The 288358-nt window shown below is 35.4% G+C and overlaps 1 protein-coding gene, 1 long non-coding RNA gene and 1 pseudogene across 2 annotated transcripts; 2 read left to right on the top strand and 1 right to left on the bottom strand.

Annotated features, from left to right (window-relative positions):
• The first annotated feature begins 71066 nt into the window (after positions 1–71066).
• LOC101125574 (alcohol dehydrogenase class-3-like) lies at positions 71067–72381 on the top strand. The gene has a single exon (XM_055390338.2). It carries the CDS (start codon positions 71075–71077, stop codon positions 72197–72199), a length of 1125 nt encoding a protein of 374 aa, XP_055246313.1. The 5' UTR covers positions 71067–71074; the 3' UTR covers positions 72200–72381.
• Positions 72382–120105: 47724 nt separating this feature from the next.
• LOC101124845 (mitochondrial nicotinamide adenine dinucleotide transporter SLC25A51-like) lies at positions 120106–121512 on the bottom strand (annotated as a pseudogene).
• Positions 121513–121524: 12 nt separating this feature from the next.
• On the top strand, positions 121525–274835 carry LOC134758746 (uncharacterized). Its single transcript, XR_010134279.1, has 4 exons — positions 121525–121666; positions 128119–128213; positions 137379–137493; positions 274721–274835. It is a non-coding gene; the product is annotated as an uncharacterized lncRNA (long non-coding RNA).
• The last annotated feature ends 13523 nt before the right edge of the window (positions 274836–288358 follow it).

Here is a 288358-nt window from a genome sequence, read left to right as displayed (position 1 = left end):
AGATGAGTCTAGTTTATTTTGAATATCCAATACAAAAGAATTAAAAATAAAAATAAAGCCTAATAGCAAAAGTTCAATACTTATAATAATATTGATGCTAGTGTTAAACAAAGGAAAACCTTGTGAAAAAAATCTGAATTGTTACAGCATCCTCCTTGAGGTAATCAATAACAATGCAAACTCTTTAGCCCCATATATGTGACTGTAAAGAACAAACCACCAAGTGACTGATACTAAGGTTTCAAAGGATGCAATTTTCTCAACAATGAGCTTATGTTGTTTCTGAAGAACAAATGGACTTAGATGAAAATAGTTTTTTAGAAAAAGCTGCTTGAGGATGGCATAGTGCAATTTAAATTATAGCCTAGGAATAGACAGATATATATTACTATATATCCATATTCACACCACATAACTAGCACTATTGATGATATTATGATACATGATATATTTAAAAGTGGCTATAATCATTTTTGAAGAATTGAGTATATTTAACCTGCTTATGATCTTTTTATAAATCAGTGGAGTGAACTATGTAAATGTCCATTTTATGCCTCTTATTTTCAATATCTTATTTAATTATGTAGTCAACATTATTATATTATAACACATTCATCTCAGTTTATAAAGTTTATGGAGTTTTAAAAAACCATTAAATAATGTTTTTACCTCTGATGTGTACTAATATGTGGCAGAACAAATTGTCAGCATAATACCATGTTTGAAAGTGTTTTGACCGGCAAACTAGTCAGGTTTTGCAATGTAATTTAGAAGCTACCATGACAGCTGAGCCAATCAGAATTTTATTATAAAATTTTGACCAGGCTCAGTTTTCTGCTTAGTCATTTAATTTCTTATTTTTCTCATAAGGAAACTTGAATAATAAATCTGAGTTTATGTAGCTGGATATTACATAAATTTACATACTATATATAGGCTTCAAATCTGCTTCAGCAAGGATCCTAAATATGTTTTATGGGGCCATATCAGACATGAGTAGAACTTGGTTAATTTCTGCTTTATGTGTTGATAATGGTCTGGCTCTGTGTCCCCAACCAAATCTCTCTTGAATTGTAGTCCCATAATTACCATGTGTTGTAGGAGGGACCTGGTGGGAGATAATTGAATCATGGAGGGGGTTTCCCCCATACTGTTCTCATGGTAGTGAATAAGCCTCACGAGATCTGGTGGTTTAATAAGGGGAAGCCTGTTTCGCTTGGCTCTCATTCTCTCTCTTCCTGCTGCTTCCATGTAAGATGTGCCTTTCATCCTTTGCCATGGTTGTGAGGCCTCCCTAGCCACATGGAACTGTAAATCCATTAAACCTCTTTCTTTTGTAAATTGCCCAGTCTCAGGTATGCCTTCATCAGCAACGTGAAAACGGACTAATACATGTGCAGTGGGGGATAGTTAAGAAATGGTAGTTTTACCTCACAGAGCTGCCTGAATTTCAATAACTGTATCAATTGAATTATGATTTCAGCACCTACTCAATTCTACAAATTCTTACATTTTTCTAAACTAAAACACCAATAGAACCTATCTTCTCTACCATCTGTTTCCACCTGAATATTATGATATAAGCTAATTGCCAAAGAAAGGTAAGTATCACAATTATCTTGGCTATCCATAAGACAATATTTTTGAAAACAGAATTGTTACTCCTGAAAAACTTGGAATCTTAAATAAATGTAATACTATTCCATGGTAAGAAGCATATAACACAGGAAAAAAAAGCCACCACATTTTGAACTACTTATAATGTATTGAATTTTTAAAAGCTATTTATCTGTGTCTCTGCTAAAATTACCGGCAAGATATAACTTCAAACTTGCATTATCAATCAAACTTATTCTCAGCAGTTAATGTGGTGAGGAAAAATAAGGTACTGCAATTTTTTAAGAAATTAAAATGCATGCCAAAATTCTAATAATCATTTAATTATTTAATAATAATTTCAACATTTCTTTAACTTTTGGACTATTATATCAACTTATGAAGGATAAAGTGGCTGTCCTAGGTCCTCCATTAGCCCACAGCTAACATTGGATTTACATTCTCTTAAATAGAAATGTTGTTTCTCCAATTCAGGTGCATAATATTGTTTATTAAAATGTTATTATAGGTAATTTGACTTGGATAAATCTTACGGCTTTCCTTCTATTGCATACCTTAACAATTTCTCTACTGGCTGACTTAACATGAAAATCAGTCAATCATTTTCTTCATATTTAATTAATTATTGTTCTGTTTCATGTTGTGTTAGCAGTTTTATTAACTAATTAGTTTCGTCATTACAGTTCTGAGAATTCTTACCCGGTCCAATGGTGTAATCTTAAAGTTATCAGAAACCTGTGTTTGTGAGTCCTTTCCAAGAATCTTCATGAAGACAAAATATGTTGTTTATTTTTGCTCTGGAAAGTACCAGAGTAAAGAATTTAACTGTTAATAAGACTTAAAATGGCCGTGGTTAAAGATGTGATAACACAATTGACAAGGAATTTCAGTTATTTCTGTTGTATACAATATTTTAAGATAGTAACTAGAATTATGACTAATATCATTATACAAGGAGTGCTAGATTCCTATGAATTTCATACAATGTGTAAAACACACATTAATAACATGTCCATAAAATATAACTTAAGGTTTAAAATTATGAATTTGCAATAATTTTTATATAATTAAATATATAAATCTCTCTTTCTAGATAATGAGATATCCTTTTGACATGTTCCAAAGACCCATCAGGAAAATTACAAAGCTAATTTGAGGTAAAGAAAAAGATTTAACTTAGAATTTGATTTGGGAAGCTTGTCAAAAATATCAAAGGTTTAAAACATGTTATCAAAATAGGATCACAGGTCACTGTGAACAATAGTTACTCATTTAACCAAATTCATAATTAAAAGACTTCAAAGGCAAATACAGAAAGTTACATAGTTGTAGAAAACCTTAACTCTTTCATAGACAGCACTCAAGTTTTTAAAATAGATTAAAACCCAACGAAGACAACACGAAGCCTAGAAAATTAACTTAATAAAACACAGCATCTTTGTGTCCTAGACCAATTACCCAAAAGTTAAATAAAGACCTTTCACATTTTCCTACTAAGAGCAGACCAATACTTTATAAAAGCCTTATTGTTTGAATGGAGAGAACCAAATTCTACTTTTGCATCAGTGTACTTTTATTAATAAGGCTATTTTTTAGAAAAAAAAATAATTGTTTTCTAATGTTAGATGTTAGCCATCTTACACACATAAAATTTCTTTCATGAAATTTCTCTTCCACAAGCCTACAACTTTCTAATCAATTCAGTTTTGCCTTATATTTTTTCTCTTCTCATTGTAGGAAAAAAACATTTATTCTGCTTTAGGACAGAAATTTCTTTTTCTTTAAACAAAACAAAATATCCTCATACTTTACAGCTTTTCTTTACCAAAGAACATCTTATCTTTCTTGTATAGTTTCATATAGACTTGTTGTCTTTATTATTTCTAGTAATTTTAGTTACATATATTTCTTAAAATTCTTAAACTTAATGACTTTCATTTTCAGTGAACACTTGGCAGAAACCGTGAACTCTCTGTTACATCCATAATCTGTAGATTCATATATATATATATATCGCACTTGTAAGAAGCATGTACTCTCCCATAGTACAATTTGGCAATGTGGCATAGAACATGTTTATGAACAGTCTCTAATATCTTTAGTCTCACTGTAATAAGAAACTATAAAAGAGGCAAAATTGTATCACTACCTTCTTGTGTTTGTCTGTTTGTTCTTTGGCTGGAGCTAATAATTAAATTCTTGTTTGTACATATTTTCCTCAACCTCAATTTTTCATTATTGATTATAAATATGTTAAAATTTTCTGGTATAGAAAGTACATATTTTTCACGGAAATTTTATGTTACTAGTGTCTAACTCACTTATTTTTAACAATTATGCCTTGATTACTTATAAGAAAAGATGTTTAACCACTGGACATCATTTTATTTTTCCTGTTGACAAATTTTGTAGTAAAAATATAATGTAGGCTTATTTTATCATTAAACTATAGTAGAAAAAAGGATACATCAGTATTATACCTAACACTGAAAACTTTGAAGACATGCCTGTTTTTAATCAAACCAAAAAATATTCTTATTTACCAAAGATCATTCAAGCCCTAATGTTGTAGTCTCAGCAGTCCACCAAGATGTAACGGTCTCTTGTCTGAGATGACGCCCAGAGTTCTTTGTCCTACCTCCAAGAAAATTAGGGAGTGGAGACACAAAGGTGAGGTTAGAGCAAAATTTTAATAAATGAAAGAAGAAAGCTCTCTGCCAGCAGAAAATGGGGCCCAAGCAAGGTGTCCCCTATGAGGCTGGAGTCCAGGGTTTTTATGAACTGTGAAGGGGAAGGAATGTGCTTAGTCTGAAGGCTGTCTTGAAGAATGTGTGACTCAGCTTGGCCCAGGATCCTGGCCCAGGACCAATCAGAAAGCTTGGCCTGGGACCAATCAGGAACTGAAATGATGATTCATAGATGCTCCTTAGCTTGGCCCAGGACCTATCAGAAACTTAAGTAAAAGCTTGGCATGGGACCTTGACCCAGGACCAATCGGGGCTGAAAGGATGATTCATAGAAGCCGGACTTACAATCCAAATAAAGGAAAGTAGAGTGCCTGCCAGAACCCACCGGAGACTACCATGCCCATGCCCACAAAAAGAGAAAAAACTTTTTTGGGAGAACCAGTCACTATACAAAGAACAAAGGCATGTCTATGCTAGGCCTTGTCTCCTTATCTGAGTGAGCTGGACGTTTGTGCAAGTGTTTATCCAAATGGGCCGGAGTTTTTCTATCTGTACAGCCAAGGGCATGTCTCAAGGAGGAACAAGCTATGATAGTTCCCTTATCAGTGCCTGAAGCTTGAATTTTTTCCCAGGCTGTTTTTTATTTTATGTGGGGATGAAGCACTGATCCATGGGCCGGGGGCTCCCTGGAGACCATTTCCTTGCTATCTACCTAAGGCAAGCTAACTAACTCCTTTTATTCCACCCTCAGGAGTGGAGACCCTAACTGCTGTTAGGGAGATTGTGTGCTGATCTTCCTGGCCACTTCTTCCTAGAAAGGGACATTTTGCAGGGAACAGCAGCTAGGATTTCCCCTAGGCCTGATTTAGGGGTCCTTGGAAGAAAGGCATACATGCATGGTGTGGTCAAAATCTAGGATAAAGGTCAACCTTGACACCTCTCAAGTATTGTTCAATTAAATGTGTTATTCTTTCTTTTTGAAAGAATCTTAGATATGATAATCAGAGTAGGGAACAAAATTTAGTATCTAAATTTTATGTTAGTCTTCCAGTATTACTATTATGTATGTGCCACTTGTTTATCAGTAAAGGAAATAATAATCAACAATTATAACAGTTATAGCAATAGTAATAATAATCACGTGTTTTGTCCAGGCACCATGGCTCATGCCTGTAATCCCAGCACCTTATGAGGTCAGGGGAGGCTGATCACCTGAAGACAGGAGTTTGAGACCAGCCTGGACAACATAGCGAAACCCTGTCTCTATTAAAAATACAAAAATTAGCCAGGAGTGGTGGTGCATGCCTATAGTCCCAGCTACTCGGAAGGCTGAGCTATAATCTGAGCCACTCGGGAGGCTGAGGCTGGAGAATCACTTGAACCTGGGAGGCAGATGTTTCAGGGAGTCAAGATCACACCACTGCACTCCAGCCTGGGTGACAGAGCAAGACTCCATCTCAAATAATAATAAATGATAATGTGTTTGGTATTGCTCTCATTCTCATGTTTGGAGCAAGCCTGTGAAAAACTGAATTATTAAAGTTGCCTCTTTATCTTCCATCCAAAATTCTTGTATCTAGCTACAAATTTGCCATACAAGAATTCTTGTGCTTTTCCATAGATATTACTTGACTTTGCCTTCAGTCATAATGCTTAATTTGACCTATGTGGGCAGAAGTTAAGAGCTTACCAGTTTTGAAGCTAGGCCTTAGAAAACATTGTTATGTGTCAACTTGCTAACTTATGCCCTATTGTTGTCATAACAAGAATATGTCCCAGCTGGCTCACTGAACAAATAAACATAAAGACACATAATGTAGACTTCTTTCTCAGCTACATGTTGCAGCCAAGACTAGCGGAGCCTAGCCAAACACAGCCTGTATCTGCTTATGCCTACTGATCTGCAGACCTGTGAGAAGGATGATTGCTGTTTTAAGCCATTGACTTTGGGGATGATTTGTTATACAGCAGTAACTAGCTTGCTCTCTTTCCTCTCTATTCTCAATCACTTTGTCTTTTCACTTCAGGATTAATATCAGAATAATTTCCTGTTATGGTCATCCTTGTGGCACTTACGATGCTTTGAATTCTGATAATCCAGTTCCACTAACAAATCAGGAAAAGAAAAAGTAGAATCTTATAGCTAAAATAAAAAACTTTCTTTTTCCACAGATAATGTGGTAATTTTCACAGGTCTTTTGGTAATTTTACTATCTGAGATTGAAAATGTTTAAGAAAGTCTCACAACCCTCTATGTAACAAACGGGAGCAATTTAGAGGATATTAAAAGAAAACAAATGTTGTTGTTTGTGCATTGAGTGTATTATTGGATTTTGAACATTTTCAGCTCACTAGATTTTCAAATATTTTGCATTAGGGACAGAAAACAAATCTTTGAATTTCCTAAAGCTCAAAGAAGCTTCGATATTTTACATAACACTTCTATAAGATAGTCAAGAAGCTCCAGATAGCATTGTTCTATTCTTATTTTATTGATCAGAAAGGTAAGCACAAAACATGTTAAACAATTTTCCTAAACAAAGGAAGCAACCAGGGAATATGATTTCTTCAAAATTTCAGTTTCAATTCAATGTCCATTCTGTACTATTTCTGGTGAAGTTGAATAATACTACTTTGTGCCTGTAGAACATTCAAAACATTTTATAGGCCTTTATAAATCTTTTTACTTCCCTATGAAATTGAAAAATCAAAATGTTTTATATACAGCACAATGAATCACAGTGATTGTACTACAGTTTCAAAATGCTTACACATCAAAACCATCCCCAGGAATTTCTATTAACTGTCAGCATTTGCAAAACAACAGCATTTCTGGCTAGAAAGGTTTCAGTATTTCACAAGAAAATCAACATTCAAACTTAATTCCTCATCTATGAATTTCTTTCCCTTTTTGTTATGAAGCTGCTGTACATATTTTGAAAGTTAAGCTATTGCATGTTTTTTAGAGCCTTATGAAGTTCTGTGATTTTAGAAACAAGTCAATACGTATTTTAAATAGCAAATGTATTTAAGTGTCACATAGTTTGAGTCCTCTACAGACATAAAATAGTCACATTCAATTTCTCAAAAAAATGAGGTAACTTTGGGTTGGGCATGGTGGCTCATGCCTGTAATCCCAGTAGGGGAGGCTGAGGCGGGTGGATCACGAGGTCAAGAGTTCGAGACCAGCCTGGCCAATATAGTGAAACCCTGTCTCTACTAAAAAATACAAAAATTAGCTGGGTGTGGTGGCGCACGCCTGTGGTCCCAGCTACTTGGGAGGCTGAGGCAGGAGAATTGCTGGAACCTGGGAGGCGGAGGTTGCAGTGAGCCAAGATTTCACCACTGCACTCTAGCCTGGGCAACAGAGTGAGACTCTGTAAAAAAAAATAAATAAATAAATAAATAAAAATGTCACTTTAGTGTAAGCGTCACAAAAAAGATGCTACATAGAAAAAATACTTTAACAGTGGGTTGGGTGCTAGAAATGTCAACAAAGAGAAATATTTTTTAAGTAATCTCTGGAAAAATAAAGAGGATGTTTCTAGGGCAGACAGAGAAATAACCCAGCAAGAATGAATAACATCCCCGTTTATTACCCCAACAGAAACTCAATGTCAGATCCTATATATCTACTAGTTTTGGGCTATGTTATTCCACCATGAAATCTTTGTTAGATATTTTATATAATGATATGATATTAATTGTATTTTATTGTTAAATTATTATTTGATACAATATACTATATTAACTGATGTTATATATTTATTTTACATAATACATTTAATTTTTTATAACATTTATATTTTTTATATTTGTATGATTTATAGTGTTCTTATACTTATGACATATTCCTTTATGTGTTCCATGGTAAATTATTGAAAAAGTATATTGTGTATATAATATAGATGTTTTTATGTTTTCTATTTATGTATTCTAAGTTATATTTTGTATTTCTATGTATCATCATACATGTAACATACTTTGAAATATGAATGTAGAAAATATTTTATAAATGTAAAATATGTGATTATACATGATTGTACATAAATCATGTATAATATAGGATCAGTATACAACTATTTAATGTTTTGAAATTTGTCTACTATTTTTTAAAATATTGTTTAATGGAATGGATCACAGTACCATAGCTTTACACCATAATGTTTGGCTATTATATGTCTAATCAAACCTCCCAAAATACAAACATAGAAAATAATTGCATAAATAAGGAGAAGGAGTTGAAAATGTATTTTAAAAATATATTTAAAATATTAAAATTGTTTGTACATTTTGGATAACAGTCCTTTATTAGGTATGTCTTTTCCAAATATTTTCTCCCAGTCTGTAGTTTATCTTCTCATTCCCTTGACAGTGCCTTTCTTTCACAGAGCAGAAGTTTTTAATATTAATGTTTACACATCAGTTCTTTCTTGCATGGATCATGCAATAGTGTTGTATCTAAAAAGTCATATCTGCTTCCTTCTCTGTTATCCTTTAGGAGATTTATAGTTCTGCATTTTATCTTTAGGTCTAATAACTTATTTTGAATTAATCTTTGTGAAGGAGGTAAGGTCTGTGTATGCATTTTTGTTTTTCATGTGGATGCCCTGTTGTTCCAGTAGCATTTTTTGAAAGAACAATCTTTGCTTCATTGTCTGTTTTCCTTGCTTCTTTGTCAAAGATTAGCTAAATATTTTTGTGGATGCATCCTTGGGCTGTCTATTCTGTTTCAATGGCCTGCATATTTTTTTGACAATACCACATCTCTTGATTACTGCAGCTCTATAGTAAGTCTTAAAGTAGGGTAATGAGTCCTTTTGATGGCAGCAGCAGGCTGCCTGGAACAGCCTACTGCCATCATGCCAGCTTCAACAAGGAGGCATGGTTGGGGCTGCATGCTCCATGGAGTCAGCAGGAGCCAGGGACAAGTGGAAGCCTCACCTCTTCTGATTTGGAGTGGGAGCTCCTCAGGTGCCACTGCAGCTGCCGAAGCCAGGCTGTGGACCAAGGCATCTCTGTGCCCTTGGGGGTCCAGGGGCAGGTGGGAGCCCCACCCTCCGTGACACAGCTGCAGCTGCCCAAACCACAGCTGCAGACCCAGGCCTCCCTCTCCACAGAATTGGGGGGGGGCACCCTCCTGGGTGTAGCTATAGCCACCCAAATCAGCAGCTGCAGACCCAGGCATCCCTGCAGTCTTGGGTGCCCAGGAAGGCCCCTCTGCCTCCACAGGCTCAGAAGTGTCTGTTCCTATGGCCTGGTTTCTCCCTGCTGTCAGTGCCCACTCCAATTTTAGAGCAAAATCAGGGCCAAGCCCAGGCGCTGTTACACCCTGCTCAGACACACACACACGTGGCGCAGTGCTGACACACCAGCCCCCTCCCACCTCAGTCCCCTCTAGATTTTGGGTACCAATGAGCATAGGAGGGAAACCAAGGTGGTACTAAGGGAAGTTCAGCACTGGGCTGCAGGTTCCCCTTGGCACCTACAGACTGGGCTCCATGAAAGGAAGCAGGAAGCAGACAAGTTCCTGGGGAGAAGGGAGCAGGTCCCTGGCGAGGCCTCAACTTCAGGCCAGAGAGGGCCTTAAAGCTGGTGTCTGGGCTGCTACTCCCATGGACCTGAGTGTGAACTTGTGGTGCCTTTTCTGGGCTTGCCTATGGCTGCCCATGGACCAATTGGTGTGCACGTCCTCCCCTCTGAGGCCCATAAAAGCCCCACACTCAGCCAGAGCTGGGTAGATGTTGGGATGACCAGTTGCAGAGAGGAGCTACCCACTCCAGGGCCTCCTCTCTGCTGAGAGCTGCAGAGACAACAGGGACAACCTGCCTGCAGAGAGGAGCCTCCCACTCCAGGATTTCCTCATGCCTAGGAGCTGAACACTCATCATAGGGATACCCTGGCTGCTGAAAGGAGCTGCCTCCTTCAGGAGACTGAGCTGTTCTATCTCTCAATAAATCTTTTTGTCTTGCTCACCGTTCACTTCTCTGCATACCTCATTCCTCCTGATCACAGGACAAGAATTTGGGACCTGTCGAATGGCAGGGCTAAAAGAGCTGTAACACAAACAGGGCAGAAACATGTCCCTTGCTTGCCATGTTTCAGGCAAGGAGAAGGGGAGAAGAGCTGAGGCCCTTCAGGGAGCACAGACCTAGAAGCTCCCAAGGTCAGGGCTGTGACTCCCACTTTGGAGCCTTGTAGTCCCTTGCATCTCCAAGCTTCTGTGTGCCACTATGTTCCCCTGTGCCAGCCATGGAAGCTGCTTCCAGTGTGCCTGGTCCATCTGCAGCTTCACAGAGAGCTGGCGCCTATGTTGGCACCTGTAGCTGCCCACCAGCCTGCAGCAGCTGGCATGTCTGATTCACTCACACACCCCTCTTTGTTCCATACTTGACTCTCCCTTGGCAGGTGTGAGACTGAGGCCTCTAGGGTGAGCTGAGCATAGCTTGATAGGCTGAGTGGGCAAAACAAGCCCCACAGATCCAAGGCAAAATGCAGCCAAAGGCGCCCCTGGCTTCAGAGGCACCTTTCTGGCCAGAAAAACTACACCCCAAGGATCATGTAACACTGTGACTTTATTCCTCTCTTTTAATATTATGTTGGCTACTCTGTGTTTTTTTCTTCCCATATAAATTTTGAATCAGTTTGTCAATGTACATAAAATAATTTGCTGGGTTTTAATTGAGATTTCATTGAAACTATAGCTCATTTTGGAAAGAACTGACATTTTTAACCTTTAAAACTCAACTATAGGAAAATAAATAAGAAAAAGATCAACCCAATTACACTCAACAATAAGAAAATGAACAAGTTGAATAAAAAATGGGCAAAAGACATAAATGAAAACCTTACCAAAAATGGTATGTGGCAAATAAGCACATGAAAACATGCTCTACATCATATATCATTAAGGATTTGTAAATTAAAACAACAGTTATTAGAATCAGCAAAATCCAAAACACTGAAAATAGTAAATGCTGGAGAAGGATGTGGAGCAACAGGAGCTCTCATTCATTGCTGAAGGGAATTAAAAATAGCATAGCCATTTTGGAAGACAGTTTTTACCGTTTCTTAGAAAACTTGGTTAAAAACTGTAGTTTTGCCATTAAATTTCCTTGGATTTAGTTAATAGTTTCAGATTGAATATGAAACCTCTGTTTTTATGGGTACCATATTACAAAATAAAATTTAAACACATCTAGTTATACATAAAAATGATTAGTGATTAGGGAAGTCAATAAGGTATATAAAATATCTACATTTGTTCATCAGTCCTTTAATTGTAGAAAAATTTTCTGTGATATATAAAAGCAAAAAAGTGAATTTTATTGTTTAAATTGAAATAAACGTATTGGAAATGATGTTATCTCTTCAAATGTGTATCTTCCATTTTTATTCATATCCTCCATGGTGGTAATACCTTAATATTTATTTCCATTTTATTGTATGTATTTTTCACAAATCACCCTAAGTGAGCAGTGAATTAAGTAACATTATAGATGCAAGACCAAACAGATAAACTTGTTCATTTCTCAGGTTTCACTAATTTCAGTTTCATAATAACTCCACTGCTTGTCCATTAATCATAGCAATCTAGTCATAGATTTTCACTATATTTTAATAGATCATGTCTATTTTTTCCTTAATCTCAGTTCACTATCAATTTAAAGACAGCTATTGAACATCAATTATGTGCCAGACAATTTGAAAAACACTGGGTTACAAAAATAAACTATATAGGTTGAGCCTAAATTATGCCACCTAAGCTAAACATTGCTTATTTTTTGTTATTTTAAAATTTTATTTTGGGGATATTTAAAACGAAAAATTAAACAAGTTATTTTTTCTTCAAATTGTTATTTATTTTCTTCCAATTTCCTGCAAATGTAAAAAAGGCAAACTCGCAGAGAAGCAGGTGCTATAAACAGGATATTACATATAGCTTTCATTGATTTACATTATCTGACAGAACTTCTAATTCATTTCACAAGACACTGATTGAAAATGCAATTTTTTCCTTCAACTTCAGATGTGTTCTTGTTTTCATATATTTATAAGAGTAACAGATGATGGTGTTCTTCTAAAGTTCCCGGCAAGCAAACAGCCAGGGACATTTAAAAAAGAAACAACTTTTATTTGTGTCAATTACCAATGTCAATCATTTCAGAATAAATTAGGCATGCTGTTATTAATAGGAAAGTATGTAACTGCTGATATTTTAAGCTGTGATACATATAAGTTATTACAAGAATGCCAAGAAATCATTTCTCATTGCAATAGGTATAATTTTACTGAAAGAAAGACCATTAATATAAATAAGGTCAAGATATGTTCCTGGTGGCTATTTTAATGCCATTTTACAGTGCACTATTGTTGATAATAAAATATGTTAAATAATATTATAATTCTTAACAAATATTTTTGTTTTTAATATGAATATTTAATACTGATATAATTATTTTTTCGACTATATTGTTCCCTTTACAGTACAAAAGGGTATAGCTTGTCATCTCCTGAACTCAAAGGAAACCACCTACACAAGAAAAGATGTTTATACAGGAGTGTGCTAAGTACCACAGTGACTGGGAGAATTTACCCTGAGCCTGTTATTTGAAGTAAGAAAATACCTTCTGAACCTGACCTGAATTAAGTCTTTTCTCATCGTTGTATTCTTTCTTTCTTGAAATTTAACATTCGTCCCGGTGCAGTGGCTCATACTTGTAGTGCCAACACTGTGGGAAGCCAAGGTGGGAGAATAGCTTGAGCCCTGGAGTTTGAGACTGGCCTGGGAAATAAAGTCAGACACCATCTATACAAAAAAATAAAAAAATTGGCTGGGCCTAGTAGTGCATTACTGTGGTCCCAGCCACACGGAAGGCTGAGGCAGGAGGATCAATCGCCTGAGCCCAGAAGATTGAGGCTGCAATAAGCTATGCTGCACCTGCAGGCTAGGTGACATTGCGAGACTCTGCCTCAAAAAAAAAAATAAAATAAAATAAAAAATTAACATTGTTTCTAGTCTGCATCCACCACCACAAAACAGATTTCAAATTACAGTCTAGTATTATATGCCTATAGCCTTATGTAAGTTATTTTATTCAAATCATTTTATAATACATTTAAGAATATGATCTGTTAGTTTTATCTCCCTCTGTTTCATGACCAGTACCCACTCAAATTTCATTTTGAATTGTAATCCCCAGGTGTGGAGGAAGAAACCTGGTAGGAAGTGACTGAATCATGGGGGCGGTTTCCACCATGCTGTTCTTGCGATAGTGAGTGAGTTCTCACGAGATCTGATGGTTTTATAACTATTTGACGGTTCCTCCTTCACACACACACACGCACACACACGCGGGCCCACGCACACACACACACACGCTCTCCTACTGCCTTGAGAAGAAGGGGCCTGCTTCCCCTTCCACCATGATTTAAGTTTCCCGAGGCCTCCCCAGCCATGCGGAACTGTGAGTCAGTTAAATCTTTTTCCTTTATAAATTACCCAGTCTTGGGTTGTATCTTTATAGCAGTCTGAGAATGGAGTAATACGATGCCTCTAGCATTAAAATATTTTTTTAAAAAGTACACGGCCGGGTGCGGTGGCTTACGCCTGTAATCCCAGCACTTTGGGAGGCTGAGGCAGGCGGATCACGAGGTCAGGAGTTAGAGAACAGCCTGACCAACATGGTGAAACCCAATCTCTACTAAAAATACAAAATTAGCCGGGCAACATGGGGCATGCCTGTAATACCAGCTACTCAGGAGGCTGAGGCAAGACAATCGCTTGAATCCGATAGGCGGATTTTGCAGTGAGCCTAGATTGCGCCATTGCACTCCAGCCTGGGCAACAAGAGCAAAACTGTGTATCAAAATAATAAATAAATAAGTATACACAGAGTCTTTCATTGTACCCTCCCAAAAAACAAATAAGGAAACCAAAAAAATGTAAAAAGCTACATCAGAAGTAAAAGTAGCGTACTTTATCATGTCAGGTTACAAAATCAAAACGAGATGTTTTGCTCTAAACCCCTAACATCTAGCTTAAAAATATAAAGTAAAATATTAGCCATAAGTAGAAAACATACCTAGGAATAAAATTAACAAAAAATAGATAAAATCCATTAGACATAAGTTTAATGTCATCTGAAGGAAAAATGATCTAGGAAAAAAAATTAATTGTGGAAAAAAAAAAGCTCTACCTCTTTCTCATGCCTAACATAAGTATGTATCCTACTGGATTAAAAAACTTAAATGTAAAAAAGAAACCAAAATTCTGCTGGAAAATGCAAATATAAATATTTCAACGTGGAGAGAGGGTTTCTAAGAAAACAAGAGGAAATCTGTATAATCAAAGATTGGCAGAACGCATCATAGGGAATATATCTTCATCAAAGTACTCATACACAATTTGATCTACTATGAATTCATAGAACAAGTAGATCTTATAGGAAAATACCATTCTTATAAACTTAGTATCAAGTTTTTAGACAGGTGTTTTTCTCTGCTCTCTTCTGGAAAACATTAATTTATTCCTGGCTTATTCTTAAAAATGATAGTCCTTTGTGATCCAGCATTTTTTGGGAGCATTCTATTGGAACTTTTAGGAGAGATACTGAGCTTTGTCTTTCAGCGTGAGTGGTAGTGAGTGCAGAGCTCTTCTCCCTCTCTTGATTCTCACTTTCACTTCGTTTTTGTCATCTAATGAATTCTTGTATTGTTGCAAACTCATCCTTACATTTACAAAACTTTAAGCAAGGTTGTTGATCAGGGCATTTGTGCTGCCATACTGCAAGATGAAGACTTGGTATTTGTTCCCTTAAAAGCAGACAAACAAATAGTAAAAATCCCTATCGAGGAATGTAAAAAGTGAAATTACATTAGAAATCAAAACTTTTTGCAGCATATATACAAAGCAAAAAGTTAAAGTACTTAATATTTAAGAGATCTTGCAAATCAATAACAGACTTTTTCATTCATTAGACATAAACATCAGCATGTACAATTTTCTCTTCCAACTATTGTATTAGATATTTAATTGGATATAGAGTATATTTAAGATTTAGAAAATTGTACTACTCTTTCTTTTTTATTGTGAACATTAAGGGAGATGATGACTATGGGTACATTTCTTGCAAGGTAGTATAATTATTAAGATATCTGTCCAACTTATCATCTAGTATTCTCAATAGTAAGCCCAAATTATCTGTTATATGTTATTCAGGTTTATGTAATTATGTAAGTTTATTTTTAATTTTAATTTAATTATCTCACCATGTTTATGTACAGATTATTTTCAATATTTTAAAAATATTTATCATGAGTTGCCTTTCCATGTCATTTAAATGTATTTTCTAATGGGGTGTCATTGTTTTTAGTTCACATTCATTACAACCTGAAAATTTAAAGCTTATTGCTTCTTGTTATATTTTAATACAATCTTCCCCATAAGTGGGACACTGTTATGCAATTGTTTTTAATGTAAAAATCCAGAATTATGAGGTTATACTTTATCTTGCATGACAGTGAATGGAAGATTATAGAACTTCCATTTGCTTTAGGAAGAACCCTGGCTAGCTGACACAGCTGTTACGATAATGGTAATTTGGTGCTGAATGAGAAAGACGCTATCCTGGGAGAGAATTTCCATAACTATTGCATCTAATATCAGAAAAGAAGTAATTTCCTCCCGTACTGCATCCAAAATATTCTGTGAGTTCAGGGACAAGAAAATGGCGTGTTTAAAATCTATATACCCACCATTAGCTTCTACCATTCCTTTGTTCATCTAATGCATTTTTGACATATTTCAATGACAAAAAAATTGAAGAAATGTATAGAAATGCAAATCCATACCCTTCTAATTCCATCTATTAGAAATAATTTACATCCAATCACACACACCCACACACACACACATACACATACACACACACACACACACGCACACACGTAGTGTCATGGATACCTCAGAAAGTTTATTTGAGGATAGAATTAATTTTCTATAGATTTAGTTAAAGACCCTTTCAATAATATATGGTTGGCTTATTGCCAAGTTTGTTTGGAAGAGTGTAAATGTACTACAGAGATAATTATGTCTCTGTAGTTACCATTTATTAAAGAGCAATTTAGAAGAATATAAATCAGCTACTGAATTGAAATTTGTGGAAAGTGTTTGTAAGCTCCTTGGAATCTGGGACTACCTAGGTATATTCTCTTTTCTCTCTTTTTAATTAGTTTTACAGCATAAGTTCAGACAAGATTAACACTCACAAGAAAATAAAGATATGCATTAAGAAATATATATATATTATAGCAATACAATATGTTGAAATATAGTACAGAAACTTTTCTGTATTTTTGCTTTGGGTTGTAATTTTTGAAAATACTTTTTTTTTAATATATAAAAAATGTATTGAAAGTTTGTTTCCCTCTGGTGTATTGTCCATGCAGTACTCTGTATATAAACTCAATCACTGGTTTCAGACTAATCTCCCCACAAATACCATCTATGAGTTGGAAAAATACAAAACAGTTTTGAAAACACCGCATAGTATTCTAAGGCAGTCAAGATTTGAAGGACAAAGATCTTGGAGATAAATGCTCACTGATGCAAGCCAAACTTCTCTGCAGCTTTTTTTTCCAGGGAGTATTTGCCGGTTCACACAAGAGCAATAAGGACTTAATAGAAAAAAAGCATATATTATTTAATGCATTTAACTGAATTTAGAAGTGAAATATAAGGGAGTTTGGGTCTATAGAGGCAAAAATGATTTCAGAGAAAAGAATCCCAAAGAACAAAAGGACATTAAGAAGTAAACCAAACATTCTGCAGGAATTTCTCCTTGGGGCATATAGTAAATAATATGCTAAACATAAATGGACCAACTGCCGAGAAAGCAAGCAGAATACACCTGCTAACTAAAAATAACAAGTATAGATCTCAACATTCTTACAGTACAGAGAAGAAAACAATTTGAGTTCAAAGACTGCAAGTAGGAAGCAGCCCAGTAAACACTTCAGGGTTTCAAACGGATATCTCTGAGGTAATTGGAGATGACCTAGAAATAAAAGAAAAATTATTAATAGCCTCAAAGTATTTTTTTATTATCTTGCAGTCTCCTGCCAAAATAAATAAATAAATAAAAATAAATACATCCTCTGTGATGGAAGACTACTTTATCCAGAGTGACTACAATTTGTCGTATACAAACTCATACATTAAACAACAAAATAATTTGCCATGTTTACCAGGAAGCAGAACATAGAAACAAATAATTAGAATTATATAAAAGTCAATAGAAAAAGATTTATAAGTAATAAAAATTATTAGAAAAAATATTAAAACAACTATGGCTAAGAGTTTTTAAAAAAGGGACAAACTTTTTTAAAATTCTATTTTAGGCCAGGCGCAGTGGCTCAGGCCTGTAATCCCAGCATTTTGGGAGGCCGAGGTGGGCGGATCACAAGGTCAGAAGATCGAGACCATCTTGGCTAACACGGTGAAACCCCGGCTCTACTAAAAATACAAAAATTAGCCGGGCGTGGCGGCGTGCGCCTGTAGTCCCAGCTGCTGGGGAGGATGAGGCAGGAGAATGGCGTGAATCCGGGAGGCAGAGCTTGCAGTGAGCCGAGATCGCGCCACTGCACTCCAGCCTGGGCGACAGAGCGAGACTCCGTCTCAAACAAATAAAATAAAATAAAATAAAAAATAAAATTTAAAAAAATTCTATTTTAGGTTCCAGGGTAAATGTGCAGGTTTGTTATGTAGGTAAAATGCGTGTCACGGGGGTTTGGCATACAGATTTTATTGTCACCCAGGTAATAAGCATAGTACCCAAGTTGGTAATTTTTCGATCCTCACCCTCCTCTGAATCTCCACTCTCAAGCAGGCCACGTTTTCTGTTGTTCCCTTCTTTGTGTTCATATGTACTCAGTATTTAGTTCCCACTTTTAAGTGAGAACATGCAGTATTTTGTTTTCTGTTCCTGTGTTAGTTCACTTAGGATAATGACCTCCAGTTCCATCCATGTTACTGCAAAGGGCATGATCTCATTATTTTTATGGCTCCATGTTATTCCAGGGTGTATATGAACCACTCTTTATTCAGTCCACCATTGATGGGCACTTAGGTTAATTCCATGTCTTTGTTATTGTGAATAATGCTGTGATGAACATACATTCACATAAGTTTTTATGACAGAATAATTTATATTCCTTTTGGTATATATCCAATAATGGAATTGTCAAAGCAAGTGGCAATTCGGCTTTGAGATCTTTGAGGAATTACCAAACTGCTTTCCACAGTGGTTGAACAAATTTACATTCTCACCAGCAGTATATAAGTGTTCCCTTTTCTCTGCACCCTTGTCACCATTTGTCATTTTTTGACTTTTTAGTAATAGCCATTCTGACTGATGTGGCATGGTATCTCACTGTGGTTTTGATTTGCATTTCTCTTTATTAGTGATGTTGAGCACTTTTTATGTGCTTGTTGGAGGGCTGTATATATTCTTCTGAGAAGTGTCTGTTCATGTCCTTTGCCTGCTTTATAATTGGGTTATTTGTTTTTTGCTTGTAGATATGTTTAAGTTCCAGATTCTAGATATTAGCCGTTGTTGGGTGCATCTCTTACAAAAATTTTCTTTCATTCTGTAGGGTGTCTGTTTATTGATAGTTTCTTTTGCTGTGCAGAAGCTCTTTAGTTAAATTAGGTCCCATTAGTCAATTTTTTTTTGTTGCAATTGCTTTTGGCATCTTCATCACGAAATCTTTGCCAGGGCCTATGTACAGAATGGCACTTACTAGATTATCTTCCAGAGTTTTTAGAGTTGTTTTAGCTTTTACACTTAAGTCTTGAATCCATCTTCAGTTGATTCTAAGGAACGGGTCCAGTTTCAGTCTTCTGTATATGGCTAGCCTATTATCCCTGCGCCAGAACAGAATGGAGAACCCAGAAATAATGCCATACACTTACAACCATCTGATCTTCAACAAAATCGACAAAAATAAGCATTTGCTGTTCACAAAAAAAAAAAAAACATATTTTAAAGCTGTGGAACATTTAACTTTCCTAGAAAAAGGATAAAAAATAGCGTTCTACTCAAATTTCAACCAAAAGAAAGTTGCTGATGCCATATAAAAACTATACTTTAAGAATAGAAATACTAGAAGAGATGAAGAGGGCTACTTCACAATTATAAATAATCCAATTTAACAGGAAAATGTAATCATCCTAAAAGTTAATTACCATGTGACATATTTGTAACATATGTGTAGCAAAACCTAAGTAATATTTATGTAACTAGCATAAAACATACACTACCACATATGTACCTAGTAACATTACCAACTTATTTGTATAGGTTGAGAAAACTAAAATAAAATCTAGAAGAATTTACAATTACAGCTAGAGATTTTGACAAACCATGTAAGTAATAGCTGGAATACACACACACACACACACACACACACACACACACATAAACTCACGGGCAGAATTGGTAAGTATATAAACATTTTGAACAATACAATTTGAATTTAACCAAACTGAAACCCAAACTGTGACAAATATTCATTTCAAATTAGCAAGGAGTTCTCACCAAAATTTACAGAATATCTAAGGGCACTAAACAGACTGAGAAATCTTCTTAATTACAGACATAAAACATCTTTGATAAAAAAGAGATTGACAGATGGCTTGACACATGACTTAAAGCAGAGAGAAGGTACCATCCTCAGGGAGCCAAACTGGGCCTTACTTAAGGACTATTCCCCATTTCTTGAGATCTGGAGATATATGTGTGACTGAATTCCAGAGTTGTTGTGGACCAGTAACTGCTATGTGCTCTCAATCCTCTCTGTTTTGAATGAGAGTGAATCCTGCTGTTATCTTGTCCCTGTTTCACACTTGTAGTTTGGGAATTCAGAGGTATTAGTTCATAGGTCTCAGTTAAGAGGGTTCCCTGAGAAGCTACAAATGAGTGGGACTTGATCTGCCTCATACACACTTGGGAGTGATTTAGATAACAGGATACTAAAACCTAAGCATGATTCTGATGTAGTAATGTGATTAGAATTTTGGAGTAGACAGTGAGTATATGGGCATATGGGAAAAATATAAATATTTGTGTCCAGGATGCAAGTGTTTTAGATTGAAAATTGCATATAGTATTAATTCAGAGGTGTGAGTGTTAATTTGAAAATATATATTGTAATACTAGAGCAACAATTAAAAAATTCAACATAGAGCTATAGTTAAAAACATCAATGACAATAAAATAAATTTTTTTAAAAAACAACAACAAAAAATTTACACCAAAAATTCAGGACAAGAGAAAGACAAAAACAAACAACACATGACAAAATTTAAAAAAAATTATTGAAGAGATGGAATCAAGCCCACCATTATCAATAACTACATTAAAAATAAGTTGAATAAGGATATGAACAGACACTTTTCAAAAGAAGACATCTATATGGCCAACAAGCATATGAAAAAAAAAGCTCAATATCATCAATCATTAGAGAAATGCAAAGCAAAACCGCAATGAGATATCATCACACACTAGTCTGAATGTCAATTACTGAAAAGTCAGAAAATAACAGATGCTGGTGGGGTTGCAGAAAAAGGGAACATTGTGGAAAGCTGTATGGCAATTCCTCAAAGAGCTAAATGCAGAACTACCATTCAACCCAGCAATCACATTACTGGGTCTATACCCAGAGGAATATAAATCATTCCACTATAAAGAAACATGCACATTAATTTTTATTGCAGCACTATTCACAACAGCAGAGACATACAATCAACCTAAATGCTCATCAATGACAGACTGGATAAAGCAAATGTGGTACATATATACCATGGAATACTGCAGCCATAAGGAAGAACACTAGCATGTCTTTTGCGGGAACATGGATGGAGATGCAGGCTATTATCCTTAGCAAACTAACACAAGAACAGAAAATCAGATACTACATGTTCTCACTTATAAGTGCAAGCTAAGTGATGAGAACTCATGAAAACAAAAAAGGTAACAACAGACACTGGGGCCTACCTGAGGGTGGAGTGTAGGAGGAGGGAGAGGAGCAGAAAAATAAGTATTGGGTATTAGATTTAATACCTGGGTGATGAAATAATCTGTACAACAAACCCACGTTACATAAGTTTACCTATAGCAGATCTTCACATGTACTCCTGAACCTAAAATTAAACATTTTTCAATTAAAAAAGGCAGAGATTGTCAGATTAGATGAAAAAGCCGGAATCAAACACAGTGGTTTACAACAGATACCCTTCAAATATAAACTCATAGATAGGTTAAAAGTAAAAGGATGAAAAAGAGATTTTAAACAAACACTAACACAAACAAGCATAAAGTAATATATTCAAACTTTTTAAAAATATAGATTATTTAAGAAAAAAATTCTTAAACAGCAGACTACTAGAATTTTTTCCAATAAAAAGTTTCAATTTATCAGGAAACTATAAAATCTTAAATGCAATTACACCATAAAATGGAGCTTCAAAATTGACAGAACTAAAGAATAAAATAGACAAGTCCATAATTATACTTAGTGATTTTAACATAACCTCTTTCTGTAATTAATAGAAAAAATAGACAGAAACTTGGTAAGGATATGGAAGATTTAATCAACACTTTTAATCCAGTTAATGAAAATTCATAAAATATTTCAACTAACAACAGAATAGAAATTATTTATAATTTAACATCAAACAAAAACTTGGCCACTTCATAGAAAAAGAAACAAGAGTGGCTATGATCATATGAAAGGATTCTAAATATCTTTAGTCATCAGAAACATGCAAATTAAAAACTACCACACACCCATTAGAATTGTTAAAATTAAAAATTTTATAAGCAAGTATTCATAATGAGGTGGAGCAATTGGGACTCTCATGTCTTGCTGACAAGAGTGTAAAATGGTACAATTGCTTTGATAATTATTTGGCAATTTCTTATAAAATTAAACATACAGTAAGTCTTCACTTAACATTGTTGGTAGGTTTTGTAACTTTAAGCAAAATGATGTAGAGCAGGTCCTCAAATGATGTAAACTCCTTGTTTCCTTATAACATTGATGAGAAGAAAAATTGTCTTTGTTTTGAGTTTTGCTTAAACTTGCAGTTTTCAAGAATCTCTTGATGATCTTAAGTGAGGACTTACTGTACACATATGCTATGGTCCAACAATTCCATTCCTAAGTATTTACCAAGATAAACAAAACAAAATTTAAAAAAACTACCCATATCCACAAAACACTAGTTTAAAAATATTCATAGCAACTTTATGAGAGCACTAAAATATAAACAACTCAAATGTTTATCAATTTTAACCAGAAATATTTCCCTTTCCTCCCACAAAAAAAATAGTATGTCATAGCAGCCTTATACAATATTGCTATATATGTGTTGTATTGCTATACATATATATGTACATATTGCTATGTAAATATATGTACGCATATAGCAATATATGCATATGTGCCCATATAGCAATATAAATATATATACACATATAGCAATATGTGTATATGAACATATTGTATATATTGCATATACACATGTTACCATATGCATATATATTTATATAGCAATATATGCACATATGCAGGGAATAAACAAAATTTTTTACATTCAAACAAAGGAATACCAGTCATCAACATAAGGACAGAATACACGCGCGCGCACACACACACACACACACACATATACATCTCATGAAGTAATCTCACAGACATTGTATGGAGGGAATAAAAAAAGTTTACAATAACATCATGTTCAGTATGGTTCTACTTCTAAGTAAAGGCAAAAGCTATCTAGGATTCTTAAAAAATCAGAAAATGGTTTCCTGGTGTTGTGTGAATAGGAGGTGGCATATAGACTAGAAAGGTACTTGAGGGAAGTTTCTGGGTAATGGAAGCTTATCTTGATTTGTATGATGGTTTCATGATACATATAGTCAAACTCATTGAAGTAGACACTTCAGATATTTGTGATTTTTATTATGTAATTTCTACCTCAAAATATTAATTTAAGAAAAATAAATCCCTCCACCTTCATTACATTCATCCTAAGATAACACTATTGAGATACATTATGGTTATGAGCACAAACGAAAAATTCTCAAATGATAGTCTATTGTGTTGCTTATATCAAATGAAGAAAAATGCAACCTACATAAATACAATAAATTCCAATCTCCATCTTCCCTCAGGAATGATTTCTAAGTAGTTATAATATTATGATAAATATTAGCATTTCTAGAAAAAAGCAATTAGAGAGCCCACACTCATGCCTCTATGTAATAAATAAGATCATGGAAGTTCACATGATTAAGGTAAAATTGGTCTATTTGCATGAATATTTCTCGACTAGGACAGCTATCGATCACAAAAGTGATTTACACAGTTCATAAGTATAGTACACTAAACTGAAATTGAATGAATTCAGTGTTCCCCCAATTCAGCTTTTTTTAGCGGCATCACCTAAATTTTCGTGTATACTCAAATGACAGTGATCAATTTTTATCATTTTACTGAGACTGAATGACTTTGAAAAACAGCATTAATTCACAAATACATTGAGGAGAATAGTTTTGAGGATCAAGCAATGAAATCACAGATTGAAACGACAGTTTTAAAACACTTAAAGCTGGACATGGTGGATCATATCTGTAATCCCAGCACTTTGGAAGGCCAAGGTGAAAGGATCACTTGAGCCCAGGAGTTTGAGGTCAGCATGGGCAAAATAACAAGACAATGTTACTACTAAAACAATAGCAATTAAAAAAAAATTAGCCAGGCATAGTGGTGCCTGCCTATTGTCCCAGCTATTCATGAGGCTGAGGTGGGAGGATCACTTGAGCCCAGGAGTTTGAAGTACATATCACATTGGGAAATTATTATGAGTATTTTGAAAAAAATACAGTGTCAGAAAGTTTGGAAAGCTAAAAAAAGAAAGGAAGAGAAAATGATCAATCCAAAATTCTACAAACTTTCCACAACATATACTAACTTCATGTGTATGTATTTGGTCTCTTCTAGCTGTTTTCAACGTGTGTTTTTCTTGAAATTAACAAAGAAAAATAGCATAGTCTCACATAAGTTTTATAATGATATTTCCTAATAGATTTTAAATTCCCCATTTTTGAGAATAGGCATGTGTAGAGGTAGTGTGTATATGGGATATATCTGTGTCTTCCTCTCACTCTTGCTGTGAACCTAAAGTTGCTCTAAAAAGAAAGTCCTTAAAAATACCTCTGTTTTAAAAATACAATAATTTAATTGGTTATTAATGACCAATTAATGGCTAATAGTCATTAGCCTTTGCTAACTGAGTTACTGGGATCTTTATATTTTATTATTTGCAATGTTAAAATAATTGATGTATTAAACAAATCACAAATATATTTCCTTATCTATTGTTTTCCTTTTAAATTTTTTTTTTTTAGAAATATGGTCTTACTAATGTTGTCTATGCTGGTATGAAACTCCTGGGCTCAGCTTATATTTTTAATTTAAAAAGTATAACAATTTTTTTGTTTTGACACTTTTCCTTTTCAGCAATGCCCTGATCTTTAGACATTATATTTATCTCTCCTAAATAACTCAGAAATTGATACAATACCCCCCTCCAAAATAAATTATTTACAGGTTTAAAATAATCATTTCAGTTCCTGAAATGACTCCTGCTCTTTATTGACATATATACAGATGTAGATTCATTTCAGGTATCTTTTAGGATCAACTTTTTTTTAAATAAACGTTTATTTAACTTCAAAATATTAACTCTAATTTATAGAGATTATTTTATTGTAAATCAGGAGGAGCATTTCTGAAGTAATTTTTCTTAATTGCTCAACAGTAATATCAATTCTATATTCTAAATAATTGTTACTTTCTGAATAATTGTTACTTTCTCCATTGACAAATAGTGCCTTTTTTTCTTTTTATTTTATGTTAGTTTTGAAATCAACTGTAGAGGTTATTTTTGGTTATTAGGTTAAATTTCTTCATAAATTTAATTTCTTCTGATGTAATTCAAAAATTACATCAGAAGTAACAAATGGCATTTCACCCACCATTTTTGACAAAAGAAGGTCGCAAGATCAAGTCAGATGCCATTAACATAGAAATGGAAAATACTGCCAGAAGGTGAGACAGTGAACAATTGGGAAAAATATATATATATAGTTCATTACACCAACATTTAAGGCCATAGCCCAAATCCTGATTCTGTAACTACATGGCCTGTGAAAGCTAATTTAGCCTTTCTGAGTCTCAGCTTCCTTATTACAGTAATGAGCAGATAATCAACAAAAATCAATCAAACAATATGGAGACTATATTTAAGTGCTAAATTAAAGAGATAGTTGATTTTCCTTTTCTACGTGTAGAAAACATCTACACTGATGATAATAAATACTTTCACTTATATGTTTAATTTTTTATTCTTTCAGTCTCATTTCCAAACCTTCTAAAACAATAGTAAAATTGATCTATACAAGGAGAACAGGAAGCAATTTAATCCTATCAATCAGAGACAAGATTTGGTCCTTTTTGAATTCTTTGTATTGCCCGTAAGATTCTTTCTTTTTCTTATAATTTTTTTGACATGGAACGGTAATTTGATTTAGGGCCTTTGTGCAATCTTTTTACAGATGTTTAGTATTCATTTTATAAATATAAAATTCTTATAGCTAACAAATTTTTCATTCTGTGATTTATGCTTATTTCTACTCAGTTCATTATTAGTGGAGATTGAGAGGAGTTGGTCACTCTCCTGAATGCAAGAATCTTTTGTTTTATTGAAGCTTTTCATTAGTCAGTTTCTTTAACATTATCTTGTAGCTCTTGTTTGACATTGTGAATAATCACTACCACTCTTCTCTGAACCTTATTTTCATTTCCACGTATTTTTAAAGTTCTGAGGCAAAGAGAAGGAAAATACTCTAGTATTCATTTGCCTTAAACCATGTCTTGGAATTTAAATTTATTTGGTCATCATATAAATCTAAATCAATAAGTGGTAGAATTATTTTAAAATATGGAAAAATGAGTAAATAGAATATATTCATAACTAACAGTATAATCTTCTAGGTACAGCTTATTAATTGAAGATATAGGCAAACAGAAAAGAAGAGAAAAATCTATATGTAAAAAAGAAGACTGTTAGCCATCACCATGATTACATCTCCTTCCAAATATATCATCAAAAATATGTTTGTCCTGTTGGTTAGGGAGTATCATGATGACTTTTCTCTCATATCTTCCAATAATTCACAGACATACTAGAATATACAACTATTTTGACAATATGAGTAAATGGCTTCCTTTCCACTCTTGTTTTACTTCATTGTTATTTATCTTTTCTGAATGGCAATTTTGAAAAGGGATTAAAAACACAAGCTTCAAATATCAATTGCCTTGTCAGCATCCAAATTCTATAATCTCTAAATATTTTACGTTTGACAATTATTTTTTCTGTGAAAAATAGGGATAATAGTAATATTTTTCTCAGAACGCTAAAAGCAATAAATAAGCTAATTATTAGACACAGTGTTTAGCATTGTGTCATAGAGAGGAAAGATTTAGTAAATGTTACCTATGATTATCTAATGAACTCTATGAGAATTATCAAAAGAAAGAAGTACCTGTTTCTTTTATACCTTCCATATTTCTTAAATCAGGGCTCTTCTTAAAGTAAATATATGTTGTCAGAATCAAATTTTTCCAGATCCTAAGGAATCTTAACTTTGGGGCCCTATACTTGCATTCCAGATAGGCTGCTTGTAGTTTGTATTTGTTTTTCATGGCAACTGGTATTGAGAGGCTGTGATAATTTTATATTTTCAATTTTATACATTTTTTTAATTAAAGAAATAATCCTCCTACGAAAAGTAAAAAGAGCCAGGAATATGAAATCCTGAACCCAGAATGCCTGGTAAATTGCTCATATTATTTATACTTGCTGATGAATTAATGTGGATGTTAGTTTTAAAATGTTTCAAATGTTTCACTGTAAGTTACGTTATTTAACATTTATGAAAGAATTATTTGTATTCATTTATAATCATTTTTCCATTAATTCATATTATAGAATTGGAATAAATGAAAATTTTATATCTACACTGAGTTAAAAAAATTTCTGAATATGCATAGATATGAAAATGCAGTACTGTTTTCTACCATTCATTTAGGATCAGTATTTCTATGCCTAATATAACAATTACTAAAAATATTTATAAATTGCTACCAAACCATAGTAGTTGTTTAACCAAGGAATAAACCCCAATTTTATAAACTTCAAAGGACTAAAATCTCCCTTGTGTCTTCCCTGAATCATTTACCCACTAGAGCATGGACACATTCCACTGTTGTATCAATATAACTAGCAGTGGAATAAAAGCAAAATGAATTACACCATTGATTTCAACTCAAATAATTCTTGAAAATGCTAATCAGAGTCATACCTAATCAAAATGTCATTTTCATAATTTTAGAAATGAATACTCCTTTTCATGTTGAGAAAATATATTTTATATTTACACTTCTATTTAAAAATCAGCAATACTAAAAGCTCAGAAAATGTATTATTATAAACACATAATTTTTCTTTTTGAATAGAAGACAATTATCTTCCCATCATTTCCTTACACTTACTTATGACAGAGTTATACAGTGGCATTTCCTGAATACATAGTGCTGGGAATACAATGCCACCTATTCATCTGTTTCTCATCCATAATATTTGTTCTGTTTGTGGTGATTTAAGTATTCTCTATGGCAATTTAGTTTTCTCTACCATGCTCTTCACTTTTTCTCAAAGTCCTTCCCTGAAGCATTTTTAATGTCCATATTTCTGATAACAGTCTGGTAAAAATAGTCTAGGCATTTTCTATCATGGGCTCCTCAAAAGTATTCCAGTTTCTTCCGACTGTTCAATTCCAAAGCCACTTACACATATTTTAGGTGTATGTCACAGCAGAACCTCACTCCTGGTACCAAATCTGTATATTCTCCTATTGCCATAACAAATTACTACTAATTAGTATTTAAAACAATGATTACTTGTTACGTAACCCTTTCTATGGGTCAGAAGTCCAGGCTGCTCACACTCAGATGGCTGCTCTGCCTTGATTACACAGGGCCAAAATCAGTAGATCCATTGGGCTTATCCATTATCTGAAAGCTCTGAAGAAGAATATTCTTCCAGGCTCATTCAGGTTGTCGAAATTTCATTTCCTTGTCATACTTTGCATGTCGCATTCTGTCTCTTCAAGCCAGAAGCAATAAGCATAATCCTTGCACTTCGAATTTCTGACTTTTCTCTTCTCCTCTTCTTATTTTTAAACAGCTTATAAAGAGGTTATACTTAAGGCAAGTCCCGAAGTTTGGGCAGTATAAACGCTAGAAAAAAAAAATTTTGTGAAAAACTATCACTCTGTGCAAACTTCTTGGAAGGAAATACCCTGGATTTTTTGGGAGAAGCAGCATAAAATAAGGTTGGAATGAGAGTCAGGGGCCAGATTATAAATAATTCCAAAGTACAGCAAGTATATTTTGATTCTGATCACAAATAATATTGGAAATCATTTTAAGTTTTAAGTTGTGTGTGTGTGCCTGTGCTTATAGTATGTGTTGATTGTGAGAAGCACAATTAAATGTGTGGTTTTATATGAATCTCTAAGAATTCCTTTTATATTCTGTATTCAATACCTTTTCTAGTTTTTGTCAACAATCTAATCTTCTGGCTTTATTTTTTGTCAACTACCTTCTGTCTGTGTGTCTTCATGTTTCACCTTCTCAATAGTGTCTTTAATAAACAGAAAGTCCTACTTTTAACTATTTTCTTTATGCCAGTGATTTTTGGTCCTGTTGGAAGATTTATTTTCTTGCCACAAATTTGTTAAGGTATTTCCTTGTGTTACCATTATTTTGCCGCACATTTAGATCTTCAATTATCTAGAATTGATTCTTGTACTTAATGTAAACTGAGTCAAGTTACATTGTTTTTAATACAAATGATACAGTATCACCTTTTGCAAAGTAGTAGTATTTTGAAAATGTTTGAAAATGTTTAGATTTAGAAAAATCTAGATCAAAAGATACAGTGGTCTCCAGTTGTTTTGTTTTGTTTCTTGTAAAGTCTTTGTCTAGTTTTGGTATAAAGATAAGTTTGACTTCAAAAAATGAGATAAAAAATGTTCCCTCATCTTCCATTTTTTCACAAGAGTTTGTGAAGGACTATTGTTAAATTTTCTTTAAATATTTGGTAAAATTCACCAGTGAAGCTACTGGGCTCTTTATTTAGGGATTTTTTTGTTATGATTTCATTCTTTTTGTTTACTATGTGTCTAAGCTTCATTATGTGATCTTGAATCTTCAGTCTTATTAGCACATGTCTTTCTGGAAATCTGTAGATTTCCTCTGGATTATCTAATTTGTTAGCATACAGTTGTTCATGGTATACACTTTTGATTTTACTTCTTTTCCTGTAATGCCAGAAGTGATTCTGATTCTTTCATTTCTAATTTTTCTAAGTTGTCATCTCTCTTATCTTACTTGATCAGTTTAGACAAAGTTATGTCAATTTTGTTGATCTTTCGAAGAATCAACTTTTGATTTGATTGATTCCTTTATTTTTTATTATCTATTTTATAATTTCCAAATTTGTCTTTAAACTTTCATTCCTTCTGCTTGCTTTGAATCTGTACTGCTCATGTGTCACCCAAAAAAGGTTTGCTAAATTTTGTCTTCCCTCTCAATGTGCTAGATTCAGTTTGCTTTTCAATGTTCTCATAATTGCTTTTTATATTTTATCCACAGCTGTAGTAATAATAGCAGGAAGTTAGGTTGTAGTGATTATACTTTACCTTGACTGACAACAGAAGTCCTCTGTGTTTTTAACTTAATCTGGATAAATATTATTATTAGTTCTCCTTAGGAGAGAAATTCCATGGTTTCTTTTTTCTTAGCTCAGGATATGGATAGATGTATGATTTTAAATAAGAAAGTCTCCATTAAGCAGATATTTTTAAATCTATGTTTTAATGTAGTAGAAAATCACATATTTTAGTATTATAAATTCTGTGAGTGCTCTGTTATCTTTAGAGCTAGAGTTATTGATATTCATTGGTAGGATTCTTAAGACCTACCCTTCTGAAATTTCAGGAACTATAGTTTTAAGTTTTAAAGGCCACTTAATTTAAGTTATCAATTTGAGAGTTACATTTGAGAACAATTTACTAAAGAAAAGGAAGCTCTATAGTAGACATTTTATATTGGAAAGCAATGCTTATTATTTTGTTAAAATATAAAAAATTCCAAGAGAATGGTTAACATAAAATAACATATAGCAGAAAATGTGCTAACGTTACAATTCCCACAGCCTATAATGAAAGAAAAACTTTTGGTTCCCATAGTTACTCTAATCTACTGAATGTCACATTTTTTTGTCCACTTTAGCTAAACTTTTATAAAAATTAAAGGTGTCAGAAGCTAAGAAACAGTAGGCTAAAATGAAAATACGTATCAAATCTGAAGGATGATTATAGTCAACCATAAAGCATAGGAAAGCTGTGATCTGACTAATATCAGCAATTAGAGTAATTAAGCAATAGTTTTAGATTTTACTTTAGACACAAATACAAAGAATCATATTTTTACCACTACACACCAAAAAATGCAAAGTGCAAAGTCAAACCACAAACAAGGCGAAACTATTTGCAACACATGTATCAGAAAATGTCACTATATATAAAACACATAAAAATCTTTTACATATAAATAGCTTGATAAAAAAGGGAGAAATGACTGAAATCAGCAAAATAAAAAATAAGCTATCCGGTTGTCTTCTGACCATGTCAAGAGATCATCAATGTCATTAGTTATTTGGGAAATGCAAATTAAAATAAAAATCAGATATAATACACATACACCAAAATAGTTAAAACTAAAAATACTGATAACAATAAAGGTTGGCAAGGATGTAGAACAACTGGAACCATAAAACCTCGTTAATAGGAATAAAAAGATATTCAAATTTGAGAATTTATTGGTAATTTCTAACACATTTAAATATACAGGCTGAGTATCCTTTATCCAAAATTAGAGACTAGAAGTTTCTTAGATTTCAGATTTTTTGTTATTTTGAAATATCTTGGAGATGGTACCCAGTCTAAACATAAAATTTATTTATGTTTTACATATACATTTTTACACATAGCAAAAATATAATTTTATACAATATTTTAAATAATTTTGTGCATGAAACAATATGTGTGTACAGTGAACCACCAAAAAGCAAAAGGTGTTACTATATCATTCACCTAGTGGACAATCTGTGGTTGTTTGGTGTCATTCCTGACTCCAAATTTATATGTAACCTGTAAGCAAACATTTTTTAAATTTTGACCATTTTTTGTATTATTGTCTTTGAAAAAGAAATCTCATCTCTACAAAAAAAAAAAAAAATACAAAAATTAGTTGGACATGGTGGTATGCAACTGTTGTCCCAGCTACTTGAGAGGCTGAGGTGGGAGAATTGCTTGAGCCTGGAAGGCAGAGGTTGCAGTGAACCAAGACAATGCCACTGTGCTCCAGCCTGGATGATAGTGATACCCTGTCTTAAAAAAAAAGAAAACGAAAATGAGAGACTCTTGTGCATTCTTCAATATGTCATTGCATTTTCCAACTCCAGAATTTCTGCTTCATTTTTTAAAATTATTTCAAATTCCTTGTCAAATTTACCTGATAGGATTTGAATTTCTTCTCTGTGTTACTTGAACTTCTTACAATTTCCTCAAAGTAGGTATTTTGAGTTCTCTGAATGGTCACATATCTCTTGTTTCTCTGGGATTGGCACCTGGTATCTTATTTAGTTCAATTGGTAAGGTTATGATTTCATGAATGGCGTTGATACTTTTGGATGTTTGTTGGTGTCTGGGCATTTAAGAGTTAGGTATTCACAGACTTCACAGTCTGAGTTTGTGCTCACACTTCTTAAGAATGCTTTATAGGTGTTTTATGGGACATAAGTGCTGTAATCCAAGTTTTGACTACTGCATTCATATCTGCCTTGAGGGCAAGCCAATCCCAGTAATGCTGTAGTTCTCGCAGAATCATAGCGGTACCACCTCGGTTTCTTGGATAAAATCTAGAAGAATTACCTTGATTACTAGGCAAAGACTCTTGTTCTCCACTCTTACTTTCTTTCAAACAGAGTCAGTTTCTTTGTCTCTCCATCTCTGTGCTGAGCTGCCTGGAACCAGGGGTGGGGTGACACAAGCGCCCTTGTGGCTGCTACCACTGGGACTGCACTGAGTCAGACCCAAACCCAGCACAGTACTGTGCCTCACCCAAGGCCTGCTGTAACCACTACCTGGCTACTGCTGAAGGCCCCATAGCTATACAATCAGCATGTGGTAAAGCAAGCCAACGTATTTCCTTTCTTTCAGGTAAGCAAGTTCTCCAGGGCTCTGGGAATGTCCTTCTTTTGAAAAGTGGCTATTCATATCCTTTGCCCACTTTCAGATGGGCTTGTTTGTTTTTTTGCTTGTAAATTTGTTTAATTTCCATTTAGTTTCTGGTCATATTTGACCTTTGTTGGATGCATAGTTTGCAAATATTTTTTCCTATCTGTAAGTTGTCTGTTTACTCTGTTAAGTAAAATTTGTTTCTTTTACTGTACAGATTTTTAGTTTAATTTGTTGCAATTGCTTTTCACATCTTTATCATAACATCTTTGCCAGAGTATATGTCCAGAATGGTACTTATTAGATTATATTATAGAATTTTTATAGTTTTAAGTTTTCAATTTAAGTCTTTATCATCAGTTGATTTTTTATATGACATAAAAGGGTCCAGTTTCAATCTTCTGCATATGGCTAGCCAATTATCCAAGCACCATTTATTGAATAGCAAGTCTTTTCCCCATTGCTTGTTTTGGTCAACTTTGTTGAAGATGAAATGGTTTTACATATGTGGCGCTATTTCTGATATCTCTGTTCTGTTCCATTGGTCTATGTGTCTGTATTTGTGGAAGTATGCTGTTTCAGTCACTGTAGGCTTGTAGTATAGTTTGAGGTTGGGTAAGATGATGCCTCCAGCTTTGTTCTTTTTGCTTAGGATTGCCTTGGCTATTCGGATTTATTTTTGGTACTATTTGAATTGTAAAATCGGTTTTTGGAATTCTGTGAAAAATGTCATTGGTTTTTTGCAGTAGTTTCAGTAGGATGGTACCAGCTCTTCTTCATACATCTGGTATATTGTGGCTGTGAATCTGTCTAGTCCTGGGCTTTTTTTGGTTGGTAGGGTTTTTTTTTTTATTTATTACTGATTCAGTCTGGAACTTTTTATTGTTTTATCCAGGGATTCAATTTCTTCCTAGTTCATTCTGGGGAGAGTGTAGGTATCCAGGAATATTTCTGTTACTTCTGGATTTTCTAGTTTATGTGCATAGAGGAGTTTATAATAGCCTATAGGGATTTTTAAAAAAATTCTATGGTGTTATTGGTAATTCCACTTTGTCATTTCTAATTGTGTCTATATGGATCTTCTGGGTTTTTTTTTTCTTTATTACTGTAGCTAGTGGTCTATCTTATTAACTTTTTTTAAAGAACCAGTTTATGGATTATTTGATCTTTTGTATAGTTTTATGTCACAGTTTCCTTCAGTTCACTTCTGACTTTGGTTATTTCTTCTCTTCTGCTACTTTTGGGGGGTAATTTGCTCTCATTTCTTTAGTATCTCTATTTGTGATATTAAGGTATTGATTTGAGATCTTCCTAACTTTTTGATTTGGGCATTTAGTGCTATAAAGTTCCCAGTTAACATTACCTTAGCTGTGTCCCAAGAGATTCTGGCATGTTGTATATTTGATTTCACTACATGCAACATTTCTGCTTTAATGTTCTTGAAATGGTTTGGCTGTGTCCCCACCCAAATCTTATCTTGAATTCTCAGCTTTTATGGGAGGGACTCGGTGGGAGGTAATTGAATCATGGGGGCAGGTTTTCCCATGCTGTTCTCATAATGGTGAATAAGTCTGAAAGATCTGATGGTTCTATAAATGGAAGGTTCCCTGCACAAAATCTCTCTCTTTGCTTGCTGCCATCCACTTGCCTTACTTTAATGCCTTGCATTACTCCCCTTGCCTTCCACCATGATTGTGAGGCCTCCCCAACCACGTGGAACTGTAAGTCAATTAAACCTCTTTCTTTTGTAAATTGCTCATTCTCGGGTATGTTTCATCAGCAGTGTGAAAACAGACTAATACAGTTCTTATTTACCCAAAAGTCATTCAAGAGAAGGTTGTTGAATTTTGAAACAATGATATGGTTTTGAGCAATTTTCTTAGTATTGATTTCTACTTTTATCACACCATGGTCTGAGAATGTGGCTGATATAATCTCGTTTTTTTGTTTGTTTGTTTTTGTTTTTTTAATTTGCTGAGAATTGTTGTGTGGCCAATTGTGTGGTCAATTTTAGAGTACGTGTCATGTGGTAGAGAGGATAATATATATTCTGTTGTTTTAGCGTATCTGTAGATTTTCATTTTGTCTATGTGGTCAAGTATTGAGTTCAGCTCATGAATTTTTGTTTTATTTTTTTAAATTGTTTTGCCTGATGATCTGTGTAATACTGTCAGTAGGGTGTTGAAATCTCCCACTATTTTTGTTTGGGAATCTAACTCTCTTCATAGGTCTTTCAGAAGTTTCTTTATAAATCTTGGTGCTCCTGTGTTTGGTGCATGTATATTTATAATAGTTAGATCTTTTGTTGAATTGAACCCCTTACTGTTATGTAATGCCCTTCTTTGTCTTTTTTATACCTGCTGGTTTAAAGTCTATGTTGTCTGTACTTAGGATAGCAACCATAGCTTTTTTCTCTTTTTCATTTGTTGGGTGATATGCTTTGGCTCTGTGTCCCCAACCACATCTCATGTTGAATTGTTCCAAGTGTTAAAGGAGAGGCCTGGTGGAAGGTGACTGAATCATGGGGGTGGACTTCCCCCTTTGCTCTTTTCATGATAGAGTTCTCACAAGATCTGATTATTTGAAAGTGTGTAAAACCTCCCCTTTCACTGTCTCTCTTCTGCTCTACCATGTGAATATTGTACCTGGTTCCACTTCACCTTTCGTCATGATTGTATGTTTCCTAAGGTCTCACCAGCCATGCCTCTTATACAGCCTGCCAAACTGTGAGTTAATTCAATCTCTTTTCTCCATAAACTGCCCAGTCTCAGGTATTTCTTTCTAGCATACAGCAGTATGAAAACAGACTAATATACTTGGTAGATGTTTCTCCATCCTTTTATTTTGAATCTATGTGTGTCATGGCATGTGAGATGGATCTCATGAAGGCAGCATACTACTGGACCTTGCTTCTTATCCAACTTGCTACTCTGTCTTATTTAATTGGGGTTTTTAACCTGTTTACATTCAAGGTTAGTATTGACATCTATGGATTTAATTCTGTCATTGTCTTATTAGCTGGTTATTATGCAGACTTGTTTGTGTGGTTGCTTTGTAATGTTACTGGTCTGTGTACTTAAGTGTGTTGTTGTAGTGCATGGTAAAGATCTTTCCTTATGTAGCACTTCCTTCAGGGCCTCTTGTAAGGCAAATCTAGTAGTAACAAATTCTCTCAGATTTGTGTGTCTGAAAAGGATCTTACTATTTCTTATTGTATGAAGCTTAGTTTGGCAGTATATAAAATTCTTGGTTGGAAATTCTTGTCTTTAAAAATGCTGAATATAGGCCCCCAATATCTTCTGGTTGTAGGCTTTCTGTGGAAAGGTCCACTGTCAGCCTGGTGGGGTTCTCTTTGGTTCAGTGACTTACCCCTCCTCTTTAGCGGCCTTTGACATTTTTTCTTTCATTTTTACCTTGGAAAATCTGATGAATATTTGTCTTTGGGATGGTCTTCTTGTGTTGTGTCTCACGGGTACTCTGCATTTCTCAAAAATAAATCTTAGCCTCTCTAGCAAGGTTGGGAAAGTTTTCATGAATAATACCCTGAGATATGTTTTTCGTGTTACTTCTCTCTCCCTATCTTTTTCAGGGATGCCTGTGAGTCCTAGCTTTGGTCTCTTAATATAATTCCACATTTCTTATAGATTTTATTTGTTCTTTATTCTTTATTTTTATCTGACTGTCTTATATCAGACATCCAGTCTTCAAGCTCTGATATGCTTTTCTCAGCTTGATCTGTTCTGCTGTTAATATTCATGATTGCATCATTAAATTCTTGTAATGTGTTTCTGAGCTGTGTAAAATCATTTATACAGCTTTTTAATAATGACTATTTATCTGTTACCTTCTGTATCATTTTATTGTAAACCTTAGATTTCTTGAATTGGGTTTCAACTTTCTCCTGAATCTCAAAGATCTTTGTTCCTCTCTGTATTCTGAATTCTGTTTCTGTCATTTCACCCATTTCAGCCAGGTTAAGAATCATCACTGGGAAACTACTGCAGTCATTTGGAGGAAAAAGATATTCTGGCTTTTTGTGTTGCCAAAATTCTTATGCTGGTACTTTCTCATCTTTATGTGCTGGTGTTCCTTTAAATGCAATGTAAATTGAGCACCGTTATTAGACTTCTTTTCTCAGTGTTTTCAGGGTGTGAGGCTTTGTGCAGTGTCTTTACTTGTAGCTAAATTATTGTCCTTGATTTCACAGGGTGGGTTGAGGTTATATTAGCAATGTATTTTTGGTGTTGAAGCTTCGGGCTGTGATCCAGTAGATGATGCTTAAGCATAATGGCACATCTGATACACATCTGATATCCAAAACTCTGAATAAACTTATAAAATATTCTTTAGCTTTGCAGACTTTTTCTGGTATTATATTCCACACAGTAGCTGTTAAGAGCATAACTTCTGGAGCCAGACTACCTGTGTGGAAATTCTGACTCTTCCTGTTCCAGTTTCTACTGCTGTGTAACATATACTTTAAAATTTATCTGTTTAAGACAATTACAACTGACCCATGAACAACACCAGTTTGAGCTGTCTTGGTCAACTTATATGCAGATATTTTTAACCTTGCTGTGGATCAAAAATACTGTATTATTTTTGTGATGTGAGGGATGTGAAAGCTGATTATGCAGAAGATCAACTTTTTTTATATTTTGCATATTGGGTTGCACAGAGTCAACTGAGGGATTTGAGTATGCCTGGATTATGGTATACAGCAGAGGTCCTGGAACCAATCCCCTACATTCACTGAGGGATGGCTGTATTTTATTATGCTCATGGGTGCAGTGGGTCAGTAATTTGGACAGGACACAGTTGGGGAGACTTGTCTCTGCTCTATGAAATCTGAATTTTAGGTGGGCAAACTCGAAGGCTGGGCATACAAGAGTTGGTGGGGCCAGAAACATATGAAGACTCATTCACTCATCTGTCTGGCATCTGGGATCATAGAACTATTAGACTAGAGCTAATGCAAATCTACATGCCTACACTTGGCCTCTTCTAAGCTGTTACTCACAGCATGGCATTAACTACTCACAGGCCTACTCAGGGCTCCAAGTGCCAGTGTTACAGGAAATACAGTGGCAATTGCATCGCTGTCTTAAACCTAACCGCCTCTGAAGATATACATTGTACCTTTTATCACCTTCTATTATTATGAGTCACCCAAGTTGCCCTTTGAAGAAATATCACTTATAAAAATTGCTACAATCTCCTAGAGTTCTCTAATTTTGAGCAAATTGCCTAACTTTATTAGTTGAGTTTTTTTAAACTATAGAAGGAATATAATAATAATAATTACTTCATAGATTTTTGTATTTAGTGAATTAGTATGTGTAAACTATTTGGACAGTCTATGGCATACTGCAAATGTTCAAAAAGAATTTAATAATTATTTATATTATCACAATTATTTTAAGAGAGCAAGTAAAGACAGTGGGACCCACCTCTGGGAGGTTTGCTTTCCTTAGTATTGTTAATTCATTAAAAAATCTATTAATAGAATCAAATAATAAAGAATAAACATAAACAATATTTATTTATATAAAAGGAATGTCTAAGAATAAAGAAAATGAATGCTTCAGAAAAATATAAAAGATCTAGATTTACAATAACAATATATTAGACTACTACTAAAGAGGTTTTATAAATGCATGATTCCAAGTAATCATTTTACAAATGATAAGAAGCATTCATGAGCAAGTTTAAATGATTTGCCTTACGTCAATGGGAGAGTGAGGATGGGAACCAAGATCCCTAAGGCCACTGTACAGTGGCTTATGCTTTACACTATAGTGCTGCAATTTTAATAAATATTTGTGAATTTTTTTACTTTGAATATCTGTGAATTAAATGAAGAGGAAAGAGCAAAAAGAGGAGATAAATTTACTAGTTTCAAATTCCTTTGGCACATGAGTTCATCACTTGTTAATAACATAGGAACTTTCTTCTAACAAAGAAAAGAAATATTTTTGCAACAGAAACTACCAGAAGTGGTTATTTTGACACATTGTTTAGTATGTGCTAAACATTTTTAAATACATTACATGTAAATGTTATCCTACTGCAATAATTCAAGATCCATTCTTGAAATATCTTGCTTCATAATATCTGGACTTCACCTAGGCAAACTTAAAGGCTGGATATGCAAGGGTTGATGGGGCTGAATTTCTTATGGGAGAATATTTTTATTTAAAAAAATAGAATAACATTGACAAAATTTAAACATTTTTCAAAGTAATAACTACAATCTATGGTCAGAAATATCCTTTCACTGGTATTAAATATCTTTAACACAAAATAATGATTTAAATATAATGATAATTATTGGTCTAAATATTTATAGACATGAAATTTTGTATTTGACTGAGAAATAGCTACGGAACACAATTAGAAACTAAAGAAAAATTTAAGATAACTTTATTTTATTGCAATTACTGAAATAAATTGCCAAGGTTATAAAGTTACAAGCTTTTTATATATTTTGTAGAAGTTGACACCTGTTACACTAGACTTTTATGTTTGAATAAGGACAGATAAAGTGATACAACCACAGGAATATAAATATTTATTGCAAAATCTTATTTTGCTATAGAAAATAACTGATAAACACCTTATTTCTACATTTACTGAGTATGCTAAGTTTTCATTGTATAAATCATGTTTTTGTTTTAATCATCTATATCAGCATATGAAAATCATGACTGAACTTATTCATGGTAATTTAAATTAGACATACAATTTAAATATACTTATGAAAAAATATCATCATTTAATAGTGGTCACTTATGACCAATAACATAAGCACAACTCTTAGGTAATCAAATATATGATTACTTTTTTAATCTTAAAGTATAAAATACAGAACTCTTTGTGATTATCTTATATAGCTTCAATGGTATAGATTGAAAATATTATAGATATTAGATAATAATCTAATAAACGCAAGTATGCATCCCACTTATGACCTACTATGTAACAGATATGCTCTAATTATTTCCCTAAAATGCTAAGTATCATAATCATAAATGTATGTTGGAGTAACCAGAAAAGTTATCAGGTATATACTAGTTAAACATTTTTCTCCCCCTTTTTTTATTTTCTAAGATGACTAAAATAGATGAAGTCACTTCCCAATTATCAGATCATGCAAGTTGTCTCCCAGGAAAGCAGTACACCTGGGCAGAAAGGTAAGCAACATTCTAAGAGAGAAAGGACAGAGATCACCAAACATTTCCCTTTTGAGGTAAACATGGACCAGGTGGGTGATTATTTTGTTAACCTAAATAACAAAAGGGGCTCTCTAATATTTTTTAAAAGCTACTTATTTGGAAATAGGATACTGCAATGGGGATACTCCTGCCATAACAAACTATATGCATATTCAGAGAATAAAGAAGACAAAGGTTTTTTAAATAAAAAATGAGGAGGATTACATAATTGTTTTAAAATTGTTATCTTTGGATACAAAGATGAATAATAAGGGTGACTAGAGTCTGTGGTTGGACAGACAGTTGCTCAATAGATGTCCTTGCAGAAGTATTTTTTTAGTAAGGTTGCAATGTCCTTTGTACAAGATTGTGTTTTTTGCAGAGTTTTTTTGTGAGAGTTTTTGTTATCAATCATACAAGCATAAGAACATTCTCTTCATAGCCTTTCTGGCTCCATTTGCAAGGACAATTTTAACATTAATGACTCCATTTTAACTTTGTCAACCTCCGAAATTTTCAGTAATAGCTGTGATAAACCCAGCCTAAATCCTTTTTAATGCAACTTTGCTGCTCTGACATATGAACAGTAGCTGTAGAAAGACAAATGTCTCAAAAATAACTGTGAGTACAGCTTTGCAAATATTTCATCTAGAAATACCTCAAAGTATTCTTGAGGGAGGCTTGCCAGCAAAAGCAGAACCATTCTAGGGTAAAGGAGATTAAATGGTTCAAATTCCATAAATGTCTCTGGGTCCCCAACTTTTTACAGGTAAAAAAGCTGGCTGAGAAAGCTATCCAATGGACTGGGTAGCTTCTTTTATAGAGCAGTATATAAGAAATGCCCAAGGCTCCAATTGCATAGCATAACAAGGCCATGATTAAGGATTATTTATTACTTCTGAAGTAAATTGGTCTATTGCAGTCATCTTTTTGTATCCTTTGTGGGATTGCTTCCAGAACCCAACTCCTTCCCCTAGGTACTGAAATCCATGAAATCTCTAGTACCTTATTTAAAATAGCATAGAATGTGCATATGATCTACATCCCCCCACATACTTCAAATCATCTCCAGATTACTTATAATACCTAATACAACACACACATATTAATTCATTGAATGGATTCAATGTAGTACTTGGCAAACGGCAAATTTAAGTTTTGTTTTTTTTTAATTTTGTGGATTTTTTTCTAAATACTTTTGATCCTTGGTTTGTTGAATTCATGAATGCAGAACACATGGATATGGGGGCCAAACTGTATATCTAGCAGGTTTTCAGAACTTTTTTGGAGGAGTGATTGCTGTGTACCTTCCATTCTCCCTTCTTTTGAATAGGAGTATTGTGATAACATCTCCCTTTCTCATCATTACATGTTGAGAATGTGTGGGAAGATTGCTTGCATTTTGAATTCATAGATCTATGAATTAAGAGAGGAGCTGCATTTTAGAAGTTTATCTCAATATGAAGTAATACCAAGATTTTGGACTTTGAACATGATGCCATGCTTACATTAGACTTTCAGAGTTCTTAGGGTCGGTGAGTATACTTTGCATGTAGCACTGATATGATTAATTGCAGCAAACTAAGAGCTATCATGTATTGGTTGTACCAATGGCTGTACTTATTTCTCTTCCCACATGCATGCCACTTTTCAATATGATTTTGTAGCTCCTTGCATTAAAATTCTGGAATTGCCTTCTCATTCACTTTGATCAATAAAATTATGTGGAAGTGACACTGAGCTGGTTCTAAGACAAAGCCTCAAAAAATATGACTATTTCCTCTCCATCTTTTGGAAATCTACACAATCACATGAGTTGAAGCCAACGCTAACCTACTGGATTATAAGTGGTACATGGCTCAATCACCTCCATCATCTGAGCCATCAGTCATCTTAAGAGTTAGAAAACCTACTAATATGCTGTTGACTTCAAACATACATATGAAGAAGTCCTGCTGAGGCCAGTTTAAATTTTAGACCAACAGAATCATAGGCTAATGAAATGGATGTTTTAAATCACTAAACATTGTGATAGTTTTATTTTCAGCAATATTGACTGATACTGATAATGACTGACGGATTGAAATAGTTTCAGATTAGGTGTGCTCTCAGGAAAGGGCACAGGAATGAATAAAGAAACTCACCATGAGAATAAGTAATGACTTTGCTGGTGACCCAGGTACAATAACTGAGCCAATTATTTTAAAGTAAAGTTAGCTGCAGTGGCACAATGTGGCTGAGTTCAGCATAGTTTTCCCTCTGGCTATTCTGACATTACTGAGCATACTATAGACATGTGAATAAAAAGCTGAAAAATAAAATATGACATTATTTAAAGTATCATCTAATGATGGCACAAGGCTTAAATGTTGCCCTAAAGAGAAAGACCTCCTCCTCTTCCCACTTCCCCATGAGGAAATATGCTAACCTCACTAACTTGGTCATTACTAGAATAAATAATAAAGTAGGGACTTGTGAAAACTTTCTATTTATGGCAGCAATAGCATATGGCCACAACAGCAGTAAAATGACAAATGTTAGGGGAAATTATTAGACCTTCAGATGTTCTTTCCTTATCCTATGGGCACTCTTCCCTGTTCCTCTCACTAAGTATAGTATAGTATAGTACTTCATGAGAGAAACAGGCAAGAGTGCCTGTAAGACAAGTAAACACAATTTTAGAACTTTAAAAGGAAAAATCAAACCACCTACTTGTATTTGTTCATTGCTAGTCTCACCTCAGCTCCTTGAACTGAATCTGGCTATTATCATATATTCCAAAAATATTTGTTGAATGAATGTTCATAATATATGATATAATGAATGTTCATAAATATATGAACATTAAAAAGTGATATGATCTTCCTTTGAATTTTATACTGGTGAGATAAAAACATTAATCATAATAACAATATGCAAGTTATGTAAGGCTATAAAAATAATCATTTTCCTAAAACAATAAAAATATACAGTTTTTTATACTTGGTACTTCAAAAAGTACCAAAATATACATTGCTAATCCAATTATAAATGAAACTGTATTAAGTATCCAACACTATGTCAAGAAATAGATATTATTTTCCCTATTTTAAAAACAACACAAATTAGAAGAGATTAAGTGGTTTACTCAAGGGCAAATAATTAGTCAATCGTGGATTTTGAACTCAGATCCTCATATGGTTTTGTTCTGTGTCCCCACCCAAATCTCATCTCAAATTGTAATCCCCATGTATCAAGGGAGGAACCTAGTGGAAGGTGATGGAATCATGGGAGTGGTTTCCCCATGCTGTTCTCGCGATAGTGAGTGAATTCTTATGAGATCTGATGGTTTAAAAGTGTTTTGCACATCCCCCCACCCCCAATACTGCTGCCAAGTAAGAGGAACCTTACTTCCCCTTCGCCTTCTCCCATTATTGTAAGTTTCTTGAGGCCATCCCAGCCACTCAGAATTCTGAGTCAATTAAACCTCTTTTATTTAAAAATTACCAAGTATCAGGCAGTTCTTCACAGCAATGTGAAAACAGACTAATACATAAATTGGTACCAGGAAGGGGGTACTGCTATAAAGATAAACTGAATATGTAGAAGTGACTTTGGAACTGGGTAACAGGCAGAGGTTGGAATAGTTTGGAGGGTTCAGAAGAAGACAAGAATATGTGGAAAAGTCCTAGAGACTTGTTGAATGGTTTTGACCAACATGCTGCTAGTGATATCGACAATGAAGTCCAGCCTCAGGTGGTCTCAGGTGGAGATGAGGAAATTTATTTTGAAACTTTTTTCTCTCTGTAAGCTCTTCCAAAAGAGGTCTCAAGATATCAATTTGCTTCTGACTCATTTCCTGGTAAAACGGCCCATAGGATGTAGGTAACATAATCAAAATTCCACTGAGTTTTCTAAATTATTGCATTGGGAAAGTGAGGTGGCTGCTTAAAATTAATCTAATCATAAATAGTAAACATTTTTACAGAGAGTGGATTGATGCAGGAGAAAGACTCCACACAGAAGTCTCAGGTATCAATGTAGATGTCTTGGCTCTGCTCCCACAAGTTTCATCTGAAAAATAATAATAATAACTCTTGTTCATATTATGTGCTGATATGGTTTGGCTGTGTCCCCACCTAAATCTCATCTTGAATTGTAGCTCCCATAATTCCATGTATCATGGGAGGGACCTGATGGGAGGTAATTTAATCATGGAGGTGGGTCTTTCCCATGTTGTTCTCATGGTAGTGAATAATTCTCATGAGATCTGATGGTTTTATAAACAGAAATTCCCTTGCACAAGCTCTCTCTTTGCCCACTGCAATATAAGAAGTCCCTTTTCTCTTCCTTCATCTTCCACCATGATTGTGAGGACTCCCCAGCCACGTGGAACTGTGAGTCCATTAAACCTCTTTCCTTTATAAATTACCCAGTCTAAGGTATGTCTTTATTAGCAGTGTAAGAGCAGACTAATAAAGTGAATTGGTACAAGGTAGTGGGGCACTGCTATAAAGATACCTGAAAATGTGGAAGCGACTTTGGAAGTGCATAACAGGCAGAGGTTGAAATAGTTTGTACGCCTCAGAAGAAAACACGAAAATGTGAAAAAGTTTAGAACTTCCTAGAGACTTGTTGAATGGCTTTGATCAAGTGCTGCTTATCTCAGATTGGAGATGAGGAACTTGTTGGGAACTGGAGTAAAGGTGACTCTTGGTATATTTTAGCAGAAAGACTTGTGGCACTTTGGCCCTGCCCTAGAGATCTGTGGAACTTTGAACTGGAGAGAAATGATTTAGGATATCTGTTGGAAGAAATTTCTAAGCAGCAAGTTGTTCAAGAGGAAGCAGGGCCTAAAAATTTTGGAAAATTTGGAGCCTGATGATGCAATAGAAAAGAAAAACCCATTTTGTGGGTAGAAATTCAAGCTGGCTGCAGAAAATTGCATAAATAACGAGAAACCAAATGTTAATTGCCAAGACAATGCAGAAAATATCTCCAGGGCATGTCAGAGACCTTTGTGGCAACCCCTCCCATCACAGGCCAGGAGACCTAGGAAGAAAAAATGGTCTCATGGTCCAGTCCCAGGGCCCTCTACTGTGTGCAGCCTAGGGACTTGGTGTCCTGAGTCCCAGCTGCTCTAGCCATGACTAAAAGGGACCAAGGTACAACTTGGGCCATGGCTTCAGAGGGAGTAAGCCCCAAGCTTTGGCAGCTTCTATGTAGTGTTGAGCTTGCAGGTGTGCAGAAGTCAAGAATTCAGGTTTGGGTACCTCCACCTAGAGTTCAGAGGATGTATAAAAACACCTAGATGTCCAGGCAGAAGTTTGCTGCAGGCATGGGGACCTCATGGAGGGCCTCTGCCAGGGTAGTGTGGAAGAGAAATGTGGGTTGGGTGCCCCCACACAGAGTCCCCACTGGGACACTGCCTAGTGGAGCTGTGAGAAGAGGGCCACCATCCTCCAGACTTCAGAATCATAGATCCACTGACAGCTTGCACCATGCGCCTGGGGACAGCTTGCACCATGCACCTGGAAAAACCACAGACACTCAGTGTCAGCCTAAGAAAGCAGCCAGGAAGTGGGCTGTACCCTGCAAAGCCAGAGGGGTGGAGCTACCCAAAACCATGGGAAACCATCTCTTGCAGCAAGGTGACCTGGAGGTGAGAAATTGAGTCAAAGGAGTTCATTTGGGAGTTTTAAGATTTGGCTGCCCTCCTGGATTTTGGACTTACATGATGCCTGTAGCCCCTTCATTGTGGCCAATTTCTCCCACTTGGAATGGGTGTATTTACCCAATATTTGTACCCCCATTGTGTCTAGGAAGTGACTAACTTGCTTTTGATTTTACAGGCTCTAAGCAGAAGGGACTTACCTATTCTCAGATGAGACTTTAGACTGTGAACTTCTAAGTTAATGCTGAAATGAGTTAAGAACTTGGGGGACTGTTGGGAAGGCATGACTGGTTTTAAAATGTGAGAACATGAGATTTGGGATTGGCCGGGGTGGAATAATATGGTTTGACTGTGTCCCCATCCAAATCTCATCTTGAATTGTAGCTCTCATAATTCCCATGTGTCATGGGAGTGACCTGGTGGGAGGTAATTGAATCTCGGGGGATGGTCTTTTCTATGCTGTTCTTGTGGTAGTGAATAAGTCTCAGAAGATCTGATGGTTTTATAAACTGGAGTTCCCTTGTATAAACTGTCTTTGCCCACTGCCATGTAAGAAGTCCCTTTTCTCTTCCATTATCTTCCACCATGATTGTGAGGCCTCTCCAGCCACATAAAACTGTGAGTTTATTAAACTTCATTTCTTTCTGAATTACCCAATCTTGGGTATGTCTTTATTAGCAGCATGAGAACAGATTAATACATGTACTTTGAAAACTAATATATTGTGTCAGTAACTTTAATAGAATTTAGGGATTGATAAATTACAATTGCTGCATACTATAAAAATGTAAGGTAACATGATTACTAATCTCATCCTTCAACATAATCATTATTTCATATTGTATTTACTAAGTTAAATGCAAACAACAAACAACTGATATGCTTTAACTGCATAGATTTTATTTCTGCATTAACCTCAATTTCATATTTATCTGGAAAAAAAAAAGCAGGGCACTAACAAGTGCTTCTTTGATTAGCTGTCCTCACTCAAATGATTATTTACATTATATTTGTAACATATGTAAATTAATATAATGTAAAATATATATTTTAATATAATATAAACATATATAATATATACATACATATACATGTTTATATATAAAAATATGATTTAGATAGATACAATTCTCAAAGTAAAATTTATAAATTTAATATAAATATTAGAATTTTTATATTTTATATAAATATAAAAGTAAATATATAAATATAAAAATAACTATATAAACGTACATTTTAAATAACATAAGATAAATATATATATAATTATTTACAAATTCAAATAGTCCAGAAGATTATACATGCATTCAGTGTTTAGTTATCTCTTATCTTGTTAACTCTTAACACTTAACTCTGTTAACTTGACTGTTAAGAGTCAACTCTTAACTTGTACATTATTTATACCCATGCATTTCTAGCTTTGTTTACCGAGGCCGTTACCTGCTGGGAGCCTTGAAATCTCTTAGTGTCTGTATCCCAGGCTATAGCAAGGTAGTTCTACCTAGTTTTACCATCATAACTCTCAATCTTTCCTTCTCTGCGTAACAAAGGATTAGGAAACTCTACACTTGAAACCTTGCTAACGCAAATGCACACCTCTGGCAGAATGCTACTGAAAAGATTATTCTTTGTGTCATCTTCCTTACTCTAAGAGCACAAATACACAAATGGTTGATTTTAATATACTTATTTCTTTACTTTCAATTTCTCCCAGCTAAATCCACAGTTGACAGACATATATTTACTTCTACTCAGGAAATAACATATAATATTTGATAACTGTTGTCTCAGCTACAGGGACCAAGAAATGAACAAATTAAAAGGTTGGGGTTGTGTGGACGCAGTTAGCACTGAAAGAAGAATTTTTTTAAAAAGTTTAAGAATGTAGCATATTCAAGGATTTGAATAATCTGTCATTTGCATGCTTATGACTAAAGAAAAAGAATTAGTTACTGATCTTTAATACCTATGATTACTGCTATTAAAAAATAATTCATGGAGCCTTACATTAAAAATTTTCTATGAAAATGCCTCAAATTATTTTACCAATGTTATAGCTCATTACTTTTCATTTCATGCTCTTGCCATAATGAGTTATTTTCTTTACAATTACCCTACACTTTACTGTTTGCCTTTGCCAATCTGTCCTTACTGAGAAAAATGCCCCTGTCTTCCTATGACTTCTGAACATGCAAACCCTGTCTGCTTCTCAAGGGGTCTTCAATGCTCTCTCATGCGCAGAGTGTTTCTTAATCGCTGGGACGGAACTGAGCTCTCCTCTGACTCCCCAAGTCACTTTAGCTGTGTCTCAGTTTTGAGCTTATATTTTTGTGTCTATTATGCATGCACTTAAATAATATCTGGTCTTATGTGCTAATTCCTACTTTACACTCTATATACTCCTACTATATTCTCCAAGAGAGTATCTTTACTCTCTATAGTGCCATGCCTGGTGCTTTACATGATTATTGACAGGGTGGACATATAAAAAAGGGATTCAGTTAAATTTGCTGCATAATGTCATATTTAACTGTAGCATTCAATAAATATGATATAATAATCATGGCTAAAATGTATAAGGAAAATTTCAAGTGAAATTTTCATTTCAAAATTGCAGTACTATTTCCTAATCTTAATAGTGAGCGTCTCACAACAAGGTTAAATATCCTTTACTTCATGTGGTATGACATAAATTGCTATGATTCTACCATAGAAAATTTTTGCTCTTATCATTTAAAAATATGTTTCAAAAATTAAATGTTGGAGAAGAAGCATTTGTACTACATAATTTCTAAATATGTTCAGTAAACATCAAAACAACATTTCAGAGTCGTATTAAAATGTTGTTCATTATGTCCTTTTTGTATAACATTTTAAATATTTATTTAATATTAAAATCATTTTAATATGAAAGTTAAATATGAAAAGAATCATGTTATATGTACTTAACCTGGATCTTCAGGCTCAGATATGGAGCAAATTGGGATGCAGAAACACATAGATAGGAAAGAAAAAGGTGGTAACGGAACTCAATTTGTAAAAATACTAAAACTTTGGTGTGTACGTTGAGGGAGGGGAAAACCAGCAGACCTAGTGTCAGTGGTGAAACAGAACTATCATGTTCAATAGAAAACATCTTCAAGAATAAATTTCAGCACAATGGTAGTCTTTTGTTTCTGGAAGCTCTCACATTGTTTGTACCATTTTTATCCATGTGGAGCAGAACTAGTCAGTGAAAAAGAGGATTGTATAGATTTAGTCAGTGTATCAGCACTCTAATAAAATGAGCTATAATTCAGAACTGCCACAGCCATGATTCAGATCTGAAATGAAGTTAGATTACTGGGGTGGAAGCCCAATTGTATTATCAAACTCAACTGGCTTTAGCTGGATGATGGAACTTAGAAGACATGAAACTATCTTTTCTTCTCAAATAAGATATTTGGACAAAACATTAACCCATTCTATCCTTTGATATCCTTTCAATGCAAGTTTAGCTTACACATTATTCTGGATCTGTCAACACTGGATGCAGAGATTCAAGTTAAACTAGGCTGAGGAAAACGGGCTCTTTCAATATACATCTACCAAGTTCTAGCATAATTCTATGGAGAGTTATATTTTCCTTTAGACCTCATTTTTAAACATTGTATTATTATTTTATTAATTTTTAAGCCAATGGGGTCTCATTCTGTTGCCCAGGCTGGAGTGTAGGGGAGTGATCATAGACCACTACCGCCTTAAACTCTTGTACTCAAGTGATCCTCTCACCTCAGCCTCCCCAGTAGCTAGAACTATAGGCAGGTGCCACCGTGCCTAGCTAATTATTTTTTGTTGTTGTTGTAGAGATGGGATCTCACTCTGTTGTCCAGGCTAGCCTCAAATTCCTGGCTTTAAGCCACCCTTCAGGCTTAAAGGCCTAGTCCTTATTTTTTTAATGCTGTACAAAAAAAAATGCTATTTTGTTATTTTATACATTAAAATTACCACTATGAGCTCTTTGTAAGAAATAACATATGACAATACATTATATATTATATATGAAGTAGACAGTACATTATATGTAAAATATATATTAGATAAGTATTACTGTATTAATATGTAATATCAGATTATATTATTACATAATATATATTATAACATATATTGCTCTGTCCTTCAGTAGTCATTTTATTTGTAAACTGTTTTCACATATACATTTTCTTTGCTATTCACAACTTCATTAGTACCACCATAGGGCAATCACAGCTGCATCTCCCATAAGGCATCTAGTCAATGATTGATAAACATGGCGTCTATATTTCCATTATCTTTTCATGCTAACACATCAGGAAGGAGGCTGACATGGAGTGTTGACAGCTTGAGGAAAAAAGTGCATTTCATAAGAAGGTATGGTGCTATGATTGAAAACAGAAATATCCTCATAATTCCTTCAGGTTTTCCCTATCAACACTGTCACTCCAATGAGAAGCGAGGGAATTGTGGTCACTCTGAGGAGCACAGAATAGACAGTATTTTAATTATGAGTAAACTAAAGCTTAAAAGTTTAAATCATTTGCTGAAGATTTTACATCATTTAGAGAGATGGCAAAATATTAAAAACTACACCTTTTTAAGGCTTTTCTATCAATCACTAAGTCAGAGAAGATGGAAGGCAATATTAAAGTACAAGATAGCATGGAATAACAAAAAGTCAAAAATGAGAAAAAGAGAATGCCGATGGCATAGGCACAATTAAAATTTGATGAAGACAAACACACTAAATTTAATTTCAACATGTTACATATCTATAGAACTCTAAGTAGTCTTAGAGATCAGCATGGTGCAGTAGAAAGCAATTTGATATGAATTTTAAAAACCTCAATTTAAATCCAAGGTGTTTTATTGCATTTGCAAACTATCTACATTTTACATGTGTTATTTTTCTTTTTTTTCCCTTGGAAATAATAACATCTACTTGCAGGTGGTTGGGAAGATTTCATGACTCAATGTTTAACAAAGTGCCTGTCTCAGTGCTGATTTCACAAGAAGAGTACAGTAAAATATTAGATGGTGATAGTGATAATGATGATGGCAATGACAAAATTGATGGCAGTGACAACAGTGAATAAAAATAAATAACAGAAATCCAAATAGGGTAGGAGACATCTCTAAATACATGTGATTATTTGCTTTTTTGGTAATTAAGATTTTTTAAAATTTATATTTCAATTTTTACACATTGTTAAAATGACCCTTTGTTTCTGATTCAGTTTTATATGTTATATTTGGAAAATAGGACCACTTAAAGCCTTTAATTGGTTTAAATTGACCATAGTTTATAAACCTATGCCAATAGGGATTTTTAAAATTACATATTTTGTCTGAAGGTGTAATATATGTAGATTGGTGAGTTGGAAGGCAAATTACTCTTTGTCTATGAAAAAGATGGTGCCCTTCGCTGTAGTAGAGAAGAAAAGCAATGGTGAGTTTTGTGTCACAATAAAGGAAAACCTGAGGCTGGGTAATTTGTAAATAAAAGAGGTTTATTTTGGATCATGACTTTGCAAACTGTACAGGAATCATAGTACTGGTATCTGCTTCTCGTGAAGCCTCTGGAAGCTTCCAATTATGTCGGAAGGCAAAGAGGGAGCCAGTATCTCACGTGATGAGAGAGGGAGCAAGAATGGTGCCAGGCTCTTTGAAACCACCTGCTCTCATGTGAACTAACTGAGTGGGAACTAACTTATTACTATCAGGAGGGCACCAAGTCATTTATGAGGAATCCATCCCTATGACCCAAACACGTCCCACCGGGTCCCACCTCTAACACTGGGAATCACATTTCAACATGAGATTTGGAGGGGACAAACATCCTAAATATATCAAATGACAACTTCCCTTTCAATTAGATAATGAAATCATGTGACAAAAGTGAGATTAAAAATTCATGTAGTTATACATGAAATTATCAGATAATTCAGACCTATTTATTCAATTTTTGTCATTTGCCCTTGATGTATCATAAACAGAGATTTATATAATTTAATATCTTAGATATTTGTAAGCTATTTTATGAGATAGAAATAACTTGTAACTTATTATGAATTTTTTTCTCTCTCTCTTTTTTTAAAGATCAGAAAATAGAAGTGTATATTCTGGATAAAACTGCCAACATAGGCACCTTAGAGTGGGATTTATTTCTTCAACCACATAGTTAACAAATGCTGGTGCCTTTACATCCCTGAAGGCATAATTAACAACCAGAAACACTTTTCTGTGGATCCTGCTTTACTAATAGTTCTCTAAAATCTTAAAATGTATTAAATCATTATCCATAACAATCAGGACAGCTACCAGAAAGAGTTGCTATACCTCTCAATGATAAGTTAGTAAGACGCCCCCAAGTGTTCACAGGTGACACCATGTTTGCTTAGAAAGCTAATGTGGTTATGGTATTAGAGAAAATGCTAATACCATTTTCTCTGGATCTAAAATCATCTAAAAATAGATAGAAATCCATTCTAGTTGAGAATAACATGCTGTCATCTATTTCCCCATGAAACCAATCTGGCGTCAACAAATATCCACCAAAATAGAAAATTTTCACTTCATGCTTTTTTTCTTTTCCTTTTTTTTTTTTTTTCAATGTGGCCAAATGGAATGAAGAGTTGAAATCACTGACCAGAGAATTTGGGGGGAAAGTGTTACTGATTCAAGCTATAGCCTTAGTGATTAAATGATTTTTAAACGAACTAGGCATTAATTAACAAGGCAATTATTTTAAAGTTTCTATCTAACTTAAAAAAACTTAACTTTTTTAAGTGAGATAGAAAAATTAAACATATTTGCATATAGCACATTAATTATCATTATTTCTAGTTTTATTGTTTATATTAATCACCTGTAATATTTTATATTAAAATTTATTCTACCTATAAACTTTGATGCTTCTTATTTTATCTGGGAGATAACCAATTATATAGAAAAACTAATTTTGTATAAGTTACGAGAAATGCTTTCAATTTTTCTGAAGAACTACCTAAGTTTCACCCTTTGGGTGGGAGAGAATGTAGATGAGAAAAAAAAGAAAAGTCCTTACTCTAACTCTTCAATGAGAGGCAAAAGGTGGATTTCTATAGTGGTCATGGGCTTCCAAGCGTTCTGTGAAAGTATTCCTTGGTATTAACACTGAAAAGTGTTCTGTAAAACACACCTCTATTAGCTCTGCTTCTCTGTTCTTTGAGGAGACACATATCCTCTGACTTGCAGAAAAAGATACTGTTCAACACTTTAATAACACCAGAATCTAAGGTTTCAGAAGCTTAATTACAGGATGAATATTGAATCAAACTATTTCAAAAAGTTTCCTTTTCATCTTTATACATACCTTTTTATGGAAGTACTTTTCTGAAAAATTAGTTATTTTAATTTTAATTTTGGTTCTATAGAGTGCTACAGTACAAAAAGTCCGCCCTTTACCAATGTTTTTAGAGCTGGGAAAGCATTAGAGACTATGTAGTTGGTACTATAGTTTTAAAAGGAGAAAATACAGGACCTAGAAGATTAGGTAAGGTTTGGTAGCCACACTATTAGAATCAATATGTGCAATATTGCCTATATTTTGCAACCACTTGAAGTTTCCAAAAGCAGAAAAATAATGAAAATTATAAGGGATATTTTGTAAATAAAGCAATGTTTTTTTTTTCCTTTCACTGGAAATATTTCATTGGCGATGCCAGGGAAATGAAGAAATGATTTGTACATTTTGCATATAGGAAATTACTAGTATGTAGTGAAAACAACAAAATTTAGGGTAAATTTCATAAAGCTATCAAGAAAATAACTTGCTTTGCTCACTTAAAAATGTTCAGTAATTCACAATATGAATGGCATATAAAATTATTTCCCATTAAGGTTTACTTGGAAGTATACAAATATCAATATGTATTTTAGAAGATCATTTTGTATGAATTCAGGACTGTTATGGACTGAATGTTTGTGTCCCCCAAATTCATATGTTGAAACCCCAACCCCAATATGGCTGTATTTGTAGATGGGCTTCTAAGAAAGTAATTATCTTCATAACAGTGGGCTTCTGATGTAATAGGATTGGTGTTTGTAAGACAGATCGGAGAGCCAGTGCCTTCCATTGCTTATGCTTGCTTGCTTTCTCTCTCTCTCCATTTATAAGTACCAAGGAAAGCTCATGTGAGCACACAGTGAGAATGCAGCTGTCTGCAACCCACAAAGAAAGCCCCACCAAAAACCAAACTGGCCAGAACCTTGATCTTGGACTTTGGGCTGGGAGAACTTGAGTAAATAAACTTCTACTGTTTATTCCACCCAGTCTGTGATTATGGCAGACCAGAAACACTAACACAATCACTTTTTGAGTTTTGAGAAAAGTTGAGGTCATATACAATGTTTGATTAGAAAATAATACTCTAAATACACCGATTTTAAGATGATTAAAATGTATTTTATAATAAGATTGCAAAAACAGAGTGGAACAAATTAGAAGAGTTGGTAGTTAAAATGATAGAGCACATCCACTCAAAAAAAATTTAAATAAATTAAAACATTTTAGGCACTAAAAACAAATTTTCAGAGCCCTTACTATATATTTAGTTATTTCATAAGACTCAAAATATTTAATATATTATGGAAAAATAAATCTGTTTTAATAGATGTTAAGAATGTTAAGAAAAGGCAGCTAGCTGATCACCAAGGCCGTTTATTGTTCCTATTTATAAATGTAAATATTTCCCAGCCACCTACAGTTAGATTTGGCCAATGATTAATTTCTAGTCAAATAAATGTGGATAACAAGGATGAGCTCACTTCAAGCTTGACCCAGAGATATTCTCAAACATGTTTCTCCACTTCTTGACTTCTGTCTGACTCAGTGTGGATTCCCCTTCCCATGGTGCTATTTGGAGACATGTTGAAGATTGTGGAACCACAAGACGACAGAAACCTGGGTTCCTGTGTCACCACTTAGAGGAGATCCATCCAACCAGGAATACCCACAACTGAACTCTTACATGTGTAATACCTAAACTTTATTTAAATAATTTATTGAGATTACAGAGTTCAGCATCTAGTGTTATTTTCATTACATGAGATTGTAATAAAATTGCATTAGGTAGAGAAGATGGCAAAACTTCCTTGATGTTCTGTGGTTACTGATTTTTATTCAAAATAGATCTCTATAATATAGAATTTCACCACTTTAGGAAATTAATGTCTGCTTTCAAAAAGGAAAGGAGAAAAAGGTTTATTTAAATTACATTTTACTACTAATGTTTACATTTTACTACATTTTACTACTAATATTTCTAAAAACCTATGGACAATTCTTTCCCAACTGCAAGTTAACTTAAAACAATTAAAGGTCACAGGTTGGGTTTCTTTCTTTAACTGAGTTAAAAGGTGAAAACTAAAACTCTATAATTTGTAATCTTTCCCTGTGTTTTATGTGTACTGTACTGAATACTCAGGGAGACTCCATCAAAGACCAAACCCTGCCTACCTGCCTTCTATTAGGTCTCTATATTAATACTTTCAGTTTGTTGTTCTTGAAACATATAAACCATTCTTTTTCTGGTTGTTGAATGCCAGCTGGTACTGTCAGCAACCATTGTTTCCCAGCTGTCTGCCCTGATACCCCATTGCTTTCAGGCTGCCTGAAAGAGTCTCCTTGAAGCACATTATTTGACCTCCTTACCTCCTAAGTTTATCACAGGTACTTAGAATACTTGTGTGTAAAATCAGTCTACTTTTTCATGGTATAAGAGTTAATATATTATATATATAAATTTGCCTCCTGAAAATATTTGGTTTACATATGAGTCCTGTGGTCTCCAAAGTTTTGGTTATTTACTCCTATCAACTAATTTTCTAGCACACAAGCCAAATATATATATATATATTTAATTATATAATATGTATTCATGTGTACACAAACCTAATATACATTGTACCACTTGCATAAGTGTATTTCCAAAATATTTTTATTTTATAATTATACTCCCTGTCTTTGCTCATATTAGAAATTATTTGTAAAAAAATTTTTTTATTCATTTTATTTAAATGCATAGTTTTAATGAATGCTGTGGTTGAAAAGGCTATGTAGACCATATTTTTTAAATGGTCTGTTAACCGTAAATTTCATAATAGGCATTTTACAATCATATCTGCCAAATATGTAAAAACTATGTTGTAATTTAGCTGGTAAATTTCCATTCATTTAATACCAGTGAGGTTTTTTTCTTTTTTCTTTTTCTTTCTTTCTTTTTCCTTTTTCTTTTTCTTCTTTTCTTTTTCCTTTTGAGACTGAGACAGGGTCTCAGTCTGTTGCCCAGGCTGAGTGCAGTGGGGCAATCACTAGCTTACTGCAGTCTTGACCTCCCAAGTTCAAGCGATCCTACCACCTCAGCCTTGCAAGTAGCTGGAATTACAGGTACTGGCCACCACACCTTGTTAATTTTTTTTATTTTTCGTAGAGACAGGGTCTTGCTTTGTTGCCAGGGCTCTTGAACTCCTGGACTCAAACGATCCTCCCTCCTTGGCCTCACAAAGTGCTAGGATTACAGGCATGAGCCACTTCACTGGGCCCAATGAGGTATTTCTGAAAACTAATCAGATCATATAGCATTTTTATAGTTTTAACAAATGGTTCAGAAACACAAAAAATATCAATTGGTATATTTTTGAAAAAATCAGAAAAACTTCGGTCTCCTATTATATTCATTTGAGACGTCTTTGAGTGTTTTTACAAAATCATACAGTAATAAAGACGTGGCCAAAATATCACTTTTTCACAGTCTTCTCTTTACCCACAGTTTCTTTTGAAAAATAATTTTACACTCATTATTAAAGTGTCAAGTTTACCTTGAAAAGAAACATTGAGGGTGATGTTTTGAAGTTTGTAAGTAGCAGCTTAACAAGTATTTGTGAAAAGTTGAATGAAATCAATGCAAAGATTTTTCTATTATGCCAAATTATATATTTCTATTCATTCATCCATTGACTCATTAAACTAATTTGTGCACTGTCTATTTGAGTCAATGTATTCTCTTATGTCTTTTATCAAACTATACTTGCAGAATCCTCAGATAGTAATAATTCTTGTTAAGTAATCATTCTGTGAAATGTTCCTTTTAGGTGTCCCATATTATATATATTTTTGCTTTGAAATATATATATATATATCTCAAGAGGAAGTTTATTAAGAAAGTAAAGGAACAAAAGAATGACTACTCCATACACAGAGCAGCCCTGAGAGCTGCTGGTTGCCTATTTTTTGGTTATTTCTTGATGATACGCTAAACATGCTTCCCCTTTTTAGACCATCTAGGGTAACTTCCTGTGTTCTGTTGTTTCAATGGCATTTATAAACAGTCATGTCACTGGTGCGAGTGTAGCAGTGAGGACAACCAGAGATCACTCTCATCGCCATCTTGGTTTTGGCGGTTTTTTTTTTTTTGAGACGGAGTCTTGCTCTGTCGCCCAGGCTGGAGAGCAGTGGAGGGATCTCAGCTTGCCCCGGGTTCAGTTTTGGTGGGGTTTTGCCTGTTTCTTTACTGCAACCTGTTTTATCAGCAAGGTCTTTATGATCTGTATCTTATGCCCACCTCTAATCTCATTCTGTGACTTAGAATGCCTTAGCCATCTGATAATGCAGCCCAGTAGGTCTCAGCCTCATTTTACCCAGCTCCTATTCAAGATGGAGTTGCTGCAGTTGAAACGCCTCTAACATTTCCCTCCTCCCTTTTACAAGATAACCCTTAATCCTAAGGGTTGCAGAGAACGAAGATCCATCTTCCGTAATTTCTTCAGGCAGAGTAGGGGTGATGATATTCCTGCCTAACGAATGTTAATTCATATAATATTTGAATTAAGTTTAGGCATACATTTTTTTCAAACTCGAATTTAAATATAAAATGTTAAGTGCTATTAAAGTGTTACTTTGAAAATATATAAAATACTCCCTGTGTATGAGGGGCATGTAAGCATGTATGTATAAAACTGTAAATACTATACATTTACTTCAGCTATTTTCTTCCAGATTTTAGTAATTACAGATACCCTTGCCTAAAATTATTTAAATAGAAAATACAGTGATTCTGGACATAATTCTTCCCTTTATATGCTCCATGTTTTATGCAGAATGGGTTAGTTGGATTGACTTTTAAATCTGCAGTTTCATACCTATTGAAGAAAATGTTTAGTCTGTGCAAATCTTCTCAATATACTAACATAAAGGTACATTCAAATCTGGAATATATTCATTCTTTTACTGTTTTTGTAGATATTCCTGATATAAGCCCATTCTATCCAGAATGACTTCCATTCTTCTGCATTTTACCTGTGTTAATCAATGGATTTCATCTTTCAGTCTTTGATCTGTGCTTCTGTGCTATGGAGAAGGGGTTTTAGACATCTCTCTGCCACTTTGTGAGAGAGAGAAGCACCCATCTCTTTAGAAGTCACTGAATTCAGTTTGTTATGTGTTGCTTTAGCAAATGTCACTCCCTAACCACTGGCTATAACAACCAGAGCTTCCTATACTTTCTTAGCTCAGAGTAACTAGATTTAGGAAAATAGAATTATGTACTAAATACTGCTAAGAATTGCAAGGGAAGTTGAATATTTTCTAATGTAATTTCAAACAATTATTATTTAGTGAAGTCAGAAGAATAATTTTAAACAAGAACCTACACAATGCATTACATGCAGTGTGCAATAAAATGGCTGTAGATTTGTAAACAGGCATGCATTCCCCTCCATTCTCACTTAGAAAGAAATAGACTTAAGACATTCTTTTGTCAGAAATCTCTTGGGGTTTGTGTAGTTGAAACTAGAGAGTAGGCTAGGCGCAGCGGGTCAGGCCTGTAATCCCAGCACTTTGGCAGGCCGAGGTGGGCAGATCACAAGGTCAGGAGACTGAGACCATACTGGCTAGCATGGTGAAACCCCGTCTCTACTAAAAAATACAAAAAATTAGCCGGGCTTGGTGGCGGGCGCCTGTAGTCCCAGCTACTCCGGAGGCTGAGGCAGGAGAATGGCGTGAACCCGGGAGGCGGAGGTTTCAGTGAGCCGAGATTGCGCCACTGCACTCCAGCCTGGGTGACAGAGCCAGACTCCGTCTCAAAACAAAACAAGCTAGAAAGTAAACAAATACACGTATATTAAACACGAATGTCTTCTTATTTTATGCATCTAAGCTTTTTTATGTGATTAATATTGTATATGAGGTACTATAGCCTTTAAAAATATTAGTTGATACATGGAAGTGTTTTTTTTTTTTGCCTTCAAATGTTTTAAATCATAGAATATAAAAGTAATTCAATATACATGGTTTGGCAAGAAAAACATTTTGTTTTACAGGTTTCTATATTCAAATTAAATTTAAAAAATGGTAATGGTAAGTAGAGTCTTTTAAGACTCTTGAAAAATGTTAAGAGAGTGGATATAAGTGTTCTCACCACAAAAATGATAAATCTGTCAGGTAATGTATATGTTGATTAGCTAGATTTAGTCATTCCACAATTTATACATACTTCAAAACATCATGCTGTGTATGGTAAATATACACAGTTTTGTCAATTTTAAAATATAAAAATTAAAAATTATTTTTTAAAAGATGTTATATTGTTATTCCACCCCATCAGGCCTCTGAGCCCAAGCTAAACCATCATATCCCCTGTGACCTGCACGTATACATCCAGATGGCCTGAAGCAACTGAAGATCCACAAAAGAAGTGAAAATAGCCTTAACTGATGACATTCCACCATTGTGATTTGTTTCTGCCCCACCCTGACTGATCAATGTACTTTGTAATCTCCCCCACCCTTAAGAAGGTTCTTTGTAATCTCCCCCACCCTTAAGAATGTTCTTTGTAATTCTCCCCACCCTTGAGAATGTACTTTGTGAGATCTACCCCCCGCCCACAAAACATTGGTCCTGACTCCACCGCCTATCCCAAAACCTATAAGAACTAATGATAATCCCACCACCCTTTGCTGACTCTCTTTTTGGACTCAACCCGCGTGCACCCAGGTGAAATAAACAGCCTTGTTGCTCACACAAAGCCTGTTTGGTGGTCTCTTCACATGGACGCATGTGACACCCCCCAAGTTTGTAAGGGGAAATTAGAAAGGCATCTTACTGCTACACAAAATACTGATAGTCTGATAAGAGATAAAAATAAATGGATAAATGCTCACAAAAAGGCAAAGCAGAAGACAGGACAGGAGCCATGTACTTTGAACTAACTGCAAATCTTAATGATAAAGGCGATTTTACTCTTGACATTTAGATTAATTCCCCCTTATTATCTTCGAAGTATTTGCATACATATTTTATATATCCAATTTGATATAGTTTGCATATTTGTCCCCTCCAGATATCATGCTGAAATTTGGTCCCTGGTATCTGAGATCGGGACTAATGAGAGGGCTTTGGGTTATGGGACTGCATCCTTCATGAATGGCTTAGTGCCGTTCTCATGGTAATGAGGGAGCTCTGACTCTATTAGCTCGCCAGAGATCTGATTGTTCAAAACATCCTGCAAATTAAAACTGCAGTGAGATACCACCATATTATCCCAGTCAGAATGGCCATTATTAATAAGTAAAAAAAAAAAATTAATAGGTGTTGGCATAGTGCAGTAAAAATGGAATGCTTATACAACGTTGGTGGGAATGTAAATTAGCACAATCTCTTTGGAAAACAGTATGGAGATTTCTCAAAGAATTAAAGTAGATTTACCCTTTGATCCAGCAATCTCACCACTGGGTATCTACCCAAAGGAAAAAAGTCATTATATCAAAAGGACATCTGCACTTGTACACTACTGAGCCATTAAAAAGAAGGAAATAGTGTATTTTGCAGCAACTTGGATGGAAGTGGAGGCCATTTTCCTAAGTTAAGTCACACAGGAATGGAAAACCAAATACCACACATTCTCACTTATAAGTGGCAGCTACGGTATGGGTACACAGGTGTCAGAGGTGTGTGAACCAGAGCAACTCCATCTTAAATAGGAGCTGGGTAAAATGAGGCTGAAATCTACTGAGCCACATTGTCAGATGGTTAAGGCATTCTAAGTCACAGGATGAGATAAGAGGTCAGCACAAAATACAGGTCATAAAGTCCTTGCTGATAAAACAGGCTGCAGTAAAGGAGCTGGCCAAAACCCACCAAAACGAAAATGGAAATGAGAGTGACCTCTGGTGGTCCTCATTGCTACACTCCCACCAGCGCCATGATAGTTTACAAATGCCATGGCAACGTCAGGAAGTTACCCTTTATGGTCTAAAAAGAGGGGACATGGATAATCCACCCCTTATTTAGCATATCATCAAGAAATAACCATAAAAATCGGCAACCAGCAGCCCCGAGGGAGGCTATGGAGAAGCCATTTTTTTTTAATTCCTTGACTTTTTTAATAAACTTGCGTTCACTTTGCACTGTGGACTAGCCCTGAATTCTTTCTTGCAAGAGAGCCAAGAACCCGCTCTTGGGTTCTGGATCCAGACCCTTTTCCTGTAACACAGGGGCACACGGATTGGTGTAATGGACGTTGAAGACTCAGAAGAGGGTATGAGAGTGGTAAGGGATGAAAAATTATCCATTGTGTATAATGTACCCTATTAAAATGATAGGTACACTAAAAGCCCAGACGTCACACTATATAATTTATCTAGGTAACCAAAAACATCTGTACCCGTAAATCTATTTAAATTAAAATTTATATTTAAAAAAAAGAGCCTGGTTTATCCCTTTCCTCTCTCTTCCTTCCTTCCTCTCTCACCATGCGTTGGCTCTCCTTCACTTTCCATCATGAGTAGAAACAGTCTGAGGCTCTCACTGGAAGCAGATGCCGGCACCATGCTTCTGGTACAGCCTGCAGAATCATGAGTTAAACTTCTTTTCTTTATAGATTACCCAGCCTCAAGTATTATTTTATAGCAATGCAAATGGACTAAGACACCATTTAAATCTGTCTTGTGTTTCTAAAAGATTTTAGTGTCTCTCTTCTAGACTAAATTGTGAATATCTTTTGTGAGATGACTTCTTTTAATGACTGAAATTCCAAAAGTTCCTTGCGTTGTATCAAAAATGTGATTGTTTGTTTCATTTTTTCCTAGTCCTCAGATGCTCAAAACTGAGTTAAAAATCTTTCTTGGGACGCCGTACATATTACTATCATTCTGTTTTGTTTATCGTATGTATTTCTATTTATTTATTAATTTATTTTTTTAACTTCAACACTGATCTATATTCCATTCCTTTCCTTCTCCAATTATTCAGTTGTATGATAAGTTAATGGGACTGGGTATCTGAATGATACTGTTGAGGTGGCATACAGTAAATATTATGAGTGGCACATCAAGTTTTCTATAATACACTATATACATTTTTTGTGTTTTCAAATCTAAAATATTTACATATGTCTTGCTAATTCAATATATTAATTTGAATGTATGTTCTAATGCTTTTGAAACTTTTTGGAAAATCGTGATGGTGCAAACTTAATTAATAGGGACCGCTGAACCTCTGAGAATTTGGGGTTTCATACAAAAATTTTCTGAGATCAATTTTTAAAAATTGAACTATCAGTAACCAAAAATGTAAAAAAATAAAGTAAAAGAATACATTTAAGTACAGTGTGATGCTCAAGGCCAGAATGCAAAAGAAGTATTTTAAAATCCTTGGTAGATACTATTTGTCTATACTTTGTCAAATTATCCAATTTAAAGTGCATTGGCTTCTATATAATATAATAGATGTCTTCTATAATGCACTATCTGATATTCTTTTAGAGGAAAGTATTTTTGTCTATTTTACAACAGTTTGAGCATAGGTAAGAATTTAGTTGCAGAAGCTACAAACATTCTAGTTATTTTAAAGCAAAAAAAAAAGAAAGAAAGAAAAGAACAAGAGAGAGAGAGATATATATATCTAATAGGCAAACCATAATTGGAGGCCTGATGGAGTAAACTCTAGGATGGGCCTTCCATTTGGCTGCCCATCACACTACAATCAGGAAGGTGGGAAAATATAAGGCTACCCAACAATACAGAATTCAGGAAGCTGCTAAAACCCTTAACAATTGCATCCTGCTCTCCCTTGAGGTGATACCAGGACACTAGAAACATTCCTTAAAGAAAAGAAAGACTGTGGTTGCCAGCAAGGGGGAAAAAAACAAAGCAGTTCCACTTTTGGCCCACTAATCTCCTAAAAGTAGAACAAATTGTCAGAACTTAAACAATACCCAGAACCTCAGCATCAAAGGATTCCAGGAAATGTACTTTTACAGCATTTGAAATGTTAAGAGGAAACAGTAGAAGCATGTGTGTGTGTGTGTGTGTGTGTGTGTGTACGTATTTGTGAGTAATGAAAAAAGCTACCATAAAAAAATGTAAAAATGCTATGGTTGACATTTATAGGAATATAACAATTCATAAAGGGATAAACCAGGATCTTTTTTTTTAATACAAATTTTAACTGTGGTAAAATGTGAGACTGTTGGGTAATATGTATAACAAAGTCCTTTGACATGCGCGTGCCTCACTTCTAAACTCTCAGATAAGAAGACCTCTACTAGAAAGAATAGAAAGGATATAACATCCGTGAAATTAAACAAGGGGTTAGGACATATTAGCATAACAGCATAGAGGCGTAAACAGAGAAGCTAATGAATTATAGAACAATAGAATGTACATACCAAGAGTTGCTCCTGTTCCTAACACTTTAGAACATGCTAGTATTACTTTTTCTTATCCGACTTTTTCGGGGATAACTTTGTTTTAAGGAACTGTAATAGACACATGACAATTTAAAAAAAAAATCCATAGGGTTGAACTTTAAAGATAGTAGCTCAACAGTTAAAATGCATTAGAATTGCCCATACCCTTCAAAAAAGGAACTGCTGTCCTTTTTCAAGGATCATAATTAGCAGTTTCCACTGGCCAGCTCCTCCTGAATCTTCCTCAGCAGGAGAGAGATGCCTTCTCCATTGTCACATAGACTTTCTCAGAGCAACGTGCATGATATGCCTGGATGAGATGAGGGTATAGAAACCCAACCATTTTGTCATGATGTGGGACTACTCTGACAGCTAATATTTGCTTCAAAGCTTCCCACTGGGTTGAGCGAGGTTTGATGGATCTGCAGTGGAGATTACTTCTTCCTCCACCCAATTCTGCTCTCTGACTTTCCTTCAGAGTAATTGATTGCTAAACAATATTTTGCATTTCAAAGCCCATTTCAGTATCTGCATCCACAGAACCCTTCCAGGGAGGACTATTAATAGGAATCATACTGCAATGTATTGAAATATATTAAATTTTTATTAGTGCATCCTGCCTTTCTTATATAAACTGTGTCACTGGGTATGCAAGTATTTGATGAAAGAAAGTTCTTCTGTATAGAATAATCCTAGCCAAACAATTAAGAAGGAATAATAGAATTTTAATTCCATCATTTTGTAACTTCTAATGAATTCATGGATTCAGGCATTGTATTTCAAGAAATGCTAACATCACAACAAAGACATCAGAATGATTATGTGCCTTTTGGTGGAAAAATCAATACCTAGGAGGTAATTTTTCTACCCTTTCCTACTGAATAGAATCTGAATTTAATTAATTCTCCCTACATAAGTGCTAATTTCCAGGAAATGCAGGGGAAAGAAAAACAAGTGAACTTGACCATGGGATACAATTTCCAAAATTTAGACTTTGGTGAACTCCATAGAGAGGGTAACTCGGTTTCTACAATAAATAAATTATAAAAAGTCAAAAAGTAAGAGATGGAGGAAAAATGTATAAATTTAAAATGCTTTAATAATACTGTTCAACCAACTGTAATATGAACTTTATTTGGGTTATGATTTCTTTAAAAAACTCTTATAAATGTAACATTTGTAAGATATTTATTAATTTGAACATTCATTTGGATATTTAATACTATGATATTTTTAATTTTTACAAGTGATAACGGTATTAGGGTTGTATTTCAAAATGTTAGTGCTTTTGTCATTCAGAGGTAGATACTATTTTTTTTTCACATGGAATTAGGATTTGCTCCAAAATAATATGGAGTAAAGAATGGGATAGAGTATAAACATATCAGACTGTTTATGAGTTAATAATTGCTAAAACTAGCCAACAGGTACATGGGCTTTAACTATACTCTGCTGTCTGGTTTTGTATCTATCTTTCTGAGGTTTTTTTTTATAATAATACATAAAAATTTCGAAGTATGTACTGAAAAATAGCAACAGAAACATGACATTAGCACAATCAGAGCAAATAAATGAATCAAGACACTGCCAAAAGAGATTTATTTTGGATATTTCAGTGGGAACTAGATAGAAAGGTGTCACCTAGAGGAGAAGGGGTTGTATCCGTAGACATGTTTTATGTAGTTTAATATAGAAAAGCATAAAACATAAAATAGAGTGTATCATTATTTTTCTGTTAGTAATCTCTTGTGGTAGCAAAATAATGATACCAGAAGAATGTGTGCCAGGGACAAGTGAAGCATAGTTATCTATGCTTCATCAGGGAAATCCCTGAGGGCAACATCACTGATTGCCCAGAGTAGTTTCTAACATGGCTGACTGAATTCTTCTTCAGACATATCTCTAATATAGGCTTTTAGTGGCTGCCTTGAATTCATTCAAGTTACCACTTAAGATGAAGTATAATCTACATCCACATTCAATGCACATTTTTTCCTCAATCAAAAGCATTAAGAAACGCAATGATATTGTAATTTTGTTTTCAGTTATCAATTTGGAACACTGTTAACTGGAATTTCCATTAAGGAAATTCTAGTATTTCATGTAATTTGTGTTTTGAAACATACTTAGAGACCAACATATGTTACACCAAATTACAGTTAATTTTTATGATAGATTTCTTCAAATGTTAACTTAGAAGGCAGTCTTCATCTCCAATACAAGAGAAGATGCACATTTGTAATAAAAAGTATAATTAATTCTATGTTCACAGTTATTGCAAATTAATCAAGATATTTATAAAGAAAAAGTATTTAGATATACATTTCTTTATGGGATATTGTTTCAGAATTTATTAGTTAATGTAGAATAGCAAAAATAATATATTTTATGTAATGACATGTAAGAAATAGTTAAAGGCCAGGTTTGTTCAGATTTAGACTCAGTCACAGTGATGTCTTCCAGTTATTTGTGTACATTATTTTTTATGTGAAATGGTATTAAAAATAAAAGTGAGCATCTTTCAGGTAACCATTATTACTATTCCAGGTGGCTATTATTCCTGTCCTAGTGATATCTGATAAATACGGAAAACAATAGTTTTTCTAAAAGAAATGTGTTACCTTACTATATCATAAATTTCTCAGTAGATTTACCAGAGGCAACAATTATTTCTTATTTTTCCACAGTGTTAAGTGCAATATCTAATATGTTGTAGGAACCCCAGATATATTTTTGAAATTAATAAATTGATAAATGTTTAGAGATTAGGAATATTTTTAACTTGATTATTTTTGTTTGTTTTCTAATTTAGAAAAGAAAGGCTCTGAAATATTTTTAGATGTTTCATCAAATAAATTTTAAAATCACTTAATAATGGCAAAAGGCATTACATTTTACTATGTGGACTTAAAAAATCTGTGCTTTTAAACTATATTTATCATAAAAGTAGCATATTTTGAATTTGATATTTGCTAACCTGGATGGTAAAAACTTTAACAAATTATTTCTCTTAAATATAGTAAATGAAGTGGCATTATTGAGTCATTCTTAGACAAGGGGACTGTAATTTCTGGAAGTTAATTTGTTCACAATCAAATACTTAGAAATTGGAGGAGTTGATCTGAAACTACATTAAAAATTATCTATAAGACTGTACTTTTCATTGTACACTTAAAATATTGCAATAAGAATTCAAATGTGAAATTACCAAAATTTTGTGTTATTTGAAGTTAGAAAACTCAGGTAAACCTATGATCAATAATTTTAATTAGATTTGCTTATGTCCTCCAACTCAGCACCTTAAATTAACAAGGACAAAGAGTAGTTCTATGATGTATAATCTATAATGGATACAGATCATTAATGTGCACTCCACAGAATAGCAACTGGACAAGAGGGTGAAGAAGAGATGAATGGTTTGAGTAGACTAATTAGCAAGCTGAAGTGTAAGAGTTACTAGCAGCAATAATGTGGTAGGAAAGACACTGCAAGCAATGTAGGATAAATAATGACTATAATTGTAATAAAAATAACAAGTATTCTGCGAAACAAGTGCTACTGCAGTCTGATTTAAGTAAATTTCTTTGACTGTTACTAGATTTACTTTTGAAGGTGCAAATCAAAATAAAATTAAGGCAAAATTTGACTACATCACACAAAGTGGGAACCATTTATGACAAAGGCATTGTTGCAGTTCATTTGTATTTATTCTCATCACTGATTTTCTTATAAAAAAGTTCTGTTTAAATACCACCAAAAACACAAAGTAATGCTAAACACCTTACATTAAGAGCTAGATTTATGAAACCAGATGTTTTTCAAAATTTGTAGTGAAATTGAGTAATTAGATGTTGGTTGTTTTTATAATCTCACTATAAGTTTAATGTACGTATTTATGTACATAATTGTGTGTGCATAATATATTTGCAATTATATAAGGTTGAAATTATTATGAAGAATAATTTGACCTACGTAAATGGATATTCCATATTGCCTACATTTCAATGTATTTCCAATTAAAATAAATTTCTATAAGAAAATGAAAGATTGTCAGTAAAAGACTAGACCCCCAAAATTAGTAATGTGTATTTTGTCAAAATGTGATATAGTTCTTAAACAATTAAGACTATTGATATTTACAAATATTTTTTTTGGGGCATCAGCGTCTTATGTGTTTGACACCAATAATAAATATTTGAAACTGTAACTTTGGTGACATTTAATGTTTTGTGTAGGATTTTAGCAGCAGCTAAAAAATCAACTGAAAGAACTGTAATAGAAATGGAGGTAAAAAAACAGAGTTAAAGTTAAACAATATTTAAGTGAATCACAATAAAATATATCACTTCATAAGATGCATATTCATTGTTACATATTGCTAAATCTCAAAAGTCTTAAACAAGTTATTTACAAAGGGAATCACATAAAATATACAAATACATGTACCCCTTAGAAGTTTGTTCAGCTATAAAATGAGCAGCAGATTTCAATTTCCTCCACTGTCATCCCATGAAAAATGAGTTTTATTGTAAGTGTTGTAAACCTTAGCTTACCAATTTAAAATGTATGTTTATTTGGCTGTCTCAGAATATAAAGTACCCATACTTCAAAATCCCATTTAAAAATAATAATAAAGTAGTATATCCAGATTCATTCCCAAGTTCAACAACTTGGAATTCAGTATTTAATAAATCTATGAATTCCTTGCACTGTGCTAGTTTCTGATAACATTGTATTAGTTTCAAGTTGTATTAGTTTCAATATTTGAAACTTTATGCTTAAATGTTCATTTAAAAATGAAATATTTAAGATTATTAGCATGCACAATAAGTAGAATTTGATTACAATTTAATCTTAGCTCTTTGACTACTATTGTAAAAAAGACATTCTGTACTACTAATAAAAGTGTAGCAATAAATACAAGTTCATACATTTATTTTTGTATTAATACCTGTAGATATGTGTTGGTATGTAATCCCTTATTTTTTGTATTTTAATGAAAACAGAAAACATAATATTTATTCTTAATTTTTACAGAAAAAAGAGAATTACATATTGAATATTCTAGGTAAATTTTATATTAATAAAACAAAAATTTTAATATATCAATAAATGTATTTGGGTAATATTGCCTCCTACTTATTTAAATATGTATTTATATGATTTATATTTTCCATTATGTTTTTATAACATTATGCATATATTAATGTTTTATTTTGTAATGTATTTATAGAACACTGGCCTATATACAAAGTATTTTAACACTAATTTTTTCATTTGATACTTAAAATAGTCTTGTGATTTGGACGGTACTGGTACAATTATCCCAGTTTTACAACTGGTACAGATAACTTGGCCAAGGTCATTTAGCCACTAAGAGTCAATTAGTTCAAATATCTAGTAGGCGATTGAACTAAAATTAAAGTTCATAGTTTTTATTTTCTAGCGAATAATTACTTTAAATAAAGGACTCAGCCACTCTAAAATAATGCATGGATTGGTTTTGTACCATTGTATTAGAACAAAGAAAATACATCTCTGTATTCTCTGCAAAGATTCAACAAAACAGGTTTGTCCTTTCCTTTGCTTTTCTTCTTAGGGAAGTGTAGTGGATTTATTCTTTTTGTTTGTTTGATTTTTGTTCTATCAATAAATGAGCATCTAAAACTTTTATTGGAAGAGCCATAGTGTTAGTGGTTGAATTTCCCCAGTATCAGATCAATAGACATGCATAGATTTAAAGCAAAGCTTGGAACAATGTTCGCATGTGACCCATATGTTTCTACACATTTGCTAAAGAGGTTTGAAAATTGGTAAAATTGGTAAAAAAGATATTCTATTAATAAAAGTTAATATTTTTCAAACCGATATTAGCTGGCATTGCACTGATGGCTATGGAGTCATTGTTCTCAAACTTTTTTGTTCCAAGGAATCAAAAGACATTTTGATCAGGAGGGTTTTATCCAGTAATGTGATAAATATTTAACAACAGGCTCTCGGGGGAGAAATGGGTGAACAAACCTTATTTGCTGTATTTACTGATTGTTGTGATGTCAATACTTCTACCATTTTCAATGTCAGACTACCAATGTGATATCACTGAACAAACAATTGGAGAGACATGTGCACAATTAGCTCTCACAAGCCCAGGAAAGCTAGCTCCAGCACACCACTGGTTATATCTGTGGATATTTACCATAAAATAAATTAAATCAGAATGTTTAAAAATAATTATAAATGAATTCATTTTAAAATAAAAATAATCTATCTATTAACAAAAGTAACATGATCTTGATAAAAAATAATATTTTCCAAACAACAACAAAAAATGTTATAGGGAGAACTGCCCTTGTTTTACATATTCTCAAATTACTTTAATATACAACTTAATAGGAGACTGCTGGATCTTCATATCTGAGAAAGCATTCAATCTGGTGTAAAATCACTTTAAGTGTCCAGTGGAAAACTGCACTATAGATCTGTGACAGATAGAAACAAAAAAAAGAGAACATCTTAGTATTACGAAGATATCTGATCTCACAGACCCACAGAATAGGTTTTGAGGACTCACTGGAATCCTTGCATCACACTTTGAAAAAATGCTACTAAAGAGAAATAGTTGGAACCAAAAAATGGCCTATGTTGAAATTATCTAAATAAAAGGAAAGCAAGTCACCATGACTGTGATTTTTCTTCTCTGAGAAAAACAGGTGGTAGCATTCCAGGACTTTTCTGTAGTTCAGCTAAAGACAGGGTCCTTGTCACACGGCCACGAGAAATTAGGCTTGCAGACAATTTGAAGGGTGAGTAAGGCAGGGTTTTATTGGGTGAAAAGGAAGAAAAGAGGAAACAGAGACTGTTAGCAAAGCGAGAGTATGTGTTTCTCTGCCAGTGGGTTTCCAGCCTCACAGATTGAATTCCAAGTTCCACCCAAGAAAAGGAGGGGCCAGGATCCTCCCCACTGCAAAGGATGTAAAGTTCTGTGGCTCCACCCCAGTGTGGACTCTTCCCAGTGCGCAGGCTGGTTGGAGTTTCTCTGGGAACCTCTTCCACCTGGCTGTCTCAGTAGGGGAGAGAGAGAGACAGAGAAACCATGAGGCACTATACTAATGGTATAGTTTATAGATCGTGAAATTCACCGGGCAATCTGTGATCTTCTGAGCAAGGTCCAGACAAAGTGAGGAGCCGAAACAAATCGAGATTTTAAAATATATGAATTTATTAATATTGTCCTACTTTTCTGTGCCTCCCACATTTGTAGGAGGTATACTGATGATCATCTATATATGTAGAAAGTCCTATGGAATCTACAAAAAAGTTATTAAAACGATTGTTTGCGTTTTGCAAAGTTGCAGTCAATTGGGTCAGTATAAAAATTCAATTGTATTTCTATACGTTAGAAATTAAGAATCAAATTGAAAATTTTAAATATATGGTATTATAAAGCATTCAAATAATTAGGGACTAATCTGAGGAAAGATGTGCATTCTCTGTGTACTGAAACACTAGAATATTGCTGAAACAAATGTTAAATGATCTAAATATATGGGGATAGATACTGTGTTTATTGTTTGGGAGATTCAATAATGTTAAGAATTCAGTTCTCTGAAAATTGGTCTCTATATTCAACACAATCTGAAAATAAGTTTCAGAATCCGTGGACATGGCGAACCAGGTTATGAAGTGCAAGGCTGCAGTTGCTTGGGAGGCTGGAAAGCCTCTCTCCATAGAGGAGATAGAGGTGGCACCCCCAAAGGCTCATGAAGTTCGAATCAAGATCATTGCCACTGCGGTTTGCCACACCGACGCCTATATCATGAGGGTAGCTGATCCTGAGGGTTGTTTTCCAGTGATCTTGGGACATGAAGGTGCTGGAATTGAGGAAAGTGTTGGCGAGGGAGTTACTAAGCTGAAGGCGGGTGACACTGTCATCCCACTTTACATCCCACAGTGTGGAGAATGCAAATTTTGTCTAAATCCTAAAACTAACCTTTGCCAGAAGATAAGAGTCACTCAAGGGAAAGGATTAATCCCAGATGGTACCAGCAGATTTACTTGCAAAGGAAAGACAATTTTGCATTACACGGGAACCAGCACATTTTCTGAATACACAGTTGTAGCTGATATCTCTGTTGCTAAAATAGATCCTTTAGCACCTTTGGATAAACTCTGCCTTCTAGGTTGTGGCATTTCAGCTGGTGATGGTGCTGCTGTGAACACTGCCAAGGTGGAGCCTGGCTCTGTTTGTGCCGTCTTTGGTCTGGGAGGAGTTGGATTGGCAGTTATCATGGGCTGTAAAGTGGCTGGTGCATCCCGGATCATTGGTGTGGACATCAATAAAGATAAATTTGCAAGGGCCAAAGAGTTTGGAGCCACTGAATGTATTAACCCTCAGGGTTTTAGTAAACCCATCCAGGAAGGGCTCATTGAGATGACTGAGGGAGGAGTGGACTATTCCTTTGAATGTATTGGTAATGTGAAGGTCATGAGAGCAGCACTTGAGGCTTATCACAAGGGCTGGGGAGTCAGCGTGGTGGTTGGAGTAGCTGCTTCAGGTGAAGAAATTGCCACTCGTCCATTCCAGCTGGTAACAGGTCGCACATGGAAAGGAACTGCCTTTGGAGGATGGAAGAGTGTAGAAAGTATCCCGAAGTTGGTGTCTGAATGTATGTCCAAAAAAATAAAAGTTGATGAATTTGTGACTCACAATCTGTCTTTTGATGAAATTAACAAAGCCTTTCAGCTGATGCCTTCTGGAAAGAGCATTCAAACTGTTGTAAAGATTTAATTCAAAAGAGAAAAATAATGTCCAACCTGTCGTGATGTGATGGGAGCAGCTTAACAGGCAGGGAGAAGCGCCTCCAAACTCACAGCCTCGTAGAGCTTCGCAGCTACTCCAGAGAATAGTGTTATGTGTGTAATTCATGAATCTCTATAATCAACGACAAGGATAATTCAGTCATGGACCTGTTTTCTGGGCGCTCCTCCACATAAATAATTGCTAGCTTATTAAGGAATATTTTAACATAATAAAAGTAATTTCTACATTTGTGTAGAAATTGTCTTTGTTTTATGCTGTAATCATTGTCATGGTTTGTCTGCCCATTATCTTCATTCTGTAAGGGAAATGTAAAGGAAGCAGGGCAGTGGTGGGTGTCTGAAACCTCAGAAACATTCGTTGAACTTTTAAGGGTCTCAGTCCCGTTGATTAAAGAACAGATCCTAGCCATCAGTGACAAAGTTAATCAGGAGCCAAGTCTGTTTCTGTGATATTATCTTGAAGAGAGGTACTGTGCCTTGTTCGTGCCTGTACCCCAAATTCCTAGTATGGCATCTGCCCCTCAGGGGGCACTAAAATGTATTATTGAAACAGCATTCTGGACTTAAATAGGTGTATGTGTGTGTTGGTTGTGGCTGTACTATTTCTAGTATAGTGAATTACATACTGAATATCCAAGTTCTCAGCACCTACTTTTGTCAAATCTTAACATTCTGCCACTTCCACATCACATTGCCATTCCTCCCCTCCAGAGGTAACAATTATCCAAAATTTGATGTTTGTCATTCCTGTGTTGTTGTACTTTCGCTGTGTATAACCTAAACCATCTACTCTTTAGTACTGTTTTATATATTTTTAAGCCTTATATTTGCTCATTCTACAGCTTTTCTTTTTTTCACTCATTATTGTATAATTATATGTGAAGCTTTCATTCATTAATTTTAGTACTGTGTAGCAGTATTCAATTACGCGAACTATCTTACTATCTTAATTCATCTGTTCTCCAGTTGAAGGCATGAAGTTGTTGCCAGTTTCTGTATTACAACACCGTAGTGGAACATTCTTCTGCATTGGGCTCACTGCATTAGTTACTTAAGATGTGTATCACAGAATAAACACATTTAGCCTTATAGACATTGCCAAATTTCTCTTCAAAGTAAATGTGAGTTTTTGTGAATTACATGAGTGTGGAATGGTGTTTTATTATGAGTTTAGTTTGCATTTTCCACAATTACTCATTAAATCCTTCATTCTAATGGACATTTTATTGTGAAGAACCTGTTCATATCCTGTGCCCAACTTTGTATTGAATTATTTCTCTTTCTCTGAATAATTTTTAGGAGTTCTTTTATTCTAGACATCAATCATTTGTCAGTTTTATATGTTGCAAATATCTTCTAGTCTATCTTGTGACTTTTTACTTTATGGTATTTAGTTGAATAAAGTTTCAATGTAGTCAAATAAAGAAAATAAGTTTCAGCAGTTTTTTTTTGTAGAAATTGACAAGCTGATTCAAATATTGATATGGAAATGCAAGGACTAAGAATACCAAAACAACTTTGAAATTGAACAACAAATTTAAATGACTTATGCTTTCTAATTCCAAGAAAAATTAGTTTCAATAAAACTACACTAATTAAGACTGTGATATTTACATCAAGATTAGATTAATGACCAGCAGAGCAGAATTGAGAGTCCAGGAATAGATCCAAAAATGTATGGTCAATTGCTTCTATGGGGTTTATAAAGAATAGCACTCCTGACCTGGAATAATTTATTTTCACCTCATCATGATTAGCAACCCATACCACAAGAACTCACACTCTGATGGCTGAAGAAATTTATATTGAGTACAGACCAGAAAAAGCCATTCATCTTTTCTCTATTTCTCTTGAAGCACTCTTCTTAGAAATGCAGTCTCCAGGTAACAAGTCTGATGGCTCTGAAATGTCCATACTGGAGAGGCCATACCTCGGTGCTTCCGTAAATAGCACCAGCTGAACTCTCAGCTGACAGCTGATATAAACAGTCAGGCAAGTGTGAGAGCCATCTTGGATGCCCTAACCTGTTGAATTTTCACCATAGCTAACATCTGACTTTAAATTGTGTAAGAGACTTTGAGAACTTCCAGTCAATCTCACTAAATCCTTGTCCCACAAAATGATGAACAAAATAAGATGCTCATTTTAAACATCTAAGCTTTAATGTAATTTGCAATCTAGCAAAAGGTAACTGGAACATAGCCTTACCATAACATGCTCCAGAATTATCCTAATATGTAATCATCATCTGCCTTCTATTTTACTTATTTCCCCTTTAAAACTGGAAGTTTTATAGCTCTATCTATCATTTGTCGATTAACTGTCTTCTCTACCATTCATTTTTCTTTCTTCCAAATATCTTATGCCTATATGTTTTTTAAGTACCATGTAGATAAGTTATTTTCAAGGTATGCCTTTCTCTTGTTTGGTACATGTGTCAGGTTACTATGGAACAGTCTTTAAAATTCCTGGAAGCTCTTTTGCCTAGTTTAGAAGGTCTGCAAGTTAACCCCCACTAAATCTTTCAAAAATATTTTTAAAGAACTTATAGCCACTCCCTTGATTTAATTTTATCTCATAATTTCTTACTTTAAGGATATTTGCTTTTGAAAGAATGGAGATGAAAAAGTTTTTAATCTCCACGTAGACAAACTCTGGATCTTCTATATTTCCTCTAAATTCTGCTTGCAGACTGTTTTCTTTCACTCATGTCTTTCTTCCCATATAATGTTTCAATATTTTGCTGAGAAATAGCCTTAACAATATCTACATGTCCATTAGATTTTTTCCATCTTCCATGTTACCAATAGGGTACAATTTTCTAATTGTTTTGCTATTTCATATGAGACACCATATTTTAAGCCTGTTTAGATGTTTCCTCACTACTTTTTCATGTTTACTAACAAAGTTCTCATCATTTTTCAGTCTTCTTAGAGTTCCCGCATTGTTTTTTCATCCTGTTCCAGCCACCATGTCAAATCATATGCCATCATGTTTTAGAATTTTTGGTTATGTAGTACCCATCTTCCAATTTCTGTATCAGTTAACTTATCCTGCAAAACAAGATATTCTAACTTTAAGCAAGTTAAAGCATACAAATTTATTATTTCTTCATGATTCTGTATATTGTTCTGGCAGTTTTTCAGTTCTGGTCCAGGTCAGCTGAAGCTGGAGGGTCTAAGGTACCTCAGTGTCTGTGGACGTTAGGAGCTGTCATGTCTGAGAAGACTAAGGGCCTCTCTCATTCTTCTAGCCCAGTCTTCTTCATGTGATGAATGAAGAGTTTTCATTATCAACAGAAGCCAAGTACCAGTCCAAAGGAACATTTCAAGTCCCTGTGTGCATCATATTTGCTATCTGTCATTGCCAAAATCAAGACAAAGGCCAATGCCATGAAGAATGACTCTGAAACATCCATGCTGGAGAGGACATACCTAGGTGCTGCCATAGACAACACCAGCTGAACTCTCAGCTGACAGCCAATATAAACAGCCCAATGTAAACATGAAGAATGGCATTGGCCTTTGAAGACCAGTGGTGATGAAGAATCAGGCTTCTCTTTAAACAGAAAGTCAGTCAAAGTCATATTATATAGAAGCTCTATTGATTAAACACGTCCCACCCCAAATGCATATGTTGAAACCTAATTCCCAGTATGAGGTACTGGGGGAGTGAGGCCTTTGGGAGGAGATTGGGTCATGAGGGCTTTTATTAATGGGATTAGTGCCCTTTACAAAAGTCATCTCAGAAAGCTCATTTACTCCTTCCTTGTGTGAGGACACAAAGAAAAGACAGCCATCTGTATACCAGAAAATGGCCCACAAAGACTCCAAATCTGCCAGCATCTTGTTCTTGAGACTTCCTTAACTCCATTACTATGAGAAACAAATTTCTGTTGTTTGTAATCCGTTTGGTTTGTGGTGTTCTGTCATTGCAGCCTGGATGAACTATAAAAAGGGTCATAGAGAGAGGCATGAACAAATTGATAGTCACTACTGAAATAATGTAATAGTTGAAATAGTTAGATCATATTAAATTGGGTCATCTTTGGACATTTATATAAATGAGAATAAACTTGTTTGCTGAGCAGCTAATAAATCAAATGCAGTGGACCACTATTAAAGGGTTTGCAAAGACTATGCACTTCTTTTTAAAAGAATTCCAGAAGCCATTTATGCATTTAATGTGACACAAATTTTAAATTTTATTGACCTAACTGCAGATGAATAGGTAAGTTTAAATATAGGTGTAACCAATTATATTTTCTTGCTCTACAATTTGTGACACACACAGAGAACTAATATAAACTAAGTTAGATCAATGTTAGATAGATAAATAAAGGTTATAGAATTGCATCTGCCTTTTTTCTTCACTTCTTGATTTGCTACTGATCAATATTTTATATTTCTTTGAAAAACTCCAGTGTTCTTTCATAAATTTGCCCTCAACTTAATGTATATGTGTATGTTCAGGTGATTAGAATGGTTTGCAATATTGTTCTGAAGCTTACAGTCAAGAATATTGTTCAAGGCAATGACTTCAGTTAGGATCCAGAGAGTGGTATATCTGATTTGAAACCTGTACCCTCTCCACTGAATCATGCTGCCTCATCGTTTTGTAATGGCTTTTAGGGGAATTGAACTTACTCTGCTCTGCCTTTCTCCTAGGCTTTGTTTCTGAGGAGAGAAGATGCAAGCAGAATTACGGAAGACTGTTAGGGCAGATAAACTGATTGTAATATTTGATAAAGAAACGATGGATCAGAATTTATGGTCTTGCTCTTACAAGTTTGCTACTACCTATTTTTTTTGAATCTTTGCTTTCTAACAAGTAGCCTCTATTATGACACTCACAACTTTGTTTCTTTCTATACAAAGACTCTTCATCACACTTATTAAAGTTTGTTTTATTAGTATTATTATGCTTTAAAGTTATGCAGTTCTTTTTTCTTTCCCTGTAAGTTGCTACATTCTATGAAAGTCCAAGAAGGAAATATACTAGGAAAGTTTGTTAAGGGAATAAGAGAATAGCCACTTAAATTCAATTAGCTGATGATAGTATCTAGAAAGTTTACTGGGTATGCTTTTCAAAGATATTTGACCAGGAACCAGTTTTCAAAGATACAAAAATTCTAGTTATCTTTAGAAAACATCAGGGCAGCTAACCCAGGGTGGGATACAGTGTTACTGCTACAACTTTACCAGGCCATGGGTAATACAATAAAAATAAAATCTCTTTCCCTGAAAATGGATACAATTTGCAAAAGTTCTTACTCAACTCTTTATATAAAACATATATTAATTAACATTTTCTTTCATTAAGAAGAAAGTAAAGGCCTCAACATAGTACAATAGCAATTAATTCTAGCAATGAAAATGTTTAAATTCATGACTCTACCCTGTTTTTATAATCTTTAGAGTATTGTCATACAGAATATTTTTCAGCCTGAAAATATTACTGAATGAGTGTTTCTGCCATGTGATGATGTATTGAACTCATTTCTGCAGCCTTAACAACAACCCCTAGCACTGAGAGTTGTATATCTCATCAAGAATCCCCTTTCAACAATCCCATGTAGCACTTGCTCCAATTATCATAATCGATAATGTCATAAAGTTAATAATTCCAAAAGTCAAGATGGCTTTTTGACATATCAATGTCCAAAACATATCAATAGCTCAACAGTAAATATTTATTGAATATGTACTCTATGTTAGAAGAGTACATCAGCATTATCTAAGATAAATATTGTAAAAAACAAAAACGGTGTGGTATAAAATACACACATTTGAAACTACCCCAGACCTACTAGGCAAACTTGTGGAATCAAATCCCAGCATAGGTTTCAATCTTTGTCTTCTGAATTCAGAAATTTTACTGCATTTTTCTCTCCTTCATTCGTGAAATAGGGATAGAAGCAATCCTTCTCCTCATATGCGTTGTAAAGCTCACAGTGTAGAAGTCAAAGGTTAGCTTTGTTACTATCATGTTCTTCAAAAGCATCATCATGATCATCATCAACAATCTTATGTTTCACAAGTACTGGAAATCTTAATATCACTTTGCTTCTAACAAATTCTTTTCTCTTTATTTTTACACAAATTAAAATGAAGCATTTTCTTTTTAAAAACCAATTCATTACATTGCATGGATGTCTATTTCTATTACAAATATCAACATATATATCAGAAACAATCCATTCAAATAACAGAATAATACATGAAGGAAGTATAGTCCTTAGAACATAGAAAACTCTGGAGGAAATTACTGAGATATTATTTGTACTTAAAAACATATAAATCAAATTTCTGAAAGGCATAGATAATATTGAAATTTATTATTTAATATTTGTAAAAACTTAAACTCATACATTTTGGTAAAACTACATATATTTTTATGAATAATACAGGAATCTATGTGGAAATTTCCATAGCTACTTCCTCAGATTCCCTGTGAGGCAAGAATCAGTACACTATTAAACAATTCATTCACTCAAACTAATGAACCTTCATTTCTCAGGACAATTGGAACACTGTCAGGTGGCTTATTTTCAAATAATCGTAAAAGTACTCAGTAGGTTTAGAAATAATTAAAATGACTGTATTGTTCCTATGTTACAGTATAATGAGTTGTTAGAGGTGCCCAGAGGATTAGAGATTGATATTGGAAGACTTTAATTAGTTTTTTTCAAATTGGAAAAAATGTACATGTATAAAAATTTATTTTTCTGTTAAAATATTGTTTGTGATGTATAGCTTATAATGTATTTCAATAAAATTATTTGAGATTGTGAAAAATTAAAGATCTTACCTTATATTAAATTATAAAAACTCCTTTCTCAAATTATTTTGTGTATGAAATACTATATACAGAATTAATTTGAATCAATTTAGTACACTAATGATGTCATTTTGATTTTGAAATAGTTCTCTTCTTATTCCTCTGAATCAAATAAATTCAATATTGAGTACACCATTAAACGCAATAAACCCAACATGAACTCCTTCTAAATATTTGGGAATGGATTTCACATAAATTTATTATATAAATGGTGAGGCCTTTGTGAATCAGGAATTGTTCCTGATGCTGTATACCACCATGCAGAAGACATATAACAGATGATCACAGAAACGTGTAATGGAGGACACCAGGCAGGATATAGGAAAATACAGCAGGGATATCTTAGTTGTCAGGTGATATAAGAATTGTAGTGATACTACAGAATTTAAATTTTTAAGAATGTTTAATAAAACAATGATTCTGAATATTCTGTTTAAAACTTCTTTATTTTAAAATAATGTTAAAGTTACAGAATACTAGAAATGGTAAGAGAGTTTCAAATATGTTTCACCCAGCTTTCCTTAATGTTAAAATTTTACATAACTATAATAATATATATAACTATAATAAGCAAAATGAAGAAAGTAACATTGGTACTATTCTATCAACTGAACTGCAGAGTTTATTCAGATATACCAGTTTTTCACTAATGGATATTTCCAGGATTCAAGCCAGGATTCTGCACTGCATTTAGTTGTCATGTCTCCTTAGTTTCCGTCAGTTGGTAAGAGTTACTCAGTCTTACCTTACATTTCATGAGGAAACATTTTTCAATAATGTTCAGGTGGTTTTTAGATTGTTCCTTAAATTGAGTTTCTTTGAATTTCTCATGATTATACAGAAGATAAGGATTTGGAGGAAAGATATCAGAGAGGTGATATGCCCTCCTCATCACATACTGAGGACACGTGATGTCAATATGTGTTACTACAGGTGATGCCGATCTTGATCACTTGATTATGGCAGTATCTACCAATGTTCTGCAGTGTAAATTTACCACTTTCCCCTTTTCATACTCAGTTCATTAGAGGTGAATTTCTATATTCAACCCACACCCAGGAAGGGACTTCAGCTCCATCTCTTGGAGGGAGAATAATCTGAGAAGTTTGCACGTATGTTAAAATCGCCATAGTAATTACAGACTATATCCGAAAGTATGCTGTAGGTTATGCAAATATTTTGTTTCTCTTTAGAATTTTAGTCAGTAATTTTAGAAGTCATCAGTGGATCTTGCCTATTGCAATTATTGCTGTAATTCTACAATCCTGATCTATTTCTCTCAATACTTACACATTCATGTATTGAATTTTTTTCTGTAAAGAAGAGTTGTCCCTTCTCCACCACTTATTTATTTACTCATGGATATTTATTTTATTTCTTGGATTATAATGAATACCATTTTTGAACATGATTTTATACACTTTTATATTATTTGTATTTGCTTTCTTTGGACAGCAAGATTGGTTATATTCCATTACTATTTCTGAAAATACTTCTTATATGCACTTTTAATTAGCTTTTTTCTACTGTTATCCAATTAGTAACAAACACTGAAAGAAAACTGCAATTAATTTTTCAAAGGAACTATAAATATGTTATTGCTGTTTATTATATCCATTATGGTTAATACATATGATAAAAGTATATATAAAACATTCATAATCAAATAATCAAATATCAGTCTCACTATTTTCTTTAAAAATCAATCTTCAAATATTGGGGTATCTTTCTCCTTTATAAACTTCAGCTAATAGAATTTTAATGGAATATCTTATCATATAATAGTCCTGATATTGATCACTTAAAATCTAATAAAATGGAAAATTTTTAAATCTAGAATAAATTTTGGTATTTGTTACTTTGCATTGTAATTTTAACTTGCTGTTTTGTCTAATATATTCATTCAATCCTGAGGTAATATTAGTTGTTAAATAAATGAAAGTTGGTAAAAAGTTAGATAATCACTCAAAAATAAGGAGAATGTGTGTTGAAATGCAGGATGGTATACAGCATGTTCTAGTGACATTTATTACTCTTGCAGCTAAAAGTGAGTTCTGGCTCATGTAATTCAAAACATCTATGGCACATTCTTTCATTCCCCATCCTGCCACATCACACTCTCCCCTACTTCCTCCTAAAATTCTTCAGTGTCTATGGCCAATATCGTAGTAGAGATTGACAAACAAAAAGTGAATACATGGATAAATGACTATTCCTTCTCCTTTTCCAGAATTATTTCAAAATATCATATCTAATAATTGAAAAGAAGATTTGGAACCTATAAGGAGTAGAATATAACATTCTGAAAGAAAATATCAAATATTTATTTTCCTTGAAAGCTTGATAATGTCTTTGTGTTTACAAACTAAGGTAAGTTTGGGTAGAACAGTTCACTGAGGATATATCTTACTCATTTCATAATATCAAGTACGGTGAAAATGTGAAATGAACGTGTATATCATTTATAACATTGCAGCCTTTAATGTTTTAAATTAGTGTCAAAATTACAGACAATGAACATGCATATTGTCTCTTCTAACAGGTTATCTCTTGAAAAGGCTTTCTAAAGCTTAAAATACTTTGGACTTGGAGTTTTTATATTAGAGTTTTATGACTTGGATTTTTGGGGGCTTGGTTGTCATTCTATATGAAGGATACCTATTCTGAATCCAGCACTCACAGATAGGCTGTCGGTTCCCCAGAGTTAGGAAGCCCTAGTCCAGCATGTGGTTGGAGCTTATCAGTTTTATTACTATGTCCTATGGGAAAATGTACATTTTCTTATTTATAGGAAAGACAGTAAAATGCACTTGATTTTAGAGAAATCAGTTTTCATATAGGTAAAAATGTACAGATAAGCTTCTCTCTCAGGCATAATTTGTCTAAAATAATAACCACAACATTTGTGTAAAAATTTTTTGTAACAGCTTTCATGAATAATCCAGTAATACTTTGTTTTGTGAGCCCCCAGCTAAATTGGGGTTCTGGTATCTGAGCAGCTAGCAACCCTTTCCTAAGGAAAATGAAAAGGGACTCGATGTGAGTGCTTACAGTGTGCCTTTCACAGGGTACTGCTTTGATCTGGCACCCAGCCTAACATGCAGTTATACAACCCATGACCAGGTGACCCCTCACATGGCAAACTTGTTTATCCTGGCAGATGCCCTTGTGGCTCTTGTCTGACCCATGTTCAGCTTATGTCTGCCTGACCATTGCTCTGAAGCTGAGAGCCTGACGCTGTGTTACTCCTAGCATCCTGGCGGTATCTCAGCCTGGGGCATACCCTAGTTCTTTAGATGGATGCCACAAATTCGATGCACCAGCACAATAGGAAACAAGTTCAAAGATTTTACTTTCAGATTCTGGGCAAGGAGGGTCCAGTGAGTCAGGAAGGCAGTACTTGGTATCTAGGTCATATGAGGCAAGAATGAGGAGTCAGTAGGGAGAGAGTAGAGCATGTGGCAATTGGCAGTATAGAGAAGGGAACAGAGTGTGGGTCACTTGAAGAGTCTAGGCAAATGCCTGAATGGTCAGCTTAAAGGAAGCTGTGGGAAAGCAAGGAGCCCAGTCAACTAGACTGGAGAGATACTTGTAAGTTCTTATGTCTGCCCACTGGCTTGAGATATTTGGGTGAGGCATAGAACTAAAAACTGTGTCAAGAGAGACTGAGCTCTGCTTGAGGTACAACAAAGACAAACCTATTTTCAAAATGAATATTGAAACAACATAGAATTATAAGAATCTACTACATGCTTGTATCAAATGCATATAAAATTCAAAAAGATATATGTGAAACAAAGTTTACATGAAAGAACAACCAAATTCAAGAGGATCCCATTGATATTTGTCTGTGGATGATGTTTGCTTGAACGTATACATGACTAGTGGTAATTTATTTGGCTTGAGGTATTTTTAAGTACTCCAAAACTTAAAGAAAGAAAGAAACTCCTTAAAATGGGAGAAAATTAGAAGTTCAATTTCCATTATGTTTTAGACAGTATTTTAAAATAATATACTATTAAATTATTAAATTTTGAGGTAAATTATTTAAATATTTATGAAATAATTTTAAATCTGTAGAGTTTTAAAAATTGTCTTTGACCATGTACTCCTTGAAAACTAATAAAAGTTATAGGCTCCTTCTCCAAAAAAAAATGCTGTTCATAGCCGGATATTCACACAAAATAACATGTACAATTTTAGACATTAGCTCATCCTTTGAACCCCACTCATGGAATCATAGCTTTTCGTATCTTCTAGGTTATACCATTTTGTTTTAAAGGAATGAAGATAACAAAATACTAGAGAAAGTGAACAGATGATGGGGAAGAAGAAAATAATAAAAATTTTGACACTAGTATTTGAAATATCATATTCACAGAAAATATGACTTTACTAGGATTTTGAGACCTATAAAATCCTTTCTTTAATAAAGTCTATACCTAATATTATACCCTGGAAAGAAAAGAATGTGAAAAGAAATTGACAGGACACTATCATTGGGAGAGTGTTAACATTCCCCAGGTACTTCACTGACATATAATAATGTGAAGTCAATATAAAGTCTTAAAATCAGATGAGAACTGTTGATTTCAAGGAAGGGATGAGCTTGACTGAAAAGCTATCACTGAAAACTAAGAAAAAATAATAATAATAAACACTTCAGTCACAAAAGACAGGACTGGAGACAATGTGTTTAATTATTTTCTGAATTGACTCTTTGTCAGTGTTATTAATTCATATGTATCTCTTGATGATCCAAGCTTTTGTATTAATAAAACTATGGATCAATGTATATGCTCTATCTGACATTTAATAACAAGACATAACATAACAAAAATACAAATAATACCTCAATGACATTTCTTCATTTATCATTTTTTAAAAAAATTTATTAATCTCATAATAATTCATAGTCTTCAAAAGTCCAAAGAAATGTTAATAATGTAGAAACAAAACTAAGTCAGAGTAAAAAGAAAATAATTTATTTCCAGAGAAATAAGCACAAAATAAGCAAAATCACAAAATATCAGTAACAGTAAAATAATTACAAATAAGGTGCTAAGATATTCCTTTTGTATAACAATTCAATTTCTGATGACCTCAATATACATTTTTAGTTTGACTCTTCTTAGAATTATAGAGATGTATAAGAGATAAATATGAAAATGATTTACTGCTTTTTCATTCAGGTAAGTATACAAACCAAAGCTTTAGCTCTATAATTTAAATAATTCTAGCTGTGCATTTCTTATTTTCATCTTCTTGAAGATCTAAAAATACACTTTTCACACAGAATTTTTCTTTATGGATTGCCTAGAGAGACAATCTGTTGATCTCCACAGGCCTATTCCTAGCTACTCTTCCCAAAGTTAAACTGACTTTTAAAGACAGTAATGGAGTAGCTGTTTGAATGACCTCTTTATTATTTGTTTAAATTTTATTTCTTCCTCATACGTTTGACTAACTTTTACATTTTTATTTTTTCTCCACTGATTGATAGAACCAACTTGATCCCCTCCAGAGGCCACCAAAGCTAATTCCTGACTCAACAGCACCCTGATTTTGCTTTAGTGCTGGCCAATTAGCAGAAAAATCACCAAATTATGATGTATTGAAACACAATTCAGAAAATGACCAGTTCACTCAAAGCAGATTTGACAAAAGAAAATTTCCTGAATCAATGATTCTCCAAATAAACATTCACTGAATTATTGAGATATTTTCTAGAGCTTTTGGTTTGCCGTAGCTGCAGCTGCTCTGCAACAGCCTTTGCAAGGTTTATTAGCCCAGCTGGGTTGATTTTCAGATTTGTGTGTTCTACATGTGGGAAAGCTCCAGGCTGATATGTGAAGAGTAGACTTTAAGACACTTGTTTCTGCTCTCTTATTCTTTACTCTTACACCTCCTCTGCATTAACTTTGCTTGTGCTACACCATCTCTCCAGTGGCCAGGTTTTCCCCTGCTCCCATATGACTGTATTATCGGGATTCTCCAGAGAAACAGAAATATGTATATATACACATATATGTATGTACACATGAAAATATATATAATTTTATATATTATTATATATAATTTTATATGTAATCTTTATAAATAATTTTTACATATTTCCATATATAAATATATAATTATATGTATATGTGTGTGCATATATATATATATGAAGTCAAAGAGGCTGAGAAATCCCAAGATCTGCAGTTGGCAAACTGGAGGCCAGAGAAGGAGTGTCAACAATGTAAATTCCCATTTGAGTCTGAAGGCAAGAGAAGACCATGGTCTTAACCGGAAGTTGGTCAGGCAGAAAGAGTAAATTTCCATTACTCAACATTTTGTTCTATCAGGTCTTTAACAGATTGAATGGGGCCCACTCACAGAGGAAGGAAGCAATCTTCTTTATTCAGTCTGCAATTTAAACATTAATCTCATCCAGAAACACCCTCATAGACACACTGAGAATATTTCCCCAAATATCTGGGCACCTCGTGGTCCAGTCACATAGACACATAGAATTAACCATCACAATGTCTTTCTGCTCCTGCCTCCAAGCTTTAATACACTGAACAGAAACTGAACGAGGATAGAAAATTTGTTGGGAGAGTGAGTAACCTTGAAAAGTAAAGAATATTTAAGATCATATAGGCTTTTCTGTAAGATTCTTTCATGTTCTTTCCTCACAGCATCAGAGGAAGAATATTTAAGATGATATAGGCTTTTCTCTAAGATTCTTTCATGTTCTTTCTTCATAGCATCAGAGATTACAAAAATCTGACAATTAGCCTTCTGAATCTAGAAATAAGTCATCAGTAGAAAGAAGTGCCTCTCTACATCTTGGGGAGAAGGGTTTATTTCAGTCTACTTTGGAAGCAGAAGTTATTAAACATAATGAATGCTTAAGAAAGTTCTCTGGAACATTGCAAAGAAATAAAAGAATATAGGCTGGTCACAGTGGCTCAATGCCTGTAATCCCAGCACTTTGGGAGGCCAAGGTGGGCAGATCATGAGGTCAGGAGTTCAAGACCAGCCTGCCCAACATAGTGAAACTCCATCTCTACTAAAAATGCAAAAAGTTAGCCGGGCATGGTGGCAGACACCTGTAATCCCAGCTACTCAGAAGGCTGAGGCAGGAGAATTGCTTGAACCTGGGAGGCAGAGGTTGCAGTGAGCTGAGATCACACCATTGCACTCGAACCCAGGCTATAGTGTGACACTCTGTATAAAAAAAGAAAAGAATAGAATAAAATATCCAATAAGTCCAGAACACTAGCATGATCCTGTTGCCTGCCAAGTAGCTTTTTAAGCCACCTGGCTACATCTTTCTTCAGTACTTCCTTCTTTAGCAAGGACAGCATCCTCACCCCATCTTGTGTAGACAAAAATAAAAATGGTATATGTCAACAGAGGGGTCACTGAAAATTTATTATTTACTAGAAATTTAAATACCATAAGCATTCCCATATACATGATTTTTATTCATGGGTCATCCACAAATCTTGACTCTAAGGATTGCTATATATAACCTAAGCTTAGAATAAAATGAATAAATGTCAGTAGAGTGTTCATCAAACATTTTCTCCATCATTATCAAAATAATTAATTATGGGCCATAACCAAAATATATTTAGAATTATTTGATATCTGACAGAATAATGCCAATGACAAAAATGCAATATGAGCAGGAATTTTATCAAATTTTTATTTTTTATTTTTATTATTTATTTTTATGTGTACATAGTGGGTGTCTATACATATGAGATACATGAGATATTTTGATACAGGCATACAATGTGTAATAATTACATCAGGATAAATGGAGTACCTATCACCTCAAGCATTTATCGTTTCTTTCTGTTAAAGACAATTCAATTATATTCTTAATTATTTAAAAATGTACAATAAAATTAGCCAGGTGTGGTGGTGGGCACCTGTAATCCCAGCTACTCGGGAGGCTGAGGCAGGAGAATCACTGGAACCTGGGAGGCAGAGGTTGCAGTGAGCCCAGATCATGTCATTGCACTCCAGACTGGATGACAAGAGTGAAACTCTGTCTCAAAAAAAACAGTACAAAACAAAACAACAACAACAACAACAATAAATTACTGTTGATTATAGTCACCCTCTTGTGCTATCAAATACTGTATCATATTCATTTTATCTAAGTATATTTTTGTATCCATTAACCATTTAACCATCCCCACTTCCCCCCACTCCCACTACGCTTCTCAGCCTCTGGTAACCATCCTACTCTCTATCTCCATGAGTTCAATTGTTCAAATTTTTAGCACCCACAAATAAGTGAAACTATGTGAAGTTCATCTTTCTGTGCCTGGCTTATTTTACTTAACATAATGACCTCTAGCTCCATCCATGTTTTTGCAAATGACTGAATCTCATCCTTTTTAATGGCTGAATAGTACTCCATTGGTATATGTACCACATTTTCCTTATCCATTTGTCTGTTGATGGACTCAGGTTACTTCCAAATCTTGACTATTGTTAACAATGCTGCAGTAAACATGAGCTCAGATATCTCTTTAATATACTAGTTTTCTTTGTTTTGAGTATATCCCTAGCAGTAGGATTACTGGATCATATGTGATATGGTTTGATCTGTGTGCCCTACCCAAATCTCTTGTTGAATTTTAATCCTCAATGTTGGAATAGGACCTGGTAGGAGGTGATTGGATCATGGGGGCAGTTTCTTATGATTTAGCCTTTTGGTGCAGTTTTGGCAATAGTGAATTCTCGTGAGATCTGGTAGTTTAAAAGTGTGTGGCACCTCCCCCTTCTCTCTCTTTCTCCTATTACAGCCATGTGAACTGTCTTGCTCCCCCTTTGCCCTCGGTCATGATTGGGTGCTTTCTGAGGCCTCCCCAGAAACAGAAGCTGCTATGCTTCCTGTACAGCCTGCAAAACTGTGAACCAGTTAAATCTCTTTTCTTTATAAATTTCCTAGGCTTGGGTATTTCTTATAGCAAGAATAAACTAATACAATAGGGTAGTTCTATTTTTAGTTTTTTGAGGAATCTCCAAACTGTTCTCTATAGTGATTGTACTAATTGACATCCCCACCAACGGCGTAAGAGGGTTACTTTTTCTCCACACTCTCTCCAGCATTTGTTATTGCCTGTATTTTGGATAAAAGCCATTTTAACAGGAGTGAGATGATATCTCATTAGTTTTTAGTTATTTTTCTCTGATAGTCAATGATGTCGAGCACTTTTTTATACACTTGTTTGCCATCTGTATGTCTTCTTTTGAGAAGTGGCTATTCAGATCATTTGCCCATTTTTAAAGCAGATTATTGGATACTTTCCTATAGAATTGTTTGAGCTCCTCATATATTTTGGATATTAATCCCTTGTCCGATGTATAGTTTGAAAATATTTTCTCCCATTTTGTGGGTTGTTTCTTCTCTTTGCTGAATGATTTCTTTGCTGTGCAGAAGCTTTTTAACTTGATGTGATCCCATTTGTCCATTTTGCTTTGGTTGTCTGTGCTTGTGGGGTATTATCAATAAATTGTTGCCCAATTCAATGTCCTGAAGAGCTTCCCCAATGTTTTCTTGTAGTACTTTCATAGTTTGAGGTCTTATACTTAAGTTTTTAATCCATTTTGATTTGATTTTTGTATATGGCGAGAGGTAGGGGACTAACTTCATTTTTCTGCATATGGATATCCAGTTTTCCCAGCACTGTTTATTGAAAAGACTGCATTTCCCCAGTATATGTTGGGGGACCTTTGTTGAAAATGTGTTCGCTGTAGATGTGTGGATTTGCTTCTGGGTTCTATATTGTATTTCATTGGTCCATGTGTCTGTTTTTATGGCAGCACCATGCTATTTGGTGAAGAAAGTCATCGATACCAAGTTTTTAAATAGCAACAAGATCTGGCCTTTTACTTCCTAACCCTGCCTCACTCATCTCATCATAATGCTCGTTCTAAATTAAACTATTAAACACACTACAAATAAAATATAGATAATAATACAGCATTCCTAATTATGCTATTTTTAACAAATGACATAATCTATTTAAAGCCATCCAGTACACAATAGATTTCAAAAATATTAGGTATTGTTGCTGTTTCTGTTGTTGTTTTATATTATTCCCAATCACATCTAAATTTGTCTATACTCAATCTTGCATATTTGAAATTTTCAAACTTTCTCCTATGGACCTCATTGATGGAAGCAATACATACTTTGGGTAGGTAAATATGTATTAAAGGTCAAACCCCATATTTATTCTATAAAAATATCTTAACAAATAGTTGCTGAATGAGTAAATGAAAGGGTAAAATAATTTTTTGTGGAAAGCCATAGTCTGCCAATCCCTGTAAAAAGTGAAATTTCTAAGCATCTGTTTTCTTAATTTCTGGGAGACAATTTTTGGTGAATGTCTTGTGAGTCTGTATGTCTTCCACGCACAGGCATTTTAACCTGTGCGTGAAAGACATACAGATTCAGGGCTATGTTTTCAAGTATGCTTGTATAGCATGCAACCTCGGAAATTGGATAATGTCTCCCTCCAGTGAAGAAGATAAATTTGTTTGTTCACCAGGACAAGATTCAAGAAGGTTTGCCTGCAGCCACTTTAAAGGATTAGGATGTTGCTAGCTAAGGTTTCCTCACGGTGATGGATATTCACCGCTTGGGCAGCATTTTTCTGAGTCCTGAGTCACTCTGTGCTCTGCATTACTCTGTGAGACATGGGGAATAAGGAGAACCAAAGCAAACATAAAATGCATGCTGCCTGCTATGTCATGATGAGTAAGGTCCTTTGTCTCCAACCTGAGAGTCTCATATCTTCTGCCAGTGTTTATGAAACTGTGGCAGCCTAAGTCATTACACTGTAACCAGGGTAAAATCTCAGACCTAAGTTTTTGACATTGGTAAACATTTTATATAGTAAATCATGAAGGAGATGAATTTTAAAAGTGCGTACTTTGATTTACAGGAGTTTTCAACATGAATATTGACTTTCAAAGTTAATGACATCTGGAGTTTCAGCTGAGGAGGAAAAATATTTCCATGTATTCAGCCATTCAATTCATATTTTTATACCTTATAGGCCAAGCATGTTACTAGCATTTTAGAACACTATATTACTTAGAATAGCTAAAAATAACCTGTGCTTAATAAATTTTAACCCCAAAATATCAGCGATTAACAAATATGTAGCCTCACTCTACATATTTACAAAGGAACCCAGATTAATAAACATTCTGTTATCTCACACACACGTACCCCATGGTGGTCGTTTCACGGTAAAACAAGATTATTTGCTGATTCAGCTCAGAAATTAAAAGTATCATTTAGATATTATAGTCCAGAAACAGTCACATGGCTACACTTTACCACATAAGCTCTATAATCTTGTATGTGTCCAGAAAGGAGGAATAGAAAATAAGCTTTGGTACACCCACAACATTGTACCATAGATTGAATGAAAAAAAGATGTGCTTCTTGCATTAAAATTATAATAGATTTAACGAGGAACCCAAAGTAAAAACCAGGAAAACAAAAAAGGTAAATATAATAAATAATAACAAATTTTGTAATAGCCGTACTCCCTGAAAATGTATAATCCAACTCAGTGTGGGGTTAGCGATATCTTCTCATTACAGGAGGCATCTAAAATGAGACACACAAGATCACCAAATATTAACTAGGAGAAAGAGAATGTGGTAGATTCTTAAAGCCTCATTAATAATACGTTTCACCGTTCTAGCATCTCATGCAACTGATCAGGTATGCCTAGCCTTGATAACTTCTATTTCCATCCTCTAATAAAGAAGACACACATATCAAACAACACAAGTCCAAGATAAAAGAAGTTGTTATTTGTAAAATATATATGCTTAGAGACACATGGAAATCACTGGACAAATTGAGTATTTTCAGACTGATTGGCATAGTTTCGATCTGGAACAGGATATTTGTTATTATTCCTAAGAGGTACATCCGCCAAGCCTGAGGAACAATTTCCTTGTAGAATTTATGTCAATATTTATTCATAACAAGTTTAAATTCACAACTAAACCCAGCATTTATAAAAGCAAATCATATCTCTACTTAGAGAGTGGTTGGGGTCCTAATCATAGCTGTGTAATAATGGTTAATGGGGATTGTCTCTGAATGTGGATCTGCCAGCTTTACCCTTCTGGAAATATGAGAGATGAAAACAGTAACATCAAAGTTCTTCCATTTAGCTTAGGACTCAGTGACACAAACTTCTGTCTTTTGTTTCTTTGAGTAATTTTTAGCACAAATAATCTGAGGATAAAGTAGAAAAAAATAAGTACAAGTTAAAGAATCTATCATTTAAAAAGTTAGCCATAAATAAAAACAAATTAATCTGAAGCTAAAATCAATCTAAATATTAATGTTAAACCACTATTTTCCGTTTCTTATTTGATCTTTTAAAAGTATTAAAGTCATTTAAAATGAAAAGGCCACTTTTTAAGAATAATTTGCAAAACAGCAGTTTTGTGTCAGTTTCTTTTATAAAAAGAGGTAATTTTAAAATAATCTTCTTTTAACTAGTCTATCCTAGTTTCCATGGTGTCTACTGGGGAAAAGTGACATGCCAATTCAAAATTGACTTCTAAAGGGCTAAATAAAGAAATGTTCCAAATGAACAATGAGAATTGCTTAGTAAATGATAATTGCTAATGACATTGAACAAACAGGTTAATTGACATTGGGAATTTGAGACATTTTGTGTGTCATTTTCTGATAAATGTGATAATATTCCTCATTTTTTCCTTAACAGTATTCACTATCCTGCCATATGGGAGGCCATTTTCCTAGTCTGAATCTCTCCTTCTGTGCACTGGCTCATTTTCATATCAGATAACTCTGAATGAAGACAGAGGTCCATGCCAAACAGTAATGAAAGAAAGATCTACTACTCCTCTGGGTGGGAGAAAAAAAGAGAGGGAACATTTATGGCTGTTGGATTTATTCCTAGTGTTCAACATAGGCTGCCTATTTGATATCACAACACTCAAATTGATAGCAAAAATTTTGAAACTTACATGTAATGTGAGCTCTCCCTGTACCCCAAGTTGCTCCTCTTCTAGTCTTTTCTATTCTGATAACAGTTGATCTGCTTCTACCTAACTGCTCAAGCCACAAAACCAGGAGTCACTATTGAAGACACTTAACTCAATTTTTAACACCCATCGACTTTCACCAAATTCTATTAATTTACCTCTCAATATATTTCAAATCTAACTTTCTTAATCTCTCTGCACCCTAGTAAATCTCTTCTGTAGATTATCACCGAACAGTCATGCATGGTTTAACAATGGAGATGTATTCTGAGAAATGTGTGGTGAAGTGGTTTCATCATTGTGTAAACATCATAGATTGGGTGTAACAAACCTAGATGGTATATCCTGCTACACACCTAGGCTAGACAGTATAGGCTAGATGCTATAGCCTATTGCTCCTATGCTACAAATCTGTTACTGTCTTGAACACCGTTGACAAATGCAATGCAAATGTAAGTATTTGCATATCTAAAAATAGAAAAGGTATGGTAAAAACACGGTATAAAAGATTAAATAAAATGGTCCACTTTTATAGGGGAGTCTCCATCATAATCTTATGGAACCACTGTCTTTTATGCAGGTCCTCATTAACTGAAATGCTGTTATGTGGCACATGACTGTATGTTTTAAATAAAGCTGGGCTTCTCTTTGTGTCACTCAGAAGGATAGTTTAAAATGCAAATACAGCAGTATCAGCTGGCTTCCAAAAATCTGTTTGGGATTTCTTTTGCATTTAAGAAAATATAGAAAATCTATAACCTGTTTTCCAAGGTTCTGCATCATTTGCTTTTAATCTTCATTTCTAAGCTTGTTTCTTGTCTCTTTCATTAGTTATCGAACACTCTTTCCCTCTTTCTTTATCTGCCTAAGTCTATGAAACCAAATGTAATTTTTTGCAGTGAGATCTTCTCTAACCTTTCCCTTTTATTATATTTATCTGAAAATTCCATTTTTAATATAAAATTTACTAAACATTAGTAATTATGAATTTGATTTTCTATTTTTAAAATTAAATATCATTTTCCCCACTAGGTTATGAGCCATACATGGACAGGAACAATATTTAATTCATAGAACACCTTATATCTGTAGCCTATTCAGAAATTAGAAAAAAAATTTAGAATAAATGAGCAACAACTTTTAAGTTTTATTTTGTTTTTGTATTGTATAACTGCAATCAAGATAAAGAAAGCTGTCCATCCAATCTATGACTTTATACCTACGTTTTCTTTTCTTTTTTTTTTTTTTCTTTTTCTGAGATGGAGTTTCACTCTATTGCCCAGGCTGGAGTGCAGTGGCATGATCTGGGCTCACTGCAACCTCTGCCTCCTGGGTTCAAGTCATTATCATGCCTCAGCCTCCTGAGTAGCTGGGATTACAGGAGTGTGCCACCACACATGGCTAATTTTTGTGTTTTTAGTGGAGACGGGGTTTCACCATGTTGGCCAGGCTGGTCTCGAACTGCTGACCTCAGGTGATCTGCCTACCTCAGACTCCCAAAGTGCTGGGAATACAGGCGTGAGGCACCAAGCTCGGCTATACCTGCGTTTTTTATTAATATTTATCCTTGAGTTACAAACCTATTTAAGTTCAGTATCCCCTTTACTTAATGAACAGACTTTCATGATCACTTTATTCAATCAAAGAAATCGCTATAGTTTGGTCAGAAACCATTTATTTATTTTTAATGTTTTTGATAGATAATTCATTTACATAGCTTCAAAGTTTTTATTTTGCACAATGAAAATTCTCCCTCTCATGCTTGGCTCCCAGACAGCTTTCTTCCAGTTGACACCTCATCTTACTGGTTTCTGGTAGTTGTATTGCAGATATTCCATATGGTTACATGAAAAATTGTTTATAATGCCTCCCCTTCTTTCTTTTTCAAGTTTTAGCTCATGAATATTCATTCTATACCTTGACAATGTATCATGGAGGTGGTTCTAACTAAACAAGATGGCTACTTTTGTAGACTGCAAAATCTAATGTGTAAAATATTATTTCCTAATAGCTGTATTAAATATCCTATTGTGTGATTTTAAAACATGTCCTGCTATTGTATTATCAGTAAAAGTGCTGTAAGAAATAACTATAAGAAGCCCCTGTAGGAAAATGTTTAGAAAAATAAACTGAGAACAGAGAAATGAGCTCCTATATTTAGATGAGGGTTCAAGACAGGTAATGGTAGTTGTAGACAAGGAAAGAAAATGTAGAAATAAAGCAAGCTGGATGTGAAAGGAGACTTGACCTAAGTTGAGCAGGATTGAAAATATCAGGACATTTTAAAGGTGAGCCGGACTTCAGCCTTCTGTATATGTGCCTGCCTATATGTGCATATGTGAATTTCTATATGTGTAAGGAAGGTAGAATACACTATACCTAACATACATAGTTCATGGATTAAAATTCAACTTATGATGAATAGAGTATTGTTTCTTTTTATTAAAAATGAATCTTAAAATATGTTTTTAGTAGAAGCTCAAACAATCACTCCATATGACATCTTAAATTAGCTAATGAATATTTTCTGAATATATTATTACAAATATATAAATTGCTGGTTCGGGGCAAAATGTGAAACCTCAGACACTAATTTAACCTTGGAATAAGAACAGTTAGGTAAAACTCGAATGCCTTCTGGTGCAGTGACTGAGCTGGTACAGTGATTTAACTTGATTGAACAAATTCATCTCTTACAGATGGCAGAATTGAAACTGCTTGAAGTCATTTGGGCTGACAGTATTGAGATAGAAAAGATCCTTGAATTTCTATTGTGGAAAACGTGCTGTATACAGAAGTAGCTTTCAAAGCCATTCAATGGAAAGAAGTTGCTCAGTCAAATTCAGGCAGAGTCTATTCTTTTCAAAGTACCTATACAAAATTAAGATCATGATCTACAGAATCAGTCTATGTCAGTACTGATTTGAGACAGCTAGACCTGCTCTAGAGAAGTGGTCTGACTTGATGATTTGAAACAGGGGAATGGAAGATGGCCGTTCAGGAATCAAGCCTCTGCTGGGGACTTTTATCCTCAGTAGAGGCTTCTTTCAGAGCAATTCATAGTTTAAAGTGACATAATATGGACCTTAATCACTCTTTCAAATGAAGGTGATTTCCTTAGGTAAGTCTAGTTTACCTGCAAGCTGAAACAGCATTCCTAAGCCAAAGCACTAAACTTCTGTAAGTGTAACATTTAAAGTTTAGTCTTCAAATTCATAACTATGGTGTGTCTCTAGTGTATCTGAAATTACCATTTTGTTATCTACTTTTATTCTTTGTTACTTTGATATTCTTCTATGGACTAATGTAGGCTTTATTTAATTAGCAATACTGAAAAAGGATTAACACTTTGAATCAAAGCATGAGTAGAAAGATTGTAATTCAGGCTTAGGGTAAGGAACCACCATAAACTAATAGGAATATCTGTTGATGTCCTACTACACAATCTAAAAGTTCTAATTCCATTTCTAGTGCTATATTCAGTGCCTTACAGCCAAAATGTACATGTAAAATTACTGTGTAAATTAGAAGTTATCATACAACACCTATCATTATTATTACCCTGAGATATCTCGTATAAAATTATTACTCAATGACCACTTAAATCCTGGAGATCTTTAATTTACTATTTTCAGTTCATTCAGATCACTACATCACACCCCAGTACCGTATAACACATATGATCAACTGCCTGCTGGGTGTTCCATAGGTAGTTTTATTAAACACATTCAGTTTTGAGTATATTAAATTTCCCCCTAAATCTGGCCCTCCTCCTTTATTCTCTCCCCAACAACTCAGTTGCCTAAGGCAGAGTGATACCCTTGTCTTCTCAGCTTTTACTTATCACTGACATCCAAAACTATTGTCAATAACTATGGATTCTACCTCTGAAGTATCTTTCATAATCGTCTACTTGCATCATCTTATTATTTCATCTCAGCACATCTTCCTTTTTCATCTGGATTACTGCAATAGCATTCTACCTGATGTCCTTTTCTACACATGTCTTCCAAACCTTTTTCCTAAATAGAAAGTGATTTTCTATTACCGAACTGTGAATTTGTCATAATGTATCATTTCAATAACGCTTCTTACCTTACTTGGTTTTATCTCAAAAGCAGAACCTCAAATAAGGATTTACATTTGGGAGGTGATCCCAGGAAACAAATACAGAAGACTGGGGAATAAAGGCAAGGAAGGGAGGTAACCTAAAAAAGAATCTGTTAACAAGTCTGTTGCCTTTGCATGCAACTGAAGCTTTCATTCTCCTAGGAAACTGAAAGATAATGTAGAAAATGCCTTGGAGGTTTTTTCATCTGAGCAGTGAAAACACCTAGTGTTTTAATTATGTATGACTGTGTAATAACCCATTAAAAATGTAGAAGTAGAGACTTAAAACAGCTTTATTTTCTTCTGTGATATTTTTCAGTCAACTGGACTCAATTGGATGATTCTTCAGCTTTATATAATTTCCCCTGTATTCTATTGGTTAGGGAAAGTTTCAAAGCCAGCCTACATTTAAGGACAGGACCTCATAAGTGTGAGTATTCTGGGAGATCTGCATTATTGGCGGTGGGGCCAGGGCAGGGTTTGGGGGGGCAAGGTATCAATGTAGCACACCAAACAGATTTGATAACAGATTGGATTATCTTTTAATCAAATTTCCATTCATCAAATTTGATAGCTGTTTCTGAGGAAATTAACCTTAGGAGCTCAGATTTTCCTGGACAATGGAATAACTTTGTCCTAAGATCAATAAAGAATAACAAACGCCCCTCAGAAAAGAGTTAAAGGTTTTTGCAGTATACCCACTTAGTGTGTAGAGAAAAATGCTGTGTGAATATGGGCAGCCTACTGATACAATCTACAATAAAGCTTAAAACATTTTTAACATGCCTTACAAACTCATTCATGATGTTTTTACCTTTATAGATTTTTCTCAATATGTTGATGAATTGAACCATTGACTACTGTCTTTTCCATGAACTGCTTCTATTTATTTTTATTTTGCTTTTATAGTTACACAAGTTATAAGTCTACAAAAAATTCAACCTGCCTTATAATGGAAAGCAGTAATCTCTGCCTCACTCCTCCTCACTCCTATTTCTATTCACTACCAACAATTATTTTCAAATCATTTGGCTATGTGTAAATTTTTTTCATTACATTTTAAAATAATTAAAGTGTACTGTTGTTGATTTTTACATTCTAGATATCACTCACTAACTTCTTCTTCCCCTCACCTCACTTGCCCTTCCCTTTCTATTTAATTTTTGGGTTAAAAATATCCAGTACTTAACATTATTAAAGTTATATAGGCCGAGCGCAGTGGCTCACTCCTGTAATCCCAGCACTTTGGGAAGCCAAGGCAGGTGGATCACTTGAGGTCAGCAGTTCGAGACCAGCCTGGCCAACACGGTAAAACCCCATCTCTACTAAAAATACAAAAACTAGCCAGGTGGGGTGGCATGTGCCTGTAATCCCAGCTGCTCTGGAGGCTGAGGAAGGAGAATTGCTTGAACCTGGGAGGAGGAGGCTTCAGTGAGCCAAGATTGTGCCATTTCACTCCAGCCTGGGTGACAAAGCGAGAATCCATCTCAAAAAAAAAAAAAAAAGTTATGTAAATAACACTAGCAGTTATGTAGTATATTATTTTATTTATTTTTTAAATAAAATCTTGATTTTTTTTGCCCGAAATGAACAAGCATTTTATTTATTCATTTGGTTATTTTTCAATGTACCTATGAATAATGCATCTCCTTGAAATACACTCAAACAAATCAGATCATGTACAGTTTTATCTTCTTCTTGAAAGTGTCCCTTCTGCAGCTCTTTGTTTTCTTGCTCCAATCCTGGCTATGTCATCTACCAGACCATGGCACAGATCTCATCCATGGACTTTTCGTCAGCCTCAATTATCCAGAAAATTTCTTTTGCCTAATTTCTGAGATGGATCCACTATATCACGCATCACAGATCTTCCTCTGTATTCAAATGTCTCCCTTGTTTTGGTGGAACACAAGCCACAGCCTCCAGTCATGCAATAGAATATTAGTTTCTAATAATTTGTATGCCTGGAAATGTCCTCCAAATCTCACCCATGATTAATAGTTTATCTGGGTATAATTCTATGTAGAAATAATTTTCTTTGAATTTTGAAGCTATTTTTACTATTGTCAGATGATAATATCCAAAAATTAAAATGTCTTTGTTTTATTTTAGTTTTTGGATGACAGTATCCAAAAACTAAAACTTGTTTTTCTTTTTTTTAAGAAACTCTTTCTGAAGTCAATGTCTTTATTTCTGGTTATTGTGGCTGGGTCATTTCAGTATTATAAGCTTTTTCTTTGGTCCTAGTCAGTTTTCCCAAAGAGTAACCTGACAAATTCCTGCATAGGATGCAGAAGCCCAGTTTCTAGTGTTCTTAGAGTCTAATTGGAGAAATAATTAATATTATTATGCCACTTAATAGACTTTTATTTAATCCATCTTTAATATAGTACCTATGCTTCCTTCTGCTGAACCTAGATTTTCTGAGTCCCAAATTAATCTGTTACATTAGGTTGAAAAAGAGAAAATTGTCCAAATTTTCAGGCTGGGAAGAGGATCAGGTTGTCTAACTGTTTCGTATAGAGAAATTTAACTAAGGCACCTGTTTTCTACCTTAACTGAACTACTACTCTCAGAGAAAATTTCTGACCCTTTCTGAAGTATATTGTTTAAATCCGTTTGGAATTTCTCTCAACTGTTAGTTTAAATTTTATGTTTTTGATTTCTGTTTAGTCTAGTACTACACTTCTATCTTTATAGTTTTACAACACATTTTCCTTTTGCTGCATTCTTTCTCCCCATGGGTTTATTTTTAACTTAACAATAGTAAAATTTCAGTGGGTGAAAAAAATATATATATATATATTTCAAAATATTTCATGCTTAACTGCAACCACACTATTCATTCATAAAATGTGTTATATGATAATTTATATGACGACCTTCAGGTTCACTCCCTTTATCTCCATGACTGGACTAGTAGGTGTCCTCCTACAGGACATCTTATCAGACTATAACAGCCACCTGATTACTTTTCTGTATCCTCGGCTTACTGCAAGCCCTTTGAGAATGCAGATAATGTCTTCCTTCCCATTATATCCTTAGAGTATGGCATAACATAGCATTCAGTAAGTACTTGTTAATTACTGAGTGATTATACTATGATATATTGACCCTCCACATTCTTATCATTGTGCTCTTGAGTCTATTTATTAAGACTAGAGCTATTCTTATCTGAACTATCTTGAAATGCAATCAAACCATTTATATTTTCATTGTATTCCTTAATTTTTGCCCTTTATTGTCAAGAAGTCAAATGTCAGCCAGGCGCAGTGGCTCACGCCTGTAATTCCAGCACTTTAGAAGGCCGAGGCGGGTGGATCACGAGGTCAGAAGTTCAATACCAGCCTGGCCAAGATAGAGAAACCCCGTCTCTACTAAAAACTACAAAAATTAGCCAGGCACGGTGATAGGCACCTGTAATCCCAGCTACTCGGGAGGCTGAGGCAGGAGAATCGCTTGAACCCAGGTGGCAGAGGTTGCAGTGAGACAAGATCACACCACTGCACTCCAGCCTAGGTTACAGAGTGAGACTCCATCTCAAAAAAACAAAACAAAACAAAACAAAAAAAGAATCCAAAAGTTAACAGACACAAATTAGTTAGTCACTGCTTGTTTAGTTAAAATACCTAAAAAAGAAATTGCCCTTTTGGAGTTGAATTTTAATAAGGAAAATCGGACAAATACATAAGTGGTGATAATACCATTCATTTGTTATTCCAATTTTTCATGTATTCAACAGACAAGGCTGGGTGTGGTGGCTCACGCCTATAATCCCAACACTTTGAGAGGCTGAGGCAGGAAGATCATTTGAGTCAATAGTTTGAGACCAGCCTCAGCAACATAGTGAGACCCATCTATGCAGAAAAAATTAAAAATCAGCCGAGTGTGGTGGCACATGCCTGTAGTCCTAGCTACTCAGGAGGCTGAGGTGGGAGGATCACTTGAATCCAGGAGTTCACAGCTGCAGTAGAGCTATGATTGTGCTGCCGCACACCAGCTCAGATGACAGAGCAAGGTCTTATTTCAAACAAAGAAACAAACCAAACATAAATAAATAAATATTGAAGAATTACTCTATGCCTAGCCTAGCATTGTTTTAAGTACTGGGCATACAGGGGTAAACAAAACATACAAAAATTACCTTCATGCAATTTATGTGTGGCAGAGGTAAAAAGAAAGTAAATAAATATATAGTTACTCAAATGGTGATAAGTCTGCTGGATAATTGTATAGCATGTAAGGGTATAGCATATGCAGGGGGTGGCTTACTATTTTCTGTAGGGTGGTCTTTGAAGGTCTCATTCTTAGGAGACACTGAGCAGGAGCTGAAAGAAGAAAAGTAGTGAGTTGTGTCGATGTGAAAGGGATGAGAATTGTCCTCATTGAGAATGCATGTGCAAAGGTGAGCTTGGAACTCTTCACCCTGTTTTATGAATAGTGAGAAGTCCTCTGGCTAGACAGCAGGAGCAATGGGGTGACTAAATGATGAGCAGCTCATATAGGGAATGGAGCCTGATTATATAGGTCCTTACAGGCCATTTAAAATTTTTACCTTTGTGTTCACTGAAATAAGAAGACTTTAGATAATTTTGAGTAGAATTACAACAATACCTATTTGAAGCTATGAAGAAATGATTCTTTCCTCAATGGTGGAAGCTTGAAAGAGGGGAGTGACATAGCTGTGGGAAAGGCACAGAACCCTGCTCAACACAAAGGGGAAAACGTTTTAAGCCACTTGGGAAAACAGCAAATGTTATCACATCCGGGATACAGGTAAATTTAGGTTTTAAATATGGGCAAATTGGCTAATACAAGTTGATAACCATCATCTTTAAAATCCTGAGGTTTGGCCTCCATGGCATTATTTACCTATCTTAAATTCCCAGCTTTCTTGAGCCCAGTGCCTTTTATTCATGGAAGCTTTGAGACAAAGTTTGCTGATTTCTACAACATAGGAAACATTTGAAATTTTAATGGTGATGGCAGAATATCTGTCAGTTACCTTGGACATATGTGATATATTAAGTTTTCCAGATACTTATTCTAGGGGAAAAAAAGAGATACTTATCAAAATCGTCATAGGATAGTAGACAGCCTACAATCTTAAGGCTGTCATGGTCTATTAAGTACAGCAAACATGCATGGGAAATACTGCATTAATTTCCCACAAATGAAATATTTTATTAACCCCTCTTTTCTTCTCCTGGCTAAAAAAGTCAAAATTGTTCTTACTTACCTCCTTATTTATTCTTACTCAAACTTCAAATCTTTCGGTTATTTTTGCAATGTCTCTCCTTACTCCTAGTTATTACACAGGTTATAAAATCCAGAACCCTGTTCCAGACAGGTTTTAACAGTACTTGTAAGTGTGGTAAAATGATTATGCTATTATTAAGTTCCAGAACTTTGAATAATGTGAAAGAGACTATGTGTGTTTTACATTTTGCTGTATTAACTAACTTTTAATTTGTGATATTTTATTGATACCCACTGTTTTCTCATTCTTACAATGAACTAAAGGAGTGAATATGAATATACCTAATAGTGATAGGGACCAAACCATATTGTCTGGTTCTTGTGATATTTTTGAGACAATAGGTATTTTTTTAATTCCTTGTTTTGCTGTATTTACCAAGCTACCTATTGCTACAAATAGGCACATACAAAGTGAATGGTTAATTCTCTTTCACTTAATAGGTGTAATTTGTGTAATTAACTGTGGTTTAAAACACGTAATAATCATCTCATCATTTTCTTAGTGCTATTGTCTCTGTGTGCACCCACTGATCTTAACAAGCCACAAGAATCGCAGCATTATGCCCTCGGTACAGTTCTACATTACCCTGCCCAGTATAGGCCTATTATATTTGCAACATAAATAAAACTGTTCCATACAGAAAAGAACTCTCTAGAATAATAATAATTTTACATAGAAATGCCTGATGTAAAACAATGACACAGAGCAGCATTCATGTGTTTACTTTGAAGTCAGTAATGCATGAGACTGCAGTATCCAAATGGATGCCCTTGTTTTATGGCTTGCCCACTATAGCCAACTTGATATCCAGCCAATTTAGCTAATCTGGGTTTAGCCAGATTCAAATAAAGTGAATGGTGTGTTCAATTTCCATATGGGATACTTAACTGTTTCAAGAAAAATACTTCAACATCCATAAGTGGCAATATAATTGTGGCCATTTCATAGATGTATGTATATGGTCACAAGGGAATGAGATAAAATACAAGATTTACAACACAAAGTTATTGCATCATTTCTATGTGGCAAGCTCCATTCTAAATTACAGGGGAAAAAAGCTTATGTATTTGTTATAGTAACCATTGGAGGTAGATAATATCATTATTCCTTTTTCATAGATGAGGAAATGGAGGAACAGAGAAGTTAAATCAACTATCTGAAGTTATAAGACTAGTTAGCTGTACAGCTGGGATTTTAACCCTGGAATTTGACTTAGATAATGTAACATATGACACTAGCATATACCCAAGTAGTGATATCCATAAATCTTTTTTATGAAGACAAGGATATAACTGGCCTTGAAGAACCTTTGTCTCCACTCTTCCAAGTTGGCATTTTAATTACTCACTAACATCTCATTTAAAATATGTTAATAATTTTTAAAATATATATTTTTAATATTGCCCTTTGGAAAATGCATGAGAGCTACTATGTGCTAAAATTATGTGATCAATTTTAATTTTATATATCTAAAGAAAATTGACTATAATTTGAAATTGCTAGTTCTACAGGAATGAGTCACCTAAAATATGATAAAAGCAGTAAGTAAGGCATACATTGAATAGATACCAAGACTTTCCTAAAAAGCCTGATGTTAGGCTGGTTGGCAAAGAATATGGATCAGCGAATATTTAATACACACTAGTGACGATTCACTTAATTGCACAATTGGATATTTTTATAGTGATAGGAAGATGTCCATTGATACTTCATAAAGAAATCATGGGTCATCACAGGCTATACTTTAAAAAAGAGTTTAAGCACTCACAAACATATGTAAACATGTATAGCTAGCTAGCTAGATAGATATAGATAGATAGAAAGACGTACAGATAGATAGATAGATAGATAAGGGCTAAATCATTTGAAATGTAAGTCAAACTGCTTCAGCTAGTTTAAGCAAAGAAGATTGTGTGGTTTTGTATCTTAAAATAATGTAAAGTCAGGAATAGATCTAACCTTTTTATGCATGTGTTACAGAGTGAAGCACTGATGACCCTTGGTTCTAAACGCTTATTTCTAGAATGTTTGTATAGTGAACAGCCTTGGAAAATGGAGATAGTGCCTCCCTCTAGAACAAGGATAAGGCATGCTTAGGACCATCATAAAATATTTGTTATTCTTAAACTTGGAGTTCCTGTTCTGTAATGCCACCTACTTGTTTACAGATATAATCTGGTATTCTCCCTATCACCATAGGGGAATTAGGACTTTGAGAAAACATGCAAAAATGATGACTCTGTGACCACTGCTATTGCTCTGAGTAATAAATGGCCCTTTGTCTCTAATCCAGGAGTCTTGTATATCATAGCAGCATTCACAAAACTGTGGCAGGCAACTCATTAGCTTGCAAATTTGGTAAAATATCAGACATCACAGTTATTTGCATTGAATACTAAAGAGGTTTATTTCATCCAGATTCAAACATCCAAAATGTTTCTTGTCCTTCTCTTCAAGGTTTCATTCATATTTCACATTCTTAGTATGGCACACACTTCGTTTAAATTGGAAATTTTCTGTTTCTCTTCAGAATCTCCTACCTTGTTTCCTGATTATTTTTTTCATAACACTTCTCTCTCTCCATATATATACACATGTGTGTGTGCATGCACACACAAACACATATATACATATTTTAATTTTTATCTGCATCTTCTCACAAAAATATGAGCTTGATTTTCTTTATCTTTATTAGTGACTGCTATGTTCCTAGTGTACCAAGAACATTATCTGTAACATAGTGGGTACTAAAAATTGTTTAGTGAATAAACAAGTGATTTCACTATATAAAATCTCAGAGAGTTATTGACATACATGCTATTCTCAGCCCAATCATCTTGCTCAGATAATTTGAAAAATATAATTACACCAGTCTAGATTACCTATCCCCTGCCATGCTCAGGAAGACAGGTGCTATTACTGCAAGAAAGGTGGAGATGAAGCCTAGAGGTAAAACCTATAAAAACAAATAAGAAATAAGCAAGCAAACAAACAAACAATAATTATAATAATAATATAGTAGCTCTCTGGTTGTCCCTTTGGAATTGAATTCCATAGAGTTTTTATATATTTCCAAAATATATCCAGGCATCTCACATAAAATAGCCCCACATAAAACTGCAAATAGTAGTCTTCCTTTCCCAAGGGACATGCTCATGCTTAACTACTGTATACAGCTATGAGTAGAGAACTTGTGAATAAAGAACCTCCTGTTTAATGAAACTTAGGTGTGTCACTTTGTGATACATCTAATTAATCTGAACACAGCTGCCTAATCTACAAATAAAAGTACAAACTTTATTTTTTCTTTTTTTTGTATTATTAGGATGTTTATTCTCCCCACAGTGAAATATACACCAAAAACATTACAATCAACATTGACACATAATTTTTGTAACAATAGGCAATTTGATTCTTAAATTTACACAACAATACAAAAGCAATAGAGAACCAAGATTATTTTTAATAAGAATGGCAAAACAGACTACTTACACTACCTGATTTCAAAACATAATAAAGTTACTGTAATGAAGATGATATCAATAGCAAAGACTTGGAACCAACCCAAATGTCCAACAATGATAGACTGGATTAAGAAAATGTGGCACATATACACCATGGAATATTATGCAGCCACAAAAAATGATGAGTTCATGTCCTTTGTAGGGACATGGATGAAGCTGGAAACCATCATTCTCAGCAAACTATCACAAGGACAAAAAACCAAACACCGCATGTTCTCAATCATAAGTGGGAATTAAACAATGAGAACACATGGTCACAGGAAGGGGAACATCACACACCGGGGCTTGTTGTGAGGTGCGGGGAGGGGGGAGGGATAGCATTAGGAGATATACCTAATGTTAAAGGATGAGTTACGAGGTGCAGCACACCAACATGGCACATGTATACATATGTAACTAACCTGCACATTGTGCACATGTACTCTAAAACTTAAAGTATAATAAAAAAAAAAAGAAAAGCTACTCTTTCCCCATTAATTTACTTGGGCAACATTGTCAAAAATCAAATGACTATACTGTATATGTCTATTTTTGAACTCACTATTCTATTTCATTTACCTATAATGTCTATTCTTACATCAAACTTTACTTTTTCTAAAATGACAAAAGTTTCGTAAACCAGTATTGGTTATTTCATGTGAACTGTAAAGACCATTTCTTGGAAAAATTGCAAACAAGAACTTATCCAGGTGTTCAGCATTTTGTCCAAATATTGTTAGCCAATCAGCATCACTCTGAGACTTTGTTTTATAAACATGGGATAGAGACTGTTTGTTTGTTTCTGCTTTTAAAGAACACACTCTGTTTCCATTCTTTACCCTCATCTCATATATCCTAACCTGGGTTTTCTACTTAACAGTAAAAGTTTTCCCCAGCATTCTATCTTTGGACCCATAATTTTTGTCTTCTCTTGACATGGCAAACTATTTAACAAATGACAAAAATTTCCACCACAGAACAAAACGCAATCATAATCATGATAAATTTTTTATTAAAAAATAGGGAAATAGGAAGCAATATAATAGGCAGAAAAAATATTCCATACACTGTCAGCCAGAGATGTGATATTGCATCCATTTTTTAATCATGTTCCTGGAGGTGGAGAGAGCTATAGACTGAAAAGTTTCTTTTAGCTGTGTTTTTCTAGCTTGAGTGTTATTTTAGGTATTGTCCATATGACACTAAACTGGACAACAGATTCTTATTTTGAAAGTAATATCATATAGATATCTATGTTCCCATGAACCAGTTTTAAGCACGAAGGTGATGTGTTATGTATTGAGAAATATTGGACTCATTTTGGCTGGAATTGAGGTTTCTCAATACCTGTCCCTTAACACTTAAATGACCATGTGTCATTTTCAATCTGGAGGGCTCCACTGCCAAACATTCAGTATTAGACTTCTCGCTGAGACAGCAGTGCTTGAGTCTGGATGCTAAACTTGTGATTTTCTTCTTTCCCATCAACCACACATCTTTCTAATCAACAGTTTCTGTCTTGGTTTCTACCACAGACTAACATGAAACAACATACTCCCTTGGAAAAACAGTATTAATTGGCTTTATGTCCCCCAGGATACTTCTAAGTGGATTTTATTTATTGGAAGAATAATTCACAAGGGAATAGCTTAAGAATAAGTCTGGAAGAACTAGGTTTCCCCATATCCCTCTGGCTTTCCCAAATATCACTATTTCTAGTCTCCCCACTTGTCAGCTATCTAGAAGCATTGACCAGAGGCAAAATAACCTTTATTAGAAAAGTGATATAATTCCCTCTCTCTTTTTTTGCTTTCAAATGGCCTCGTTAAGTTGAAGCCTGTTGTATTCTTGTACACTGCTTCGCTCACAAAAGGTAGCAGACAAAATTCAATCACCATTTTTCTACTAAGTTTTCCAAATGTAATTCTTTTTAAGAAATGATGTGTAAGAATGACATGAATAAATCTATGAGGCTACAAAAGAAAATAAAATAGAAACTGAAAGAATGTCGAGAATATATTCCTGGATGTGGAGATTTAATATTATAAAAGCATCTATTGTCACCATAGCAGTTTATAAATTCAACACAGAAAACCTTGTAAATAACTTGTCAAGCTGACTCTGAAATTTAGCCGAGAGAAATTATTAAGAATATTTTTTAAAAGTGAAAAAGAAGAATGGTGGAGAAATGATCATAACAAATATTTGTATAAATATGTATAAACATGTCTATCAAGTACAAAAATACAGTAGTTAAAACAATTGGTATCAGCTGAAGGCACGGCAAAGATAAAACAGACAATTGAAAAACAAAACCGGCCGGGCGCGGTGGCTCACGCCTGTAATCCCAGCACTTTGGGAGGCCGAGGCAGGCGGATCACGAGGTCAGGAGATCGAGACCATCCTGGCTAACACAGTGAAACCCCGTCTCTACTAAAAAATACAAAAAATTAGCCGGGCGTGGTGGCGGGCGCCTGTAGTCCCAGCTACGCGGGAGGCTGAGGCAGGAGAATGGCGTGAACCCAGGAGGCGGAGCTTGCAGTGAGCCGAGATCGCGCCACTGCACTCCAGCCTGGGCGACAGAGCGAGACTCCGTCTCAAAAAAAAAAAAAAACAAAAAAAAACAAAACAAAAAAAAAACAAAACCAACCTGAGCATATATGATATTTAATATATTACAAGTTTGTCATTTTGAAGATATAGAACATTCTGTTTAACAAACTATATTAGGACAATTGTCTACACACATGGACTAAATAAAATTTGAGTTCCATATTACATATAAATAATATAATTCTAGATGCTCTAAAGACTTAAAAATAAAACATCATTAACATAGTGTAAATAAGAGAGGAAAAGATTAAACCACCGAGCAGTCATTGGTTTGAATCTCTTGCAGAGGAAAGACAGAGGAAACTTATCTTTCTAGCTCAGGATCTGGCAACTCTCAGGGCCTTAACCCAAGCAGTTTCACATTTTGTGGTGTGTGTCTTGCAATATTGCTCAGGCTTTTTCACCACTGAAAAAGAGAATGGAAATGGTATTAAGAATAACAGACTCCAGGGACACAAATGTTGGAAATCTCTTTTTTTCTGTCTCTAACTCTGCCTATCCCTTTTTGTCAACATCATTTTCCACTACTATGGGTGCTTTTCTCTTTATTACAGGGACCATAAAAATATGCAAGATCCATATACCATAGTGATCCTAGATGATGAAGGATTATTTTTCTATGTTTTGGTATATAAAATGCTAGGGAAGGACTCAGATTAGCCTACTTCTGTTCCATTGTTCATATTTAACTTATAATCGAGACTAGGTATATGGGATGTGTATCACTTAACTGTAAACCAAATAATGCTGCATAAAGAACCAACCATAACATCTCAATACACCAGCATTTATTGAGCTCACAAGTCCAAAGGATAGCTCATCTGGTCTAGTCAGCTCAGCTCTGCTCCACACATCTGTCATCCTCCTTCTAGCTTAGACGTGCTCTTCTCATGGTGATGGCAGAGTCACAAGATGGCAAGAAGAAACATGCAAGGCTTCTTTGGGTCTAGGATTCTATCTAGCACACTGTCTATTCTACTTCATTTTATTCATCAAAGCAATTCACATGACTAAATCCAAAGTTAAGTGAAATGTTAGTAAATGTACTGCACTTCTTTAAGATCCTTCTTGTAAAGGAACTAAAGGATCACATAGCAAAGAGTATGAATCCAGAAAGAGTAAAGAATTGCAGCCAGTAATGGAACTGAATCCAAGAAACAGTGAATAGTTCCACTGACATTTATGCTTACTCCCATGGTCTTAAAACAAGAGCCTGTTGTCAGAAGACAGAAAATGGGGGAGTTTGATAGAGCTAATGCTAACTTGACCACATACAAAATCACATATGTAAACTAGTTTTACAGACAGATTTAATGGCATAAATATGAAATCCTTTAAAGAAGAGAGATACTTTCATTGTTAAAGTGTATAGATGTCCACAAGTCCTTCATTCTCAGTAACCTCTTCTTTCTTCTAGACCTTAGTGTACTCTGCATATTAGAAATGAGTAAACAGAAAACCCATACCTTGCTGTTATCAGGGGGAATATTGAGCAGTATTACAGAGAAAGTGCGACAGAGTTCATATTTCTATTCAACTAACTGAAACTGGAAGTTACTTTTTCTCCAAGTAGCATAAACTCTTCTGCTGCTACAGGGATTGCAGAGAATACACATGAACAAAAGATAGAATCTGTGGAAAGCTATATTATCATAAAAGTGAAAAACAATGGGTTGTTCACCAATTATTATTAGTTTTAGACTTTTTACTGGATAGAAGCTCTAACAATACGTAGCATTGTTAGTAGAATAAATTTTAATAAACTGTGACCTGTTTCTATGTGTCACAAATTATAGATAATTTTAATAAAATGTGTAAAGCAATATAGAGATAATATTATTTTAAAATATTAATGCAGGCCTAATACAAGGAAATGATCTCCACTACAGAACTATAAAGGGACAAAAATGTATCAACATACCATATGAAAAATACAGAAAAATAAGTGTCATATGTCCTTAATGAAAATTAATATCACTTTATAAGTTTTTTAAGTTATTACTAGCTTTAAACACATAGTTTCTTTTTTTTTACATTTCAAAATATTCAAGTTAAGGAGGAGTTCTTTCATTTATTGTTATTAATAGATGTCTGGCCTGTTAGAAACAAAATACTGGTTAACAGTACAGACTTTTCATTCAGACACCTTGGTGTATTAACCTAGTACTCAACTACATGCTGTCTGTGTGTTGGAGCTCTAAAAGGAATAATCTTCCCCTGTGACCAGTGTTTGCAGGAGGTCAGGAGGTTAGACACATAATTACTGGGGTTATGTGGAGGTGGATAACAGGGTGGATGATGAATGGGCAATTAAAATATATTATCCAACTTACATTAAACACTATCAACCCATTACTTTCTGTTAAATTCCTCTATTTTAGGTCCTTCATGCCACTTACTAATATTACTATTTACTTATTCTATTTATTTTTAATACCTACTAATTATAAGCCTTATGATGAGGGGAAATATAAGCTATGTTTCCTGCTATATCCCCAGAGTACAGAATAGTGTAGGATCATAGTACACAATCAATGTACATTTGTTAAATCAATTTGTTGTCTACTATTCAATCAGGTAATGAACAAAGAAACTTAGAAGAGAACAGGAAATTTGGAACCTTGTTATCTTACATTCTAATTATGTCTGTGTGTGTGTGTGTGTGTGAATGTGTGTGTGTAAATTTATACATGCTAATATGTCTGTATGAATTAAAGTCCCACTATTCTCTCTTTTTAACATTTCTTTTGTGGATATCATGTAAACTTGGCCTATGTCAATAACTAATCATGACCTGCAAACATTACTGTTGACTCAAAAATGATTCAATTCTCGCAGGAAGTAATTTACACATTAAGAGAACTGACTATCTTAGGAAGTCATTTTTACAATTAATGTAAAACTCTCCTTGATCATACAGATCGATGAGCCCAATTTGCCTCCATCTCTAGGCTTTACCACGTGTATTATTGCCTTTGCTGCATTGATTGAAGAGGAAAGAGTTAATGTAGCTCCAAAAATGCACTATACATTCTGATCCAAGATATTAAGGATGTTTTAGATTCCACCAGGGAAAACACTAAAACATAAATAGAAATGAATTATGGTGTTATTTAATTAACTGGGAAGTTCAATGTGCACTAGAGACAGTTTATTACAATAAATAGAGCATCCTATCCTTGCAGTGCATTGTAATGAATATAAATCAAGGATTTTTTTTTCCTCAAAGAAAAGCATTCACCAATTTCCTATAAACTGTACCTAAGGGCCTCATTAAATTAATACTTCACTAGAATGCTTCATTATTTTGCAGACATTATGTTATGGGGCATCTCTGCCACATTCAACATCATTCATCACTGGTTTCTCAGTGAAACACTCCTCTTTTAGCTCACATGAGATCTGTGCTCTCCTTGTTCTCCTCATAACTTTCTATAACTGCTCCTGTTCAGTCTTCTTCATAGCTTCTTCCAATAATTATCTCTTAACTGTTGAGGGTTCCCAGAGATTTCTTCACGCCACAATTTTCTCTAAGCACAGCATACTGAAAAAGTACTTATCATTTCTCCTAAAATTAATCTCAACTTCAATAATTAACCTTTCATTTGGTGGCATGGTCATTCAGTCTGTTATTCAAGCTAGAATACTTGAGTTCACCTCTATCTCATCCCTCTCCCTTTTTGCCACATCCATTTAATCCAGACTTCTGTTCTCTTTGTCTCTACAATGTATTTCAAGTCTATCTTCTCCATCTCAATCCTACCATGGATCCAATGAACACATTCGTTTATCTCATTTGAATTGCCTCCACAGTCCTCCAGCCAATTTTGCTCCATCCCCACACTGCCTGAGAATTTCAATTCAAATTCATCTTTTGCAGTTGTTTTTGAAATATCTGGAAATAGATGGAGTAAAGATTGTGATATTAAGTAACCCTGTCATATTTGTGCTGAATTTTTGCCTATTCATTGCATATTCTCATGCCAAACTCACAGTATACAAAAACTACCAACATCTGGGATAGTAAATGACATTCAAAATAAATTGCTTTATCACATATCTAGAGAATAACAATCAACAGGATACATAATACAGATAAATAATACATGACTGTTACAATCCTCAGTTCTTCCTATGAAACTGATTCTTTTTAAATTGTCCTAAAGAATATTTTTTCATCATGCCACTCACTTACTCAAAAAATTTTAATTATTGTTCATTGCTTTTAATGTCATGTGTAAACTAGTTAATTATTTAAAGCATTGTTATTTTATCTCACTGTATCTTTTAAATTGTGGCCTCTACTTCTTGTAGCCTCAAACTCTGATTTAATCAATTTTTTAAAAAATTTTCAAAATATTGTGCTCAATTTTGACTTTGCACTTCTCTTTTAATAACATTTGTTTGTCACCACCATTCAACTTCATCGTCCAAACCTATAAATCTTTCAAGGCCTAATTGAAGTCCAACCACTTTCCCTGAAGTCATTCCAGAACTATTTAGTTCCTCGAGTTATTGCCATTCTCAGAGAATTATTGCCTGAAATTTTAATTTGTTAATTAATTGTATATGGTGCAATCTTTTTAACTCTTTAATATTTTTAATTTTAATATTTTATTTATACTCGATGTTACTACATTTTGTTTCTGAGAGCAAATACTCTGTTTCATAACTATTTATAACTTATTGGATGTTTTCCATGATCTACAATGGCCTTGAATTTTATTTTAAAGATAAGGATTTACTCATCATATTATTATACTAATGTACTTGTCTCCTCAGATTTTATTTTTGTCCAGTAATACAACAGAGTTTAAAAATATTTATAGATCATGTAAAAAGTGCTTAAATAGAAATTATGAAAATAAAGTTGTACAGCTTCTCTACATCTTGTGTTTATTTTTAAAAATGTAACTTTTTTGAGGTGGAATACATTATATCAAAATGATTTTACACAATCATGCTAATTTTTAATTTTTATTTTCTTTTATCTCAGTAAATAATTTGAAAATGATTATGAAACACCATTAAGTTTACCCACCACTGTTGAAATAGTATAAAGTGTACAAACTTGCTACATAAACACAACTTGAAACTTTTATTCTAGAGGCAGGCACAGTCAACTGATCTGCATATAACAATACAACCAGCAAATGAAATAGACAAAATGGAATATCACAAATCAATTTTTCAAGCTTCTACCAAAATAGCTGAAATGGCCTCCTCATAAATTAATTAAGAACTAAGGTAAGATGCTCAATAGAATGTAAAACCTTAGATATAATTTTAATTTTCAGAGGTTCAGAATGCACAGAAACTTTTTTCTTCATTTTTAATAGTCTCGGGTAGTTGGAGAATTGCAGAATGAAAACAGTAGGCAAACAGTAGTAGAAATATTCTTTTCCATTTTTATGGTTGTAATGAGTTATAATATAGGCTTTTTTGAGCTTTTAAATGTCCCCGTAGGATCCTGGCCACTTTCATTTGGAATACAATAGAATGCTTGCACTTGAGCTACATATCTTTTGAAATTAGCAGAATACAAAGCAGCCCTAATATTCAGACTGTCCTGTCAGTAATTTCTATTGAGATTATTGTCTAAGTACATTTAGGAATCTGGCTGACAAGAGGCATTTAATGAAACTTTTTATGACACACCATTCTTTTTTGTTAAATGAACACAAAGAGATCTAGACATAGCACTGTTATAGAGAGTAATTTATAAATTTTTCAATTATTAAAATGCTTTTTTCTAAATGGGTTTCAGAACTATCAAACATTTTACCTTCAAAACTACAAACATTATAAGTAAAGAAGTACCATTTTTCTTACATTGGCAGGTCACTAATAATTTTTGAACCTAAATTTTGAGCATTCTTAGAGTCTTTTAAAGTCAAGAAAATTGTTGAAATGACTATGTTGTAAAAATTATATAAATACACTCTAAAAAGCAATCCAAATATTCGGATACAAGGTGGCATATGTTACAGGGAAATACATATAATAAAATAACAATAAAACTGAGTGGAGACTAAAAGCAGAGGTATTTGAATTAAAATATAATTCATTTCCTAAAATATAGGTTATTTGTTGATAATCTGATACTGATAATTCTATAGAATTAAATTCATAGATTAGAAATTTGTACCAATTAAAGATGATGTTTTCTAATGTATTAGGAACCAACCTGATAATTTCTTGCTTGTAACATTATTACTCTCCATGAAGATAAGATCACCAGTAGTGAGAGTTAGGAGTCATTTCAGATAACTAGAACTTAACCACTCTTTATTGCAATTCAATTTGACTTGAGAAAGGCAAATTATAACTAGAGTTTCTTATATCAACATATATAATGTATCAAACTTTGAATAAAAATATAATTATCAAAGCAAATATAATGAAATCACAGGAAAGAATAACAGCATATATTTCTGAATCAATTTTGTGTCCTAGGTCCCTTTGAAAAATTAATGAAAGATATGGACCCTCTATTTAGAAAAAGTAGATATTCACTTAAAAATATAAGTTACAAAAGTTTAATCAATCCCATAATACCTGGCCATGGACTCAAAGAGGTCCATGAAGACCAAAGTTATTTTTCTGTGTTAATCTAATGCAAGTTTGAAACACTAGATAGAATGCAGCAGTTTGATGTAAAATAAAAACAAAAATTATAAACATACTGCTTTAAATCATTTGAATATGAGTTGAAAAGGGGAAAATAAAGAAGAAGGGAACGAAAAATTAAAGAGAAAGGAAAAGGAGATTAAGGCATTCCCACTTCTCTGATAAAAATTCAACCTCTAACATCACTTCTTAAAGCAGGCGTCCCCAATCCCTGAGCCATGGACCACCAGTACTGGTCCCTAGCTTGTTAGGAACTCACATGCATACCAGAAGATGAGTGGCCAGTGAGCCAGTATTACTGCCTGAGCTCCACCTTCTGTCAGATCAGCAGCAGCGATCACAATAGGAATGAAAACTCTATTGTGAACTGCCCGTGTGAAGGATCTAGGTTGCACACTTCTTGTGAGAATCTAACTAATGCCCGATGATCTGAAGCGGAACAGTTTCATTCCAAAACTATCCCTTCATTCTCATTCGTGGAAAAACTGTCTTCTATGAAATCAGTCCCAGTCCAAAAGGCTAGGCACCGCTGTCCTAAAGTATAATTATAATAGAGACAGGCACAGTACACACAGTTGTGCCAACTGATCAAACGATATGTGAAAATTATAATTCATTATAGAGGTTTTGCTTTGATCCCTTTAGTCATGCATACACTTGAATGGCGTGTGCATCTAAAAAAGTTGTGATTGAAGACAAAAAAAAAAAAGAGTCCCTTTTCCTGGCCTAATTTTTTTTAATTGAGTTTACATTTAGAGTAGTTTTAAGTTCAGATCAAAAGTGAAGAGAAAGTTAGTACAGAGTTTCCACATCTCCCTTCCTATCTTCCCTGCTCCACAACCCACAGAGACAGCTTTCCCATTTGACATCTTGCACCAGTACGGATATTTGTTACAAAAAATTAACCAACCCTGACACATCATTATCACCCAAAAGTCCATAGTTTACCTGATGGATCCTTCTTTGTGTTGTACATTCTTTGGGTCTTGACAAATGTATAATGACATATATGCTCCACATTAGTATCATGTAAAACAGTTTCACTGCCCTGAAAATCCTCTGTGCTCCATCTATGCATCCCTCCTTATCCTGCAAATCCCTGTAAATTATTGATTTTTTTTTTTACTGCCTTCATGGTTGTACCTTTTTAAGAATGTCATGTAGTTGAAATTATGCAGTAGGTAGCCTTTTCAGATTGGCTTTTAAGGTTCCTTCATTTCTTCTTGCAGTATCATAGTTTAACTCCTTTTAGTGCTATAATATTCCATTGTCTGGATGTACTACAATTTATTTGTCCATTTACCTACTGAAGGATATCTTGGTTGCTTCTAAGTTTTGGTAACTCTAAATAAAGCTATTATAAACATTTGTGTGCAGGTTTTTGTGTTGACAGAAGTTTCAAGAGTGTGATTGCTGGATCACATGGTAAGAGCATGTTAAGTTTTGTAAGAAAATGCCAACCTCTCTTTTAAAGTGACTATACATTTTGCATTTCCACCAACAATATAAGAGAGTTCCTGTTGCTCCACATCCTTACTAGCATTTGGTGTTGTCAGTGTTTTGGATTTTAGCCATTCTAACAGGTTTGTACTAGTATCTTATTGTTGTTTGAATTTGAAATTATCTAAATACATATGTTGTTTACATGCCCTTATGTTGAAAAATATGAGAAATAAATTGTATCTGCTTCACTTATTTTTCTGGGAAATCTTTCTGACACAGTGAGATGAATGATAAAAGTTCTTCAATTATGTCCTCTCATTATTTTTGATTTGTAACTAAACAATATTTGAATTGCCTTAATAAGATTCTTGAGATAGTAAATCACTGCAATCTCCTGATGTGACCCCTGTGGAAAATTTAAAAATTTTCAAATTATGTCATGTATTTGTAGGTTCAGATGTGGGCTCTATTTTTCAGATAATATATTCCCCATATCATTAGGTGCATCCAAAGTTGACCAGAGGAGAATACGATTTCCATAGATGAAACAATAATGTTGACAGTCTTTCAGTAATTGTCATCAGATTGAAGCAATTAATAAGTGTGCAGTGTTAAATTAATTACATTTATTTTTCACAGGTGACTTTTAAAAAGTTTGGGTTTTTTTTTTTTGTTTTTCTTTTGGGGGGAGAGGCTTAAAAAACAAACTTTATTCCTAATTATTTTTAAAAAATGTTAATTCAGAAACATTTAACAGATTTCATTTAAACTCATATGGTCATAAAAGTCAAACTATCAAACAAAAATAGCATTGTGCACTTAACCACTTTTAATGATGAACCTTTAAGAGGAAACATGTAGAGACTCCCACACAATTTGGGAGCCATTAGGCAACATATATTTAATATTAAGCAAAGACAGCATTAAAAACTAAAAATCCTCAAATTTCAAGAGAATGCCTGATCAAGTCTTTGATATGCATTTGCACATGAGAAAAGAAATATTTTAATTTAAAAGAAACCAAGTCTGAGTGCTTACCCTTTCTTCAAATATAATCTCCTGTCCACCCTTCATTTTATGACTGCATACTCCTCACTCTACTTCATCTACACTGAACCAGTGTTAGTTCAACATGATTGGCTTCACTCAAAGCCCTCTAGATCCCATTTCATATATCCCATCGACCACCATTATCCCCTTACATGTTTGCACAACCTTATACTGAGTATTACATTGTAACAGAGCTTGGGAATTTCAGTTATCCAAAGGTAATTACATATACACACGATTCTGTTTTATTGCACAGTTCACAATATAGCCGGTGATTATACCGCCAACCATGTTAAGATGAATATCGACTATGCAGACAAAACCATCGATTTTGTCCCCAACCACAAATGAAACAAGAAAGACACACATATTCGCCACCATATAAAGGTTGTGTTTACTCTGTGGTGCAGTCATGAAGGCTCATATCACTCTCAGTGTGTTAAATACAGAATTCATAACATTTCTGGTGGCATCACACATGAAGTATAGGACACAAGACCATAAATGTCCTGCACTCATGAGCCACTTGTGCCACATACGTAACAGAAAGGCCACTTTTAAAGCTATTCAGATATTTAATCATGTTTGCCCTTTTAATTTTTTTTTCTTTTTTTGAGACAGAGTATTGTTCTGTAGCCTAGGCTGCAGTGCAGTGGTGAGATCTTGGCTCACTGCAACCTCTTCCTCCCGGGTTCGAGCGATTCTCCTGCCTCAGCCTCCCAAGTAGCTGGGATCACAGGCATTGGCCACCATGCCTGGCTAATTTTTTGTATTTTTAGTAGAGATGGGGTTTCACCATGTTGGCCAGGCTGGTCTCGAACTCCTGACCTAAAGTGATCCACCCACCTTGGCCTCCCAAAGTGCTGGGATTACAGGCATGAGCCACCATGCTGGCCTGCCTTTTCAAAATTATTACCACACTAGTTCACATTGAAGGTAAAAACAACAGTTAGAATCTCTTACTAACAACACATTTTGACTTCAAGCACAGACAAAGCTGTTGGTTACAAGTTCTGTTGAATTTTTTTGTCAAATTTAAAAAGTCTATAGGACAACACAAAACCATCCCTGGTAATGTATTTGCAGTTTGGTCTTCAAAAGCTGTAAAGAGTGACACAGAAATAAAAAAAAAATACTGAGTTAAAAACCATTAAAAGTATTTATTAATAATTGTTTTTAAACATCACTTATTTGAGACAGCAGAAACCAAAGAGTTTTCCTTAGAATTCTCACTTAGCTTGTATTTCACAAAAGTGAAATCTGCTTTAGAATTCAGATTTTTACCATCTGTATGGAGTGTAAAGACAAAAGGAAGCCCAACAAAACCAAAGGCCCAATGGTGTCTATTCCCAGGGCCAAGGTATTAGCCCAGGCTAACCCAACTGCCCTGTGCTGAGTAGCTGGATACGCTTGTCAGTGCTCAGAGTCATGCACATGAATTAGTGGGTCAGGCACCAAGGTGCCTTTATTCATTTATTTCTCAAATTCAACTCCTTTCAAATCCCGACTCTGTTTAATAGGTCAAAGGATGCTATTCATCTTTATTTGGTGCCAAATTATTATCTTTTAATCCTTACATCTACACCTTGAATGTAAACTGCAATATCCAGCACAATATCGTCAGACAGAGGTGCTGTATGGTTACTTAGCTTCATTACTGCCTGGCTAATGCTTAATATGCTTCATCCTTTACAGCTGAAAGAAGGATGTTCACTGTATTTAACCAGCCATACTGCATTTAGATGTAAACAGCTTTTATGGGCTATTTGCCCAGAAACTTTCAGTAAACTACCAAGTTGAGGCCCTGATTTTATTTTGGTCAGTATGTGCAAATATTCACATGCAGTTACCCAGAAAGAAGAAAAACTGGTTAACAAGAAACCTACCACCATGCCAGATGCTGGAAATAAATCTTTACAGAAAGGGTTTTAAGATTCATAATCCACTTTTTCAGTCTGTCTCTTATATTTCATTAGTCAATTGGAAGTGCCATATGAATCATTTTGCTTTATCTGGAAAAAATATTTTCACATTTTCCAATTCCTTTGACAAAGAAGTTTTCGTCTATCAAGGGATGAGAATGCTATTTGGCTATTGCCTACTTTTAGAATTCAAACTAACTCTTCAAATGTCTTCATTTAGAGCATATTCTCTCAAACTATCTTATTGTTTTACTAACACAACGGTAAAATTGGGTTTCCAAAATGTCAAAACCCTAATGGAGTCTCTATTTCCAAAAGTGAAATAAAAGACAGCTAACACTGTGAAGTGAAAACTATCCTGAGCCTTTTTCCCACTCTGAAACATTTAGAAACTAGGGAGAAAAAAGTGGGATTGCATTAACAGACTTCCAAAGCAAAATGTTATGGAAGTGTTTATCTTTTAAAAGGAGAGTTTTAAGAGAATCGGATGCTTGAATATGACCAACTCCTACTCAAGGGGAAAAATAACCACAGACCTTTGCTGAGATGGCCCCAATAATTCAAAGAAACCAAGCTAACCAGAATTTGATCTATACACAATTAGTATGAAAATTTCTTAACAGAATAGAACACCTATAACAACATTTAAGTCCCTTCATCTTTTGACAATGAAATAAGTGAAATCAACATAAGGATATTTTGGAAGCGTTGAAGGTCACAGTCAGAATCAAACAGAAAACTTTCAAACCTAGAAAGCAAAATGGGAACTTTCATAACTCCTTGATCTACCATATCTAAACAGAAATAGTATCATGACTATCCAATAGGTACTTAGTTTCAAAACGAATACAAGCAATTTATCATGAAACGCCTACACCTAATAAGCTGTTTTTCTTCTTTGTTCTGCCCCATTGTCATATGCTTGAGCTTAATGAAGACTATCCTCTGCAGCTGCTCCTGAAGGCAGAGACACAAGCCACAAGCAATGGAGTAACAAAGGAAGCCTGAGGAGCCCCTGGCCCCCGAGGACCTTCTCTCTGGCCGTTCACAGCCACTTATGTTTCAATGCAGAAGATTTCAAGACTGGTTTGAGAAAAATAATCCTATTTTGGGGATTAGGTTCCCTGTCAAAGGCCATCAGATGGACAGCTATTTATCAGGCAATTAGCCTAAGGCTCTTAGGTAATGATAAAAAAAAAAAAACAAAAAAACAAAAAACAGAAAACAAAACAAAAAAATCCCTTATATTTTCCTATTGGAATCTTTTATTCTGTTTTATTGAGGCTTAAGCAAAACAGCTTTGCCCATAACTCACTGTGGCCTGGAGTTATGACACCAACTTGTATTTGGCCAACTAAGAAAGAGGCCAAACTGCATTCTTCTTAGAAGGTCTATTCAGTTGATAAATGGCACTAACCTGTTGGTTTTTTTCATATAACCTTTACTCATAAGTTGCATTGATTATGCTCTAAGAGATAAGGGACTGATGGTAATTCAAATGGGCACCTCTGAAAAGATTTATCAGTTTTCTGTCCCGTTCCAGCCAGATTTTTTGGAAAACCTTGGGGAAAGACTGAAATTCCCCACCAATCTGAGACTGTATGCGAGTTTTTACATTAATTGGAAAAAAACAAGAATCCCAACATGGCACCCAGTGGACCTCCACAGATAAAATTATTGACCAAATGAGCACTGTGAGTCGTTTCTGTAGGCAGATGCTCCTTAATGGGACCTCAAAGGCCGCAAAACAAGACATTACTGAGTCCATTCTGGAAAAGAATGGGCACCAAGCCTCGATAACACTCTCCAATTCCATGACATTTCAGTGCCCTGAAGGCCTGATAAGTGTTGGTAAATCTGTCATGATGCTTGTGGTCTTGAATCAACGTCTGAACTATTTCCGGTGGAGTGAAAATTGCTTCTGTTGTCCCTGCAAGCACTGCCGCCATGCAACAGGTTGCAAACTCTGGAGCACTGACATGCTTGTGGAGAAGGCAGGATAAATCCTCATAGAGACCGAACATAAGTGCAAGTGTAGCTGTCTTCTGCATCAATGGGGGAAGGATTCCAGGATACAAGTTTCGAAATCCATCCCTTCTCAACTAAAATATTGCATCCCGGGTTTTGATGCCATACAGCTGGTGTCGAAAGAGGACCGTCTGAGTGGGACATGTGATTGCGATGTTGTTGAAGGCTGCACAGCAGCCACACAAGTAATGCTTCATTTCACCAACATTTGTAATACGAGGTGATATATCTTGTTCTGAAGATGTTAGTGTTGGTGGCCTCTTTTCATGAGCTTCTGAATCCATCGTGTTGCTTAAGGTCTTTCGTTTTCATGAAGGACTGACTTTTTTTTTAACCTGTAAGACAATCTGAGCCTGGCGTTTGGCAGGATGATAGCTTTTTGATAATGTTCTCAATTTCCTCCATTGTTATTGTTCTGTTAGTTTCTCTCTTCTGGAGTCAATTTTGATAACTGGGTTTCCGTTCTCCAGGTGCCCATCTCCCCAACCTGTGAAAAGCGGGGAGGGGGTTGGACAAGATCACTAAGTCCTCCTCCGTCTCTGACACTCCACAGTCAGGGGTCCCGAGGTCAGGAGGCCGAAATCAGTCTCCCCGGAGGCAGGGCCCCTTGGGCAGTGCCAGCCCCGCTCTCCCCCGGGCGCAGGCAGAGCCCAGCTCCTCCCCGCCCCTGCGGTTTCTGCGCACCAGGGAGGAGCCTCCCCAGCCCGGGGCGTGACCGAATGATGGCACAGCCTCCTTCGCGGGAAAGGTCGACCAGCAGCCAGATAAACACCCGCGACAGGCGGGAGAGCCGAGGAGGCTCAGAACTGATTCTGCGCGCGCCGCCTGGGTGGGGTCCACAGCGACTGGGCCAGGGCAGCCGGCGCGCGCAGAGGACTGGGGTGGACCCCTAGAGCGGTCGGCTGCCCAGACCGGCCATGTTGTGTTTTTTCTAAACCTTTTGTTGTGAACAAACAAGTTCGTTGTAGGGTGAGGTAAGGTAAATTGCTTTTGCCTTTCTCTCGTTGTGAAGTGGATCTCAAAATGCTGGTGTTTGGTTTTTACTTTGTGTTAAATGCTAGGAGAAACCTTAAACTTTGTTGGCTCGGTGCTTCATTTGCTGCCTAAATTAAACAGGATCTCATTAGGATGGAAAATGTGTGCCCCCTCCTCAAAAAAAAAAAAAAAAAAAAAAAAGTTTTGAAGCTCTAACTCCCAGCTTAAATATATTCGAAGATGGAGCCTCTAATTAAGTAATTATGGTGAAATGCGGTCATAATGGTCGGACTCTGTTTCGACAAGATTATTGTCTTTATAAGAAAAGACACCAGAGAGGTCGCTCACTCTCTTAGTGCGCCAAGGAAAGGCCATGTGAGGTTACATAAAATGGAAGCCACTTACAAGTGAGGAGGCGAGGCCTTGCCAGAAATCGAATAAACAAGCATCTTGATCGTGGACTTCTAGCCTCTACAATTGTGAGAAAATTGATTTCTTGTTGTTTAGGCCATCCAATCTGTGGTATTTTGTTATGACTGCCCAAGAAGACTAATAGGATCAGATGGGCTTAAAATACTATCACAGGATCCTTGGGGTGTCACTGTGCCAGCCGGAAAGCTGTGTGGGCTGCAGCATCTCTGTGTGAGTATTGCTTGCGCCCCTGGGCTCCTTCTGCCCGGCCCACTAGGCCTAGCAGGCTGCGCTCCACTCTTGCTACCGGCCTGGATCCCACGCCTGCTAAGGGAGAGCCAGGCACAGAGCACCAGGGGAGGGCTGTGTGGGTGAGCAAGCACGGGGTCTGGTCACTGCGCACAGCCAGGCATATTTTAGGAAAATCATAAGTTAATTTTAGCCAAATACTATGCTCTTACCATTGAGTGACCATGGAAGCCAAGAATAATACTATTGATAAAAGCCTTGTGGATATCACAGTTAATTGGTATCAGTACACATTATAGAAACTTAATTTATCAGAGGAAATAATAATATATATAAGAAAATAACAAATAAAAAATAAATTAAAGTGTAACAGATTATTAATCTCTGAAATACGGAGACAAAGAGGTTTTCTATGTTACTTCTATAGACAGATAATAAAAAGGATTTCCTCATGGAAGTTTTCTCTTTTGTGTTCTAAATTGAAAAATCATCTTCAGATCAAAATATTCCTGAACTTGGCAGTGCATTTCCAAATTGTTCTTGGTGAAATTGTGTCAGTTAGAGAGATGTATACATGAATTAAAACATGAAGAAAGCTCCGTTTGGCGGAGAGACTAATAAGACTTTAAGAGAACTGCAGTAGGTAAAAATGGTGTTTGTAAAATCAAGTGTCTCCAGAATCTGGTCAAAGACCAACCATCACCAACTGTAGTGCAGAGAAACCTCCAGCACTGAACAGAGCAACCAAGTAAATTCATAGCCATACACATAAAAGAAAGGTGTGACTTACAGGCCATAATTTGGCAATTCCTGATCTAGACAAGTATAAAACAAATAAACAAATACAAGACATAGGAAACTCTTCATTAAGTTTGAAACATTAAGGAAGACAAAGTTTACCTGGTAAGGATTAACACATGATAAGACTGTTTTATCTTACGAGCACTGGGGCCATCTTAAGGGACAGACTTCTTGGATCTATGCCCACTCTACTCTATAAACTCCGTCTTAAACAGACTCAAAACAAAAAGTGACAAGGACAAACAGAGAGAAAAGTTAGAGTGTTGCTACTGACATGTTTTTACCAAAGATAATAGTTTTCCATTCATGAGCACATAAGCAAATGATTTATAGAGGAGTGATTCCTCCATTCTCAGGAGATAAACTCAGCCATCAGTTTGAAATAAGAGATCAGTAATATTGTTTCTAAAGGAGTAAATAGTAAATATTTTCAGTTGTGGGGATCATATTGTCTTTGTCCTATCTGACACTGCTGGTGTGGCAGCAAAGACATAGACATAAATGAACAATTATAGTCTGTAGGCTGTAACTGATCTAGACAATAGAAATCATAGCTCAGGCTAAATGTGGGGCATAATTTACTATTGTGGTCAGAGAGGTTCCCATATAGGATACTTATTAGATGACAGGATAATGCACTGTTTCTGAATTGAGGATCTTCAACCATGCCAAGAAGATCTGAAAAGGTTCTTGAAGTGATTTCCAGAATGGATGATTATAGTCTCTTCCACAAACCACCAAAACATCTGTTGGTTAAGCAAATCTTAGTTTATTAAATTTGTGCAGCAACAAAGAACACTACCTGGACACAGTCTCAATAGTGTCTCAAAGACAGGAAGTTAGCAAAGGGTATTTATGGGATTTTAAAGTATTAGCTCAAGTGGCTTACAGTGGGTCTTTAGAGATGGGGAATGTTTTGGAACTGAATAAAGTTTTTACACAGTAGGATTGCTAGACAAAGAAGGGTGAAGATTTTGAAGACTAGATGGAACTGTTGTAATAACTGAGCTGTTTCTTTAGGTGTGAAAAATATTGTCTGAGAGTTGTTTGCTCAGATGTGAACAAATAGTTTTCTCAGATACTTTTGTTGCAATAATTTCTTTAAGCAAACAGTAAAGTTATTTATTAGTTCATAATCCTAACTTCTTGGGTGAGGATTTCTTGGAGTAAACATTAAATTTATATAGGCACAGGCGCTTTTATTTTTAAGGCAGACAGAGGCAGGGGCACTTTCCAGAAAAGTTCCAGCTTAGTAACAATATAAATGTTCACACTGCAGTATTTTTATTGCCTGCCTACTTCCACTTCTTGCCAACTAGTCAGTGGACTCTAGAACCAGAATATGTATTTTAATTCGTAGATCCTTAATAATGATAACTCTATTAATTTTAAGGATACTTTTACTTAAAAGGAAAAAAAAAGTAAATATGTTGGAGGCTATAATATGCCACCCAAATCTCTTTTCTCACGTGAAGGTATCATTGTAGCTACCTACTCAAATTTTGCCAATTAACAAGTCTTAGCTGTAAGCTCTCTTTAGCATTGTCTCAGCTGTAGAAAACTACTTTTCCCAATGTCATGACTCTTTCTGTGGGCAGACCCCTCCAATGACCTAACAACACAGGAGTATGGAAGTCCTCTTCTCAATTTAGGACAACTCTGAAGTGTATCCTAGTTTCAGAGATCCTTGTGGGGTCAGCTGAGCATTTGTTGCAACTGAATAGCACTCACATTTTCTATATTCGTAATCCTCATTCCTTTTCCTCCATTTCAAGAACACTGATTCCAGCAGCCCCTATACATTTCCTGTGTGCATATCTATGTGTCATATTCCATTTCCTTTGTAATTCAACTTGAATGTTGAAGTCAGAAATGATCAAACAAGCAAATTTAAAGTTAAATTTTGGAGTTGAATCACTTGCTGCTTTGACAATGAGAAACTGACATTGCAGGTAGATGAAGTATAGACAGTTCCTGAAAAAAGATAGCTATGTAATTTATAAAAGTTACCGGTGGTAAGCTTTATGAACTAGTGGTATGGTTTATTTGTGGAGAAATATTTGCTCTGTTTAGATGAGAAGAATAGTAGAGTTGAAATAATGGCTATAAGGACAATGGAATTGGGTGGCTATAGCTAAGCTGTCTTAATATTCTGAAAAATGGGAATAACTACTAATTAAAATTAAGTATACTTCTGCTTCTAAATGTAGATAACAGAAAAAGGTCATTTCATTATGTAATTTTAAAAATCAGGTCAACTTTAAATTCAGATTTTATTTTTAAACTCCTTGCATAGCTAAGGATGCAGAACAACAAACTGGCCAAAATCTAAGGATAAAATACTTTTCTTGGGAAACAGCAGATGTGAGTACTTGCTCATCCGGGTTACAAGCCACTGGAAATCAGTAAGAAGAGTTCAAACAGAATATTTGAAAAGTTTTAAAAGCTGAATGTGAAGTGGAGAGCAGTATAAACCTGTGGCCTGGGAGTCACAGAGACTGGGGAAGTTCATACCCTTTTGCAGACATACTTACACTCACAGATGATATCAGAAAGATCCCTAAAAAGTTTGATTGGAATGCAAGCTGGGGTTGGGTAACAGGAGGTGTATAAAAGTGCAAGAAATTCTACTGAGATCTTTCTTGCATACCTTCACTGCGAAGCAAAAGCCTCAGTAGGTAGGTATAAGGACAAAAAGCATTGTTGTTTTTAAGGCATTTGTAAGGACTAATTGCATCTGTGGGAAGGAAAAAGGGGGAGGGGGGAGCTGTTCTTAGGAGAAGGGCAGGATAGGTACTCTGCCCACAACTACAGTCCTTGGTGGGTGAAAAAAGTAAGCCTACAATCCTGAGACTTGGGAACATAGTCATACCTAAGACAGAAGTTTAATCCAGAGCCACAGAGAATGGACTCCTCCAACTGCCCTCCTCATGACCAATTTAACAAGTTTTGAGTAATAATCAACAGTATATTATTCCTGGAAGAAGGACAGAAGGATCAAGAGAATGCAAAGGTCGTGAGGCAAATATAAAGGGAAGACCTAAATTTTATACTCCAACCGACATTGCTCTAAAAACTCAATCTATACCATAAACCCATGAAGTAGCTATAGGAATTTGAAATCTGTGGTTCACTGAGGGTACTCATAGCAACCAAAAACAAAACAAAACTAACATCTAACCCAACCCAACTCCTAATTAGATTACTTAACACCTTGCACTAAAGGCCCAGTAGAAGAAAAGCTGTGGCCATTTTCAGGAGTCAAGTTGTTTTTCTCAGCACACACAGGCATGATACTAATATTCAAACTGTCTGATGGAGAATTTAAAATAACTATGATTAAAATAGGGTAATGATTCTAATGAAAAAGTTGCAAGATCAGATAGAAAATATCATAAAATGAAAACTAAAAAATTAAGTGAAAATGCTATAAAAATTGTAAGAAAAATGTATTTGGAAAAATGCCACTGTCAGAAACTTCAGAATAGACCCAAAATACCTAGGGAAATAATTAATGAATTTCAATATGAAGTCATTAAAAATTATCCATACTGAAACGTAAAGAGAAAAAAGGAGAAAGAATAAAAACCATAACACTACCAAAAGCTATGAATCAATGTTAAACATTGTAATATATGCATAATTGTGTCTCAAAAAAAGGAGAAAAAATATTTCAATACCTAATGGATGAGGATTTTCCAAAATTATAATAAAGAGCCACCACAGATTCAAGAATCTCATAGAAAACCAAACTGGATAAGTAAGGGCACTCCACCAAAAATATCACCTAGACATATCATATTTAAACTTACACAAACAAAAGGTAAAGAAGAAAATCTTGAAGAAAGCTGTAGGGGGAAGGGGATCATTATGTAAAGGAGAAAACTGTGAGAAATACTGAATTCTCTTTGAGATTATGTAAGTCAGAGGACAATAGAATGATATAAGTAAACTGGCAAACAGTTGGGGTTACCCTGACAACACATAACCCACAATTCTGTTCCCATCAATATGAAAATAAATTGAAATGCTGAAGGAATTAAAGAAGGCATGCTGTGCAAAAAGAAAGCATAAAGGAGATGAAGTGACTACATTAATTTTATCACAATAAGTTTTAAAAATATGTTACTAAAGACAACTTATCATCACAATTAAAATATCTATTATTATCAAGAGATTAAAAACTGTGAATACATAAGCATGTTAAAACAGACCCCAGGAATATAGTAAGCAAACACAAAGAATTAAAAGAAGAAAACAAATTTTGAGTGACTTCAATATTCCACTCTCAATGATAGATACATTTACTAGGAAAAAATCAGCAAATATATAGAAAACATGAACAACAAGAATAAATAAAAGACATATCACCAAATAGGGCATGCTAACCAACTTCTCACAACCCTCTGGGATGATGCCTGGTTTGCAACACCAAATAAGCCCCCAGAAGGTAAGGGGAATTAAGAATATACAGCAGAGGATGGAAATGATGATTGTTCTGTTGTGGTCCTGAGAATAGCTGCAGAAGCAAGGACTAGAACCTATTCCATTAACCTTAATCTTCTAAGTACCTCAGCAAGAGAGGTTCACCGCGACCCAAGCGGAACTACTCCCAGACCTCATTGAAGTTAGTGGACTATAATTGATGTTATGATACATTGATTAGATGTCTTTTCATGCATGAATTCCCTGTGTTATCAACACACTAATTGTGAATTCTGCCCAAAGACATTTTTGCATTTAAGCCCTATTTGTGAATTGTTCCTCTGAAGAAAATTACCATGATCCACATTATTACTCCTTCCAATAGTAGCCTCACCCATGGCTTATCAAAGGAAGGGTAAAATGTCCTGGTTATGTCACTTCAACTTGAAACAATTCTGATGGGCCATATCTCCAGAGTGTTCCCAAAGGGTGCCCTTTTGGTTGGGAGTGCATTACAACTCATCTTCGTCGTTTGCTCAGTTCTTTATTTCTGTTCCTTCCACAGATGATAATCCCAGGAGAACTCCACAACAAACACTCTTCAGGCTAATGTATGTCTCAGAATCTGTTTTCTAGCACCTGGGAACCCAACTGGCCATGGTAAAGTGGAGAATTAATTTTTCTTATTTTCAATGTAGAACAGTACACCATCTTTTCTTTTTAGTGGGAACATTCTTTTTCTTTTTGTTTTTTGACTCGTAATATTGTAACATACATTTTCTAGCCTTTATCATGTGTCAGGTCTCAGCTAATGACAGAAAATGTTTCACAATTTTCTGTACATAAGCTTTTAACATAACCATTAACTTGAAAAACTACTTATATTTCTTAGGTCTTGTCTAAGAAAGAACTTTTTCTTTGTCACTGACATTGCGTCATATTGTTTTATCAAAATTTACTTACCACATTTTTTCCATTCGTTTTAAGCCGTAGTCACACGTAAAGTCTTTTGAAATTTTGTTTTTTTCATAATGTTTTTGAAATCTACTTTCTTAATATCTTGTGTTCAAATCTGACAACTCTTTACATTACTTTACTTGTCTATTATAAACACTAAAATGAAGCAGCTTTTTTTCTATACACTTTCCACGTCATAAATCCATTTTTTAAAAAAATTTTTGTCACATTAAAAAAGAATAGCAATATCCACTTTCACTTTTACTTTCAAATGGGTAAAGTACTCCTATTTTTCCATCTGCCAGTGAATTATGTCTGACAATACAAAAATTAAATATATTACATATTTCTATAATATATTAAAAGTCATGAATTCATTCAACAATTTATTTTTATTTTTATTATGAATAATTGGCCACAATTTATAATGCCTGCCATAAAAAATTTACATACTTCTTTTTATTTTTTAAGTTCTCGTATACCTATTTTTAATGAAACTGTAAACTGTCTTTTAAAAACATAAGTAGTGAAGAGAGCAAATATATGGAAAATGTGATAAACATTTTGTTTAGTTTTCCATTTATCCATTCCTTTTTTTACCAATATTTATTAAGTGCCTACTATGTGTCAAGTGCTGTTAATAGGTAATTGGGATAGAAAAGTGATGCAGAGAACAAAAAAGATAAAACTTCTGTTTCCATGGAATTTATAATCTGCTGAGGTGAGACACACAATGAACATCATAAGTAAGTGAATTATGCAAGGTGTGGATTGGCAAACTTTTCTGCAGAGGACCAGATATGATATACTTCTTTAGGCTTTGCCAGCCACGGGATCTCTCATACTTTTACAAACTGGCACTGTAGTGACAAAGCAACCCCAGACAATAGGTAAATATATGGGTATGGCTATGTGTCAATAAAATTTTATTCACAATAAGTGCTATAGAGAAATATTAAGCAGAATGAGGAAGATGGAAACTATATGTGCCATGGTCAAGGAGTAGTCACTGTAAAGGTGATAGTTGTGCAAAGACAAAGAAGATAAGGGAGGAAAGTCACTTGGATATGAAAGGAAGAATGGTCCCAAGAGTAAGAATTAGGTCAAAGATTTCTATTAATTACTAAATTGTAATGTGACCTACAAGGGTTGATATTTTCTAAATTTGCACACTAATGATTGTCCTTTTCTGTTTGTCAAAGCTAGTGTCTGTTCTGTGTCTGTGCCATGCAAGTTATTAAATATTCAGACATCACCAAAGCTTACCACATAAAAAGCATATACCTCTACTTGGGAGGCTGAGGCAGGAGAATCACTTGAACTTGAGATGTGGAAGTTGCAGTGAGCCGAGAGTCTACCACTGCACTCCAGCCTGGGCAAAAGAGTGAGACTCTGTATCAAAAAAAAAATGTGTATAAATATAAAATATGAGTTTGGAAATTTGGGAATTATAAGTTTAGTAAATAATTCATTATTGTATAATTATGTCCCATTTACATATGGACTAATTCACATATATAAAATTGACATGCTATTTACATGCTTTTAAATATTAAAAATATGAAATATTACATCAGGAATAAATTATATTCCTATTGATAACAGAATTTTCTAAGAAAGTAAGCTAAGGTGATTACAAAAACTGTTTCATTTTATTTATATATTTACTTTATTTTTATTTTATTTTCAACTTTTATTTTAGGTTCGGGGGTACACATGCAGGTTTCTTACATGCGTAAATTGTGTGTCATGGGGGTTTGGTGCACAGATTATTTCATCACTAACGTAATAAGCATAGTACTTGATGGGTAGATTTTTTATTTTTCTCTTCCTCCCACCCTCAGCTCTCAAGTAGACCTTGGTGTCTATTGTTCATTTCTTTGTGTCCATGTGTACTTGATGTTCATCTCTCAAACACAAGTGAGAGCATGCAGTATTTTCTTTTCTGTTTCTAAATTAATTCACTTAGCATAATGGCCTACAGCACTATCCATGTTGCTGCATGATTTCATTCTCTTTTATGGCTGTATAGAATTCCATGGTATATATGTATCACATTTTCTTCATTCAGTTTACCTTTGATGGGCATTTAGGTATGTTCCACATCTTTGCTATTGTGAGTAGTGCTGCAGTGAACACATGTGTGCATGTGTCTTTAAAGTAGGATGATTTATGTTCCTTTAGGTATATACCCAATAATGGGATTGCTAGGTTGGAATGGTAGTTCTGTTTTAAGTTCTTTGAGAAATCTCCAAACTACTTTCCACAGTGGCTGAACTAATTTCTCTTCCCACTAGCAGTGTATAAATGTTTTCTTTTATCCATGACCTCACCAGAATCTCTTATTTTTTGACTTCTTAATATTGGCTATTCTGATTGATTGGTGTGAGATAGTATCTCACAGTGGTTTTGATTTACATTTCTCTAATGATTAGAGATGTTGAGCATTTTTTCATGTGCTTGTTGGTCATGTGTGTAACTTCTTTTGAAAAATGTCTGTTTACATCTTTGGCTCAATTTATAATGGGGATGTTTGTTTTTTACTTGTTCATTTGTTAAAATCCTTATAAATTCTGGATATTAAGCCTTCGTTGGTTGCGTAGTTTGCAAAGGTTTTCTCCCATTCTGTAGGTTGTGTGTTTACTCTGTTCATAGTTTATTTTGCTGTGCAGAAACTTTAGTTTAATTAGTTACCTTTTGCCAATTTTGTTTTTGGTGTAATTGCATTTGACATCTTCGACATGAAGTCTTTGCCAGGGCTTATGTCTAGAATGGTGTTTTCTAGGTTTTCTTCAAGGTTTTCTATTGTTTTTGGTTTTACATTTAAGTCTTTAGTCTATCTTGAGTTGATTTTTGTGTATGGTGAAAGGAAAGGGTCCATTTTTAATCTTCTGCATATGACTAGTCATTTATTTTGCCATTAATTGAATAGGGTTCCCTTTCTTCATGGCTTGTTTTTGTTGGTTTTGTCAAAGATCAGGTGATTGTAGGTGTGAGGCTTTATTTCTGGGTTCTGTAACCTGTTTCATTGGTTTGTGTGTCTACTTTTTAAGCAGTACTATGCTGTTTTGTTTACTGTATCCTTGTAGTATAGTTTGAAGTCAGATAGTATAATGCCTTCATCTTTGTAATTTTGCTTTGGATTATCATGGCTATTTGGGTTCTCTTTTGGTTCCATTGCAGCTTATAGCTTTCAGTGAATGCTGAGAATGAGTACTCAGACAATTCCAGCTGAGCGGGGTGAGGGGCAGCTCTTCTGAGAGAGTGTCCCCCAGAATCCATCCACCAAGTATCTATTGAAAGGGCTTGCTACTACAGACATCCACCAGATGGCATTTTGTCGTCGGGTCATGAGATACATATGGCCTTGTAAAAGCAGTTAAACTACATTCTTAAGAGACTGTTTTCAGCATTCCGTATCACACACTGAGTTACTTGTCCTGTTTTCAGGGTCAAGGAGTTACAGTCTCATGCACAAACAACATACATACAGTACCTCAGTGTTTTTCTATGCCCCGACCTCAAATGCCTTGTACAGAAACTTGAATATACTGCTATGCAACCCCTTATATCCATATAAATTTTAGAACATATTTTCCTAATTCTGTGAAAAATGCCATTCGTAGTTTGATAAGAAGAGTGTTAAATCTGTACATTGGTTTGGACCGTATAGCCATTTTAACAATATTGACTCTTCCTATCCATGAGTATGGAATATTTTTCCATTTGTTTGTGTTGTTTCTGATTTCTTAATTCAGGGTTTTTAAATTCTCATTCTAGAGGTTTTTCACCTCCCTTGTTAGTTGTATTCCTCGGTATTTTAATATTGTTGTGGCTATTGTGAATGGTATTTTGTTCTTGACTTGGCTTCCAGATTGTATGTTGTTGGTGAATAGATATGCTAGTAAATTTTGCACATTGATTTTGTATCCTGAGGCATTGGTGAAGTTGTTTATCAGCTCTAGAAGCTTTTAGGCAGAAACTCTGTTTTTTTTTTTTTTTAGGTATAAAATCATTATGTATGTGAAGAAAGATAGCTTGATTTCATCTCTTCCTATTTGGATGCGTTTTATTTCTTTCTCTTGCCTGATTGCTCTGGCTAGGACATCCGGTTCTATGTTGAATAAAAGTAGTGAGAGTAATACTCTTCTTCCAGTTCTCAGAGGGAATGCTTCCAGTTTTTGCCCATTCAATATGATGTTGGCTGTGAGCTTGTCATAGATGGCGCTTGTCATATTATTTTGAAGTGTGTGTCTTCAATGCCTAGTTTATTGAGGATGTTTAATATAAAGGATGTTGAATTTTATCAGATGCTTTTTCTGCATCTATTGAGGCAATCATATGTTTTTTGCTTTTAGTTCTGTTTATGTGATGAACCATATTTATTGATTCATGTATGTTGAACCAACTTTACATCCCAGGGATAAACCCTACTTGATCGTGGTGACTTCACTTTTTGATATGCCACTGTATTCAGTTTGCTGAATACAGTATTTTCTTGAGGATTTTTGTATCTATGTTCATCAGGGAAATTGGCCTGAAGTTTTAACTTTTTCTGCTGTGTTTCTGCCAGGATTTGATATCAGGATGAGTTAGGGAGGAATCCCTTCTCCTAAATTTTTTGGAGTAGTTTCAGTAGATTTGTTACTACCTCTTCCTTATACATCCGGTAAAATTCAGCTGTGAATCTGTCTGGTATAGGGCTTTTTCTGGTTGGTAGGCTTTTATTATTGATTCAATTTCAGAAGTCATTATTGGCCTGTTCTGTGTTTTAGTTTATTTTTAGTTCAATCTTGGGAGTTTGAATGTTTTCAGAAATTTATCCACTTCTTGTAGGTTTTCTAGTTTGTGTGCCTAGAGATGTTTGTAATAATGTCTTGTCTGAAGGTTTTTGTTTGTTTGTTTGTTTTTGTATTTCTGTGATGTCAGTGGTTATATCACCTTTATCATTTCTGATTGTGTTTATTTGTATTTTCTCCTTTTTTTTTATTAGTCTACCTACCAGTCCATCAATCTTATTTATTCTTTCAAAGAACTAACTCTGGTTTCATTGATCCTTTGTATGGGTTTTCATGTCTCCATTTCATTCAGTTCAGCTCTGATTTTGGTTATTTCTTTTCTTCTGCTAGTGTTGGAGTTGTTTATTTAGTTCTTCTAGGTGTGATGTTAGCTTGTTAATTTGAGATCTTTCTAACTTTTGAGATGGGCATTTAGTGCTAAAACTTTTCTTATGACTTTTCTTATAACACTGCTTTAGCTGTGTCCCAGAGATTCTTGTATGTTGTTTATTTGTTTTCATTGGTTTCAAAGAATTTCATGATTTCTGCTTTGTTTACCCAAAACTCATTCAGAAGCAGGTTGTTTATTTTCCATGTTATTGCATGGTTTTGAGAGATCTTCTTAGTACTTATTTCTTTGCTTACTGCACGGTGGTCCAAGATTGTGGTTGATATGTTTTTGGTTTTGTGAATTTGTTGATTTGTTTTGTGGCTGATTGTGTGGTCGATTTTAGAGTATGTATCATGTGCAGATGAGAATAATGTATATTCTGTTGTTGGGTGAAGTGTTCTGTAGACATGTGTTAGATTCATTTGGTCAAGTGCCAAGTTTAGCTCCCAGTTATCTCTGTTAGTTTTCAGCCCCAGTGATTTGTATAATACTGTCAGCAGGGTGTTGAAGTCTCCCACTATTAGTGTATAGTTATTCAAATCTCACCATAGATCCCTATGAACTTGTTTTATGAATCTGGGCGTCCCAGCGTTGAGTGCATATATATTTGGGATAGTTAATTCTTCTTGTTTAATTGAACCCTTTATCATTATGTTATGCCCTTGTTTGTCTTTTTGATCATTGTTTGTTTGAAGAAGTCTGTTTTGTCTCAAATTAGAATAGCAACACCTGCTCTTTTTTGTATTCTATTTGCTTGGTAGATTTTTATCTATTCCTTTACTTTGAGTCAATGGGTGTTACTACCTGTGAGATTGGTCCCTTAAAGATAGCATATAGTTGGGTCTTGCTTTTTTATCCAACTTGGCACTCTGTGCCTTTTAATTGGGGCATTTATTCTGTTTACATTCAAGGTTAATATTGATATGTGTGGATTTGCTTCTTTCATCTTGTTTTTAGCTGCTTATTATGCAGATTTGATTGTGTGGCTCCTTTTTTAGTGCTAATGGTCTATGTACTTAAGTGTGCTTTTGCGGTGGCTAGTAACAGTCTTTTACTTTCATGTATAGCACTCCCATAAAGATTTCTTGTAAGCAGGTCTGATGGTAACAAATTCCCTTCGCATTTGCTTGTCTGAAAGGGGTCTTATTTCTTCTTTGCTTATGAAGCTTAGTTGACTGGATATGAAATTACTGCTTAGAATTGTGTTTCTTTAAGAACACTGTGTATAAGTCTTCAATCTCTTCTGGCTTATAGGGTTTCTATTGAAAGGTCTGCTGTTAGCCTGATGGAGTTCCCTTTGTTAGAGGCCTGTCTCTAAATGCTTTTAATATTTTTTTATTTCACATTGACTTTGGGAAATCTGATGATTATGTGTCTTGGGGAAGGACATCTTGTATAGTATCTCACAGGGGTTCTCTGCCTTTTCTGAATTAGAATGCTGACCTTTCTAACAACATAGAGGAAATGTTCATTGACAATATCATCAAGTACTTTTTCCAAGTTCGTTCTTGTCTCTCCCTCTCTTTCAGGGATGCAAATAAATCCTAGGTTTGATTTCATGTATAGCACTAATCTCACATTTACACATTACATAATCTCACATTACATAATCCCCCATTTCTTGGAGGTTTTGTTCATTATTTAAATTATTTTTTCTTTATTTTTGTCTGACTGTATTGATTTGAAGAACAAGTCTTTGATCTCTGAGATTATTTCTTCAGTTTGGTCTATTCTGCTGCTAATATTTCTAATTTTATCATCGAATTCCTATAGTAAGTTTTTCAGCTCTATCGGGTTGGTTTTGTTTTTTCTCTTAAAATGGCTATTTTGTTTTTCAGCTCTTATATCATTTTACTGGATTCCTTAGATTGGGTTTCAACTTTCTCCTGAGGCTTGATTATCATTCTAATCCAGATTCTGAATTCTGTGTGTCTCATTGCAGCCATTTCAGCCTGGTCGAGAACTATTGTTGGGGAACTGGTACATCATTTGGCAATAAGAAGACACTCTGGCTTTTTGAGTTGCCAGACTTCTTGTGTTGGTTCTTTCTCATCGCTGTGGACTGATGTTCTTTTAATCTTTGAAGTTGTTGTCCTTCAGATGGGTTTTTTGTTTTGTTTTGTTTTTATATTATTTGATGTCCTTGAGAGTGGTATAAGGAGGGTTCAGTTGACTAGCTTCATTTCTGGAAGATTGTCCTGGGCCAAGGCTCAACCCAGCACTCCTGGGCTGCATGCTGTAACACTTGGGGGCTGGTACCTGCCCCATGGCTTTGTTCTCTGGCCTCTCGAGGTTGAGCACCTCCTGCCCTGGAGGGGGCAAGGTGTTCCTCAGTTGTTAACAGAAACACTCAGGTCGGGAGTACCAGCCAAAGTGTTTTATCATGGTGCTGATGAAGTGGGATCCATGCTTGTGCACATGTGTTAGTGGCAGTGGTGGTGAAGTGGGGTACGTGTGTCAGCTGGGGTGGGGCAACAGCAGAAGTTGGGTGGCAGGTCTGTGTGTGCATTCGCATCAGTAGTAGTGGTGAGGCAGGGTACAAACATGCTAGTGGAGGCAGGGTGGCAGCCATGAGGTCTGCACATGCATGTGCGGGTGGCAATGGGGCAGTGAGTTCTGTGTACCCTCTTGCACCAGCAAAGTGGTGCAGAAGTCCATGAGCAAATGCATGCTGTCAAAGCGATGGGAGGAGGCTGTGGATGGGTGGGTGCCCATCAGCAGGGACTTGTCTTTTGAATCTCTTCGATGGTTATGCTTGGTCTGCTGGCAAAGGAGCTATAATGTCAGCTGCCAAGAGACTGCTCCGCACCCCCTCAGGCATCCAAGGCTGTGCTGCAAGTGGGCATGACCAGGCAATGACCGTGTCAGAGGCCAGCACACAGTGGGGCACTGAGATTAGACTTTCCCCTCCCACAGGTAAGACCACACTGCTGTGTCCAGGTTCGACAGTCAGCAAAAGCCAATGCCCCCTAAAGGAGCATAGCAAGCCTTGGGGTATCGATGTCTTGGTCATGTTCCATGGCAGCTGTTCCCATGCCAAACCCTCTTGGCTCTACGTAGGCTGGAGTCTTATCCCCAACACCTCTCCAAGCAGCTCTCCCTGTTAGCTCAAATGTCCATGGAGGTCATGGGGTCTCCTGCAGCTAGGATTCTGGAGGTCTGTGGTGAGAATGGGTCACTCCTCACCTATTTAATTCACCTCTTCCCACAGAGCCCCTGGGGGCCAGGAACCAGAGTATACCATCCTTCTTGATCGTCTGATCTCTGTGGGAGATGCTCTTCCTGGCTGCATCTAGTCATCCATCTTGGCTCCCAATCTATACATTTTATTTAAAATGCAATGAAAAAGGCTTCGAAGTTTCCTTTTCTAATTGAGATCCTTTACAATTCATTATATTCATTAATAATTTATAATTATACAATATGTTTAACATCATGAGAAATAAACTAAACATCTCTTAGGATCTTTATCAGTTTTTTAGAAAATAAGAAATAGTTTGAATTAATGTAATATAATTTCTGCTGGTATGTTTTTATTTCTTCCCTTGCATAAGGGAGGAATTTGAAGTCACTCTTTGAGACCCAGGGAGGGATTTGAAGTCACTAATTGAGACCTAGGTTTCATGATCAAATAATTATTTTTTATTTTATAGCGTCATGTAACATTGTCCAAATATTTCTTATCATTCTTGTTATCAGGTGTATGTCAAGCACTGTATTGAGGAAAAAAAACACAACAAATATTTGGAAAAGATAGAGGCTTGTTAGTAATTTTCATAAACCTGATATAATCAGAAGCAGCATCCAAGTCTAGGTGAGACTTTTATTTTGTGTATTAATTTTAACTTTAAAATTACCAAAATGAGACTGGTTAAAATTCCATTGTACTTTAAAATTTAATTATAGAAATCAAAAGATACTTATGATGACATACAGATAATAAAAAAATAATGCAGTATATCATAAAATGCTCACCTTAAAACTGTAAATATTTTAGCTGGCTTTGACGAAAAAGATAAATTACCTGCCCTTGACATATATTCAGAAAGTGAATTGTTGTAGAAAGGTGTGAAATGTATTCTATGGTAGCAACACATTATCTGTACTTGAGCATTGAAACAATCAAATTTATTAGTGATGTTACTTTACTAGAGAGGCTTTTATACCAAATAAATTTTATTTAAATATTGAATGTATAAAAACATGGAATAATGCATAATTTAAGATGTTAGCAGAATATTCTTAAAATTTAATATCATCTTGTCCCACCCCCATTTGTGTGTCATGTGTTATTAGGGAAAGATTAGCAGTTTATAAAGTTATTCTCATAAACATGTTGATTGATACCTTATAGTTGATTAATATTTTTCATCTTCCCTCTCTGTCATATTCTCTCCTGCCAGAATTCTACCTACTATGTATAAGTAAAAATGTCCAATTCGATTGTTGACATGACTAGCAAGAGAAAAACAAATTGGACATTCACAAATCGCAGCTTCCATTCAACACTTAATTCAGATATTAATTTTTGAAGAAAATTAAAATAGAATTTTGTCAAAGCAGCTACCAGGTGGCAAACTTGAAGGATATTTGATTTTTAGAGCTCAAAATGCCTTTTAAAATGTAAGATAAAATGACTATCAAATCAAAATTATTTTTACATAAAATATATACATTCTTTGTATTGTTAGTGGCAAAGAATATATACTTTTTAGTCAGATTACCTGAATTATAATGTGGATTCCAGTGCTTAATTGCCATGTAAGTTTTTACACTTTTTAAGACTCTCTGTGATTTTGTTTCATCGTCTTTAAAATGAAGTAGTAATAGTATTTTTGTTTTTTTGTTGGTTAGATTTATGGAATTAATACTGGTAGACAGGGTTGGGTACTGATTGTGTGCTATGTACATGTTTAAGAGCTTTTTTTTCTGGAAATTAGGTACTATTTTAACATACTTCAGTAGTATCAATATAGAAAACTTCATTACTAATGGAAAATGGTTACAAATATATGTGATTCACGGTCACACTAAGTACAAATTTAAATATAAGTATAAATAAGGGGATGGTGTCATATTCATAATTTGTTTATCACTGTACATCTTATATAACTAGCCAGAAAGTGATGAAACTAGTGATCAGATTCTTTAAGCCTCAAGACATATATTTGTGAATACATGAATATCTGGACACATTAAATTTTCCCCACTTTAAAGAAATAACACTATCCCACCGTTTCATGTAAAATGATCACACACACATCATTCTATATTATTGTAATAACATTACCATGTCATAGAATTTGAAGGTTTTGTTAACTACACTTCATTGATAAATAAAATCTCTAAGAAGTTTGTAGCAAGTTAATGGCGAATCTAGACTAAAAATCTCTGTTGTACCCATTATACATTCATAATAATTTCATTTACACTTACTTCTAAAATTTTGTGTTGATTGCCATTTTCTGACATATTTCATGAAAATGAGAGATAAAAGGGGTTCGAATGGACATAATTTTATTATTAGAGAATAATAGAGGTTAGAATAGTAGAGGTTATATATCTTCAATATTTTAAATCAATAGAGATAGAGACTTAAATGTAGAACAGATAAAATAGAGGAATAAATGGATATGTTCTTAAGGCAGAATTATCTCAGATTCTTCTTGATCCAGCAATTTTTCAATGGGGGTTGATAGAAGAGAAAGAAGTGTAAGAGGAGGGGCAGAGAGGCAGTGTCTCCCCAGGAGGCATTTTTGACCCACACAATAAATGCATAGAATACAGTGTTGGGTGGGTGGGATCCAGAAATGTTAAACTTTTGCCAGAAACAGGGCAACTCCTAACTCGAAGTTATTGTTCCACTTAAAGTTCCAGTAATACCTCAATACTGGTAAGGGTCTTTTTCTAACGTATTTTAAGGGATATGACTATTTCATCAGTTAGGAATTGTACAAACAATATTTTACCGTATATGGTGGCTTACTGTGTTCCTCAAACTATTTATCACAAGCAAGTAGAAAACTTATGAATTTGGATTAAATTTCTTCTAACTTTTTGGTAATTCAAATAACTGGCAATACCTTCTGCCATAATTTCCCCCTCTTTAGTTGAAATAAAAGAAAAACAAAGTTTACATATAGGAAAGGGTTTTATTGGAAAATTACCAGATTCTATAAAGCCATTGTCAAAATCATTTTTTAAATTTTATTATTATTATACTTTAAGTTTTAGGGTACATGTGCACAACGTGCAGGTTTGTTACATATGTATACATGTGCCATGTTGGTGTGCTACACCCATTAAAAATCATTTTTATCTGAGTTGCCTCTATCAGAGTAATGAATCAATGTGGTAGTCTATAAGTAACAGAAATCAGTCAATTCTTAAAATAAGTTAGGAACTCATACTTGTTTTAAATAATGAGATGTACATTGGGAAGTCCAGACCCAAAGTAGCCACTCAATCATATTGATTTCCCTCTTGTTTCCATATATGTGTTCTGCCATCCTTAGGCTACCATACCTGAGGTGACCTCATGGTTATGAGATAGCCGCTAGGATGCCTACCATCCCAATTGCCTTTCAGGTAGAAAAAAAAAAAAAAAAGACAAAATGGCATATGCTAGTTGACTCCTCACCCCTACTTCCCTTTAAGATTCCAGTTTCATGACCTAAAACTACTGTTAAAGCTCTTTAGCCAGAAGTAAGCAGTTACAAGGCTAGTCCCACTTGTCTAGGGGGCAAGAAATTGCAGTTTTCTTTGCCAGTGCATTTCATTTCCAATAAAATCAGCTTTCTGTTGTTAAGGAAAAAGACAAGAATGGATAAAATATAGGCAAATGGCCGTTTCTGCCACAAGGATTAAGGACAATAATTAGGTAAATCAGAGTAAATGATAAAAGAAAAATGTTTGTGGAATGGGGTAAAGGAGATTAGCTTATTTGGCATGGAGTTCAAGGCCTCTGATGGCCAAGATATGTATAGACAGGCGAAGGCAGTAGCTGGGCAGGTCTGCCAATTTGTTGATATAATCCAAGCAAATAGGACATTTTGGCAGAGGAAATATTAGCTCTAGAAAAGACCGTGTTTGCTGTGCTAATGTGAGTAGTTCAATTTGGGATGATAAGGATCTGGTCATGTAATTTTATTCCCTGTGCAGCTAGTAACTTACCCATCATAATTATACTTACATCTTATTTTTTATTTTAATTTTATGTCCAGGTCCAGAGGAAACTAAAACATAACCAAATTTTTCATTCAGGAGTTATTAATAAATTTGCTATGAATTTTTGGCATGTTTTCTAAAAGTAAAATGAATTAAACACATTTCCTGAAAAATTATTTACTATCCATCCATATGTAACAATCTTGCTCAATTTCAGACATATAAATAACAAAGCCAAAAGTAAAACCCATTTCTCCTTCAAGCCAAGTCTATGTATTTACCCACTAAACTGTACCAAAATCTCTTCAGGACTTTGCTGAATCACGACATTAATGGGTATGAAAAGACTAGATGAGGAAAGTGGGTCAAACTAACTGCACATGACTAGAAGCACATGGAAAACCATGTTTAAGCCTGGGCAAACATCACTATGAATGTTATTAGCAAACTGCTAAGCAACTGAGATGGAAACACGTCTTAAACTACAAATGCAGGGACCTATTAAAGAAAGAGGTTTACTTAGAAAAGAAAAAATATGTATGAAGACCGCTTGTGAAAAAGCGATCAGTATTACTTGGACTTGTCTCAAATGACAACTGAGTTTAGCTACTGATACATTAGCTTGACAGTTAAAATCATCAGTGGTACCCTGGGACATCATGAGTGTTTGGGGTTATGTAAGCAATCTAGATAATTATCTTTATGGAATGAACTTTGTTTATTTATAGCAAGAGTACATATAAAGGATTAGGTGTTAGGCCAACTCCTCACATTTTCACTACTTTTGACCTTATACCATTTCAATAAAATATCTAGTTGATTGGAATTTTCAGAGCTTTAGTGAGAACAGAAAGTATGCTATAAAGAGCAGTGCTTTCTTTTTTTTTTTAGATGTTATTATTATTTATTGAATTCCTTTTGTTTTGTTTTGTTTTGTTTATTATACTTGAAGTTTTAGGGTACATGTGCACATTGTACAGGTTAGTTACAGATGTATACATGTGCCATGCTGGTGTGCTGCACCCACTAACTCGTCATCTAGCACTAGGTATATCTCCCAATGCTATCCCTCCCCCCTCCCCCCACCCCACAACAGTCACCAGAGTGTGATCTTCCCCTTCCTGTGTCCATGTGATCTCATTGTTCAATTCCCACCTATGAGTGAGAATATGCGGTGTTTGGTTTTTTGTTCTTGCGATAGTTTACTGAGAATGATGATTTCCAATTTCATCCATGTCCCTACAAAGGAAACGAACTCATCATTTTTTATGGCTGCATAGTATTCCATGGTGTATATGTGCCACATTTTCTTAATCCAGTCTATCATTGTTGGACATTTCGGTTGGTTCCAAGTCTTTGATATTGTGAATAATGCCGCAATAAACATACGTGTGCATGTGTCTTTATAGCAGCATGATTTATAGTCCTTTGGGTATATACCCCATAATGGGATGGCTGGGTCAAATGGTATTTCCAGTTCTAGATCCCTGAGGAATCGCCACACTGACTTCCACGATGGTTGAACTAGTTTATAGTCCCACCAACAGTGTAAAAGTGTCCCTATTTCTCCACCTGTCCCTATTTCTCCAACAGCACCTGTTGTTTACTGACTTTTTAATGATCGTCATTCTAACTGGTGTGAGATGGTATCTCATTGTGGTTTTGATTTGCATTTCTCTGATGGCCAGTGATGATGAGCATTTTTTCGTGTGTTTTTTGGCTGCATAAATGTCTTCTTTTGAGAAGTGTCTGTTCATGTCCTTCGCCCACTTTTTGATGAGGTTGTTTTTTTCTTGTAAACTTGTTTCAGTTCATTGTAGATTCTGGATATTAGCCCTTTGTCAGAGGAGTAGGTTGTGAAAATTTTCTCCCATTTTGTAGGTTGCCTGTTCACTCTGATGATAGTTTCTTTTGCTGTGCAGAAGCTCTTTAGTTTAATTAGATCCCATTTGTCAATTTTGTCTTTTGTTGCCATTGCTTTTGGTGTTTTAGACATGAAGTCCTTGCTCATGCCTATGTCCTGAATGGTATTGCCTAGGTTTTCTTCTAGGGTTTTTATGGCTTTAGGTCTAACGTTTAAGTCTTTAATCCATCTTGAATTGATTTTTGTATAAGGTGTAAGGAAGGGATCCAGTTTCAGCTTTCTACATATGGCCAGCCAGTTTTCCCAGCACCATTTATTAAATAGGGAATCCTTTCCCCATTTCTTGTTTTTGTGAGGTTTGTCAAAGATCAGATGGTTGTAGATATGTGGCATTATTTCTGAGGGCTCTGTTCTGTTCCATTGGTCTATATCTCCGTTTTTGTACCAGTACCATGCTGTTTTGGTTACTGTAGCCTTGTAGTATAGTTTGAAGTCAGGTAGTGTGATGCCTCCAGCTTTGTTCTTTTGGCTTAGGATTGACTTGGCAATGCGGGCTCTTTTTTGGTTCCATATGAACTTTAAAGTAGTTTTTTCCAATTCTGTGAAGAAAGTCATTGGTAGCTTGATGGGGATGGCATTGAATCTGTAAATTACCTTGGGCAATATGGCCATTTTCATGATATTGATTCTTCCTACCCATGAGCATGGAATATTCTTCCATTTGTTTGTATCCTCTTTTATTTCATTGAGCAGCAGTTTGTAGTTCTCCTTGAAGAGGTCTTTCACATCCCTTGTAAGTTGGATTCCTAGGTATTTTATTCTCTTTGAAGCAATTGTGAATGGGAGTTAACTCATGATTTGACTCTCTGTTTGTCTGTTATTGGTGTATAAGAATGCTTGTGATTTTTGTACATTGATTTTGTATCCTGAGACTTTGCTGAAGTTGCTTATCAGCTTAAGGAGATTTTGGGCTGAGACAATGGGGTTTTCTAGATATACAATCATGTTGTCTGCAAACAGGGACAATTTGACTTCCTCTTTTCCTAATTGAATACCCTGTATTTCCTTCTCCTGCCTAACTGCCCTGGCCAGAACTTCCAACACTATGTTGAATAGGAGTGGTGAGAGAGGGCATCCCTGTCTTGTGCCAGTTTTCAAAGGGAATGCTTCCAGTTTTTGCCCATTGAGTATGATATTGGCTGTGGGTTTGTCATAGATAGCTCTTATTATTTTGAAATACGTCCCATCAATACCTAATTTATTGAGAGTTTTTAGCATGAAGGGTTGTTGAATTTTGTCAAAGGCTTTTTCTGCATCTATTGAGATAATCATGTGGTTTTTGTCTTTGGCTCTGTTTATATGCTGGATTACGTTTATTGATTTGCGTATATTGAACCAGCTTTGCATCCCAGGGATGAAGCCCACTTGATCGTGGTGGATAAGCTTTCTGATGTGCTGCTGGATTCGTTTTGCCAGTATTTTATTGAGGATTTTTGCATCAATGTTCATCAAGGATATTGGTCTAAAATTGTCTTTTTTTGTTGTGTCTCTGCCTGGCTTTGGTATCAGAATGATGCTGGCCTCATAAAATGAGTTAGGGAGGATTCCCTCTTTTTCTATTGATTGGAATAGTTTCAGAAGGAATGGTACCAGTTCCTCCTTGTACCTCTGGTAGAATTTGGCTGTGAATCCATCTGGTCCTGGTCTCTTTTTGGTTGGTTAGCTATTGATTATTGCCACAATTTCAGATCCTGTTATTGGTCTATTCAGAGATTCAACTTCTTCCTGGTTTAGTCTTGGGAGAGTGTATGTGTCCAGGAATTTATCCATTTCTTCTAGATTTTCTAGTTTATTTGCGTAGAGGTGTTTGTAGTATTCTCTGATGGTAGTTTGTATTTCTGTGGGATCGGTGGTGATATCCCCTTTATCATTTTTTATTGCGTCTATTTGATTCTTCTCTCTTTTTTTCTTTATTAGTCTTGCTAGCAGTCTATCAATTTTGTCAATCCTTTCAAAAAACCAGCTCCTGGATTCATTAATTTTTTGAAGGGTTTTTTGTGTCTCTATTTCCTTCAATTCTGCTCTGATTTTAGTTATTTCTTGCCTTCTGCTAGCTTTTGAATGTGTTTGCTCTTGCTTTTCTAGTTCTTTTAATTGTGATGTTAGGGTGTCAATTTTGGATCTTTCCTGCTTTCTTTTGTGGGCATTTAGTGCTATAAATTTCCCTCTACACACTGCTTTGAATGTGTCCCAGAGATTCTGGTATGTTGTGTCTTTGTTCTCGTTGGTTTCAAAGAACATCTTTATTTCTGCCTTCATTTCATTATGTACCCAGTAGTCATTCAGGATCAGGTTGTTCAGTTTCCATGTAGTTGAGTGGTTTTGAGTGAGATTCTTAATCTTGAGTTCTAGTTTGATTGCACTGTGGTCTGAGAGATAGTTTGTTAAAATTTCTGTTCTTTTACATTTGCTGAGGAGAGCTTTACTTCCCAGTATGTGGTCAATTTTGGAATAGGTATGGTGTGGTGGTGAAAAAAATGTATATTCTGTTGATTTGGGGTGGAGAGTTCTGTAGATGTCTATTAGGTCCGCTTGGTCCAGAGCTGAGTTCAATTCCTGGGTATCCTTGTTGACTTTCTGTCTCGTTGATCTGTCTAATGTTGACAGTGGGGTGTTAAAGTCTCCCATTATTAATGTGTGGGAGTCTAAGTCTCTTTGTAGGTCACTCAGGACTTGCTTTATGAATCTTTGTGCTCCTGTATTGGGTGCATATATATTTAGGATAGTTAGCTCTTCTTGTTGAATTGATCCCTTTACCATTATGTAATGGCCTTCTTTGTCTCTTTTGATCTTTGTTGGTTTAAAATCTGTTTTATCAGAGACTAGGATTGCAACCCCTGCCTTTTTTTGTTTTCCATTGGCTTGGTCGATCTTCCTCCATCCTTTTATTTTGAGCCTATGTGTGTCTCTGCACGTGAGATGGGTTTCCTGAATACAGCACACTGATGGGTCTTGACTCTTTATCCAGTTTGCCAGTCTGTGTCTTTTAATTGGAGCATTTAGTCCATTTACATTTAAAGTTAATATTGTTATGTGTGCATTTGATCCTGTTATTATGATGTTAGCTGGTTATTTTGCTCGTTAGTTGATGCAGTTTCTTCCTAGTCTCGGTGGTCTTTACATTTTGGCATGATTTTGCAGCGGCTGGTACCGGTTGTTCCTTTCCATGTTTAGTGCTTCCTTCAGGAGCTCTTTTAGGGCAGGCCTGGTGGTGACAAAATCTCTCAGCATTTGCTTGTCTGTAAAGGATTTTATTTCTCCTTCACTTATGAAGCTTAGTTTGGCTGGATATGAAATTCTGGGTTGAAAATTCTTTTTAAGAATGTTGAATATTGGCCCCCACTCTCTTCTGGCTTGTAGGGTTTCTGCCGAGAGATCCGCTGTTAGTCTGATGGGCTTCCCTTTGAGGGTAACCCGACCTTTCTCCCTGGCTGCCCTTAACATTTTTTCCTTCATTTCGACTTTGGTGACTCTGACAATTATGTGTCTTGGAGTTGCTCTTCTCAAGGAGTATCTTTGTGGCGTTCTCTGTATTTCCTGAATCTGAACGTTGGCCTGCCTTGCTAGATTGGGGAAGTTCTCCTGGATAATATCCTGCAGAGTGTTTTCCATCTTGGTTCCATTCTCCCCATCACTTTCAGGTGCACCAATCAGACGTAGATTTGGTCTTTTCACACAGTCCCATATTTCTTGGAGGCTTTGCTCATTTCTTTTTATTCTTTTTTCTCTAAACTTCCCTTCTCGCTTCATTTCATTCATTTCATCTTCCATTGCTGATACCCTTTCTTCCAGTTGATCGCATCGGCTCCTGAGGCTTCTGCATTCTTCACGTAGTTCTCGAGCCTTGGTTTTCAGCTCCATCAGCTCCTTTAAGCACTTCTCTGTATTGGTTATTCTAGTTATACATTCTTCTAAATTTTTTTCAAAGTTTTCAACTTCTTTGCCTTTGGTTTGAATGTCCTCCCGTAGCTCAGAGTAATTTGATCGTCTGAAGCCTTCTCCTCTCAGCTCGTCAAAGTCATTCTCCATCCAGCTTTGTTCCGTTGCTGGTGAGGAACTGTGTTCCTTTGGAGGAGGAGAGGCGCTCTGCTTTTTAGAGTTTCCAGTTTTTCTGCTCTGTTTTTTCCCCATCTTTGTGGTTTTATCTACTTTTGGTCTTTGATGATGGTGATGTACACAGATGGGTTTTTGGTGTGGATGTCCTTTCTATTTGTTAGTTTTCCTTCTAACAAAGAGGACCCTCAGCTGCAGATCTTTTGGAATACCCTGCCGTGTGAGGTGTCAGTGTGCCCCTGCTGGGGGGTGCCTCCCAGTTAGGGTGCCCGGGGGTCAGGGGTCAGGGGTCAGGGACCCACTTGAGGAGGCAGTCTGCCCGTTCTCAGATCTCCAGCTGCGTGCTGGGAGAACCACTGCTCTCTTCAAAGCTGTCAGACAGGGACATTTAAGTCTGCAGAGGTTACTGCTGTCTTTTTGTTTGTCTGTGTCCTGCCCCCAGAGGTGGAGCCTACGGAGGCAGGCAGGCCTCCTTGAGCTGTGGTGGGCTCCACCCAGTTCGAGCTTCCAGGCTGCTTTGTTTACCTAATCAAGCCTGGGCAATGGTGGGCGCCCCTCCCCCAGCCTCACTGCTGCCTTGCAGTTTGATCTCAGACTGCTGTGCTAGCAATCAGCGAGACTCCGTGGGTGTAGGACCCTCCGAGCCAGGTGCGGGATATAATCTCGTGGTTCGCCATTTTTTAAGCCTGTCGGAAAAGCGCAGTATTCGGGTGGGAGTGACCCGATTTTCCAGGTGCGGTCCGTCACCCCTTTCTTTGACTCAGAAAGGGAACTCGCTGACCCCTTGCGCTTCCCAAGTGAGGCAATGCCTCGCCCTGCTTCAGCTCATGCACGGTGCACGCACCCAGTGACCTGCGCCCACTGTCTGGCACTCCCTAGTGAGATGAACCCGGTACCTCAGATGGAAATGCAGAAATCACCCGTCTTCTGCATCGCTCACGCTGGGAGCTGTAGACAGGAGCTGTTCCTATTCGGCCATCTTGGCTCCTCCCCTCAAGAGCAGTGCTTTCAAAGCATGGTTATCGTTCCACTGTCACCAGGCTCATATGGGTTCTTGAAACAAAAGCCAGTTAATAAACCTTGGCCTAAATATACTAAGTAATAATAGCTACAAGTGGACACCAGCAATTTGAATTTCTCACAGCTCACAAGATGATTCTTATACTCTAAAGATTGAGAAATACTGGTATGGGGGATGGACATTCATCTATTACTTGTTCATTGCCTTTATGTGATGGCAGATATGTGGCATTCAAGCCCCTTTCTCAGTCTTGCACACCACCAGGCAGTGTCACTAGTTAACATAGCACCCTTGACAACTGAACCCACGTTAAGTCTTAGAGTCCTTTTCAACACTGTACTCCACTCATCATCCCTTATGTGTTGGTACCTGAGTTGAATCATACTGTCAACTCAACACTGATAATTACTCAAAAAATATTGATAGAACTTGACTAAATAAAATGTCTACTGTGCACTTACATTCCTTTGGTGAAGAGTACAAGTATGAAGCTCCTTAATAGTCTCCAAACTTAAGGAGATGAATAAAGGTCTAATTTGTATTTTGTTTCTTAGTAATAAAGGAACATTTACCCCTAGCCTAAATGTTGAGACTAAGCTGATTGAAACAGCTGTAGCCAGTTGTCAACTAAATTCTCTTTACTATTAATCGGAAACATGCTCCTGAGTCTGTGGAAAGTAGACAGTGTTAGACAAAAGTAAAACTTTTATATTTATTGAAGTCAGATAAGCCTACATAAGTCAAAAGTCTTTAGATTTTAATACAGTAGGTAATGTCATTGCTACTGACATGTAAAATAAATATACACAATGGGATACATTTGTTGTGCTTTGAGAGATATGTAAATTGTGTGATTTTGATACCTAGATATCAGTTATATTAATTTAAAGCACTTAAGAGCTTAAAATTGAATAATATAATTCTTCTCAACAGATTGAGAAGTAGGAAACCTAAGCCAAGTCAAGGTTGACAATCAATATGAATTATTTGTCATCCTCCATACTCATAATACGAAGAAAAATCATAAGTTTACTTTATACCAACTACATTTAGATTTTTAGGATTATTATTATTTTAAATGTGCAATTTAGGAAATGTCTAAGACATATGTACATTAAGAAAAGACTTACATGTACATTAATAAAAGATAGAAATAATAATATTTTGAAAGTGTTATTTTTTACTATCTCGAAAATATCTTCAAAAATGACAGATCTTGGATGTATGGTGGTTCTTTTATTTGTGCCTTACACCATTTCTATAACTGTTTACCTAGATAATAAGTTCTATAGGACTTTTAACAGCTTTCCAATAATATTTTTAGCAGAAATTATTAGGTTGGTGCAAACATTTTTGGCAAGGGCAAAAACTGCAATTACGTTTGCACCAACTTAATAGCAAAGTTGTTTTACGCGGTTCGGTATTAAGAATGCTAACTGCTACATTTCCATCCCCATTCTTTTAGAACCCACAAATTCTTAGTGACTGCCCTACTGTCAAATCCAAGAGTGGGCCTTGGCTTATACTGATTACTAGATCCCAGGATGCATTATAGCGGTTGGTCACATAAGGGTGTGTGGTCCAATATGGCTGTTAAGAATTGCAATAGTTTTTGGGTTTTTTTGAAGTTATCTGTTTGCTCTGGATATGAAGGTTTTTGTCATCTACTTTCATAACACTCTAAATAGATAAAACTTGAGGAAATAAACCATCATTTAAGATAAGAAACAGAGGCCAGGCGCAGTGGTTCACACTTGTAATACCAGCACTTTGGGAGGCCGAGGCGGGCAGATCTCAAGGTCAAGAGATTGAGACCATCCTGGCTAACAGGGTGAAACCCCGTCTCTACTAAAAATACAAAAAATCAGCTGGGCGTGGTGGTGGGTGCCTGTAGTCCCAGCTACTAGGGAGGCTGAGGTAGGAGAATGGCATGAACCCGGGAGGTGGAGCTTGCAGTGAGCCGAGATGGCGCCACTGCACTCCAGCCTGGGCGAAAATGTGAGACTCCGTCTCAAAAAAAAAAAAAAAAAAAGATAAGAAACAGAATATTTGTAACTTTATTTTGGAGTGAGAATATGTTAGAGTCTTTATTAATCAATTTTCTAGGTACTACAACAAAGTGAAAAAAAAGTATGTTTTGTGTGTGTGTGTGTGTGTGTGTCTGTGTGTCTGTGTGTCTGTGTGAAGTATGCTTTGTTCCAAATAGTGACAGGTGATGAAAAAACTAAGCTGGAAATGAGTATAGGAAGTACAGGCAGAATTAACCTTTAAATGGGGGTATGAGTAGGATGGATTTGGTCTCGGCAGACCAAGAATTTTACTACAGTAACTGGAAAAGAAAATAAATTGCAAACAAAATGTGTTTGTAAAGACAGCGGAGACTGAAGGAAGCAACAAGGACTTAATGAGTTAATCAGAGAAAGAGAAGTCCTTTGAAATGAGCTAATGATTGCCAGTTATTTTTTTCCTCCATTTTCCAGATCTGGTACAAACTGTTTCTATTCACCTGAGTAGACAAACTGTAAGGAAATAAAAAGATAGTAGATATTTGGCCGTCTTGTGGGGCTAGCCTCACACAGTGAAAACTCAAAATTCTGGTAATTCATTTCTTGGAAATGAATCACCCCAAAATTTAGTTAAATTTAAACTTAATCTTAAAATTGAAGCAATAATTTTATTTTCTTTTATACTTTCATTGGGACAAAAATTCTGGAAATTTTCAGCTTGATGATTCTGGCCCAGAGTCCCTCAGTTGGCTGCAGTCAGCTGTGCCTGGAGCTGTACCAGTGGAGAGATGGAATAGTTGAGGACTAGATCTCTCTCTCTCTCTCTCTCTGTCTCTCTCTCTTTCTATCTCTCTCTCTCTCCGGATCCATGGGTCTCAGAGCTTCCCCAGGTCGTCTCTCTCTATGTGGTCTCAGGGCAATCAGATTGCTAGCATGGCAGCTGAAGGGAATAGAAATGAAAGTATACCAGCAAGAAAGGCAGAAGTTGAGTCGCTTTTTATGACCTAGCCTTGGAAGTCACTGGCTCCCTTCCATCACACTCTGTTGGTTGAAACAGAAGCCTACCCAGTTTCAAGGGAAGGGACATAAATCCTAGCTCTCAATGGAAATAATAAGAAAGGTTGAATGAAAGCCCCCAGGGAGTCATTCCAAAACCAGGGACTACACTCAAACATTTTAACTGAAATGGGAGTTGTGAGCTTGACCATCTGTTTGGAGAACCACACTGGAGGCATTGTCAACTTCCCCTGGTTATATTAGGCCATGCTTGGTGCTCCTGCACAATTGTCAATACCATTTTGTATATACCATATACACTCCGGGGACTGTGTTTTCTCTGTGGAACCAGACATTAACTTGCTTCCCTCCCCAAAACATGGTGATCTGGAACTTTCGGTGGTCATAAGAGACCTGTATGACTTTAAGGAAATTCTACCAGTAAATCATGCATTGCTCAAGACAACCTGAGTATCTCTCCAAAAGACAACTGCCCTTGGTTCCTAAAGTCCTAAAGGAAGACTCTTAGAAGAATATGTGTGTGTTCATGTGTGTGAATGTGTAAATATCAACCGCTTCTTCTCCCATTCTCCAAACAAAACTCTTAAAAATAATTGCTTGACTACTTGGAGCTTAAAACACATTATCCTAGAAACATGCTATTAAAATGATAGTAACAAAATACAAGCTATTGAAGTAAATCAGTCCCTAGTTAATACCACGTAACTTGGTTTGTCATGGTCAAGGAGCCCTGTTGCATAAAGGAGAGAAAACAATGGAAAAGGGTATTTTCAGCATCCTGAATGCAAGACGGGCCACTGAAAAGAATTCAAAATATGTACAACTCATCTTTGGCACTCAGGACCATGACTAGGGTGAGGCAAATAAGACACAAAATTTAGGAGCTCACTAGAAAACGTAGTAACCAAATAAATAATAGTTATTGTGATATTATTATTTGAAGGAATCGTATTGGCAAACTAATCTGACAATTGTTTCACAAAGTGGGCTGGACACTTGTTTTCATAAGTAAAATTTATCCTAACTACATGCATGCATTTCTTTCTCATCTCCTGAAAGCTAAATATTCTATTTGTTTAGCATTTTATATTGTTCTACTAATTTTACTGGCACAACTATTGTTGGAGGGTGATGACTAAGAAATATTATATTTATGCACCCCTTTAATTATTTTATTCTTTGGACTTTTCTGGATATGAAAGTGAAGTATACATTTTAATGCATTTTCAGAGGAAGATAGATTTCCCCTGAGCCTAACCAGTGGAATAGGAATATTTGGATTTAAGCACATAGAGAAGTCTGCCCTACCTTTGAATCTGTTACATGGTTCAATGGTTCAAATTATTTTTTCAGGTTCTACTACTTTCCAGCTGCTATTTCTGAACTTACCTACTTTCTGAAAACTGGAGTTCATGTGTGAGTTGTTGCTTTGTTTTCAGCATTTATCATGACAAAGGCAGCAGCAACATCTCTGACATGAGGAGGGAGAAAAAGGGCATGGCATGAATCGTGGTTGGAGATGACTCTTTATAATTTAGGAGTTTATTTGGATAAGGCCTATATACAACATCCATTTCTACTGCAGTTCAGTGGAGCTGAAAGAGTGTGAATTATTGGATGGAAATCCACGTTGATGTTACTTATGTAGACAATCTGGTGATTGCAGGTTTGCTGTACAGTATTTCCATTGTAAAACTAATATTTCCTCCATGGCTAATGACACAGGCAAGAATTCTCATGAAATGCTGCTTGGCAAACAAAAATGAGAGGCCTTCTATTTCTTTATTACTAAAGATTTGTTACCTTCAATACTAAAAGAGTTACCACATTAATATTAGGGAAATGATATCCTATGAGTTCTTGTTTCTAAAATTGTCAGAGCCTCATACATTCTTATTCAGATTATTACATTTATATTGGATTGTAAAATAACCATCCTGGAGACAAGTGGTAAAACAATTTTTAAAGTGCAAAGACTTATATTACATGTCAAGTGATTATTTTCAGGGAGCAAAAATCAAATTCTATCTGCTGTGTAGCAGGATAGAATTTTATGATAATAGAAAACACTTGCAAACAAATCTTACTGTAGTTTTAAAAAATTAGACAGTTCTCTGCCTCTGAACATTGCCTTTATAAATGATCCATGAATGGCTGCTGCCAACATCCTCTCTACTGACTTCTCTCATCCTCTCATTTCCCTTTCTCATTTTCGCTTGATTTCAGCTGCTTATGATGCTTATAAGATGTATAGATGCTGTAGCTCTTGGAAGGTGACATATCTAGAACTTGTATCAGACCAAGAAAACAATATTAAATATTTGTAGTTACTTCTTAAGATGAGTGAAAAGGAAAAGCTCCAGTTAATCATAGAAAGCAAGACCAAGCAGCCAGGTAGGGACCAGCAACATTAGCCTCATTTAAGGATCTGGGGTTGATACAGATGTGACTCAGTCTATCACATCCCCACCCCCCTCGTGCTAGGAGTAATGCAAAAGCAAGCAAAAATTCATACCTGATGAGAACTTTCCTTCTCTCATGGGGAAAAGATATTTCTTCAGATATCCTTTTATAGATGGAATTATCTGCATTTACAATACATTTCTTGATAAATTCATTTAAAGTAGAAGATATATTACAAAAATATCCAAGTTCTGTTAACTGAGAGAGAAGAAGGAAAGGGAAGTAAGGCAGCTTTTGCAAAAGATTGTCTGCTTTGCTATCCCAAGGACCTCTTAATGTTTAACATAGTCCAAATTTCACTAAATGTTTCTGTGTGTGTAGACTTTTATTATGAAAGCCAGCAAAAGGACCAAGCTTTGGATCTTGGTGACATAAAGAAAATCTGAGACAACCTATGGATACTAGGTTACCCATGAACAGGTGACTAAACTTCAAAATTGAAAAAGCACAACTGCTATATTGGAGTCCATCCACCCACACAGTAGTATCAGGACCATGCCTTTCCCTGATGAGTTGGATGACTCACCAATAAAACATCCTAGGGCAGACTAGGTCAACTCTGCTTTAGTCATGCTAACTACAGCACCACTGTCCCCATCCTACCATGTGTTTTGTTCAGTAATTCTTGAAAGAGATAAAGTATTGTGAACAAAACCTTTTCTCTCTTTTAGGGTATATACATAATTACTTTTTCAGAAATAAATTTTATTGAGCATATTGAAGGTATTCAATATGATGTTATAAGATACCACACCCCACACGCATATATATAGTAAAATGAAATAGTGAAACAAACATTTCCAACATCTCACATAGTTACCCATTTCTCCCCTTGTGGCTAGAACAGCTATAATCTACTAATTTAGCAAAAATCCTGATTACAATAGTCCTCATGTTGTACAGTAGATCTTATGGCTTGCTCATCCTACAAATATCTACCACTTTTTAACTTGTAAAAATATTATTTTCAAATATTAAGTTTTCCATAAGCTTCAGTGTAGTTTTCTTCATACAAATGATAGAATTTTTAAATTAGATTCTTTTGACTAAATAGCACAGGTGACCATTTAATCTTCTGAAGGAGATTAATCTTCTGAAAGAGATGAAGACCCTTTGGAAGTAAGGCAAGGTTTTAGATTTTACACATAATGTGATTGACCTACAAAATACTTAAATATTATTTGCTCATTTGTAAAAAGGTATATTTTTATTATATTATTTTTATTACTTCCGTCAAGACTTGAATTTGTCTTTATATTGAATACAGGTTCTCTGACTCTGTTCTCAGAAATCTGATTTTGAAAGCCTAGGATTGTTCCTATTTAGAAATTTCCCAATTAATTTCTAATGTAGGTAGCTTTAACACAGTTTAGGCATACACAGGTTAGATATACAGAATTCCTAATGATTCACTTAAAATCATAGAAATGCATATTAGGCCGGGCGTGGTGCCTCACACCTGTAATCCCAGCAATTTGGGAGGCCCAGGCGGGCAGATCACGAGGTCAGGAGTTCAAGATCAGCTTGACGAATATGGTGAAACCCGGTCTCTACTAAAAATACAAATATTAGCCAGGTGTGGTGTGGTGGCGCACGCTTGTAGTCCCAGCTACTCGGGAAGTTGAGGCAGGAGAATTGCTTGAACCCGGGAGGCGGAGGTTGCAGTGAGATCGTGCCACTGCACTCCAGCCTGGGCGACAGAGCAAGACTCCATCTCAAAAAAAAAAAAAAAAGAAATTCCTTCAAAAAAAAAAAGGAAATGAAAAAATAAAAATAAAAACCTTAGAGCATCAGCAGATGGAGAAAGAACAGTGGAAACAGCAGAAATAAAGACAGCATAAGCTTCTAATGAGTTATATAAATTATATTTGATGATTGAAATAAACTATAATACCATCTGATGGTGTTAAGGGAAGATAAAGTGACTAAATGTAAGTAAGATTTTCATATTTCACTTGAAATTGTAAAAACTCCAGGAGACTTTGATAAGCTACATGTATATAATGTATTACTAAAAAAACAACAACTACAAAGACAATACAAAGAGATAAACTCAAAAGCACTATAAATTAGTTAAGATCGGATTCTAGAAAATGTTTGAGTAGCCCAAAGAAAGACAAGAAAGAGAAACAAACAAAAAGCAAATAATAAAATTGCAAAATTATGATTCAGAAGATCAACAATTATCTTTAATGTAAATGGTCTAAATACACTGATTAGAAGACAGATATGCATAGTGTTGCCTAAAAAATACTCACCTATATGTTGTTTATAAGAAATTCTTTAAATTTAATGATATAGATAAGCCAAAAGTGAAAGGATGGAAAAAGGTATGTCATGCAAATATTACTGAAAATACAAGCACAATTGTCTATATTAATATTTGATAAAGTAGATTTCAGGGGAAATAAAATTATTAAAAAAGGATATTATATAATTAATAAAGAATTAACACCGTATGAAGAGAAATAATCATAAATGTGTGCAAAACACAGAGCTTCAAAATTTATGAAGAAAAAACTGACATAAAATGACCTTATTGCCAAAAGCAATCTATAAATTCAATGCAATTCCCGTACAATACCATCATCATTCCTCACAGAACTAGAAAAAAAATCCTAAAATTCATATAGAACTGAAAAAGAGCGCACATAATCAAAGCAAGACTAAGCAAAATAACAAATCTTGAGGCATCATATTACCTGACTTCAAACTGTAATATAAGGCTATAGTTACCAAAAAGGCATGGTACTGGTATTACAAACAGGCACAGGGACCAATGAAACAGAATGGATAACGCAGAAATAAAGCCAAATTCTTACAGCCAACTGATCTTTGACAAAGCAAACAAAAACATAAAGTGAGGAAAGGACACCCTATTCAACAAATGATGCTGAGATAATTGGCTAGCCACATGTAGAAGAATGAAACTGAATCCTCATTTCTCACTTTATACAAAAATCAACTCGTGATGGATCAAAGACATAAATCTAAGTCCTGAAATGATAACAATTCTAGAAGATAACATTGTAAAAACTCTTCTAGACGTTGGCTTAGGCAAAGAGTTCATGACCAAAAACCCAAAAGCAATTGTAACGAAGATAAATAGATGGGACTTGATTAAACTAAAAAGCTTCTGCACAGCAAAAGGAATAATCAGCAGAGTTAACAGGCAACCCACAGAGTGCAAGAAAATCTATGCATCCAACAAAAGATTAATATCCAAAATCTACAAAGAACTCAAACAAATTAGCAAGAAAAAAAATCCCATCAAAGAGTGAATAAGGACATGAATAGACATTTCTTAAAAGAAGATACACAAATGGTCAACACATATGAAAAAATGCTCAATGTCAGTAAATATTAGGAAAATGCCAGTCAAAACTACATTGTGATACCACTTTACTTCTGCAAGAATGGCCATAATTTAAAAATAAAAAAATGATAGATATTGGAGTAAATGTGAGAAGAGAGCATTTTTACACTGCTGGTGGAAATTTAAACTAGTACAACCACTGTGGAAAACATTATGAAGATTCCTTGAAGAAGTAAAAGTAGAAATACCATTTGACCCAGCAATCCCCATTACTGGGTATCTACCTAGGGGAAAATAAGTCATAATATGAAAAAGACACTTGCGCATGCATGTTTATTTATAGCAGCACAATTCACACAATTGCAAAAATACGGATCCAGCCCAAATTCCCATCAACCAGGGAGTGGATAAAGAAAATGTGATATATGTATCAGCAATTACAAAATCACAATCAATAATATGTGCTATATATCACATATATATCATATATAAATGGGATATATAATATACAATTTATATATATAATATATATTATATAATCATATTTTCTTTATCCACTCCCTGGTTGATGGGAATGTGGGCTGGTTCCATATTTTTTTAATTGTGAATTGTGCTGCTATAAACATGCATGTGCAAGTGTCTTTTTCATATTATGACTTATTTTCTTCTAGGTAGATACCCAGTAGTGGGGATTGCTGGGGCAAATGGTATTTTATGTTATACAAATTATAACATATATAATTATATACATATATTATATATCATATTTTCTTTATCCAGTCTGTCATTGACAGGTATTTAGGTTGATTCCATGTCTTTGCTATTGTGAATAGTGTTGCAATGAACATATGCTTGCAGGTGTCTTTATAATAGAAAGATTTATATTCCTTTTGGTATATATCTAGTAATTAGATTGCTGGGTCAAATGATATTTCTGTCTTTATGTCTTTGAGGAATTGCCACAGTGTTCTCCACAATGCGTGAGCTAATTTACAATCTCACCAACAGTGTATAAGTGTTTTTTTGTGTCCACAACCTTGCCAGCATTTGTTTTTGTTTTGTTTTGCTTTTTGTTGTTGTTGCTGACTTTTTAGTAATAGCCATTCTGAATGGTGTGAAACAGTACCCCATTGTGGTTTTGATTAACATTTCTGTAATGATCAATGATGTTGAGCTCTGTTTCACATGATTGTTGGCTGCATGTATGTCTTCTTTTAAAAACGTCTGTTCATGTCGTTTGCCCACTTTTTTGTGGGATATTTTTGTTGTAAATTTGTTTAAGTAATGAATGCTGGTTATTAGACCTTTGTTCAATGTGCAGTTTGCAAAAGTTTTCTCCTATTCTGTAGGCTTTATGTTTACTCTGTCAAAAGTTTCTTTTGCTGTGCAGAGCCTCTGTAGTTTAATTACATTCCATTTGTCAATTTTTGCTTTTGTTGCAATTGCTTTTCACATTGTCTTCATGAAACCTTTGCCTGTATATGTCCTGAAATGTTATTGCAAAGGTTGTCTTTCAGGGCTTTTATAGTTTGGGGCTTTAAATTTAAGTCTGTAATCCATCTTGAGTTAATTTTTGTATATTGCTAAAAGAAGGGTCCAGTTTTTATCTTCTGCATATGGCTCGCCAGTTATTCTAGCACCATTTATTGAATAGAGAATCATTTCCCTATTGCTTGCTTTGGTCAGGTTTGTTGAAGATCAGATCATTGTAGGTGTGCAGTCTTATTTCTGGGTTCTCTATTCTGTTCCAGTGGTCCATGTATCTGTTTTTATACCAGTAGCATATTGTTTAGGTTACTGGAACCCTGTAATATAGTTTGAAGTCTGGTAGCATGATGCCTCTAGCTTTACTCAATTGACTTAGGACTGCCTTGGTTATTCAAACTCTATTTGGTTCCATATGAATTTTAAAATACTTTTTTCTAGTTCCATGAACAATGTCAATGGCAGTTTAATAGGCATAGCATTGAATGTATTGATTCTTCATAGCCATGGGCATGAAATATTTTTCACTTGTTTTTCTCATCTCTGCTTTCTTTGAGTAGTAGTTTGTTGTTCTCCTTGTAGAGATTTTTCACCTCTCTAGTTAGATGTATTCCTAAGTATTTTATTTTATATATATATATATATATATATATATATATATATATATATATATGTAAGTTCTGGGGTACATATGCAGAACATGCAGGTTTGTTACATTTGTATACATGTGCCGTGGTGGGTTACTGCACCCATCAACCCGTCATTTACATTAGGTATTACTCCTAATGCTATCCCTCCCCTAGCACCCCACCCCTGACAGGTCCCAGTGTGTGATGGTCCCCTTATGGTGACCATGTGTTCTCATTGTTCAACTGTCACTTATGATTGAGAACATGTGGTGTTTGGTGTTCAGTTCTTGTGTTAGTTTGCTGAGAATGATGGTTTCCAGCTTCATCCATGTCCCTGCAAAGGACATGAACTCATCCTTTTTCATGGCTGCATAGTATTCCATGTTGTATATGTGCCACATTTTCTTTATTCAGTCTATCATTGATGGGCATTTGGGTTGGTTCCAAGTCTTTGCTATTGTGAACAGTGCTGCAGTAAACATACGTGTGCATGTGTCTTTATAGTAGAATGATTTATAATCCTTTGGGTATATACCCAGTAATAGGATTGCTAGGTCAAATGGTATCTCTAGTTCTAGATCCTTGAGGAATCGCCATACTGCCTTCCACAATGGTTGAACTAATTTACACTCCCAACAACAGTGTAAAAGCATTCCTATTTCTCCACATCCTCTCCAGCATCTGTTGTTTCCTGACTTTTTAATGATCACCATATTAACTGGCGTGAGGTGGTATCTAATTGTGGTTTTAATCTGCATTTCTCTAATGACCAGGGATGATGAGGTTTTTCTTCTTTTTTTTAATTTCATTTTATTTTATTTCATTTTTTATTATACTTTCAGTTTTAGGGGACATGTGCACAGCATGCAGGTAAGTTACATATGTGTACATGTGCCATGTCGGCGTGCTGCACCCAGTAAATCGTCATTTAACATTAGGTATATCTCCAAATGCTATCCCTCCCCGCTACCCCCACCCCACAACAGGCCCCGGTGTGTGATGTTCCCCTTCCTGTGTCCATGTGTTCTCATTGTTCAATTCCCACTTATGAGCGAGAACATGCGGCATTTGGTTTTTTGTCTTTGCGATAGTTTGCTGAGAATGATGGTTTCCAGCTTCATCCATGTCCCTACAAAGGACATGAGTTCATCATTTTTTATGGCTTCATAGTATTCCATGGTGTATATGTGCCACATTTTCTTAATCCAGTCTATCATTGTTGGACATTTGGGTTGGTTCCAAGTCTTTGCTATTGTGAATAGTGCTGCAGTAAACATATGTGTGCATGTGTCTTTATAGTAGAATGATTTATAATCCTTTGGGTACATACCCAGTAATGGGATGGCTGGGTCAAATGATATTTCTAGTTCTAGATCCCTGAGGAATCGCCACACTGACTTCCACAATGGTTGAACTAGTTTACAGTCCCACCAACAGTGTAAAAGTGTTCCTATTTCTCCACATCCTCTCCAGCACCTGTTGTTTCCTGACTTTTTAATGATCGTCATTCTAACTGGTGTGAGATGGTATCTCATTGTGGTTTTGATTTGCATTTCTCTGATGGCCAGTGATGATGAGCATTTTTTCATGTGTCTTTTGGCTGCTTAAATGTCTCCTTTTGAGAGGTGTCTGTTCATATCCTTAGCCCACTTTTGGATGGGGTTGTTTTTTTCTTGTAAACTTGTTTCAGTTCATTGTAGATTCTGGATATTAGCTCTTTGTCAGATGAGTAGATTGCAAAAATTTTCTCCCATTCTGTAGGTTGCCTGTTCACTCTGAGGATAGTTTCTTTTGCTGTGCAGAAACTCTTCAGTTTAATTAGATCCCATTTGTCAATTTTGTCTTTTGTTGCCATTGCTTTTGGTGTTTTAGTCATGAAGTCCTTGCCCATGCCTATGTCCTAAATGGTATTGCCTAGGTTTTCTTCTAGGTTATTTATGGTTTTAGGTCTAACGTTTAAGTCTTTAATCCATCTTGAATTAATTTTTGTATAAGGTGTAAGGAAGGGATCCAGTTTCAGCTTTCTACATATGGCCAGCCAGTTTTCCCAGCACCATTTATTAAATAGGGAATCCTTTCCCCATTTCTTGTTTTTGTGAGGTTTGTCAAAGATCAGATGGTTGTAGATATGCAGCATTATTTCTGAGGTCTCTGTTCTGTTCCATTGGTCTATATCTCCGTTTTTGTACCAGTACCATGCTGTTTTGGTTACTGTAGCCTTGTAGTATAGTTTCAAGTCAGGTAGCATGATGCCTCCAGCTTTGTTCTTTTGGCTTAGGATTGACTTGGCAATGCGGGCTCTTTTTTGGTTCCATATGAACTTTAGTTTTTTCCAATTCTGTGAAGAAAGTCATTGGTAGCTTGATGGGGATGGCATTAAATCTATAAATTACCTTGGTCAGTATGGCCATTTTCATGATATTGATTCTTCCTACTCATGAGCATGGAATATTCTTCCATTTGTTTGTATCCTCTTTTATTTCATTGAGCAGTGGTTTGTAGTTCTCCTTGAAGAGGTCCTTCACATCCCTTGTAAGTTGGATTCCTAGGTATTTTATTCTCTTTGAAGCAATTGTGAATGGGATTTCACAATGAGGTTTTTTTCGTATGTTTATTGGCTGCCTAAATATCTTCTTTTGAGAAGTGTCTGTTCATATCCTTTGCCCATTTTTTGATGGGATTGTTTGTTTTTTTCTTGTAAATTTGTTTAAGTTCTTTGTAAATTCTGGATATTAGCCCTTTTTCAGATAGATAGATTGCAAAAATTTTCTCCCATTCTGTAGGTTGCCTGTTCACTCTTATGATAGTTTCTTTTGCTGTGCAGAAGCTCTTTAGTTTAATTAGATCCCATTTGTCAATTTTGGCTTCTGTTGCCATTGCTTTTGGTGTTTTAGTCATGAAGTCTTTGCCCATGCCTATGTCCTGAATGGTATTGCCTAGGTTTTCTTTTAGGATTTTTATGGTTTTAGGTCTTACATTTAAGTCTTTAATCCATCTTGCATTAATTTTGTATAAGATGTAAGGAACGGATCCAGTTTCAGCTGTCTGCATATAGCTAGCCAATTTTCCCAACAGTATTTATTAAATAGGGAATCATTTCCCCATTGGTTGTTTGTGTCAGGTTTGTCAAAGATCAGATGGTTGTAGATGTGTGGTGTTGTTTCTGTGGCCTCTGTTCTATCCCATTGGTCTATATATGTGTTTTGGTACCATGCCATTTTGGTTACTGTAGCCTTGTAGTATAGTTTGAAGTCAGGTAGCGTGAGGCATCCAGCTTTGTTCTTTTTGCTTGGGACTGTCTTAGCTATGCAGGCTGTTTTTTGGTTCCATATGCAATTTAACGTAGTTTTTTCCAATTCTATGAAGAAAGTGAATGGTAGCTTGATGGAGATAGCATTGAGTCTATAAATTACTTGGGGCAGTACGGCCTTTTTCAGGATATTGATTCTTCCTGTCCATGAGCATGGAATGTTTGTTTTTCCATTTGTTTGTGTTCTCTCTTTTTTTCCTTGAGCAGTGGTTTGTATTTCTCCTTGAAGAGTTCCATCATGTCCCTTATAAGTTGTATTCCTAGGTATTTTATTCTCTTTTTAGCAATTGTGAATGGGAGTTGACTCATGATTTGGCTCTCTGTTTGTCTATTACTGGTGTATAAGAATGCTTGTGACTTTTGCACGTTGATTTTGTATCCTGAGACTTTGCTGAAGTTGTTTATCAGCTTAAGGAGATTTTGGGCTGAGACGATGGGGTTTTCTAAGTATACAAGCATGTCATCTGCAAACAGGGAGAATTTGGCTTCCTCTTTTCCTAATTGAATACTCTTTATTGCTTTCTCTTGCCTTATTGCCCTGGCCAGAACTTCCAGTACTATGTTGAATAGGAGTGGTGAGAGAGGGCATCCTTGTCTTCTGCCCGTTTTCAGAAGGAATGTTTCCAGTTTTATCCCATTCTGTATAATATTGGCTGTGGGTTTGTCATAAATAGCTCTTATTATTTTGAGATATGTTCCATCAATAAGTAGTTTATTAAGACTTTTTAGCATGAAGGGCTGTTGAATTTTGTCAAAGGCCTTTTCTGCATCTATTGAGATAATCATGTGGTTTTTGTCATTGGTTCTGTTTATGTGATGGGTTATGTTTATTGATTTGCGTATGTTGAACCGGCCTTGCATCCCAGGGTTGAAGCCAACTTGATCATGGTGGATAAGCTCTTTGATGTGCTGTTGGATTCAGTTTGCCAGTATTTTATTGAGGATTTTTGCACTGATGATCATCAGGGCTATTCGCCTGAAATTTTCTTTTTTTTTTTTTTTCTCTCTGCCAGGTTTTGGTATCAGAATGATGCTGGCCTCATAAAATGAGTTAGGGAGGAGTCCCTCTTTTTCAATTGTTTGGAATAGTTTCAGAAGGAATGGTACCAGCTCCTGTTTGCACCTCTGGTAGAATTCAGCTGTGAATCTGTCTGGTCCTGGACTTGTTTTGGTTGGTAGGCTATTAATTACTGCCTCAATTTCAGAACTTGTTATTGGTCTGTTCAGAGATTCAACTTCTTCCTGGTTTAGTCTTGGGAGGGTGTGTATGTCTAGAAATTTATCCATTTCTTCTGGATTTTCTTGTTTATTTGCATAGAGGTGTTTGTGGTTTTCTCTGATGGTAGTTTGTATTTCTCTGGGATCGATGGTGACATCCCCTTTATCATTTTTTATTGCATCTATTTGATTCTTCTCTCTTTTCTTCTTTATTAGTCTGGCTAGCAGTCCATCTACTTTGTTGATCTTTTCAAAACACCAGCTCCTGGAGTCGCTGATTTTTTGAAGTGTTTTTCATGTCTCTATCTCCTTCAGTTCTGCTCTGATCTTAGTTATTTCTCGTCTTCTGCTAGCTTTTGAATTTGTTTGCTGTTGCTTCTCTAATTCTTTTACTTGTGATGTTAGTGTATCGATTTTAGATCTCTCTTGCTTTCTCTTGTGGCCATTTATTGCTATAAATTTCTCTCTACACACTGCTTTAAATGTGTCCCAGAAATTCTGGTACATTGTGTCTTTGTTCTCATTGGTTTCAAAGAATATCTTTATTTCTGCGTTCATTTCATTATTTACCCAATAGTCATTCAGGAGCAGGTTGTTCAGTTTCCATGCAGTTGTGCCATTTTGAGTGAGTTTCTTATTCCTGAGTTCTAATTTGATTGGCCTGTGGCCCGAAATACTGTTTGTTATGATTTTTGTATTTTATTCTTGTTGTGGCAATTGTTAATGAGAGTTCATTTCTGATTTGGCTCTGATTTGGCTTGATTGGTGTTCGTGTATAGGAATGTTAGTGATTTTTGCACATTAATTTTATATCCTGAAACTTCCTGAAGTTGTTTATCAGCTTAGGAAGCTTTTGGGCTGAGACTATCGGTTTTTCTAGATATAGGATCATGTTGTCTGCAAACAGGGATAGTTTGACTTCCTATCTTCCTATTTCAATGCACTTTATTTTTTTCTGTCCACTGATGGCCTTGGCCAGAACATTCAATACTATGTTAAATAGGAATGGTGAAAGAGGGCATTCTTGTCTTGTGCTGGTTTTCAAGGGGAATGCTTCTGGCTTTTGCCCACTCTGTATGATGTTGTCTGATATGGTTTGTCATACGTGGCTCTTATTGTTTTGAAGTATGTTCCTTTAATACCTAGTTTATTGAGAGTTTTTAATATGACGGGATATTGAATTTTATTGAAAGCCTTTTCTGCATCTATTGAGATAATTGTGTGGTTTTGAACTTTAGTTCTGTTCATGTGATGAATCACATTTATTTATTTGCGTGTGTTGATCCAACCTTGCATCCCAGGATTAAAGCCTACCTGATCTCGATGGATAAGATTTTTGATATGCTGCTGGAATTGGTTTGTCCATGTTTTGTTCAGGACTTTTGCAGTGATGTTCATCAAATATATTGGCTTGAAGTTTTCTCTCTCTGTCTCTCTCTCTTTTTTTTTTCTTATCTCTGCCAGGTTTTGATATTAGGATGATGCTAGCCTCACAGAATGAGTTAGGGAAAAGTCCTTTATCCTTAAATTTTTGGCATAGTTTCAGTAGAAATGGTATCAGCTCTTCTTTGTACATCTGGTAGAATTCAGCTGTAAAACCTTCTGGTTTTGAGCCTTGGTTGGTAGGATATTTATTACTGCTTCCATTTCAGAGCTCATTATTGGTCGTTCAGGGATTCAATTTTTTCCTGGTTCAATCTTGGGAGGGTGTATGTGTCCAGGAATTTATCTGTTTTTTTTCTAGATTCTCTAGTTTATATGAATAGAGGTGTTTATAATATTTTGTGATGGTTGTTTGTATTTCTATCGGGTCAGTGGTAATACACCTCCTTCATTTGTGATTGTGTTTATTTGGATTTTCTCTGTTCTACATTAGTCTAGCTAATAGTCTATCTATTTTATCAATTTTTTCAGATTAAAAAAAACCCAGCTCCTGGATTTGTTGATATTTTGAATGGGTTTTGGTGTCTCTATCTTTTTAAGTTCGGCTCCGATTTTGGTTATTTCTTGTCTTCTGCTAGCTTTTGGATTTGTTTGCCCTTGGATCTCTAGTTATTTTAGTTGTGATGTTAGATTGTTAACTTGAGATATTTGTAACTTGTTGATGTAGGCATTTAAATGTGGGCATTCACTTTTTTGCTATAAGTCTCCCTCTTAACAATTCCTTAATTGTGTCTCAGAGATTCCGGTATGTTGTATCTCTGTTCTCATTAGTTTCAAAGAACTTCTTGATTTCTGCCTTAATTTCATTACATACCCAAAAGTCATTCAGGAGCAGTTTATTCAATTTCCATGTAATTGCATGGTTTTAAGTGAATTTATTAGTCCTTGGTTTCTAATTTGATTGCGCTGTGATCTGAGAGACTGTTATTTCAGTTTTTTCACATTTGGTGAGGAGTGTTTTACTTTTGATATGTGATCAGTTTTAGAGTATATGTCATGTGGTGATGAGAAGTGATGAGAAGGATGTATAGTGTGTCATATTGGGGTGGAGATATATATATATAGATAGATAGATAGATATAGATATATATATATATAGATATAGATATAGATATTCAGTTCCATTTGATCCAGTGCTGATTTTAGGTCCTAAGTATCTTTATTAATTTTCTGTCTCAGTGATCTGTCTAATATTGTCTGTGGGGTGTTAAAATTGCCCACCATTATTGTTTGGGAGTCTAAGTCTCTTTGAAGGTGTCTAAGAATTTGCTTTATGAATATGGGTGCTCCTGTGTTGGGTGCTTATATATTTATAATAGAGATCTTTCTTTGTTGAACTGAACCCTTTACCATTATGTAATGCCCTTCTTTGTCTCTTTTGATATTTGTCTGTTTCAAATCTGTTTTGTCAGAAATTAGAATCGCAATTGCTACTTTTTTTCTGTTCTCTATATACTTGGTAGATTTTTCTCCATCCTTTTATTTGGAGCCTATGTCTGTCATTGCCATGATTTGGCTCTTGAAGACAGCATATTGATGGATCTTGGTCCTTTAGGCAACTTACCACTTTGTGTCTTTTAATTGGTACATTAAGCCCATTTACATTTAAGTTTGATATGATATGTGTGGATTTTATCCTGTCATCATAATGTTAGCTGGCTATTTTGCAGACTTGCTTATGTGGTTGCTTTATAGTGTTACTAGTCTGTTTACTTCAGTGTGTTTTTGTGGTGGCTGGTAATGATCTTTCTTCTCCATATTTAGTGCTTCCTTCAGGAGCTCTTGTAAGGGAGGTCTGGTGGTAATGAATTTCCTCAACATTTGCTTATCTGAAAAGGATGTTATTTTTCCTTTGCTTATGAAGTTTAGTTTGGCCAGATATGAAATTCTGGGTTGAAATTTCTTTTCTTTAAGAATGTTAAATATTGACCCCCAGTTATCTTCTGGTTTGTATGATTTCAGCTGAGAGATCTGCGGTTAGTCTGATGGGCTTCCCTTTGCTGGTGACCTGGTTTTTCTCTCTAGCTGCCCTTAACATTTTTTGTTTCTTTTGCCCTTGGAGAATCTGATGATTATGTGAATTGGGGATGATCTTCTCACAGAGTATCTTATTGGAGTTCTCTTGATTTCCTGAATTTGAATGTCAGCCTCTCTAGCTAGGTTGGGGAAGTTCTCATGGATTATATCCTGAAATATGTCTCTTCCAAGTTGGTGCCAGTCTTCTCATTTCTTTCAGGTATACCAATCAGTCATAGATTTAGTCTCTTTACATGATCCCATATTTAGAGGAGGTTTAGTTCATTGTTTTTCTTCCTTTTTTTCTCTATTCTTATCTACCTGTTTTATTTCAGAAAGGTAGTCTTCAGCTTCTGAGCTTTGTTACTCTACTTGGCATACTCTGTTATTAATACTTTTGATTGCATTATGAAATTCTTGTAGTATGTTTTTCAGCTCAACAGGTCAGTTGCATTATTCTCTATACTTGCTATTCTGTCAGCTCCTGCAATGTTTTATCATGATTTTTAGCTTCCTTGCATTGGGTTACAACATATGCCTTTAGCTCAGTGAACTTCACTTCTATCCATATTTTGAACTCTACTTCTGTCATTTCAGCCATCTCAGCTCAGCCTGCTTCTGAACCCTTGCTGAAGAAGCAATGCAGTCAGTTAGAGGAAAGAAGGTACTCTGACTTTTTGAGTTTTCAGTGTTCTTGCACTGATTCTTTGTCATCTTTATGGGTTTATCTACCTTCAATCTTTGAGGCTGCCAACTGTTGGATTTTTTTTTCTTTTATTCTATTTGATGGCCTTGAGTGTTTGATTGTGATATAAGGTGGGTTCAGTCACCGGGCATCATTTCTGGAAAATTTTAGTGGGCCAACATTCAGAACCCAACTCCTAGACTGCATGTACTAACTCTGGGGGACTTGTTTTGGGTCTCAACTTTGTTCTCTGGCTCCTTGAGAGTGGGAGTCTACTGCACTGGGAGGACCAATGTGCAGAAGCCTATAGCTGAGTGCTAGAGGATGTTGGGGTGCCTGCCTCCCTACAGGCTTTCACCACAGTGTCAGAGGCAAAGCAGTTGGTGTGAGGGTTGGGAGTGGAGGACACCTGCTGGAGAACTTGTAAGCTGTTGCATTGGAGGTGGTGTTAGTTTGGGGTGGGTGCTGGGCAGCGCAGGTCTGGGTGCATTCTGTGTGCCTTGCAACCAGGAGTGATCGGTTGGGGTGTGGGAGGATCCCCTGTTCTCTGTGCAGTGTTAGCACAAGAGTTGGGGTACTGGCAGTGTTGGAACTTGCTCGCTGCGTACCCACCAAGGCTTTGTTTGCAATGGCAGTCAACAAGGGTCAGGGGTTGTACTGCACTCACGCTTACTGGTGAGGCAAGTAAGGCAAAACCTGCTAATGCAGACACATGCCAGCAAAGTAATGTAGGCAGTTTCTGAGGGCTCAGGAGAAGCTGCAGCATGGGGTTGGAGTGTGCAGGTTGGTGTGCGACTGTAGGGGTCAATCTCCTGGAGCTCCCCACTGGTCAGGCATGATCCAACAGCACAGAAGCAATGGTGTGGACCCCCAGGGCACCTAGGACTGTTCTGTAATCAAGCACGGCCAGGCTGAGGCCCCAGGAGAGGCCAGCAAACCAAGAGTTCTCAGGTCGGATCAGCCCTCTCTGATGTGCAAGACCACCCTGCAGAGATCAGGTCTGACAATTCCTCTAGGGCTAAAGTCTCTTATGGGAGCAAGTCAAACCTAGAGGGTTGGTCATCCCTAGCCATGCTCTGCTGCAGAAGCTCCTGCACAAAACCCTGTGGGCTCCACATCAGCTGGCTTGCTGCTCCCCCACTTTGCTTGTCTCCTAAGGGCTCCACCCGGAAGAGATGTGAGTCAGCAGTTGCTCAGTGCAATAAACCCAGGATGCAGAGTCTGTGCTGTGAGCTCAAGACTGGGGTTCTCTGTCTGGTGACAAGCAGTAAGGGGTGTTTGGGACCCATGGAAGTCAGACTGGTCTCCTATCCTTGGGTTGACCGCAGCTTGTTGGAGGTATAGATAAGGCACTTAGGGTCTTTGCTCCTTTGTTAGTCTAAGGGTAGTAAGGACAGTTCCACTGAAGAGGCAGTGGCAGAGAGGCTTTCAGTTTCCCTGGGAGGCTCTGCCCAGGGAGTTGCTGATTTGCTACTGACTTGACAGCTCTGGCAGAAGATGGCTAGAGGCCCAGGATTGGAGGACCTGCCCATTGAGGAGATATGGAAACAGGCAACCACATAACAGTCTGGCCAATTTTCCATAGGGCTGCTGCAGTATGCTGGGGGTCTGCTCCAGTCCCTAGTCACCTCAGATTTTCTGGTACCTAGAGGTGTCATCAATGAAGGCTACAGAGCAGCAAAGATGGTGGCCTGCCACTCCCTCTGGGAGCTCTGCCCAGGGAGTATGAGCCTGTTGCCAGCCTGAATGCACTTGTAGAAAGTGGCTGAAGACCCCAGTCAGGAGGAACAGGATTGGGGATCCACTTTAAAAAGTAGTCTGGTCACATTTTGATAGAGCAGCTGTGCTGTGCTGAGGGTCCACTTCAGCCCTCAGTCGCCTAGGGCACTCTGAAGCCTACAGGCTAAAAGGGCTAAGTTGCCCAAACAGCAAAACTGGTGTTTTGCCCCCTCTCCCTGGGCTCTTTGTCCCAGGGTGACGGGTTCTCTGTCAGCTGGAGAACACTGGGAGGGGTGTCCAGAGACCCTGGTCGGGAGGTCTTGCCCAGTGAGGAGGAACGGTATTGGGAACCCATTTAAAGAAGCAGTCTGGCCACGTTTTGGTAGAGAAGTTGTGCTGTACTGGGGGATCCCTTTCACCCCCAGTCAGTTTGGACTGTCCAAAGCCGGAAGGCTGGAACAGCTAAGTCCCCCAAACAGCAGAGATGGCAGCCCGCCCCTCCCTCTGGGAGTTTCATCCCAGGGAGGCATAAGGCTGCTACAAGTTGCTGGCTGGAATTCCAAGCCAGTGGGTCTTATCTTGTGTGGCCCATGGAAGTGGGGCCTGAAGACCATTGCTGGTAGGCCCCTTGGATTCAGCCTCTTTCCTAGGAGTATGTACGGAGATCTAACATCCCTCTTTGCCAAAGTTGCAACTACTTTTGTTAAGACATCCAGAAAGCTGGAGTATCTGAAGCTCTTGGGTCTCTGTGCATGCCTGAGTGGCTGCTCTGCCGAGATTCCATGCAGTTCTGTGTGTCAGACTGAAGGCCTGGATTTAGTGGAGTGAGTTTACAAGGGGATCTCCTGACCCAAAGGTTGCTAAGATCCATGGGAGAAGCATGGGTTCCTGGGGTTGCACATTCACTCACCACTTTCCTGGGTTGGGGAACTTCCCTTTGCTCCATGTCTCTCCTAGGTGGGCCATTGTCCTGCCTTGCTTTTCTCCATTCTCTGTGGATCAAGTTGTTTCCTCGATTTATTCCAATGTGAGTAGCTGAATGTTTGAGTTGAAGGTACTGTACTTATTTGCCCCTTCTGTTCCCCTCCATAAGAGCCACACACACTAGCTGCTTCTAGTCGGCTCTCTTGAAAAGTCATCTAAAATAATTCAAATCATACAAAAATGTGTTCTCCACCCAAAATGGACTCTGACTATAAATCAATAACAGAAAGACAACAGGAACATTTCTCAACACTTGGAAATTAAATACTTCCAGATAATCCATGTGTCAAAGGGTAAGTCTCAGCGAAAGTTTTTAACATTTACATAAAATAGAATGACGATGAAAATACAATACACCAAACATATATATGGGATGCAGCTAAAGTAATGCTGAGAGGGTAATGTACAGCATTAAATGCTTACATTAGAAATGAGGAAAACATCAAATGAATAGTGTATCTCAACAGACTAGAAATTGTAAAGAAAAATAACCCAACACAAAGAGAAGGAGGAAAATAAAAAGTAGAAATCATTGAAATTCAAAATGAGAAAATAACAGAGAAAATAAGTGAAATATAAAGTTGGCTCTTTGAAAGGCTAATAAAATTGAGAAACTTGTAGCAAGTCTTGAAGCAGTATATATTTTAAATCCTTAGAAGCAATGGGCTTCAAAAATACTTTGGATTACAGTAACCAAATTCCATCTAGAAAAGTTCTGCAGTTAACTCAGAACATGAAGATGCATACCTTCTCTGGTTCTTTGGAAGAATATTGGACCAAACTTTTAAAACATTGTCTCTACAGCAAAGTCTACTAAAATATTTGACTGGATTCAAATTATGTTATCCACATTGAAAACTGCAAGTATATGGTAAAATGTGTAGAAATTTCCACTTTTTTTCTGAAAGACTAGAATATAATCTGTGAATAAAATGTTGAAGTGTAAGAAAATCAAAGGCATATGTGCTGAAATGTTCAGAAAATTCAGGAAAAAATTTTGGAGGAAATGTGTACTTGGTAAGTTTATTTCATTTATCTGCAATATTATACATACTTCAGTCTTTTTGAGAACAGATTCTTACAATCTGTTCCATTTTAACTTTAAAATATATAGGTTCATTTATCATGACAATTATTATTAATATACACAAATTATTTAAAAAATTAAATTGCTTTCCCTATACTATCTAATTCAATAGAAAGGTACAATTAATTTTAAAGTCTTAATTACCTAATTTATATAAGAACCATATTTATCATCTTTCTGAGAGTTTTCATATATATAAAGGCTTTTAGAAATGTATTATATTTGTACATCATCTAAAGCAAGCTAAATAAAAGTATAAGAAAAATTTAGTTGCAAAAGTTCAAATTTTGAAACATTTACTGTTGAGAAAAAGTATCATTTTATTCTTCTGGGTAAACAAAAGTTATGTGCCACTACAAACCAACTGTAATAAAATCATTTGAGGCAAGGAAGAGTACAATCTGAAATTTGAACAAGTTGCCCTCTGGTCAGAAAACATCACTTTTTTTTTTTTTTTTTTGAGTGGAAAAGGAAGAATAGCTTTTGAATCTCCACAATTAGGAGACTCCAGTTGAAATGCTACAAGGCCATATAGCCTACAGCTTTATTTTTCTCCTTCAGTTAACACACTGTAAGAAATAACTGACAGATTTTTGAAGCCAGACTTGTAGTGTGATATTTGTGCTTTTTCTCATCTGTGGATTATATCATTTTCCGTATCATATTTTTTTAGTCTGTGTTCTGATGACTGATTTATAATTTATGGAAGCTACACATATCTCCATTTATGTTCAATGCTGTGCAACACTGTGTGTTTTCTGTAAGCAATAATGCTATAGAATGTTTCTGGTATTCCTGTAATATTTTTGTAACCCAGAGTTCGAGGTGAATATACTTTATTCCACATTCAGAAATGGTTTATTCTACTAAAAAAAAGGCTGTTTTTGTTTTTTGGTATTTGAAGTTAGAAGATGGTCTTTTTACTTCTTCATGTAATAGAAAATGGAAACCTAGTAGCTTAAATTGAAAAAAAAACCAAACAAACAGAAACCTTCTTTGTATAATCAATGATTTCTACGACACAAGTTAACAATGAAGAGAAAGTCATGAATACAATTTTGTTATGAATTTCAAGTAGGTAATTATTTAGCTGCTTATATGCCTATTTACTTTCCTGATTATGGTAGTCAATATAGAACATCCGCTTATTTTTAATGGTAAGATTTTAACAATAATGGAAAACATTAAATATTAAGCTCAGGAAAAGGATTATGATTTGTATTTTATAGTCCAACATATTCTTTTTTAAATTTCATAAACAAAATTTAAAAAATAGCAACTGTCTGTTAAACGTATTTGAACATTAGATCATTTAAGTTTTAGAAAGGTGACCTTGGGAACTTAGGAAAGATGATAGGATGTAGGAACTGGAACATGACGTATTATGTATGGAAATTCTCCCACATTTGCTGGAATTAACTAACGTTGTCAATTCAGTGCTGCTTATGTATGTATTCTCTACTCCTACTTTAACACTCTTGTCACAGTAAGACCTTCCAGGCTGAAACATGTCTGAGACCAGGCTGAACAATTTAACAGCTTATTGAATGTTAAAGAACAATAAATAATAAAAAAGTTACGAAAGATTTCAATATTTGGCAAGCAGTACATAACCTAATATTAGGTCTTAGAATTTCCCTCCTATTGTTTTGAGAAACTAGAATGTGTGCAAATTGTAGTAGAGAAGAGTAGCTTTTCCTACAGTGTAGAGTTTTGCTGAGAAGTGGCTGTTGAACATGAACTCTATTTCCAAGCTTTGCATTTAGTTGGGGCCATTCGGCTAAGGTTTGACCAATAGTGACTAAGAAGAAAATACATGTGCCACTTGTAGTCCTGGGCCTATAGACATCTCTCCAAATACTTCGATTAGTTTCCATCTAACACTGATCTCAATCCATCTATACTCTCTTCTAGTTAGACTCAGAATGATGCTCATTGGCATAACCTGCTCTTGCAGCCAGTATTTCCTTGTGTGATTAGGTCATTATAATATGATGAGAGGTTAGTGTCCTCAAGTATCTTGTTCAGTCTGTCTTGAAGATCAATACAAAAACAAAACCAAAGGTACACAATGATATCAAGCTTTTGTGCTAAAAAGTGTACTAAGACACAGATTTTCATCCCCTATTTTATTATAAAGTTCATTAACCCATATCTCCTTTTACTGCCCTTGTTCTTGTGATTCTGAGAATGTGTGTATATGTGTGTATGAATACAATACACATAGGCCAACAGTTCTGTCATTTTCTCTCTCTCAATATTGAGAGTATATAATACATATAGAGTATATGTATTATACTCTAATGTGAAAGTTTGAATAACATTTTTGTGAATTTTACCATCAATCATTTCACTCTTCCTACCACACACCAATTCCTTTTCTTTGCAGCCTTCCTCTAAGGTAAAGTAAACATTATTTCATCCGGTTTCATATAGATTTGAATAATAATTCCTGAATTATTATTATCTCTCGCTCCACTCTATCACACACACAGTATCTTCAGAGAAAATTCTCTGTCGAAAAGTAATAGAAAATGATACCAGACCACACACACAAACAAATGTTCAAAATGTTTAGCTTCTTACATGTTAAATTACAACTGTCAGGATAAGGGAAACTTTTTTTAAACAAGAGAGTAATCAGGCCGGGCGCAGTGGCTCAGGCCTGTAATCCCAGCACTTTGGGAGGCCGAGGCGGATGGATCACGAGGTCAGGAGATCGAGATCATCCTGGCTACCGTGGTGAAACCCCGTCGCTACTAAAAATACAAAAAATTAGCCGGGCGTGATGGTGGGCGCCTGTAGTCCCAGCTACCTGGGAGGCTGAGGTAGGAGAATGGCGTGAACTCGGGAGGCGGAGCTTGCAGTGAGCCAGTGAGCCGAGATCGCTGCACTGCACTCCAGCCTGGGCGACAGAGCCAGACTCTGTCTCAAAAAAAAGAAAAAGAGTAATCAAGTCCTTATCGATTTTATTTCTCAGAAAACGTGTTACCCATCTTGAAAATAGAAACGAAAGGTGGTTCCTATTTTACTATTCCGATGAAGGTTTCAAGAATTTTTATATTTGCTTGCTTTGTGGTAGGAGGTTATATTTCTGTGAAATTAAACATACAGTGATACGCAATTCACCATCTTCTGAACAATTTCTGCCATAATTAAGCAGTTCCTATGTGTTGCCTGAAAAAAATGTTGTGGAATGTTATCCTCAAAGCTGTGAAGCAGCTTCATTTCTCCTTCCCTTCGTAAGCTAACCTTTTTCTTATTTCATTTGAATGTGTAAATAAGTTTTCATGAAGTGGTGCCTGGCTCATTGTGAACAAATATACAACTGGCCTGGATTTTCTGGCACTTCCGTAACTCCTTAAAGGAGTATCCTCAACTTAACGTTGGATCAATTTTACAGCCATTTCCCAGTGCCAACTTTGGTACTGCCTAATCATACAGAACACATATGCTAGAGAACATGTATTGCAAAAGGAATGTCAAATGTCATGGCATTAGCCCAGTGTTTTTTGGTGGATTATTATTCCATTGAATCATCAATAATAAGCCCTTAGGTCTGGGATTCTCTTTCTCCTCCTCAGGGTAACTTCCTACCAAATTGTGACTCTGCAGCTACAATTCGATTACCTGTGGTTAAATGTATCAAAATGGGGAAAATTGTAGAAGGAAAAAGTTGATTATGCTGAGTACATCCTGAATGCTTTCATTTTGTATTGCTGCTATAACAAATTACCATAAATTTAGTAGCTTAAACAATAGAAACTTCTTATATTACAGTGTGAGAGGCCACAAGTTTTAAAAGGAAGACTTCAGAAAGACTGTATTACTTCTGTAGGTTAGGGGAGAGTTTATCATTTGCCTCTTTTAGCTTGTAGAGGCCACCTGCGTTCCTTTGCTCATGGTCCCCTTCTAGCAATGACATCATCTGACCTCTGTTTCATCAAATCTCTATCTCTAATTTTGACCCCCTTTTCTCTCTTTCACAAAAAGGCTTATGGTTATATGAGATCCACCAAGATATCCTCAGAAAATCTCTCCACATGAAGATCCTTATCTTTACCACATCTGGCGAATCCCTTTTGCCATGTAAGGCATATTAGTTCGTTCTCGTACTGCTATAACGAAATAGCTGAGACTGGGTAATTCATAAAGAAAAGAGGTTTAATTGGCTTTCAGTTCTGCAGGCTGTACAGAAAGCGCAGCAGCTTCTGCTCCTGGGGAGGCCTCAGGAAACTTACAATCATGGTGGAAGACGAATGGGAAGCAGGCATGTCCTACATGGCCAGAGCAGGAAGATGGGGCAAGGGAGGGGCAACACACTTTTAAACAACCACATCTTGTGAGGACCCTATCATGAGAACAGCACCAAAGGGCGAAAATTTGCCCCCATGATCCCACTGGCTCCCACCAGGCCCAGCATCCAGCATTGGGGATTACATTTCATCTTGAGATTTGGGTGGAGACAAAGATCAAAACTGTATCTTAAGGTAACATTCTCAGGTTTTATGGATTAAAATGTGGACGTCTTTGGGTGATCATTATTCTCTCTACAACATGAGTGAACAGTGTTTTTGCAATATCTATTAGACATCCTGGTAGACATATTAAGAGTTACTTGGATGTATAAACCTGAAGTTTACTGATGGGGTAGAGAGTGAAGTTATACATATATATATATATGAAAAGTATAAATTACCTTTGTGATTGTCCTATGATTAATTTTTTCTATCTAGGAGAGGGGAAAAATAGTATTACCTACCTAATAATATTCTTGTTAGAATGAAAACAAAAATATAAATACTAGGTAATGGCTTTTATTATAGTTAGAAATTATAGCTGTAGATGCAGTGTATTAAAAATCTTAAAATTCCAGAATTTATTTGGAGGAGGGTAAGGATGTGTAGAATCAAGAAAGTATAGTGAAGTAAGAGGAAAACCAGGAAAAAAAAAGTGGTCTCCTGGCAGAGTAGAAAGTATTTCAAGACTCAAGGAGGGAAAGACTGTATCAAATGTTATTATCAGAGAGTTCATCTTGCTTTGTTACATAAAGATACTATTTTTTTTTTTTAAACAGAGTCTCACTCTGTTGCCCAGGCTGGAGTGCAGTGTTGCAATCTTGGCTCACTGCAACCTCTGTCTCCCAGGTTCAAGCGATTCTCGATTCTTGTGTCTCAGCCTCCTGAGTAGCTGGGATTACAGGTATGTGCCACAAAGCCCAGCTAATTTTTTTCTGGCTAATTTGTTTTGTATTTTTAGTAAAGATAGGGTTTCACCATGCTGGCCAAGCTGGTCTTGAGCTCCTGACCTCAAGTGACCCACCTGCCTCAGCCTCCCAAAGTGCTGAGATTACAGGGATGAGCCACCATGCCCATCCATAAAGATACTCTTAAAGGAAATATTTCAATAGAAAGTTGGGGGCAAAGATTGTCTGAAGTGGGTTCTAGGGAAAGCAGGAGGAGAACAAGTAAAGACAGAAAATAGAACACTCTCATAAGAGTTTTGCTTTAAAGCAGAGTGACGAAATACAGAAGTATCCACAGGTGATGGGGATAAATTAAGTTATATATAGAGAGAGTATATATATATACACACATATATATATAGAGAGTATATATATATACACACATATATATATATAGAGTATATATATACACACACACACACACACATATATATAGAGAGAGTATGTATCTATGTATATATAGAGATATATATATATAGAATGATATATATGGAATATATCAGAAAATCTTTGCATACTGCTGATAATTGTCTAATTAAGAGAGAATAAGTTTGTTTTATGATGGAAAAGTGAATGATTTCTAGGGCAATGGCTGTATGAGGGCATTTGCTTCTAGTGTTCAAGTGGAATTACTGTTCATAGAAATATAGACAATTTTCACCGTAACCCATGGAAAGACAAAGTATGAGCATCCAGATGTGAGGCAGTGTGGCAGGCACAGTAGTGGGAGCATGTAAAATTTCTTGACTGATAGCTTTTATTTCACAATTATACAAGAAGAGAGAAAAAACCATGAAATGGTATTTTCATAGTGATAGTAAATTGTCTATAGAAATATTATATAATTATGAAGCATATCTGATAACTCTGAGGTTGTAGTCATAAATTTAAAGGTGAGCTATTTAGCAATACTGACTGTTTTATCAAACAAATTAAGTTGTAAAGAAGTTCTGTCATGGACTAAGAAGAAAAGAGGGTTTGCCATCGTTCGGATATTTAAATAAAATAAAAATGGAACGAGATTACAGATGGCTCTAGGAGAGCAATTGAAATGATGTACACTAGACTGTAAGATGAGTAAGGAGGGATGTGATACGAGGCCAGTGGAGTTAGTGAAAAGTGGTAAGGTCAAAGGTTTATATGTTTGATTTATTTTGAAAAAACTGTTGAATAGTCATTTTAGTCTTCAATTTATAAGAAAAGTAGTAGAACTCTCACTTGAGTTACTATCTCACTGTTCCCTGATCCTGCTGTCCATCTGGTCACTATGATGCTGGTGACAGTCTCAGGGAGTCAAGTCTGTGTGTGATTTTGTACAAAGCTTGCACGTTGCAGTTTCTTTCAATCTTTTGGTTATTTCAGTGATCCTTACATTTTCTCAAACACAAAATAAAACCTGTTTCACAGACTTCTTGACAACCTCACAATTTTGATTGTTGGTTTTTTATTCTCCCAATTCATTCTGCTGTGTTAAATTCTGATATTTTACTCTTGGTAATACCTTCCTGTATGCTTTTTATTGATGTAAATTTAAGGGGTACAAGTAGAGTTTTGTTCCATGTTATTGTGTAATGGTGAAGTCTGGGCTTTTAGTGTAACCATCATCCAAAGAATGTACATTGTATTCATTAGGTAATTTCTCATTCCTCAACACCCTCACTCTCCCACCCTTCTGGTTCTCCTTTGGACTATTATTCTAGACTCTATTTCCATGTGAATACATTATTTAGCTCCCACTTAGAAATAAGAACATGGGGTATTTGAAATTCTGGTTCAGAGTTGTTTCATTTAAGATAATACCCTTTAGTTCCATCCGTATTGCTGCAAAAGACATGATTTTATTCTTTTTATGGCTGAATAGTGTTTTATTCTGTATATGTACCACATTTTATTTATCCAGTCATTTTTTGATAGATGCTTAGATTGATTCTCTATCTTTGCTATTGTGAAGAGTGCTGCAATAAACGTACAAGTGCAGATATAGTTTTAATATGATGATATCTTTTCCTTTCTGCTTTCCATGGATATTGCACTAATTTACATTCCCATCAACAGTGTTTAAGTGTTCCCTTTCCTCATTATCCTCACCAGTATCTTTTATTTTTTGACTTTTGACAATAGCCATTCTGTCCAGGAGAAGATTACATCACATTGTGGTTTTGATTTGCATTTCTCTGATGATGAGTAATGTTGAGCATTATTTTTCATATGCTTGTTGGCAATCTGTATATCTTCTTTTGTAAAATGTCTATTTATGTCCATTGCCCACTTTTTAATGGGTTTATTTGTGTTTTTATTGTTGTTGAGTTACCTGTAAATTCTGGATATTAGTCCTATGTCAGATGCAGAGTTTGCAAATATTTTCTCCCACTCAGCAGGCTATCCCTTTACTCTGTTTATAATAATAATGATTAATGATAATTATAATGATAATTATCATTTGTGGTGCAAAAGCTTTTTAGTTTAACTAAGTCCCATTTGTCTATTTATATTTTTATTTTGCAGTGCAGAAGCTTTTTGGTTTAAATAAGTCCCATTTGTCTATTTTTATTTTTGTTGCTGATGCCTTTTAGTTCTTAGCCATGAACTCATTTCCTAAACCAATGTCCAGCAGTGTTTCCCCCAAGTTTTCTTGTAGTATTTTATCATTTCGGGTCTCACATTTAAGTTTTCAACTCATCTTCTGTTGATTTTTTATATGGTGAGAGATAGGGGCCAGTTTTATTCTTCTGCATATGACAACCCAATTTTCCAAAATTTCTCAACAAAATACTAGCAAACAAAATCTAAAAATCACATTGAAAAGATAATACACCCTGACTGAGTGGGTTTTATTCCAGTGATGCAAGGATGGTTCAGTATACACAAGTCAATAAATGTGATTTATCACATAAACTGACATTAAAAACAAAAACCATGTGATTATCTCATAGGTACAGAAAATACACTGGATAAAATACAGCATTTCCTTCATGATAGAAAACTCAATGAACTTGGCATAGAAGAAACATCAAGCTGAAAACAAAATCAAGAAGACAATACCATTTATAATAGGTTTAAAAATTAATAAAATACTCTGGAATGTATTGAACAAAAGAAATAAAAAATCTCTACAAAGAAAATCACAAAACAAAGATGAAATAAATTTTAGATGATACAAACAAATGGAAAAACATTTCATGCTAATGGATCTGAAGAACTTATATCTGTTAAAATGACTGTATTGCCCAAAGCAATATACACATTCAATACAATCTCTATCAAAATACCAATGTCATTTTTCACAGAATTTGAGAGAACAATCCTAAAATTCATATGGAACTGATAAAAGAGCCCGAGTAGTCAAAGCAATTGTAATCAAAATTAACAACACTGGAGGAATCACATTACCTGACCTCAAATTATAATACGAAGCTATGGCAACCAAAATAGCATGGTGCTGGTATAAAAGTAGACACGTAGATAAATGGAGCACAATAGAGAACCAGAAATGAAGCCACACATCTATAATCAACTGATCTTTGACAAATTCAACAAAAATATGCACTAGGGAAAGGACACATCTCCCTGTATTTTTGCTTCTCTATTATTCCACCATATCATCTGTTTTATCCCCTTGAGGAAACACCCATTCTTTGATCCTTCATACTTTTCTAAATCTATAATATTCTCATATCTCATAGAACAAACAGCCTTTCCTTCTATCTGAGGAAAATCTTATTTCCTGTTTCTCCAAGAGCTTCTTCCATCAGTTATCTCATCTATTATCTTACAGTATCTCTCCATGAACTTAACTATTTGTCAATAAACATAATCAAGTCTTTCTTATTCCCCTTTGTCAAAATATTTTTATACATTCCTTCTCATTATTAGCCAAGTTTCATAAAAGCTCAGTTTGTATACTATGAGTTTATTTGGCCTTCACCCATGTCTCCTTCTACATCAGTCCAGCACATGTCTTCTCCTGCCACTAATTACTAATTCTTCCTGGTCAGCCCCACCAATTTCTTTCCAATTGCAAAATCTAATGGGTAAATTTTAGTCTCCTTATTTTGCTGAAATTCTTTGATGTGTTTGACTCTGTTCATACCTACTTTATATTAATTTCTGTTCTATCTTTGATCTTCCTTCACCGGGTTTCTTTTTACTGTTCTGATCATCTGTTCTTATCAACCTTTGTGTAAATTAAATATGTTCTTCTTTGGACTTTGTGGTTTTCTGTTTGATCCTGCCCCGGTGCTTTTCTCTCTGCATACTAATCTTGACAGTTCTTTCCACTGCATTTATTTTAACTCTTAAAGATTTTCAAATGTCTCTATTTTTGACTTTGTCTCCAATTTTCAGACACTTATACACAAATTTCTTTTGCATAGACCACATTGCAGAGTTCAGAATCCATAACTTTCTTAGATTGCTTCTAATAATGTGTTATAGTGGTATAACTGTTTATGCAAAACATAAACTAGAATGCTAAACTATGAAATCTCATATTCTTTTTCCATGTATCCATAGCATAATACATTCTGACAGAAATGTTTTCTGAATATTTCTTTTAATGTTTAATGTTTTTCACTTTATTTCTATTTCCACTGCTTTTGTTCAGATCTCATCATATCTCTTTCAGAACAATTTATTTGCCACTATGTAGAGTTAAACCAAGTTTTCACAAGAAGAAAGTTTGAGTTTTTTTTTTAAAAAAAAACTGAAAATCAATACTTGTTAAGCATTGCATGTTTGGTTTCCCCTAAAACACATGTTAGTATTTAACCCCTAATTACATGGTATTAGAAAGTCAGATATTTGAGAGATAATTGAGTCATGCGGGTGGGGCCTCATGATGGGATTATTGCCCTTATAAATAGAGACATAACATTGCCTCTTGTTTTGCTCTCGTATAGAGGTATTTAAGAAGGTATTAGAGGGGTCTACAAGCCAGAAAGCAAGCTCTCACCAAACACCAGACCTGTCATTCCCTTAATTTTTGATTTCCCAGCCTCCAAAACTCTGAGACGATAATTTTGTTATAACAGCCTAAACTGACTAATATAATGAGTGTACAACCTGACCACTATTTCTCTTTGTGTGTACATTTACACTGATATCTGCTCCAGTAATACTGAACTTTATGCTGTTCATTTACATACCACTTTTTATCTACTGTATCTTTGCTTGTGACTTTCTCTTCCTGGAAGAGTCCCCCTTACTTCATTTATCTTGCCAATTTTCATTCTTCATTACTTATTTCAAGTAACATTCCCTTCATTAAACCTTCCCTGAAAACTCAGATCATTGTAAGTGCTCTGTCAATCTCACTTAAAAATTTCTGTTTATATATCTGCCACCCCTCCTAGTAGTTGTCATACCTTTTTGGCAGAACTGTGCCATTCCTACAACAATTTACTATCTCAGCATATAGCATAGCACCTGAAACACTGTATGAATGAATACTCATACTAAGTCAACTGAATAGGACTACTTTTGCAGGGTCTCTTTGTTAGTAAAGCTGTACCTATCAGCCTCCAATGATGTAATTTCTGTTTATGATAATAGTTTATATTTCTTGAATATCTACTGTGTGACAAGCATGCTTCTGAGATTTTTTATATTAATTATCCCTTCAAAGTGATTATTATTTTTGTTTTTCTTATCCCTATTTTCTCAGGTGAGAGAACTGGGTCACAGAGAGTTTGAGGTATTAATGATCACAAAATTAGTAAGAGAGGAAGATTGAGTTCAGCACTTGAAAGTCTTGATCAAATGCAGTTGCTCTGAATCTCTACTCTTGTATGGTGAATTTTCAACTTCAATTTTCTGACTAGAGATTAAAACAAAATATATTACTTTTATTTACTTAGAGGTCAAAGTTAGGTGAGTGATGGGTCTACATTTAGCTATATATACCTATATGTCAATATTAATCTTAAAAAATTAATCTCCACATACAGATAGAGTAATGGTGATCTTTGATTACCTAAATTTGAAATACATAATACCAATAAATGAGTCTCAAAGAACAAGCACTATAGCTGCAAAAGGCTATTCAGAGGCAACGTCCCAGCAGAGACAGCAATCCAATAATGCTCTTACATTTTATTGTTGTTTAATGCAACATGTTATCAAGCATAAGCTATTATAAGACTTCACGAGGAGAAGCCAAGACAGTAGGATCCAAGAAAGAAAGGTTCAGTGACAAAAAATGGATAGAAAAGTAGGTCCAGGGAATTTAAAATAAGGTGGTCTGAGAAGGCCCAGGCATAGAAGGCCAGGCTTGTACTACACAGCACAGCACATGTGGGAATGCTCGTTGGAGTACCCGAGATCCAGTATAATCTTTTCATTATGAGTGTTACTATGGTTTTAAATGGATTTTATATGGGGTTTCCTTTTGAGCTTTTGGGAAATTTTGTCAGTTCAAACTGAATTTCCTACTGGGAAATAAAAATCATTTTCCCCTTTTAGACAGACATCCTCTGTTACCTGATATACATAATAGTTCAAGTTCATGGGGACCAAAAGAGAATATACAGAGGTCACTCACACTCAGCTTAGAAGTTTTGTTTTGTTAAATAAAGTAATACTCAAATATTTTTAGGTAAACTTGATGCTTGTTATTTTATTACAGTCATGGAGTCAAATATTGTCCATGAGTCCTATTCCCTAAATGGAACCCTGAAAAATTACCTGTTGATAGAGAGGTCATAAAGCTCTACAAATAGTAAAATTGGGCATTCTTTCAGGGGAGCTGTAAGCACATTGTAACCTCATTTGTCTGCCTTTGAACTAAAGATCTCTAGCAGAGGAGACCTGGAGAAGTGATATTGGCCACACTTAAGTGCCACTCTCCAGGCCATGCAGCTTCTGAGGTGCTTTCACTTGTCTCTCCTACACAGTATATTTAAAACCAAAAAACAAGAGAAGCCCTTCCTCAACAATTTTTGGATCTTGATGTTTAAGAAAAGCCAACTTTAGCTTATTTAGGTTTACTCTGTAAAATGTGACACTCTTAAGGTCTTAATACTAATTGTCTTCATTTAAAAATGTGTAGATTCTCAAATTTTTTCTCAATTCAAAAGTTTCTTTACTGAAAATACTGGAGAGAGTGAGACAATAATGCTAGGTGTTTTTGGCTTTTTTGGACAACGCTTTAACCTTTTAACTGCTGAATGTAGAAACAATAAGTAGCCAGGAATGACCGTCTTCAGCCATATTTGAATTCTAATCCATCACTCATCTAGCAAGGGATTAGACAGAAAATAATATGAATGCCTGTTGCTATGTTGCTTAGCACAACATTCTGTGCATGCTTTTAAAATACTGTAGATCACATTATAGATGTCGTCTTCTTATCAAAACTTTTCCCAAGTAGCCTACTCTACGTGCTATAACTTTTGTTTCCTTGTTAAATGGTTATTGAATATCTGCAATGTAATACATTGTAAAACTGGAGACTTTCTCGTGAGTGCCCCCTCCTATTTGGCTGAATATAGTTGTTCTTTTGGATTAAATGACACTGATAATGGTAACAGTGGTGGCGAGCACAAAGAGAATGGTGCCTCTTTGTGTACTTTGCCACTTACAACCCAATAAGTGCTTTGATGTATATTTATATCAATCTGAGGTGTATATTATAATATTACCAATATGAACACACTGAACGTTATAAAGGTTAAGTGTCTTGACAAAGTCACAAAGCTAATAAGCCATGGAATCAAAATCCAAACAGAAGCTGTCTGATTGCAAAGCTGGATCTTTTTTTTTTTTTTTTTTTTTTTTGAGAAGGAGTTTCACTCTGTCACCCAAGCTGGAGTCAAGTGGTGTGATCTTGGCTCACTGCAACCTCTGCCTCCTGGATTCAAGCAACTCTCGTGCATCTGCCTCCCGAGTAGCTGAGATTACAGGCACCCACCACCACACCCAGCTAATTTTTATATTTTTAGTAGAGACAGGGTTTCACCATGTTGGTCAAGCTGGTCTTGAACTCCTGACCTCTAGTGATCCACCTGCCTCAGCCTCCCAAAGTGCTGGGATTACAGGCATGAGCCACTACGCCCGGCCATCTTTAACTCTTGTTAAAAATCTTTAATTCTTGTAAAACTGTATCCATAAATCCAAACTCCTTATGGAGTTTGGTAAGTTATGGTAAGGTAAATGCACCCACTTCACTTGATCCCATTATGTTTACCTCATTTTTCTTCCACCTCTGCTCTAATAACATGAGTATAATGTGCACTCATTTTTTTTAATTTCAAAATTTGTCACTGTCTGTGCTCAGAATGACGTCCTCCCCTTTGGCTTTCCTTTTCTTAAGCCTCATCTCTTTCAGGAAGCTTTAAATCTTCCAGGTTATGATTAGTGTCAAAATCTCAGAACATTTAGTTTATGGTTGTGCAACAAAAGACTTTAAGAGAGAAAGAATAGAGTTTAAACTTGCCAACTTAACTTCTTTAACTCCTCTGGGTTAAGGAGCCATCCAGACGAAGGGGTGGGAAGGAAGCAGGCGCCCAGCAGTGGGTATGCTATCTCCAGGCTGAGCCTCCCTTTCTAGAACTCACTCAGTTCTACTCCATGGAGAAAAAAGCAAGAGGATCAATTTGCTTCCTGTCAATCCTTCAGAAGAAGGAGAACAAAAAGATCTACAAAAACAACCTTGGGCTACAGTGAGATATTGTCTGGCCTGAATTATTGAACTGATCAAGAAGGTTTTTTATAGGGTCCAGAGTACAAAAGAGTAAAAGCAGCTGCTGTTTCACTGTCAAAGGAGGGGGAGTGGGAATATTAAAGTTGCAGATAAACTGGGCCTGAAATAGTGAAGCCCTAAGACAGCAGTGCAGGCACTGATACATAAGACAGCAATCGTGAGTCAATAGCCTAAGTGAGAATAACAGCCCTGGAGAAGCTTTGTCTTGGTGGCATCAGGGTCATATCAATGTGGCATTTGTCCTTGGTAGTGCCAGCATCAGTGGTAGGAGGCCTCCAGCTACTTTGAAGCTGCTGGACTCTATCTAAGTACAATGGAACCTAAGAGACCACGAGGATGTGAAAATTCTGAATGTACCTTTCTCAACCCCACCATTTTGGAGGTAGAATTCGAACTAAACGAAGTCTGTTGCTACTATGCTATATTAGAAAATATTTATTGCTTTTTGTAAAACCTCAACTGTACCTTCAGACTAATGTAGTCTTATTGAAAACAAAATAAAACCTGCTACTGTTGCTGATTAAGTTTACATCACTTTTGAATGTATTAATACACCTTGACAAATTTTCTTGTAATTATAAACATATTTTATTTCTTTAATGAATAAATATTTATTGAAGTCCTACAATGCTAAGAACCAGGCAGACGTTGGTGACGTGTCTCCTGTATTTATGGAACTTAAAGTCTAGAGAAGAATCAGAGTAAATAAATAAATAAACAAACAAATATATAATTACAAGTTGTGATAAGATGAATGAAGAAAATGGATAGAAGAAGGGGAGAGCAGTAATGATACGAGGAGTTCAGGGGTATTTGGATAAGGAGATAAGGGAAGTGATATTTAGGCTGAGACTTAATGAATGAGAAGGCCTCCAAAACATGTACAGGGCAGAAGGGTGGTTGGAGAGCATTAAGCCCTTTAGGTGGCAAGGTGAGGAATCTGGAGTGGCTGGAGCCCACTAGACAAGAGGAAGGACTGAATGAGATATAGAAAGAAACTTAGGCAGGGGCTAGGTCAGGGAGAGCTGTGTAGGCCAAGATGGGGATATTAGATTCAGCTTGAAGAGGGGATAAGGTCATGGACTGAAACCAGACTTGGTGAATAGAACCTAGCTTGTAACACTTACTAGATATTTGAACTTTGGGGAAGTTATTTATCTTTTCTGTACCTCAGATTTCTCACCTGTAAATTGGGGATAATAAGCGTCTACTTCATAGGCTTGCTTTGAGGAATATTTGAGTTAATGAATGTGAAGTGCTTAGATTAGTATCTTGCTCTGTGTGTGTGTGTGTGTTTGTGTGTGTGTCTCAAGGATTTTAATCAGGGAGATGATATGGCCAGAGTTCAGTTTTGAAGATATAATCCTTCCTGTCTGGTGGGAAATAGCAAAAGGAAAAATTGAAATGGAGAAGACAAATAAGACTGTTTTAGGGTTCTGATATAATACTTTGACATTCAATATTATTCACTAATTCTGCAATACCCTCTATTTGTCCTGTCACTCTTCTATTTTTGAATGCCTTTACTTTGCTTGACTATTTAGTATGTAAGTCATGTGTTAGTGGCACAAATTACCTTGAATGGCTATATCATCCTTCAAAGAACAATTGCAAAGTCTTTTGTTTCTTTTAATTATAAAAATATTGGGAATAAAATTGTTTCTAGCCATATGCAGAAAACTGAAACTGGACCCCTTCCTTACACCTTACACAAAAATTAACTCAAGATGGAGTAAAGACTTAAAAGCAAGACATACAACCATAAAAACCTTAGAAGAAAACCTAGGCAATACCATTCAGGACATAGGCATGGGCAGAGACTTCATGACCAAAACATCAAAAGCAATGGCAACTGAAGCCAAAATTGACAAACGGGATCTAATTAAAGTAAAGAGCTTCTGCACAGCAAAAGAAACTATCATCAGAGTGAACAGGCAACCTACAGAATGGGAGAAAATTTTTGCAATCTATCCATCTGACAAAGGGATAATATCCAGAATCTACAAGGAACTTAAACAAATTTACAAGAAAAAAAAAACCCCATCAAAAAGTGGGCAAAGGATATGAATAGACACTTCTCAAAAGAAGACATTTATGTGGCCAACAAACATATGGAAAGAAGTTTATCATCCCTGGTCATTAGAGAAATGCAAACCAAAACCACAATGAGATGACATCTCATGCCATTTAGAATGGCGATCATTAAAAAGTCAGGAAACAACAGATGCTGGAGAGAATGTGGAGATGTAGGAATGCTTTTACACTATTGGTGGGAGTATAAATTAGTTCAACCATTGTGGAAAACAGTGTGGCGATTCCTTAAGGATACAGAACCAGAAATACCATTTGACCCAGCAATCCCATTACTGGGTATATACCCAAATGATTACACATTATTCTACTGTAAAGACACATGCACACGTATGTTTACTGCAGCACTATTCACAATAGCAAAGGCTTGGAACCAACCCAAATGCCCATCAATGGTAGACTGGATAAAGAAAAGGTGACACATAAACACCATGGAATACTATGCAGCCATAAAAAGAAAGGATGAGCTCATGTCCTTTGCAGGGACATGGATGAAGCTAGAAGCCATCATTCTCAGCAAACTAACACAGGAACAGAAAACCAAACACCACATGTTCTCACTCGTAAGTGGGAGTTGAACAAAGAGAATACATGGACACAGGGAGGGGAAAATCACACACCAGGGCCTGTCAGGGGGTGGGGGGCTAGGGGAGATACAGCATTAGGAGAAATACCTAATGTAGATGACAGGTTGATGGGTGCAGCAAACCACCATGGCACGTGTATACCTATGTAACAAACTTGCACGTTCTGCCCATGTATTCCAGAACTTAAAGTGTAATAAAAAATTGTTTCTAATTAATTCATTTATTCAATAGACATTTATTGAAATCTAAGTATGTGTTAGAGATTATTCTAGGGTCTTAAAATATATAATGAAGCAAATTAAATTCTGTTTTGTGAAATTTATATGTTATTGGGTAAGGCAAAGTAGTTACATGACATAGTTGAAAATTCTATACCTGAGAAATAGTTACTCAAAAGTATAAAATAAGGATGAATTCCATCACAATCTTTTTTTTATATTTGTCCGAGGCAATCTTAGTGTTCCCCTTAACTTTACTATGCTTCAAAAGCATTTCTTTCTGACTCTAGGCCCTGACGTCCCTTTTCTTTGAGCATTTACTTTAGAAAACTTGTAACTGTAAATTATTTATCTGCCTCTTTGGGAATAAATCTTCTTAAAAGCCTTTTGCCAGTTTTATGACCTAGGAATGTCTTGTTATACGACCTGAAAGTCATCCCTTTGAAATCTTCAAGGAAGATTGTGCCCTATTTCCCAGTTTCTGAAGGAGGGTAATTGTCTAATTTCTGGTGGTACCGATTAGTGAGCACAGAAGCCCTAATCACAGAGAAAAACATTTGCAAACTCCGGAATAACTCAAGGCACTCCACACATTCCACTGGTCCCCCCTCAAAATTCTCTAGTCTTTCTCACTATTCACTCCAGAAATTAAAAACCTTCCTTCCTTTAGTTTTAGGAGAACTGAATTAAACTATATTCTGGTGTCTCTCCTGTATTTAAATAGCCTAAAGTCTTCCTTAACACTTTAATTTTCCTTCCTTAACACTCTAATTTGGGGGCAAGTTTTGCTTTGGCATAGGTATATAAAGCTATAGCACAGTTTACAGATAGTTGATAAAATGCAATTTTGTTGTGGAGTTTAACATAATAATCTAAAGAAAAGGAAAAAGTGAATGTGTGTGAGCATGTGGGTGTGTGGGTGTGTAAAATACATTTTCTAAAACAGCATCAATGTAGTCAAAAATGAATGTCTAAAATTTCTGGAGAAACAAAGTTCAGAAGTCTTTATTGTTTTCGGTAAGATAAAAAATGTTCCAAGAATCATTAAAAACTAAATTTAAATCCCTGAAAAAATGAAAACCAAGAGAAATTGATCTTAAAAGAGAAGTGCCTTGACAGTATATTCATACGTGCAACTTATGAGTACGACTTTAAAAGATTTATGTCTTTAAATGTCAATGTGTACCAAAGCATATTGGAAGTACAGTACATAAATTACGTTAGTCTGGGCATAAGGTATCTCTAAGTAATGAAGTAATTTTAAATCAATGCATTTAAAATTTGAAGTAGTCAATGGGGAAATTTAATTGTGAAATTCGTGCTTATTATTTTGACTTAACATGAAATCTGTCAACTAGTTTGAGCCAAATTACCATATATATTAGACCTATTCAGGTGGTAGACAAAAATTACATTAATTTGGGTTTTAAGAGAGACTTGCAGGCTTTAACATTTTAAGTTCAAGAAATGAAGGAATGCGTAATTGTAACGTATAGCCTAAGTGATAATGAGTTAATGAGTCTCAGTGCCTTACAAATAGTATTCCTCACCTTGGACACACAGGCAGTTGGTATTTAGTTGGTACTAGCTAAAGAAGAAAAAATACACAAAAAAAAGTCAGGAGCCAGAGTTTTTCCCTTTGAGTTAAGTGAGATGACTTGGCAGCTGACATCAGTGATTTAATATCTAACAGACATTTCAGTAGCCCCGATGATTTATCCTATATATCACTGAAGAGTAGAAAAATAAATGTACATCACATCTGCATGACAGTGATAAACACAATTCAATTTCTGAATCTATGACAAGAGCAGAAGAACCTGCTTGAAACTAAAATTAGGCATATATTCAGGCTATTCTGCCTGTAAATATTGTGTGTTAATTTACCTTTGTTCAGAGAAACTTTTTGAATTAAATTGTAATGGAAACAACTTGTGCAAATAGTTCTACCTTAAATAATTTGTGTTCTGATGTTTAAACAGTATTTACTGTACTATCAGATTATCCATTAAAGAAAAGAAAGTATTCATGATATCATTAAAAATCACCAAAATATACTAAAAACAAGTTTTAACTGAACTGTTCCTGATAAGGTAAAATTAAATATAAATACACATATATAGATGGGAAAACTGAAATAACTTAGCAATGGTATTCTGTTATCCCTATTACATTTTTCAAGGCTGTTATTTTGCAAGATTTCGGCAAATTGATTGCATGTTTTGTTAAAATTAAAATGTACTAAGAAGTCCAATAATAAAGATCCTCCTATGCACATATATACATATCTGGCTATGAATAAACTTTTCTATAATTAATTAGTTGCACACAAGTTAAGCTTTGTTAATCTAAAGCCTATTACTGTTAGCTTTAATGTAGGCAAAGAAAGAAAGACAGATTTGGAGTATGAAGAATTGCTTGGGATGCATGTGCCTCAGTAGGGGAACGCATAACTAGGAACAACCTAAAGGCTGACAGAAGGACAACAATGGGGAGATGGCTTGGGATGATAAAAATAAATCACAAAAGGGGATGAAGAATGAGTTCACAGATAAACAGGACTCGCTTAAGATGCTTAATAATTTTCTCAGTATTATTGTCTAATTAAATCATTTTTGACTTTTCTGTTTATGTTTCATAGAGAATCTGTAGTTTATCAAGAAGATTACACAACTAGCTGTGTAATTAATTACATTCCTGACACAATAGGAAGATATAAACTTCATATTTTTTAATACAAAGGATAGAAGTTGTCTCTATTTTTGTTAGAAGGAAGAATTCGCAGTAAAAGTTAAAAAGTTTCATCAGGATCTTGTGAATATGGTTTGTATTTGCATGGCTGGGAAATCGCAAATAAATGCATTCTGGCTAGAGTCCAAAGGAACCTAAAATTTTATTTAATACGTATTTCTCATTAAAGAAAAAAAACCTGTTCCAATGAAAATAGACAGATACTTCTAATTATTTTCCTTTTATATGAATAAGTAAAAATACTTTATTTATTTTTTTTTTGAGACAATCTTGCTTTGTCACCCAGGCTGGAGTGAGGTGGCACGATCTTGGCTTACTGCAACCTCCACCTCCCAGATTCAAGTGATTCTCCTGCCTCAGCCTCCCCAGTAGCTGGGACTATAAGCACGCGCCACCATGCCCAGCTACTTTTTATGTTTTTAGTAGAGATGGGGTTTCACCATGTTGACCAGACTGGTCTTGAACTCCTGACCTCAGGTGATCTGCCCACTTCGGCCTCCCGAAGTGCTGGGATTACAGGCATGAGCCACTATGCCTGGTCTAAAAATACTTATAATAGAGTAATTACTCCATTAATACTGGAGTAATGAGCCTTAACTGTCGATGGCGCTTATGACCACCAAGATGTCTGTGATTCAGTACTTCACAGTATAATGTGACCAAATAAAACAAAGTTTTTCAATGATTTTTAGAAATAAGATATTTTTATGAATGAATATAATGTTTAACTTACCTTTATCATTTTTATAGAAATATACCTGGATCAATATTTAATGCAGAGCATTTATTTTGTACACCCAATCTTAGTATACTTATAGAAAGTGTCACACATAAGATACATTAAAGTATTATCTCAGTGAAGTAAATTTTATTAAGTACAACTTTCTGTTAGTCGCCATTACCTGAATGAAAAATATATGATCTCCTCAGTGAAGTCATTCTCAAAACTTGAGAATCTGGGCTAGTTAAGATAAAATATTTAACATCATTGACTTGAATACCCACTTTTCAAAGTTTAGGTCTAGAATAACTACTTAGCTTTTAGTGAATTAAATTTAATACAGCTCAGAAGGATTTTATTATATAAAAGGCAGTAAACTACTTAAGACAAACACAACTCACTGATATTATCTAGGAAATTGAAATAGTAAGAAAAAATGAGTAAGAAAAATAGAAAAAAATTAACAAAGTTCCTGTTTGCCAATGAAAGTAGAAGATACTAAAAGGCTTAAGTTAGATGACTGTAGATAAAATAAAATCACTTTTTTCATAGAAATATAGGAAAAATTTATAATCTATGAACAGTTAAAAATGTGGTAAAGGGTAAAGCAGGAGACAGGAGCAGTTGCTTCAAGTGCAGGCTATAGTAAGAAATATTTCATGGTAGTAAATGGTTAATTAAGTGTAGTTTAATAATGGCTAATATTCAGGTCTGAGTTGCTGTTTTATACAGTACAATACTATCAGTTTTCATCATTTTCCTTAAATCATCAGTAAAATATTCCACAAATAACACAGCCTCATTTTAATGGTATTTTGAAAAGTCAGGAGTTGGGGTAACATCTATTGCTGATCAATATTGTCTGGAAATGTAACACCAATAGGAGTCAAGAGCAGCGATGCAGAACTTGGTGGAAGTGAAAGGCTAAAGATTACAGGAGAAAGACATAAGGAATCATAGTAGACTCACTCCCAACAATCCAAGAATAAATTATGGAATATACTTGTTCGCTCAATATATGAGGATTCATGTTGTCTTAATTAACTACTAAAGAAGAGGGATACCATCTTATACCAGTCAGAATGGCTGTTGTTACAAAGTCAAAAAAAACACAGACACTGGTGAGATTACAGAGAAAAAGGAACACTTATACACTGTTGGTGGGAGTGTAAATTAAACACTTATACACTGTTGGTGGGAGTGTAAATTAATTCAACCATTTTGGAAGTCAGTGTGGTGATTCCTTAAAGACCTAAAGGCAGAAATACCATTCGACCCAGCAATCCCATTACTGGGTATATACCCAAAGGAATATAAATCATTCTATCATAAAGATACATAAACGCATATGTTTTGTATCACTAGTCACAATACCAAAGACATGGAATCAACCTAAATGCCCATCAGTGATACACTGGATAAAGAAAATGTGGTACATGTATACAATGGAATACTATTCAGCCATAAAAAAGAACAAGATCATGTCCTTTGCAGGGACAAGGATGATCTGGAGGCCATTATCCTTAGCAAAGTAGCGTAACAATGGAAAACCAAATTCCACATGTTCTGATTTATAAGTGCAAGCTAAATGATGAGAACACGTGGACACATAGAGGGGAACAACACACACTGGCGTTGATCAGCAGGTTGAGGGCGGGAGGAGGGAGAGGATTAAGAAAAGTAACTAATGGGTACTAGGGTTAATATCTGGATGATGAAATAATCTGTAAAACGAATTCCATGACATAAGGTTACCTATGTAACAAACCTGCATTTGTATGCCTGAACTTAAAATAAAAGTTAAATTTAAAATAATAATAATAAAACAAAAAAGAAGATGGTTATAGCAATACTTTGAAGAAACTTAGTACCCAGAGGCAAAGACATTTTGTTTCCAATTACATATATGAATATATTATACTAAGATTAGCGAATGACTATTAGATATCTAGTTCTAAAAATAATGCAGTTTTATCTTTGTTGAAGTTTAATCATTATGACTACTAGCTATAGCTATTCCTGTGTATAGGTAGAGAGTAATAGAAAACAAATATCTTTCAAAAGTTATCTTAACAAAAAGCATGAAAATAATTAAACTTGGAAACTATTTCATAGAAGTGTGTGTGTGTGTGTGTGTGTGTGTATGTGTATAAATTCCAGTGAAATTTCTCAGGGACCTTTCAAATATTGTCTATTTTTAAAAGCCTTTATCAAATCATTTCACTTGAAATGTTCATTCATCTGTCTGCTTAATACCCATTCTTATACAAATATCTGTATTGCATTCTGTGTGGAAATTTTCTTAACCTTTTTTTTACTTTTCTCATAGGTAAGCAATTGATTCACAATTTCAAATAAAAAATGTAAACAACCCTGATTTTGGCATTTGTTTTTGAAATAAAAAGCTAAGACCAAATTTACATATGACAAAAACAGCAGTACATTCTAAATCAGCAAAAAATAATTTATTTATGATTTGTATTATTTGTATGTACCCCCAAGTAATACTGATGTTGTTAAAAAATTAGTTTTTGTTGTTGCAATTGCCTAATACTTATTTTTATGCCTAAAGCAAAATATTAATGTAACAATATTTAAATGAATAATTCTCATTTTCGATGTCAGAGTTAACTTAAGCATTGAACATCATGTGTTTTCAAAAATATGGATAACACTATATACTTTGCCTAAATACAATAAAAATATATTCTTAATATTTAGTAGGACACGCATACAGTCAATTAACTTCTTTATAAAAATGATACTGGAATTTGAGTATGAAATTCTGTAGTGGAATATACAAGTAATAAAAAAAGGTGCAATTTGCAATTACTAAAACTTGATCAATCAGTTTTTTAGACTGTGTTTATTAAAACTTCAACTTTGGCTTAATTTTAATTTAAATCATTGCATTAATTAGTAATCTGTAACTCTCTTTTAGTAAGTAAAATAGTTGTTTTTCTTGGCAACATGGAAGCTTTAGTAAAAGTTTATTAGGTATGTTGCCCTGACGTTCAATTTCTCTGAAAGGATGATCAGGTTAAGATGTCACAACCTTTTTACTGAAAATGCCAAAAATGCACACTTATTAAAACAGCTCTCAATTTCCCATATGAAGATAATAAAACTTTTGTCCTCTAAAGTTTACCCATTTATTTCACAGACAATTAATTTGTAGATGAATTTTATTTACTTCTAAACCACCATGTAAATGCATGCTTATTATTAGTGCATGTATTAGTCTGTTCTCACACTTCTGTAAAGAAATGCCCAAGACTCGATAATTTATAAAGGAAAGAGGTTTAATGGACACAGTTTCTCATGACTGGGGAGGCCTCAGGAAACATACAATCATGGCAGAAGGGGAAGTAGGCACATCTTACATGGTCGCAGGAGGGAGAGAGAGAGAGAGAGTGTGTGTGTTTGAAGGAGGAACTGTCAAACTTATGAAACCATCAGATCTTGTGAGAACTCACTAAAACAAGAACAGTATGGGGGAAACTGCACCCGTGATCCAATCACCTCCCACCAGGTTCCTCCCTCTACACTTGGGCATTTTGAGGATTACAATTCAAGATGAGATTTGGGTGGAGACACAGAACCAAACCATATCAGTGTAACTAATCACAATTTTAATAGTGTGTATGTGAATCTGATAAATACAGGCTATAAAACTGTACAACATGTTACTATAATGAATATTGTAGGCAACTGTAACACAATGATAAATTATTTGTCTACCTACACCTATCTAAAAATGAAAAAGTACACTGAAAATATTGCATAAAATATAAAATACAGTACACCTGTATAGGGCACTTACCATAAACGGCACTCATAGGACTGGCAGTTGCCCTGGGTGAATCAGTGAATGAGTGGTGAGTGAATGTGAAGGCCTAGGACATTATTGTACGCTACTATAGACTTTATAAACACTGTATACTTATACTACAGTAAATTTAAAAGATTTTTTTAATAATAAATTAACCTCAACTTACTGTAACATTTTTACTTTATAAACTTTTAAATTCTTTTTTAACTTTTTGACTCTGGTAACAACACTTAGCTTAAAACAAACACATTGTACAGTTATACAAAAATGTTTTATTTCTCCATATACTTATTCTATGTGTTTTTCTCTAATTTTAATTTTTAATATATTTTTACTTTTTAAATTTTTGTTTAAAACTAAGACAGAAACACACACATTAGTCTAGGCTTACACAGAATCAAAATCACCAAGATGCCACTAGGTAATTTAAATTTTTTAGCTCCATTATAAACTTATGAGATCACCGTTGTATATGCAGTATATTGTTGACTGAAATTTTATTATGTGGTGCATAACTGTACTTACTTTGTAAAGTTGCTATTGTGAGAATACAGTTGTATATTATGTGAAAATGCTAACATCAGGCATGACAAAAATTAGGTACTCAAAAATATTCATTTTATTTGTCCTTCTCTTTCTTTTCTCTTGACCATTTGCTTATTGTTTTTCTTTTTAATACACTTAAAATTTTTCAAATTATTTCTGATATTAATGAGAGGTTTAATTAGTCATAGCATTTTTATTGAAATTATCCTTCTTAATGCCATGATTATTAATATATGGATAATGAATCATTGTTATTTTCAAATATTGAAGTCAGTAATTCTAAATTTAGACCTTGAAAATGTAAAATTTAACTAATTAAAAAGGAGGATGGCTTTGCAGTTGTATTAGTTTGTTTTCATGCTGCTGGTAAAGATATACTTGAGACTGGGCAATCTACAAAAGAAAGAGTTTTAATAGGCTTACAGTTCCACATGGCTAGGGAGGCATCACAATCATGGTGCAAAGTAAAAGGCATGTCTCACATGGTGGCAGATAAGAGAAAAGAGCTTGTGCAGGGAAACTCCCCTTTTTAAAACCATCAAATCTTGTGAGACTTATTCACTATCACAAGAACAGTATGAAAAAGACCTGCCCCCATGATTCAGTTACCTTCCACCAGGTCCCTCCCACAACACATAGAAATTCAAGATTAGATTTGGGTGGGGACACAGCCAAACCGTATCATGGCACCTCAGGCTCCTCCCAAATGTCATGTCCTCACATTTCAAAACAAATAATTCCTTCCCAACAGTCCTCCAAGATCTTAACTCATTTCAGCATTAACTCAAAAGTCCACAGTCCAAAGTTTCACCTGAGACAAGGCAAGTCCCTTCTGCCTATGAGCCTGAAAAATCAAAAGCTAGTTAGATACTTCCTAGATTCAGTGATGGTACAGGCATTGGGTAAATACAGCCATTCCAAATGGGAGAAATTGGCCAAAAAAGGGACTGCAGGCCCCATGCAAGTCTGAAATCCAGCAGTGCAGTTAAATCTTAGAGCTCCAAAATGATCTCCTTTGATACCATGTCTCATGCCCAGGTCACACTGATGCAAGAGGTATGCTCCCACAGCCTTGGGCAGCTTCACCCTTGTGGCTTTTGCAGGGTCTGTCTCCTTTCTCAGCTGCTTTCATGGGTTGGCATTGAGTGTCTGGCTTTTTCAGGCACACCGTGGAAGCTATGAGTGGATCTACCATTCTAGGGTCTGGAGGATGGTGGCCCTCTTCTCAAAGCTCCAGTAGGCAATGCCCCAGTAGGGACTCTGTGTAGGGGCCTCACTTTCATCTGCCAAAGGCAGGACTGTAATCTTAAGCCCCTCATCTCAGAAGGCATCCTGCCCCATATTCTGGAAGAATGAACGCTGCACAGAGAGATGAAGAAAAATCTGAACAGACAGGCCTTGCTGGGTTTCCCCATGTGGTCTATTAGTATTAGATCACATCTCTTTTTTCCAATCATATTTCTACATGTTGTCAATCATGCTTATGTGATGAAGCTTCCATAAAACTCCCAAACCTGGGTTTGGAGAGCTTCTGGACAGCTGAACATGTGGCAGTTTCTGGAGGGTGGTACACTGAGTGAGGGCATGAAAGCTCTTCACCTATTTCCTGATAACTTTTACTCTAATCATTTCTTTATCTGTATCCTTTGTAATACCCTTCATAATAAACTGATAAACATAAATGTTTCCCTGAGCTCTGTCAGCCATTGTAGCAAATTAATTGAAGCCAAAGAGAGGATTGTGGGAACCCCAACTTGAAGCTTATTGGTCAGAAGATCTGGAGGCCCAGCCTTGTTACTGGTGTGTGAAGTGGGGAAGAGGGTGAGGGGCAGTTTTGTGAAACTGAACTCTCAACCGGTGGGATCTGATGCTGTCTTTAGGTATATAGTGTCAGAATTGAATTGGAGGTCACCCAGTTGGTGTCCACTGCAGAATTGATTTCTTGGTGGTGAAGAGAAACCCCTATACATTTGGTCACAGAAGTCTTCTGTGTTGACTGTTACAATCAAGTGAGAGAACAGAATAAAACTCTTTTGAGTATATTTATTACGCTCAGTGTGTGTGTGCATGTGTGTGTGTGTATATATATATCTCACATATATAAAACATTATCTGTCTATATGGTACTGTACTATATATGTACATGTGTGTGTATATATATGTGTGTATATATGTGTGTATATACATGTGTGTATATATATACTGTGTGTGTGTATATGTATATGTGTGTGTGTGTATATATATGTAAACATATATATAGAGAGAGCTCCTTCTATGGTTCTGTTTCTCTGGAGAACCCTGGTGAATACAATGATGTTTTAGGTAGCTTTAAAAAGTATTTATCAAGTTATAATTTACATCCAGAAAAATTTATCATCTTTAGTGTATAGTACACAAGTTTTGACAAACACATATAGTTGCATAAACACCACCCAATCTAGATATAGAGCATTTCCAAGACCTCAAAAAGTTTCCCTCATCTGTTGGTAGTTAACCCCTCTATTTTCTGTTGCTACAGTTTTGTCTTTTCCAGAATGTGATATAAATTGGTCAGTTTTACTTAAGAATAACATAGTATGTGAAGATGAGTAGAAAATAAAACTGAAACAAGATTTGAGGCCAGATAATGAAGTAGCTCTGTTAAGGAATCTGGAAGTGGATTCCTACCTTGTCTTGGAAGTGATATAGTTCAGTAGGAAGTGTACAGATTTTGAAGCCTACAGTTTCTGAGAATGAATCAAAAGTTTTGTGATCTTTACACATTCTGCTTAATTTTCCTGACATTCATTTGAACAATGGGAGAAAATACCCACTTCATTAGGTTCCATTTGTATACAAATATGATAATGTTTGTATATTATTTAATAGAACAAAAGGTATTGCTAGGGTCTGAATATTTATGCCCAACCCCCCGCCGAAAAAAATGTATATGTTGAGATTCTAACCCCCAAGGTATTGGTATTAAGAGATAGAGTCCTGAGGAGGTAATTAGATCATAGGGCAGAGCCCTCATGAATATGATTAGTGGGCTTACAAGAGGCTAAAGAGACTAGAGTTCTGCCCTTCCATCATGTGTGGATGCAGCAAAAAGGCACTTTCTTTGAACCAGGAAACTAGCCGTCACCAGACATTGTAGCTGCTAGAGCCCTGATCTTGGACTTCTCTGTCTCCAGAACTGCAAGAAATAAATTTCTGTTGTTTATAAGCTACCCAGTATATGGTACTTTGTTATAGCATCTTGAACAAACTAACAAGTAGTGAGCATGTGATTAAGTTATACCACAACTAATATTAGTTTGCACAGGCCAGTAGAAGTTTGTGATGTGGGAAGCTCTGACCTCATCAGAGCTATTTTTTTTTTAATGTGGAATTGATTTGAAGTTCAGGTACTGGAAAAATAACCAGTTCAGAAAAAACTCCCCAATAGGTAGCATTGATCAAATGACCTTCTTGGTCATTTTTATGCCTACAGTCATGCAAGAAGAGGACTGAAATCAGGGACATGATGAGAGCCTGTGAGTAGGTACTTAGAAAACAAATGAAGAATTGATATTTTTAATAAAGATAAAAGTATTCATTAGAGGCTGGATGTGGTGGCTCATGCCTGTAGTCCCAACATTTGGAAGGCCAAGGCAAGAGGATCACTTGAGCCCACGGGTTTGAGACCACCCTGGGCAACATGGCAATACCTTATCTCTACTAAAAATTAAGAATAAATTTAGGTGTTCATTAGAGCCATGTAAAATTTGAAATTACAAGCCTATATTTCCACAAACATAAAATAGGTTGAAGAGAGAGAGAGACTGGGCAGAACTGAGGGCCAAGTCAGTACCATCAAATGTCAGTACACCGCACTTTGGAGTCAGGAGCGCAGGGCTGGATCAGTGAAAGAAAGACAAAGGTGTAACAGAGTGTAGTATAGTAGCCACACAAACCGAAATTTTCAGGGAAGTGGCCAGAGTCAAAAGATTTAAACAGGCAAAAGGAAGACAAAATGAACAGAGTCAGAAAGAAAAATCCCATTTATTATATTGGGTGCTTTCAGAAATGTTTTAGAGTCTTCTCTTTACAACCAATCTGAGAAGTAAAAATCTGAGATTCATATAATTTTAATGGGTTGACAAAGGTCATACAACTAGTAAAAGATAGAACTGAAATTTAATCCTAGATGTTAGAAAAAGAATTATGAGGCCTTTTGAAGTAGTAATAAGGAGGTCATTGGTCACCATCAAGAAAGTTATTTTAGGGGGATTGTGGAAGCATAAGAGAGTTTGAAAGAGATTTAAAAGTAAGCAGATAACAAGAAAAAGGGGCACTAGTCTTTCAAGTTTTAAGAAAAAGGAGACAAACATAACTAACTCAAGGGATTAACAGTGTCAAAGGGGAAATCCCCAGGGATGGAAGAAATTAAAATTGCTAGTGGGCAGGTTGCGGGGAATAAAGTTTCATGAGCTATAAAACATTATAAATCTCTGCAATGAGTTGCTCTGAGAATTGAAATAGTCATACTTAAATATTTTTAGTACTTTAAATGACAGAATGGTCTATTGTTTTAGTTTTTTACAGTGCTTGTTGTTATTTACAGTATTTTATTTATTTTGAGAATTTGAACTTTTTCTGATAACAAAAAGATTCTTTATTTTGGAGAATGTTTGTGGAAAGTTCAGGTAAAGTTTCCACTGAAGAATGGTGATGTTTGAAACACTCAAGAAAGAAATGGGATCCCTAATGTTTTAAATGGCTGATTTTGTTGTGTGTAGAGTCACATTCTTGAATTCCCCTTATGTATCTGTTCGGTAAATGTTTGTAAGTATTGTAAGAGTGTTTAAGAGTGTGTGTGTGTGTGTGTGTGTGTGTGTGTGTTTGCGTATAGGTCCATGCCTTTGCTTTTGTTCAAGAAACAACTGCAAAATATCAAGAGCAAAGAGTAAATGAAGACAGAAAAAACATAGAGACATATTTTCATCTCACACAGTCACGAAACCATAAGAGCATCTGACATGGTGATGTGCACCTCTGGCCATGAATTTGAAATAATACCAGTTAACATATGTGGAACACTAGCCAAGTGCTAAATACTTTTCATGTGCTTTCTCTCTCTTGTGTGTGTGTGTGCATGCATGTGTGTCACATGCATTGATTTGTGATCCTCTTAACAGTCCTCAAATATAGGCATTAATATGATATTAGTTTTACAGATATATAAATTTGTAATTTTCTCAAGGTCGCATAACTGGTAACTGGAAGAGCCAAGTTTGATTTGAGGTCCTATGATTCTAGGGCCCAAGTTTTCAACTACACTCTATTGTCTCTGCAAAACCCAGATATTGGGAAAATAATTTATTGTCTGATTATTGTTGTCAGGAGCCATGAGATAAGAAAATTCCCTACAAATAAGTGAGAATTTTTTTCAGATATGAGTGACTATCTTTAAAGATCTGAAAAGAGAACAACATTGGCATGAAAAATTAGGTTTAGCTGTCTAAATTCCCAAACCCCACGGGATAAATCTGTGCAGCACATCGAATCTGTGACAGGGTGGGCTAATTTTCCCAGAAGACATATTAACAAACTTTAATACTGTTACTTTCCTTTACCATCTTGAATGGAATATGTGGGACAATAATAATTGTCTCATATAGTCTCTAATAATAATTCTATAATAATATATTCTCTCCCTAATAATTTCTCTAATGGCACTTAAAGAAAACAAAGTACTCAATGGCAACTGGCAATTTTGGGGATGGGGGAGCTTATAGTTCCAAAAACTCAGTCCATGAATAAAGGAGAGGTTATTTAGAGAGAATGGGGTTTGAGGAAGAATTTTTTTCCCCTTGCTTTCAGGCTGAGAGAGTTGGGGAAGAAAATAACTTCCTTTTTAAGTATAGGGAACTCAGATTAGGAAGGATCTGTGGTCCTACTCTCATCAAGAATTTTGAGAGATACCTTCCTTACCTCATAGGTATTGAGGTATAAAGTAAAGATAGTCATGCTGGATGCCAGAAACAGAGAAGCCTGAGGTAGCCTACTGGATCACACTTCCTTGGACTGTTGTGGGAGAATGATGATTCTCATTTCTTCAGCTACATATGCAAGTTATATATTGAAAATGCCTGTAGTCCAGTGTTCTAAATATCTGTCTGCAGTATATGGCACAGATTATCATTCCCTTCTTGAAATGTTTACTTCACCTGCCTCAGGGACCTCATTCTCTTATTTTTTCTTCCACTTCAGCTAGTATTCCTTTGCACTTTCATCTGCTGATTCTTCCTCATTTCCAGCATCTCTAAATTTTGCTGAAATCTCCTCTAGTCCCATAGCTTTATGAATAATCTATGTGTTAACAACTCCCAAATGTTTATGTCTAATTTGGATCCCTTCTCTGAACTACAAACATTGGCTATTTACCTACTTTCATAGTTTCATCACTTGCATGTTTAATAGTCCTCTCAAACTTAAAATGCCAAGTGCTAATACTTGACCTCCTTTCCTACCCCACCCCAAACCTTTTTTCATATTCTTCCCCCACTTGTAAAATAAAACTTGACTTCTCTATTATCCCAGGTCGTAAGACTTAGTCATTATTATTTCATTTGCTTATTCAGCAAAAAATTATTGAGCACTTACTAAGTGGGACAGTGTCCTATGCAATTGTACATGATGGAAAAAAAACAAAGATCCCTAGACTGTTAGTGATTTCAATCAAGAGGAAGGATGAAAACTATACAGTACACATATTAAGAAGCTGTTAAATAGTATCTCAATGGTGACATATTCTGGACAAACAAAAATGGAGCTGGGTGGAGCAGATTGGAATGAGAATAGTAAGTTGTAATATTAAGTGGAAAGGTTAAGGTAGGTATATTCTGGAAGGTAAGGGCACTCATACACTTGAAGGTGAGACAGTTTACCTGAGTCAAGATAGCTGAGAGAAGAGTGTTCTAAGAAGGGGAACACTAAGAAAAGAAGCTAAAGCGCTAACCTCCTTGTTATCTCTGAGAAAAAGCATGAAAACTAATGTGTTTGGAACAGGGTAATCAATAAAGAAAATCAAAGAGGTAACAGAAGGACAGATCCTGAAAGGCCTTTCAGGTCCTTGTAACCACTCTGGTCTGTTATTCTAAGTGAAATAAAAATAATACAAAATTTGGTTAAATATTTGCCACTATATATCTTAATTTTTAAAAGGATCACTGTGGCTATTCTCCCAAAAATAAACATGGGAAGAGGGAGGTGGGCAAGAGTGGAAACAAAAAGATCTATTAAAGGACGTTTGCATTAACTCTTGGGATAAATGGTGATGGTTTCAGCCAGAGTGACAGCAGTGAAAATAATGCGCAGTGGTTAAATTTGTGATATCTTTCTTTTTTTTCAACTTTTATTTTAGATTTGGGAGCACATGTGCAGGCTTGTTACCTGGGCACATTGTGTGAAGCTGAGTTTGGGTGTGAGAATGATCCCATCACCCCGGCACTAAAAGAATTCAACAGTCTTTCAACTCTTGCCTCTCTCTCTCTCTCTTCCTTCCTCCTCTAGTAGTGTCCAGCGTCTGTTGTTGCCATCTTTATGTCCATGAGTGCCCAATGTTGAGCTCCCACTAATAAATGAGAACATGAAGAATTTGGTTTTCTGTTTCTCGTTAATTCACTTAGAATAATGTCCTCCAGATGCATCTATCCTACTGCAAAGGACATGATTTTCTTCTTTTTTTATAGATTCATAGTATTCCATGTTGAATAACTACTATGTTTTGTTTATCCAGTCCACCATTGATGGGCGCCTATGTTGAGTTTATATCTTTGCTATTGTGAATAGTGCTGAAATGAACATGTAAGTGCTTGTGTCTTTTTAGTGGAACAATTTATGTGCTTTTGGATATATACACAGTAATGGGATTGCTGGTTCAAATGGTAGTTCTCAGTTCTTTGAGAAATCTCCACACTGCTTTCCACAGTGGCTGAACTAATTTACATTCCCACCAGGAGTGTGTAAGCATTCTTTCTTTCTCAGCAGCCTCACCAACATCTGTTTTTTTTTTTTTTTTTACTTTTTAATAATAGCCATTCTTACTGGTATGTGAGGATATTGCATGGTTTCGATGTGCATTTCTCTGATGATCAGTTTTTCTCTGATGTTGAGCATTTTTTCATGTTTCTTGGCCACTGGGATGTCTTCTTTTGAGAAGTGTCTGTTTATGTCTTTTTTGTTGTGTTTTTTTTTCTTGCAAATATTTTCTCCCATTCTGTAGGGTATTTGTTTACCATGATGATAGTTTCTTTTGCTATGTAGAACCTCTTTAGTTTAATTAGGTCCCACTTGTGAATTTTTGGTTTTATTGCAATTGCTTTTGAGGTCCTAGTCATAAATTCTTTCCCAAGGATAATGTCCAGAATGGTGTTCCCTAGATTATTTTCTAAGATTCTTATAGTTTGAGGTCTTAAATTTAAATTTTTACAGATTTGGGAAATATTTCTTTCATACCTCACAACAAATTCATCATCTCTTCTCTAAATTCTGTTCAAAACTATATCCAGAATCCAACATTACCTTCATTACTGCCAACTTGATCCAAGCCACTGCTAGCCTGTGTCTGAATGAATATAATAGCCTCTAATCTGGTTTAGCATCTTCCCATTTCCACCAACCTCTCACTCTAGTCACCGGAAAATTAATCCTTTAATTGTTAGTCAAGTCATATATTTTCTCTTCTCAAAACCTCCATGAACTTTCTATGAGATTTAAAGTAAAAGCCAAAGTCCATAAAATGGCCAATAGGGAGACATTCACATTCTGATTTATCCTTTACCGCTTTAGCCTCTTGTCCTGTCATGCTCCCAATTATAGCTTCTACTCCAGTCATCTCTGGCCTGCTTTAGGATATTTTTAATCAGTGTTTTCTCTACCTAAATATCTCTTCCACCGATGTCTGCATAGTTAAATTTCTGTCTTTGTTTCTTTTTGTTCTTCTATCAAATGTCACTTGAAAGTAAGAAGGAAAGGGGCCAGGTGCGGTGGCTCACACCTGTAATCCTAGCACTTTGGGAAGCCAAGGTAGGTGGATCACTTGAGGGCAGGAGTTTGAGACCAGTCTGGCCAACATGACGAAAACTCATCTCTACTAAAAATACAAAAATTGGCTGGGCATGGTGGAGGGGGTGCCTATAATCCCAGCTACTGGGGGTGCTGAGGCAGGAAAATCACTTGAACCCGGAAGGCAAAGGTTGCAGTGAGCTAAGATTGTGCCATTGCACTCCAGCCTGGATGACAGAGTGAGACTTGGCTTCAAAAAAAAAAAAAGAAAGAAAAAGAAAGCAAGAATTAAAGGGATGAGAAAGGGAGGGGGGGAGAGGACAGGGAGGGAGAGGACAGAAGGGGAGGGGTGGAAGGGAGAGGGAGGGGAGGGGGAGGGGAATGGGAGAGGCGACTGGAGGGTGATGGAAGGGAGGAGGAGAGATGTAAGGGAACGGGGATGGAAGGGGGAGGGGAGTGGAGAGGAGTGGAGGGGAGGGAGGAGGAAAGGGGAGGGGATGAGGAGGGAAGCAGAGAGGAGGGGAAGGGAAGGGTTGGAGGGTTAGCGGCGGGGGGAAGGGAAGGGAAAAGAAAGGGGAGGGGAGGTGCAAGGGAAGGGAGTGGGGAGGGGAGGTGCAAGGGAAGGGAGTGGGGAGGGGAGGTGCAAGGGAAGGGAGTGGGGAGGGGAGGGGGAAGGGAAAGGAGGAGGCGAACTGGAAGGCAAGAGGGGAGGGGGAAGGGAAGAGGGGAGCAGAGGGGGAAGGGGAGAGGGGAGCTGAGGGGGAAGGGAAGGAAATGGGTAAGAGGAGGGGGAAGGGAAGGGGGAGGGGAGCAGAGAGGGAAGGGAAGGGAATGGGGAAAAGGAGGAGGAAGGGAAGGGGGAGAGGAAGCAAAGAGGGAAGGGAAGGGAATGGGGGGAGTGGAGAAGGGGGAGCAGAGGGCAAGGAGAGGAGGGGGGAGGGGAGAGGAGGAGGAGGGGAAAGGGGAGGGAAGGGAAGGGGAGGGGAAGAGAAGGGACACAGGGAGGGGGAAGGGAAGGGAAGGAGGAGGAGGAAAGGAGGGGGAAGGTAGGGGAAAGATATAAGAAAGGATGAAAGAAATAATAGGGGGAGATGCAGGAGAAAGAAAAGTGAAGAAAGGAAGGAAGAAGGAAGAGAAAGTAACAGAGGGAGAAAGATAAAGAAGGGAGAGAAAGGAAGAGAGGGAGAAAGGGAGGAAACTTCTAAGTCTTACAAGAAGCAAGATACAGTAGATGAACTGTTTTCCAGATATAAATGGTTATGTGCATCATGATACTATGTTATGTTCAGCGTAAATTGTCTTGGGAGGCCACAGTGTATAATCATGAATAACTCATTTCCATGAGTCAACATATAAAAGTTCTTCCCTTTAGATAACAAAATGTTAGTAGCATATTGATTCATGAAAAATGTGTAAATATTATATAAATTATATAAAGAATAAATCATATTAAAACATATACACATGTATAATTTTATTTATTGCTACAAATAGAAATTTTTTTCTACAGTGTGATTTTAATATTTTAAGATACTACTTTTCTTTCATTAGGAGAGTGATTAAATATATGTTTCACACACTTACTGCAGGATCAAGTGTAATACAAATGATTTATGTTTAATTTAGTAATTTGAAAATATAAGGATAGTATTAAAGCCAGTGTCCAACTGGGACTGTGGGTTCAGGATATACTAATAGAATCTTAATTTGACAAAATTCTAATGCACTCAGTAACTGTTCTTTCTATAATCTCACAGATAGAGGTGAGATTTCATTTATTCTACCTTTCAATGGTATAAATTTCTTGAGGCTTTCTTTATTATAGTCCCATAATTCTTCTTTAGAAAAAGATAGATTCTGTATTACTTCTTTTATAAAGATCATCATAGAATCAATAAGTAACATACTAAAATCGTTCTTCACATCAGCAGGCCCCCTTTCTGTTCTCTTATGCTGACAGCCTTTGCTGTACAACACCATCTGAGGTTGTTACTAAACCTTCAGCATCAGGTTTCCCTAGCAACAGAAAGCTTTTTTCTTTCTCCCACTGTCTGTATATGAGTTTTTTACAAAAACAAAAAAAAAATTGTAATAATCTCTAAAAACACAAGAAAGCATTCAGACTGAGACATATGAAGTTAGCAATGAAAATGGTGAGTTACAAATAAAATAAGGAATAATTAAATTGTAGAGAAGTATTTTGCTTATGGATTTACACAAAGCTCCAGATGGTGATTTGCTATATTCATCTCCAGATTAGCTAAATAAAGGCCAGGCCTTATGTCAGCCTGCACATGGCTTTAATGACTTTACCTTTGTACTGCAAAAGGTTAAGGCTTTTAGTGCTATGTTTCAGAAGCCACATATAAAAGAAGCTTTATTGGATTAGGCTTCTGAGAAACAAAGTGATACACGCTAGGCATGTCCAGACATTAACCGTAATCAGAAGCCTCCCAGGGTTGGAAGCCTCCTTGGCTAATGGTTGGGGTAAGTTATACTTGATTCCACCTAGAAATTATTTTTCTGTTACTAGATAAAAACACTGCCTAGCTGAACACAACTACAAAGATCTCTAATTATAATCATAAGCATTTCTTTAACCAGTTATTTTTACTTATTATATATAAAACATTTTCACTAAATTTTCTCTGTCATTTGCTTAAGGATATTCATTATGTTTGAATCAAGAACAACATGTGCTTTATATTCTTTGGATATACAAATAATATAATTCTCACCTCCTTTGAGATACAGGATTTGGGGGATTGCTAGAGAATCTTTATTTAGTCATGAAGTACTTATGATTGCTTTCGATTTTTGAGGTTTTCCCCCCATTGTCTGCTAGCATATACATAGGGCCATGAAATGTCAATTGCAAATGAAATTGTATGATTTTTCAGTTTCTTTAGAAAAGATTTTGGCCATAAATCTAGAGATACTCATACTAGTTTTGTTGGAGGTGATGTTTATTCTCATGTTAATGATCAACATTTTTTTCCTCTTCAATGGCACTGTGAGGATAGTGTTTCCTTTGTACGCGGTTGTTTATTTAAGTTTTCTTACAACTGATCAGATATGATGATTTTTTAACAGCTGTATTGTGATTATTTATTTTTAAAAAGAAAACGTAAAGGTGTTTCACAGGTCCAACACTCTTACCTTATTAATACACTACCAGTCTTATTATTTAGGAGATTTATGGTTCAATAAGATTTATTAGTTCTGTTTAATTCTTATGACTTTATTGAGCTTAAAAATCTTTATTATTTAAATATTTCAGAAATCAGGTACGTTGAACTATTTGTAATTACTTAGTATACAATATTAAAATAAGGGACCATTGCTTACCTTAAAGGTTAATGTTATTTTCAAAGTTAATTGCATAATATTAGAAACTATTGATATATATACTCATGTGTATATATACTCATATATACACTCATATCATCTATATCATATGAGTATATGTCTATCAATCATTCTGCCTAAAATTATTAAATGTGATTTCATAAAATACATATGAAATGAATATTGAAGCATGCAACACATTGATATATATTATTTTGCCATTAATTTTGATATATATTACTTTGCAGTTAATTTTCATACTATATTTATATTATCAATTCTAACAAGTTTTTATTTAAAACTTAATATTTAGGTAATGATTCAGTTTATATTATTAGCAGGACTAAGGAAATACAATATTACTAGTGGATAAAGTGTGTTTTTATTATCAACAAAAATTGCAATTGTTAATAATTCAGATTTTTTAAAAATAATTCTCAGTTTTTAACTTAACAGTTTTAATTGGCCTAAAAATGGCCCTTTTAAACAAAAGTGTTTGCAACATTTTACTATTTAGAAAGGAAAAGGGCATTGATATTGATTTAATCCTGACTATACTCAATATTCAAGAACTCAAATGCCAAACCATGAAGAGACTTCCATGTTTGCAGTTGCCATAAATAAATGACAGACAAAATTTGTATAATTTTCTGCATTTTAACCAACTAGAGAATAACTTGTGAGCATAGGGAATAAGCACAATGCCCCTTTTTCCATTGAATTACTAAAACCTAATACCAAGCCTTGATTTGGAGGCATTCAACAAATATTGAGTTAATGCATTAAAAAACAAAACAAAACTGTATTGACTTATTTGGTTCCACTTTCCCCTTCTGTAGCATCCTTAAAACAATAACAAAAAACTTAGGGAAAACAAAAAAGAGGAAAGGACCAAAAGAAATAAAACATTTCTGGTGAAGAGTGGGCAACAAGCCCTGAGTACGTTAAGCTATGCTTAGCTGTTCCATGAATAAATTTTCCTCTTATGCAGCCCAGATTCTTTGACTCTGGCCAAGCTCCTGCCCTAAATGGCAGTAGCCAAAGAGTTAATTGCTCCCCGTGAGTGCCCTAAGTTGTCAGGAGCTAACCACTTAATAATCTTAATGAAAATCATGTATGCTTGCAGAGGCTCATAGTAACTTTTATGGTGCCCATATAACACTGGAGAAGGTGGTGTAATCATACAAGTTTTTGCTAGCCCAACTGATATAAGTGAATGCCTATTACACTTCTCTATCATTGAAATAAAAAAGTGAAAAAAATACCATTTTAAGAAAACCATGTGTTCTCAGAGGAAATTCTATTTTTAAATATAATAAAACTAACACTTCAGAAGATAACCCTGGAAAATAATGCTGAATAAAGATGAAAACAATTTTCAACTTTGAATGAACTGGAAGAAACAAAGATTAGAAAATGTGCCTCAGGTCATATTCTGGGTTTTGCCCCAAGAGAACTCAGAGAGTGAGTGCATCACTGCTGTGTAAGGTTTGGTGCATTTTACTTTCAGTGTTATGCTTATTTTCACCAAGTGCATTTTCTAATGATCAAAATAGTATTTACTAAATTCATCATGCTAACTAAAATTTCTGATGAATAGAAGGTGTCTATTCTTGAGTTATTATATTTTATCTATTTGGGAAAGCTACTGAGAAATCAAATATAACCGAATATTAAGTTATAAATGTATAACAGTCTATTATTTTGTGACAAGAAATAGAATCACATCAAAGTCTGAAGAGATATACTCTCCATCAAGCACACATTCTTTCTTTGAACAAGTAAATGTAAACCTGAATTATAATTGTAACTGAACTTGTTGAATTTAGAATCTGAATCTGGAAAATATTAGCTTACCAGAGTAATCGAGCATGGGCCCTGAAGTCAGACACACTGGTTTAAGACTATTAGTCTGTCACTCATTAACTTTGCAATTTTTAGCAAATGAATTTTCATAAGATGGAGATAATTTTTATGAAATGGAGACAATAATACACATCTCATCTAGTTGAGTTGAAGCTTACATAAACTATTGTATGTAATGTGCTATGCACTGTATTTGTGAGCTGAGAACTCAATACATATTAAGGATTATGAGTTATGTGATTTGCATGCTTTATTACACAAAGAAAGTTGAAAGCATCCACATGCACAGTGGTGGCATATTTAATACTGGGCTTGTTCCAGTGGAGCTTTTTATATCAGCGTTTACTCCTCCTTAGAATCTGCTTGAAGACTCTGCCTGATATTGCTTCCATGGCTCTTCTTTTCACCTTCCTTCTCAGGGACCCCCACTTTCAATTCGCTCAGTCATTCTCCAGACATGTTAATACTGTGTTTATCAGATTACAGCCAGATCTGACAGTCTTGGACAGCATCTTTGAAAGGACTTTGTGGCAAATCCATTACATAATGAATTTACAGTTAATTTTCAGAAACAATTCATTTTTCTGTCCTCAAGGTCTTGGAGAGAAGACCTTTAGATTTCCTAAATATCAATAAAATACTTTAATTGAGGTAATGTGAATTTCTCACATTGTTAGTTCAAAATATCAGATTTCTTCGAGGAGCTTTCTTTCATTACTTCCAAAGTATTAATTTATCATTCATAGAGTTGTAACTTCAATGTAAATATAGATAATAGATAATTTTAATATTTTTAAATATAAATATAAATTCAATTTTTATATGTAGAAAATAAATACACATGGAACCAATGCACTTTGCTCATTCAAATTTTTGATAGGAATATATTCTCAATAAAAATGTAATATTAGCAAAAATCTATTTTATAAGTTAATATGCAACCATTAAAGTGGTTTATTCAATGTATTATTTACATTTTAGGATATAAGTCTGGAAATTAGCAACTAACATAGTTAAATTTATAAAAAAAGAATTATTGCTCACATATTTTCTTATTATATATCTATCTATCCATGTATCTTTCTATGTATCTGTTTATGGTTTATGTATCTATCTGCCTGTATATGTGCATGCATTAGTCAGAATTCTCCAGAGTAACAATACATATATATAGAGAGAGTAACAGTATATATATATATATATAGAGAGAGAGAGAGAGAGAGGAGAGACAGAGAGAGAGAGGCACTTTAAGGAATTGGTTCATGGGATTGTGCAGGTTGGCATGTCTGATATTTGCATGGCCAGCTGCTGAAGATCTAGGGAAGGGTTAATGCTGCAGCTCTAATTGGAAGGCAGTTTAGAGGCTGAATGCTTTTCTTTTTAGAGGACCTCAGTCTTTTCTCTAAAAGCCTTAAAGTTATTGGATGAAGCTCACTCACGTTGTGGAAGGCACTTTTCTTTACTCTAAGTCTCCTGATTTAAATGTTAATAACATCTAAAAAATTACCTTCATAGCAACATCTAAACTGATGTTTGACCAGAAAGTGGATACTATGGCACCATGGCCTAGCCAAGTTGACACATAAAATTAATCATCATTATGCACACACGCACACACAGGCACACACAAACACCCCCCCACACACATATGTATCTATGTATTTATACACTGCCTTATATATTTTATTATTTATTTATTTATTATTTATTTATTTTTTGACGTGGAGTCTCACTCTGTCACCCAGGCAGGAATGCCCTGGTGCTGTCTCTTCTCACTGCAACCACCACCTCCCAGGGTGAAGCGATTCTCCTGCCTCTGCATCCCAATTAGTTGGGAATACAGGCAAGTGCTACCACGCCTGGCTAATTTTTGTATTTTTAGTAGAGACAAGCTTTCACCGTGTTGGCTAGGCTGGTCTCAAAATCCTGACCTCAAGTAATTTACTCACCTGGGTCCCCCAAAGTGCTGGAATTACAAGGCATGAGCCACCGCACCTGGCCACCTTATATGCTTTATAAGCTAATCTGTTTTCTTGGTTATTACAGAAAATAAGTAAGCCAATCATCAAATTAGTGTAAATACTGTCATTAAGCTTAGTGAGCTTCTTTGTTGTTCATAAACTACAACTTATTTTGAAACATTGAAAATTAATGTAAAATTAAGTAGCTTCAGCAATTACAAATAAAATGTAATGAGAAAAAAAGATTCTTTTATTTTTGAAAGAAAATAGTCAAAGAAACAAAGTAGAGAAATATTCTCTCCAAAACACGGAAGAAATAACTGAGAGCCATTGAGGATATGGTAGGGCAGAAAACTGATCCTAATCATCTCCCTACCCTGTGGCGGTGATGACTTGTTAAGCACATGTCAGTCATTACCCCATAGGGCACAACATGTTGATATTAGCTCGTTAAATATAAGTTTGGCTTCAGCTTGATGGTTAAATGTCCGATACTACCTTTGTGGGTTTGCACTGAAGTCAGAGAAATATGTTCAAGTATTAGAAGAATGCAACTCAATACCTTATGAAATATTTCTAAACTGTGATATTACAAAGCTTCCTGTTCCAAAAAACTCTCTCTCTCTATCTCTCTCTCTATATGTATATGCCCTTTTATTTATTTATGCAACAAATGCACTGTTAATATTCCCTGCACATTCTAGGTCCTGAGAAAACAGTGACAAATTAGACAACAAAGATTGTGAATTTTGTTAAGCTTTTATTTCTGGAGAGGTGTGAGAAAAAAAATCAAGAAATAAATAAGGAAGAAAATAATAAATAATAAAAGCTATCCAGATAATTCAAATAGGGTGAGAAGACATGGCCTGGGAGGTTATTTTAGACTGGGTAGTCAGGAAGCATTGCAGTGCAAGTTAATGTTTAAACTGAGATTTTTATAACAGTGCAAGAGTATTATTGATCAGTTGTTTTAAAATAATCATCTGGCAGTTGTGTGAGGAGACTTGACTGCAGAGAGCTGAGCAAGCGTGAAGGAGGATGATAATAGGGAACCTAGAAAAATGGACAGATTTATTTTCAATTTTCCCATGTTATTTCTCCCAGTATTAATATGACTTCATTTCTTCTTAGTGTTTGAATACTTATCCATCTGTGATTTATTTTGGCATAAGGAGTAAAACAGACATTCGTGTTATTTTATGCACATAGGTAGCCTGTTGCCACAATCCCATTTATTCAATAATGGGAGAATAATTTTAAATATTTTTATATTCATAGTCAAATAAATTTTCCAATACTCTTTGAGGAAGAGATATATTTAAAAAGTACAGGCAAGGATTCCTCTCCTGGATATATACTCCTGAGAAATTATTGCAAAGATCTATACAAGGATGGTGTATATGGCATTAGGGAGTTGAAAGCAACCTGTGTATCCATCTCCAGAAGAATGGATTAACAAAATACAGTAAATCACACTATGAGATGCTGTATAGCAATATGAAACAAACCAGATATGTGACATAGATTGGTCCCCAAACAAGGCTGGATGAGTAAAGTAGGACAGAGATGGGATTTACAAAACCCTTAATGGAACTGAAAATACACAAAACCCACACTATATTTTACAAGACTATATCTATGCTGAAGAACATACGGCAAACACATTACAAATGGTTTCCTATGAAAGGAAGCAGATGGGATGGGGATTAAGAAATAAGGGAAAACCCAAACATGAAATGGGCTTTGTGTTGATGGTAATATGTTAACAGTAAGAAGAAATATAAGGTGCATTCCAATTTCTGACACGGCAAATGTAAAAAAGTATGCCTGAGGCTTCATGAATATAGTAAATATTATAGCTCAATATTACGCACCAGAGGTTTAATTTAAAATATTAAAGAAGTAGGATAAAGAAAAACATTTAGATCAATACTACCATACAAATTAAAAGTTTTAAAAGTTAAAATAATTAAAGTGTAACATAGAATATTTAACGTATATGTAGCCACAGTATCCCCATTTGGCCTTTGGATATTTCTGGTGTAGCCTACTTGATTCCTGGGCTTTTCTGTTTCCCAATTGTCAAAAGCTCTTGCAGACTCTGTTTCCTAATATCTATCATTAGAATGCTTCCCTCTTTTTTCCATGTCACTGTCACGATCTTAGTTTAAGTTCTGATTGTCTCTCACTTGGATTATTGCCATGGTTTCCTAATTGGTCTCCCAGGGTCCAGTCTTGTGAGCAGCCATGATCTCTCCAAAAGTGAAAATGTGATTATTTAACTCACTTTCATAAATCCTTGTGATGTTTTAATATAGTTTTTTTTGTTGTTTTTTTTTTTTGAGACGGAGTCTCGCTCTGTCACCCAGCCTGGAGTGCAGTGGCACGATCTCCGCTCACTGCAAGCTCCGCCTCCCGGGTTCACGCCATTCTCCTGCCTCAGCCTCCCAAGTAGCTGGGACTACAGGCGCCCGCCACCACGCCCGGCTAATTTTTTTGTATTTTTAGTAGAGACGGGGTTTCACCACGGTAGCCAGGATGGTCTCGATCTCCTGACCTCGTGATCCGCCCGCCTCGGCCTCCCAAAGTGCTGGGATTACAGGCGTGAGCCACCGCACCCGGACTGTTTTAATATAGTTTTAAGGGAATAATCCAAACTCAGCTTGGTTGGTTCATGGCCTTCATTAATAAGACTTTGATTAGGACTGTCCCTTTCCATATTTCACCATTCACCTCCTTTGTCCAGTCATTCCAGCACTTGGGCTTCCTGTCATTTTACAGAAGAATGTTCATGTCTTCTCTCTCGACTGTTCGCTGATGAGTACCCCATCAGTTAAAAATCTCCTTGCCTTAGGATGAATAGATTACACACACCAGGTTATTTTGCAGCTACTATACATGTTCATGTCAGACTTTTTCTGTGAAATTGGGTACATGACTACTACTTACATCTGTTGGCTTATTGGTTTCCCTACCACATTGTGAACTTGTTCAAAGCAAGGTCTGCATCGTTCTTTTTTTTTGTTTTGTAATTACCATTGCCCACTATGAACCATAATATTGAGCAAAATTTGACAAATATTTATTAAGTAAGGGAAATTCATAATTAGTTTCAATTTTCAATTATATGTAAAATAGGGTTTCATAATTTTGATAAAAATACTTGTAAAGAGGAATAAAATTATGTGAAACTTCAACTTCATTATAAGCACAAATAAGCATCCAAAATATCATATCTAGCCATAGTAAAAATAATAGAAATATAGACGTGATCTAAAATGAATACGTATGCAAGTAGAAGATAATAAATTAAAATTATTTTCACTTGGCAAGAATCAAGTGCCATTGTTAACATTGACCAAATGGTAAGAAAAATTGGCAGAAATATTTATATAGGAAGTAAATCCAATTCATGAATAGCAAATAAAGCTCGTGCTGAATCAAATGTGAAAACTCTGGTGATTTTGTTCTACTTATTGACTAGTTTGAAGAAATACACATTATGTTGTATCAGTTTAGAAAAGTAATTGTAGGAAAAAGTAATCTGTTTTGAATAATATCAGGAAGACTGATTCTTTAGTTTTTCTTATGGTGAAACAATCCATGTTTAATGGTTTCTGTGGAGAATTTTAGAAAAAACTTCAAGAATTAACTAGCAAACACTGTGCTGATGCAAAGTTGTAGAATTTTAGTAAGGAAAGGTATATGAGGAAGTCAAAGGATAACATATATGGACACCTGCAGCATGGTAAATGTTTTAGCAATTCATGTAATAGAAACCAGAAGGTGCCTTGAAATTCACAAAAAACAGTAGTGCACACCACAGCTGTGGGAGAACACTCAGAGGAAGATGTGATATAACATCTGAGTTAGATAGAATCCATCTGAGTTACATAGAATACAATTTCTAGATGCATTCCTCATTTTTTTAGCATCCTAAAAGTAAATGTGGATAGTTTTCATCAGCTCTTATCTCTTTTGATTTATAATTCAAGAAAAAGTCTTATATTGTTGATATAACCTGTAGTTCATATTTAATCGATGCATTAACTATATAGGACCCACCAGTATTTTGAGTTAGCTACAAATACTTTTATTAGAGAATGTTGGAGAAATGTACTGCATTATGACAAAAACTTCATTAACTCTCCATGCTGTCTATTAATATTCAGAGATTATGCTTCTCAATTAAGCAATAAAAAATTTACAAATTTTAATGCAAGTCATCTATGTACAGAAGATAAATATTTATTTGTGTCAGTGCTTAGGAAGGCAACTATTCTTTATGTATAATGATGCACCTTTGTCAGACAAATAAGTATTTCCCAGATACCGTATTTGAAATAATACATTCCTTCCCCCAGCATCTGACCTAAACCATATCCGTCTCCCTCCCACCCTGACACACATAAATATTACCTGACAATGTTTCATAGGAAGCTGATGAGCTAGGCAAGTCTTTAAGCCACTCTTTGTGAAATAAACGTCGTATTTGTTACTTTGTATATTTTCCACTAATTGTGATAGTACAGCAGTTTTGAAATGTCACATATTGGCTTCATTTGTAGGTTCTGAAAATGTCTTCTTGTGCCTTATAAACTGTGACTAGGGATACAATTTATTAGGCAATGGGCATACTGACAGGCTGTGACTAAGATAGATGTAATGCCGTGATGATTTCATGTCTTCATTAACATATGCTTGTTATTGGTTCCATCGTCTAATTTTATAACTTCACAAGCCAGGCTCTTTCTATATTTAGATTAGTTGTTTTTAAATTCTAAATGCCTCGGACCCAATCGTTTGGTAAGAATTCATAAAGTGAAAAAATACTGTTATTTTCTTCTATTTTTAAGCTTGATTGAAAAGAATGCTTCTGTCAGAAATAAAATGCAGAGCTGTTGTGTTTTCTCTGTGGGCCTGCAAACATTTAGTTATTTTGTTTACAATGAGTCTCATAAGATTAGAAAATCAAATTGACAGATGATCAATGTCAGATCTACTGAAAGACTACCTGCACAAATAGAATGCAAGATGAAACCTCAAATGGTCACTCAAGCCTTGATGATCATGTGGACATTGTAAAGCATGCCTGCAGTAAACACTTAATGTAAAAGTGACTTTGATGTGAATATGCACTTAACATGAATTTCACATTACTTGTGAAGAATAGTTTTAAAATGTCTAAAGTATACATGATGAAGTAGCTATTCGTCATGATATACACTGAGAATTGACTTTTTAATCTGTATCATTTTAATTATTAGACTGTTAATTATAATAATTTTAAAACTAAGAGACAAAACATACCTTTTTATCCAAAGTGAATTATCATTATATGTATATGTATACACACACACACAAACACACAAAAACATATATGTGAGATATACATGCCTCAGAATATATGTAATCTGGCTGCAGTTTGAATTTTTTAACTATCGAATCTTTTCATGCCTTTGGTATCCTAACAAAAACCAGACTAAGCTTACAGAATTCAATATGGTGTATTTTAAAAGTGAAGACATATGCTATTCGATAGCTCTTACCTTTAGCAGAAGAAACAATATAGATTAAGAATTCTACATTCTAAGTACTCTGGATGATTTTTAAATTTTCTTTAGAAATATTTTTGTCAATTTATTTAAGGAGTGCATAAAATACATTTCAAAGTTTAATATTTTATTTACAATGGCTTAAGTGATCTTTGAATTATTTATCATTATTAAAATAGCATTTCATTTTTAGGATGTGCAAGACTCAAGTACTGCCTTACCTTACCAGTGAGATAATTTATACGATACTTTTATGTATTGTTATATCATTGAGAATTTGAAGAGGTTTCCATATCTTAGCTCCCCCTATATTTTCCATTAATTTTCCTTCATTTAATAATCTAGCTTATCAAAAACAGAGAAAGGGGTTTGTAATAATGATAGCAACTAAGAAAATCAAGACTACCATTAAGAACAACCACACAAAATGAATAAATGTACAAATAGTTTACTCTCAAAGTAAATGATTAAAATCAGCTCGAAGTTACTAACTTCAAAAGTTGTCTAATATTCTTATAGCATATTTAGGTAATATAATTTGAAAACAACGAATTGTATTTTAGAATCAGTTTACATTTTTAACCAAATATGGTAAAGTAAATAAAGATGTTTAGATAAATAATACAGATTTTTTTTAACCAGGAGTATGACATTTTTAAATATATCTCTGAGAATTTGCCAGAAAATGTTTAATCAGAACAGGCATACTGGCTCAGGAACCAAGATCAGTCGTTTTGAAGAATACAACAGAATCTTTAACTTTCATCTCAGTATACACTACTGCAGGCAGAGGAACTTTTGTTTTGTTTTATAGGATTGCTGAGTAGGAAAGAGACCTATTATATTACCTTTTATATATTCTCCTGCCAAAACAAGCTAGATCATTCCCTCTAATCCCAGCTGAATTCTGGGATTTCATATGGCTTTAGAATAATTATTTTAGACCAAATTTGAGTAAAATGCTCAAGTTGCAGTTAACTTGTCATTTCTTAACACTATAAATACAGAACCATGTGTGTTTCTGTATGTGTTTGAATATTCACAGGATATAGAATAGCCAAATTGCTACTTTGTAATTATATAACTATGTTTATATAGCTTCATACTTGACTATAAAGATAGTTTTCTATAAAAGTCAACAAAAAATCGACTTTTTGACAGAGCCATATTACCTGTATGTGCATGTATTTATAAAATGTTATTGTAGAAATAGTTACATATAGATATAACATTGCTAAGGTAGGCAAAGTAAAAAAAAATAACAATGATTGACTCCTTGATATTTAATAGGCATCAACTTAATATGGCTGTGACCCAACTTCCTCTCTCTTTTTCCTTCACTGACTTCTACCATTCTCCTATTTTCCCACTGAAAACTCTTTTATCACATGATATATGAAGAAAAATCAAAAGATTACATTGGATCTGAGGTATATATCAAATTAAAATTCAATAAATGCAGTAGAATTTCTCAGAACACCTGCAGTTTAATAACAGAATTGTGTTTTAATTCTATTCTTTACTAGCCATATACCTTCTGAGAGTTTCAGGAAATATTATTAATCCTACTGTAATATTATTTGTCATAATCTTGCCAAACAAGGGTGATAAATACCATGTCTCTTCTAATTTTGCAATCTATATTTAACTTTTCCCAGAGGTTGATATTTTTAAAATATTACACACATAACTCGCTGTTGAAAATTTCTCAGTGGTGCCTAATCATTTAAGAAACTAAATGAACACTTATTTCTATGTACATGGACACCTAATTTGCCCTTGCATATTATATTTCAGTATTACTGAATGATATGTAGTTTTCTTGTAAAATGTATATTTTTCACAAATTATTGCCTCTGCTCTCTTTCAACTCTTCCTAAGCTTTCTGGTCTCACCTCAAATTCTCCTTCATTTTGAAAATTTTTATGACTTTATCAGGGAGATTAAGGAATTTTCTCTCTTAGTCATTATATCAAATTTTATATTTTATTAATAATTTTTCTTATGCAGTACTGTCTTTTCTTGAGATTATTAAACACTTTGAAGGAAGAAAATGAACACTTTTCCTTTGTCTTCCCAATCTAACATAGCAGAGCAAACTATGGGCAAATATAAATGGCTAAGGGTTTTACAAAGTTTTTTTTTTTTTTTAAATCCACAACAAGCCAATGGTTTACCTCGTTGCTAGTTAACATCATTTTGCACAAGTGCATCAATTTGCAGAAGGTGAAATAACCAGTCAGTGTTGGGTCTGGGGTTCCAAGTCAGGCAGGCTGACCCCAGAAAGTACACTGTTAACTATATTTATAGTTTTAGTTACCTGAGCCTCTTCTATACTACTGATTACACAAGGGCGATCTCTGCTTAGAAATTATAATCAAGAAGGAGTAATTTAGTTTAAATACAAATATTTGTCTTTTTAAAAATATACCTGAAGAAGTTTCTTTTAACAATCACCAAAAATATTAAATTGCATCACAACTTCGAGACAAAAAAAAATATGAAGAATCAAATGGCAATATGATTAAACTCCATAAGTTACTAAATTTAAAAATATTTACATACTAGTTTACGCAGAGTGCATATGTTTTATTATACATACATATTTATTTTTTATTTTTTATTTTTTTTGAGATAGAGTTTTGCTCTTGTTGCCCAGGCTGGAGTGCAATGGCACAATCTTGGCTCACCACAACCTCTGCTTCCCAGGTTCAAGCGATTCTCCTGCCTCAGCCTCCTGAGTAGTGTAGCTGGGATTACAGACAGGCATGTGCCACCACGCCTGGCTAATTTTGTTATTATACATAATTTTTAAACAATCATGTTCAGTTATAGAATAAAAGTTTCAGTCGTTTTATTGATCTTAGATATTATCTACTTTCTTCATCCTCCTTGTGGGGGTTCTGTATTCATCAGGTGACTATAGCATCAAAATCAGGACATTCTTAAAAGTAGTAAACACTAAAGCAATTAAAATGAAAACAAAGGTCTAGGACAACCCATAGAAACCAGCAATGTACTGTGCAAGCTGAGATGGGTGCTTAGATTTGTCTATTGACCATTTCCTCAGTGTCTTATGAGCCATTATTTCACAAGACACATAGGATCTTCCATATCTCATTGCGTTTACTTCATGTCTTTTTAAAAAAATTCAGATGGATTTTCTAAATTCAGATGCATAAAAGCAAGTTCTTACTCCTCCTATTATCCTTTCCTAATTTTCTCTGTCATTATCTTTATACTTGAAATTCTATAATTTTCCAAATCTTAATACTTCTCTAATATTAAATATCAGACTAGTGACTTCTGCAGGTTTTATTGTAAAACAGGTTTTTTTTTTATAACCTCATGTTAAAAATCAGGATGGTACTAGCAAATGTGTCCCTAAAATGCCAAACATCCTCCTTTCTCTTGCATTTTGTAAACCACCACTGGTACAGTTTTGTTGTAACTATGGCCCAAGACTTGAAAAAAAAAAAAAAAACAGAAAGGAAAAAAGAAGAGCGTTTGCTTTTGAGGGCTGTGTCTCTATCAGAGCTCTCCTACATGTTTTCTTCATTTTTACAAAGTTACAAGCTATATGAACTGTAAAATTATGCAACATAAATTCATTGTAGAATACATAAGCAGAAAAAATGGGAGAAAAGAGAGAGGAAAAAGGGAGGAAAGAGGGAAAAAAATAAAACAGAAGTAAGGCTGGAGAGAGAAGAAAAGAAAGAGAAGGAAGGAAAATAGGAAGAAAGGAAGGGAGCGATGAAATCTATTTGACTTCTTGTTATTATTGGGAAATTTGATAGAATGCTTTATATTATTTTCTTGCGTATTGCTACTTATGAAGACCATTTTACAAAGCTTTGTCTCACCTTGAAGTGTATGGTATTTATTTATTTATTTATTTATTTATTTACTTACTTAATAGATGTCTGAGCATCTAGGTATCTCAGGAGCCAAGACCATATGAAAGAAGGGATCAAAAACTTACAATGTAATGGTGCAGTTATTATTTCCAAAATTCTAAAAAGTAAAATATAAACCTTCTCTATGAGTTAAAAATTAGCCTAGAGTATATCTTTCAAACAAAATATAATGCAAAGCATTGAAAATTGTCTTTCCACCTTTTTTTAAAATTGTAGCAATTTGAAAACATATTTTAAAGAATGACTTTCTTTCTCCAGAACTGGATAGTTCTACATGTTTATAAATATTACATGTTGTGTTAGAACCAAAAAATTATGTTTTAGTCCCTTTGTAGTTCCTTAGGGAAAACAATTCTTATAAATTATTAATTGGAAAATTATACTTTCCATTTATATTTATCACTGTAGTGACATCTTTTACAATTATATCACAAGGAAAAATGTATATCCACTTCTTTCATTACCAGGAAACAAGTATGAAAAGATCTTCTTTTAATAAACTAAGTACCTCAAATTAATATTTAGTGTTTTCTATGAATTACGTCAATTTTTTCATATTCTGTTTCTTTTTAATTTTATTTTTATAGTTTTAGGGAGCACAAGTGTGGTATTATTATATGGCTATATTGCATAGTGGTGAAGTTCACTCCTTTAGTGTAAACATCACCCAAATACTGTACTTTGTACCCGTTAGTAATTTCTCATTCGTCACCTCCCCGCTTTCCAAGTCTCCTATGCCTATTATTCCACTCTCTATGTTCACTGTTAACATTATTTAGTTCTTACTTACAAGTGAAAATATGCAGTATTTGACTTTCTGTCTCTGACTTTGTCACTTGGTATAATGGCCTCCAGTTCCACCTAAAAGACATAATTTTATTCTTTTTTATTCCTGAGTAGTATTGCATGGTCTGTGTTTATGTGTACAAATTTTCTTTATCCAATAATCCATTGATGGACTCCTAAGTGTATTTCATATCTCCTATTGTGAGAAGTGCTGCAATAAACATACAAGTGAGGTATCTTGTACTGGTGCCAAAACAGATATATAGACCAATGGAACTTAACGGAGGCCTCAGAAACAACACCACACATCTATAACCATCTGATCTTAGGCAAACCTGATAAAAACAAGAAATGGGAAAAGGATTCCCTATTTAATAAATGGTGTTGGGAAAATTGGCTAGCCATATGTGGAAAGCTGAAACTGGACCCCTTCCTTACACCTTATATAAAAATTAACTCAAGATGGGTTAAAAACTTAAATGTAAGACCTAAAACCATAAAGCCCTAGAAGAAAACCCAGGCAATACCATTCAGGACAAAGGCATGGGCAAAGACTTCATGACTAAAACACTAAAAGCAATGGCAACAAAAGCCAAAATTGACAAATGGGATCAAATTAAACTAAAGATTTTCTGCACAACAAAAGAAACTATCATCAGAGTGAACAGGCAGCCTACAAAAAGGGAGAATATTTTTGCAATCTATCCATCTGACAAAGGGCTAATATCCAGAATCTACAAAGGACTTAAACAAATTTACAGTAAAAAAACAAACAACCCTATCAAAAAGTGGGCAAAGGATATGAACAGACACTTCTCAAAAGAAGATATTTATGCGGCCAACAATTGTATGAAAAAAAGCTCATCATCACTGGTCATTAGTTAAAGGCAAATCAAAACCGCAGTGAGGTACCATCTTACACCAGTTAGAATGGCGATCATTAAAAAGTCAGGAAGCAACAGGTGCTGGAGAGGATGTGGAGAAACAGGAATGCTTTTACACTGTTGGCGGGAGTGTAAATTAGTTCAACCATTGTGGAAGGCAGTATGGCAATTTCTCAAGGATCTAGAACGAGAAGTACCATTTGACCCAGTGATCCCATTACTAGGATATACCCAAAGGATTATAAATCATTGTACTATAAAGACACATGCACATGTATGTTTATTGCAGCACTATTCACAATAGCAAAGACTTGGAACCAACCCAAATGCCCATCAATGACAGACTGGATTTAAAAAATGTGGCACATATACACCATGGAATACTGTGCAGCCATAAAAAAGGATGAGTTCATGTCCTTTGTGGGGACATGGTTGAAGCTGGAAAGCATCATTCTCAGCAAACTAACACAAGAACAGAAAACCAAACACCACATGTTCTCACTCATAAGTGAGAGTTGAACAATGAGAACACATGGACACAGGGAGGGGAACCTCACACACTTGGGGGCCTGTTGTGGGGTCGGGGTCTAGAGGAGGGATAGCATTAGGAGAAATACCTAATGTGGATGATGGGTTGATGTAGGCAGACCCCGTGAAACTATTGCTACGGAATAAAAGATGAAATGCTCCTGATTATTGTAAATACAAAATTGCATGCAGGATTGTGTTAAGACAATGCCAGGTTGGACTGCCAGAATGAGCCAACAGCGCGTGATGTGCTTCCGCCTGCAGAGAGCCTATGAATGCACGTGCAGTCAGGGAGGTTTCACATCACCAAGATTCCTATCCCAGAAAAGCAGATGTTCATAGCTCTGGGAATGGAATGCGACCCTTGTGGAGAGTTTATAAACAGACGCATGAGGGGCGCCTGTCCATATGGATAAGATAGGGCTATAAACGCCCTCATCTTGCCACGGGTCTTCTAGGCCTGTTTAGGGTTAAGGCATACTCCCTTCTGAGAATTTCTGGTCTAACTGGTTGTCTAGCTTCACGTCCTGCTTCTATGGATTGTTTGTAACCAGCTTTTGCTGCAACTGTTACTGCTGATTAATATCTTGCTAATCATAGGTTATAGAAAGACTGTTTCTGTTTTAAGGCTCTGTTAGAAATTACTGATGCACACACTATATTGTAAATTCTTACCTCTGTATACTGTACTTCTGCATACAGATGTTATGTTAAAGAATTACTTCATCCCCATGTGACCATCTCACCTCATAATGAAATGACCCTAAATCCCTCACTAACCTACCCCCACCCTCACTAAACTTAGTAATAAATGCTGGTATATCCAGTGCATTGTTGGCACTGCGGGACCAGAATGCGGTGACCCCCTCTGGACCCAGCTTTCACTGTCTTGTGTGTGTCTGTTATTTCTCGACCTGCCGATCCGTCTGGGAACAAAGAGAGATCCCCATTGCATTGAGGGCTGCTGGCCAGATTCCACAATATCTGGTGATGATGGGTTGAGGGGTGCAGCAAACCACCATGGCACATGTATACCTATGTAACAAATCTGCACATTCTGCACATGTATCCCAGAACTTAAAGTATATATAAAAAAGTAGATTTTCTAAAGAAAGATCATATAAAGTTGAAAACAGGATGAAGCAGTAAAATACTTATGTTATTATTAAACATATCTATATTCATATATATCACAGCAACTCAAAATAATATAGGATAATTTTTTCTACTTTTCAATTTATCTTAATTTTTACACATAAGTTTTTTTATTATACTTTAAGTTTTAGGGTACATGTGCACAACGTGCAGGTTAGTTACATATGTATACATGTGCCATGTTGGTGTGCTGCACCCAGTAAATCGTCATTTAACATTAGGTATATCTCCAAATGCTATCCCTCCCCCCTACGCCCGCTCCACAACAGGCCCCAGTGTGTGATGTTCCCCTTCCTGTGTCCATGTGTTCTCATTGTTCAATTCCCACCTATGAGTGAGAACATGTGGTGTTTGGTTTTTTGTCCTTGCGATAGTTTGCTGAGAATGATGGTTTCCAGCTTCATCCATGTCCCTATAAGGGACATGAATTCATCCTTTTTTATGGCTGCATAGTATTCCATGGTGAATATGTACCACATTTTCTTAATCCAGTCTATCATTGTTGGACGTTTGGGTTGGTTCCAAGTCTTTGCTATTGTGAACAGTGCCGCAATAAACATACCTGCACATGTGTCTTTATAGCAGCAAGATTTATAATCCTTTGGGTATATACCCAGTAATGGGATTGCTGGGTCAAATGGTATTTCTAGTTCTAGATCCCTGAGGAATCACCACACTGTCTTCCACAATGGTTGAACTACTTTACAGTCCCACCAACAGTGTAAAAGTGTTCCTATTTCTCCACATCCTCTCCAGCACCTGTTGTTTCCTGACTTTTTAATGATCGCCATTCTAACTGGTGTGAGATGGTATCTCATTGTGGTTTTGATTTGCATTTCTCTGATGGCCAGTGATGATGAGCATTTTTTCATGGGTATTTTGCCTGCATAAATGTCTTCTTTTGAGAAGTGTCTGTTCATATCCTTTGCCCACTTGTTGATGGGGTTGTTTGTTTTTTTCTTGTAAATTTGTTTCAGTTCATTGTAGATTCTGGATATTATCCCTTTGTCAGATGAGTAGTTTGCAAAAATTTTCTCCCATTCCATAGGTTTAGTTTAATTAGATCCCATTTGTCAATTTTGGCTTTTGTTGCCATCGCTTTTGGTGTTTTAGACATGAAGTCCTTCCCCATGCCTATGTCCTGAATGGTATTGCCTAGGTTTTCTTCTAGGGTTTTTATGGTTTTAGGTCTAAGATTTAGGTCTTTAATCCATCTTGAATTAATTTTTGTATAAGGTGTAAGGAAGGGATCCAGTTTCAGCTTCCTACATATGGCCAGCCAGTTTTCCCAGCACCATTTATTAAATAGGGAATCCTTTTCCCATTTCTTGTTTTTGTCAGCCTTGTCAAAGATCAGATGGTTGTAGATATGCAGCATTATTTCTGAGGGCTCTGTTCTGTTACATTGGTCTATATCTCTGTTTTGGTACCAGTACCATACCATGCTGTTTTGGTTACTGTAGCCTTATAGTATACTTTGAAGTCAGGTAGTGTGATGCCTCCAGCTTTGTTCTTTTGGCTTAGGATTGACTTGGCAATGTGGGCTCATTTTTGGTTCCATATGAACTTTAAAGTATTTTTTTCCAATTCTGTGAAGAAAGTCATTGGTAGATTGATGGGGAAGGCATTGGATCTATAAATTACGTTGGGCAGTATGGCCATTTTCACGATATTGATTCTTCCTACTCATGAGCATGGAATGTTGTTCCATTTGTTTATATCCTCTTTTATTTCATCGAGCAGTGGTTTGTAGTTCTCCTTGAAGAGGTCCTTCACGTCCCTTGTAAGTTGGATTCCTAGGTATTTTATTCTCTTTGAAGCAATTGTGAATGGGAGTTCACTCATGATTTGGCTCTCTGTTTGTCTGTTATTGGTGTATAAGAATGCTTGTGATTTTTGCACATTGATTTTGTATCCTGAGACTTTGCTGAAGTTGCCTATCAACTTAAGGAGGTTTTGGGCTGAGACGATGGGGTTTTCTAGATATATAATCATGTCATCTGCAAACAGGGACAATTTGACTTCCTCTTTTCCTAATTGAATGCCCTTTATTTCCTTCTCCTGCCTGATTGTCCTGGCCAGAACTTCCAAACTATGTTGAATACGAGTGGTGAGAGAGGGCATCCCACATAATCTTTATCTGTTTATGTTTAGAATCTTTCTACTTAGAGGTTGGTTTACTGCTGGAAAAGTGAGGTGGTAATTTATTACAAAAGGCGGAAAAATAGGGAGTTATTTGACCTCGATATGTCCATAAATTATTCAGATTTTTTCTATTGTCATTCACTTCAGCATATGTCATATTTAAAGCTGGAAATTTCCAACTGGACTGTTATGTTTATAGATCCTGAAATATTATCTTGAGTTTATCTTTTTTTCTTGCATATATAACCTTGCATTTTTAGTATGTAATTTTTCAAATACTGCTGTATTCTTTTTAAGTAGTCTCAGTGCTACTGCTCATAAATTATTCAGTTGCATTTTTTATGCTTTAAAGATGTATAAACTTAAATCTGAATATTTCTTGGTTTCAAAAACACAAGAAGAACAATAATATGGCTAATGCATCATTTATCACTCATGCGTGAAACTAGTCTAGGTATAAATGTGTGACTAAAGAATATATTATCCCTTTTATTTCTATAGAATAATTATACTTCTAATACTTTAAATTAAAAATAACATTTTTGTGTTCTAAGAAAATCTATTTAAATAGCCTATAACATTAAAAAAAAGCTCCCTTTCAATTTTTCGTGTTGTCACCAAGCCCCATCAATTCTAGCTTCCAATGAGTACCTCTTAACTTTTACCAGCGTCAATACCCAGCTTCAGGTATTCATCATCTCTCACCTCATGTGTTATAATAACCTTTGCATTGGTCCTGTTTATGTATACAGCACATGGCTACTATTTTCCTTTTAGGAAAAAATTCAGATAATAATACTTTCTTGCTTTAAAAACAACCCATTACCCAAGGGATAAATAAGAATTCCTTAGAATGATGTTTTAAAAGTTCATTTGTATTTATCTTTCATTTTGTAGTTTGTTTAACAAACATATGAATCCTCCTATTCTCCCCATTTATGTGTGAGCATATGTTATATATGTGTGTTTATGTATTCGTATGTGTTTGTGTGTGTGTGCTAGCACAAGCACAGAAGCATACACATGCATAACCACATAATCGCATCGACTCGACTACATAGGCCTCCTTACTGTATGATCAAGGAGCCATTGGAGCACCAGAAAGAAAATAATAATTACTAAAAAATGGCATTGTAATAAATGGCTTTTGACCTTGGAGGAGGACTGATTTCAGTCTTTTCTGTCCCATATTAGATGTTTCAAGATGCAGAGGTAGACATCAGTATCAATTAAGGGCTCTTAGCATTGTCTTCTGGGGAAGAGCCGGGAAGAACGCCAGAGAAAATGGGCTCTGATACAGTCTAAATAAAGACCTCTAGAGATGTCCCTTCAGGTTATCTTAAGTAGAAAAGAAAGGATTAGGTTTTCAGTCTGTTTGTTTGTTTTATACCTGCATCTGGCTATCATTAGATGTAGGGTGACACTGGGAAGAACATGATCTTTATCAAGGCAATATTCTTCAGGTAGAACAATTCCTGAAGTTGAGGAAGAGCTGGAAATAATCTCGCAATGCACTTCCAGTAGGTGGGGGAATAAGTTTTTCGGTCTTGAACGGAGATCTGGGAAGCACACCATATGGTCTTCTGTACTTACCTTAGAACAGTGATCAAATATATTTTATATGAATTTAATGTTTAGAATATTAATTTGAGGATTGAAGGCATTAGAATTTTAATGAGAATATATTGCAACATTGTTGTACCTTCTAGAATGTGAATGACTCATTCAGTACATAAAAGATATAGATTACAAAGGAAAATATGAAATTTGGACATATTAACTGTCTTCTCTCACATATACATGGAAACACACATTTCACTGTCATTGAAATAAAAAGAGGTTAAAACAACAAAAAGAGAATATTAAGGCAAATATGTCAAATGATTAATACTCTTGCAACTGGTATATTGAACAGGGAATGAAGGTTGAACTCATGTGATATAAATAGGAAAATACTTTAGTTTTCTCCAGACCTTGCCTTCAATTATACTCTAGTAAATTCTTTTTGCTGAACCTTAAGTCTATCTATTGGCTTTCCAATCAATTTCAATTAAAATAAAATTTTTATTATGGTAATTCTGACACATTCAGTCATTAAAATGTCTAGTTTATATAAACAAAACTTCAATTTGATGTCGTAGTCGTAGCTTCTTTCTTCCCAGCACAGACTTGATTCTTGATTCTAGGTTTAAGAAACAATAGAGGAAGTGAGCAAAGGAATTAGAGAAAAAATGCTGCTGAAATATGACCGTTGATGTCTCTATGTGTCCATCATTCAAATTGAGGTTCTTCTTCATGTAACAGGCTTGCTGTTTTTTGGAAGTGCTACAGGGACTTTGTCCCTACTCACCTGTCTAGTATAGGCTATGCCCTTATAGAGTGACCCATGTGAAAACATTCCTTCCATATCTTATTACCCTCACTGTAACCCTATTATAGGTTGGACTACATAAAAATAACAGGAGCCAGCCCATTATCTGCATCGTCTCCTCAGGCCATAGAAGCCCTATACACCTTTAGGCTGCCTGTTTTCATTCATAAGTTGGAGTTAAACATTGAGTACCTATGGACACAAAGAGGGGAACAACAGACACCGGGGCCCACTTGAGGGTGGAGGATGGGAGGTGGGAGGAGGTTGAAGATAAAAGAAAAACAAAAACAAAAGAAGAGAAAACAACAACAAAAAACTACTTATCAGATCTATGCTTATTACTTGGGTGATGAAATAATCTGAACACCAAAACCCCGTGACACACGATGTACCCATGTAATAAACCTAACCATGTACCCCTTAAACCTAAAATAAAAGTTGGAAAAAAAAAGGACACATGTTTAACTGCTGACCCTTCTCTCCTCACCTTACCATGGGAAGTATCTCAAAACAGACTGCTGCTGCTTTTAAACTTCTCCAGTGGAAAACAGCCCCTAGGTTCATGTATATTACCAAATTCTCTAGAACACACACAAGCGTGTATCAAAAACTCTCACACAACACTTCGTTTCTGTACCATATAGCGTCTATACATTTCTGCAGCTCAGCAAACATTGTTTGAGAAAGAAGGTGCTGGCAGGTGTCCTCTCTACATTCTTTTGAATGTGCTCCCACGTTTGGCTTTAGGAAAAGGACCCCCTCCCACCATCTGACAGAGGAAGTGCCACAGCTTTCTTTATAGCCTATTAATTCCGTTCAAATAATCCATTAAAATGTTATTATTTTCTTGTAGAGCTTGGGGAGATAAGAGGATTTGCTATTTTTAACTAAATCCTGCATGACTGTGTCTCGCACCCTTCTGTAACATAGCAGAATGTTTGTCTCCTATTGTTTTCAATCCTGGTTTTATCAGAATTTGAAGACAATAAATCAGTCCTTATTGTTATCACGTTACATCTCCACCAAACAAATTGCTTATACAAAAATTGATTGGCAAGTATCATGACTTTAATAAATTCTAAGGCAATGAATATTAATCTACAATCCACTAAAGAATAAACAGAAACCAAAAGGAAAACCAGCTTTTTCCCCTTTTAACAGTGATGATACCCTTTGCCTAAAACTTTGATCCAAAATTAGCATTATTGCAAAGAAAATGAAGTAAAAACACAGTATAGGCCATTTGCACTGGTTCTATTTAAATTACTTGGCTTTAACTATACATGGTTGAGAGAGGGAGTGGATACTTTCAGATACTGTTGGAAATGTTGCCTGCCATTCTGCTGAGTATATGTCCTAGACCCAGTGGGTTGTGGAAGAAAATATGAATCTGCTGCTCTCTCAATCCTTGTCAGTTCCAACTCATGTCCCTGATACTGTGAGCTTCAGTAAGCACTGAATGTGCTGCTAGTTTTTAAAAACACAGTACTTATCTTAATAAAACATGGACCCTAAATACAAGCCACTACTTCCTCTGATATTTCCATGGAGGAATTGTAAACTGTTTTACCATGGAGAAAAAAGTAGTGTTGTTATTTTGAAAGACAGATTGTGGATCTTCAAAATGGCACCTTTATCAGAAACTGACAAGGATAATTTGCACCTGACAGTTAAACAGGCAAGCAAACTTTATTCAACATTATTGCAATAGTAGTTAAGACTATTGCAATAGGGGAAAGATTGAACTCAACACCACTGAAACAAAAGGCAGGATAGTTTTTCATTGCTGGAATAACCTAGTACTTTGAAAGACAGATTGTCGATCTTCAAAATGGCACCTTTATCAGAAACTGACAAGGATAATTTTGACTTTAGACTATTTTTCATCAGATGTGCTGACATTAAAACTAAATTCTAATGAAGATATAATACTGCTGTAAAATATTTTTGAGAAACAATTTGGCAATTTTTATCATGAGTGATAAAAACACATCAAATATATTTTTGAAATGAGTACACCATGGGTAAAGAAGGTTTGGGAATTTATATTCTCTGTAGTTAATTCAAGACTATGACAGTTTCTAATAACAGTCTCTGTGTAGAGCATTGCCTCTCTTTGATCCATATCTGAACATAGTACTGTTCTGCATAAAATACTTAAATGGCACCACATCATTTACAAATAAAGCCCAACTTATTGATAGTGGCCTAAACTTTCCTTTCTGCCATGACCACGTTTATATTTCCAGGTAATTCTAGCCACTCTCATATGGTATTTACTATTCCCTCAGATACTCCATATTAAAGCCATTTTACCTTGTTTTCTTTCTTTTTACTATATACATGGCCTTTCCTTCTCCTTGTCTGATAAATTTAGCATCACCTCTTGAAACTCTGTATTTGTCTCTGTGCTCTGGCTCTGATTTCTTTGAATGTGGTACACAACTAGAAAATTATTTAGCTGCTATATTGGAGCTCCTGGAGAGCATGAATTTACTGTGTCTTATAGCTCTTGAACATAGCATGTGATATATATTAGGCAATCTATAAAAATGTTTGTTGAACACTGTATTAAATAAATTAATATGTGATTGAATAATAAAAATATTTGTATTTCAAGAAATAACTATATTTTAATATTTTCAAATTATAATATACCAAATGAACAAACATTTATTATGTAAGTATTAACTCTTATATGTAAAATTATTTATGACATATGTTAGGATAGCTAAAAGCCTTGGAAGATACAGATAAGGTTTCCTTTTGGGTCAGAGACAAGATTTGTCTCCTAATCAGGATAATAAATACCATATTTTCTTCCCACTCCGTAGCTAAGATTGGACAGACTTGCTAGCAACCCTCTGATGAAACTGGAATTTCCTATGCTTGTATTTCTCAGCAGTGACATAAACAAACTATTACTGCAGCTTCTACCTGGACCACTCTTCATTGCTCCCAAGAGACTTCAGAATTTCAAAGAAAAATTGCACCTGACAGCTAAACAGGGAAGCAAACTTTATTCAACAATATTGCAATTGTGGTTAAGACTATTGCAATAGGGGAGAGATTGAACTCAACACCACTGAAACAAAAGGCAGGAGAGTTTTTAATTGCTGGAGTAGCCTAGTGGAAAAGTATTGAAGACTATTTGTTAGGTAGGGGTCAACGTGATTAGGCTGTGTTTGCTGATTGGCACTTACCAAAGTCAGAGTCCTACTCTCTCACAGAGCTTGACAGGTAGAGGCACTATATTTCTTAATGATTAGATTTTTAGAAGGATGGCTCTCAAGTTCTTAAGACAAATATACGTGAGCTATAAAACTAGCAAGAGGCTCAAAGATGCTTTACATCTCAAAGGGCGAAGGAAGTCAGGGGCCTAAAATCAAGAAGAAATCTGTTTAACATTTACTCAAGCTGAGGGGAACATTAAAATTGTCTTGGTCGGAGGACAGGAGAATGATATTTATGCTGCCTGTTAAGCCATAAGTAATAAGGTCTTTTGTCTCTGGCCCAGGAGTCTCATGTCTTCTGCTAGCATAAAACACATTGTTCATGTCTAAGGGGAAAATTTAAATAAAGGCTTGTAGCCTACCATTGTAATTCAGCTCTGCTATATCGTGAAGATCATTAACGTAAAGCAAAAAGTTAATTCCTTTGTTAAATTATCTTCCTCACTGAAGCTTTCCACTGAAATATTGATATTGATTTAATTTCACTTAAATTTTTCTTCAAAGTGTGGTATTATGAAATATATATTTGGTCTTTGACCCCATTTCCTGGAATACAACTCCTAAAATCCTTAGAATCTCCAAAGTCTTTTAATATGCTAATGAGCTGGCTGATAGCTGTTAGCCCCCACAGATGATGACAGTTGGTTGCCAGATAGACCAAGGCTCTAGGGATGAGTGGGGCTGAAGGTTAAAATGATCACTGGTGGCCAGTGGGAGGCAATCTCATGAAACTGAGCCTTCAACCTGTGGCTCAGTTGCTACGAGGTAGAGTGTGAGAACTGAATTGAGTTAGAGAATTGAATTGAATCCTTAGAATCTCCAAAGTCTTCTAATATGCTAATAAGTTGGCTGATGGCTGTTGGCCCCCATAGATGATGACAGTTGGTTGCCAGATAGACCAAGGCTCTAGGGACAAGTTGGGGCTGAAGGTTAAAATGATCACCGGTGGCCAATGGGAGGCAATCTCATGAAACTGAGCCTTCAACCTGTGGCTCAGTTGCTACATCAAGGTAGAGTGTGAGAATTGAATAGAGTTAGATGTAGCTCAGTTGCTACATCGAGGTAGAGTGTGAGAATTGAATTGAATTGAATTGAGTTAGCCCAGCTGGTGTTTCTGCAGAATTGATCACTTCTTTGCTGATGGTGAGGAATCCCCACATCTCCTCTGTTGGAAGAGAATTGTGAGAATATTTGTTATTAGGTCATTTATAATAGAAAGCTGAAATTGAACTCAGCATATAAATCAGAGTCAATCACAGGGCTAACCTAAACAAATTGCAGTCTTTAAACCATATTTACATTTTTAGGTCTATAATAAAGGAATTTCAAAATATTAATTTAGCCATAGAAGTGATCCATTTTTCTTGAATCTTAGAACACAAAATAAACTAGTTTACTTTACTGTCATTAATAGACTTTCAAGTTCTTATATTATTTTCTTTACTATAGAATGAATAAAATGCTGATGATGCTTTTAATAAAGTTCAAAACCACCAATTCTTTGCTTTTCAAAATTAAATTTTTTTGCTATTTCTGAGGTTGAAAACAAATAGTATGATTATCAGGATCTTATGTAATGTTGAAAGTGGTTGGAACTTTCAAATCTAGTTCGTATTGTTAAGGAACTTTGAATAGTTTTACTTAATTTTCTAGATCTGAAATTAGTATGGATTATCAAGTGTGATCAGTAAGATTAGAAGAGTTTAGTGAAGATACGTGACCCACATCTTAGAGTCAAAGTCAAACAATGAATTTAACTTCAATGTAACTTATATTAAGAACATTTGCTTTGTGTGTGTGTGTGTGTGTGTGTGTGTGAAAATTTAGGAGCGCATAATATATATGAATATAAGCTTTCATATAAAGCAATGTCACAAGTTTTATGTATATAATTTTCACCTGGAAAGAATACTTAAAATACAGATTCCTGTGTACCATCCACCATAATTCTGATTCAGTAGGTCTGGAGATGTTCTTAGATACCAGAGTTTTTATTCTGACTGAAGGCTACTGCAGACCACACTTTGTGAGAAATTGGTAGAAGAAACAAATGGCTATTGTACGACTTGAGATTAATAACAGATTACAACATGATCGCAAATAATTCATAAATATTTCAGGATGCAGTTTCCTTTACTATACTGTAGTGATTTTCTTGTTTTTAATTTGTCATAACAAGGAATACTTTTTATTGTGGTGAAAAAATCTCACACAACATGAAATATATCTTATTAACAGTTTTTTAGTTATACAGTACAGTGTTGTTAACTATATATACTTTTTTGTAGAAAAGGTTTCTAAAACATTTTCATCTTGTATGACTGAAACTCTATTACTTATTAGACAATAACTCCTCATTTCCCCATTTCTTCGGACTCTGGCAACCAACATTCTACTTTCTGCTTCTATGAGTTTGACTATTTTTTGGTGACTCATAAAAATGGAATCATTCAGTATCTGTCCGGGCGATTGGCTTTTTCCACTTAGCATGACGTCCTTAAGTGTCATTTATGTTGTTACAGATGACAGGACTTCCTTCTTTTTTAAAGCTGAATAATATTCTATTTTATACATACACTTACATACACACATGCACACACATACACACATATATGCAACTTTTTAAACATTCATCTGTCAGTGGACATTTGTGTTTTCATGTCTTGGTTTTTGTGAATAAAGGTGCAGTGAGCATGAAAGTGCAAGTATCTCTCCAAGATCCTGCTTTCAGTTACTTTAGATAAGTATGTAGGAGTAGAATTTCTAGATCATATAGTAGTTCTATTTTTAATTTTTGAGATATCTTCACACTATTTCTTATAGCCCCAGCACGATTTTACAGTAACACCAAGAGGGGATATGGGTTTCAATGTATTCACATCCTCTCTGATTATTGAGGATTATTGAGGATTATTATTATCACATCCTTACTGATTATTTTCTGTTTTGTTTTGTTTTGATGTCGGCCATCTATAAGAGGGATGACTTGATATTTCATTGTGGTTTTGATCTGTGTTTTCCTGTTTAAAAAGATTTAGCATCTTTTCATGAAGATGTGGGTCATTTGTATGTCTTTTTTTTTTTTGGAGATGTATCTTTTCATGTCCTTTGCCCATTTATAATTGGATAATTTCCTTTTTTCTATTGAGTTTTACAAGTTCCTCATATATTTGGATATTGCTCCTTATTAGACATATGGTTTGCAAATATTGTTTTCTATTCTACAGGTTGCCTTTTTACTCTGTTGATTTTTTACTTTGCTGTGTTGAAGTATTTTAGTTTGACACAGTCTCACTTGTCTGTTTTTGCTTTTGTTTCCTGTGCTTTTTGTGTCATATTCATAAAATCATGACCTGCACCAACATTATAAAGCTTTCCACTATGTTTTCCTCTGGGAATTTTATAGTTTCATGTCTTATAGTTAAGTCTTTAATCTATTTTGAGTTAATTTATGTTTATGCTGTTAGATAAGAATACAATTTTATTCTATTGCATCTGAATATCTTTGGCATGTGAAAAAAATTCAGTTTTTCCCAACACCTTTTATTGAAGATACTGATATAATTTTAATGTTTGTCCCCTCCAGATCTCATGTTGAAATGTAATCCCCAATGTTGGAGATAGGGCTTCGTGGGGAATGTTTGGCTCATGGGGGCAGATGCCTCATTAATGGCCATTATTGCAATAATGAGTGAGTTCTCACTCTGAGTTCACACGAGATGTAGTTGTTTAAAAGAGCGTGGTACCCCACATCCCCTCGCTCACGCTCTCATCATGTGACATGCTGGCTCCCGTTCCCTTCACAATGATTATAAGCTTCCTGAATCCCTCACCAGAAGCAAATGCTGGAGACATGCTTGTACAGCCTGCAGAACCATTAGGCAACTAACTCTTTTCTTTATAAATTACCCAGCCTCCACTATTCCTTTACAGCAACACAACAATGGACTAACACAGATACTATCCTTTCAACATTGTGTATTGTTGAAGATCAGTTGACTATATGTGCGTGGGCTTATTTCTGCACCCTCAAACTTGTTTCATTGGTTTATATGTCTGTCTTTATGCCTGTATCATGTTATTTTGCTTACTGTAGCTTTGTAGTACGTTTTGAAGTTAGCTCTCTAGCTTTGTAATTGCATGAGACTGTCTGGCTATTGGGGGTCCTTTGTGGTTCTTTATGAATTTTAGGATTATTTTGTCTATTTCTGAAAAATGAAATGGCATTGGGATTTTGATGGGATTGCCTCAGCCCTATAGATCACTTCGGGTGGTAATGACATTTTAATAATATTAAGGCTTCCAATATTTATACAGGATATCTTTTCATTTATTTGTGTCTCCTTTAATTTCTTTCATCAATGTTTTATAGTCATTCATTCCCTTGGTTAAGATAATTCCCAAGTATTTTTTTCTTCTTTTTGATGTCATTGTAAATGGTATTGTTTTTAACTTATTTTTCAAAATTGTTCTTTGTTAACGTGTAGAAACACAACTGATTCTATATGTTGATTTTTTATCCTGGAAATTTTCTGAATTCATTTACTAGTTCTAACAGTTTTTATATGAGATCTATTGTGTTTTCTACATATAAGGTCATATCATATGTGAATATAATTGATTTTATTTCTTCCTTTCTGATTTGGTTGCCTTTTATTTCTTTCTCTTGCCTAATTTCTCTAGCTAGGACTTCCAGTACTATGTTGAATAGAAGTGATAAGAGTGCACATTCTTGCCTTATCCCTGATCTTACCAGAAAAGCTTTCTTTCTTTCTTTTTTTTTTTTTCACCAATGACTGTGATAAAGCTATGGGCTTTACATATTTTACCTTCATCATGTTGAGATTTTTTTTTGAATTTTTAGTTTTTTAAATTTTTTTAATCATAATCAGTGCTGAGTTTTGTCAAATTTTTTCTACGTCTATGAAGGTGATCAGGTGGTTTTCACTCTTAATTCTGTAAATGTGGTGTATCATATCGATAGATTTTCCTATGTTGAACAGTCCCTTCATCCCTGAGAGAAATCCCGCTTGGTCATGGTATATGATTCTATTAAGATACTATTGAATTTGGTTTGCTAGGAAATTTCGGAGGATTTTTACATCTGTATTCATCTGGAATATTGGTATGCAATTTTTTTCTAGTGTTTTTAATCTAGCTTTAATCTCAGAATAAGGCTGGCCTCACAAAATGATGTTGGAAGTATTGTCTCCTCTTCAATATTTTAGCAAGTGGAAAAAGATTGACATTAATTCCTCTCTACATATTTGGTAGAATTCACCAGTTAAGCTATCTAGTCCTAGACTTTATTTCTGTTGAGAGGTTTTTGCTTATTGATACAATTTTCTTACTAGATATATGCCTGTTAACACTTTCTATTTCTTCATGATTTAGTCTTAGTAGGTTGTATGTGTCTGGGAATTGATCCATTTCTTTGACGTTATTCAATTTGTAGACGTATAATTTTTGTAATACTCTTTTATAATCTTAATTTCTGTGGCATCAGTTGTAATGTCTCAATTTATAATTTTATTTCAATACTCTCTCTTTTTGTCTTAGTCTAGCTGAGGTTTTGTCAATTTTGTTGATATTTCAATAAACCAATTCTTGTTTTTGTTGATTTTTAAAATTGTTTTTCTATTTTCTATTTTATTTGTTTCTGCTCTAATCATTAAAATTCCTTCCTTCTGCTAACTTTGGGCTTATTTTGTTCTTCTTTTTCTAGTTTCTTATGGTATAAAGTTAGGTTGTTTATTTGAGATACCTTTTCTTTATAATGTAGGTGTTTATCACGATGAAGTTCTTTCCTAGTGCTGCTTTTGCTACAGCTCATAAATTTTGGTATGTTAGGTTTTCATTTTTGTTTGTCTCAGTACATATTCTAATTTCCCTTGATTTTGTCTTTGATCCATTGGTAGTGTGTTAGTTTTCATATAATTGTAAATTTTCCACTTCTCCTTCTTGTATTGATTTCTATTTTTATTCAGTTGTGTGGAAGAAAGATACTTGGTGTGATTTCAATCGTTTTAAATTTCTTAAGACTTGTTTTGCAACCTACAATGTATTCTTACCTGGAGAAGAATATGTACACTTGAGAAGAATGTTTATTCTGCTGGTTTTGTGTAGACTGATTCTATATATCAGTTGGGTTCAATCAGACTATAGTGTTGTTCAAGCTCTCTTATTCCTTATTGGTCAACTATCTGGTTTTCTATCCATAATTAAAAGGGGAGTGTGGAATTTCCTGCTATCATCATGTTACTCTCTATCTCACTCCAGTTCTGCCTATTTTACTTTACATATGTAAAGTATGTGCATGTATATTTGGTATACATTCCTAGTGACTTCACCCTTTTATAATTCTAAGATGTTATTTTTGTTTTATGACAGATTTTGACTTAAATTATATTTTGTCTGATAGAAATATGGCTACCTCTGCCTTCTTTTGCTAACCACTTACATGTAATATCTTTTTTTCATCCTTTCATTTTCAACCTATGTGCATCCTTAAAGCTAAAGTGAGTCTCTTGTAGGGTGCTTATAGTTAAATCATGGTTTTGGTTTTTATCTTAATCTGTTTAGCTACTCTATATCTTTTTATTGGGGATTTTAATTTGTTTATATTTAAAATATTTATTGATAAAGACTTATTATTGCCATATTATTCATTGTTTTCTGTCTATCTTGTAGCTTTTCTTGTTCCTCTTTTCCTCTCTTGCAGTCTTTTCTTCCCATTGACTTTTATACTCTCAGTGTTTAATTGCTTTCTTATTTTCTTTTGCATATTTCTTATAGATATTTTCTTTGCAGTTACCATGGGGCTTCCATAAAACGTCTTATAATTATAACAATCTATTTTAAGCTGATAACACATAATTTCAATTGCATACAAAAAACTTTACATATTTACTTCCTCCTCCACACATACACTTTCTGTTATTGATGACACAATTATACTTTCTTATATTGTGTATAAATTTATTTTAGTTAAATTTTTATACTAATACTTTCATTATACACCAGAACTAAAAGTGATTCATATGCTACCATTATAGTATTGAAGGATTCTGTATTCATTAAATATTTACCTTTGCTACCAAGCTGTATACTTTAATATGGTTTTTTTTGTTGCTATCTAGAATTCTTTTATTTACAATTGAAGGACTCCCTTTAGTATTTTTTGTAAGGCAAGTATAATTATAAACTATCTCAACTTTTGTTAATCTGGAAATGTCTTTATTTCTTTTTCATTTTTGAAGGACAGATTTGTTCCATATAGTAATCTTGGTTGGCAATTTTATTTATTTCAGCACTTTGAATATGTCATTCTAGTCCTTCTGGCCTTCAATATTTCTGCTGAGGAATCCTGTGTTAGTTTTATGGATGATTTCTTGTATATAATGAATCACTTTTATTGTGCTGCTTTTTTTTTTTTTTTTTTTTTGAGACAGAGTCTCGCTCTGTCACCCAGGCTGGCATACAGTGGTGTGATCTCGCCTCACTGCAATATTGTGCTGGCTTTTAAAATCCTCTCTTTGTCTTTTATTTCTGACAATGTGATTACATTGTGTCTTATTGTTGTCTTCTTTGAGTTTATGCCACTGGACTTCTTCAACGTGGATGTTCATTTCCTTGCCCCAATTTGGGAAGTTTTCTGCCATTATTTCTTCCAACAAGAGTTTTACCTCTTTAACTCTTCCCCTTCTAAAACTCTCATAATGTGTATTTGTTCCCTTGATGGAGTCACATCAGTCTTTTAGGCTTTCTTCACTCTTCATTCTTTTTCTTTTTGCTTGTCTGGATCATTTCAAAAGTTCACTGTTTTTCTCCTGCATAATTAAGCCTGTTTTTGAGTTCTTCTAGAGAATTATTTAATTATATAATTTTATTCTTTAGTTTCAAAATTTCTGTGTGTTTATTTTTATTAGTTTTGCACCCCCTCCCTTCCCTACACATCAAGCTTGGGGATTTGCCCCTGCCCAGGCTGGCAAATTGACTTTACTCATATCAGGAAACTAAAATGCCTCTTGGTCTAGTTAGACACTTTCACTGTATGGGTAGAGGCCTTTCCCACAGGGTCTGAAAAGGCTACCGCGGTTATATCTTCCCTTCTGTAAGACATAATACCTCAGTTTGGTCTTCCCACCTCTATACAGTCCAGTAACAGACCGGCCTTTATTAGTCAAATCACCCAAGCAGTTTCTCAGGCTCTTGGTATTCAGTGGAACTTTCATACCCCTTAAAGTCCTCAATCTTCAGGAAACGTAGAATGGACTAATGGTCTTTTAAAAACACGCCTCATCAAGCTCAGCCTCCAACTTAAAAAGGAGAACTCTGACAAGGATAGAGCCCAAAAACTCACCAACCAAACAGGTAATTACGCTGAACCCCCTTGGCCACTCTCTAAGTGTATGTCCTGGGTCCTCCCAATTCTTAGTCCTTAAATACCTGTTTTTCTCTTTCTCTTATTCGGACCTTGTATCTTCTGTTTAGTTTCTCAGTTCATACAAAACCACATCCAGGCCATCACCAATCATTCTATATGACAAATGCTTCTTTTAACAACTCCGCAATATTTCCTCTTACCACAAAATCTTCCTTCGGCTTAATCTCTCCCACTCTACGTTCCCACGCTGCCCCAATCCCACTGAAAGCAGCCCTGAGAAACATCGCCCATTATCTCTCCATACCACCTCCCAAAATTTTCGCCACCCCAACACTTCAACACTATTTTGTTTTATTTTTCTTATTAATATAAAAGACAGGAATGTCAGGCCTCTGATCCAAGCTAAGCCATCATATCCCCTGTGACCTGCACATATACATCCAGACAGCCTGAAGCAACTGAAGAATCACAAAAGAAGTGAAAATGGCTGGTTCCTGCCTTAACTGATGACATTACCTTGTGAAATTCCTTCTCCTGGCTCAGAAGCTCCCCCACTGAGCACCTTGTGACCCCTGCCTCTGCCGCCAGAGAACCCCCTTTGACTATAATTTTCCACTACCCACCCAAATCCTATAAAATGGCCACACCCCATCTCCCTTCGCTGACTCTCTTTTTGGACTCAGCCCGCCTGCACCCAGGTGATTAAAAAGCTTTATTGCTCACACAAAGCCTGTTTGGTGGTCTCTTCACACGGACTCGCATGAAAATTTTCTGTCTTTGTTGATATTGTCATTTTATGTATTTATTTTCTGTATTCATTGAGCATCTTTACAATGGTAATTTTGAATTTTTTGTTGAGTAATTCATATATCTCCATTTCTTTAGGACTTATTTCTGGAGATAGTTTTTTGATACTTTGCTTGGTTCATGTGCCCAACTGTTGGTTACAACAGTTTCTTCATGTGCCTTGTTACTTTTTGTTGGGATCTATGCATTTGAAAAGTAGCCCCCTTTCCCAGTATTTATGGACCAGCTCCAAACAGGGAAAGTTTTTCTTGAAATGACCCAGCTACATATTTTGCGGGTCTCTCAAATGTTTTCTGTGAATTTGTAAATTCCTAATTAGGGAGATTTTACTGGTTTCCTTTTTTAGAAGCTGAAATTTCCTCCTTCTTATGGTGTCTGTCTCCACTAACGAAGATCCTTTGATGTTACTGTAAGTCACTCATTTCTTTTTCTCCTCATTGGCCTCAGGCATTTAGAGTATGCCAGCTCCCTTTCATGCTCTGAGACTAGCAAGTAAACAACCAGTTTTTCAGGCAGCTCCTCCCGAAAGTCAGAATATTTGACACACCTTTTATTCTTCTCTTTTCCCCCTGAGGGACAAACTGTCAAGTTGAATCAGCTTCTGTCTGCTATACTGTAGGTCCTCTGGAGCTCTTATGTTTGTTTTCAGTATCCTGAAGCATCTAGAGCATTCAAATTCCTGTCAGTATGCCAAGTCAGGTGCAACTGTTATGCTGAGCTGGGGAGAAAGATGATGGTAACTGAGTGTGTGCTAGTTCAAAGGGCTGCCTCTGTTTCCACTGGTTTCTTATCTGACACCCTTTCCTGTCAGCACTTAGATTCAAATAAGGAAGAAATCAGTCTCTTAGATAGTGCCCTCCAAATCTGAACATTAGACATATGTTCCAGTCTTCTATTTCCTCCCCAGGGAGAAGTGAGGAGTTGGGATCTTCCTTCTGATTGCACATTTCTGAGCTAAGGGCAGGGCTTTGGCAAGTGGGTGCCACAAATTTTCCCATCAACTTCAGTGTGGCTGGCATGATACTCACTTGGGCTACAGGAGTCTCTTGGCTGGTCTCTGGGTTTCTCACAAAGGAGAATGTTTTGCATATTGTTGAGTTGGTGTCCCTTTCAGAGGAGGGTTTGGTACTTATTCAGCCATCTTCCTTACTTCACCCTGCAACAAGGAACAAAATTTATTCCTAATATTATTGTGTCAAGAAAGCCTGTCAGAATTTTTTTTCCATTAGTTATGTGAAATATAACAGTATTTTATATTAGTTTTCTTTTGTTCAAAGTTTATTATTATTTATTCCTCTTTTTAGGTAAACTAATTTGCAGAACAGAAGTGTTAGTCAACCAAATTTTAGAACCTTACAAAATAAGATGAGCAGAGAAAAAAATACTGTAATTTACCAATGTAATGTTTTTAAAGTACAACTCTTTGTTTTCATGTAAAATAAAATAATATCCAAAATAGAAACATTTACAAATTTGATCGTTCTGTTTCATGATTGAAACAAGAGTGGAACTGATTTTAATTTAATGATCATACTACCATCTGGCATTTGCAATTTTGTTATCTTCACAGATGCCCTAGGATGTGGGAGGCTGGAACAGGAGAAACAGAAAGTGGATGCATAAAATTAACATATAACATGGCATAAATTCTTAAATTTTAAGTATGCAATTACTACAATAAGGACTATCTCAGGTTATAATAATCAGACAAATCAATGTTTAACAACATTTGAAAAGACATATTACTGAAGGTTTTCTCCTTTCTTTGTGCTTTAAAAGATGGGTTGTTAAATGTGTCTCGGTGAAAAGAAATATAGGTGCCATTCATATAAAATGTGTTTTCTCCTCTGTGAGATAGCTATAACTGTGGCCAAGGAAAGAAGGATTGTAATTAACTTGCTCTTTTTATGTTAAATAAATGTTTTTAAATATGGAATGATGAAGAGAAAATATTCTAGTGTCGAGGGTAAACTGATCATTTGAAGTGGCATATATTTTGGAAAAGAAGAGAAATTAGTTCCTAAGGTAAGTAGCAGGGCTTTTTTCTTGAAATAAGGTCTGATTGTTTGATCCTATTAGTCTTAAGTTAGCATTCATTATCAATTGTTCAAATTTCTCAGTATCTGGCATGTAATAAGCTATTAATAGAGTTTGGATGATTAACCCTGAAACTGTTAGACTAACACTTCTACTGACTCCATAAAGATCATAGGCATCTGTATCAGTCATGGTCCTGGCACAGAACAGTAGCACACACAGAGTTTAATATGATATTTCAATGAAATAACTATTTACAGAAGTGTGAACAGAGTGAGGAAACCTTAACAGAATGGTGAAATACCTCATGCCTAGCAACAATGGGAATCCCTTACCACCCCTAAACCCAAAGAGTTAAGGGAAACCAAAAGGTCCATCCATGCAAAAAGACATATGCAACAGAAGTTCTTTGGTTCCATAATTGACTTTTAATGAGAGAGTGTTTATATTACAAGGAAATGTTAAGAAAATAACAAGTAGATGAACAATAAATAGCATTCAATTAGAAGGCATCTAAACTAGAGGACAGAGAGAAATGGCCCTTAGAAAGAAGCCAAGTCCTCCATTGAAAGATGATAAAAGGAGAAACAGAAAGGTGCAGGGTTAATCTTGTTGTATTTGTTCTAATTTCTCAGGTGAAAGAGTAGCATATGGGTTACATGTTCAAAAACGATGAGGAGGAGGAGGAGTCAGAGAGGCATGATGGAGACAATAAATCATTTTTATTTGGACTAACTATATGCTATGTACCATTAATGCTATCACAAGTGTATGTTATAAACATTATTGTCATCATTTTACAGGAGAAAAAACTAAGAGATGGAGAGTTTAACCCATTTTTTCCAGATCATGCCATTCCTGTGTGACAAAGCCATAGTTAACTCGCATATGTCCAACTGTGCGGGTGTTAATAACTCTATTTGACACACAGTTTTTACACAATGATAGTAATGAGGGAAACAGCAGTTTACAGAAAAAATGAAACAAGGTGGTCTTGCTATATTAAGGACTCATTTAATGGTGATGACCATGGATTTAATGTGGCACCAATATGCATAGCTCTTACATTTCTGGCCTGCAAATCATAGTTGTCTGTGTATAGTAGAAGAGAAGCTGACAGAAAAAAGAGATCAGAGCAACCAGTGAGGGACAGCTGTTGACATCATGAAGGACAAAGCATTCTCTGGCAATTGGTATTATTTTTCTCTGATTTTAAGCTATACCTAATATTTCTGGAGGGCCAAAGAGGCCAGAAACCCTATTACAAAAGGGAAATTTCAGTCTTTTATAATCCCTACTGTACAGAGTCTGATGCCTTTAAAATTATTTAAGTGTTTTTGTATGAATAAATCTTATGCCTCTAGAAAAGGGCCTTAGCTCCAAGTCAGATTCCTTTTAGCATGAATATATCATCTACTTTGTTTATATATGAGGATTCACCAATGAGTCCACACACACATTCATCCCCTGTAGTTTAGAAGCAGGTACCTCAAGAGCATCTCTTTATCTTGTGTGGGTCAAAATTAAAAGTTTTATTGCAAAATGAGAGATCCTCCTATCTGCATGAGTGATTATATACCAAGAAATTCATAATAAATGTACTTTAGATAACATCATAACCATATATACTTAAATAAACATCATACATTTAAATTTTCTTAGAATCCATAGTTTATAACTGTATAGGTACTAAGTCAACAGGCTGTGTGCTATAGCTATGGGCAACAAATTGCAGATCTTTATTTCCAGGTACAAAATTAGTTAGCAATGGCAGTAATTGCCCACCCCTTTAGTGAAACTAATCATTTTTTCAAAAGCTTAAAGCAGTGTAATCTACTGATTTACACTGTGGTTTATTGGCTTTCTGCTAAATAAGGTAACTTGTCAATTAACAGTTTTATTAAGAAACTATTGAAAACGAAGTAATGTCTGCTTGCCAATGTCTTCAATGTTTAAAGGCTAATAAGAGATCTTGAAAGGTAATCTTTATATTGTATGGAAAGGGAGAGAGACAGATATGACTCAGTAAAGCTGATGGAAGAAAATGATTTGAATTTTATATAGTTTTTTATCTCTGTAAAACAGTGGTTTAAAGTAGGGACAAGGAAGCTTTCTGATACAGGGCAGATAATACATATTTTTTTGTTTTGTTGGCTGTACAGTCTCTGTTGCAATGATCCTGTCATTGTAGAGTGAAAGCAGTCATAGACAATAAAAAAATAGGTGTGGCTGTGATTCAATAAAATCATGTTTGCAAAAACAGCTGGCCAGCTGGATTTAGTCCAAGAGCCACAGTTAGCCAAGACCCATTATAAAATAATGAGGTGCAAGGTTACTGCCTATTTAATGTGATAGTGAAGTAGTATTGAAAGATATTTTGGAAAACAGTCAGGCTTTCACTTTAAATGAATTGATTTTAGGGTACTTTTAAACACATATGTGAAGAAGCATGTTAGTCACAACAGTGATTTCTACTAATCATTGATTCAAGTAAGACTAAGACTCACAGTATAAAGACAACACCTAATTAGAAGACAGGAAGAAATGTGATAGCCCAAAATAAAGTGGCCAAAGGGGAATCTAAAGAAAGAGCCAAATATGAAACTTATGGAAGAGTTAGAGTGTAAACTATTTCGTGATGAATTGGCTTTGTGTACTACTGATACTACTTCAATGGTGCATTTGCTGATATTTCTGTTCACACTTAATGTTTCTCAGTTGCTGTTGTACAATACATATCAACCACTCACCCCATTACCATTGAATATCTTTTCCAACACTTTTTATTCCAAATTTACTGATAAAATTCTGTTTGAACATCAGCATCTTCATATTAGCATATCAACAAGCTTCTCTTTTGATTTATGTCCTTTTATTCATTGATTACACAAATATGTGTTGTGATACTGTAATTTAGGAAATATTGTTCTGGGTGGGAAAAATGTACCAGTGGAAAATGCCAGCAAAATCTTTGGTCTCAAGGAGCTTGCAATCTTGCAATCAAGAGGTAGATGAATGAACAGATAATTTCTGAGAACAATCATGTTAATATGCTACAAGAGTAATGTGATTGACAATTAATAAGAGTATTCGTGATAAGAATGGAGTTTAAACAGCAAATGATTTGGTAGTTGGGAAAGTCATCTGAAAAGAGGCATCACTGAGTTAAGATCTGAATCATAAGAATATGGTAATGGTGCTAAAATCTAGATCCAATGCTTACCAGTCAGAGGAAATGGCAATTACAAAGTGTCTTTGCTGGAAATGAACATAAATGTGTTCCAAAAATAGAAAGTTATGGGGGAAGCCAAATAAGTGAGAAAGAGAATGGTATGAATTTAAGTGAGAGCATTAGGCAAGGAACAGATTACATGAGTTTTGTAAACAAAGGTGAGGAATTTAGTTATATTTTAAGCACAGTGGAAGAATTTGAAGAGTTTTAGCAGAACAGTCACATAATCAGTTTCATGTTTTACAAAAATTGCTCTGGCTACTGTGGGAAAAATAGAATAAGTAAGAGCAAGAACAGAAGTAGAACAACAAATTAGGAGATAGGGCAGTAGTCAGAGCAAGAGATTAATTCTGTGTTTGCATTTTTAAAATCACTTTCATCAAATCTCTTAATAAATCTCTTCAAAGGAAGTTCTGATTTGTTAGTACCTAGAACTTACCATCTCCAGGCATATGTATTGATGGAATTTAAGTTAACAATTCAAATCTTTTTTTTTTTTTTACATTGGGTGGCAATGTAGATTTACGTTTCTATTTTTTATATTTTTTATTTATTTTTAATTTTTATTATTTTTATGTATTTTTCAAGAGTATTTATCCTTAATCTTTCTTAGCTTAATAAAATGAAATAAAAGTAACAGATAAAGATCCTTTTTTATTCTATGATTCTAGAAGATGTCTATAGGATGCTGATATTACTTTATTTTCACATATGGTTTCTATAGTCTCATGAACCCAGCAATTCTATATTTTAGAATATTTTAATATGTCAGAGAAAAGTCAAAATTTAAATTTCTCAAAAATTATATTTAATCAATATCTGTAGAACACAATGAAGTGTGTACTATTAAGAATATCAGAATTGACAACCACAGCTTACTATTTAGTACAACCACATAATATTTACTACCCGACAGGTATAAACTTTAGTTATGCTAACATTTAATTACTACAGCAATTAGTAATTTAAATATGCTATGTAAAGCATATGTATAATTATCCCCATTTTAAAACTGAGAAAACTGAGACAAGAAATTTTGAGACTTGTTAGAGAACAAAGCAAATAAGAAATGGAGATGGGAGCCAATACGGATTATTCTGGCTCCAAAGTCCCTGTTTTTAACTACTATTGCTTCTACATTACTATAAAAAAATAAGTAAATATTGGCCAATGTGTCTATAGATATTTTATGAGAATAATGTTTGACAACCTATTATATAGCTTGGAGTACTGATTTCTTACATTTTTGTACACACATACTATTTCTTTCTGGTTTAGTATGATGGAATCTTAGCTATAGGGAAATGAACATGACACCAATGACTTAGTTTTAAAGAAACATAAATCTAAATTACCACCCAATTTAAAAAAAAAAAAGATTTGAATTGTTAACTTACATTCCATCAATACGTATGCCTGGAGATGGTAAGTTCTATGTACTGACAAATCAGAACTTCCTTCGAAAACTGGAAAAATATTACCATGTTTTGAATTGGAAACCATCAAGCACAAGAGAGAAGTTTGACACAAATAACTGGGAGTGTATATGATTTATGAAGAAATAACCCACACTATTATTGTTGTTTGTATCTTAAAAAGAGAAAGTTTACAAAGTTTATCCATACTTATCTTATTTAGAGATTTATTTATCATGGTTATGTAAATTTAGATCTGGTGGTTAATTGTTTCAGTTAAAAGGTACAGATCCCAGAGTTTTGTTTCATTCTCTAAATCTTTTATACAAATCATAAAGGGTAAGAATGGAATATTATTTAAAAATCTATTAATTGCTCACTGGACCCCTTTACACATTTTTACAACTATGTATTAGGAGACTGCATATTTACAAATATCCACAATTTCATAATATAACATCAAGGATAGCTAAGTAGCATAGACTGAATATTTAGTACATGCCATGCATGATGCTAAGCAATGTTTCTGCTATCATTCTCATAAAACCTTGTGCCATTTTTAAGAAAATAATCTATTTTACTGTGTAGGAATTCATTGTTTCCCACAGTTTAGTGGCCATTTCTTGAGGGGTCACAGCTATTATGAAACAAATATAAATTGAAACTCAGGCCTTTAGCCCCTTCGTCTTAAGACCGAGCTTTAAGAGATAAATGAAGAAAGAAAGTATACTTCCTGGTTCAATTATGTGAGGGATTTAAGAACATCTCATAGCACAAATAAGACTGCCTTTTCTGTCCTTCAGTTCTCATACCTTAACTTCTTATGGATTTTCGATATTTGAAGTTAAGACATTATGACTTGTATGTCCCTAGTTAAAACTGAACTATAACCACAGACCTATTCCATTATGTAATTTTAGATTGTAAAGATTTCTCTCAATGTCTCCATGAAGATTTCCCTCAAAGAAAGCTGATGTCTAAGATCATACCGCTGAAGGAGGAAATTGGGTACATTTAACTGCAGAAAAGATTAGCCTGGATTATTAAGAGCTCTTTTCCTGATGGGCAGATCACAGAGACAGAATTGCTATGTCCCATCTTGTCACAGACCTTTTGTCATCTACTGGGATGAGAACGTTGAAAACTGAAAAGAAAAAACAGAAAGCACAAATTCTTTTAACCTCAATATTTTGCCTAGTAAATATGGTGATCAGATACCTTAGTTTGTCTAAGTTTTGCACCTGTTGTCACATCATAATTATTAAAAGGATCTCTGTTTACTCCCTCTGAAAGAAATAATATGAAAACAAATTATTATCCTGTTTTTTTGTGAGCATATTAAAAATGAATAACTTCCCTAAGGTGAAATAATTTATAAGTGGAGAAATTTCATATTGAACCCAGAGAATCCTTCTCCTCTGCCCACCATCCTCTCTAGCAACTTTCTCACATATACTAAGTGCTTATTAATGCCATTGTCTTCTTTTCTCTATCAAATTATATTTCCCTCTGACTCCTCTAGACAATACTTCTTTTGTAACTCCTCTCTTCAACTTTCTTTAATATGTTTGCTTTACTTAGCTACCATATTAAAATATTCACAGCTGTAAAAATGCATTGTCTGAAGTTATCCATGGGTTTTGTATCCTGGATTGATGTTCTTCTTTTCTTTACTCCCTTCATTTCCATAACACTTCTTGAACCCTAATGACCCACATTCATCTCAGTCTGCCCTTTCTTCTGTGTGCGTGGTGTGCTTTTGCCCATACCATTTGAGACTGAACGTTTGGAGAAGATTGTCACTTTCTGGTTCTTTCACTATTATTATTCTGTTTTTCTAATTTTGGTTGAAATATATAAAAATTTATGGGCCGGGTGAGGTGGCTCATGCCTGTAATCCCAGCACTTTGGGAGGCCGAGGCGGGCAGATCACGAGGTCAGGAGATGGAGACCATCACAGCTAACACGGTGAAACCCCATCTCCACTAAAAATACAAAAAATTAGCCGGGCGTGGTGGCAGCACCTGTAGTCCCAGCTATTCTGGGGACTGAGGCAGGAGAATGGCCTGAACCCGGGAGGCGGAGCTTGCAGTGATCCGAGATCGCGCCACTGCACTCCAGCCTGGACGACAGAGCGAGACTCCGTCTCAAAAAAAAAAAAAAAAAAAAGAATAAAACAAAAAATTAGCTGGGTGTGGTGGCGGGCGCCTGTAGTCCCAGCTACTCGGGAGGCTGAGGCAGGAAATGGCCTGAACCCGGGAGGGGGAGCTTGCAGTGAGCTGAGATCGTGCCACTGCACTCCAGCCTGGGCAAGAGAGCGAGACTCTGTCTCAAAAAATAAATAAATAAATAAATAAAGATTTTATCTACTAATGATGTATCTACATAAGTTTAACTTGCTTTTGTACCATGATCCAAACCATGACAGATGCATTTCAAAGCTATCTTTCTGCCCACTTTGGCCAATCAACCCATTTGGTTTCTCTCATGCCTCCAGTAAGGATAAGTCCAAGATGGTATATTCTCATTATATTTGCTAGTGATAATTCCTTTCTTTAAGTTTCTTCTCCTATCTCTTGACTATATTTAGTTTTGCTAATTACCCTTCCTTTTTGTAAATGGGACTACAGCCTGATGACACTCTACTCTTATTTTTCTATGGTGTCTCCTGTGGTCCTATACAAATTCATGGCTCTAACAATCTTTCTAAGGGTTTGACTCCTGTGTCATATACTCTTAGAATTGGTTTCTCTGCTGAGCAACATATCGAAATCTCTTGCTGTTCTCTAGATACCTAAACACAGACATACTTCTAAACTAGCATGAATTTTTAGAGGCTCTAATCGCTGGAAAGAATGAAATTGATAAACAATGCCAAACTGTAGAGTGCATATAAGAGCATAAGAAACATTGTGATTACCCCCGTATGATTACTTTGCTGCTTCAAGAAAGAAGCTGCTGCTTCTTTGAGCTATCAAAAATAGTTTCAAAGTATTATTTTCAAATATTTTTCTGATATATTAGGGGCGCTCCCTCTAAATCCTAACATACGCTTAGCCTGATCATCATTGCATTTCAGAGTAGATTCATTTTTTCTTATGTATCCCATTTTGGGTATTATAGTGCCAACATCCTAGTTTACCAGAGGTAAAATTTTATTAAGTTTATCTACATCATCACATTTTATAACAACCTTGACTAACTTGTTATTTTTCTTCCACCTTCCCTTTTATTTTTTCTCTATAGTACTGTTTAGCATTCCAGATAATGCTAGCAGATATTAAAGATAAACCTTAAAATTTTAGTGTTTATAACAGAGCATGTAGTCATTTCAACACTTGGTTCTTGAAATGCTGCCTTCTTCAATACGGGGTTTCCACATCCACCCTGAGCATGGATTATTGAGCTGAAAGATGGGGCAAAAGATGTGGAGCACTCATTTATTGAGGAGAAATTCCATTTACAGACAATTTTATGGTAGATTAAAATAAAGCAAATATTAATTCCAATTGTATAAGTATGTAACAATGCAAAATAGATGGTTCTAAATTCTTTTGTTTTTTATTTAACATCGATGTCTCGCTTGCCTTTGAGAGAGAATATTGCATTGCAAAGCTGATGGGTGTTTGAGTGAAAAAATTTATATCAAGCTCATCCTTAAGGTAACCTGGTGATCATACTTTGGCTGATATGAGATTGGACATTAGCTTGGAGATGAGCCATTTCATTAAGCCACAGTGACCTTCTCTCTTCACTAAATTTGAGTAGAAGATAAATAAACCTCTTCCAGAAATTAAGTGGTAAATTTTGGGAATGTTCGGAATCAGTACCTTTTATCTTTTTATTCTGTTGTTAGATATGTATGATAGGTTGCAAATAATTTATTTACTTTTGACTTTTTTAATCCTTAACCTTAATTTATCCTTAACCTTTACTTAAAGGAAGTCTAGAAATATGGTGTGACCAGAAAAAAAGTAAAATGAGTGTGGTGAATTTGCATCCAGTTTCTTCCCTACTGTCTAATATCTGGTGATTATTAACTTTGCCTTAGCTGTAGCCTTTTAAGTAACCTCCTTCTTGCCTCTCCATCCTTTCATTATGCCTCCATTCAAAACTGACACAGAAAGATCCTGTACATATAAGTAGGAATTCAAAGTTTTATAGATCAGCCTAATATGCATTGTCCAAGAATAGCTGCCATTTTGTATTCTATTCTCTAACCAAACCAGACTGTGTATTATTCCTTGTGCAGGCACAGCTTTTTACCATCTTCACACATTTGCTCATATAATTCTAAAACTGCTTGGAAGAAGTGGTACAAATGACCACTCATGAAATCATCTGAAAGTTCCAGGTAGAATTTGCCTTATCCTCCTTTCTGTTCACATAGCAATATGTCTGTAACTAAATCATGGAAATAGTGTATAATGCAATTCCTTTCTCTTCCATGGAAGTGTAAGGCAAGAATATCTCATTCATTCAAAATTGTATTATTATTGGAGCCTAAGTGACTTTGTTTATGTGTTTATTATTGAGCTAAATAGGAAAATACTTTGTAAGTTATAAAGTTCTGTGAAAGTATTTTAACATTGTAGCATAGCCTTGTGCAAATTTACTCTGTTTGAATTTATATAATCTTTTTAAGCCTCAGTTCCCTCAAGATATGTATAATAATGGTCACTACATGGAAGGGGCATAGAACAAAGCAAAAACAAACACCAAACAAAACCTTTTTTGCTTCTGATATAGCCTGGAAAAAGTTATCAAAAGATGCTTATTGTTGTAATTAATATTTTACCGTCTCATATATGGTGGTTATATAAACCTAAGTATGGTTCTCTGGAGGTGAGATATAGTCCCTAGGTCTCAGAAAGGATCTAAACATTCCTTTGGTAAGGAAGACCATCTTTCCATTATAATCACTTTCTGCATACATTTTGGAAAGTGTTTAGGAGCTGCAGAAAAACAAATAAAAGACTACCACTTATAGACCGAGTTATTTTGAGAATTTAGCATTTAAGCTCTGTAGACTGTACTTACAGCTTATTTCAAGGTACAATTTATATTATTAAATATCGCTTTTATTATCATCATTATCATAATAATCATTGTCACACTAGTGCTACATAGTAGAGTATTAAAGCAATTACATAAGAGCAGTGTGTTACAAAGCAATAAAAGAAGGACACTATGAGTCCTGAGGTGGTTTCTAATTGACTCTTTCAATTTCAAAATATAAGTTTACAAAGCTTCACATGCAAATAAAATGAATTATCAAGAAATTAAGGTGATCACAGTATCAGAAAGTTAATATATCAATTTTCCGTAAACATTGCATACGTCTGTTATTTCATGTTATATTCAAACATAATAGGGTACTAAAAATATATAATTGTGTGTGAGTGTGTTTGTGTGAGTATACATATATTTCCCTTACCTTAGAAGAACATCTTTTTTCCCAAAAATGTAGAATTCAGGAAATTACAGTACATATGGATATCTGTCTTTAGATGTTCAATTGTTTGTCCTTACAGGTTTCAAAAAGGCATATAGTTATATAAATTAAACATTAAAATAAAGAGCCATGAAGCGCTTTTCCACTCCTCACCTATGACTAAGTGCTACATGAGGAACTGTCCCCTCATCATATTTCATTTATTTGAAGGTTTATAAATTAAATAAATACAAGAGAAAAGCAGAAAAGCTTAAAAGGAGAGATAGTACATGCAATGGTATACCAAAGAAGAGAAAATAGTTTAAGATTATGGATTCATACTTAAAACAGGGGATCACTAAGTTACCAAAAGGAAAATAGTATTTATTCCCTAATTCTCACTACCCCTATGCAGGACCAGCTTCATGATTTTTTACATTTGCACAGGACTCAATGCTTAGAAGGTTCTTGCTGTTGGTTTCATGATCTTTTGGCACCATTTTAAAATTCTGAATACATTTTTAATAAGCAGCCCCATATCTTCATTTTGCACTATACCCTGTCATTTATACAGCCAGTCCTGTCCCCAACTATAGTAGAAACCAGTTTATGTGACTAGTCAGTTCACAAAAATTTCTCTAAACTCATGAACACCCTCCATACTTAGGGGTGGACTTCCAAGAGCTGTTATCTGCAATTCTGACTTCTTGACTACAATAATTTGATTAGCCATAACCTTGTGTGAATTATTTTATTAACCACCTAAAAATGAAAGAAAATATACTCTTCATTGTATAGTAATGGAATACTGTACATAGAATAATAAATAAGTAAAATAGTAAGTTCATAAAATTAGTAAATTTGTTTGAAAATTCTAATGTTTGTGTCTCAAAAAAAAAAAAAAGAAATAGAAAGCATACCAGCTAAGAAGACAGCAAAACATTTTTTCATAGTATATGAATCTAAGGGTATTTATTATCTCCTGTAAGTCAGTATTTCCAGTTCTCCTCATGATTCTTTTAACTTTTATCAGCTCAGGTGTTTCTAAAAATTGAACAGGAACAGTGTATATACTCCAGTAGTGAATTCAACAACAGCATGATAAGTTTTATGAATCTTGATGGAAATCTGAGTTTGGTCTCAATCACTGAAATCACCAAAGGCAGAGATTTAGCATAAGATTCCTTATTTTATATTCCAACATTTTACTTTCTAGGATATTTTCTTACGGTTTTCCTTCATAAAGTGCTTAATATGTGAGTGTCATGCAGTTCTGTTTCAAATAAACTTGTATTGCCAGATAGTACTCCTGCACAATAAAAATTGTTGAAAACAAAGTTTCCTTTTGTTAATCCTGGAAAAAAATACTGAATATAATATATGTTGTTTGTGGCAGAGCAAATAATAAAGGAAGTTAAAAAAGTTATCTGCAATACTTTTATTTTTCCTTCTTAAAAATAAAAATCTAAAGGAACATTTTCAAGTTGTTCCAGGATATTGATATGTAAGGCTATAAATTAAATAAATCAAGAGAGATTTAAATTAACTACAAAAACAATAGGATCTAGATAAACTAAGAGTGAAATAAAGCTGCACCCATGTGGTCTTCAAAAAGAGAAAAAGAAAAAGATTCTGGAGAGTGTGAGAATAAAGCTAAACAAACCTTCTAGACCTTTTATTAAAAAAAAGAAAAAAAAAGGTTTAAAGATCATTTTTATAACGCTTACTACATGAGATACAATGTATTCTTTCCTTTATCCCCATCCCAAGACAATATCTGTAAACACAATATGATTTGCCAGTGTGCTTAGAGTTGGGTTAGTGTTGGAATTGGCAAGTAGGGAGGTGGAGATGCTCCATATTAAGTTAGGAAAGGCTGCAGTTCAATTCCATATATGTTACATGTGTATCATAATTTAAAATTTAACTTTACTCATTTACTTCTGGGCAATGTTTTACTTTTAAGTATGTTTCCATTAAGTAAACATTAAATTTGAAATATACTGAATATCTGAGTAGATTGATCACTCAAAATACAATCGTGTTAGTCATAGTTATCATTATTCATAGTTTTCAGGGAGTTTATTAATATTTTAACTATATTTTACTAATCTAAGTTTTTAAAAAAATAAACTTTTCATTTTATAATAGTTTTAAGTTTATAGAAGAGTTGCAGGAATATTAGTCTTCTCTTAAATTTCACACCTAGTTTCCCCATGATACATCTGTTGCAACTAATGAACTGATATTGATACATTATGATTAACAAAAGTCCATACAGTTTTCAGATTTTTATAGTTTTTATGTCATTTCATTTTTCTGTTATAGGGTCCTACATAGGACATTATTTTACATTTGGTGGTCTTATCTCCTTGAGCTCATATAGACTGTGATAGTTTCTCAGGCTTTCCTTGCTTTTGATAATACAGGCATACCTCATAGATATTGTGAGTTCAGTTCCAGGCAACCTCAATAAAGTAAATCCCACAAGCTATTTGGTTCCCAGCACATATAAAGCTTATGCTTACACTATACTGTAATCTATTAAGTGTGCAATAACATTATGCCTAAAAAACAATGTTCATATCTTAAATTAAAAATACTTTCTTGCTAAAAAATTCCAGTGATCATCTGACTCTCCAGCAAGTTATGATGTTTGTGCTGGTGGAGGATCTTGCCTCAATATTGGCTTTTGCTGACTGATGAAGGAAGGTTGGGATATCTTTGACAATTTCTTAAAATAAGACAACAATAAAGTTTGATACATCAATTAACTTCCTTTCATGAAAGATTTTTCTGTAGCACACAATGCTATTTGATAACATTTTACCCACAGTAGAACTTCTTTCAAAATTAGAGTCAATCCTCTCAAACCCTGCCACTGCTTTCTCAACTAAGTTTATGTAATATGCTAAATCCCTGTTATTTCAACGCTGTTCACAGCATCTTCACCAGGAATAGATTACATCTCAAGAAACCACGTTATTTGCTCCTCCATAAAAAGCAATTCTCATCTCTTCAAGTTTGATCATGAGATTACAGCAATTCAGTCACATCTTTCAGCTCCTCTCCCACTTCTAGTTCTCTTGCTATTTCTACCACATCTGTAGTTACTCCCTCCATTCAAATCTTGGATCCTCAATGTCATCTATGAGACTTGGAATCAACTTTTTCCAAACTTCTAGTATTGTTGATATGTTGACTTCCTACCATGAAACACTAATGTTCTTAATGGAATTTAGAATGGTGAATCTTTTCCGGAAGATCCCTCAGAGAAATCACGATCTACGGCATCTGTAGCCTTATGAAATTTATTTCTTAAACAATAAAATTTGAAAGTAAAAATTACTCCTCAATCCATGGGCTACAGAAGGATATTTTGTTAGCAGGCATGAAAGCAACATGCTTCTCCATTGTATATCTCTATTAGAACCCTTGAGTGACCAGGTGCATTATCTATAAATAGTAATATTTTGAAACAAATCTTTTCCTGAGCAGTATGTCTCAAGAGTGGGCTTAACATAGTCAGTAAATCATGCTGTAAACAGATGTGCTATCATTGAAGCTTTGTTCTTCCATTTCTAGAGGACAGGCAGAGTAGATTGAACATAATTCTTAAGGGGCCTAAAATGTTCAAAATAGTAAATGAGATTCAGTTTCAACTTTAAAATCACCAGCTACATTAGCCTCTAACAAGAAAGTCAGCCTGTCCTTTGAAGCTGTGAAACCAGGCATTGACTTCTGTTCTCTAGCTATGAAATTCCTATTTGGATCTTCTTCTCATATAAAACTGTTTTGTTTCCATTGAAAATCCATTGTTCATCTTAATCATCTTCATCAATTATCTTAGCTAGATCTTCTGAATAACTTGCTGCAGCTTCTACATTAGCACTTGCTGCTCTACTTTGCAGTTTTATATTATAGGAATGACTCCTTTCTGTAAACCTCATGAACAAACATCTGCTAGTTTCAAACTTCTTTTCCAGCATCTGAGGTAATGACTTGCCAGTTACTTTCAAACTTTTCTTCTGTAACTTCCTCATCTCTCTGTCTTCACGGAATTGAAGAGAGTTAGAACCTTGCTGCGGATTAAACTTTGGCTTGGGCAAATGTTTTAGCTGGTTTTATCTTCTATCCAGATCACACAGCCATAAGCCTGTTTTTATCATTCATATGTTCACTGAAATAGCACTTTCCCTCACGAACTTCCGCTTTGCATTCATAACTTGGTTAACTGTTTGGTGCAAGAGGCCTGGCTTTCAACCTATCTCAGCTTTCAGCCTGCCTTCCTCACTAAGCATAATCATTTCTAGCTTTTGATTTTAAATGAGAGATGTGCTACTCTTCCTTTCACTTGAAGATTTAAAGGCTATTGTAGAGTTTCTAATTGGCATAATTTCAATATTGTTGTTTCTCAAAGAATAGAGAGACTGAGGAGACGGGGAGGAAAGAGGGAATCCCCAGTGGGTGTAGCAGTCAGAACACATACCTTTGTTGATTAGGTTTGTGATCTTATATGGGCATGGTTTGTGGTGCCCCAAAACAATTACAATGGTAACACCAAAGGTCACTAATCACCTTAACAGATATAATAATGAAAAAGTCTGAAATATGGTGAGAATTACAAAAATGTGACGCAGAGACACGAAGTGAGCACATGGTGTTGGAAAAATGACACCAATGTACTTCTTTCAAAATTAGAGTCAATCCTCTCAAACCCTGCCACTGCTTTCTCAACTAACTTTATGTAATATGCTAAATCCCTGTTATTTCAACATTGTTCACAGCATCTTCGCCAGGAATAGATTACATCTCAAGAAACCACGTTATTTGCTCATCCATAAAAAGCAACTCTCATCTCTCCAAGTTTGATCATAAGATTGCAGCAATTCAGTCACATCTTGCTGGACACAGTTACCACAACCCTTCAATTTGTTAAAAAACAAACAAACAAAAAAACACACAGCATCAGCAAAGCACAATAAAGCAAAGTAGGCCTATTTTAAAAGTGTTGAGGAACATGATGAGATATTTTATGAAAAATCCTTAAGTCTGGGTTTTTCTGATGTTTTTCTCATGGCTAGATATGGTTTATCTATTTCAAGGAAAATAAAGAGGTAAAGTGCCATTTTCATTGTACCATTTCAAGGGGATACACTATCAACATATATTTATAATTGGTATATATACTATATATACTATAAGTAACAACTTATTAATGATGTTAACCTTGATTAACTCACTAAAGCAGTGTTTTCCAGGTATCTTGATTGTACAGATGTTATTTTTCCCCTCATTTTCATACTATATTCTTTAGAAGGAAGTCACTATATGCATCTCATGCTTAAGTGGTGAGCAGTTATGCTGTATCTACTTGATGGAGGAGTATTTAAATAAATTATTGAGAATTCTCTATAAATTATTTGGAATTTTTCTAATAATGAGTTTTCAATGTCATCCAGAAACTTATCTCTAAATCCAATTTCATTTGTATTACACAAAATTAATAATACATTTTAATTATAAAAATGCATTGAGTTACTACAAATTCCTGTTATGAATAGAAAAGTAATTCTCATGAAGATATTTTATTCCTGCTCTAAAATCTTGGACAAACACTTTTTTTTTTTTTTTTTTTATGAATGACCCAGACTCTTCAGGAAGACAAGCACATTTTAATTTGGACATATTTCCATATGTGAAACTTTGACTTACCTGTTTTAGAATATCTTTTAAAAACAAATTACCATAGTTGTATATGGTAAACTTAATGAGCTGGTCTCTGGTACCACTTTGTGTCTCTCCGTGGTATGGTCCTAAATCATTTCTTTCGGTGATCTCACTTTTGTCAGGTAATTGTCAGGAACAATTTTAGTTCTTTTTCCCTTTTATTGAGCGTTTCTTGACTCAATTCAGTGAACAATACTTGTGAGAACAGAAGTGAGTGACCTTTTTAATGGACTCTCTCCTGGTATAGGGATGTCTCTGTAACCTTTTGACACCCAGTACTATGTAGCTCAGAATCTTTAACACTTCAGATGTAATTTCTGATATCTATCAGTTTTGAGGAAAACCAAATTTAGACCTTACAGTGGCAGGTCAAAAACTGGGAAGTCATTACCTCAGATGCTGGAAAAGAAGTTTCCTCAAGAGTAAATAAGATAATGGTCCATTTATTAACCATTTGGAAAAATCTTTGGGTTGTCAAAGAATAATATCCAAGCCCAAGAGTTGTGTTTTCCTCTCCTACAGGATTTCTTATATACAATCTTATTTATTCCAAGTAATAAGCCAATTACAGAAGCTCAGGTCTGTGAGTAACTATTACAGAAAGGCAAAGGAAAGTGACACATATACTATGAATTCATAGGCTATTTCTGGCTGAAATAGTTTCATGCTACCTTTTTTAAGAGAAACTTTCACACTTTGAGAAAATTGTTTTGAGAACTAATAAATAATGAAAGGAGTAAAGCCGAGGGGTTGTCTTGTCAATTTATGACTAACTCTGAAGTATTTAGTGGGCATGCTAAAAACAAAAATAAGTATAAATACTTCTAATAATCCTATAACTTTTTATATCAATGAAACTTACTTGTCTTCAGTATGAAGGACTGTCAGATGTCCATGGCAGGAAATGAAAATGGCAGCTCGGGTTGTGGTGACTGTGTTGACCTAAAAAGTGAGGGCAGAAGATACAGACATATTTTTGCTTCTGGAAGTTGCCTTCCTATGTCCTTATAGATGACACAAAGGATGTGAGATGTAGAGGACACATGGACTTTGCCAATGCATTAAACCTGCTAGTAACTGGTTATTTCCTAAAAAGCTCTTATAAGAGGAAATAGGGTTCTCTAAAGTCACTACTCTTCGGCTATGTCAAAAATCTGACTCTATTTGCCTGTCCTTGAGATACAGTGCTGAATATAAACAGATCCTGGAATGGGAGAGATGACAAACCAGTGCAGTTCAACATGGTGTTGCTGTAAATCTAGAAGACTTACATGAGTCAGAATTAAAAGTTGGATTGCCCGCAAATCAGTTTAAATGTTGTGAATACGGCAATGATATGATATCTGAGCTGAAGTGGGTGCCTGTATAAAATTAAATGGGTTCTGAAATTTAATTGTCTCAGTGGCACCAGTATCCTAATGGGGCTCTGAAATCAGTGTATATCAAAGCTAGTGCTAGGCAAACTTGTTTGGTGGCAATTTTATCTTCATTGTTACTTTATATCTCTAGATTCACTCTTTTTATCAAGTTATTTAATAATTTGGTCCCCCTTACATATAAACTATGCCCATCCTGGGTGTGTTTGACCAATTGTTTGTTCTTTTCTTGCTGTGCTCTGTGTAACAGGAGTGATAATCTTGTATTTTCCGGGCAACCCTGTCATCTGCTTCTGGGTGGTTTTGGACAAAGGTAGGCACAGATAAAAATTAATTAAAGAAATAGAAAATACAGGGTATTTCTCTCTCGCTCGCCCTTTCTCTCTGAATTAGGCAGTATCCAGAATCTGTGTATCCTTTGTGGCTCCCACTTTTTCAGGACATGTCAACATGATTGTAGCTTCTGCCTGTTAACACTGTCTTCTGGCTTAGGTTGAACCTCCTCTTTGTTTATCCCTCCTAATTAGTATTGGTAGTGACTTCCTACTGTGAGATATTTGGCTTCTCCATCATCTGTGTAACCAAACCTCTGCATTACAGTCCTGTTATGGAAAATACTTGAAATGATTTCTTATATCCTGGATAGTTATCACTGATTCAAAATGTAGTTATTTAACATAAGTATAATCTCATGACTCATTAAACTAAGCTCATGTTGATATTAGATAACTGATATTTCATCTGCACCCTTCCTGCCTTAAAGCTCTAGACAATATCAGCTCAAAATTTTACTGTATTTTAGGGGAAAGTTCAATATTCTCCCTAGTATGTCTTTACATTCCTGATGTTCTTTTTTTAGTGACCTCCAGGTAAGAGTTCCATCTTCTTCTAAATTATTTAAGCTTATTAATTTTCTTTTCACTGAGTAGGTGCTCTCTATATTTACACTAACTACACAGAAGTGGAATCAGTCCTTTCTGTGATTTGAACATACATTAAAAAATTTCAAAATATTAAAAAAGTGACACAAACAAGCCATCCAACGCCACCACCATTACACTTCTCTGGGATATTTTCTTTCTCTTCCTGTCTCCTCCTCCCTATCCTCCTTAACTTCAGCACAATTTTTCCTCCAATTGCCTCAATAAACATCTAACTCGTTTCTTCTACTTTTCAAAACAATTTTCAAAGTCAACTACAAAATTACTTCTGCATCTATAACTCCGTCATAGTGTTCAGTGAGCAAAAAAATAAATTATTTCATTTCATAAGATGTATACCCTTTAGTAAGCAGTATTGTTTGCAAAAAGCATTTTTCTTTTATTTCACATGAATCAATTCTTTGATTTCAGTTATCATTTTCCTTCCTCAAGCCATTCCAGCTTCCCTCTAGTTTGAGCTACACATTTTTATAGTTGTTTTAATTATTGATGTTTTGCTTTTATTTATTTTAATTCTACATACATCAGAAAAAAATGGAGTTTCTCTTGTGTCTAATACCATCAAAGTGAGATGGAGCCTAGGGATTTAGTGTAAAAAAAAGGATCTTTTATATGTTTTTCTCTCTTTCCAAGAGTTCTCAATTTAGCGTATTAGTTATTTATTGCTGCATAACAAATTATCCCAAATAACAATGGTTAGTTTATTTTTTCAGTATGACTGCTAATATAGCACTGAAAATATACCTTGGATTAAAAAGACTGGTTACACAACTACAGCAGAAATTTTGACTGGATAATAGGAGACTCTGGATTTTTTACAGAAAAAGAGAGAACTGGATAGTTTCAAAAGTAAATATGAAAGTAAGGACATAATGAGATAAGAGAAGAAATAAAGTAAGACTTCCAAGATTCTAGCCTGCATCCTCTAGCGGTTGCTGTACTATTCATTCATTTACAAAGAAGGAAGAGTTTTGCAACTGGAGAGGGGAAATGATGTCTTATGCTTTTTAAAATTTAAGTTTGAAATATTTATAGGAGATATACATGAAGATATCATAAGATTAAATATAAACCTAGGACTCAAAGAAAGTTATAGAAGAGACAATGGCAGTCATTATTAGATATATATGTACAGAAACACTATTGAATTAATATAAACATTGTCTCCAAAGAAACCGAAGTTTCTTTCTAAAATTGAAATCCAAGCTCTCTTACAAGCCTATATTTTCTGACAGTAACATTAAATATATATATATATATATTTTAGACCATTCTTCTGGTTTTTTTTTCACTTATTTTTCTGATCAAAAAATTTAAACAGTTCCTTTAGGTAAAAGCATGCAAGGTCATTCCCTGGAAAATGATCAGCTTCTTTGATTTCCACCCATTTGGAGTAGCTTTCTCTAGTACAATTTGTAATTGATAATATTAACATGTCCCTGAATTCTCTAAGACTTTTGCCACTATATAATTTAATAGACATTAGACATTTTATTATATTAATAAAGGTTTTTATATTTAAATTTGTTGGAAACTGCTACCTTGTTATCCAGCACTTTCATTTTCAAAACATAAGTGAATTCAGTCCCATTTTCTTGCAGCTCAACTCTCTGAAGCAAACTAATGTGATAAAATAATCCCTGTTATGGTGTTGATGAATGATAATGAAGTCAGTGACACTCCCATTTAGGTATTTTATTTGCATTTTAAAAGGAACCTCCTAGATATGTAGGATCTGTAAAAATAAGATAAAACAGTAATAGAGATTAGTAGATGGGCAAATGTGAGAATATAAGCAGGACACTCAGCAGCTAGAGCTGTTTTTGCTCTCTGTGTACCCTCAGTCTGGACTGCTGTGAATGTTGTTTCCCCAGAAGAAAACATCCTCCCGAAACACTTGTAAATTTGAACTTCAACAAAAATTGTCTCAAAGTGCAAGAATAGAGGGAAAATAATTTATCATTCATCTTTGCCTTTGATGTCAATGATCGAACAGAGAATCCTGTTTACCTTTAACATAAATGATAGTAAAGCCACACAAAGTATTCTGAAATAATCATTGCAATATTTCAAACTCACCTGGGGTCTGGCAATACACTGCAGGTCTAAAATCAAAATGAAATAAAATAAATATATGGCTACTGTGTTACAACCCAGCCTGGCATGCTAAATAGTGTTAATCTCTTCAAGCCTAGATTTTAGTTTAATTGTGAGACTGAGAATCTGTTATGAGTATAGCTTTATAACCTTCAGACCTCAAAGATAGCATTGTGTGTTGAGTTGGAAGAGCTGTGTTTGAGTTCTTATTCAGCCTATAGATATGTAACAAAGGGCTAATGTTTTCTATTTAAAGTATTATATGGTATAGATACTCAGTCTTTTCTCTCTATTTTGCCTGCCTTCATTCAGAATAAGTTACGTAGGCAATGAGAATGCTCAGATAACCCTGAGAATACTCAGATAAAAAACTGCTTTCCCTTCATTCACAGAAAGTTATGTAAACCATTAAATAATTCAGATAAAACACTGAAAACACAGGCATCCTTTTCCTGCAAAATATATCCATTTTAATACATTTAATGCTAGTTTTAAATCATTCTTAAGTAGTGTGTATTTAACTAATATTTTATAGTGCATTTTTAATGAAATTTTATTCATGAATTTTAACTCTTTTGACATTCTCTATGTTTCTATGTAAATTAAATATGTTTTCTTTCACCCATTGTCATCTACAGGTGACTTTTGGTTCATCTTCTGTGTCATTTTACCACTCTAGTGACAGAAATGTGGGGCTCAATGACACATCATTACATCAATGCTATTCACACCTATTAAAAAACAAATTCCTTCATACTGAATTTGTAAAAAAATATCTAAATAGTTCTGATCTAGAGAAAGGAGCGAACTCATCAATGGTCTAATAAAAAAGAATGGAGTATTACTTTAAAGAAATTACAAATGGAGTTCTATTTTGCATGTATCAGCATTTCATGGATCAAACCAGTTCAATCCTGTTTTCTGGCATCAAACTTATGAAATCACTTATTTTTATTTATAATTTAAATGGATATTTGATGATTATATGTTTGATGAAGAGTAAACAATAAGGTTCATTATATTCTTAGTAATCAACTTCTTTTAGTTTCAGTTATTACAAATGCACGTGGATGTGTGTATGTGTGTGTGTGTGTTTTAAGATTGGACACACTTTCAGAAAAGAACCTATGCTATACACATTATGCACAAACACATAGGTTAAGGTCTTTGAAAAGACATCCAATCTTAAAAACAAAACAAAACACATACAAAACTCTTGCTAGAATAAAGGAAATCATAGAAAATAGTTGGGTCTTGCAAGTAATGTCAATTTTTATTGTTTAAGTTTTTCTTTTTTCCTTTTTTTTTTTTTTTTTTTTTTTTTGAGACAGAGTCTCGCTCTGTTGCACAGGCTGGAGTGCAGTGGCGCGATCTCAGCTCTCACAGGCCTCCCAGGTTCAAGTGATTCTCCTGCCTCAGCCTCCCGAGTAGCTGAGACTACAGGTGTGTGCCACCATGCCCAGCTAATTTTTTGTATTTTTAGTAGAGATGGGGTACCAGCATGTTAGCCAGGATGGGCTCTATCTCCTGACCTCGTGATCTACCCTCTCCTCGGCCTCCCAAAGTGCTGGGATTACAGGCATGAGCCACCAGGCCTGGACACTTTTTAAAAATCTTTTGTTCCCTTTCTTACATGTGTAAAAGCCTAGGTGGAATAGTGCGTTGTTCAGCCACCAATTTCAGTTAAATGTGAGTGAAGGTTGTTTTCTTTTTTCTTCCCTTTTCTCTGTTTGTTTTATAAATTGATTTTTTTTTTATTTCAATAGGTGTTTGGGGAACAGATGGTGTTTGGTTATATGAATAAGTACTCTAACGGTGATTTCTGAGATTTTGGTGCACCCATCACCCAAGCAGTGTACAATGTACCCAATGTGTACTCTTTTACTCCTCACGACCCTCCCATCATTTCTCCCAAGTCCCCAAAGTCTATTGTATCATTCTTACGCCTTTGTGTCCTCATAGCTCTGTTCCCACATGTGAATGAGAACATACGATGTTTGGCTTTCCATTCCTGAGTTACTTCACTTAGAATAATAGTCTCCAATACCATCCAGGTTGCTGCAAATACCATTATTTCATTCCTTTTTATGGCTGCGTAGTATTCCATGTTATAAACACACACACACACACACACACACACACACACATATATTTTCTTTATCCACTCATTGATTGATGGACATTTGGGTTCATTCCATTTTTTGCAATTGCAGATTGTGCTGCTATAAACATGTGCGTGCAAGTATCTTTTTGTTGTAATGACTTATTTTCCTCTGGGTAGATACCTAGTAATGGAATTGCATGATCAAATGGTAGATCTACTTTTAATTCCTTAAGGAATCTCCACATTGTTTTCCATAGTGGTTGTATTAGTTTACATTCCCACCAACAGTGTAAAAGTGTTTCCTTTTCACCACATCCACGCCAAGATCTATTATTTTTTATTTTTTATTTTATTTTGGCCATTCTTGCAGCAGTAAGATGGTAGCACATTGTGGTTTTGATTTGTATTTTCCTGATAATTAGTGATGTTGCGCATTTTTCTATATGTTTGCTGGCCATTTGTATATCTTTTTTTGAGGATTGTCTTTTCATGTCCTTAGCCCACGTTTTGATAAGATTTTGTTTGTTTGTTTGTTTGTTTCTCACTGATTTGTTTGAGTTCTTTGTAGATTCTGCATATTAGTCCTTTGTTGGATATATAAATTGTGAAAATTTACCCCGAATTACTGGGTTGTCTGTTAACTCTGCTAATTATTTATCTTGTTGAGCAAAAGCTTTTTGGTTAATTAACTGCCATCTATTTACAATATCTTTGTTTTTGTGGCATTTGCTTTTGGGTTCTTAGTCATGAACTCTTTGGCAAAGCCAATGTCTGCAATGGTTTTTCTGATGTTATATTCTAGAATCTTTATGGTTTCAGGTCTTACATTTAAGACTTTGATGCATCTTGAGTTGATTTTTATATAAGGTGAGAGATGAGGATCCAGCTTCATTCTTCTACATGTGGCGTGCCAATTATCCCAGCATCATTTGCAGAATAGTTTGTCCTTTCCCCACTTTATGTTTTTGTTTGCTTTGTTGAAGATCAGTTGGCTGTAAATATTTGGCTCTATTTCAGGGTTATACATTCTGTTCCATTGGTCTATGTGCCTATTTTTATACCTGTACCATGCTGTTTTGGTGACTATGGCTTTATAGTATAGTGTGAAGTCAGGTAATGTGATACCTGCAGATTTATTCTTTTTGCTTAGTCTTGCTTTGGCTATATGGCCTCTGTTTTAGTTCCGTATTAATTTTTCAGATTGTTTTTTCTAGTTCTGTGAAGAATGATGGTGGTATTTTAATGAGCATTGCATTTAATTTGTAGGTTGCTTTTGGCAGTATGGTCATTTTCATGATTTCGATTCTACCCATGAGATGAGCATGGAATGTGTTTCCATTTGTTTGTATCGTCTGTGATTTCTTTCAGTAGTGTTTTGTAGTTTTCCTTGCAGAGGTCTTTCATCTTCTTGGTTAGGTATTTTTTTGAAGTATTTTATTTTTTATGCAGTTATTGTAAAAGTGGTTAAGTTCTTAATTTGATTCTTAGCTTGGTCGCTGCTGGTGTATAGCAAAGCTACTGATTTGTGTACATTAATTTTTTATCCTGAAACTTTGCTGAGTCATTCATCAGTTCTAGGAGCTTTTTAGATAAGTCTTTAGGGTTTTCTAGGTAGACGATCATATCAGCAGACAGTGACAGTTTGACTTCCTCTTTACCAAATTGGATGTCTTTTATCTGTTTCTGGTCTGATTGCTCTAGCTAGGACTTCAAGTACTGTGTTGAATAGAAGTGGTGAAAGTGGGCATCCTAGTCTTGTTCTGGTTCTCAGAAGGAATGCATTCAGCTTCTTCCCATGCAGTATAATGTTGGCTGTGGGTATGTCATAGATGGTTTTTATTACCTTAAGGTATGTCCCTTCTATTCCACTTTTGCTGAAGGTTTTATTCGTAAAGGATGCTGTATTTTATCAAATGCTTTGTCTGCATCTATTGATATAATCATGTGACTTTCGTTTTTAATTCTATTTATGTTGGATATCACATTTATTGACTTGCAGATATTAAACCATCCCTGCATCCCTGGTATAAACCCACTTGATCATAGTGGATTATCTTTTTAATATGATGTTGCATTTCATTAGCTAGTATTTTGTCCTTGTGCTCAACAGGGATATTGGTCTGCAGTTTTGTTGTTCTTGTTGTAGTTGTGATGTCCTTCTCTGGTTTTGGTATTAGGGTGATACTGGCTTTATAGAATGATTTAGGGAGGATTCCGTCTTTCTTTACTTTGTGGAATAGTATCAGTAGAATTCGTTTGAATTCTTCTTTGAATGTCTGAAGGAATTCAGCTGTGAATCCATCTGATTCCGCACTTTTTTTAGCTGGGAATTTTTTTTATTACCATTTCAATCTCACTGCTTGTTATTGGTTTGTTCAGAGTTTCTTTATCTTCCAGGTACATTCTAGGAGAGTTGTTTATTTCCAGGAATTTATCCATCTCCTCTAGGTTTTCTAGTTTATGTGCATAAAGGTGTTCATAGTAGACTTGAATAATCTTTTGTATTTCTGTGATATCAATAGTAATATCTCCCATTTCATCTCTAATTGAGCATACTTCAAACTTCTCTCTTCTTTTCTTGGTTAATCTCACTAACAGCCTATCAATTTTATTTCTCTTTTCAAATAACTAGCTTTTTTTTCATTATCTTTTGTAGTTTTTTTGTTTCAATTTCATTTAGTTCTGATCTTATATTCATGATTTATTTTCTTCTGCTCTGTTTGAGTTTGTATGGTTCTTGTTTCTCTGGTTCCATGAGGTGTGACCTTAGATTGTCTATTTGTGCCCTTTTAGACTTTTTGATATAGGCATTTAATCCTATGAACATTCCTCTTAGCACCACTTTTGCTGTATCCCAGATGGTTAGATAGGTTGTGTCACTATTATTCAGTTCAAAACGTTTTTAATATCCACTTCACTTTATTGTTGACTGCTGATCAATCAGGAACAGTTTATTTAATTTCCATGTATTTGCATGGTTTTGAAGGTTCCTTTTGGAGTTGATTTCTAGTTTTATTCCACTGTGGTCTGAGAGAGTACTTTATATAATTTTGATTTCCTTAAATTTACTGAGACTTATTTGTGGCCTATCATATGGTTTATCTTGTAGAATGTTCCATATGCTGATGAACAGAATGTATATCCTGCAGTTGTTGGGTAGAATGTTCTGTAAATATCTATTAAATCCATTTGCTGTAGGGTATAGTCTAAGTCCATTGTTTCTTTGTTGACTTTGTATCTTCATGACCTGTCTAGTGCTGTCAGTGGAGTGCTAAAATCCCTATATTAGTTCATTTTCAACATTAGTACTGAGATGTGAGGTATTATTATCCTATTCATCATGCTATTTGTTGCCTGAAAACCTTGTTTGTTTCACTGTGTTATTGTTATATAAGTCCTGTGAGATTTATGCTTTAAGGAAGTTCTATTTTGGTTTATTTCGAAGTCTTATAGCTCCTTTTAGCGGTTCTTGTAGTGCTGGCTTGGTAGTGGCGAATTCTCACAGCTTTTGTTTGTCTGGAAAAGACTGTATCTTTCCTTCATTTATAAAGCTTATTTCAGTGGATACAAAATTCTCGGCTGATAATTGTTGTGTTTAAGGAGGCTAAAAATAGGACCCCCAATCCCTTCTGGCTTGCAGGGTTTCTGCTGAGAAATCTGCTGTTAATCTGATAGGTTTTTCTTTATAGGTTACATGATGCTTTTGCCTCACTGCTGTTAAGATTCTTTCCTTTGTCTTGACTTCAGATAACCTAATGACTATGTGCCTAGGCAATGATCTTTTTGCGATGAATTTCCCAGGTGTTCTTTGAGTGTTTTGTATTTGGATGTCTAGATCTCTAGCAAGGCTGGGGATGTTTTCTTTGATTGTTCCCTCAGGTATGTTTTCCAAACTTTTTGATTTCTCTTCTTCCACGGAAACACCAATTATTCTTAGGTTTGAATGCTTAACATAGTCCCAAACTTTTTGGAGGCTTTGTTCATTTATTTATTACTTTTTTGTCTTTGATGGATTGGGTTAATTTGAAAGCCTTGTCTTCAAGCTCTGAAGTTCTTTCTTTTGCTTGTTCTATTCTATTGCTGAGACTTTCCAGTCACTTTGGATTTCTCTAAGTGTATCCTTCTTTCTATAAGTTGTGATTGTTTTTATTTATGCTATCTATTTCACTGAAGGTTTTTTCTTTAATAACCTGTATCATGTTTTTGATTTCAAGTTGGATTTCACTTTACTCTGATGCCTCATTGATTAGCTTAATAATCAACCTTCTGAATTTTTTTTCTGGCAATTCAGAAAAAATGGATTTGGATCCATTGCTAGTGAGCTGGTGTGATCTTTTAAGGGTGTTAAAAAACCTTGTTTTGTCATGTAACCAGAATTGTTTTCTATGTTTTCTTCTCATTGGGTAGACTATGTCAGAGGGAAGATCTGGGACTCAAGAGCTGCTGTTCAGATTTTTTTGTCCCACCGCATGCTCCCTTGATGTGGTATTCTTGTACCCCCTCCGCCTAGGGATAGGGCTTCTTGAGAGGTGAACTTCAGTGATTGTTTTTGCTTTTTTGGATCTAGCCACCAAGCAGAGGTACTGAGCTCTGGGCCAGTACTGGGGAGTCCTCTGATGTGATTCATCTTCAGGTCTTTCAGCTGTGGATACCAGTGACCTGCTCTGATGGAGATAGTAGGGGAGTGAGGTGGACTCTGTGAGGGTCTTTGGTTGTGTTTTTGTTCAGTGCGCTGGTTTTGTGTTGGTTGCCCACCAGGCAGGAGGTGGCGCTTTCAAGAGTGCATCAGCTGTGGTACTATAGGGAGGATGCAAACTTGCCCTAGGAATGTCTGGTTAAGTATTCAGGTTTCTCAGCCAGTGGACAAGGCCATAGAGCTCCCAAGAGATTATGTCCTTTTTCTTTGGCAACTACACTGGTTAGAGAAAGACCACCGGGTGGTAGCAGGGATAGGCATGTCTTAGTTCAGGCTCTCCTTGGGTGGGGCTTGCTGCAGCTGCTGTGTGGAATGGGAATGTGGTTCCCAGGCCAATGGAGTTATATTCCCAGGTGTATTAGGTTGCCTCTGCTGAGTCGTACAGGTCACCAAAGAAGTGGGGGAAAGTCAGCAGTCGCAGGACTCACCCTGCTCCCACACAGCCCACAGTCCTAAAGGCCAGTCTTACTCCCACTGTGTCCGCCCAACAACACTGAGTCTATTTTTAGGCAGCTGGTGACCAGGGCTGAGAACTTGCCTCAGACCACCAGCATCCCTGCTGAGAAAGCAAGTACCCTCACAATGTTTTGGCATCTCAGGGAGCCTGCAGTAGCAATCCAGTTCCTTCAAAGGGTCAGATAATTCTCTCAGCTTTCCTGGTATTTTCCTGTGGTAGTTCTTGGAGCAAAATTTTATGATGTAAGTCTTCACACACTGCTCTGTCTGTCCAAGCAGGAACTGCAAGCTAGTCCTGCCTCCTATCTACATTTTTAATCAGAGCTCTCTAAATTATTCTGAAAGTTATTTTCTGGAGGCTAGGTGTTTCCCGTAATGGGAGGATTGTTTGTACAAACAATTCTATTAAAAACTTCTAAAACTCTGCGTAAGATATATTTTAAAATATCTTCTTAAAATCACTGCAGGTCTTGTAAGAAAAGAAATAATTATTAGACTGAAATCAAAGGGAAAACTAGAACTAATAGAAGTATTTGTTAGTTACATAAATGTGAATATTTGTATTGACATATCTATAGTTAAAAAATATAGAACAAAATGAAGAGTCTAACAGGTAAGTGTCCCACAATAAGTTGCTACCTAATAAATACACCTTTGGGACAAAGGTGAATAAAAAAAATAAAATGATTGGCTTTCTTGAAGAATTGTAGCCCAATTTTAAAAGTCTGGAGGCCTCAGTAATCTAACGTATTCAAATTGTTGAATGTGACTGAGGACAAGTAATGCCCCCATTGACTGAAACAAACAGAAATCCTCTCTGGATGAAGGCTTTTCCTTCATCTCAGTCCTCTAATTATTCCTACAAATAATTATGCAGTGCTTAATTATGCTTAATTACACAATTAATTATGTGTAATGCTTAGCTCGATCAAAGATAGCCAGGTACATAAAGTAAAAACACACCAAAAGCATGTACCCACCGAAACACAAACAACAAAATAAATAGACCCAGAAGTACATCCTATTGAAATCATCAGGGAGAGCACAAAATAATTTATCCTTTTTTGGCCATGCTTTTATTCAACAAATATGTATTGAGTACCTCTTAGATACTCAGAACTCCTCGAGGCCCTATATATTCAGTTATGGATAAAATAAGCAAATCTATTTTTTATAAGGACTTTGCAATCTAGTGTGATGTTAAACAAGGAGAACTTATTTATTACTTAGGAACTGGTCCAAGCTTTGGTTTGAGCTCAGTTGTTTCTAAATCTTTTCGTGGATTACTCTGTGAGGTGACTAATTCCAGGCCAGAAAGACCACTAGAGCCCAGGAGGTCAAGGCAGAAGAAACTCTTAAGCTTTTTAACTTAAAGAAGTCAAAGACAAAAGTTAAGGACATCAAGAGAAACAGGGAAATAAAATGTGATGCTACAGATGTAAAAAAGGATATAAAGAACATAAAGATCTCCAAAATTTAATAAATTAAAAATTCATTGCATAGACCTCATAGCTAATTATATACAAGGATGTGAAGTTAGTGTTCTTAAAAAGAGTGCAGTAAAACAGTACGCAGTACAGACAAAGTTCAACCATGTGAGCACTACCACTGTAAGTAATACAGAATAGGACATTTATTATAGCACTAAAACTTTAGACAACTACACAAGACACTGGGTAAGTAAGGGTCAGAATGGGTGAGTTAGAGGATCAGAAAAATTTGCTCTCCTCCTCTCTGAAGAACCAGTATGGGTGGACAAATTAGAACTTGCCAGAGATCTCAGAAACCAGGCATGGCTGACTTGCAGAATGGGACCATTAAGGAGAACTAGTGGAGACATCTGTGTCAGGGTATTGCCTTTGCATCTGAGATGGAGTAGGCCTGAGGTCACTCTTGGTCAATAGGGCTAGCAGGTGAATATTACAAATGCAGAGTTGGGAAGAGTATGGTTAATTTTGAATTTGCTTCTCTGAGCGTTGATGCTTCTGGTTCTTACAGCCTAACACCAAAACAACCAACAGAGGTTATGGCTGTTGCTTCCTCTCCACTTTCCAAATCATGTACAAACTTCTATTTTGGCCCACTATAACCTGGAAGCATATAGGGAAGCACATATGGAAAACATATTTCTAGCTGAGCTAAGTTTACGCTGTAAAAAACACCACAAGCATGGGAGACAAAGAAATAAAAGGAAAATACAGGAAGAGAATAAAGTATATACAGGACAGAGTGAGAAAATGTAACATTATTTCCACTGAAGTCCTAAGAAGAGAAAAAAAGAAATAGGGCACAGATAATAAATTTTACCGGCCAAGGGTAAAAAAAAAATTGTGGCTGATAATTTTTCAGAAATGGTCAATGACAGAAATCCGTAGAGTCAAGGATCCTAAGTAATTTCAGGAAAAAAGAAATAAAAATAAATCCACAACTAGAAACATTATAATGAAACTGTACCTCATCAAATACACCATAAAAAAATCTTAAAAAATGGCCCAAGAGAAAATATTAAGTTGAAAGGTGACTTGTCAATAGCAGCAATAAAAGTCAGAAAACAGTAAAATGATATTCTCAACATGCCCAATAAAAACCCAGAACAACACAGAAAGAACAATAACAGCAAAACTCCCAACCTTGAATTCTATATGCCTTGAAAATACCCTTCAAAAATGAAGATGAAGTAAAATACTTTTCAGACAGAGGAGTAGCTGATCTTGCTTTCAATGGCAACTGAAGACATATACATATTTCACGGATAGCCTATGTATTAAAAAGTTTCCTAAAGGAAAAAAAACTCTTTTTAATGAAAGAATTATTTTTGAAATTCATTTAGAGATACTCTCATGAAAACCATCACTATGAAAATACAAATATGATCCTGCATATAATTTTAGAGGTTTCCTGCCGAGTTGAAGCCCTTTCATGGACCCACTGAATTACTGCTGACATTTCCCTAACATTTCTTTCCAGTATGGCATTTGGGTTCATAGGTTTAAAATACAATGGAATGGGAAAAGCATTATTCTATAAATAATGTACTATTGTATTATTTGAGCTTACGCTTACTTTTATTTGTAGAATGTTTGTATGTCAATTGCTTTCAAAGACTTTGTTACAGCTATACTGCCCATTTTGAAAGTTAATTACCATCTTATTTCTCTCAGTAATTACTCAGGCAATAAATGTAGGACTATAGCTAAAGGCAGGATACTGGCTAATCTGAAAGGAGGGGGTTATATCCCTCCATAAGATGTGGGAGAGCTTAGGGATGATGAGAAGAAACTGAAAGATAAAATAATTTTTCTTATTTCTTTTTTTCCAGCTTTGTGCCTCACTCTTCTCTTACACCTGGGGATTCAAGTCTGGATCCTCTGCTCCATATTTATTTAGCAAATAAAACACTGATCTCAAACAGCAACGGAACCTGTGTACTTGAGGTAAGGATAAGAGTCCTGAGGAAAAAACAGGTTCTGTGTTTTTATAATCTTGCCTCATTCCCTGCTTTCCATGGCAATGTTGGCTTCCTTATTCAGAATCTTTCACCATTCATTAACATCCTACTCTAGAGAATTTCAGGTTTTATCGTTTTTGGCTCTACTAAATGGTTCCTACCTCTTAAATTCACTTTAGATCCACTAAAAGTGTGCTGAAATATCTCAGTTTTTGTAGTCACAATTATATGGGTTTTCACATTGTTGGTGTTACTTTGTCATAACATTATTTGGGCCTTGGAAAGAGAAAGAGATGCATTTAAATAATCCATTATTAAATGCATCTCTTTCTCTTTCAAGATGAAAGGGTTGAATAATTTTTTTTGAGTTAATGGATAAACATATACAGGTTCTTATTCTTCTAGAAGTGACCCTTTATTACTTCCCTAATAACTTTTCTTATTTTTTCAGACTGGAAAATTCTTCCTGAAACTTGACTTAATAGAGTTCTATTCTCTTCCTTTCTCTACTCCTACTGACAATTAGTTTTAAATGTAGTATTTTCTCATATTGATATTATCTTAATCATACATTCTCAGCTTTTTTGTTCTCTGTATTTTATTATGAGCTTATTTGCTTTTTCTCTTAGATTTGGCAACTAAGAGGATATCATTCTGAAGTGGCTTGCTATCTGCTTGTTCTAGTATCCTGCCAATCTCCATTTCAATCATGTTACTATTTGTTTTGTCTGAACTTTTTTCTACAGAGCAGCTAGGAGAATATAGAGCATGGTAATTAAGAGGGTATTGTGTGACTTCACAATTTCTAAATTAAAATCTTGGCAACACTGCTGTCTTGAGTTCCTCAGGGTGTTGCTTTTCCAGCTGGAAACCTCTGTGGCCAGTGGCGCGTTTGCCTGAGTTTTGCTTGGGCCCACTGGCTCGTTCTGCCCAGTCAGCCTGCCAGGCTGTGCTTGGCTTGCACCACCGGCTAGGATCCCACGCCGGCCAAGGGTAAGCCAGGCACGGAGTGGCAAGGGATATGTGAGAAAGTGAGCGTGGGGTCCACCCACTGCGCACAGCCAGGCATGCTGGCTGCTGCAGTGCGGTGGGCAGCTCCAGGCACCGGCACAGGTGCGGGCTCTGTGTAAGGCTGTGGCTGGATCAGATGTACCACAAGCAGCTTTCACTGTGGGCACCTGTGTCTGGATGAGGGGACTGCGGTGGCACCCAGAAGCTTCGAGACGCCAGGAACCACAGAGCCCCAAAGAGGATGTCACGGCCCTGGCTCGGGGAGCCCTTAGGTCTGGCGTCCCCAAAGGGCCTCTTCAGCTCTTCTCTCCTTTTCATCGCCCACAGCATGGCGATCGGGGGGAGTTTCAGCCCTGTTTGTGTTACAGCTGTTTCATTCCCACCATTCAGTTGGTCTTGACTTCTTGTCCTGCCTCTTAAAAAAATGAGGTATGCGGACAACTGGAGGGTGAGCAAGGTGGAGAGGAGCTTTATTGAGCAACAGAACAGCTCAGAGGAGACCCCTAGTGGATCGCTCCTTTCTGCAGACAGGTCATCCTTATCACTCCAGGAGACCTGAAGTGGGTAGTTCCTTCTCACAGCTGGTAGTCCCGACATATGTCCGAGTCTGGCTGAGTCCAGGGTTTCAGTGGGCTCAGAAGGGAGGAAATATGCGCTTATTTGTCCATGGGCTGTCATTGGCAGGCCCGAAAAAAAGCACCGTAAGTTCTCACTCTGCGTAGTGGACTCCAGCTGGATCTGACAACCCGGCCCCCAGGCTTCAGGCCATCCCTGCCTTGAAGGTGGGGTTTCACCTGGGATGCACCCCTTTCCACCCAAGGGCCTGTCTGCCTCTTGCCACCATCAACATGCTGTCCCCAGTGCCCAGGCTGTTTGTGTTGAGGGGTGCTGCAGGCCCATGCTGAGCTGCTCTCACCACCCACCCCGCCCGCCAGCCTCCCTCCTGTGCTTGTTGGTGCCCAAAGTCTGGAGGAGGCTGAGGCAGCAGGGAGCTGGTGTGTCAGCGCTGTCCTGAGTGCCCGCACACTTGGTAGAGTTGCAACAGTGCCCAGGCTTGGTCACAACTTTGCTCCATGCCAGAGTGGGTGCTGGAAGTGGGGAGAGGCCAGGGAGCAGGAGCAGGTGCTTTCAAGCCTGCAATGGCAAGGAGCTTCCTGGGCCCCCAAGAGTGCAGTGATGCTGGAGTCCAGAGCCACAGCTGGGTGGCTGCAGCTGTGCCAGGGAGCACGGGCTTCTGCCTCATCAACTAAGTAGGGGTCTGGGCTCTCGCCTCCTCCTGGCTCCCACCAGCTCTGCAGAACATGCAACCCTGTCCATGTCTCACGCTGTGCAACCAGCATCCTTGCAGCAGCTGCTCCACACTGGTCGTCACTTCTATCACTAGTTACTAGCAATGTGACTAATGCCAATTATTTTAAATATAATAAATTTGAGTTTTTTCCTTTTTTCTGTGGAGGAAATAACTCATTAATGTGAGGATTAAATGAGAAAATGCATATTAAATTCTTCACTAGAAACTTACTAAAAAATCTGTGGGCTCTCTACAAATAAAACAAACAAAATTTCTGCCTTTATCGTTTTTAAATTAAATTCAGGAAGACATATAGTAAATAATAAATAAATGTGACCAAGTGTGTTGGCTCATGCCTTTAAGCTTAGCCTTTAATCTTAGACGCAGAGGTGGAGGATCGCTTGAGCCCAGGACTTAAAGACCAGCCTGCACAACATAGGGGGACGCCATCGCTACAAAATTGTTTTAAAAAACAACATATCCAACTGTGGTGGTGTAAACTGGTAGTCCCAGCTATTCAGGAGGCTGAGGTGGGAGGATTGCTTGAGGCTGGGAGGTTGAGGCTGCATTGATGAGCTGTGATGACACCACTGCACTGCAGCCTGGGTGACACAATTGAGATCCTGCCTCAAAAATAACTAAATAAATAAAAGTAAAGTATATAGTGTCATAGAAGACATGAGTTAAGGAGAAAAAGCAAATACTTAAGAGTAGTGTATATTATAATACATAAATTATATATCATAATAAAACGTTAATGATAGAAATAAACAAAGAATGGAAGATTAGAGAATATAGGAAGTACTAATGGGAAAGAGAAGTGGATAATCTTTTATGCTTTTATTTATTTTTACTTTTATTTTCCTCACTCTTGCTGTCATCTTAAGGGAAGTGGTTAATTGTTGGCTGTTTTATACAGAATAGTCAAGGAAGAGCTCACTGAGGTAATCAAATTTGAGCAGAAATTTGCAAGAGAAGAGATATCCATGTAGCTAGTTGGGTGAAGAGCAATGCAAACAAAGAGAATAACCAGAGTAGACTTCCAGGCAGGAGAATGCTTGGCATGTTCAGGAAGACAAGCAAGCAAAAAAGTGTAGCCAGAGGACAATGAATGAAAGAGGCTATAATATGAATTGAGGTCATGGAAATAACAAGATAGGGTTGGGGAAGAAGTGGGACTGACTGCAAAGCATTTTGTAGGTTGTTGTCAAAGATTTTGGCTTCTGTTTAAGAAAGACAGCAAATCATTGAAAAATTTTGAGCGGAGAAATGACCTTGTCTTCTTTTCAGTTTTACTGGGTCATTCTGACTGAGGTATAGAGAATAGACCAAATAAGACAAGAGTAGAAGGATAATTGCTTCATCAGTTCTTCCTGCCCGCTGCATAAATAAAGACCATGGCATTGCACTAAAGAAAAGTTTAATTGACACAAGACCTGCCACACTACACAGAAGATGGGGTTGTTACTCAAATCAATCTCATCTCAGGCTTTTAGGTTAGCAGTTTTTCAAAGACAGTTTGAGGGAAGGGATGGGGTGGCCAGGTAATGGGTACTTGCTGCTGATTGGTTCAGGCAGAGATGAAATTGTAGGAGGGCACAGCTATCCTCTTAAGCTGAGTTGCTTCCATGTGGAGCCATAGGAGCAATCAGGTCCAGGTGTCAGACAGGCAAAAAACCTGAACAAATATTTCAAAAGGGCAATATACTATAGTGATGTTGCATATCTTGTGATCAGACCACACCTTAGCTCTTCCCCCTAGCCTGATAATGTTTCATTAGATTTACAAAGGTGGTTGAGTTTTGGGGGAGGCCTATTATCATTTAAAACTAAATTTTATATTGAATGGGTGCTGTGGCTCATGCCTGTAATCCTTGTACTTTGGGAGGCCAAGGTGGGAGGATTGCTTGAATCCAGGAGTTTGATACAAGCCTGGGCAATATAGGAAGACCTCATCTCTATAAAAATAACAAAATAAGATAAAAGTCATATAAACTAAATGTCTCTCAAAGTTAGCTTAGCCTAAGCTCAGGAATGGGGCGGGGTGGTTAAATCAGATCTCTTTTACTGTCATAATTTTCTCCCTGATATAATTTGTAAAGGTAGTTTTAAACCCTGCTTTGGGTTCCATAGCACCTTACTCTTAAGGTGTTGGCTATAGAGATGGGAAAAGGCTGATGATCACTCTAGCTTCTTCCTGTTGACAAGAGGCATAGTTGTGGGGTTGAGATGGGTTATGCACAAGGGAAATAAAAATAAAACCACTTTGCAGTTATCTGCATCTACTCATGGGGTTCCCAGTTAGTGTTCCTAGGCTTATGTGACAAAGATGTTGATATCCTCACCAACGGTTTTAGCACAGCACTTAAATGAACTGCAGACTAGTCCTGAAACTAGATCAGTTCAGTTAAACAGCTGTTTCCAATATGAGGAGATGGCATCTCAGGTGGTCTAGGCTTCTGTCTGTGATGGAGGCAAATTGATTTTTAATAAGAGGCATTTCTATAGAGACAGAAGAAAAATGAAGTTTAATGTTGGGCACAATTTATCCAGATGTTAGACTCAAAGAACTTTTAGTTATAGAAGAGGAAGGCACTGGCAATCTGACATATTCTTCTCACCTGTATAACAAGGACTAAGCTTCAGCTTGCAGGGCCTCAGGAAATATTTTGATGGGGTTACGACTAGGTTTGCTAAAAATATGGAATGTAGATGACAGAGAGAAATCAAGGATGACTCCACAGTTGTTGGCTCAAGCGTTGAAACATTAAATTGCTATTAACTGGAATGGGGAAATCTTCAAGAGGATCAGGTTTTGCAGAAGTCAAGTTTGAAATACGGATAAACTTCCATGTAGAGTTGCTGAGTAGCTAGCTGAATAGATGACTGGCCTTGTGATAGAATTAAGATTAATCATCACATAAACACTGTATATTCATGAGGTTATATAAGATCGCTAAGGGAGTGGGTGTAGATAAAGGAGTAAAATGCTGAATCCTAAAGTGATTCAATATTTAGTGGCCTTAACATGGAAGCTAACACTATTGTTATGACTCAGTAAATGATAGGACATTCGAATGCATCCAGTATAATTTTTTTAAATTATAATCAAGTAACACTACTAACAGTGTATTTAATATGTAGAGAATTCTTTACAGATCCACGAAGTCCAGGGCTGAAGAGGTTGCTCAGAAATGTAATTAGGCACCCTAACTCTGTTTTCTTTCTATGCGTCCTCATTTGTCCATATGTTTGTCTCTTCATGTATACAAAGTAACGACTGCAATCCCAGGTGTTGTTCACAATACAGGTTGGAAGAAGCAAATATAGGAAAGGGACAAAGTAAAGAAGAGCCAAGCCAGTCAAGTCTGCTTATTTTAAAAACATTTCCTGGAAAGATTACCTAGAGATTTCTGTAGTTTCTGAAAGAATAGCTGCAAGAGTCTGGAAGTATACTTTAGCTTTTCATATTCTCTAGCAGGGGTCAGCACACATTCAAGGCAAAGGCCAAAGAGCACTGAAGACTTTGAGACCATGTGACCTTTCTCCCAACTACTTACCTTTGCCATTGCAGCGGGAAAACAGCCATAGACAATATGTAAATGAATGACTGTGGTTGTGTTTTAATAAACTTTATTTACAAAAGTAGGAAGGACTCCAATTTGATCTGTGGGCTTTAGTTTGCTGACCCCTGCTCTATAAAAGTGTGAGAAATTGGAAAAGGGCCAGTTTGTGGCTTTGAGGGTAGGTATTTCATAATTATAGTAGATGTATTCTAGGCAGCTACTATTAAGCAACACTGATTATCTCAGTAAACTGTAGAGAGAGAAGCACTGAATAATGGACAGCTTCACCACTTAATACCAGTGTGAACTTGGGCAAGTCACTTATCCTTCCAATGCCAAGTTTTCTCATCTATAAAACAGAGACATTAAAACCTACCTCGCCTACCTCTACAGATTAGTGGGAGAATTAAACGAAATAATGTGAAATAAAATGAAAATGCTTTGAAAACTCTCTGGTATTCACAAGTATGTGGTACTTCAGACTTGGCACAAAATGCATTCTGTAAAATACATTGAGCTTTTCTTTCCTCTTTTTTACAATGTCTTTTCATATAATTACAAAATGAAATATAGCACACTGCAAGAAGGTAAAGTGTTACCATTGTAGCCTAACCCTTCTTAGACAAGTGGTGAGAGCAAAGTGAACTCAGATGTGAATTACTAGAAGATCTAAGTGAGAAAGCATTAGATATACAAAAGTCAAAAAATAAATCTTATGATAGATAGTTCAGAGAAAACACAACCCTAACAATGCAATGATTACGTTGTGGTAGCAAGAAAAATACTTTATATAGTATCTTTATATGAGCCAACCTTTTTGACTTCTCATTTACTATTAAAAATACTATTTAATAAATTTCTGTAGATAGACATATTTGCTGTGTAACATTGAGGCTTTTATTTTATTAATTACATAAGCTACACGGAACACAGATTCAAGGGCCCTCAGTTATGGTCCTCAATTTATCCCTATTTACTAGTATCCTCTGAAATTCAGGGAAAATTATTTAACTTACTTGGGACTCAATTTCTTCACCTATGGAACATGGAAGTTAAACTAGGTATCATAAGATAATCTTCTAGTTTTTCAATTCTTTGTTTCTACTTGAGAAAATATAACTTACCTAGTGGTATATATTACGTTCTTATAGTCATCCGAGTAGCATAATAAGTTATTAAGGAATAACTAATACATTTATAACACTGTTCAGAATGCATATTTCTTCTGCTCAAAAACCACACAAACAGCAACACTGAACTTTCAATGGAAAATGAGGATAGTAGTTGATATGCTAACCTGTAGCATAAAATGAAATTTGGAATATGATAGAGCATGAATAATAACATGCTCACCCGCACCAAGGGAGCTCTTTATACTATAGGAATAAAAAGAAAATTTGTATTTTTATCTTTATAGAGTTAGTGAGTATAAGTGCGGATTTCTTACATGCATACGTTGTCTGGTGGTGGAGTCCAGGCTCAGAAAAATTTTATTAGACATTGATTTTGAATTTTATTTGAGTATTTACACTTCCAAAATGCATTAACTTGTCAAGTGGAAATCAGGAACATTCATCTGTCTACTGATGAACGAGCAGAGAAAATCTGGTACCTATAAAGCATCCAGATAAGAATATAAGTACAAAGCATGCAGTTGGTTTGCATTCAGCATTGTAACAGGCACTTTCATAAACTCCTCATGAGCTCATTTTGCCTACTTTTTATTGGTTCTGTCCATAGAACTTTCAGGATTTTTTTTGGTTTTTGGCAGTTAAAAGTGTTAGGCTCTGTGGCAAGTCTGAATCCCACTTCTGTTACGTTAACAATTGTGTTACCTAAGACATATTGTTTACCATAATCTTTCTGTCACTAAATTTCCTCATATATAAACTAGGAGAAGTTGTAAGAGAATTAGAGTGATGTGAGAACTAAAGAGTGTCTGCCACATTGTAAATATTCAGTGACTTTAGCCACTAACTGAATTATAACCTTTCTTTCCATTCATTATTCTCTTTTATGCTTGGGAACTCTAACATCCATAATAATGGACTTTCTAAAATTTGGCCTCACAGTTCCTGGAACACCTACTAGTAAATTTTACTTATACTCTACTCGAATTATCCATAGGCACATTAGAACTGCTGACACAATCTTATTTGCATGTTAAAAAATGTATTCTCCCTCTATGGAAAGAAGACTTGCAGATTATGAACATGAAAGAGAAAAATCAATTATAAGTCTGTTATAGTAAATCAGAGTAGAGATGACAGCATTTGCGCTTGTTCAGTCATAATGAAGTTGTAGAGAAACAGAGATCAGACTAGATTTTTCAAGTAAAACTCACCTCCCACTTGCCCCAAAGAGGGAAAACAACACAGGATTTTTTTTTTTTTTCATTCATGTTAGGTGTCCATTATAGCCCATCTGGTGTATATGCCATCCTCATTCAAGGACCAAAGCTAATATTACTTTTCACAGTAGCTGGAGGAAATAACACACTGGAGGATATCATAGTGGATTAAGTACTTTGGTCCAGAAATGATGTGCATTCTTCCACCCCACCTCACGGACTGAAACTCACCACCCAGCCCCATCCTCCAGACATAATTCAGGAAGTGCAACTACCTTGTGTCCAGAAGGTGGGCTGGAGAATGAGGATATTTTTCAACAGCACAAATAATGGTCACATCTGTCTTCATTGTCACCAAAAACTTGGTTGATCCTCTTTTTTACAGGGGTCTCCCATTAATCACAGTAATTTATTCCTGCGAATTAGAGGTTTATGTGTGAAAATGCTAACAAGTAGTCTATTTCTTAATAATTTAAATGAAAAATATTCCTAATGAGTTACACGTCAGTCAAATATTTACAACCAGTATAGTACTTTTTAAAATGCATTAAAGAATACACATTATGAACTATTGCCTAAGTATATAAATTGCTTACATCTTTGGTTCTTAACTACCAAACAATTAATATGGTTGTTAACAAGCAGTTCTTTTGCATTCAATAAGTTTTCTTCCATTGATACAGCTTTTCTCAATAATTTTTATACAAATTTCTTTATTGTTTGGAGGACTTGTTTTACTATTTTAGACAAGTACTATAGAAATATAAAAAGTAATGTGGCAAAATGTTCAACACAAGTACAAAGTCACAGAGAATATTTTAACTGACAATGACACTGTGATGTGCTTCATATAAGAATGATATTTCTTTTGTTGATACTCTGCAAGTTTTCAAAATATCTGCATATGATTTAGAAGTTCTGTCAAATGTATTTGTTATGCAACCTGAGACTTTCACATATACCGTTTTTGCTAAAATATTGCTATTGAGTTTTTGAAATTTTTTTAGATATTGGTCAAAATATTTACATTGAGAAATATGTAAGTTCTACTAAGTTTGGATAGAAAAAGCAGAAAAATGCTCTATTAAGAAAGTATTAATGGAGAAGATGTTCCATAAGATGTAACTGTTTACTTCTCCTGTTTCTCCTGTTTCCCCAGGCGGGGGGAACACAAAGTCCCAAGCAATCTTAGTATCTAACTAAAATCCATGAATCTAGGTAATGTGATAGTCTCTAAATGAAGTCTGGATGTGATTCCTATTGACCTAAGTGTCAATGATCCCCTTTCCCCTACCAAATATTACATAGTGAAGCAGACACAAGACAACCACAGTGACCATTTTGACATGGGAAGAACAGGAGATATAATGGTCATTGGTCAACAGCAATTCTGAAATCCAGCTGTGTGGAATTTATGAGGTGCTTTTACACTGGAAGTGTATTCCTTGATTAGACCCTAATTTCACTTCCTAGGATTAGCAATCCAGTTCTGTACCTTGTTCTCCATCATCCATGGGATTGACCTTTGGGAGTTCTCTAACTTTCTATTATCCTTCTTGTCTTCACTTAAAGAAGGAATTTGAGAATTTGTCTTTTCTGGAGGCTGTGCAGGATTTTTTTATAGGCTTGTTTTACATCTTTAGAATATTGAGGTCATTTTATTTTTTAGTCCAGAGAGGTGGATTACTTAGTGGAATTATAGCCTCAAAAGGTTCATTGCCCATTGCCCTATGCACAAGACAAATCAATACACCAAGGCATCAGGTTGCAGCAGAGAAGGAGGTTTAATTGTAGGGCCACCAAACAAAGAGACAGGAGGAAACCTGAAGGCTGTCTTCTCGAGGAGTTTGAGGGTAGGGTTTTTAAAGGTTTTGGAGTGGACTGATGTGTGGAGATTGTTGATTAGTTGAAGAGTGCAGGGTGCAGTCATGAGACAGGGAGAAGAAGAAACTGCATTCTCACACTGATTTAGTTCTCATGTGGGGTTTTCAGGTTGGCATCAGCTGTTCTGCTGGAATTCAGGATTCTTAAAAGTCTTATGATTCTAACTTCAGATATCCTACCTAGAAGAACAATGGACATGCAAATGGTCGATATCTAGTGACTTTGACTTTGGTTACAAGGAAGTGAATCAAATTGCAGCCTGACTAATGCATACTTGTAACTATATTTCTGTCCAGAATTCTTGTTAACCCTGTGATGACAGCTTCAGAATAACCCCCTTAAAGACTCAAGTCTTTTGTGTGTGTGTGATAACTTCTGGTTATAAAACATACTGTTCTTTTAATGATATGACTCTCCCTTTAGGTTTAATTTTGGGTACCTTGATCCTGCCAGGAATCTGTAGAACAGCCTCACCTTCAGTCTCATTTCCTTGCACTATTTGTTCAACTGAAAGGATTGACTGAGCATCATCTTAAACTACTGTATAGTTTTAAGAGTGAGTGTGATAGTCATACACTTGACTTTACTGTGAATCTGAGTTTTGATTGACCTTTGCTGATCAAATCATTTCTCAATTTTGCTTTTTAATGTTTGTGGTTAAAAATGTGTTTCAACCCTACACACCCCTAAAATTCTAAACAATGCCATCATATTTTTGCATGAAAACCATTGAATTATTTTCCAAGCTCATCTCTTTCCTATAGTACTGTGTCTGGAATTGGTGGGTTCTTGGTCTCACTGACTTCAAGAATGAAGTCGCGGACCCTTGCGGTGAGTGTTACAGCTCTTAAGGTGGCGCATCTGGAGTCTGTCCCTTCTGATGTTCAGATGTGTTCGGAGTTTCTTCTTTCTGGTGGGTTCGTGGTCTCGCTGGCTCAGGAGTGAAGCTGCAGACCTTCGCGGTGAGTGTTACAGCTCTTAAGGTAGCGCGTCTGGAGTTGTTCGTTCCTCCCGGTGGGCTCCTGGTCTTGCTGGGCTCAGGAGTGAAGCTGCAGATATTCGCGGTGAGTGTTACAGCTCATAAAAGCAGCGTGGACCCGAAGAGTGAGCAGTAGCAAGATTTATTGCACAGAGTGAAAGAACAAAGCTTCCACACTGTGGAAGGGGACCCCAGCGGGTTGCCAATGCTGGCCCGGGCAGCCTGCTTTTATTCTCTTATCTGGCCCCACCCACATCCTGCTGATTGGTAGAGCCCAGCGGCCTGTTTTGTCAGGGTGCTGATTGGTGCGTTTACAATCCCTGAGCTAGATACAAAGGTTCTCCACATCCTCATTAGATTAGTTAGATACAGAGTTTAGACACACAGGTTCTCCAAGGCCCCACCAGAGCAGCTAGATACAGAGTGTCGATTGGTGCACTCACAAACCTTGAGCTAAACACAGGGTGCTGATTGGTGTATTTACAATCCCTGAGCTAGACATAAAGGTTCTCCAAGGCCCCACCAGAGCAGCTAGATACAGAGTGTCGATTGGTGCACTCACAAACCTTGAGCTAGACACAGGGTGCTGATTGGTGTGTTTACAATCCCTCAGCTAGACATAAAGGTTCTCCAAGGCCCCACCAGAGCAGCTAGATACAGAGTGTCCACTGGTGCACTCACAAACCTTGAGCTAGACACAGGGTGCTGATTGGTGTGTTTACAATCCCTGAGCTAGATATAAAGACTCTCCACTTCCCCACCAGACTCAGGAGCCCAGCTGGCTTCACCTAGTGGATCCCGCACCGGGGCTGCAGGTGGAGCTGCCTGCCAGTCCTGCGCCATGGGCTCGCATTCCTCAGCCCTTGGGTGGTCGATGGGACTGGGCGCCGTGGAGCAGGGGGTGGTGCTCGCTGGGAAGGCTCTGGCCGCACAGGAGCCCACGGAGTGGGTGGGAGGCTCAGGCATGGCGGGCTGCAGGTCCCGAGCCCTGCCCCGCGGGAAGGCAGCTAAGGCTCGGTGAGAAATCGAGCACAGCACCGGTGGGCTGGCACTGCTGGGGGACCCAGTACACCCTCCGCAGCCACTGGCCCGGGTGCTAAATCCCTCATTGCCAGGTGCCAGCAGGGCTGGCCAGCTGCTCCGAGTGCGGGGCCACCAAGACCACGCCCACCCGGAACTCCAGCTGACCCGGAACTCCAGCTGGCCCGCAAGCGCGGCAGGCAGCCTCGGTTCCTGCTCGCGCCTCTCCCTCCACACCTCCCTGCAAGCTGAGGGAGTGGGCTCCAGCCTTGGCCAGCCCAGAAAGGGACTCCCACAGTGCAGCAGCTGCCGAAGGGCTCCTCAAGTGCCGCCAAAGTGGGAGCCCAGGCAGAGGAGGCGCCGAGAGCGAGCGAGGGATGTGAGGACTGCCAGCACGCTGTCACCTCTCAGTACCATTACAAATGCAACCATCACAAATTCTCTTTGTTAAACTTGTTCAAATTTTGACCTAAAGCTACAAGTTCACTGGGATATTTTCTCTCTTTCATGGTATCACAAGTGACAGTTTTATGTTTCACTCTTGCATAATACAAATTGCCATTCTTACAGCCTCCAGTAAGAGTTCCCTTGCTGTTTACTGCCCAGACTTAAAGTAAATACTGTGCATTTTATTGTCATTGTTACAGTAGCACCAATTTCAGGTAATCAATATTTATATGAAGATAAACTGGGAAAGGAAAGAGATGAAAGAGAGAAAGAAAGAAAGGGCAGAGAGAGAAAGAAAGGCAGGCTGAAAGAAGGAAAGAAAGAAAGAAAAGAAAACCTGAAATATATTGGTTTTTAACAAGACGGTTTTGTGTGTGTGTGTGTGTGTGTTTTTACATAATATGCCCATTTCCATTGAGCCGGGGACTCTCTGTTCTTATGAGTCCATACAATACATAAAACAGTGCCGAGCACACACATAGTCAATATGTATCTACTATTACTATTATTATCATTATTAATTACAACTTTGAGGCTGGGATATTTGTTACTATCTTTGAATTTGTTATTTGTTATTTTGTAAATTAGTCATTCCTCACTTTTGACCTCTTTCCTGGTCTGTATTCTAATCTACTCCTTATTCGGGTCCATGGCTTGTTTTAGGTATACAAATACAATTGATTTCAATGGTCAGAGGAGCTTTAATTAAAAAATTAGGGTTTGTTTAAAATAGATTCAATTATACAGGGAGTGGATTAAGGTTTAGTTTATTCATTGTATCTATCCGTGTATAGACTCTCACCCTTATCAGAGGGATCATGTGAGTTCCACAGTACATCATCTAGGCTTTTGGACATTCTAGACTTCCCAGTGATATGAGATTACTAAATGCATACAGAAGATAACAACAACAACAAGAAAACAAAGACTATGATCTTGGCCTTAGAACTCAAGCACACTC

This window comes from Gorilla gorilla, chromosome 5, assembly GCF_029281585.2.
Source record: "Gorilla gorilla gorilla isolate KB3781 chromosome 5, NHGRI_mGorGor1-v2.1_pri, whole genome shotgun sequence".
Taxonomy (NCBI): Eukaryota; Metazoa; Chordata; class Mammalia; order Primates; family Hominidae; genus Gorilla; species Gorilla gorilla.
This window is presented reverse-complemented; position numbering and strand designations above follow the sequence as displayed.

Coding starts and splice junctions, on each gene's coding strand:
- LOC101125574 (XM_055390338.2), top strand. CDS start 71,075: ATGGCGAACCAGGTTATGAAGTGCAAGGCTGCAGTTGCTTGGGAGGCT.